Genomic DNA, 243,793 nt, shown 5'->3' with positions numbered 1-243,793 from the left:
GCAGCGCCCAAAGCGTCTGTGAGCGCCCAAAGTCAGCGGCGGTCCACTACGGCAGACAGACAGCTGTGGGTTCTACATAATACATAACAGAGGTGAATGTGGGGACCCACCGCTGCTTCCGGTGGAGACGAGTGGCTTCCCGTCTTCAAAAAAATGGCGGCTGTTTTTCCCTCTATGTTGTTCTGGCCGCGTGAGCAACAGAAGTCACAGCGCATGTGCCAGAAGCCCATAATGTAAGTAAGCCTGACGTCCTCCGTCCCTGCTTTCCTATCTGCATGCATTGCCGTAGAGCAAGTGTGCTGGTGTCGTGTAGTGACGTCAGCACACTTGCTCTGGTAATGGCAGCGCCCATAACACGGTTTTACACTCTAATATTTAAAAAACTAATGTAAAAAACAAAAAAATTTATATAGCATTTATATAGTAATTAAAATATAATTAAAAAAAATAGGTCACACTTTACCTACCTTTAATATATCATGGGAAGCCCCTTACTGCTCCTAACATCAAAGTACCCACAGATGGCATTATAATCATGGCCACTCACATGTAGGAATTATCACTTCAATACAACATCTCAGATCAGAAGAATAATTGTTTTCCGTACATTACACCTTAGGAATGTAGAGAGAAGGATGTTAAGTTGAGGCCTGTCAGTCTCAACAGGACTACATTAAGAAATCTTGAATAAGGGTGTGTTCACACGCTATTACTAGCAGCGGGTTGCCCGCTGCGAGTTACGCTACCATTGATTTAAATGGGTCCACAGACAGTCTGCAATAGTGTCAGATTTGCAGACTGTCTGCAAACCCATTCAAATGAATGGTAGCGTAACTCGCAGCGAGTTTCCTGCAGCAGGAAACCCGTTGCTAGTTACTAGCGTGAAACGCACCCTCAAGCTTAAATACTCTTAAAAACCAAGTTCTGAGATGGTGTACTTTAGTATGACTTGGGTGCAAAATGAACATCAAACCTATTTTGAAATAGAAGTATAAAGTATATATATGTAGCCAGCACATGGACATGTATCATTTAAAGTTCCTATTAAAGGACATCTATCAGCAGTATCACCCGCACTAAACCTGTCACACAGGCTTGTAGTGCGGGTGATGCTGATCAAAACGATACTCACGGCATCCAGATTCTCCCGTCCGGCAAAGATGATGTCAGCGTGCCCCTAGCTCGATTCGGACCTCCGCCCATGTCCCAAGGCCCTCATTTCCATAAAAAGAAAAAGGCGAATTGTGGCGGAACGGCTGGGCGGATCTGGACGGCGTGAGTATCGTTTTGTTCAGCATCACCCGCACTGCAAGCCTGTGTGATAGGTTTAGTGCGGGTGATACTGCTGACAGATTTCCTTTAACTGAACAAGAGTCTGAATACAATGATCCCTCAACTTACAATGGCCTCAGGTTACATTATTTTCGCAATACAATGATCTTTTCTGGACCATCATAACTTGAAACCATCCTTAAAAGGGGTTGTTCAGCAAAAAGTAACTTATCCCCTATCCACAGGATTGGGGATAAGTGTCTGTTCGTGGGGGGCCCAAACACTAAAACCCCCATGATCTCCTGAACAGGCCCCGGCTCTGAGAAGAGTGTGCGCTGGGGACGGCACATGCTTCATTTATTCTCTATAGGAGCGCCGACAAGACCCGAGTGCTGTATTTGGGCATCTCTGGGCCCTCCCATAGAAATGAATAGAGCGTGTGCTGTCCTCAGCACACACTCCTCTCAGAGAGCCAGAGCCTGTGCAGGAGATTGCAGGGGGTCCAGCCTCTGGGGCACTTATCCCCTATCCTTTTCACTGCACAACCCCTTTAACATACAATGTCCTCCACATAGACAGTGATTTACAGCTTCCAGCAGCTCTTTCTTATGTATATATGTAAGAACTCGGGCTTCAGAACCAAATATGTTTAATACAATGCTTGTATGGCATAAAACAAATTGGTTTGGACAAGTTTAGACTAAAGATGGCCATACACTAAAGCTAGCTGTTCGGACAACAACTTTTTCGCCCAACTACATCATGAACATGCAGAGTGTACATTTATTTTATTTATGGGAAATAGGTATACGAAGAAGTTATTTCAGAAGTAAAAGGACTGATACTCTAGTGCCACCTATTGGAACCTTGAAACATGACTTATGGAGCCAGCCCTCCATAAGGAAGAATTTTACCCATGTGTGGAGGGGGCCCTAGTACAGGACAAGGTGCTGGTTAGCTGGCAGATATAGCATTTACAGCCAGGGTGGTACCAGAAAGTGAGTTGTTTTTTTTTCCTTTTGGGGGAGTGCTACTTTGTATACTTTTTCCCAGGGAGCACTACATGGCGAGACCCAGTGGGAGTTTGGAGGTCTCCTCAAGGACACACCTTACCCCCTCAGACCCTACAATGTATATCAACACCTTGGGGAAGACCAAAACCTGTGCAAAGGAAAAGTTGACCATAGCAACCAACCAGATCGCTTCTTTCATTTTGCAGAGGCCTTGTTAAAAATGAAAGTAGCGATCTGATTGGTTGCTATGGGCAACTTTCCTTTGCACAGGTTTTCATAAATCTCCCCCTTTAAGATTGAGTACGACCATGCATTTAAATTAGCATCATCATGTTACAGACAGTGAAATTGAATATATGATGAAACAATTTGCAGGTGTTTGACTGTAAACGCTTTGTACCATTTCTAGGATAAAATTATTACATATTTTCAATGAATCTTTAGTTCTTTGCTTTGAATACGGAAACATTTAAAAATTGTATGTATTTAATGTTAGGCCACATGGATCTGAAAATTCAGCAGCAAATGTAACTTCTGGATTCACAGGAAAACCCAGAAAAAAATCTGCACCAACCGGAGTGCAATCTACTGCAAAATGTTAGTGCCATCCTGCTCACTACAGAATAGGGCCAGGAACACTTTTCAAATTACCTTGAGCTGCAAGCAGTTTCCTTGATAATGGTTGCGCTGTGAAGTGCTGCATCACTTGTGTGCCAGTGCAGTTGTGGTATCATAAGTGGACCATAACCCCTTAAAGGGTTACTCCGCTGCTCTGTGTTTGGAACGAACGCTGGAGCCGGGAGCTCGTAACATAATAGCCTCGCCCCCTCGTGGCTTGACGCCCCACCCCCTCAATGCAAGTCTATGGGAGGGGGCATGGCAGCTGCCATGCCCCCTCCATAGACTTGCATTGAGGGGGTGGGGCGTGACATCATGAGGGGGCGGGCTATTACATCACAAGCTCCCGGCGCCGGCTCCAGCGTTTGGAACAATTTGTTCCAAACGCTGAGCAGCGGAGTAACGCTTTAAGGGCACAGTCCATTTTCATTTTTTTGCAGTTTTGTTTTTTCCTTCTCCTTCTAAAAGCCATTTTTTTTTCCAAAAATTTTTCCATCGACAGACCCATATTAGGGCTTGGCTTGCCCTCCAGAGATTAAAGAAGAATTCCATTATATATATTTTTTTTCTTTTGCTTGCATAGTGCAGCATAAGCTAATATAATAGAATTATGTGGAGGTTTTTGTGTATGCGTTTTACTTTTCTCTTTTTGCTGATGTGGCATGCATGGGAAAAACTCCATTTTGGTATGCACATGCACAACGATGTGAGTTCTGTGAGGCTAAGTTTCCACTTGGGTTTTTTTTCTGGCAGTTTTTGGATATCTGCCCCTGCAGTTTTTGAGCCAAAATCAGAAGTGGATCCATAAGGGAGGAGAAGTGTAAGTCCTTCCTTTTATATGTCCTATTCATTTTGAATACATTTCTGGCTTTGGCTCAAAAACTGCAGTGGCAGATCTCCAAAAACTGCTAGAAAAAAAAACGAGTGGAAACCAAGCCTAATGCAGCCTACAGCTCCCATGAATCCTCTGGCATTGGGTGGGGTGTTGTCTCTTCAGGCTGCTTGTGATCACCCAAGTGAGCTCATAACACTCATAAGTGGGTTGGTGTCAGTTCACACTGTGAAGTTCTAATGGGTTTTTTTTTCTCAAAGGGTGTTTTTTAGAGAAAAATTGCCATGAGGAGAAAGTGATTTGACCTATAATCACAACTGTGGTGTTTTTTGAGATTTGACATCTTAAGGCTGCGTTCACATGTTGAATTTTTACTAACTTTTTTAAGTTGTTACCATAATTTGAACAATTACGATACATTTGGGGAAAATCACAGAAAAAAAGTAAAAAGTAACGCAAGGTGTAAACACAGCCTCAGGGTCGGTGTATAACTACTATAAAACCTGATTTTATAGAGACAGCAGATGGGGCTGGCAGGGGGCCTGGGAGCTACAAGGAGGGATCTGGTAGGTGATGATTAGTGTTGAGCGGCATAGGCCATATTCGAATTCGCGAATATATGGACGAATATTCGTCATATATTCGCTAAATTCGCATATTCGTAATATTCTCGTTTTATTTTCGCATATGCGGAAATTAACATATGCGAAAATTAGCATATGCGAAAACTAGCATAAGTGAAAATTTGCATATGCAAATTTCCGCATATGCGAAAATTTGCACGCCAGTCTCACACAGTAGTATTAGAGCCTTCTGTACACCACACAAGCTGGAAGCAGAGAGGGGTGATCACTGTGATGTGTACTGTGAAAAAAATATATATATACGAATATTCTTAATTACGAATATATAGTGCTATATTCGCGAATATTTGCGAATATGCGATATTCGTGAATAAAATTTGCATTGCGAATATTCGTGAACAACACTAGTGATGATATCATCCTGTAGTCCACAGGAAGTCAGAGTCTGACATCCTGTTGAAACCATTAGGTCACAGCTTTCCAAATTTTTCATGTTGGTGACACATTTTTTTTTTGGAAATGCGTTATTTTGCAATACAGTAATTCAGTCTAAGGAGGGTGCCTAAGCATGTTTTATGTCATATTCCCACCATCTCTGACTGAAAAACTTCTACTGTTTCAACCTTAATAGGCAGACGTTTTTTTTTCACAGCTCCTGCACGCTCCCTCGACCACGGTGTGCATACAAAAATTTTACAGAAGCTATAAAAATACATGCAAGTTGGTTTGCTAATTTTTGTGTGACACACCTATGCACTGTAGCCGACACACTAATGCGTTGTGACACACAGTTTGAAAAGCTGTGTATTAGGTAATGGAAGATTTGGAGAGTGAAACAGCTGCTGCCAAGGCTAAAGTCATGGGATGTGACAAGGACATAGTTTTACCTCTGTATAAACCACTAGTCAGACCACATATGGAGTATTGTATCCAATTTTGGGCACCTGTATGTAAGAAGGACATGGCTGAACTGGAGAGGGTGCAGATGAGGGAGACAAAGATAATTAATAGTATGGGAGGATTACAGGACCAAGACAGGTTATCAAGCTTGGGGTTATTTAGTTTGGAGAAGACATCTTAGGGGCGATCTGATGACAAAGTACAAATATATGAATGGACAGTATGGAGATTTTTCTATCGAGATATAGAAACCATGACAAGGGGGCATCATCTACATCTAGAGGAAAGGAGGTTTAACCATCATCACAGAGAGATTCTTTACTGTAAAAGCAGTGAGACTATGGAACTCTGACTCAATAAACAAGTTCAAGGGGGGCCTAGATTTTTCTGGAATAATATAACATTACAGGTTATGAATACAAAAATTATGGGGAAAGAACATTGATCCAGGGAAGGGATTTATTCTGATTGCCATATTGGAGTTGGGATGGAATTTTTCCCTCTATTATGGGGAAATTGGCATCAGCCTCATGGGGTGGAGGGTCTTCCTATGGATCAACACAGTAGGGTTTTAGGTTGAACTTGAAAGACCCTTAAAAACTATGTTACTGTGTTACCTGTTATTACATGACCAAAATTAGAGTGATAAAACACATGGATGAAGCTGTGCAGGAAAAAAACCAATGACGGTGTAAGACTAGTAAGTAATAGGGAGTGTGCATTATATAGGCAAAAAAGAAAAAGCCTGGAATGCTCCTGAGTACCCCTGGTATGGATGATAAGTATCTGTTTGTAGGAGGTCTGACTGCTGGGACCCCCAGTGATCACAATAATGGAGGTCCCCTTTATGAAAGGAACGATGGTCGATCACACTCTCTGCCAATCCATTCCTCACCAATCCGATAACCCCTTTATTAGTGTATGTATATCTCAATAAAAGGCAGGATTACACTGTAAGAACAATTAACTCAATGGGCAACCGAGCAGTCAGCAGCTTTACAATTATTCAAGTAATGTGAGGAGTACAGGCACTAGTTCATTCTCTTGGACGGTCACTATGAGGTCACTTTCTTGTACGTAACTCGTAAGTGAGGAGTCATGGCTTGTGTGCTAGTTGCCATGGAGACAATCTGCTCGAGCTTCCCTTCAGCGGTCAGGCGGAAGATACGGGAGATCTGTAAGGAGAAGGAGCGTCACAGTACATGTATACAGTCATCATAAATTCATGAGTTTCTATTATTTTGGGGAAAAAAACAGTGCCCATACTGGTAAATGGAATGTAAACAGCCACATAATGCCAACCAATCTACAAAATACATGACAATATACCCTATCAGGATTCAGTCTAAAAACATCACATCTCCTGTAAATAATGAAGCCACCATTACAGCTCATCCTTATGATGTCTAACATAGTGTTTTCAAAAATATGGATATACTAAAGTGAGTTGTGACAATCTCTGCATAGAGCTGTGTAAATAAAAGGACAGCCAAAGGCTATAAGGTAGGGATCGACCGATTATCGGTATGGCCGATATTATCGGCCGATAATCACGATTTTGGGCATTATCGGTATCGGCAATTATCTTGCCGATAAGCCGATAATGCCCCGCCCCCCGCACCGCGACCGCCACCCCCTCGACCCGCCACACCGCACCTCCGACCCACCGCACCGCGTCGCACCCCCCACCGTGATGCTAGGCGGTATACCGGTATGGATTTTTTCCCATACCGCTATACCGGTCTGGCCCCACCCTCCGAGTGAATAAAAAAATTAAACTTACCCGTAATGGGGGTGGTCCAGGCCATCCTTCCTTCATGTAGTGTCCGGGGGCGTTCCGGGTGGAGGGTGGTCCGGTCCAGGCTGTCCTTCTCCCACGGTCTTCTTCTCCACTCCGGGCAGGCTCCGGCCTAGTACGCTGCATAGACGCCGCTACGCCGTGACGTCAGGTGCGTCGCTGCGCACAGGCGTCACTGCGCAGCGACGTCTATGCAGCGTACTAGGCCGGAGCCTGCCCGGAGTGGAGAAGAGGCCCGCCGGAGAAGAAGGACAGCCCGGACCGGACCACCCTCCACCCAGAACGCCCCCGGACACTACAGGAACGATGGATGGATGGCCCGGAGCACCCTGGCAGGTAGGGGAGAGAAGCGGGTAGTAGCGGCGGCGGCCTATGGCTATGGCCCCGCAAAAGCCACTGCAGATCATTGATTTAAAGCGCCAGCTTTAAATCAATGATCTGCAGCGGTGTCGCAGGGGGTTAAATAGCCGATAACTTATACCGGAATATCGGTATAAGTTATCGGCTATCGGCCCTAACCTGCACCGATTATTGGTATCGGCCCTAAAAAAACGATATCGGTCGATCCCTACTATAAGGGCATGCTGGGAGATTTGCAACAGCTGAAGAGCCCCAGGTTGGTGATCACTGGTGTGAAGTATACTTCAATCATTTTGCTTTGCAATATTTTGTTGCCCTACTTGTGTTCCCAGTTGCAAGCTATGTAAATTCCCATAGAGCGCCCTCTATGCCTCCTTAAAGGGGTACTCCACTGCTCAGCGTTTGGAACAAACTGTTCCGAACACTGGAACCAGCACCGGGAGCTCGTGGTGTCATAGCCCTGCCCCCTCAGCAAGTTTATGGGAGGGGACGTGACAGCCGTCATGTCCCCCTCCCATAGACTTGCATTGAGGGGGCGGGATGTGACGCCATGATGGGGCGGGGCTATGATGTCATGAGCTCCCAGCGCCGGCTCCAGCAATAGGAACTGTTTGTTCCAAACGCTGAGCAGTGGAGTACCCCTTTAAGGTTCAGTTAGGGGTCAGTTCAGGTGTGGCAAGAACGAAAAAAGATTCAGCACTGATTTGGCAGCAATGTGATTGGGTGTGATTGACATCCTAGACATTGCCAATGGTCTCATTGAAGTCTCATGCATGAACAGATGCAGCGATCTTCAGGCTACAGAGGATGCCTGATCTCTGGAAGTTGTAGCCACAGAGTGAGGAAAAAACCATGCCGTAACAAAGGAAGCAAAGCACATGACCAGGGAAACTGCAGCTTCATGGCTCCTGCAAAACTTCAATGAGAACACCGGGGATGTCGGCCAAACCCAGGCTGTCAATCACGACCAATCACGTCTGAGTAGTTGTGATTAATGAATGAATAGGCGTGATAACAGCCAGGGCACACTAAGGGACATTTATCAATGTTGCTTTGGTAAGCGAGTTCTGTAGGAATTATTTTTTTTGCTTTGATTCTGACATGACACATTTATCATACTATCACAGGGGGTTGATACATTTGGCTTACAAAAGCAAAAATCTGTAAATTACTGTAGAATACCATTTTTTTAGCATAGATAAGCAAAAACCAATAATTGACTTCAGAACACGACTTTGTAACCCCCCTTTGTAACCCCAAGTCGCAGCTGTGAAAAAAAATGTGCGATATATATATATATATATATATATATATATATATACACACACATATATACATACATATGCACACACGTTTATTAGATTTTTTTTTAACAACTTTTTTTTCCCCCTAAATGTACTAACTCATTTTATTTATTTTTTTTCCTTCTTATTTCATGTCCGTGTGTGCAGAGGACTACTTCGGATTTGGTGGACTACAATGACCCGTTTTTTTTTCTTTTTGTTTAATATTAATAAAATAGTTAATGAGGGCTTGTGGCGAAGAGTTTTTTTTTAATAAAAGAACGTTTTTTTTTAATTTACTTTACAGGCTTAGTAGTGGAAGCTGTCTTATAGACAGAATCCATTACTAAGCCGGGGCTTAGCATTAGCCCCAAAAACAGCTAGCACTAACCCCCAAATATTACCCAGATACCCACCGCCACAGGGGTGCCGATTACAGCCGGTACCAAGAGGCCCGGAGAATCAAAAATGGCCCTTGTTAATAATTTTATTAACATCAAACAAAAAACCCTGGACATCGACGTAGTCCACCTAATCCAAAGTAGTCAATACAGTAGGATACACGGAACTGAAATAAGTACATTTATTGTCTCCCATCCGCACAGCGCAGGCGGGCAGAAGATGTGCAGGATGGGTGACAAGCTTGTCAGCCACGCGTGCATCTTCCGAACGCCCTCCCGTTCCGCATGACTACAACTCCCAGCATGTCCTTACTAGTCGTGCGGCACAGGCAGGCGAGCGGGCAATGCATCACCTGCCCGCACATCTTCTGCCTGCGCCGCACCACTACAACTTCCAGCATGTCCTTATTGTAAGGGCATGCTGAGAGTTTTAGTTGTGTGGTGCAGGTGGGTTCCCAGGGGGGAAAATTAAGTTATGGCACTGTAACTTCGTATTTCCTGCTGGCAGTTGTGATTGGCCAGGAGGTCTGTACCAATCACAGGTCTGCCCAGGAAATATGAAATTACAGTGCAGTAATTTCATATATTTCTGTCAGCCGGCTCTGCTTCCCCGGCCACCTGCCCGTATCTACCACCCGCTCGCAAGCTGTTGTAACTATAACTCCCAGCATGTCCTCACTGTAAGGGCATGCTGGGAGTTGTATTTCTGCAACATTTAGCGGGGTGGGTGCTAGATGCAGGAGGGTGGTCGGGAAATGGAGCTGTGCAAAAAGTCGCACAAAAGTTGCATTTGCGACTTTTTGTGCAACTTTAATTAAAATTCTGTCAAAAGCAAGTTTGTAAGCCAGGTCTGACCTGGCTTACACTTGCAACTTTTTGAAGGGGGGTTTGCGCCTTTTTTTTTTTTTGCTTATGTGCGACTTTCGCACTTGTTAAATTCCCGACCACTGCAAAGTGAAAACTGAAAATTGCTTAGGTAGGGCTGATTGGTATTTTTTGCTTACCACAAAAGTTTCACAAAAAAATTGCGTAGGTGCATGTGCAACTTCTGTAAGAAAAAAAAACTCTAAATCCCTTGATAAATGTCCCTCACTGTGACTGCTTTGGGATGTCACTCGTCCATTTGACTACTTAGTCCCTAGTCAGAATATGGCATGGGAGAGTTTTAGAACAGTTTTTCTTTACTCTGGAGGATGGGCAGGAGGATATATGAGCATGTTAGGTAATATTATAGTGTGATTCAGGACGTGTAGCTGACAGTTATATAGGATAAAACATGGTGACAGGTTCCCTTTAACCCCTTAAGGACCAAGCCCATTTTAACCTTAAGGACCAGGCCAATTTTATTTTAGCGTTTTCGTTTTTTCTTCCTCGCCTTTTAAAATCCATAACTCCTTTATATTTCCATCTACAGACCCATATAAGGGCTTGTTTTTTGCGTGACCAATTGTACTTTGTTATGAAACCTCTCATTTTACCATAAAATGTACTGCGAACCCAAAATAAAAAATTTTAGGGAGAAAATTTTAATGAAAACCACAATTTTGCACATTTTGGAGGCTTTTGTTTTCATACTGTACACTTTACGTTACAAATGACATGCGTTCTTTATTCTGTGGGTCAATATGATTAAAATTATACCCATGGCTAGATACTTTTATATTTTTGTACCGCTAAAAAAAATCTAAAACCTTTTCTACAAAATCAGTAATCTAAAATCGCCCTAACTTTTTCATTTTTCCGTATATGGGGCGGTATGAGGGCTCGTTTTTTGCGCTGTCATCTGTACTTTTTATCGATACCCCATTTGCATATATAAAACTTTTAGATAATCTTTTATTTTTTCTTAGTAAAATGTGACAAAAAAGCTGCATTTTTGGACTATTTTTTACGTTTACGCTATTCACCGTATGGGATAATTAACATTATATTTTGATAGTTCTGACATTTACGCACACGGCGATACCAAATATGTTTTTTTTTTTTTAAATTACGCTTTTTGGGGGTAAAATGGGAAAAACGGACAATTTTTATTTTTCACTTTTTATTTTTACATTTTTCAACTTTTTTTTTTTTCACTTTTTATATCCCCATAGGGGACTATCTGTAGCAATCATTTGATTGCTAATACTGTTCAGTGCTATGCATAGGACATAGCACTGATCAGTATTATCGGTGATCTTCTGCTCTGGTCTGCTCGATCTCAGACCAGAGCAGAAGACCCCGGGAGACGGCCGGAGCCAATGAGGGGACGTCTAGCCGCCATGCTGGATAATGATCAGATTGCCTGAATCTGAATTGATCACGGCATCTGAGGGGTTAATGCGGACATCCGCGCGATCGTGGATGTCAGCCATTACCGGCGGGTCCCTGGCTGCTGCTAGCAGCCGGAACCTGCCGTGTATGACGCGAGCACCGTTCCGATGCTCGCGGTCATACACAGGATGTAAATGTACATTCTGGTGTGCGAAGTCCTGCCAAACCAGGACGTACATTTACTTCCGTGGTCGTTAAGGGGTTAAAAAGAATGCACCAAAAAGGAGCAGGATGAACATATTACATAACAAGGAACAGAAGGTTCATGAGGTAAATGGCAGGTATACACCTATGGATAAACCCCAGAGTATAACAGCTGGGGTTCATCTGGATCTGTGTGTGACGTTCACAATCCGTATGACATATCATCCTTAGTGTGGTATATTGATGCCACATTGTCACATTGTAGTAAGCATTCTTACCTGCTGTACATGAGGCTCTTTGGCAAAGCTGATTCTGCTTAGTGAATGTGAGGTCAGAGTGAGCTGCTCTCCTTGCACCTCGCCTTCTTCCACCTCAACTACACCTGAAAGGTAAAAGATACATCAAAAATGTCAAGTCTGCAGCAAAAGCGTCATGTGTAACTAGTCTAAAACACACATCTATAGACTACTAAAATCCTATGCCTGAGGTTACTAAACAAATCAACAGAGGCCATTTGGCATATATAATTGAGTATAATGGTGTATGTTCAAATCTTATATATGAGGGAGATTTATCAAAACCCGTCCAGAGGAAAAGTTGCTGAGTTGCCCATAGCAACCAATCAGATCACTGCTTTCATTTGTCAGAGGACTTTTCAAAAATGAGAGAAGCAATCTGATTGGTTGCTATGGGCAACTCAGCAACTTTTCCTTTGGACAGATTTTGATAAATCTCCCCTTAGAAGACCATAAATCTGCATAAATAAATAAATATAGGATAAATCTTGGTTATATTGTAGAACAGGGAAATCCATTAAATTATTGCAGAAAGAGGGCAAATAAAATAGAAAGAAATTCTATGGCAAATGCAGACATTTCTAGGCTTGTGGCTATACAAAGGTTTTTATATAATGACAAAGGGGGAGATTTATCAAAACCTGTGCAGAGGAAGAGTGGTGCAGTTGCCCATAGCAACCAATCAGATTGCTTCTTTCATTTTCCACAGGCCTCTTTATTTGGTTGCTATGGGCAACTGCACCACTCTTCCTCTGCACAGGTTTTGATAAATCTCCCCCAAAGTGATTTTTGGATGATTATTATTCATTTGGTTCCTGTTTTGTTATAAAATATGAAAGGTAAAACTAGCAAATATATAAATACTAATATGTAAAGGTCCCACAAATCTTATCCTGGTCCTTGACCCTATTAGCATATTTAAAGACACTAAGGAGAAAATTTATTATGCACAAGTATAGCACAAAAATTTGCAACTTTTTGGAATTGTTACGCCCAGCTTGCCTATAACATTTGTTATACCACCGCAGTGTAAATTATAGATGAAATCTCCGTAAGCTTGTGGTTGCTAAAGATTTTACAATATGGCACACGGACATTTACAAATGCATCGCTTACAGGGAATGTGGAATCAGAAAATGACCTGTTTAAATCAAGTTTTAATGTTACCATATTTTTTATGTTTTCACATTTTTCATCTTTGCTTTTTTATTTTTTTATTTTAGATTTTATAATAATCCTGAAATCTTCCGTTTCCATTCTGGCCACTAGGGCTAAAACTAAACTGAGACTTCCTCTTTTGTACAGATGATTTCCCAGTAATGCCCTTCTTCACAGCACAGACAAATGGACAGTGAAGGGTGACACCAGTAGATAGATGAACACAATGGCTTTTGCTCAGAAAACAGCCTCCCCCTCCCTGTAGCATGAGCTCTATAAAGATCACAATTCATCTGAATGGGACATCTCCTGTCCATTGTTGTCTATGTCCATGAGTCCTGCTGTAAAGCATATCACTAAATGCTGTTAGAAACAGCTCAGGCAAAATGGCAGCCCCATAATAACGTACAAAAAAAAAAATACAGTCAGAAAATAGAAATAGATGATAAAAAAACAAACATGTTTCAGTATCTGGTAGGGTGGGAATTGGCAAGAATCTGGCGATACAATAAGTATCACGATACACATATGACTATACGATATATCCCAATTCTGTTTCAAAGACTATATATTGCAATTATTTCGCATGAGGCTGTATGAGAGCTAATGTTTTGCGCCATAATCTGTTTTTTGTATTGGTACCATTTTGGCATTGATCTGACTTTTTAATCTCAATTTTTTCTGGGATATTATAAAAATTGTAATTCTATATTTTTTATTTTTTTTTACATTTACCGTACGGGATACATAATGTTATATTTTAATAGGTCGTAGAATTAAGCACGCAGTGATACCAAATATGTTTATTTTTATTATGTGTACATTTTTTTATATAAGAATAGGGGGGGGGGATTTGAACTTTTAATATGGAAGGGGTTAATGTTTGTCTTTTAAACTTTTGTTAAAATGTTTATTTTTTTTTTATTTATTTTTTTTTTACACTTTATTAGTCCCTTAGGGGACTTTTAGAAGGAATCATTAGATTCTTCATACAGATCAATAGAGTTCTATTGAACTCCATAGATCTGTGTGCTCTGTGATCCATTGATAGAGCCTAGTCCAGCCAGGCTCTATCAATGACAGAGCCGCGGGACACCAGGGAAGCAGAGTTAAGCCCTCCGGCTACCTCTATAGTGGATCGCCCCCCCCCCCCCCCCCCCCGCGATCCACCCCACTAGCCCACCAGGAAGCATTAATAGCCACCCGTGGCATGCTGGCTATTAGCGGTGGCCCCCAGCTACTGAGAACAGCCGGGGGCTGCAGAGTACGGAGCGGGCAGAAGTCAGGAGCCCGCTTCATACAGACTGCTGAGCGCCTGCTTGCCCGAAGCTGGAAAAATTCCCCTGCCCGGCGCCCGGAACTGCATATCCCTGAAAAGATCGATTCGAAAATATTTTGAATCGATACAGTATAGTCTAATGAAATATTGCGATACTTGACTGAATCGATTTTTTCTTACACCCCTAGTTTCTGGCTCTAATTGGGAAAAAAATCTAGGCGACATATTCCCTTATTTAGCTCCATTATGGCTTATGAGCTCTCACCAGTACCTTGTAGCGGTAGAGCACATAGTTGGGATGCTGTGCCCATATGTCTTCTGCAATGCAGCATTTTCATTAAAAAATCACTTTATTCAGTGGTCCCTGCGCCTCCTAAGTAGGCATGGAGGCAGAGCAACAGAAGCGCGTAATCCCGCTGCCATTGCCCTCCTTTTAGCCACTCAGGCTTGATTGACGCCCTAAACGCTGGGAACTTTATGCAAAGCCCAATGATACTGTGTTGCGATTACCTGTGTTCTGGGCACATATAAATGCCACTTGTTTGGTCCCAGGCTTCATACGAATAAATCCACATTCTCTGTGCATTGGTTTCCCTGTCTCAGGGTTAGAGGCACAAAACCTGCATAAAGACAAAATGCTGTCAGGTACACTGTACTGTACTGTTCTGTCACACGTCATAAAGCCATGTTCACAGTCACAACTTATCATTTCCTTCTTCCTTACCGCCATGGAGAAGCCGACAGTCTTACAAAAGTCTGTTTGAAGAAACACTAATGGTAAATACAGCCTTGAGTATTTCTAGCAACATTACCAACCAAGACGTGGTATATAATGTACAGACAGATGAACTGCTCTTTAAAGCGTACCTGTAAAGATGAATAAAAAAATGGTGCAATAGTGCAGCACAGCATTTTGAATTTGGCACCTAAATACCTCAAAAAGGGAATATTACAGATTGTTCACCTGCTCTAAACCGAATACACAGGGTTATAGTGCGAGTGAACCGGATAAAAAATAATCCTGCTGCGGAGAGTTCGACTGTATTGCTAATAAGTAAATTTTCTCCTGTGCAAAATGAAGGCGGGAGCTGACATTCTGAGCATCCCTACCTCCGCCCTCTCTGCTCCCATATGCCCTCCCACCTTGTAAATATTCATAGACTCTTTACCCAGGTTAGCGCTCTGTTGGAGGGCATATGGGACCAGAGGGGACAGAGGCAGGAATGCTCAGAATGCCAGCTCCCACCTCCATTATCATATTAGGAATACAGCCTAATGGTAGGGTCACACGTAGCACATCCGCAGCATATGTAAATATGCGGATGCGCTACTGACTAGAGTGTGCCTCCTACTTTGCCCATGTGTCCTGGTTTGTCTCCTCGTAGCAGCAGGCAAGTCATGCAGCGTACTTACAGACATTGCGGCCACTCGACCTAGCAGTGGGAGCAACTGCGATGTCTGAGTACACTGCTCGTAGTGGCAAATACACTGAGGATGCACTATGTGTGACCTTACCCTTAGTCTCCACAACAGGACCACGTATGTAAGTTATACCTAGTTTTAATTAGACTCACTCGCCATATAGGGTCACAGAAGGACACTAAAATATAACTTTAATTTTTTTCCACTAAAACAAAAGGTTTAAAAAAAAACACCCAAAAAGTTCAATGTATTTATCCAACACCAAATACAACATGATATAAAATAGAAAGCAGTATCTCGTATCTGCTTCGATTTGCTCCAACCAATCTGGAGACTTGCCAGGTCTTTGGGTCATACAAATTTTTTTAATAAAACTAAAGGAGAGATAGGGGCAAAAAGGGGAGACTTTTTCCCCATAACTGCAAACACTTATGCACAGCTATAGAACATGTTGCTATGGGTTACAGGGGCTAAAAAGTAGCTACAGATTCCCTTTAAATCTCTGCAAGCAGCCAACATTGATGTGTGTAAAGTAATAATAATACCTTCATTTTTATAGCAACCACATACTCCGCAGCACTGTACATGGCTGGACATCACTTAAAGGGTTACTTCCGTGTCCAGGCCCGCCCCCCTCGTGACGTCACGTCCCGCCGCTATGGGAGGGGGCGTGATGCCCGTCACGCCCCCTTCCATAGACTTGCATTGAGGGGGCGGGACGTGATGTCACATGACGGGGCGTGAACACAGAAGCCCGCACACAGCGTTAGGACCTCAATGTTCCGGACGCTGGGGAGCGGAGTAACCCTTTAAACCCAGGACTTCAGCGCTGCAAGGGAAGAGTGCAACCCTCTGTACTCCACAGCTAACACCCATCATTTGTTCTACATTATCACTTACATGAAATTCAGCATTGGCTGTCCTGCATGTGAGATGACTGCTTCCTCCTTGTAACGAAAGGAGGGGATTGAGGGAAATTCTCCTTCACCGGGGGGATCAGAAACCCATGTCCCTAGCATCCAGGCCAACGGAGCTACAGCTGGGTTCAAGGGAGGAGCACCTGTAAAATAACAAATTTATTTAAAATACTTTAATATGGTAAATGGATTAAGATTACAAATATGTTTCTTCTTCATTCCTTTGGTCTCTTTTTTTATAGCATAAACAGATCGCTAAAACCATTACAGCGTATGTTCACCTTTAAATACCCGTTAAAGGTTTATTTACCATGTAGTTAAAGGGGTTATACAGGAAAAAAAACACGTGTCCAACAAGTGTCTTGGGAAACGCCCAGTTTAGAAGCAAATCCCCATAGCAAACCTCTTCTAAACTGGGCGGTTCCCGAGACACGTGTCATCAGAGAGCACAACCTTAACTTCAGAAGCTCATAAGTACTGAAAGGATCAAGATTTTTTAATAGAAGTAATTTACAAATCTGTTTAACTTTCTGGAGCCAGGTGATATACAAAAAAAAAAAGTTTTTTCCTGGATAACCCCTTTAAAGCCAACATAAAGAGTTCAGTAAAGATGGGTTTACACTGCATTGTTGTCTCTGTTTCCATTACAGTGTGTTTAATGTTGCTGTATACAAAAGCAAAGTCAACTACACTATTATGTACACAAAAGATTGGTCTTTTTTTCTTATAATGTAATTCAATGGGAAAGATACTATTAACATATAGGTTTCTGAAACACATACGTCAAACAGATGCAGGCAGTATGAAGTCACCCTAATTGTGTATATGTACGAAAGCGTAAATATTAAAGCATATATGCCAGTTCATGACAAACAAAAGTCAGAAATGTCTGTAATGTAAAAGGAATAGATCATGTTCCTTTTCTTGTGCATCAATACAAAACAAGAAAGTTTAGTGCCAGCTGAATATGGTGGCTACTAGGGCTGGGCGGTATAGCCAAATATGTGTATCACGGTATTTTTGTAACTTATGGCGGTTCCACGGTATATAACGGTATTTCCCAAAATTAATTATCAGCCCATCGGGGTAAATACTCACATATCACCTGCAAGCGCTTCCCTCCTCGTCCTCCTGTTTGTTGCAGCCGCCGGCGCTGACACTAATACTGTACGCTGTATCCCTATGCCCGGGCTGCAAAAGGTAAACAAAAATAAACATTAACACATGTTCCTACGTCGGCTTTACGCTCTTCCTAAGGAATGGAACGTCGGAGAGCCTTCAGCCTATCACCAGCCACAGCGATGTTCCACCTCGTCCGGTGATAGGCTGAGCCCACTGTCATGTAAGAAGCCGGCTTCTAACATGACAGTGGGCTCAACTTATCACCGGCTGAGGCGGAACATCGCTGCGGCCGGTTATAGGCTGACGGCTGTCCGACGTTCCATTCCCTAGGAAGCAAGTCCGGACCGACGGGGAAGGTGAGTTAAAGTTTATTTTGTTTACCTTTTGCAGCCCGGGCATAGGGATACAGTATAGAACAGTGGTCTTCAACCTGCGGACCTCCAGATGTTGCAAAACTACAACTCACAGCATGCCCGGACAGCCGTTGGCTGTCCAGGCATGCTGGGAGTTGTAGTTTTGCAACATCTGGAGGTTGAAGACCACTGGTATAGAGTGTCAGCGCCGGCGGCCGCAACAAACAGGAGGACGAGGAGGGCAGCGCTTGCAGGTGACATATGTGAGTAGTACCCCGATGGGGACATTGCAGCGCTAATAATTAATTGGGGGGTGGGGCAGAACAGCGCTCGCGGGTCACATATGATTAGTTTCCCAATGTGGGGACAGCGCTGCGCTGGGCTGATAATTCATTCATTCCCGAGGGGGAGGGGCCAAACCGGTATTGCGGTATGCGTTAAAATTCATTTCGTGCAGCACAAAAATTTCGGTATTCGGTATGAACCGGTATACCGCCCAGCACTAGTGGCTACTGGCTTCAAGGGTCAGTCCAACCTGTAAGACCCCTGCTGCGCATAAAAACAATGCTTTTCCTGTGAAACCAATGCCCTTATATGTTAAAGTACCCATACACATTGGTCTAAAGTTGATTTAAAGGGGAACTCCGGTACCTAAGTAATTATCTCCTATCCACAGGATCCCGTGGATAGGGGATAAGTGTCTGATCGCGGGGGGTCCAACCGCCAGGACACCCGCAATCTCGACTTTCTATGTGCTCGGAACAATCTCCGCTCGGTGGCCGACATGCTCCTTCATCTATCTCTATGGGAAAATCATGTATCTCCGCCTCTTCCAGAGAGACACATGGAGGGGGTGGGTCGCTTTGTGTGGTGGTCAACAGTAATCTGTGCATAAAGCGAAGATCACTCCATGCACAGAGAGAGACGAGGTGCCAGACAGGAGATTGTGGGGATCCCGGCGATCAGACACTTATCCCCTATCTACGGGATCCTGTGGATAGGGGATAAATACTTACCAGAGTACCAGAGTTTCCCTTTAAATCAATGATTCGAACAACAACAATTTTAGCCAACCAAAGCCTGACTGTCACTGTCTGAACAGAAGTTTGTTTAATTTTTGCTAGTCCTTGTATGGCTGTGGTCATATGGTGCATGTTTTTTTTTCCACGTTTTTAATACTGTTTCCCTACAATTTTGCAGTGATTTTTGCAGAAGCGCAACAAAATTCCTCTAGTTTACTGCGATTGTGCAAATCGTAGTAAAAAAAGATGCCATTTGGGCCATAATTTTGGCAAAATTGCAGGAAAATCCGCACCGTGTGAACACAGCCTATATGGTGCGGTCCACAGTTACATGAAAGATAAATTTGTGAAAGAACGTTCCAAAGTGAAAAATCATTTGTCTGTAACAACTAATATGGCCTATAAATGTGTATGATGTCAGAATCGCTCACTTATTCATCGGTTGCTCAAAAGTCATCCTGCGTCTATCTAATGTGTATGGCTATGTTTACACTCCTTTAACTTTAGTGAACCTTGGGAGGCTCTGTATGTATATTGCCCCCTCCGACAACATCTTTTGACATTTTTTACTAGTATTTTAAGGGGAAACTACATTGCAAGACATCTTATCCCCTATCCACAGAAAAAGTGTCTGATCCTCGGAGCGGAGGGTTCTGACCACTGGGACCCCCGCAATCTCCTACCTGCCGGTCCTGTGTGCTAAACATTTACGTTCAAAATCTGTCTCTCCTAGCGAACGCACTCCATCTCTATGAGAGAGTCGGAGATACAGCATTGGTGTATCTCCTGGTCTCCCGTAGAGATACATGGAGGGAGCGTGCTGACCACAGTTCCGTGAATGAGTATTATGGGGTCCCGGACAGGAGATAGGGTTGGACCTCCAGCGATCAGACACTTATCCCCTATCCTGTGGATAGGGCATAAGATGTCCTGTACTGGAGTACCCCTTTAAACTATCTATATTTTATTTTAAACGCCAGACTAGCATTTATAGAAGGATCTATGTCAGGGTTTTCCAACCAGGGAGCCTCAAGCAGATGCAAAACTACAACTCCCAGCATGCCGGGACAGCCGAAGGCTGTCCGGGCATGCTGGGAGTTGTTGTTTTGCAACAGCTTGAGGCGCTCTGGTTGGGAAACACTGATCTATGTATATATGACCTTGAGGAGCTTATCTAATATATATTATATATTATGCCTGATATCCAGTAAAATATTGCATAAAATAAAAAATAAATAGTGCATCTTATACAAGAACCAAATAGATAGATAAATAGATAGATTATCAGAGCAGAGAAATAATGCAGCAGTCTAGAGCAGATACTTGGTGCAGGCAGACCAAAGAAAATAACACAGTCACCAAGGGGTTAATATAGTTTGCCCATGATTCGCCTTATTAAATACAAAGCGTGGCAGTGTTTTGCCCTGTAGGTAACATTACTCCAGCCAGGGCAGACTCTTTACCTGCACTGAGCTCACTTGCCATTCTCCTCTCTGCAGGCAGGAAGTAATGCCAGGCCGGAGCAGTGCACTCTGGGAGATAGAGTCTGCAGCCAGTAAATAGCAGATTGCAAATAAATGAGACACCTAGTGGCCAAGACTTTAGAGCTTCTTTTTTTTTTTTTTTTTTTTATCCACAACTGCACATTTAGCTGTGATTCTATATATAGATGAGCGAATTAACAGTATATTCGATTCGTTACGAACTTCTCGGCTCGGCAGTTGATAACTTATGCTGCATAAATTAGTTCAGCTTTAAGGTGCTCCGGTGGGCTGGAAAAGGTGGATACAGTCCTAGGAAAGAGTCTCCATCTGAAAGATGAACTAATTTATGCAGGATAAGTCATCAACTGCCGAGCCGAGAAGTTCGTGATGAATCGAATTTACTGTAAATTCGCTCATCTCTAATTCTATATTGTTTCATGCACATTCATTGTACTGCAAATGTTGTGGACTTTCTGCAGCATATTTACCACATGTGGTCGCACCCTGCGGAAATATTCACATGGCGGAATTGATTTCAGCGGGATCTGTTGCACCGTGCCCACGGCAGAATTTCCGCAGCTGACGTTTTGACGCCCGCAAAAACAACAAATCTATTCTTTGTTTCTGCGGATTTGGATTTCTCGGAAATGCATTGCTGTCTATGGAGACGGCGCATTTATGAGTGGTCTTAGCGGCCTTGTTTCACGGGCAGGCACTCCGGACATTTTATGCCATGTGAACATAGCCTCAAAGCTATGTTCACAACTGGCAGATTTTCCAGTGGATTTGCATGTAGAAAAAGTCAAATGTATAACAGTAGCAGCAAAGTAAATGGGATTAATATAACAAATCTGCATGGAAACCAACCTGCAGTGCTGATTTTAAAGGTGACCTGTAGTCCCAGGGGCGTGCGGCATCTTCATATAGTCACCACTACTCAGACTATAACCACGCCAACTATGAGTGATTGACAGCCTGGACACGGCCCACGTTACCACTCTGCTCCCTGAGGAAGTGGAGCAATAACGTTGGCGGTGTCTGGGCTGTCACTCACACCTAGTAGGTATGGTTATAGTCCGAGTAGCGGGGACTATATGAAGATGCCGCATGCCTCTGGGACTACTTACAGGGTATTACCATACAGCGCAGGACCATTCAAAAATGACAACGGCACATGGTAAGAATGCAGATTGTATCCTATATACAGTGATCCCTCAACTTACAATGGCCTCAACATACAATGGTCTTTTCTGGACCATTGTAAGTTGAAACCAGACTCAACATACAATGTACAGACAGTCCAGATCTGTGATACCTGTCAATGGCCGGAAGAACCAACCAATCAGAATGGGCAATTTACTGGTAAAACCCCTGTATTACTGAAGCGTATGCACTGACTGATGTCTGGTAACGCCCCCTACAGTACAGGTAGGTATTACATGTTCTGTACTCTTTACCTGTACCAGGGTTACCTGCTCCTTTGGACACAAGGTAAGAGCGGCTCCATGTTACTTTTTTTAGGACATTGCATGTACTGTACAGGACCCTGAAGAAGCTCCTGTCCACTACATAGACCAGTGTTTCTCAAGCAGGGTGCCCCCAGCTGTTGCAAAACTACAACTCCAGCATGCCCGGACAGCCTTTGGCTGTCTGGGCATGCTGGAAGTTGTAGTTTTGCAACAGGTGGAGGCTCCCTGCTTGGGAAACACTGACATAGACAGTGATTTACAGCTCCCAGCAGATCTTTCTTACTTTTATATGTAAGGATTTGCTTTATCTATATTAGTTATCTACTTATTTTTCTTTAATCCTCACTTTTTCCTTTTTTGGATGACATTTTGATGGCTTCAGAACCAATTACCAGGTTTCCATAGAGTTATGGTCTGAACATACAACGGTTTCAACATACAATGGTCGTCCCAGAACCAATTAATATTGTAACTTGAGGGACCACTGTAATGTGTTGCCACCAGTTATATAGGGTAAACTCTAATAGCAGGTTTCCTTTAAACCCACAGCTTTTACACTGCAGATATACCGAGGATTTATCACTTATAGAAAATCTATTGGACAAAAGCCAACGTAAATACTCAATAGTACTCCTAAAGTAAACCGAAAAATAAGATTTTGTCTTCCTCACTATTTCTCACCTTGTAGTTCCTCTCCTTCAGACCTTGCGGTCAGTTCCTCAGTACCGCACTGCTCTGATTGGCTGGGCAGGGACTTTGCTGTGTTGCAATATGAATGTACGAAGTCAAAAGTGTTCAAAGCCTCCAAGTCCTTTTCTGTTGAAGGATACTGGATCTGATTCCCTGGGATAGGTTTCTGTACCACATATGCAGGTGACACCAGGACTTCACTGTTGGTTACCTGTTCTATTGAGGCCAACACTGTATTATTGCTAACAAATGATTCCTGAGAACCTTCCACAGTGATCATGTTATTCCCAGATCTGTGTTCACAAGATGGCGAGAGCTTGTTGTTGTCTTTATTATGTCGTTCATGTGGGTGTTTGGCTCCTTCTTCCAGTAGATGAAGTGAAGAATCAGAATTCTCTATATTCGTTGATGAAGGGGTCTCTGAAGACCGACTGTACGAATGCAGGGAAAAGATAAACTTGGAGGCTGTATGTTGGCTACCTGGATGAAGAAGATGCCTGCTGTCCATGGCATCACTTCTATTGGTGACATCATAGGTGTCACTTTTACCTACAAAATCTTCATCTGGTGACACATAAAGCGTATTATCTTCTAGTGAAAAGACTGATGTATTTCTTTTTTTAAGTCGCAATACGTGTGGCTGGAATGCTCGCTTCCTCTTGATCTCTCTGGCACCGTTGAAGAGGGATGGCACGGCGTCCGGTCTGAGAAGAGGGTGCTGGTCAGGCATACGTGGGACAAAGCTATCTTCACTGAAATGCTCACTGCACAGGAATGAATAGGGGCCCGGGATCCAGTCACTACGTTGCATAGCGGCTGTCCATAGGTAGAGACGAACCGAATCCTTAAGTGGAAACCTGAAAAAGAAATAACGTTTTTATAAAAAAAATACACACAATGCTGTCACAACACAATTTTCTGAAAAATAATAATTTTTTAACAACAGAACGATAAACCACCAATAACTATAAATCCTTGGTTTGTCACCTTCTATGAACTTAGTTAAAAATTCTACTCAGTGGGGGGCATGACCTGGCAGCAGAGTCGCATGTTCGCGCATTAACGGAGCTCCGCTACCTCACCCGCTAAAGCGACATTTAGCGAGCTCACTGCTGGTCATTTTCACTAGCACCTGGCTCCCTTTCCTCCCCCGAGATGGCAGGGAGAGGTAGGAAGCCGGCACGCTGCGGATCGCTGGCCAGATTTACCTTCATACCCAGTGAGGCCTTCCTGCAAGATGGCGTAGCTGGGACTAGCACGACGACCTCTCCCGCACCACAGATATCTCCTCACAGCAACACGGGCCTGCTACACTCACCTAGGTGGCACAGATCCACCTCTGACCTGGCGCTCTATTCCCTGCTCACAGGCTCTCCTCCACAAAATACAGCCCCGGTGCAGATATGGTGGATCTCAGCGTGCCTCGCTCACTAGCGGGATCACCTCCATTAAGTCCTATGATATGACACTTTCCTCTCTCACCCTCTGCTTTACAAGGTGAGCACCCACGGCATGCCTACCTGTGAAACAGCTCCTGCTCCAGACCCACTAGCAACTATTCCTGTGCTTGGTCAGTCTCTCACAGATACAGCCATGAGAGATATGCCAATTATCTACATATGAAAAGTCTCATTGCAAATTACAAGCTAAATACTATTCACAAAACAATAAAGCTGGCAAGTTATTAGCTAATTGAAAAATGTCAATTGAATGTGTGCATCCCATACTTGATGCATCCAATCATGCATGAAAAATTATACACTCCAGCTGACATTGCTAATGGTTTTCAAGCATTCTATTCCCACCTTTACAATGATCTGTTTCCTCTCCCCCTGATCTCGCTAAGATCACCAATTCCTATCTTACTCATCTTAATCTACCTACGCTGTCCCTCTCCCAACTTTCCTCCTTTCCGCTGAGATATCTTCCGAAGAGGTTCTCCAAGTTATATCCTCTCTCCCCGCTAACAAGACTCCAGGCCCTGATGATTTTATGAATTCCTATTATAAATCATTTTAAACTATTCTTTCCCCTCACTTAGCAGCCTTTTGTCAATCTGCTATGACTTCAGGCAAACTCCCTGCTGAAAACTTGCAAGCCACTATCACTACCCTACCGAAACCCGGTAAGACTCCGGACTGCCCTCAGAATTTTCGGCTAATCTCATTATTGACCCAAGACATGAAAATTTTCGCTAAACTATTGGCCCCTCAAATTTCTCCCTTCTTTGGTTAATATGGACCAGTCATGTTTTGTCGCTGGCCGTCAGGCCTCTCCTTCATCATCTTGAAAGATTTCATAGCCCCGCTTTAATTTTGGCCTTGGATGCCGAGAAGGCCTTTAACTGCCTCCGGTGGTCGTACGCCTTCTCAGTCCTCCAACACATGGGTTTTTCGGGAGACATTCTCTCAGCACTCCTTTCTCTATACTCTACACCCTCTGCCAGGGTGCTAGCTAATGGCTCCCTTTCTGAATTATTTTCCATCGCAAACAGCTCTTGCCAAGGGTGCCCACTCTCGCCCCTCATATACATATTATCTATAGAATCCCTGGCACAGGCCATTAGGCTAGACAAGAGACATCTCTGGAGTTTTGATCGGGCAGAGATCACATATCCTCTCCTTATATGCTGATGACGTGATTCTTTCCCTTATCAACCCTGAGGTTTCACTCCCATCAGTTATGAAGAACATAGCTTAATTTGGTGTTTTTTCTTACTACCATCTTAATAAAGCTAAAACGCCAGCCCTACCCATCAACCTCGCCCCCCCCCCCCCTTTCTTTAAAAACTACCTTTTCTTTTGACTGGCAGCCTATGTCTTTACAATACTTGGGCATTTGCCTTTCCTACCTGTACAACATATTATACCAAGAAAATGATGTGCCTCTGCTGACCTCTATATCCCTAGAGGCTGACAGATAGGCACAATCGGAAATTTAATGGATGGGTAGGGTCGCTACCTTTAAGATGTTCTTGCTTCCTTGTTTCCTCTACCTATTCCGAACCCTTCCAATCTCGCTTCCCCCCACTTTCTTCACTAAAGCTCAAAAACTTCTCTCTACTTTCATCTGAGCTGACAGACGACCAAGGTTATCGGGGAGCATACTTACAAAATCTACTGTTAGGGGTGGGCTTGGCTCCCCCGATTTGAAAACTTATTATGTTGCTAATTTGGTGTCCATGTTGTGGCATTGGTGGCGCAGTCAGTCGGATCTCCCCTGGGTGGAGATTGAGAGTAACTCAATATTTCCATACTCCACTAAGGACCTTCTATATTTACCATATTGGAACACACTTTCCCCCAAAATTCATAACCCATTAGTCAAAACTACATACCAGGCTTGGGTCAATTATATCCGAAGCTCTACTCCCTCTACCCCACCACCTATAGGTACCATCCCTCTAACACTCATTCAAGCTATCATTCCTAACCTATTTTAACCACTTGGATGAGCCAGGGTTTGACACATGTACAATTATTGTATGAGGCCTCTGAACCTCTCTCCTTTCAAACTTTGCAAGAGACTTACCCCAACATGATTTTTATAAATACCTACAAATACGTTACTTCTTGCATAGTTTAACGCCCACTCCTACTTTGTCAAATGGACTAGTCATCCGACAACTAGCCATCCCCCTTAAGGGCTTGAAACCCCTTTACAATAATTTACTTAACTCAGCTACCTTCATCAAAACATATCCCTTTGGCCTCTGGAAGCGAGATCTGGCTTGCTCTTTCTCCTCGGAGGAGTGGCAAAAAGCATTTAAAACTATACATGCTACTTTCCAATGCTCGACACATAGTGAATCAGCTGTAAAATCTATCTTACGCTGGTACTACACACCTGATAGCTTGTCTCAAATTTATCCAGGGGCACCACATCTTTGCTGGCGAGGTTGTGGCTCTCATGGTACACTGTATTGTGTTTTGCGGACCTGCCAACTACTCAAGCCTTTCTGGTTATCTAGCAGAAAATTACTGCTAGATACACTAGGGGGTCATGTCCCTTGGACACCTCAATCTGTGTAATTGTTTCTTAACCTACAAATACGATTTTCCACCTCTGTTTGGTGTAAGCCTCCGAGGGACATCTAAAATGTTCCTCTGGCTCCCCTTTTACAAATTTTGTACCTAGTACCATTATGACTCCATGGGGCATGCCTTTATCCTCCTCCACTAAGCCACTGTGCAATGTTGTATAAAATGAAGAGTCTATCACAAAAAATATAAGACTATTGGGCTGTGGTTAATTTTAATCCATAGTAACGTCCTGTAACATTGAAAATGATGGCCGCCACATTGTTGAACCTAAATCTAGACACCAAAGCAACAGCGACTGACAACAGAGGCAGGTGGTAGGAATCAGAGGAGAATGTCAGGAGTTAGTATATTTCAGTTTTATAATTTTTTTTAACTCACAGATATGCTATTTTTTTTCCGTTTTTTAGTTATTTTTAAATACCCTATTCAAGATTAAAGGGGTATTCCTACCTCAAAAAGTTGCCCTCTATCCACAGGATAGGGGAAAATAAGCTAATCGTTGCGGGACCCCACAATCTCGAGAACGGGGAGAAAATTGTCCCTGGAATGAACAGAGCGCACTGCAAGCAGCACTCAATTCATTATCTATGGGGCTTACAAGCATTGTTGAGCTCAGCACTTGGCAATGTTTGGAAGTCCCATAAAGAATGAATGGAGCGCTGTCTGCGCATACACTGTGTGCTCTGTTCTTGGGATTGTAAGGGTGCATTTACACTATGTAATTTCCAAGTAGAGAAATTCCACTCTGAAAATTTGATGCAGCAGCCTCCCATTGTCCTCAATGGGATTCTGCTGGACTGTGTGCATTGCAGAATTTCAACAGGGGAAATTCAAATTGCGGACTTTCCAAAAGTATGAATATGCTCACTCTCTTAATAGAATTCTGCAAGAACTGCGCATTGTGCAGTCCAAGCACCAGTAGATTTTGGAGGAGCCTGCTGCAGACAGAATCTATGCCAGGAATATCTCCGAGATTCCTTAGTGTAAATAGGCCATGAGGGTCCCATTGGTCAGAAATCCCTCCCCGATTAGCTAGGAATTCCCTTTCCAGTGGATAAGGGATAATGTCTCGAGATGAGAATACCCCTTTAACAGAGTGTGGGGGTCCTATTTGTGATTTTCATCTCTTGGTAAGTATTCAGGCACAATGGAAATATGGAACATAGCAGATTCTGACTCTCACAGTTAGGCTATGTTCACATGGTTGAATATCTGCACGGAGTGCTGGCAGAACATACCGAAATCGGAATTTCCATGGCAGAAATATTTGCACAGAAAGTTCTGCCGTGTGAACAGAATCCAATTAAAATGAATGGAACTCTGCTGAAGAATTCAGCATTGAAATTCCGGCTTAAAGAGGTTTTCCAGTATTTTTTTATTTGACTATGCTACAGGGGCTGTAAAGTTAGTGTAGTTCATAATATAGTGTCTGTACCTGTGTGTGATGGTTTTCCTCACAATTCTTCTGTGATTTTCACCCCAATATTTATTTTTACCAGCATACAAAATTACTGTTGTCTCAGATTTTTCCCAGGTTGCAATGCGGCCGAGACCTGACTCACTAGTCAGCTGATGACAGGAGCCTGTCTGCTTCAATGGGTGGAGGGATCATTTGGTGGGAGAGAGATCAATCTGCAACTAATGCAACAGCTGTAGACACCCTGATTGTAAACCACAGGTCTTTTGAATGGATGCAGCTCATTTATGTTTCAATGGGTGAGGTGGCTGATGTGTGGGAGGGAGGAAAATGGAATTGTGGGATTTGTAGTGAAAAAAAGAAAAGTCAAACAGGAAATACCAGTTCACAAAAAGCTAGCCACAGTGTTATGGTAATCTCACAGCATAGCCATTTAGCCCCAAGACAAGTGCAGATCTTCCTAAGCATGTCCATAACTGTCTGCCAGGTACATACTAAAATCACCTTAAGGTGGATAAACCCTTTAATATGGGTTTCCCAGGAGTTTTTCATTGATGGTCTGTCCTCAGGATCCCTATCTGAGGTTTGGGCTGGGAAGTGGCAGATGAGGTTCAACACTGATAAAATGCAAGGTTATGCACATGGGGAGGAAAAATCTGTGCATGGATTATGGATTAAATGGGCGCACACTTGTGACGACTGACATGGAAAAGGACTTGGGAGTCTTAGTTAACAGTAAATTTATCTGTAGTGACCAGTGTTGGGCAGCTGCTGCCAAGGCTAATAAAATCAATAATTCTACCACTGTACAAATCAGTAGTCAGACCACACATAGAATACTATGTACAGTACTGGGCACCAGTGTATAAGAAAGATATAGGGGACCTGGAGAGGGTTCAAAGACGGGCAACCAGGGTAATACGGGGAATGGGAGGACTACAGTACCCAGAAAGATTATCAGAATTAGGGTTATTTAGTTTAGAAAAAAGAAGGCTTAGGGGCGACCTAATAACTATGTATAAATATATCAGGGGACCGTACAGAGATCTCTCCGATGATCTATTTATACCCAGGACTGTATCTATAACAAGGAGGCATCCTCTACGTCTAGAGGAAAGAAGGTTTCTACACCAGCAGAGACGGGGGTTCTTTACTGTAAGAGCAGTGAGACTGTGGAATTCTCTGCTAGAGGAAGTGGTCATGGGGAACTCTGTAAAATAGTTCAAAAAGGGGTCCGGATGCATTTTTGGAGAGTAATAACATTACAGGTTATGTATACTAGATTTATAGGGACAGAGCGTTGATCCAGGGATTTATTCTGATGCCATATTTGGAGTCGGGAAGGAATTTTTACCTCTAGTATGAGGGTTTTTTGCTTCCTCTGGATTAACTCAGTAGGGACTCATTAGGGATATAGGTTGAACTTGATGGACTCTGGTCTTTTTTCAACTTCATGAACTATGTTACTATGATTGGGGAGAGGGCTGACACTTAACACTTTCACTTACTTTATCCCAAGTGTCCAACCTATGGCCCTCCAGCTGTTGCAAAACCTTCAACTCCCAGCATGCTGGGAGTTGTAGTTTTTCCAACGGCTGAGAGCTCTGCCGGTTGGACACCTAGGGCATTGTTTTTTATATGGTGTGTCTCCAACTGTTGCAAAACTACAACTCCCAGCATGCTCGGACAGCCGAAGGCTGTCCGGGCATGCTGGAAGTTGTAGTTTTGCAACAGCTGGAGATAAACTGTCGTGATCTAGGGTCTACATACACTGGATCTCTGTAAATCCATTTGCTCATTCCCATCACTTATGTGGCACTACAAATCCCAGCATGCCACGCTTTAGCTCTTCATGTCCGGCCGCTACCTGTGAAAGGAGACAGCTCCTCTCTCCCCCTTCCCCTGCCGGTTGGTGCAGTTCGGCGCCGCACAGCATATCACCATGACAGCCCTTTCGTGTTCCGTACAAGATGGCAGCACCCGTCCTACCGGAAGACACCCTGCTGTACGGAAAACAGGATGGCCTTGTACAATAACACGCGCTTCTTTCGCGTGCCGCGGGAGGTCTACGTGCTATGTGTGACCGGAGGTGAACGTGTAGGGTCCACGCTGCCGTACTCGGTCCCGTTTCCGTACAGTAGTATGTCAGCCTCCGTGTAGCCCTCTGGCTTCCGTGTTTGTATACGTTTCAGGCATCCTGTAGTAATCTCGAATGTGATTGGTGGGATTCCCATCAGCTGATGTAGCGTATGTCGCTAGGGTAGGTTGTCTTCCTGTCATATGAGTGGGTGAGAGGAAGGGAATGATGGACGCAGGTGAGTTCAGCGCTGGGTAGTCAGGCAGGTTGTCTCCTCTTTGTCTCATGGGGTGATGGTAACTTGTGGGTGTATGGTGCCTCCGGGGTGGGCAGGACGTGGTGCCAGCTCCCAGGAGGGTGTCTGCTCTGTATACCCTGCCCAGGCCTTGTCTACAACTATTACACAGCTATAGTGTAGTGCCAACATGGGAGTTGTAGTTTTGCAAGAGCTGGGGGCCCCCTGGTTGGGAAACACTGGTCTAGTCATTCCTATCAGCTTTTACTTTTGTTATCGTTTAAGTGTACAGCACCCCCTTCTGGTTGGTATTACACAGGGAGCACTGACCACCATACACTCTCCATGATCCCTGACCATAAAGTTAGGAGGGTCCATACATTAATATTTCTGGCTAATCTTGACTTTTGAGTAATTACTGTGAACATAATGAAGGAAGGCGTCCCTAAGGCTGGGTTCACGTCACGTTTTTGCCATACTGTTTTCAATCAGTTTTTTTCTAAAGAAAACCGTATGGCAAAAAAAAAAAAAAAAAAAACAGATGGAACAGTATGGGAAAAGTAAACAGTATACTGATTTTAAACGTGCATATGTTTCAGTCTGTTTTTATAAAAATGAAAAAAAATACCATACATTTTTTAAAATGGGAAGGGTGTTGGGTGGGGACTTTAGGATGCAAATGCGCATGTGCAAAGTAAAAAACGCATACGGTTTCCCATATGGAACTGTATACATGTGTGTTTCCCATTGACGTCCATGTTAAAAAAAAAAACATGCGGTTGCAGTACGGTTTTTAAACCGGAGACAAAACCATGACCACGGTTTTGACTCCGGTTTTAAAAACACTACTGCAACCGCATACGTTTTTTTAACATGGACGTCAATGGGAAACACACATGTATACAGTTCCATACGGGAAACCGTATAAGGTTTTTACTTTGCACATGCGCCTTTGCATCCTAAAGTCCCCACCCAACACCCCTTCCATTAAAAATGGACAACATTTTCAAAAATGTATGGTTTATTTATTTATTTTTATAAAACGGACGGAAACGTATGCATGTTTAAAAACAGTACACAGTTTACTTTTTCCCATACTGTTCCATCCGTTTAGTTTTTTTTTTGCCATATGGTTTTCTTTAGAAAAACTGATTGAAAACAGTATGGCAAAAACGTGGTGTGAACCCAGCCTTAGGCTGGGTTCCCATTACATTTTCCCCCATACGGGAGCGCACACGGCAGGGGAGAGCTAAAAACTTGCGCTCCCGTATGCCTTCGTATGCACTTCCGTATGTAATTCATTTCAATGAGCCGACCGCAGTGAAACGTTCGGTCGGCTCATTTTTGCCCCGTATGCGCTTTTTCCCTTCGCCTAAAACCGTGGTCGACCACAGTTTTAGGTCCGGTTGTAAAAGCGCATACAGGGCAAAAATGAGCCGACCGGACCGAACGTTTCACTCCGGCCGGCTCATTGAAATGAATTACATATGTGAACGCAAGGTTTTAGCTCCGCCCTGCTGTATGCGCTCCCGTATGGAGAAAACGTAATGGGAACCCAGCCTTAGATGGGACTTGTAACAACTTTTAAAAGGGTGCTCCGGTGGGAAGAAATGTTTTCTAATCAACTGGTGCTAGAAAGTTAAAGGGGTACTCCCATGGAAAACTTTTTTTTTTTTATGAACTGGTGCCAGAAAGTTAAACAGATTTGTAAATTACTTCCATTAAAAAAAATCTTAATCCTTCCAGTACTTTTTAGGGTCTGTATACTACAGAGGAAATGGTTTTCTTTTTGGAACACAGAGCTCTCTGCTGACATGAGCACAGTGCTCTCTGCTGACATCTCTGTCCATTTTAGGAACTGTCCAGAACAGCATATGTTTGCTATGGGGATTTTCTCCTGTTCTGGGCAGTTCCAAAAATGGAAAGAGATGTCAGCAGAGAGCTCTGGGTTCCAAAAAGAAACCATTTACACTGTAGTATTCAGCAGCTAATAAGTACTGGAAGGATTTAGATTTTCTGGCACCAGTTGATATAAAAAAAATAATAAAAATAAAAGTTTTCAAAAGTTGAGTTTTTCTTTTGTCTGACCACAGTGCTCTCTGCTGACACCTCTGTCCATGTCAGGAACTGTCCAGAGCAGGAGAGGGTTGCAATGGGGATCTGCTCCTTCTCTTAACAGTTCCTGACATGGACAGAGGTGTCAGCAGAGAGCACTGTGGTCCGACAGAAAAGAACAACTCAACTTCTTCTGGAGCATACAGCAGCTGATAAGTACTGGCAGGATTTGGGCCTTAAAGGAGTACTCTAGTGCAGAGTATTCCTGCTCCGTTCTGCCCAGGCTGCAAAATAAATGAAAATGAACCATCACTCACCTCACTGGGTTCCCGCGGAGCGCCACTACAGCTGATCGGTCCTCCGGTCCATCTCCTTCATACTTCCGGGTGTAACGAAGCGTCACATGGCGCTCAGCCTATCGCCGGCCGAGGCAGAACATCGCGGCGGCCGGCGATAGGCTGAGCGCCATTTGACGCTTCATTACACCCGGAAGTATGAAGAGGATGGACCGGAGGACCGATCAGCTGTAGTGGCGCTCTGCGGGAACCCAGGAAGGTGAGTGATGGTTCATTTTCATTTATTTTGCAGCCCGGGCAGGACGGAGCAGGAATACTCTGCACTAGAGTACTCCTTTAAGGACAATTTTATTTTTAAATGGGCACTGTCATGAAGTACAAAAATTGATATGTTTTAGTACTTAAGTACTACAACATATCTCTAATATACTTTAATTAAAAAAAGTGATTTTAAACAAGTTTAAAATCACTTTTAAATTCGGCCACTAGGGTTCGCCCTCCTAGTGGCCGAATGCATTCGGCAGTGACGTCACTACTGAATTTTGACTTATTGAAGACTGGCAGAGAGTCGAAATTCAGGCACTGCGGTGCTCGCTCCCGCCTGTCAATCACAGGCGAGAGCGAGCACACTGATAGCTGGGGCTACGCGCATTGGCCCCCTTTACCCTGTCCCTGTGCCCACTAGTGTCACATGTGCCCCGCGCGAGCGTTACGATCACCACTAGCGGGGTCCCTCTGCCCGCTAGCGGTGTCACAAGAATGCCGAGCGCGGCTCTGTTCCCCGTCCCTGTCAGCTGTCAGGGTACGGGAACAGATTTAAAAGCCTCGTGCGCAGCTAACGTAGTACTGCGCAGGCGCAGCACTACGCGAATAGCGTAGGGCTAACGTAGGCAGCGCTAGGAGCCTAGCTGCGCGCAAGGCTTTTAAATCTGTTCCCGTACCCTGACAGCTGACAGGGACGGGGAACAGAGCCGCGCTCGGCATTCTTGTGACACCGCTAGTGGGCACAGGGACCCCGCTAGCGGTGATGGTAGCACTCGCGGGGGGCACATTTCACACCGCTAGTGGGCACAGGGACCCCGCTAGCGGTGATGGTAGCGCTCGCGGGAGGCATTCTTGTGACACTATGACATTAGACAATAGGGTGCCTCCAGCTGTTTCACAACTACAATTCTCAGCATGGCCTGACAGCTAATAGCAATCATGGCATGCTGGGAGTTGTAGTTGGGAAACAGCTGGAGGCACCCTATTAGATAAATAAAACACTCATGCATAGACTATGGGAGGGCGGAAGCAAGCGCCCAGCAAGGCATCAGTGACGTCACGCCTGCTGGGAAGCGCTGCCCTGCTTTAGGGCATGTTCACACTGAGGGTTTGGAGAGGAATTTCAGGGAGTAATTCTGCTGGCTTATTCCTCTCCAATTCATTCAGCAGTGTCATACCCCATAGTATGTAGTTAACTTTCCTCTCCTCAGTTCACACTGAGGAAATTCCGCTAGTGGAATTCTGTAATAGAATTCCGTTCCGCATGAAGAATGAACATGTTCTTTCTTCATGCGGTATTCGGCTCGTAACTCCATAGAAGTAAATGTAAAAATTAGAGATGAGCGAACTTACAGTAAATTCGATTCTTCACGAACTTCTCGGCTCGGCAGTTGATGACTTATCCTGCGTAAATTAGTTCAGCTTTCAGGTGCTCCGGTGGGCTGGAAAAGGTGGATACATTCCTAGGAAAGATTCTCCTAGGACTATATCCACCTTTTCCAGCCCATGGGAGCACCTGAAAGCTGAACTAATTTATGCAGGATAAGTCATCAACTGCCGAGCCGATAAGTTCGTGACGAATCGAATTTACTGTAAGTTCGCTCATCTCTAGTAAAAATTTTTGGCAGTCTGCCCAGCTTCCGTGCGGAATTTGCGCGCAATTCGTGCGGAATTTGCGCGCAATTCGCACATTTTATTGTGTGTCCTATCCCCTTTCATTTCAGTGCGGAATTCGGCGCGGAAAAAAGACCTTCATTTTGAGCGGATTTAACCCCTTAAGGACCGGAGGTTTTTCCGTTTTTGCATTTTCGTTTTTTGCTCCTTGCCTTTAAAAAATCATAACTCTTTCAAATTTACACCTAAAAATCCATATGATGGCTTATTTTTTGCGCCACCAATTCTAATTTGTAATGACGTCAGTCATTTTGCCCAAAAATCTATGGTGAAGCGGGAAAAAAAATCATTGTGCGACAAAATTGAAAAAAAAACGCTGTTTTGTAACTTTTGGGGGCTTCCGTTTCTACGTAGTACATTTTTCGGTAAAAATGACACCTGATATGTATTCTGTAAGTCCATACAATTAAAATGATGCCCTACTTATATAGGTTTGATTTTGTCGGACTTCTGGAAAAAATCATAACTACATGCAGGAAAATTAATACGTTTAAAATTGTCATCTTCTGACCCCTATAACTTTTTTATTTTTCCGTGTATGGGGCGGTATGAGGGCTAATTTTTTGCGCCGTGATCTGAAGTTTTTAACGGTACTATTTTTGCATTGATAGGACTTATTGATCACTTTTTATTCATTTTTAAATGATATAAAAAGTGACCAAAAATGCACTATTTTGGACTTTGGAATTTTTTTGCGCGCACGCCATTGACCGAGCGGTTTAATTAATGATATATTTTTATAATTCGGACATTTCCGCACGCGGTGATACCACATATGTTTATTTTTATTTTTATTTACACTGTGTTTTTTTTTTTATTGGAAAAGGGGGGTGATTCAAACTTTTAATAGGGGAGGAGTTAAATGATCTTTATTCACTTTTTTTTTGCAGTGTTATAGGTCCCATAGGGACCTATAACACTGCACACACTGATCTTCTATGTTGATCACTGGTTTCTCATAAGAAACCAGTGATCAACGATTCTGCCGGATGACTGCTCATGCCTGGATCTCAGGCACTGAGCAGTCATTCGGCGATCGGACAGCGAGGAGGCAGGAAGGGGCCCTCCCGCTGTCCCGTCAGCTGTTCGGGATGTCGCGATTAGCCGCGGCTATCCCGAACAGCCCGACTGAGCTAGCCGGGAACTTTCACTTTCACTTTTAGCCGCGCGGCTCAGCTTTGAGCGCGCGGCTAAAGGGTTAATAGCGCGCGGCGCCGCGATCGGCGCTGCGCGCTATTAGAGGCGGGTCCCGGCTTCACTATGACGCCAGGCCCGCCATGATATGACGCGGGGTTACTGTGTAACCCTGCGTTATATCAGAAGAGCAGGACCAAGGACGTACCGGTACGTCCTTGGTCCTTAAGGGGTTAATCAGCGAGAATTCCGCGAACATCTTAACCAGTGTGAACATACCCTTATAGAGCAGATTTAGAAGCACTAAATCTGCTCTATTAAAGCGATTAAAAAAATTTTGAAGCCAGGTAGGGGGTTAGGGCTAGATTACTACTAGGTAGGGACATATTAGATTATATAGTACTTGGTGGGAGCTACCCTTTAAGTTTTCGTTTTTTCCTCCTCGCCTTCAAAAAAATCATAACTCTTTTATATTTTCATCCACAGACTAGTATGAGGGCTTGTTTTTTGTGCGACCAGTTGTCCGTTGTAATGCCATCACTCACTTTACCATAAAATGTATGGCGCAACCAAAAAAATACCATTTGTGTGGGGAAATTAAAAAGAAAACCGCAATTTTGCTAATTTGGAAGGTTTTGTTTTCACGCTGTACAATTTATGGTAAAAATGATGTGTTCTTTCTTCTTTGGGTCAATACGATTAAAATGATACCCATAATTATACACTTTTCTATTATTGTTACGCTTAAAAAAAAAAAAAACGCTAACTTTTTAACCAAGTTAGTACATTTAAAATCCCCCTATTTTGAAGACCCATAACCTTTTAATTTTTCCGTATAAGCGGCGGTATGAGGGCTAATTTTTTGCACCGTGATCTGTACTTTTTTTTTATTGATGCCATATTTGTTTATATAAAACTTTTAATACATTTTTGGTCCTTTTTTTTTTTTTTATAAAATGTTATGAAAAAGCAGCAATTTAGTATTTTTTTTTTTTACGTTCACACCGTTCACCGTACGGTATCATTAACATTACATTTTAATAGCTCGGATATTTACACGCGGCGATACCAAATATGTATTTAAAAAAAAAAAATGTTTTACACTTTTTTTTTTTGAGGGGGGGGGGGAATAGGGGAAATGGGACAATTTACGTTTTTATTGGGGGAGGGGGGTTTTACACTTTTGTAACTTTTTTTTTTTTTTTACACTTTTTATGTCCCCATAGGGGACTATTTATAGCAATCATTCGATTGCTAATACTGTTCAGTTCTATGCATAGGGAATAGCACTGATCAGTATTATCGGTCATCTTCTGCTTGATTGCAGACCAGAGCAGAAGACCCATGGAAGGCAGCGAAGGCAGGTGTGGGGACCTCCGTCTGCCGTTCGGGATGATCGGATCGCTGCGGGCGATCATCCATTTTAGTGATCGCAATGCTGCAGATGCTGTGATCTGTATTGATCACGGCATCTGAGGGGTTAATGGCGGACATCCGCGCGGGTCCCTGGCTACTATTAGCAGCGGGGACCTGCCGCGCATGGCCCGAGCATCGCTCCGATGCTTGCGAATATGTATAGGACGTAAATGAACGTCCTGGTGCGTTAAAGGGTAGCTCCCACCATCCTATATATTTTTTTTTTTTTTGCTAGCCTGTTCCCCCCCCCCCCCCCTGCTACGGCACCAGCCCGTTCCCTCCTCCCCACTCCCCCCCCCCGCCCCGCATACCCCGTTCCCTCATTACACTTGCAGTTACTGCAGAGTCCGGCAGCGGGCGTGCAGGGATAGCGGTGGCAACGAGGCGGCGGCGATGTGCGGGAGGCGTGGCCCTCCAGCCAGTAGCTCGGGAGCCAATGCGCTCGCTCCAGCCTGTCTGATTGACAGGCAGAGAGCGAGTGCAGCCTAACTGAAAAAGGACTGATTGCCACTCCAAAATCAGTCCTTTTTCAGTAGCCGGTTTTTAAATGTAAATTAAACCTTTTTAATGAAAAAAATAATAATAAAAGTATATTAGAGATATGTTGTAGTACATAAGTACTACAACATATCAAAAAATAAAGTTGGTGACAGTGCCCATTTAAGTACCAGTTCACCTGTGTCGTTAAGGGGTTAAACATCTTATAGGGGTTATCTGGCCAAAGATATCTTATCCCCTATCCAAAGGATAGGGGATAAGATATCTGATCACGGGGAGCCCACCGCTGGGACCCCCGTGATCCCCATGCAGCACCCGCATTCTATGCGGGGCTGCGTCTCCAGTCTCGGAAAGCTTTTTCTTTCCAAGACTGGAGACGAGACGTAATGCCACACCCCCTTGTGACGCCACGTCTCCTCCATTCATGTCTACAGGAGGGAGCGTGACGGGCATAGACAGGAATAGAGGGGGCGTGGCGTTTACTCATGTCTTCAGTCCGGGAAAGAAAGAGCATTCTGAAACTGGAGATGCAGCCCTGCATAGAATGCCGGGGGGCTGCACGGAGATCGTGGGGGGTCCCAGCGGTGGGCCCCCATGCGATCAGACATCTTATCCCCTATCCTTTAGTTAGGGGATAAGATGTCTTTGGCCGGATAAACCCTTTAATCCTTCCAGTGCATATCAGCTGCTGTATTTTTCAGAGGAAGTGCTCTATGCTGACACCTCTGTCCATGTCAGGAACTGTGTAGAGCAGGAGAGGTTTGCTATGGGGATTTGCTCCTACTCTGGACAGTTCCTGACATGGACAGAGGGGTCAGCAGAGAGCACTGTGGTCAGAAACCAGCAGGGAGCATTCTGATGACTCCTGGTTCAGGCAGCATGAAAGTAATGCAGATTCCCTTTAAAATCTGCATGGCTTCAAAAAAAGTACAGGCAAGTATTGTGGTCCTCATAGACTCATAGTAATATTGATGACATGAGGTCACACTGGCATTCTGTACAGAAAATAGGTTAGTTCAGTAAGTTTAAAGGGTTACTCCGCTCCCCAGCGTCCGGAACATTGAGTTCCGAACGCTGGGCGTGAACACGGAAGCCCGCACCCAGCCTTTGGAACCTTCACTCTTACTGAACTAACCTATTTTCTGTACAGAATGACAGTGTGACCTCATGTCATCAATATTACTATGAGTCTGAGGACCACAATACACTGGTGCCAGAAAGCTAAACAGATTTGTCGATTACTTCTATTAAAAATGTTTAATCCTTCTAGTACTTATTAGCTGCTGAATGCTACAGAGAACATTTTATTTTTGGAACATAGAGCTCTCTGCTGAAATCATGACCACAGTGCTCTCTCCTGACATCTCTGTCCATTTTAGGAACTGTCCAGAGTAGGAGAAAATCCCCATAGAAAACATATGCTGCTCTGGACAGTTCCTAAAATGGACAGAGATGTCAGCAGAGATCACTGTGGTCATGATGTCAGCAAAGAGCGCTGTGTTCCAAAAAGAAATGAATTTCCTCTGTAGTATTCAGCAGCTAATAAGTACTGGAATGATTAAGATTTTTTAATAGAAGTAATTTACAAATCTTTTTAACTTTCTGGCACCAGTTGATTAAAAAAAAAAAAAAGTTTTCCACCGGAGTACCCCTTTAACTATTTAACCCCTTAAGGACCAAGGGCGTACAGGTACGCCCTTGGTCCTGCTCTCCTGATATAACGCGGGGTTACACAGTAACCCCGCGTCATATCGCGGCGGGCCCGGCGTCATAGTGAAGCCGGGACCCGCCTCTAATAGCGCGCAGTGCCGATCGCGGCACCGCGCGCTATTAACCCTTTAGCCGCGCGCTCAGAGCTGAGCCGCGCGGCTAAAAGTGAAACCGAAAGTGGCCGGCTAGCTCAGTCGGGCTGTTCGGGATAGCCGCGGCTAATCGCGGCATCCCGAACAGCTGACAGGACAGCGGGAGGGCCCCTACCTGCCTCCTCGCTGTCCGATCGCCGAATGACTGCTCAGTGCCTGAGATCCAGGCATGAGCAGTCATGCGGCAGAATCGTTGATCACTGGTTTCTTATGAGAAACCAGTGATCAGCATAGAAGATCAGTGTGTGCAGCGTTATAGGTCCCTATGGGACCTATAACACTGAAAAAAAAAAGTGAAAAAAAAAAGTGAATAAATATCATTTAACTCCTCCCCTATTAAAAGTTTGAATCACCCCCCTTTTCCAATAAAAAAAAAAAACACAGTGTAAATAAAAAGAAAAATGAACATATATGGTATCACCGCGTGCGGAAATGTCCGAATTATAAAAATATATCATTAATTAAACCGCTCGGTCAATGGCGTGCGCGCAAAAAAATTCCAAAGTCCAAAATAGTGCTTTTTTGGTCACTTTTTATATCATTTAAAAATGAATAAAAAGCGATCAATAAGTCCTATCAATGCAAAAATTGTACCGTTAAAAACTTCAGATCACGGCGCAAAAAATGAGCCCTCATACCGCCCCATACACGGAAAAATAAAAAAGTTATAGGGGTCAGAAGATGACAATTTTAAACGTATTAATTTTCCTGCATGTAGTTATGATTTTTTCCAGAAGTCTTAAAAAATCAAATCTATATAAGTAGGGTATCATTTTAATCGTATGGACCTACAGAATAAAGATAAGGTGTCATTTTTACCGAAAAATGTACTACGTAGAAACGGAAGCCCCCAAAAGTTACAAAACTGCGTTTTTTTTTCAATTTTGTCGCACAATGATTTTTTTTTCCGTTTCACCGTAGATTTTTGGGCAAAATGACTGACGTCATTACAAATTAGAATTGGTGGCGCAAAAAATAAGCCATCATATGGATTTTTAGGTGCAAAATTGAAAGAGTTATGATTTTTTAAAGGCAAGGAGCAAAAAACGAAAATGCAAAAACGGAAAAAACCCCGGTCCTTAAGGGGTTAAAGGAGAACACCTTTAAATGTAGCTTTCTTACTTATATTGTAACATAATTTTTGGTCACAAGCTGAACATGACTTGGCTAGCACTGACCTCAATGTAAGGGTGCTACTGCAACCCGCATGAGTCAAATCTCAAGATAACAAAAATCCCACAGATGTTTTGGTTGTGTAGCCCTACTGGTTTTGTACAACTAAATAGGATATTGCGGGTATAATGCAATGGAGGTATTTAGGCAATGTAATCCAGCTCGCTCCACCCGTACACCCTCGACACGGATTCGCACCCAGCCTGGTGCACACAAATCCAAACGCAAGAACGGCAATCCAGCGTGGGTCAGTAGAAAATCCAGATTTTATTAACTGACGGTAAAAACGGTACAAACAACCAGCAGATCAGACGCGTTTCAGACGCATGCGCCTGAAACGCGTCTGATCTGCTGGTTGTTTGTACCGTTTTTACCGTCAGTTAATAAAATCTGGAATTTCTACTGACCCACGCTGGATTGCCGTTCTTGCGTTTGGATAATGCAATGGAGGACATTGGCGCACAGTGGGCCAGTGGATAGAAGTAGCGTAGCCAATATTCTATTAGAACATTTGGAGAATCTTAATAAACCTGTAACACTTTTCCAGTCAGTGATGTTCATGTCAGAAAGACTAAAATTGGACCCAAAACCAGAGAAGTATAAGGCCCTTTTCACACTACAGTATTTCAATCAGAATTTGTAAGCCAAATCCGAGAGTGGAGCCAAATTTTTTAAAGGTATATTTTTTGGAAGAAAACCAAACATAGTCACTAGTAGACTACATTCAGTCTGAGTGAATGGGCTGCTGTAGCTACACTATGATACACATTGGCATACCTATGTAGAGCCCTTTCCTAGATTGAATTTACCCTTCGTTACTGTGTGAACTGATGTGTGCATATGAAAAGAAGTAAGAAATATTTAATGATGCCTTGTACCTGTAAATTTTTGTATCTAGATGGGGTGGTTCACCACCTGGTCTGACTGATTTGTGTCTATTATGCCAATTTTGGGTCTCGGGGGGGGGGGGGAGGGGGGGGGGATGTCCCAACTATTGTGTTATTCATATGTTAATTGTTGAAAATGAATAAAAGTACACTGCTCAAAAAAATAAAGGGAACACTAAGATAACACATCCTAGATCTGAATGAATGACCTAATCGTATGAAATACTTTCGTCTTTACATAATTGAATGTGCTGACAACAAAATCACACAAAATTATCAATGGAAATCAAATTGATCAATCCATGGAGGGCTGGATATGGAGTCACACTCAAAATCAAAGTGGAAAAACACACTACAGGCTGATCCAACTTTGATGTAATGTCCTTAAAACAAGTCAAAATGAGGCTCAGTTGTGTGTGTGTGGCCTCCACGTGCCCGTATGACCTCCCTACAACGCCTGGGTATGCTCCTGATGAGGTGGCGGATGGTCTCCTGAGGGATGTCCTCCCAGACCTGGACTAAAGCATCCGCCAACTCCTGGACAGTCTGTGGTGCAACGTGGTGTTGGTGGATGGAGCGAGACATGATGTCCCAGATGTGCTCAATCGGATTCAGGTCTGGGGAATGGGCGGGCCAGTCTATAACATCAATGCCTTCCTCTTGCAGGAACTGCTGACACACTCCAGTCACATAAGGTCTAGCATTGTCTTGCATTAGGAGGAACCCAGGGCCAACCGCACCAGAATATGGTCTCACAAGGGGTCTGAGGATCTCATCTCGGTACCTAATGGCAGTCAGGCTACGGGTGCATGCACACCACGTTTTTGCTATACAGTTCCCGTATACGGTTTCAAGTAAAAAAAAGTACGGAACTGTATAGAAAACCGTATGCATCGACTTAACATTGTAAACTGTATGTCAAACGCGTCATCCGGTTTAGTCCGTTTTGCATCCTATACGGTTTTGTCTGTTTTTTTTTAACTGTACCCAAAACCGTAGTCTACCACGCTTTTTGGTCCGGGTGAAAAACTGTATTAAACTGTATATGTTTGGTTTTTTTAACATGGGAGTCAATGGGAACCTTACAGGACCGTATGTGTGTACGGTTCCATCCGCTTTTCACCATATGGTTTTTGACTTTGCACAGTTTTTTTTCTTGGCATTTCAACCAAACAAGTGAAACTTTATTCAAAATGGAGTGAAACGCTAAAAACGTATACATTTTTTTCTTAAAAAACTGATGCAACTGGACATCATTTTACAAACCGTATACGGTTTTCAACCGTATACGGGTTAAAATTTGTACACACGTTTTGATACAGTTTAGTCAGGTTTTGAGGAATCCGTTTTTCATCAAAAACCTGATACGGGAACTGTATTGCATAAAACGTGGTGTGCATGCACCCTACCTCTGGCAAGCACATGGAAGCCCCCCCCCCCCCAAAAAAAGAAATGTCACCCCACACCATTTCTGACCCACCGCCAAACCGGTCATGCTGGAGGATGTTGCAGGCAGCAGAACGTTCTCCACAGCGTCTTCAGACTTTCACGTCTGTTACATGTGCTCAGTGTGAACCTGCTTTAATCTTTTAAGAGCACAGGGCGCAGGTGTCGAATTTGCCAATCTTTGTGTTCTCCGGCAAATGCCAAAGGTCCTGCACGGTGTTGGGCTGTGAGCACAACCCCCACCTGTGGACGTTGGGCCCTCATAGCACCCTCATGGAGTCTGTTTCTGACCATTTGAGTGGACATTTGTGGCCTGCTGGAGGTCATTTTGCAGGGCTCTGGCAGTGCTCCTCCTGCTCCTTTGCACAAAGGCGGAGGTAGCGGTCCTGCTGCTGGGTTGTTGCCCTCCTACGGCCTCCTCCATGTCTCCTGATGTACTGGCCTGTCTCCTGTTAGCGCCTCCATGCTCTGGATACTATGCTGACAGACACAGCAAACCTTCTTGTCACAGCCCGCATTGATGTGCCATCCTGGATGAGCTGCACTACCTGAGCCACTTGTGTGGGTTGTAGACTCCGTCTCATGCTACAACTAGAGTGAAAACACCGCCAGCATTCAAAAGTGGCCAAAACATCAGCCAGGAAGCATAGGAACTGAGAAGTGGTCTGTGGTCACCACCTGCAGAACCACTCCTTTATTGAGGGTGTCTTGCTAATTACCTAAAATTTCCACCTGTTGTCTGTTCCATTTGCACAACAGCATGTGAAATTGATTGTTAATCAGTGTTGCTTCCTGAGTGGACAGTGTGATTTCACAGAAGTGTGACTGACTTGGAGTTATATTGTGCTGTTTAAGTGTTCCCTTTATTTTTTTGAGCAATGTAGTATGTTGTAAAGAGAGGGGTCCATGATACCAATTTCACCTCCTCACCAGCGACATCATGTTATCTTTTAAATGAGCTAATATCAAATTTTTCGAGCCCATACAGGAGTATTTCAGCCATAGACAACTTATGCCATATCTGCAAGATAGGGGGTAAGTGTCTGGTCCCGTGGAGTCCTGCGATCTCCCTAAGAGGTCAACAGACAAGCCCCCTCCATTCATTTCTATAAGAGAGGTGGAGATGCACGAACCCTGCATCTCCGCCTCTCCAATAGAGATACTGTACATGTCTGCCATGGTGTCATGCTGAGGCCGACACTCCTCCTGCATGGGGAGAGGTGGCACGCTGTACAGGAAATTGGGGGGGTCCCAGAATTCGGACCTCCCTTGATCAGGCACAAATATGCGATAAGTTGTATAAGGCTGCAGTAGCTTAACTCATAAGAAACAAAAAACTAGACGTTATTCAGTCATGTCAAAGGTTTTGATTGCGTGGGGTCCCACTCCTGAGACTCGCTGCATTCGCTAGTTACAGTAGGAAGTGAAAGACAGCGTGCCGCTTGCTCCAGGAATTCGATCTGTTGCCATTAAAACGCTTGACATGTGTGAACAACATGTCAAAGGTTTTTTGTAATGACAGTAACCCTTCAAAGTTGAGAGGATCATTTTAGTGATGATCTGTGTTTTCATGTCTTTTTAGCAACACTTACTTATGACACTTTGCGTTTTGCCGATACCCCGGACTTTCCTGAAACTGCAGAGCCTGTCTGGATATTGGGGACAAAATACAGTGCACTTACAGGTACTTAAATATATCACAGAATTTGTCTGTATTGCCTAAACTCAATCTTTGTTTCCTTCTATTAACCTCATCCTGCCTGTTATTATCATTCTCGTTTCACTGTAGTTGGTGCTCACACTGAGCCATAGACTGATTCTAGCATGTATACCAATAACTGGTGAAACAACCCTCTGTCTTCCGGTCCCTAGAGTGACATGCTTTACGGTTACTATAGAAAGAGACAAAGTATGTTTATCACACAATGAAGTTATCTTCCTCACCTTATCTCCCATCTCTTTATGCAGAGAAGGAGGAACTTCTGAACGATGTCACATCCAGACTGTGGTTTACCTACCGACGGAACTTCCCAGCAATAGGTATAAATGATCTAGAGATACAGGAGCAAGATGGAACGTGTATTTGTGCCTCATCTACTTATTTGTGTCAGGCCTCCTCTTACAACTTTGTCATATATAAAGAACCTTTAAAATTTTTCATCATCCCCGCCTGTGTTTTAATACTTCAGTTCCATTTTGTTAAAGGGGTACTCCGGCGCTTAGACATCTTATCCCCTATCTATCCAAAGTATAGGGGATGAGATGCCTGATCGCGGGGGTCCTGTCGCTGGGGACTCCTGTGATCTTGCAGGCATCACCCCAGTTAAAATCAGTCCCCGGAGCATGGGCCGGCGGCATGTGACGTCACGCCTCCGCCCCCGTGTGATGGCACGCTCCGCCCCTCAATGCAAGCCTATGGGAGGGGGCATGGCAGCTGTCACGCCCCCTCCCAAAGACTTGCATTGAAGGGGCGGGGTGGGGCCTGACGTCATGAGCAGTGGAGTACCCCTTTAAGAACTGCCTATATGGTTATACTTTGTGTGTATTGTAGAGGTTGTTAATCTGGACCAGTGGTCTCCAAACTGTGGACCTCCAGATGTTGTAAAACTACAATTCCCAGTATGCCTGGAGTTGTAGTTTTGATACATCTAGAGATCCAAAGTTTGGAGACCACTGATCTAGATAGATACTGCCAGAACAAGATACTCGCCTATGTTTTAATATGTGTACCACATTATTGCTATATGTAGGTAAACAACCTCATACACACTGCTGATAGGAGTTTATGGGATATCCTGCTAGAGCAGTGGTCTCAAACTGTGGCCCTTCAGATGTTGCAAAACTTCAACTTCCAGCATGCTTGGACAGCCATTGGCTGTCCGGGCATGCTGGGAATTGAGGTTTTGAAACCTCTGGAGGGCCACAGTTTGTGACCACTGTGCTAGAGACAACTTTGACATGTGTATATATAGCGACCTCTGCTATGTTCTATGCCCTTTAAATGATTGTCTGTTTTAGTTTTAATAGGGCTTGTGGGTAGAGATTATATTTTGCTATCTATCATACAGAGCACACAGCCAGGTGCCCCTTTCAAGTAAAAGGGGGTTAGTGCAGCTTAAAGGGGTATTCCAGTGAACAACTATTTTTTTCATATCAACTGACTCCAGAAAGTTAAACAGATTTGTAAATTACCAAAACAAAAGAATGTAGCATTCACTCACCGCGTAAACGGCTACTAAATTCCCGGCTGGAAGGGGTCACGGGTCAGCGGCTTCAGGAGCGCTCTGAGTGCTCCTGAAGTCCTGAAGATGCTGACCCATGACCCCTTCCAGCCGGGAACTTAGTAGCCGTTTACGCGGTGAGTGAATGCTACATTCTTTTGTTTTGGTATATTGGTACTTTATCTGGTCGCATGCACCCCTCAGGTACTACGGAGTAACTGGACCCTGACAACCGCTGCAGTCCTCCAATCCTGGTATCACTCATATACGGAAGTTGCTCTCCCTCGTTTCTCTTTTCTCCTATACTAGTAGATTTGTAAATTACTTCTATTAAAAAACCTTAATCCTTCCACTACTTATCAGGTGCTGAAGTTGAGTTGTTCCTTTCTGTCTGACCACAGTGCTCTCTGCTGACACATATGTCTCAGGAACTGTCCAGAGCAGGAGCAAATCCCCATAGCATACCTCTCCTGCTCTGGACAGTTCCTGAGGCAGACAGAGGTGTCAGCAGAGTGCACTGTGGTCAGAAAGAAAAGAACAACTCAACTTTAGCAGCTGATAAGTAGTGGAAGGATTAAAGGGGTATTATGGCTTTATACATCTTATCCCCTATAAAAAGGATAGGGGATAATATGTATGATCGCAGGGGTCCTGCCACTGGGGACCTCCGCAATCTCGATGCAGCCCCCGGCATTCTGTGTCGGGCACTGCCGCCGAGATGGGGACGTGATGCCATGGCCACACCCCCAGTGAGGTCATGCCACGCCCCCTCCACTCCCCAGCAGCGGGACCCCTGCGATCATATATCTTATCTCCTATCCTTTGGATAGGGGATAAGATGTATAAAGCCGGAATACCCCTTTAATCCTTTTACTACTTATCAGCTGCTGAAGTTGAGTTGTTCTTTTCTGTCTGACAACAGTGCTTTCTGCTGACACCTCTGTTTATCTTAGGAACTGTCCAGAGCAGGATAGGTTTGCTTTGGGGATTTGCTCCTACTCTGGACAGTTCCTGACACAGACAGAGGTGTCAGCAGAAAGCAATGTGGTCAGACAGAAAACAACAACTCAACTTCATCAGCTGATAAGTAGTGGAATGATTAACATTTTTTAATAGAGGTACTTTAAAAATTTGTTCAACTTTCTGGAGCCAGTTGATATGAAAACAATTGTTTTTCACTGGAATACCCCTTTAAGCTGCACTAACCCCCTTTTGTGCTCTGGATGATAGATAGCATCATGCCACCTCCCATAGACATGAATGGAGGGGGCGTCTCGGAGGCAGTGCCCAGCCCAGAATGCCGGCGGCTGCACCGAGATTGCGTGGGGTGTCCAGCGGCGGGACCCCGGCAATCATACATCTTATCCCCTATCCTTTTGGATAGGGGATAAGATGTATAAAGCCAGAATACCCCTTTATGATTTTTTAATAGAAGTAATTTACAAATCTGTTTAACTTTCTGGAGCCAGTCTAGTTTTTCACCGGAGTACCCCTTTAATCTATGAACCCGTACACACACTGCAAAGTTTTCCTTTTCCGTTTTACTTTAGCAGAGTGAATGCGAGGAGGTAGACACTAATTACAACAGAAGAGGTCATTTCTCCTTCCAGGCGATACCCCTGCAGGCCTTGCACTAAGATAATGTGAAAGCTTTATTTAGGGGCCCCACACAAAATGACATTGAAAAGTGATCTTTTGTGGAGTAGTCTTCTCAAAGAAAATGGGCACTATCATTTATGGTGCGCCAAAAATCCATCACATGAAATCTGGTCTGGATTAGCGGGTGTTCTTCTCAAAGACGTGGAGTTTTGGAGAGGTTTTGGGGTTTTTTGTCCATAGGAGGCAAACACTTCTACTTCTCAGCAGAATTTCGTTTTTTCTTATCTCCATTTAATTGGTTACCTTCTAAGTAGGAAAGCGGAACAATACTATCTTACGGTTATTGTCCAAACTCCTTTTATATAAGGTGCTGAATGGACCACTTCTACCTGAAGATCAGCCCCCACATGAGTCTACATGGGTAAGGAGGAAGGCCCCTTTTTTCCAAGATGTCCGACTTTCCCACATCTCCACTAGGTAGTCTCTTCAGACAACAACAGTGAATCTATCATTTTTCCTAGTTCACTCCTTCCCGAACTTCATTCCTTTTGAACACCTGAGAGAGATATTGTTCCACTGTCTCCCAATGACCTCATCCAGTATAGTTTAGGTTCCCTCCAAAAAATGTTGTTGACATTTTTCTAAATTCATTTGTCTAGTTGGTTGGTTTACTTTTGATGGCTTCTTTGGAGCCTGTGTTGCATTTCTTACCTTCTCTTTTCTTAACACTCTTGTTTTAGTGTCAGCCTTCTAGTGGCAACAACAAACATATATATATATATATATATATATATATATATATACCGGTGTGTGTATATATATATATATATATATATATATATATATATATATAATTTTTTGTAATGTTTTTTTTTGATAGATACTTTAAAACATTTAAGGTTGCACTATGGACAAACTCATATATTGGATTATGCCTAGTGCAGGACCTAAGGGTTCGATGCCTGACATAAGGATTTTTTTTGTCCTGCTTTGGTTGATATTTGCTTTGTCATATTATTTGACCACTTTCATTGAAGCTGTAAAGCTGCCATATCCATAAACACAGGCTTAAGGATTTGACCCTTTTCAGTATACAGCCATTAAATGTATTGATTGTTACTTGCAATTTGTCTTAAAGGTGGGAAAAAAAATTTAATGTTTTTTTTTTTTTAAATCAACTGGTGCCAGAAAGTTAAACAGATTTGTAAATGACTTTTTATTAAAAAATCTTTACCCTTCCAGTACTGTTTATCAGCTGTATGCTACAGAGGAAATTTTCTTTTTGTCTTGTCCACAGTGTTCTATGCTGACACCTGATGCCCGTATCAGGAACTGTCCAGAGCAGGAGAAAATCCCCATTGCAAACCTATGCTGCTCTGGACAGTTCCTGACATGGACATCAGGTGTCAGCAGAGAGCACTGTGGACAAGATAAAAAAGAAATTCAAAAAGAAAAGAATTTCCTCTGTTGCAAACAGCTGCTAAAAAGTACTGGAAGGGTAAAGATTTTTTAATAGAAGTCATTTACAAATCTGTTATAACTTTCTGGCACCAGTTGATTTAAAAAAAAATGTTTTCCACCGGAGTACCCCTTTAAACAGCACAACCAATTCTTGTGACTCACGCTCTGACTCATGGCCTATTTGTGCTAGTATACCAATGTACTTACAAGTATGTGGGAAATGACTCCATTAACACTTAAGGAACACAGTATAAGCACATCAGAGCTTAAAAAATGTACTGTATACAGTGATCCCTCAGCTTACGATGGCCTCAACATACAACAGTTTCAACATACAATGGTCTATTCTGGACCATCATAAGTTGAAACCAGACTCAACATACAATGTACAGACAGACCAGATCTGTGAAACGTGTCAATGGCTGGAAGAACTGACCAATCAGAATGGGCATTCACTGGTAAAACCCCTGTATTACTGAAGTGCATGCACTGACTGGTGTCTGGTAGCGCCCCCTACAGTACAGGGAGGTATTACATGATCTGTACACTTTACCTGTCCCAGGGTTACCTGCTCCTTTGGACACCAGGTGAGGGCGACTCCATGTTACTTTTTGGGACACTTTGTGTACCGTACAGGACCCTGAAGAAGCTTGTTTTCCCAAGCAGGGTACCCCCTGCTGTTGCAAAACTACAACTCCCAGCATGCCCGGACAGCCTTTCTTACTTTTATATGTAAGGATTTGCTTTATCTATATTAGTTAACTAGTAATTTTTCTTTAATTCTCACTTTTTCCAAATTTTGGATGACATTTTGGTGCCTTTAGAACCAATTACCAGGTTTCCATAGAGTTCTGGTCTCAACATACAATGGTTTCAACATACAATGGCCGTCCTGGAACCAATTAATATTGTAACTTGAGGGACCACTGTATATTGTATCATAAACATTTTCTGTATATAATGTATTTTTCAGACTACAACGCACCTGACTTTAGGACACATCAATTGTTTAGACCAGTGGTCCCAAGTTGTGGCCCTCCAGATGTTGCAAAACTTTAACTCCCAGCATGCCCGGACAGCCAACGGCATGCTGGGTGTTGAAGTTTTGCAACATTTGGAGGGCCACAATTTGGGACCACTGGTCTAAGCAACTGAAAATAGGATAACAATATTTCATGCTAATTAACCTTCCCTGATTGTCTAAGGTAGTGAAGGGGTCGGACTAGATTTTGGTAGTTTAGGGTTGAAGAGGGGCAAGTGTCACATTCTGTTAAGCTTGGTGAGTCAATAAAGGAAATATTGATGTGTCTGCATTTCATAATACAATAAATATAATGTAATATGAATCTGTATTACAGCCTTAGGTCCCATCCTGACAGTGGCTGTAACCACCCAAACTGATAGCATCATAGACACTTTTAGTTTGTCACTTTTAGTCAAATTTTCTGAAATGAATGTAAGGAAATATCAGTATAATGCATTCATGACACAGATCATTGCTGGGTGGGAGGAGAGAGAGAACTGTACAGTAGTAAATGGTGGCACGGTTCTCTCAGTGATCGGACAGAGGGCGTTATTAGTGCTTTGCCTGATCATTAGGGAAGCCGTCAGGACAGCCTGGCACTGCTAAATCACCCTGAATCTGGACTATATGTGCAGACACTTTTTAGCAAGTTTTCTTTGCTGCAAAAAAATGTTAGTTATTTATTTCTTAATTTTTAAATTAACTTCTACTCACTTTAATTGTCCTACTAATATACATACATATATAGAAATGTTATTGGAAAAAAATCATATATTTACATATTCTTCGCAGGTGGAACTGGGCCGACGTCTGACACTGGATGGGGCTGCATGCTGCGATGTGGACAGATGATTTTTGCTCAGGCTTTGATCTGTAGGCATATAGGACGAGGTAAGAGACAGTAGGCTATTTTATGGCAGTATCTCCCATTATTGTCCTCTCTGAACACTGCTGAATTAAAGGAGTACTCTGGGATAAGAAAACTTATCCCCTATCCTAAGGATAGGGGATAGTGTTTCAGATTGCGGGGGGGGGGGGGGGGGGGCGACCGCTGGGGCCCCCCATGATCTCCCGTAGTCAGCGGCAAGGGAGAGCCGGAGTGCTGCATTCGGCAGTCTCCGCCTCTGCCATAGAAATGTATTAAGGGGGCGTGTCGGCCGCTGCGTCATGCAGTGGTTGAAACGCGCTATTTTGGCAAAGAGACGAGGGCCCCGTACGGGAGATCACGGGGGGGGGGGGGGGGGCAGCCTTCGCCCCCCTTCGATCTGAAACTTATTCCCTATCCTTAGGATAGGGGATACATTTTCTTATCCCTGAGTACTCTTTTAAATGCTGCACAAATCTGATATCCTGGATCAAATTGCACCAAAAATCCCTACACCATACCTAGCTAGCTTTATTATATGTCGTACACATTTTATGCTATTTAAAGTCAAACATGTAGCAGGATGTGCCAAACCTACTACACAGTGTGCATCAGCTTGAGCCCTTTCTGGTGCCTTGTATAAGTATATTTCTGTTGTCTAAGAATGAGTACATGTATATTCCCTCCAATGCTTTAGTGAATTCCACCAAGTTTTATAAGATCAAATTCCGAGTGGGAGATTTTGTAGTAATTCATGTAGAAACCTAAAAGCTACAGCCAATTAGGGTACTTTGGGTATGCTAAAATGTAGCCCCTATTCTGTGGTTAGGGCATAAGTAACGGATTGTTGGGGGTCCAACCACTTATTCGCTTAGCAGGCCATCACCCCCGCTTGCCTTCGAAGGTGGGGGCAAGAGGGCTCCCAAGAACAGGTAAGTGACTTAACCCCATACAGCAGATCCCGGAGCGTCCCAGCAGTCAGACTCCCTGCGATCCACAGGATATGAGAGACGATTTAGTTACCCGGAGTACAACTTTAACAGTGGATAAACCAGAGCAGGAATTTCCAATAATGATTTTTTATTATGTTGTACGTTTTTTTTTCTATTTTAGATTGGCGATGGGACAAAAAAGGACCAACGGGAGAGTACCTTAGTATCCTAACTGCTTTTCTAGACAAGAAAAATAGTTATTACTCCATCCATCAGATTGGTGAGAGACCTGTGTGGGTGAGACAATGCATTTCACTGTCAGCAGCTTGAATGTGTGGATTCTTTGAGAAGATTCCTGTATACCATTAAAGTACCAAATGGATTCTGTTTAATGGGAGGAAAGGACACAGGAACACAGCAGTCACTACAGGAGAACACTTCTAGGATATGACAGCTATACAGTGACAGCATTGTCTTAGCTTTTCTCGTAATTACAGTAACCCAATCCCTAATGTCATTAATCACATGTCCTTAATAACATGTCATGGATATTGTACCCCCCCAGACTAATAACCTGATAGTATAGATGATGATACCTGTAATGCCGCTGTACTTTTGGCTGCTGTTTATCACTCTTTATCAGCAGGAAAATAATTGTATCCTGTGGTCATCAACAGACGGATAGGCGTGGCTGGGGATCGTAATGCCCCACCTCCGCCACGTCTATCCCCTGTAAGTGAGCGCTGGGACCGCTGTGTGTCCCCACCCCCGATGTCCATGATGTGCGGTTCTGTGTAACTCCACTGAGCCTTTACATAATATGTGCACCTTTATGATATACAGTGCCCGTACTCCTCTTCTCCTGGTGCCAGAGACGTGCTGCCTCTAGCACTGCGCAGGCGCACTGAGCTGGCGGCAGACAACGGGAGCGAGCTCTCTGCCTATAGTGAAAGCAGAAGCAGCGCGTCTCCGGCACCAGGAGAAGAAAGAAGAGGAGAACGGGCACTGTTTATTATAAAGGTGCACATAATATATAAAGGCTCAGTGGAGTCATCATGAACATTGGGGGTGGGGACCTATGTGTCAATCACACAGTGGTCCAGTGCTCACTTACAGGGGATAGGCGTGGCGGAGGTGGGGCATTATGATCCCCAGCCTCGCCTATCCGACTGTTGCTGACTGCACGATAAAACTTTTCCTGCTGATAAAGTGTGATAAAGAGCAGCCATAGGTACAGCTGCATTACACGTATCATCATCTATACTATCATGTTATTAGTCTGGGGGGTACAATATCCATGACCGTTGCGCATTAATCACATATCCCAGCGGTGGTACCCCCATGATCATACATCTTATCCCCCATGATCCTTTGGATAGGGGATAAGATGTCAGTGGGCAGAGTACCCTGTTAAGATAAATTTATCAGGTAGACTTTCTTCTCTCTCAGTGTTAGAGATATCAGCGAGGAAGGGGGTGAGTTACACACCAGATCACATTGAGTACAGTGGTAGAGAAACCTAGGGGGGCAGCTCACACAGACTGGAGATGAAAGGTAGACTGCCGTGGGAGAACCATATGGAGAGAAAGAAGAACTCACATAGCAAGCTGCAGGAGCTGTACAAGGAAAAGTAGCAAAGTTTTCAATTCAAGGGCTCTGGAGAAAAGGTTTTTCACCATAAGAAGCATACAACAAGAATAAAAAATGCTTTAAAAAAATCTTAATATTTTCATTGCTGATGTAATACTTTTGGCTCATGCGTTCTTGAAGTTCTGTATGTTGGAAAGTACAGTAGTTATTGCATTGTATATTGTAGCCAGTCTTTACGAAGAATGAAAGAACATATAACATGGAGTTCACAAATTATTCATACAGACCTTGTATTGAAAATAAGGTTCTTATACTTATAATATATAATTTATAATTATAATATATACTTATAATAAGGTTTTTATTACCAGCAACTCTAATGACTGTTTCTTTAGGTTTTTACAAAGTTTTTATTATATATATATATATAATATATATATTAAAGGGTACCTCTCATTCAAAAACATTTTGATATATTATAGATTAATGTATGCAGGATAACTTTACAATTGCATATTATTAAAAAATATGCTTCTTTCTATTTAATTTTCCACTTTGAAGAAATGACCACTAGGGGTCTCCCTACCAGTCCTGGCAGCAAGCATTTCAGACTCATGCTGGAGTCCTAAACACTACGAGCTGCCAGTCTGCTTTGTTCACAAAGGAGAACACTCAGAGCTGCCAGCCTGCTTTGTTCACAGCCTGTTTGGCTGTGAACAAAGCAGGCTGGCAACTCTGAGTGTTTAGGACTCCAGCATGAGTCAGAAATGCTTGCTGACAGGACTGATCGGGAAAAATACAATAGAAAGAAGCATATTTTTCATTAATATGCTATTGGAAAGTTATTCAACATTCATTAATCTAAAATATATAAAAAGTTTATTTGATGAGAGGTACCCTTTAATGATTACTCTGCACTAGCCTCCTCAGGCATGTTATACCTGGCTCTTGGGATTTGTATCAAATCTAATCTAAGGTATAATGGAGACCACACAATCACTTAGTACAGTGTTTGCCAACCAGGGTGCCCCAAGCTGTTGCAAAACTACAACTCCCAGCATGCCCGGACAGCCGTTGGCTGTCCGGGCATGCTGGGAGTTGAAGTTTTGCAATAGTACGAGGCACCCTGGTTTGGAAACGCTGACTTAGTATATGGTTAAACCCCATTCTTTTAAATATTCCTATTTTTCAGCTCGGTGATTCCTTATAAATACAGTTTTCATGAACCCTATTGTTTTGGCATCAGCTAAATTTGGTGAACAGGTCTGTCTATACAGAGGGTATAACATTTAAGTGTGGAATAGGCACGATCAATAACATGCTGTATAATGTAAGACTGATAAATATACAGTTGTCATACAAGTAACTGTAATAATATTGAATTTATCTGGCAAAACAGACAGTATTGTAGTATCTCTGACACTTTAAAGATCTTCGTTGTAATTGTTTGCTTTTTATTACAGCCCAAATGGGAGTTGGGGAAGGCAAATACATTGGCCAGTGGTATGGCCCAAACACTGTAGCACAAGTGCTGAGGTATTTAGGAGCACAGTTTATTTCTTACCCACAGACTTGATAAGGTTGACCCTGTGCTTACTGTCTTATTTCTTTTATTGCAGGAAACTAGCTGCTTTTGATCAGTGGAGCAACATGGCCGTTCACATAGCAATGGATAATACTGTAGTGACTGATGAGATAAGTGAGTAAGGCATTAAAGGGGTATTCCAGGAAAAAAAAATGTTATATATCAACTGGCTCCAGAAAGTTAAACAGATTTATAAATTACTTCTATTAAAAAAATCTTAATCCTTCCAATAATAATCAGCTGCTGAAGTTGAGTTGTTCTTTTCTGTCTGGCAACAGTGCTCTCTGCTGACATCTCTGCTTGTCTCAGAAACTGCACAGGGTAGAAGAGGCTTGCTATGGGGATTTGCTTCTACTCTGGACAGTCCCCGAGACACGGCTATCCCGTGCAGGGGGCGTGCCAGCCGCAGCATGACGTTGCAGCCGGCACGCCTCCTCCATACATCTCTATGGGAGAGGCGGGGAGGCAGCGTTCGTGCCTCCCCCAATAGAACTGTATTGGGACGGGGAGGAGATGGGGCATCACCGTCGACCTCTAGGACGACGCTACGCGCCTTAGCGCTCACTATGAGCGCTAATGGCGGCGCCCCGTTAGGGAGATCGTGGGGGGGTCCCAGCGGTCGGACCCCCCCGCGACCAAACACTTATACCCTATGTTGTAGATAGGGGATAAGTGTATATTGCGCTGCAGTTGTCCTTTAACTCAAAATTGCCCCCATTGGATTTTTTGTTACTTTACCCTGGACAAGGGGTAGCCAGTTTTAGTATTTTTCTGCCTAAATGTGTATGTGATCAGGTGAAGGTCCCAGCAGTAAATATGTTGCCTTGTTAACATATCCTAACCTTTTTGTAGAAATATTTACGTCAATATTTATCTGCTAATGTAAAATCCAGAACAGACGCTAAAATTCAGACCTTTGATTAGACCTCTAAAGTCACTCACAACCCCATAACAGATCCCTAAAATCAATTTTAACCCCAGATCAGACCCCCTAGTAGTGATTCAGATCACAATCCAGACCTGTAAAATGTATTCAAAATTTAGACTTGGGATAAGACTCCTAAAATCAGATCCCAGACCAGACAACAAAACATATATACTGTACTAACTGCCACAAGGTTCTCCTCACTAACTAGCACCTCTGCAAGCAGTGCCTTAATGGGGTACTTCGGTGGAAAACTTTTTTTTTTTTTTTTTTTTTTTTTTTTAAATCAACTGGTGCCAGAAAGTTAAACAGATTTGTACATGACTTCTATTAAAAAATCTTTACCCTTCCAGTACTTTTTAGCATCTGTATGCTACAGAGCAAATTCTTTTCTTTTTGAATTTCTTTTTTGTCTTGTCCACAGTGCTCTCTGCTGACACCTTTGTCCGTATCAGGAACTGTCCAGAGCAGGAAAAAATCCCCATAGCAAATCTATGCTGCTCTGGACAATTCCTGACATGGACAGAGGTGTCAGCAGAGAGCACTGTGGACAAGACAAAAAAGAAATTCAAAAAGAAAAGAATTTCCTCTGTAGCATACAGCTGCTAAAAAGTGGAAGGGTAAAGATTTTTTAATAGAAGTAATTTACAAATCTGTTTTAACTTTCTGGCACCAGTTGATTAAAAAAAAAATGTTTTCCACAGGAGTACCCCTTTTAATGGTAGTTCTGCTCCTGCCTGTAGACCTGCAGTCGTAGATGCATTGGAGGAGATGATGTCCTCCTCCAATGCATTTACATCAAATAGCTAGATATTTAGACAGGGGTTTTCCAAACTGGATTCCTTGGACCTTTAAAGTGTAGCTCCCACTATCCTTTTTTTTTTTTTTTTTTTTTTTTTTTTTTTCTTCTGTCCCTGCCTATTGCCCATCTATCCCTAACCCCTTTTCTGCCTTTAAATGCCATTTTGTCTGCCTGGTAGTGTGCTCACTACCAGGCAGACTTCCCCAGCAGGCACCACATCACTGATGCCTGCTGGGGGCCGACTTCCGCCATTAGTTCACCTATACAGGGTGCCTCCAGCTGTTTCAACACTACAACTCCCAGCTTGCCCTGACATCTATTGGCTATCAGGGCATTCTGGGAGTTGTAGTGGTGAAACAGCTGGAGGCACCTTGTATAGGTGAAAACAGTATCTGAGTTACGGCCACATAATCCGCTCCCCTGAACCCCACTCCCCACTGCACTCCCCCCACCCCAAAAAAGACATACCCAAGGAGTAGAGTAGAGTGCAGGACTTCAGAGGCGGCGCGTGTTTGCAGGGAGGCGGGGCCGGCGTGCGAGCCAATGTATTCTTTGTATTCTCAGTGCTCGCTCCCACCTTTCTGATTGACAGGCAGGGAGCAAGCGCAGCCTGAATGAATTCGGACCAATTGCCCGGAGGGAGACCCCTAGTGGCCGGTTTTAACATGTAAAATAAACTATTTAAATTTTTTTTTTTAAATAATTAAACTATATTAGAGATATGTTGTAGTACATAAGTACTACAACATATCAAAAAAAATAAGTTGTTGACAGTGTCCATTTAGTCTTGAGCTTTTCAGAAGACAGCCGCAGCATGAAATACTTTTATATAGCACTAACATCTTATGCAGCACTTAACAATACAGAGAGTACATGTATAGGCAATACTGAGTAATTATCAATTCAAACAAGAGGAGGAAGAGCGCTGCTTACAATTTCTGACAGTGTTTCCCAACAGGGTGCCTCCAGCTGTTGCAAAACTACAACTCCCAGCATGCCCGGACAGCCAACGGCTGTCCGGGTATGCTGGGAGTTGTAGTTTTGCAACAGCTGGAGGCGCACCCTGATTGGGAAACACTGATCTATGATCTGTCTGGCAAAGCAGATGTATACCATAGCACCACAATATATGGATTTCTTTCCTCCATTATTACTGTATTTCTATTAACTACACTTAAAGGTATTGGAGTATAATGAATTACCTGACGTGAGCTTTTATGTTTTATACAGAAAGATTGTGCAGAATGGGAAGCTGTGACTCTGGACCGATGTGTAATGGTCATGCTGAAGCTTCTGATTCAAACCGTTTATGGAGGCCTCTAGTATTACTCATACCCCTTCGATTGGGTCTAAGTGAGATCAATGAAGCATACATCGAAACCCTGAAGGTATATATCTTTTTGTATACTTTTTTTTTATTCTATTGCATTAAAATGTTTGTCCATACTTAATTTGCAGAGAAAATTTCAAGGGGTACTCTGGTGAAAAACTATCAACTGGCTCCAGAAAGGTAAGCAGATTTGTAAATTGCCTCTATTAAAAAAAATTTTTTAATCCTACCAGTACTTATCAGCTGCTGAAGTTGAGTTGTTCTTTTCTGTCTCACAACAGTGCTCTCTGCTGACAACTCTATCTGTCTCAGGAACTGTCCAGAGTAGGAGTAAATCCCCATAGCAAACCTCTCCCACTCTGGACAGTTCCTGAGACAGACAGAGGTGACCGCAGAGAGCACTGTCGTCAGACAGAAAAGAACAACTCAAACTCAGCAGCTGATAAGTACTGGTAGGATTCTGATTTTTCAATAGAAGTAATTTGCAAATCTGTTTTAACTCTCTGGAGCCAGTTGAGATGAAAAAAAAAGTTTTTCACTGGAATACCCCTTTAAGGGGTATTCTGGGCAAAAACATCTTATCCCCTATCGAAAGGATAGGGTATAAGATGTCTGATCGCAACCCCCCCCCCCCACCTCCCCGTGATCCCCCTACAGCAGCCCGCATTCTATGCGTAGCTGCATCTGCAGTTTCGGAAACCTCCGGGCTTCCGAGACGGGGACATGACGTCACGCCACGCCCCCTCCATTCATGTCTATGGGAGGGGGCGTTGCGGCCATTATGCCCCCTCCCATAGAAGTGAATGGAGGGGGCATGGTGTGACGTCACGTCCCCGTCTTGGAAGCCCGGAGGTTTCCGAAACTGCAGACGCAGCTATGCATAGAATGCGGGCTGCTGCAGGGAGATTTCGCAGGGTCCTAGCGGTGGGCCTTCCGCGATCAGACATCTTATCCCCTATCCTTTCGATAGGGGATAAGATGTTTTTGCCCGGAATACCCCTTTAATGTCCAAGCTACAGTAAACAAATCCATAGGTCCCCGTTCACCCTGTGGGGTGGTATATGTCAGTATACCTTGTTTTTCTGTAGGTAGAATAGCATAGTTGTTTACACTACACTATCCATAGGTACCCCAACTTATGCCTTTATGCTTAGGGATGATGTAAAAGGCCACTGAATGTCTATACAGTGGTATTCTGGTATCCATTTAGTTATATCCTTCCACTGTATACCTCTGACAATGCGATGCAAATACAGTGTGAACACACCATGCAGGTTTGTTTCAGGCTAAAGACACTAACATCACCGGCTTTGACTACCTGCAAGTTCATTGCTAGCCATATTATCAACTGGGTTTTTCATTGTCTTTTTCAGCACTGCTTCATGCTGCCACAGTCATTAGGGGTTATTGGTGGTCGGCCAAACAGTGCTCATTACTTTATAGGATATGTTGGTAAGTATAGCCATAGAAGATTGCCCTGATATCTAGAACACTAAAGTATTTTATTTCCTTTATTATGTGAATGATGCAGGTTATTTTTCTGTGTAGTTAGATATGTCTTTGTTTGACAGTTGTCTACCTATCCTAATTATTCCAATGTCATTTCTCCAACAGGAGATGAACTCATTTATCTTGATCCCCACACCACACAGCCAGCTGTGGAGCCCAGTGATAGTGCTTATATAGTAGATGAAAGCTTCCACTGCCTGCATCCTCCGTGCCGGATGCATGTGTCAGAGATTGACCCCTCTATTGCTGTGGTAAGTGACATATTTAAAGGACTGTACATGCAACATTATTTTGCTATTGCTGGTAACAAGCACCATGAAAAATCAAGAGGAGGAGCAGCAGAGGAAATAACCATTACCAAACCCTTAATATAAAGCAAGTGCAACATATACTTATAGTTAACAAAAATATACAACCCAAGAACATATAAGGATGCAATACCTGGTTACAAATCTGACAACCTAACGTAAACCTAACCCAAAAATATGTACACATACAGCAAGTGCATATGTCGTAGACTATTTCATATCAGGACAAAGGGGGAAATTTATTAAAACTTGTTTAGAGGAAGAGTGGTGCAGTTGCCCATAGCAACCAATCAGTTTTCTTCTTTCACTTTTTAAAGGCCTGTGAAAAATCTGATAGGTTGCTATGGTTGCAGCGGATTTGCTACAAACAGACACACAGAGCTACCCGGTCGCAGCACTGTGTGTGCAGTAAGCTTTGGATCTCATGTCGTCACGCATCTGCAGCGTGAAATACACTGCAGACGCGCTGTGTGTGACCCTACCCTAAAACAACATCAGTGTGAATGAAGTTTATTTCCACGTATGTTGCAGTAAGAAAGTGAGGTGTGCCAGTCAGTGATATTGAAGTTCTGTTAAGACCAATGTAGGTGCCACCATCTAGAAAACCCTTATTCTGGGCACATGCCTTTTAAAACCACAATAGAAGAAAATCTACATTTTGATTGCTTTAACCGCTTCCCTCTTTGGCGATTTTTGCACTTTTGTTTTTTCCTTCTCACCTTCTAAAAGCCATAACACTTTCAATTTTCCACCTAAAAATCCATTTGAGGTCTTGTTCTTTGCGCCAACAATTCTACTTTGTAATACTGAAAAAGATTAAGATTTTTTTAAAAGAAGTCATTTACAAAACTTCTGGAGCCATTTGGTATATAAAAAGAAGTTTTTTCCTGGATAACCCCTTTAAGGGGTTAATTATTGTTGTTCTATTGCACCTATTTTAAAGAATGTTTCATAAATAGATGCATCCTGTCTCTTCAGGGATTCTTCTGTAGTTCTGAAGAAGATTTTGATGACTGGTGTCAACGCATTAGAAAGGTCAGTATGATACCCAGAAGCAATATACAGGGGGGTAACTAGCATGTAATTAATGTGTCCATTAATCTATTATTTTAAAGGGAATGTGTCAACAGAAAATGTTCTTTTACTTAGTTTTTATTTTGAACATCCTATAGGAATTCCAGAATCTTGCAGTTTTCAGTTTGGCCACTAAGCCTAAAACTAAACTGACACTTCCTGTTCTGTACAGATCCCTTTCCAGCAGTGTCCTCCATATCATCACGGACTGGATTACTGGTGACACCAGTATATAGATAAAACAATAGATAATGTTCACAATTCAGCCTCCTCTTCCCTGTGGAATGGCCTCTTCAAAAGTTCACAGAGCACACTTAGAAACCTTTTCCATTAATGTCTAATGTTACCTAAATCCATGGGACTTCCTGTAAAGCATATTATTAATGTACATATTTGCAGATATCACTTACAGGGGGGTCCCTGCCTATGTTTGAGGTGGTAGATCATCTGCCGCTCCATCTATCCAATCCTGATGTACTAAACCTTACTCCAGGTAAGCGCAGACATATTGTTTGTACTATGGTTACAAAATGTTAATCTTTTTAGGTTAATGCACATATACTGATAGATTGTGTTTGTAGCATTAATGCATGATATTAATGAACTGTCTCTATTTCCAGTCAGCTATATACTTGATACACCAATTTTTGGATACCACATACAGTGCCTTGCATAAGTTTTCACGCCTTGGATTTATTTTACATTTTGTCATGGTATAGCCACAGAATCAAATGAATTCTATTATAGTTTTATGTAAAATAGTCCATTTGTAAGTTGGGGGGAATCTTACAAAGATTTCAACATTATTTACAGATGAAAAACTGTAAATGTGTTGCGTCAATTTAATCTCAGTACAAATACGCCTGTTCTGTGAAGGTTTCAGGGTTTGTTAGTGAACAAACAGCAGCATATATACCAAGGAGCTCACCAAACAAGTCAGGAATAAAGTTGTGGAGATGTACAAGGCAGGGTTAGGTTAGATAAAAAGATATTCCAAGCCTTGAACATCTCACTAAGCAACATAAAATCCATCATAACAAAAAGGAAAGAATATGGCCCAATCACAAACCAACCAAAACAAGGCCGTCCCCCCAAACCGACAAGCCAGGCATGGAGAAAAATTATGGTAAGTTTGGAGGTAATTTCCCAAGGGGTAGTCTCTTGGCTTTTGTGATCACACCTAAATATCCTATTGAGCAACCCCCGTGTCTATATCACTACATAACTGGGTTGAGTTTCAGTTTAGGATTCTTTGAAATCACAGTGACATACCATATAATGATCATATTTGTTGTCACACAGATTTTCCAAAAAATGCATATGGCCAGGAAATGGTTACACAGAACTTTAATAGACATACAGTGACTTGAATAAATATTCAAAAGTATTGGACTTTTTCCCCAATTTTGCTTCAGTTATAAACTGGAATCCAAATAGTCTTGACTAAACCTCTGATCAACACAAGCAATAAGGAGAACAGGAAAATTGACATATGTTGGATGCATAAGTATTCACCCCTGTTATTTGCAAATCATTTTAAAATTTGTCATATTTTCTCCCACTACCAAATGGTGGACTATGTTTTGTTGACCCATTACATAAAATCGCAATAAAATAAATTTCAATAATCGTGTCTGGGAACCGTGGGTATCTTCTCCTCATTGTCCGGATATGTGACATTGTGTATCCTTGTATAAGAGTGTCTTTATCTTTTGGAGATTGAAGGCAGCCTTTTTCCTTTTTTTTTATTTTTTTTAAATTGTTTTAGCCTTAAAGGGGTACTATGGGGAACTAAACCCATAGCCCATCCTTTCCCTCTCAACAAACCTATTTATTTGTCTAAATATTATTTATTAGCTATATAGAGCAGTTTCCCTCTTTCAGCTGTCACTTACATGCAGGGAGTTAGAGAAAGATGTCATATTCAGATCCTGCTTGTCTTTGTGTAAATCCCTCAAATGAGTCTAGCCCCCACCCTCCTGGAAGACAAACACCACATGATTTCTGGCTTCACAGCCACACCTCCTCTCCCTCTCTCTGTGTGAGGAGATTGCTGGCAGAGGAGTCTTCTCAGCACATAACTCTGCTCTTTTCCTGCTGTAGATCTTATCACTGACTGCTGCCTTTCAGAGCATAGCATGATTTATTGCTGGGGGGAAGGATAGTTTGAAAGAAAAGACAGAATGAGAAAATGTAGAATGGTCCAAGGCGGTGAATACTTAGACACTGTAGTAGGGCAGGTCAGACATATTTACAGTTGATGTAGTAAGGACGGGGGTTGATGGATCCAGGACAATGTGTAGCTCCACTTTTGCAGAGGTTACTTCCATGAGAATTGCACTTATAATTGGCTACGGAGGAAATGTGAGTGAAGAATACCAGATGTTACCATGTTTAATAAAAGTCATGCTTTTGTTAGATTCCTCAGATGCAGACCGCCTTGACAGATTCTTTGACTCAGAAGATGAAGAATTTGAAATTTTATCTTTTTGAAGACACATAAAAACAATATGACTGATGTAAATGGGGAAAAGCTTAATATTCCACAGTACAGAAGGAAACTGCTACTTCTTTGTTCATAAAACTAAAAAAACAGAAAAAAGTACTATAAACATTGCTGGATATAAGAGTTGCCCTATCTACTAAGCCCTGTTGCGACTTGTATTTTAATGCAGTGCCTAGCGCAAGGACACCCAGACATGTCTAAGACTGAATGCATTGTAAAGAGTCAGTTTTGTTACATTCCATGTGCAGAGATACTTTAAAAGAAGAGGTGTGCCACCTATGAAGATGTGGAATACTCAATCCGGACTCTTGCCTTGGTTAAACATTGATACCATCCAAATCTACTGGGATGAAGAATTCCATAAATGAGCCTTTACTCGCCTTCCGTGACAAATAGTTTGTGGTTGTTTGAAATATCACATTGTCTTCTGACCAGATCACTTCATACTGAGCTGCGGAAAGTCAGATACTTATGACAGTGCTTGTTACTAATTCATTATACCAGTTGCCTAAATCAGTCCATTCTGTGGCTGTAACTAATATTTATTCAATGTTCTTAAAAGCTTCTCTACCTGAGTTTATTTTTTAGAGCAAGCTGAGCTTAAGATTGTTCTGACCCATATCACAAGTATGTTTCCTAAAAGACCTCCACATGTCACTCTCTTTCTAATGCTTGTGTAAATAATAATGTGGGCAAATAAAAGGGCTCAGACCACTTTATTGCTAGCTGGGTGGCAGCTCACAGCGGCAAAAAATTCTCCTTACTGCTGTCGGCGATGAAGACTCCTCATCTACTCCCCTGCTAAAGAGGTAGGGACCAGAAGATAGAAAGTTATAAAATGGGAGCTTTATTGCTTATTACATTAAAGAGGACCTGTCATTCTGAATAAAATGAGTTGCATTAGCCTGTAGCTGGGGGAACTCACGCAAAAATAAACGTATCCCCTATCTACAGGATAAGTAGCTGATCTCCAGAACAGGACCCAGCTCTCAGTGCGGAGCACATTCTATTTAATTACCAAAAAGACCAGAATACAGCGCTCAGACATCATTGGCGCTTGCATAGAAATTAATGGAGCGTGTGCCATCTACAGGTAGACTACACGCGCTCCTCACTGAGAGAGCCTGGGTCTCCTCCCCGAGATCGCAGGGAGTCCCAACAGTCCCACTACCTCCAACCCCACCCACCTGCGCATTCGGCTACTTATCTCTGGTGGATAGGGGAAAAGTAATTTTCTGCTGGAGTTCCCCTTTAAATATGCACTCCCCCCCCCCCCCATACAGTCTCTGCACAGAACACAGCCCATATGAAAAAGGTCTGCATGGAGTGATATGCTGGCATAAATTCCATGCAATGTCTCTATTAGGAGATACCAGAGTACAGTGCTCAGGTTTCTGTGGATAGGGGGATACTTTTATTTTTAAATGCTGGAGTACCCCTTTACCTTCGGCAGATTTTTCAGTGGGGTTGGCAGGTATTCTTAGTCACCAGTTTATATGAGATTATATAAGCCTTTAGTGAAAGGGCAAACAGTGATTTTTTTTTTTTTTAAAGCAGAGACATGGCTTGAGAGTACTGAAAGCACACACACACACACACCTCTTGCTGGTAAATTAACATATAACCAAATGTATATGTATACTAAAGTAGATGGACACAAAACAGTGAATATTTCAACTCTGCTCACTCGCCATGTAGACCAGGGATGAATGGACTTGCTCAGATTTTGAATTGCTGGAGCTCGGACAAAGCGGGCCGCCTCCCCGTGTGGAACATGGAACAAAAGATAGTGGGTCCAGTTGCCAAGCGAAGATACTATTAAAATTCAAGCTTTAATGGTTTCTCTTAAAACATGGAGGATCCAGGGATTTTTTGACTGAACGGAAAATAAAGCTCTTTCAATCAAAAATGGAGGATCCAGGGATAAAAATATACACACCGACGTGTTTCGGGCTCAATTCAAGCCCTTAGTCAAGGCCATGACTAAGGGCTTGAATTAAGCCCGAAATGCGTCGGCATGTATGTTTTTTTATCCCTGGATCTTCCATGTTTTAAGCAAAACCCTTAAAGCTTCAATTGTAATAGTACCTTCGCTTGGAAGCTGGACCCACTATCTTTTGTTCCATACTAAAGTAGATTGTTTCTTCAATTCTAACCCCATCATAACCCACATTCTAATACATACTTGGTCCAACCCCAAACATCCATGCTGTGTAGACTGTCAGTGCCCCTCTCACTATGCTAAAAGGAAAAATTTACTCTTATAAATGAGATTGATGTCACCATATTTCAGTGTTTCCCAACCAGGGTGCCTCCAGCCATTGCAAAACTACAACTCCCAGCATGCCCGGACAGCCAAAGGCCAAAGGCTGTCCGGGCATGCTGGGAGTTGTAGTTTTGCAACAGCTGGAAGCACCCTGGTTGGGAAACACTGCCACATTTTCTTTGTGGGGAAAACTGTAAAATTGTGAGACCCACAGTGTATAAAAGCCGGGTGAACAGTATGTTAGAATTGTCGATTACAGCTGTAAGATGTCAGTCTGGTGTGTACAGATGTGTAATGTAGTACTACTGTAAGACAATTTCCACTATTTATATGTATTATATTGAGGCTGCCATAAACAGGTAAAGCTACAGTACTCTGATTCTCCTTTTATTATTTTGGGAGTTCATCGTTTCACACAATAAACTCAATGCCAAACAACACATTTCTCTGTCTAATATGTTTCTGGAATTAAATGAGTGCCTCTTTTTTTTTTTTTTTTTCCCTTATGTATTTATTTATTTTTTATAAATTGCACCCCTTTACTTGTTATAGTGAGGGTGAACAGGAGACCGATGCGGGGTCTCAGATTGCTATACCTACCTGCAGTCCAGAACCGCGATCCTCCGAAGGTCCCCCTCTTTCAGCGCTGACTTGCGCTCCGGAGGCGGGCTGCCAGCTTGATTTAAATATTCATAAGCATTGGTCACGTGAGCACTCAGTAGGCACGAGCGCTCTTGAGACCGGCGCTTATGAATATTTAAATCTAGACGGTGGGCCAGCCTCCAGAGCGCAAGTCAGTGCTGAAAGAGGGGGACCTTCGGAGGATCGGGGTTCCAGACTGCAGGTAGGTATAGCAGTCCAAGACCCCGCATCGGTCTCCTGTTCACCTGCACTATAACCCGGTGTATCAGGTTATAGTGAGGGTGACCGTTTTCCTTTAAAGTATAAAAAACACTTGAAGGGTACGTTCACACGAGCGGATTTACAGCGGATTTTAAGCTGCGGATCCGCTGGTGAAGGCCCGCTCTATGCTGTTTTTACATGTGCCTGCTCGTAGTGGCAATATGCCGCGACGAGCAGACACACTGCAGCGATGTGCATGGCGTACTCGCACATTGCGGCCGCTCTCCCTGCTCTGAGCTAGGCAGAGAGCTCCTGCGATGTGCGAGTATACTGCACATCACAGTGTGTCTGCTCGTAGCCGCGTATTGCTGCTATGAGCAGGCACATGTAAAGACAGCATAGTGTGGGCCTTCACCAGCGGATCTGCAACGAAATACACTGCGAAAAATCCGCTCGTGTGAACGTACCCTAATCCCTTGAGGTTGCAGATATTTTTTATTTTTGCCCTTTTGTTTTTACCACCTGACTTTCTTATAATCTTAGCGCCTTTAATTTTCTACCTACAGACCCATATGACTGCTTGTTTTTTGTACCACCAATTATACTTTTGATGACCTCAATAATTTTTCCACAAAATCTATAGCAAAATAAAATTAAAATAAAAACTATTTGTGTGCCGAAACTGAAAAAAGAACCCTGCCATTCTGTAAATTTTGGGGGCTTTAGTTTCTACGCAGTGCCCTTTTTAGTAAAATTAACACATGTGCCCAGATTTATCAACCTGTGTGAGAGAAAAAGTGGAGAGATTTTCCCACAGCAACCAATCACAGCTCAGCTAACGAGCTGTGGTAAAGTGAAAGCTGAGCTGTGATTAGTCGCTGTGGGAAAATCACTCCAGTTTTTCTCACACAGTTTGATAACTCTGGGCCATTATTGCTTTTCTGTAGGTCCATACAATTACGATACCTAATTTATATACAGTAGATTTTATTTTACTACTTAAAAAATAATAATTATAACTTTTTGTAAACAAATGTGTATGTTTAAAATTGTCCTCTTCTGACCCCTAAAACTTTATTTTTCCATATATGGGGATGTATGAGGCTCGTTTTTTGCTCCATTATCTGTAGTTTTTATTGGTACCAGTTTTGATGGGACTTTTTAATCACTTTTTGTAAAAAAAATATTATGGTATATTAAGTGACCAAAAAATACTCAATTCTGGACTTTGGTATTTTTTTTATGCACGTGGCGATACACCTTTATGTTTTTCTTAGTTTACATAAAATGTATTAAAAAGGGAATTATTCAAACTTTTATTAGGAAAGGGGTTATTTCATTTTTTTTTTTTACTTTTATTTTTACTATTTATAAGTCCCCATAGGGGACTATAACATGAAAACTTTAGATTGCATACACTTTTCAATGCTGTGCTCCAGGCTACCATGGCTTTCTGTTAGGTAAGGGTCCTCCCACCGTCCTCTCACCTGATCGGGATACCGCAATTCCACTGCAGGTTTTCCAATCAGCCCCGCTGAGCAGCTGGGATTTCATTTTTTACATTTTAGATGCAGCAATCACCTTTTGATCACGACGACTAACGAATTAATGCCGGACTTCACCTGCGGTAACCATAGGACAAACTGCACAATGGGTCTGTAGCGGGACAGGGTCCTATAACTTCATCATCCGTCTGTAGCAGCAAGTCTGAATGGAGGGCAGCATAGAACACTCCAAGTATAAAGCCAACAAAAGAAGAGTAGAAACCAACAAGTAACAAAAGCATACATAGACTAACACAGGAAGGGGAAAGGAGGCTTGGGGACAGAAGGGGGGCAGAGGGAAGGGGAAGGTCAGGCACAAGAAGGGGGGGGGATAGTGGGGAGAGAGGGTCACCACCAGTCCAGCTACACTCTACAATACGAGAGCCCCTTAAAAGGCGTAAAGGGCGAGACAGATCAAATTACCCCCTGATAGGCCGGTAGTGACAACTGTGCACTTCGGAGCATTAGGGCATAAATAACAGAAACCAGGTGGCCGGGGGGATTTTAATCTAGTTAGAGGCTCTCAAAAGGGGAAGGGATCCCTATGAAGGTCCAGCATCTGCCTCCAGGTCTGATAGACTATATGTGACTGATGTGGCCAAAAAAGCAATAATTTCTGACTTCTTTTAACGCTTATGCCGTTCACCATACGGGATCATTAACATTACATTTTGATAGTTCAGACTATCAAGTGAAGGTACTATTAAAATTCACACGCCTAGATATCAAATACATTTATAAAAAATTTTGACTAAATTTTGACTAAAATGGGGAAAAGGGGCGATTCAAATTTTTATTGGGGGAGGGGCTTTCACATTTATTTAAAACTTTTTTTTTAAACATTTATGTGACCCTTTTTATGCCCCAATAGGACACTATCTATAGCAGTCTTTAGATTGCTAATACTGTTCAGTGCTATGCATAGGCATAGCACCGGCCAGTATTATCGCCGATCTACTTCTCTGGTCTGCTGGGGATTGCTAATGTGTGCCATTACCATGCATGAATAGAGCACTGTAAATGTACATCCTGGTGCCCATCAGGAAGTACATTAAGGTCCATTGTCATTAACCCCTTAAGGACGAAGCCCATTTTGACCTTAAGGACCAGGCCAATTTTCATTTTTTGCACTTTCGTTTTTTTCGTTCTCCCCTTCTAAAAATCATAATGCTTTCAATTTTACACTTACAGACCCATATAACGGCTTTTTGTAACTTTTGGGGGCTTCTGTTTCTACGCAGTGCACTTTTCAGTAAAAATGACACCTTTTCCATTATTCTGTAGGTCCATATGGTTACAAGGATACCCAATTTATGTAGGTTTTATTTTACTACTTTAAAAAATATATACAACTACATGCACCAAAATTAGCATGTTTAAAATTGTTATTTTCTGACCCCTATAACTTAATTTTTCTGCATATGGGGCTATATGAGGGCTCTTTTTGCGCCGTGATCTGTAGTTTTTATCGGTACCATTTTTATTTTGATGGGACTTTTTGATCGCTTTTTATTCATTTTTATATGATGTATATTAAGTGACCAAAAATGCACAATTTTGGACTTTGGTATTTTTTTTTATGTGTATGCCATCAACCGTGTGGTTTAACTACCCTTATATTTTAATAGTTTGGGCATTTACGCATGCGGCAGTACCACATATGATTATTTTTATTTTATTTATTTTTTAAATGGGAAAGGGGGTAGAATTCAACATGCAATCTTTTGATTGCACAGGCTGGGAGTAGTAGATCACCGATCGGACGAGGAAGACAAGGGACCTCCTGCCATCCTCTCAGCTGATCATGACATTGCGGTTTCACCGCGATGGCCCCGATCAGCTCCGCTAAGCTGCCCGGATACTTTTACTTTCGGTTTAGACGCCGCAATCAACTTAGCAGCATCTAAAGGGTTAATGCCTGGCATTAACTCTGAGTCCTGGCTGAAGCGTGCTCCTGGATTCCTCCAGACATAATGTTAAGAATTAAAGGCCAAAAAGTTTAATTGTGGCTTCAACAGATAATCTACAGGGTGGGCCATTTATATGGATACACCTTAATAAAATGGGAATGGTTGGTGATATTAACTTCCTGTTTGTAGCACATTAGCATATGTGAGGGGGGGAACTTTTCAAGATGGGTGGTGACCATGGCAGCCATTTTGAAGTCGGCCATTTTGAATCCAACTTTTGTTTTTTCAATAGGAAGAGGGTCATGTGACACATCAAACGTATTGGGAATTTCACATGAAAAACAATATTGTGCTTGGTTTTAATGTAACTTTGTTCTTTCATGAGTTATTTACAAGTTTCTGACCACTTATAAAATGTGTTCAATGTGCTGCCCATTGTGTTGGATTGTCAATGCAACCCTCTTCTCCCACTCTTCACACACTGATAGCAACACCACAGGAGAAATGCTAGCACAGGCTTCCAGTATCCATAGTTTCAGGTGCTGCACATCTCGTATCTTCACAGCATAGACAATTGCCTTCAGATGACCTCAAAGATAAAAGTCTTAGGGAGACTGGCCCACGATGACCAATCCACTTTCCAGGAAATTGTTCATCTAGGAATGCTCGGACCTGACACCCATAATGTGGTGGTGCACCATCTTGCTGGAAAAACTCAGGGAACGTGCCAGCTTCAGTGCATAAAGAGGGAAACACCTCATCATATAGCAATTTTGCATATCCAGTGGCCTTGAGGTTTTCATTGATGAAGAATGGCCTCACAATCTTTGTACCCCATATACCACACCATACCATCAATTTTTGTGTTCCAACAGTCTTGAAGGGATCTATCCAATGTGGGTTAGTGTCAGACCAATAGCGGTGGTTTTTGTTAACTTCACCATTCGCATAAAAGTTTGCCTCATCACTGAACAAAATCTTCTGCGTAAACTGACGGTCATGTTTCAACTTTTGCTTTGTCCATTCTGCAGATTCAGTGCGCCGATCTGGGTCATCCTCGTTGAGATGCTGCAGTAGCTGGAGTTTGTAAGGGTGCCATTTGTGAGTAGCTAATATCCGCCAAAGGGATGTTCGACTAATGCCACTCTCCAGTGACATGCGGCGAGTGCTACGCTGTGGGCTCTTGCTGAATGAAGCTAGGACAGCCACTGATGTTTCTTCATTAGTGACAGATTTCATGCGTCCACATTTTTGAAAATCCAACACTGAACCAATTTCACGAAACTTAGCAAGCAGTTTGCTAACTGTAGCATGGGAGATGGGTGGTCTCTTGGGTGTCTTGCATTGAAATCTGCTGCAATGACCCGGTTACTGCGTTTACCAGACATCAAAAAATTTCTATCCGCTCTTCACGTGTTAACCTCGACGGCATGTCAATGGCTGTAAACAAAGAGAAACTTGTAAATAACGAATGAAAGAATAAAGTTACGTTAAAACCAAGCACACTAGTGTTTTTCTTGTGAAATTCCCAATAAGTTTGTTGTGTCACATGACCCTCTTCCTATTGAAAAAACAAAAGTTGGATTCAAAATGGCCGACTTCAAAATGGCTGCCATGGTCACCACCCATCTTGAAAAGTTTCCCCCCTCACATATACTAATGTGCTACAAACAGGAAGTTAATATCACCAACCATTCCCATTTTATTAAGGTGTATCCATATAAATGGTCCACCCTGTAGTTTGTTTCTCACAGCCTGAGAGTCCTTTAGATACTTTTTCTGGCCACTCAGATTGGCAGATTGCTGTACTCATGGTTGACCTTCTGGAGTTTCTCCCATCTGCACAGCTGTCGCTCCATAGGCTTGCATTGAGGGGGAGGAGCCGTGATGTCACTATGCTCCGTCCCCGTGATCGCCAGTAATCAGACCTGGAGCGAACACGCTCCGGGGGCTGATTCTAACATTTTTTCCATTTAAAAAATATGGAGGCAACTGTGCAGCAGAGCTCTGCAGGCAGTTACTTCTACCTTATAGCTTGAATACCTTAATTTCTCTTGAAGGTGATCAAGAGAAATGGGAGGAGCCAGTCTAAACTTCATGGCCCAGATTTATCAAACTGTTTGAGAGAAAAAGTGGAGTGATTTTCCCACAGCAACCAATCACAGCTCAGCTTTCACTTTACCACAGCTCGTTAGTTGAGCTTTGATTGGTTGCTGCAGGAAAATCTCTCCACTTTCTCACAGTTTAACCCCTTCACGACGAGCGACGTACATGTACGGCGCCGCGAAGTGTCACTTGGCGCGCGGCGACGTACATGTACGTCGCGGGGTTCCGGGAGCGCCGCGTCACCAGTAGCGGTGATCGGGCCGGGATGACTGCTGTTATCTAACAGCAGGCATCCCGGCACATCGCCGAGGGGGGTCCTGAGACCCCCCCATGACCGCGATGCGCGCAAATCGCAGGTCAATTCAGACCTGCGATCTGCGCGATTCCGGGTCATACGGGTCACTGGTGACCCGGTGACCCGGAAAATAAGGGGGATCGTAGGTGTCCGAGACACCCTAGATCCCCCTAAAGGGATAGGAGTTTGGTGGCAGGGGTGCCACCCCTCCTATCCCTGCTATTGGTCGGCCGAGCGACCGACCGATAGCAGACCGGGGGAGGGGGGGTTAAAGTTCGGTTCCCCCGCTTTGCCCACCTATCGGTGTCCGGGCAAAACGGGGGAACCGTCCAGGGAGGGTCGGCGCCGAAGGTCCCTACCTGGATCCCGGATCGCGATCCTCCATGCGGGGATCCCCCACGTGCGGCGGCGGCTTCCGGGTCCTGCTAGGTGAGTTGTTGCCTAGCAACATCCGGAGGGCCACAGTTTACAGTGGTCTCTAAACCGTGGCCCTCCAGATGTTGCAAAACTACAACTCCCAGCATGCCCAGACAGCTGTTTGCTGTGTGGGCATGCTGGGACTTGTAGTTTTGCAATATTTAGAGGGGTTCAGGTTGTAGATCACTAAGTGGTCTCAAACTGTAGCCCTCCAGATGTTGCAAAACTACAACTCTTAGCATGCCCAGACAGCAGTTTGCTGGCTGGGCATGCTGAGAGTTGTAGTTTTGCAACATCTGGAGGGCCACAGTTTTGAGACCACTGGACAGTGATTTACAACTTGAACCCCTCTAAATCTTGCAAAACTACAACTCCCAGCATTCAGGAACAGCATAAGGCTGTCTTGGCATGCTGGGAGTTGTACTTGCGTGCCTCCAGCCATTGCATAACTACATCTCCCAGCATGCCCTTCCGCAATCAGTACATGCTGGGAGTTGCAGTTTTGCAACAGCTGGAGGCACACTGGTTGGAAAATACTGAGTTAGGTCATAGAACTTAACTCAAGGTTTTCCAGCCAGTGTGCCTCCAGCTGTTGCAATACTACAACTCCCAGCATGCATGGTCTGTCAGTGCATGCTGGGAGTTGTAGTTTTGACCCCCCTCCCGTGTGAATGTACAGGCTACATTCACACTGGCGGCAGATTACAGCGAGTTCCCCGCTGCAAATTTGAGATGCGGCAAATTTACCGCCGCAGCTCAAACTCCTAGCGGGAGACTCAGTGTAATCTGCCGCCAGTGTGAATGTAACCTAAAAACACTACACTACACTACCATAAAATAAAGAGTAAAACACTACATATACACACGTACACTGCCCCCCCCCCACCCCCCTTCTCCAATAAAAATGAAAAACGTATTGTACGGCAGTGTTTCTAAGATGGAGCCTCCAGCTGTTGCAAAACAAAAACTCCCAGCATTTCTGGACAGCAATTGACTGTCCAAGCATGCTGGGAGTTTAGCAACAGCTGGAGGCACCCTGTTTGGGAATCACTGGCTTAGAATACCCCTATGTCCACCCCTATGCAAGTCCCTAATTCAGGCCTCAAATACACATGGCGCTCTCACTTTGGAGCCCTGTCGTATTTCAAGGCAACAGAATAGGGCCACATATGGGGTATCTCCGTACTCGGGAGAAATTGCCTAACAAATTTTGGGGGGCTTTTTCTCCTTTTACCCCTTATGAAAAGGAACAGTTGGGGTCTACACCAGAATGTTAGTGTAAAAAAATAAACATTTTTACACTAACATGCTGGTGTTGCTCTATACTTTTCATTTTCACAAGAGGTAAAAGGGAAAAACGCCCCCCAAAATTTGTAACACAATTTCTCCCGAGTACGGAGATACCCCATATGTGGGCGCAAAGTGCTCTGGGGGCGCACAACAAGGCCCAGAAGGGAGAGTGCGCCATGTACATTTGAGGTGATTTGCACAGAGGTGGCTGATTGTTACAGCGGTTCTGACAAACGCGAAAAAAAAAAAAAACATGTGACCCCATTTTGAAAACTACACCCCTCACGGAATGTAATAAGGGGTGCAGTGAGAATTTACACCCCACAGGTGTCTGACGGATCTTTGGAACAGTGGTCCGTGAAAATGAAAAATTTTGCACAGCCCACTGTTCCAAAGATCTGTCAGACACCAGTGGGGGGTAAATGCTCACTGTACCCCTCATTACATTCTGTGAGGGGTCTAGTTTCCAAAATGGTATGCCATGTGGGGGTTATTTTGCTGTTCTGGCACCATAGGGGCTTCCTAAATGCGACATGCCCCCCGAGCAAAATTTGCTCTCAAAAAGCCAAATATGACGCCTTCCCTTCTGAGCATTGTAGTTCGCCCGTAGTGCACTTCAGGTCCACTTATGGGGTACCTCCATACTCAGAAGAGATGGGGTTACAAATTTTGGGGGGTCTTTTCTGCTATTAACCCTTGCAAAAATTTGAAATTTGGGGGGAAACCCACGTTTTAGTGAAATTTTTTTTTTTTTTTTTTACATATGCAAAAGTCGTGAAACACCTGTGGGGTATTAAGGCTCACTTTATCCCTTGTTACATTCCTCAAGGGGTCTAGTTTCCAAAATGGTATGCCATGTGTTTTTTTTTTGCTGTTCTGGCACCATAGGGGCTTCCTGAAGGTGACATGCCCCCCAAAAACCATTTCAGAAAAACGTACTCTCTAAAATCCCCTTGTCGCTCCTTCGCTTCTGAGCCCTCTACTGCGCCCGCCGAACACTTTACATGGGCATATGAGGTATGTGCTTACTCGAGAGAAATTGGGCTACAAATATAAGTATACATTTTCTCCTTTTACCCCTTGTAAAAATTCAAAAATTGGGTCTACAAGAACATGCGAGTGTAAAAAATGAAGATTTTGAATTTTCTCCTTCACTTTGCTGCTTTTCCTGTGAAACACCTAAAGGGTTAAAACGCTGACTGAATGTCATTTTGAATACTTTGGGGGGTGCAGTTTTTATAATGGGGTCTTTTATGGGGTATTTCTAATATGAAGACCCTTCAAATCCACTTCAAACCTGAACTGGTCCCTGAAAAATTGCGAGTTTGAAAATTTTGTGAAAAATTGGAAAATTGCTGCTGAACTTTGAAGCCCTCTGGTGTCTTCCAAAAGTAAAAACTTGTCAATTTTATGATGCAAACATAAAGTAGACATATTGTATATGTGAATCCAAAAAAAATTTTTTTGGAATATCCATTTTCCTTACAAGCAGAGAGCTTCAAAGTTAGAAAAATGCAAAATTTTTAATTTTTTCATCAAATTTTGGAATTTTTCACCAAGAAAGGATGCAAGTTACCACAAAATTTTACCACTATGTTAAAGTAGAATATGTCACAAAAAAACAATCTCAGAATCAGATTGATAACTAAAAGCATTCCAGAGTTATTAATGTTTAAAGTGACAGTGGTCAGATTTGCAAAAAAGGGCTTCGTCCTAGAGGTGAAAATGGGCTCCGTCCTTAAGGGGTTAAAAAGGGTTTGAATAGTTATCTCCATGCTAAATTTAAGTTTTTCTTTTTTTAATAAATTTGCCACAGTTTCTTAAATTCTATTCTCACATTCTCATAATGTGGTATTGAGTGCAACATGACAAAATGTGAAAAAAATGAAAGGCTCTGAAGACTTTCTGAATACATTGGCCCAGATTTATTAATCAGCCTGAAACCCTAATTGTCAAATTTTTCCCATAGCAACCAATCACAGCTCAAATTGTATATCTTAACGAGCTCTTGTAAAGTCAAAGTTAAGCATTGGTCGCTATGGGGGGAAAAAAACAGACAATTAGGATTTCATGCTGATTGATAAATATGGGCCATTGTGTGGTTATAGGATTATTTAAATACTAGCTATACTGTATACTAGCTAATTTATTTGAGAAGCTGAGTATGACATATGGCCACCATAGTAATTCCCCAAGTAGTAGTCTCTTAGCTTTTGTGATCACACTTAAATATCATATTATGCAACCCTCATGTCTATACCCCTACATAAAGGACTTAAAAAGGAAGAATTTTTTATTTTTTTAATATTTCCTATTCCATTTTAATATACTTGTGGAAGGACCCAAGTGTCATTTATGTGCATGGGCTTTATACGGCATGCAGTTAAATGAGCTCCTTTATATTGGGCATGCAAAGAGTGGAGAGGCTACATAGCAGAGCCATGACACAGTAGTAGATGTATGTGAAAAGATAGAATTATTTACTTTTTACCATGATAGCCCACATGAGAGATGGTCCCATAGGACTAGTAGGAACAGGAAACAGGTTAAAAGCCCCTCCCCCCGGCACCTTCCCCAGTGTTTTACAAATGAATAAAAGGACACCAGAAAAAAGTAACACAAAATAAAAAAAAAACACCAAAGGGAGGGATATAATGGGGCTGTCATGGTGGACTCAAGAAAACCGAATTATCGGTAAGTAAATAATGATATGTTTACACTTCGTCCACCATGACAGCCCACGGGAGAAATACCAAATAAACATCATTGGGGGGGTTTCAATGGCCTGCAGAATTTTTCTACCAAAGGCCAAATCATGAGAATCGGACAAATCAGGTCTATAATGTCTAAAAAGGGTATGAGGATTGGACCATGTAGCAGTTTTGCAAATTTGGTCAATAGAGGCAGTGGATCTTTCTGCCCAGGAGGTTGACACTGATCTAGTAGAGTGGGCTTTTAGACCAACAGTTGGCTTTTGCTCACCTATACCCTTATAGGCTTCAGCAATAGCACATTTAATCCAACAGGCTATAGAACTTTTAAATGCTTTTTTTACCCTTATTAGGACCTTGGAATTGTAAGAGTAAATTTGAATCTTTCCACCAAGAACCAGTGATCTCTAAATAGCGAAGAAGACACCTTCTAACATCTAACAAATGACATTTTTCTTCTTGAGGATTTTTTGGGTTATTACAAAAGGACGGGAGAATAATCTCTTGAGATCTATGAAAATCTGTAACTACCTTTGGAAGGAAAGAGGGGTCTAATCTAAGAATTACCCTATCATCAGAAATGGACAGATATGGTTCATTTATTGACAGGGCTTGAATTTCTCCAATTCTCCCTGCAGATGTTATTGCAATGAGAAAAGCCATCTTGAGAGTGATGAATTTTAATGAGCATTGATGTAGAGGTTAAAAGGGTTGAGTAGTAAGAGCTTAGAGCACCCAGTTGAGATTCCAAGATGGAGTACGGATTGGGATTTTAGGTTTTAATCTAGATACTGCTTTAAAAAACCTTTTAATCCACTGATGGTCTGCAATTTGATGATCAAAGAATGCCCCCAGAGCTGCAACTTGAACTTTCAAAGTGCTGAGAGATAGACCCTTCTCAAATCCTTCTTGTAAAAAGTCCAAAATCTGTGGATAATTTGGTTTCGAGGGATCTGGTTTCACCTCTTTAATCCAGGGTAAAAATGTTCGACAAATTTTTAAGTAAATCTTGGAAGTAGAAGATTTCCTACTTTTCAACAGTGTAGAAATAACTTTAGCTGTAAGACCTTGATTCTTCTAGATTGACTCCTCAAAATATGCGCAGTAAGATGAAGGTCCTCCAGACCCTGATAGATTACTGGACCCTGGATCAGCAAGTCCTTCACAAGAGAAAAGGAGGTTCTATGGCCAGACTCTTTAGGAGACAGAACTACCCTCTTTTCGGCCAGTATAGGACTACAAAAATCACTTTTAAATTGCTGTCCGGAATCTTTGCTAGAGTCCTTGCTATCAATGGAAATTGAGGAAAGGCATATGCTAGAGGAAAGTTCCAGTCTCGGGCTAGCACATCCACTGCTTGAGCTCTGTCCCTCGGATTTAGGTAAAAAAAACCTTTGCATTCTGGCAAGAAACAAACAGGTCTATGCATGGCTGACTCCATCTGAGCACAAGAAGTTGATAAATGGATGGATTTAGGGACCATCCCCCCGGGTCAGAGTTTTTTGATTCAAGAACTTTGCTACATGATTTTTGGAACCTTTCAGGTGAACCGCCATTATGGAGGAAACATTTCTTTCCGACCAGGCAAGGATTCTGGCTGCAATGGCTTTAAGAGCCTTTTGTCTTGTGCCTCCTTAAGAAAGCTACTGTAGTAGAATTGTCTGAGTAGATTTTGAGATCCTGATTGAAGAGAAGATTCTTGGCAGCCTGAAGGGTCTCCCACACTGCTCCCAGTTCCTTGTAATTCGAGGAAATTAGATGAGGAGGCCAGCGACCCTGGAAGTAGGATCCTAGAACATGAGCACCCCAACCTAAGGCACTTGCATCCATGGTTACTAGAACAGGATCTGAAACTCAAGGGACCCCCTTTTTTAGGTTTGTCACATTTAGCCACCAATTTAGGGACTTCACTATGCCAAGTGTTAGTGGGAACTTCTTGTCTATTGAGATCTGTTCCATAGTGAAAGAGCCTGAAGCTGCCATGAATGGAACTGAGCCCACATGACTGCAGGAATCGTGGATGTCATTGTGCACAATACTGACATGGCTTCCCTAACAGATGCCAGTTTGGATTTCTAATTTTTTTTTTTTGGATTGAATCAGCGTTATCTTCTCTGGAGGAAGAAAAGTAGATTTCTTCACCGAGTCCAACAGCATCACTAGAAATGTTTTCCTGCGGTATGGACGAAGGTCTGATTTTTCGAGAGTTGGGGGCCATGTGCGTTTACAAAGCCCCCCCCCCCCCCCCCGAGGTGCCAGAACAGGGACCCCCCACATGTGACCCTATTTCGGAAACAACACCCCTCACAGAATGTATGAAAGGGTGCAGTGAGCATTTATACCCCACTGGCGTTTGACAGATCTTTGGAACAGTGGGCTGTGCAAATGAAAAATTTAATTTTCATCTTCATGAACCACTGTTCAAAAAATCTGTCAGACACCTGTGGGGCGTAAATGCTCAATGTACCCCTTATTACATTCCGTGAGGGGTGTAGTTTGCAAAATGGGGTCACATGTGGGGAAGGGGGGCACCATGCTGGCACCATGGGGGCTTTGTAAATGCACGTGGCCTTCAATGCCCACATAACATTTTACGTCCACATATGGGGTATCTCCATACTCCAGGAGAAATTGCGTTACAAATTTGGGGGTCTTTTTTTCCTTTTACTTCTTGTGAAAATAAAAAGTATGGGGCACCAACTTTACCTTTTCACAAGGGTAAAAGGAGAAAAAGCCCCCAAAATTTGTTAGGCAATTTCTCTTGAGTACGGAAATACCCCATATGTGGCCCTAAACTGTTGCCTTGAAATACGACAGGGTTCCGAAGTGAGAGCGCATTTGAGGCCTAAATTAGGGATTTGCATAGGGACGGACCCGGATGCAAGAATTACACTTGCCTCCGATACCAGAATTACCCTACGGCAGTGTTTCCCAAACAGGGTTCCCCCAGCTGCTGCAAAACTCCCAGCATGCCTGGACAGTGAACGGCTGTGCGGCAATACTGGGAGTTGCTGTTTTGCAACAGCTGGAGGCTCCGTTTTGGAAACAGTGCCGTAGGAGACGTTTTTCATTTTTATTTGGGGGGGGGGGGGGCTGTGTGTATACATAGTGTTTTACTTTTTATTTTGTGTGGGTGTAGTGTAGTGTTTTTAGGATACATTCACATGGGGTGGGGGTTCACAGCGAGTTTTCTGCTGGGAGTTTGAGCTGTGGCGGAATATTTGCTGCATCTCAAACTTGCAGCGAGAAACTCACTGTAAACCCCCGCCGACGTGAATGGGGGCAAAACTACAACTCCCAGCATTCCCTTTGGCTGTGCATGCTGGGAGTTGTTGCTAAGCAACAGCAGGAGGTAAACATCGATTACCTCCTGCTGTTGGATCCCTCCGCCACAGACCACAGCCGCTCAGGACCGCCGTCACACCGGACCCTTGGTGGCCCTCCCCAAACCCTCCACCGCCGATCACCCGCTGATGCTGACTCTGACTGCACCAATCACCCTTTTTTTCCGGGTCACTGGTGACCCGATTGGCCTGGAATTGCCAATCTGAATTGACCGATTGCAATCAAATTTCTCATTAACACATCAGCTATCAACATAAAAGCAAATGTTGATTGCCCTAATTGTATAGTTTTAGAGATATCCCATATATGGCCCTAGTGCACTACATTATAGGGGAGGCAATATGGGGTGCCGTGAGTGAGCATTTAGACCCCACAGATTTTTAGAACAGGGGGCCATGAAATTGAAAAATTTAATTTTTTTTATACTAAAATGTACTAAAATCACAAGGGGGTATAAAAAGAGAATTGTCCCAACAAAATTTGTAATCCAATTTCACCCGAATATGAAAATACCTCATATGGCAACTTAAAGTGCTGTGTGGGTGCATAGCAGGGTACAGAAGGTAAGGCTCACCATCTGGCTTTTGGCTGGAGTTTTTGGCTGGAATAGTTTTGGGTGCCATGTTGCATTTACAAAGCCCCCAAAGTGCAAGGACAGATAAAAAAAACCCCATCATGTGACACCATTTTGGAAACTATATCCCTTAAGGAATGCAACAAGGAGTGCAGTGAGAATTTATATCCCACAGGTTTTTAACACAATTTTAGAACAGTGGGTTTAAAAAAAAAAAAAAAAAAATTTAACACGTCCCAAATAATTTGTAACACAAAACTTTTCATGACTATAATACCTCATATGTGGCCATAAACTGTTGCATTGAAATCTGACAGAGCTTAAGAGAGACAGCATGCCATGCGTATTAGAGGCCTAAACTAGTAATTTGTAAAGGGGTGGCTGAAAGTTGCAGAGATTCAGAGGGCCTCGCAAGGAGTGGAGCCCCTGGCACACCCTCCTCACGTGTGACTTCAGGGGGGGACTTGCAACACAATATTTGCAAGAGAATACATCTCCTCCATAGGTGGTGTATATTTCTGTGACTGGCAAAACAGCAGCCACGAAGCTGCTCGATTTACCAAGAGGCGGGTACTTAATACAGCGGGCCAAAATGGGTGGAGCTTTACTTAATGTGGAGTACCCTCACCAACAATCACAGGCACCAATCCCCACACACGAATCACCGCACACGTTTCACCACTCTGCCCTACTAGAGTCAGCAGGCAGAGCAGGGGAACGTCCCTTTGAACACAACCTGGTTTTAGCATTAAATCAAAAACTTTATAGAAGGACATTTATCATTGTTGCTTTGGTAAACAAGCTCTGTAGCCTTTTTTTCTTGCTTTGGTTTTGCTTATATGTGACATTATACTATCCACAGTGGGTTGATAAATTTGTCTTAAATAAGCAAAAACCACAAAATCACTTTTGAATACCTTTTTTTTTTTTTTTTTTTTTTTAGCAACAAACAAAACCAAGTTTATTATGGTTAATGATATTTGAACAAGGCTGTACATTTCCCGGGACGCAGCCCAGGTGTCAACATAGCAATAGCAATGAGAAAACTTAAACAACTAAACACGGGTATGCGATACATATTAGAACAGCAAGGGATGAGCCAGGGAGGCTAATACAGTGAGAATGGATATCTAACGTCTGGGGAATAAGAGGAAGAGATCCACAGGGACCATACAGACTCAAATCTATCTACCGCATCCTCTTTAATAGCATTGAGTTTCTCCGCCAACATAATAACATTAACCCGATCCACTACCCTTGGTATAGACAAGGACGGTAATTTCCAGCTAGCTGCAATGTGTATACGTGCAGCTAAAAGAATAAACTGCGCCAGCCGGAAAACCTTGTTAGGCATTTTAGTAGGATGGGCCCCCAGTAGACAAAAGGCAGGTTGCAGAGGGCATCTAGAGGAACAAACTTCTCTCAATAGTGTGACTATAGAATTCCAAAATCGTCTAACAATAGGGCAACCCCACCAGATATGATACATGTTCCCCGCCAGGGAACAGCCCCTGAAACATAATGGGGAGACCGTTGGATAAATGGCGTGGAGCCTAGAGGGGACATAATAGGCCCTATGAAGAATTTTCAGGGATGTTTCAGTAAGAGATACCTGCCAACTACCTTTACTAAGAAGCTCACAACATTCCTGCCATTTATCTGGAGTAAGTGTAATATGGAGATCGGATTCCCATTGTTGCATAAAGGGGAGTTTACAACCATTAGGAGGAGAGTTGAGGTGTGCATAGACTAGGGAAAGCAGGCCAGAGCGGAGTGGTGAGTATAAAGCGGTAGATTCAAAGAAGGATGAGGAGACAGTGTGAGAGGGTGGGGACAGTGTGGACAAAAAGGAAAAAATTTGACGAAGACGGAGGGGCTCAGAACTAGGGGGTGAGTGTTGTGTTATGAACGCCTCCATCGTCGTCAATTTGTTATGGGACAAAAAATTATGAAGACATCTGAAATTATTAGACGTCCACCACGCAAATGCTGTTGTATGGAGACCAGGGAGGAAAAAGGGGTTATGAAAGAGAGGAGTGGGGGGAGAAGCACCAGATTGTAATGAAAACTTAAACCGGACCCTTCGCCAAAGCGACAGAGAGTACAGAGTCAACAAAGCAGAAGATGGGAGAAGATGGGAGACAGGTGGGATAGACCAGAGAAGAGCAGAAGGAGAATACGGAGAGGTGAGGGAGGATTCCAAGCGGACCCAAAGAGGAGCGCCAGAGGGGGCGTGGAACAGCATAAGCTGAGCTAGCCTGGCTGCATGGTAGTATCTAGCAAAGTTTGGTACTGACAGACCCCCCAATCTTTTATGGAAATACATAATTTTCCTCGGGATACGGGGGGCTCTACCACGCCATATAAAACGAAACACATCTCTTTGCAGGGCTCGTAGATCAGCAGGCGGGACAGGGAGAGAACGAAACAGATAGAGAAGACGGGGGAGCACAACCATTTTAACGGTGTGAACCCGTCCCAGCCATGACAAGAAAGGCAGGTCCCAGGATCGAAGGTCAGAACGAATAGATTGAAAAAGCGGAGGATAGTTAGCCTGATACAACGTAGAGATAGATGGAGTAAGGACAGTGCCCAGGTAGGAAAGTTTAGAGATAGAGTCTGGGAAGCCAAAGTTCAAATTGATCAATTTTTGAGTACTATGCGGGACATGGAGGAAAAGGGTCTCTGATTTGGAGTTATTTATTCGTAATCCCGAATGGACTGAGAATCGGGAAAGGATACTAAACAAATTAGGGAGGGAGACAAGTGGGTTGGTGATGGTGAGAAGTAAATCATCTGCAAATAAACTAAGTTTATAGTGGTCGGAGCCTATCCTCGCTCCCGTCACATCAGGGGAAATGCGGATCGTGGCCGCCAGGGGCTCCATCGCCAGCACAAAAAGAGCCGGCGACAGGGGGCACCCCTGGCGGGTGCCATGGTGGATCCTGACCGGGGAGGGAGAGATGGCGGGCAGTTTCAGGAAAGCAGAGGGATTGGAGTATAGCAAGCTGAGAATGTGTACAAAGGGGCCCGGAAATCCCATGTAACGGAGCACACCAAAGAGATAGGGCCAGGTGATGCTATCAAAGGCCTTCTCGATGTCGAGGGCCAATGCTAGTAGGGGTATGGATTTCGAGGAGCTCCAATGAAGAATGTTCAGGACCTTACGGAGGTTATCAGGAGCTTGACGGCCCGGGATGAATCCGACCTGATCGGGATGGATAAGACGGGGGAGGATGGAATTAAGTCTATGGGCTAGGATAGATGTTAAGGTTTTGGTATCAATGTTTATCAGGGAAATCGGTCTATAATTAGAAACTAATTGGGGGTCCTTTAGGGGTTTGGGAATGACAGCAATATGTGCATCCAGGTACTCAGAGGGAAGGGTAGAAGCAGAAAACATCCTATTATACAAGGACGTCAAATGGGGTATTAAGATGGGGGCAAATTTTTTGTAATAATGGGCTGACAGTCATCCGGACCAGGGGCCTTCCCCAATTTAAGGCTGGAAATAATATCGGTGACCTCCTCCTCAGTTATAGGGCCTCCCAGAGCCTCTCTATCATCAGAATTGAGAGAAGGAAGATTTGCAGAGGCAAGAAAAGAAGACAAACAAGAGGAGAAGTCAGACGGAGGATGAGGTTCAGAATATAGACGGGAGTAAAAATCATAGAAAGCCTTGTAGATGTGTTGAGGGAGTGAGGAGTACGAACCTGGGTGGATTTGCAGTCTGTGAACATAGTTGAGCATACGTCTGCGTCTCAGCTGGCGGGCTAGCAACCGATCCGGTTTATTAGCGAATCTATAATAAAGAGCTCCTGTCCAACGGATAGCCCGCTCCACCCAGTGAGACAAAACCGCATCCAACTTCAGTTTAGTGTCACGGAGAGCCTTATAAAGATATAAAGAGGGGTGTAACTGATGGGCAAGGGACAGTTTAGATAGTCTATGCTCTAGGACTGTGACATATTTATCTCGGTCCCTCTTGATACCAGAGGCTATAGCAATAAAGGTACCACGTATGTGGGCCTTGTGAGCCGCCCACACCCAGATGGGGTCACTATCAGGAGTCGAATTCATATCAAAATACGACTTCAGAGAGTCTGAGACCTGTTGCTTCACCGCTGGGTTAGACAGAAGAGCCTCATTCAATCTCCAGCTAGACGGAGTGGTAGGGCAACCCACAAGGTCCAGTACAGTCAACACCACATCGTGATCAGACCAGGAGGACAATATATGTCTAGAATATAACAGGTAGGGTAGAGTAGTAGTATTAGTAAGGATCCAGTCTATGCGGGAATATTGCTGGTGGGAGGGGGAGTAATAAGAGTACCCACGGGCGGAGCCGTTATGCTCTCTCCAAGTGTCCGCTAGGGACAACGAACGAAACTGGTCTAACAGGGTACGGTCCTGGGCACCAGAGCGTCTGAAGGGAGCATTAGAGGACCTATCCAGCTTACCATTTAATACAAAATTAAAGTCACCCGCCCACAAAAGAACATCATAAGTGAGGGAGGACAGTTTGGAGTATAAGGATAAGAAAAAGGAAATAGGGTCAACATTAGGTGCGTAGGAATTCACCAAACACACGTTTTTCCCGTATAGCGTACCTAGTACGGATGACACATCAAAGGGGAAAGAGTTATGAAAGCAGATAGCAACCCCACGGGACTTAGTATGAAAAGAGGAAAGATAAGACCTAGAGTAAGCAGGATGAAAGGTGGGAGGAGAAAGAAGAGGGAGTAAAGTGAGTTTCCTGTATACAGATAACGTCTGGTTTATGACGTACATAATCCTTAAATGCCTTCCGGCGCTTAGAGGGGGAATTGAGTCCCCTCACATTATGAGATAAAATACGACACATCACCCCCAAAAACACATAAAGCTAAGCAACCCCCCCACATAGCAATAGATATACTAAGAGGCAGCCCCGGACTAATACCAAGTAATGATGGCTTCCCTGAGGGCTCACAAGAGCCTGAGTGCAATGGTGGCATACCACAAACCATACATAAAACTGACAGAACAGACAATACAAAGAAAAGAACATGGAGAGTCACAACCCACTCCAGAGTGGAGCGACATACTTCCATCTTGGGAGTTGAGAGAACATGCAGTCCAGCCATCACCTACTCCTGCATAACACAAATGGACAAGGACTGAGCAGAAATGAACAGGAACTTAGTCCACCAGTCCATCCAGGGAACAATGCCATATGGAAATCAGGTAATCCGCTCTTCGGCCCGGGATAGGGTGTCGGCTGGGCGTGAAGTGGAAGGGACCACGGTCCAGGTTCGAGCAGGGCGACCCTGCCGTTGCGGTAGTGGGGGTGCATCAGACCAAGCGATGCGCTCTTTAAGAAGGGCCTCCTGCGCTGCGGCCAGGGATCGGACCGTGTAGTTGCGGGATCCAACTTGAAAGGAAAGGGAAAACAGGAATCCCCATCTATATTTGATCTGCTCACGTTGCAAAGCTAGGGTAACTGAGCGCATGGAGCGCCTCCTCTCCAGCGTAGAAGGGGCCAGGTCCGAGTAAATCCGGACTTCTGGGGGTACAGCTGGCAAGCTGGGGGCATTCCTCGTAGCCGACAAGATCAAGTCCCGAACCTCCGCATAGTGCAGCTTAAGCACAACATCTCGAGGAGTGTCAGGGTTGCGTGGTTTGGCCAGGGCCCTGTGAATCCTGTCCATACGAAGCAGTTCAGGAGCAGTCTGCGGGAGGAGGGCCGCAAACAGTGACGTAACAGTCCCCTTAAGGTCGGTGGTGGTCTCAGGTAAGCCCCTGATACGAAGATTAGCTCTCCTCAAGCGATTTTCAATATCCTCCAGTTTTAGCTCCAGAGCTTCTAGCTTATCATTGTAGGCATCTATATCGCGGCGATCAGTCTCTGCCGCGTCAGCCAGCTCATCAAGCCGGGTTTCATTATCCGCTACCCGCTGGCCCAGCGCTTGTATTTGCTGAGAGAAGTCACTCACCGCCTTTTGAAGCTCGGTGCGGAACAGCTTCTGGATACTTCGGTACATGTCGGCAGTAGAATGCTGTGCAGCGGCTGCTCCGTCTTCCCCATCCGACTGCTGGTCAGAGTGTGGAGGAGATGTCGGCGCCATCCTGGTGGCTGGTGAGGCACGGAACAGCTCGGGGATTGACTGGGATAATCTCCCCGAAATCTTCTGCCTCTGCTGCCTGTTTCGCCTGGAGGACATGGCGGGAGCGGACGGTCAGTCCTGTCGCTTGTGGAGCCGTTAAGGCGCTTAAAGGAGCTCATTTCGGTGTGGCGGGCACGGAGCTCACATTACTTGCGTTCGCACTCGTGAGCCGCGCGCATGCGCCCCCCCCCTTTTTTTTTTTTAAGCACACATAAGCAAAAACCAATAAATGACTTTGGAACAGCACTGTAATTTTATATTTCCAGGGCAGACCTGTGATTGGTGCAGAGCTCCTGGCCAATCACAGCTTTCAGAGGGAAACGAAGTTACAGTGCCCTAACTTAATTTTCTCGCTGGGAAGCCAGGGAGCGGAGCACAAGCCACCCACTTCCCTGGCTTCCTTGTCACCCGCCCGTGCCACACTACTACAACTCCAAGCATGCTTTTACTTGTCAACTGCCCACACATCTGCCTGCCCGCGCTGCACCCCTACAACTCCCAGCATATCCTTATTGTAAAGGCATGCTGGGAGTTGTAGTCCTGTAGCGCAGGCGGGTGACAAGCTTGTCACCCACACGCACATCTTCCGCCCACCTGTGCTGCACCACTACAACTCACAGCATGTTATTACTGTATGGCATGCTGGGAGTTGTAGTCGTTCGGGCGGGGGACAAATAAATGTCCTGACCTATTTATGGGGGTTAGTGCTAGCTGTTTTGGGGGCTAACACTAAGCCTGGCTTAGTAATGGATCCCCTCTGATATAAGACAGCTTCCACTACTAAATAAAAAAAACAAAAACAAATAGGTGTGAAAAGTTTTACTAAGACTTTTCACAACAGTCTTAGTAAAACTTAATATATGTACTACTGAAGATGTTACAATACTGCAGTACCAAAGGCCCCTAACTGCCATGGCAATCGAATGGTACTGTGCCCCATGGTATAATAGAATATGAAAAATAAAATAGGTTTATTGGAACTCATTTAATTGAAAAGAATTCAGCTGCAATAAAATCTTTATTCAGGACGTACTGTACATGTGGTTGAAGCGTAGCAACATATGGACTTTAATTTACCATGCAAATACACCAGAACGATAAAATAATGAAATCAGTCATTATGCAAATGTAACAAGTTAAGGCAATGTAATATTTATGAGAACATTTACCCTATGTACGTACATAATTTTTACATATGATGAATTCAACTTCGCATCACTGAATGTAACTATAGATTGACCCATGTATCAAGTAGTATACAGCAACACCATTGCTTGCACATAAATATTCAAGGTTAAAAAAATGACAATGGAGTCAGCATGGTTATTACATCTAAAAACCAAACAAAATCAATGTACAGCAGGCAGTAAAGTGTGTATATAAGAGAGTTTGATAGCATTTAAGTAAAGATAATGCCATTCAATAACTGTTAATATCTTTACAAATAAAGTGCCCTTAAGTGTCTTGTGTCTAAGCAATCAATCTCAGCACATGTTCCCCATTAGTCTTCGATCCACAGCTTCCCAATTGGTTGATCCCTGGCTTCCATCACGGTTTCTTCACTTAGCCGTTTTATAGCATTGTGAACATCTTCTGGGTTCTGTGCAGCATCAATAACCTAATAAAACACAAAACAAATAAGCAAACATTAAGCTTGGAATAGAGCACTGTTCAGAGTCTGTGGAAAATTTCTTCAGACTTGACAGTCTGAAGTCTGTTAAGCCGTGTGCTACAGAGTTTTTTGATGTGAAATGTTTGTCGAAATCCACATGATATCCACATTAAAATCAGTATGAAACACACATGAAACCCATATCACACTGATGAGCCTGAGGCAGCCTGTATTAGTAGAGTTAAAGGGGTACGCCGCCCCTAGACATCTTATCCCCTATCCAAAGGATAGGGGATAAGATGTGATTGTGGGGGTCCTGCCACTGGGGACCCCCACGATCTCCCTGCTGCACCTAGCATTCGTTTAGAGCATCAAGTGCAGCGCAGGAGGCTTGATGTCATGGCCACGCCCCCTCAATGCAAGTATATGGGAGGGGGCGTGACTGGGCCTGCCCATCGTCCCCTACTCAACTGCCATCTTAAGGTGGTTGTAAAGGGGTTAAAAAACATGCACTTTGGGCAATTTTTACTATTAGGTTAACTGAATACAATGATACCAAATTCCCACAACCCCCAATGAACTGAAGAGCAACATTGTAAGGATGGGACAAATTTCCCCCCAAACCATTGATAAAGTCATGCAGTAAACAATTACATGTTATTGCTGCAATATTTTTTTCTTCTTTTATTATGGCCCAATAGGTAAAACCATAAAATTCAAAGAGGGTGCACTTTTTTTCTCATGATTGTAGGTGGAGAAAGTAGACAAGCGACTTTACCTTCCAGTTAAGAGATTTGTCTTCCATAAGTTCAGCATAGCGTTTTTGCACCTTTTTTTGGAAAGCGCTTGTCTCATAACGTTCATTTCCAAAATCCCCACGTTTAGAAGCCTCCTCAGGAGTTATGTTTAGAAAGACAACAAGATCTGGCTTTGGAAGTCCAACATCAGGCTGCTTACACCAGTGCAAGGAGAAATTCTGAAAGCAAAGACACTAGAGCTCACAATTTTGCAAACAAGTGACTGTTCTGCATCCGAATTATTCAGAACTGGTTCTTTAACCCCTAGGGGACTCCATTTTTCATTTTTGCACTTTTGCTTCCTTCTCCTCCTCCCCTTCTAAATAGCCATAACAATTGAAATTTTTTTTTACCTACACACCCATATGAGGGCTTGTTTTTTTGCGCTACCAATGATACTTTGCAATGACAATACTCATAAATTTGTGGGGCAAAACTGAAAATAACCCACGTCATTTTGCAACTTTTGGGGACTTCAGTTTCAACGCAATTAATATTACCATTAAAATGATACCCAAATTATTTAGGTTATATTTTAATAGTTTGGACATTTATGCACGAGGTTATACCACATGTTTATTTTTGTTTACATTTTTTATTAGAAAAATGGAGAGAAAAAAAATTAATAACTGACTTTTAAACTTTTTTTTTTTTTTAGTTCCAATAGGGGACTATTACATTGATCAGTGATAACACTCCATTGCTTTAGGCTGCCAATGCTTTCTGCAGCATTGGAATGATGATTGGATGGTGAGAAGGCAGGTAAGGGCCCTCCCGCCATCCTCACAGCTGATTAAGACTAGGGATCGATCGATATCGATTTTTTAGGGCAGATACGATAATCTGTGGCCTTTCAGGCCGATAACTTATACCGATATTCCGGTGTAAATTATCGGCTATTTCTCCACCCCCCCCTTTGGCCCTGAAGAAGCGGCTGCAGATCATTGATTTAAAGCGGACCCTTTACATCAGTGAACTGCAGTGGCTTTTGCGGGGCAGGAGACTGCCGCTGCCACCCACTTCTCTCCCCCTGCCTGTCCTGGGGTCATCCCGAGTCTCCCCCCCATCCTCTGGCCAGAGACCACTGCCGCCCGCTTCTCTCCCCCTGCCAGTCCTAAGTCCAACCACCGCCGCTTCCCCATTGCCTCCCCCATCCCTGGTTTTATATTTACCTGTTCCCGGGGCCCTCGCTACTTCTGGTCGTCACTAGTCATTGTGCAGCGCACAGCGTAACACAGGACGCCGCAGGAGCCAGAAGTAGCTCGGACCCTGTGAACAGGTCATTATAAAACCGGGGACATTATCGGATTATCGGCAAGGTAATTGCCGATAACGTCAAAAATCGTGAATACCCGCCGATAATATCGGCCAAACCGTTAATCGGTAGATCCCTAAATAAGACCCCACGACTTCACAGAGCAGCCGGGAATTAAATTTACTGCATTAAATGCTGCAATAAACTTTGATTGTGGCGTCTAAAGGGATAATGCCAGACATAAGCCCCATTTCATCAGCTCCCTGTGCCATTTTAGAGGTTTGCATGATCTGCTGAATGTTCTGAGACTGTTGAATAGAGATGAGCGAAGTTACAGTAATTCTATTCGTCACGAACTTCTCAGCTTGGCAGTTGCTGACTTTATCCTGCATAAATGAGTTCAGCTTTCAGGTGCTCCGGTGGGCTGGAAAAGGATGGTTACAGTTCTAGGAGAGAGTCTCCAGCCCACCGGAGCACCTGAAAGCTGAACTCATTCATGCAGGATAAAGTCAGCAAACGCCGAGCCGAGAAGTTTGTGACGAATCGAATCACTGTAACTTCGCTCATCTCTACTGTTGAAGACTAACCGCCTGCTCCCGCAAGTTTTAAGTGGGGTCTTAAGAAGTCTGAATCCCATTGTAGTCCACTAGCCTGCACCCCAACTTGCTTCACATTACCTCTTTTGAACTTGTAAATGCCACGCCAGAAAATGCATATCTATCTACAACAAGAGTGACTCCGCTTCTCAGCTTTTCTTTCATGAGAGGACTGTAAAACATTACACAAAAAGATTAAAGTATTTAAATACATAGTCAATATTTCAAGGAATTCAAGATATGTGCAAACTCACAAATTTGTCATTTTTGAACAGCTCCAGGAGAGGTCTCATGACACTAGAAGAGTCACTGAAGGCTATAAACAATTTTTTTTTATCATCATTAACTCCTTCAGGACATCAGGTTCTTTTTTTTCCCTCCTAACCTTCTAAAAATTATAGCACTTTCAATTTTCCACCTAAAGACCCATATGAGGGCTGCTTTTTTTATTTATTTTTTTTGCACCACCAGTAATGACATCAATAATTTCACCACAAAATCTACGGCGACAGAAATATATATATTTATTTGTGGGGCAAAATTGAAAACTTTACAGCTTAGCTTTGTTCTGTAGGTCCATACAATTAAAATACCCAAATTATATAGATTTTATTTTGTTTTGCTTTAACATTTTTTGTATGAAAATTTGCATTTTTAGCCCCTTAAGGACACAGCCCATTTTCACCTTAAAAGGACATGACCCCACTCGGCAATGTGCCAGGATACCTGCTGAATGATTTCAGCAAGCATCCTGGTCTGGTCCCCGCCCAGCGAGCGGGGTCCCGGAAATCTGCAGGAAACCTTAAGGACCAGGGATGCAGCGCGTACCTGTACACCCTTCGTCCCCTATAACTTATTTCTCCGTATACAGGGATGTGTGATCTGTAGTTTCTCGGTATCAGCTTTTTATACATTTTTTAGGGCACATAAAATAGTCAATTTTGGACTTTTAATTTTTAAGTATACGCCATTAACCGTGCATTTTAATTAACATTTTTATATTTCTAAATATTTTAGCATTTTTATTAGGGAAGGGGGTTAACTTTTCTTTTTTTTAAACACTTTTTTTTAGTCCCCACAGGGGACTATTACATACAAGTTTAGTTTAGTACTATGCCAAAGCATTACTGAGACTTCCTGGAGCACTGATCGGACCACAAGGAGGAAAGTAAGGGCCCTCCTGCTGTCCGTCCTCTCAGCTGATGAGGTCCCAATCAGCTCTGAGCTAACATTTTACATGCCGCAATCAAAGTTGATTGCAGCGTTTAAAACGCTAAAAAGAAACAAAAACATTGGTCGCAATCGGTGATGTTGGGCATTGGCCACGGGTCCTGCTATGACGCGGCCTCAGTTTCTGAGCCCGCGTCATAGAAGGGAAGCGGGACAAGAGCGTTCAGGTACAACCTTCGTCCTTAAGTGGTTAAAATTGTAAAAAAACTTAAGATGTCTGATCACAAGGGTCCTGCCGCTAGGACCCCCGCAATCTCCATGCCGCACCCAGCATTTTAAACAGTAAGTTTATGACCCTGGGTTTTCAATGGGTAGGAAACTATGCAACAGTAAATATGTAGCAAAATAGGGCATGTGTGACCCTACTCTAAAGGGGTATTCCAACCTGAATAATTGTTCATTCTCTATGGGATTGCAGAGCATTGCTAAGTGTGCTCAGTTTATTCCAGGCAATTTTGTCCCCATTCTTGTAATCAGTGGGGTACTGAGTCTTACAAAAGTTGACATATTTCTTTCAAGACTAAGGCTACATAGTTGATTTTAATGTTAAAGTTGCATATGATTGTTTTTCATAAAACAGTCAGAAACTAAGTATTCAACTACTATTAATACTTGCAAATCATGGTATCAGATTCAGTCTTACACATGCTCCCAACGGTTGGCAGAGAACAGCAGGTGAACAGTATGATCTTCAATATTACTTTTTTTCTCAAGGTAAGAGCCAACAAGACGACCAATTTCGGTTGTTCTTTCTACAAAAAACAAAAAAACTAAAAATGAATCACTGTGTGAGCATCAAAGGCAATCAGTAAGTGGCTTTGGAGGCCATAGCAAGGATTTTAAAGAAATGTGCTATGACTAGATGATCCAGGTTATATAAGGGTTATCCCAGGATAACGTAAAATGCACACTGAGAAAGGACAGCTGCCAAGGAAACAGTTTGATGCCAGACGATTTCATGCCAGGGTCTGATCAGAGTAAAGCCCAAAGCACATTGTAAGGTGAATTTCAAGTCGGGCCCTGTAAATATGCTGTTGTGGACCCTCCGTAGGAGGTATATGTCAGGCCAACTCACAATTAGCCCACAGAGAGCAGCAATGCATTCCACTTTATAGGCATAAACACAAGAGATTAGTGAAGTTACAGTAATTCGATTCGTCACGAACTTCTCGGCTCGGCGGTTGCTTACTTTAGCCTGCATATATTAGTTCAGCTCTCAGGTGCTCCGGTTGTTAGAGAACATGCGCAGCACTGCGTTGACAGCATAGGGCTAACATAGGCAGTGTTAGGAGCGTAGCCCTGCGCAGTTGTCTGTACCGCGCAAGCAATTTTCTACGATTAGTAAAAACTAAGAGCATGCAAAGCTTTCCTCCACTATGCAGTTAGCGTAGGGAGGCTAGTGTGGTGTCGGGGCGTGTTGTGAGGTGTAGAAGCAGATAGTGTTGCCCAGGGGGTAGATGGTGTTAACCCCTTAGTGTTCGTGACGCCAGGGCGTGATTTGCCTATGTAACCACCAGAAGGTAGCACCGCTAGTCCTAGGTTAGGCAGGGCAAATAATAGCCCAAGGCCAGGTTAATGGTAGTTAAAGATGGTACAGTCTTTACAGCTAGGCCAGGATCCCAGAGAGGTGACCAATAAGGCTAGGTTCAGACTACGGAATTTCCATCTGCAATTCCACTTTGAAATTGCAGGCGGAAATTCCGCTTGCTAAAACGTATATAGTGTAGTGAATGGGTTTCCGTTCACAAATTCACACTTCGGAATTTGTGAACGGAAAATCCGCTTGGAAATTTCCGCCTGAAGAATGGGGTTGCTCTTTTTTTCAGGCGGAAATCCGCACGGAACACATTACAGTCTATTGGAGACTGCAGTGTCCGCTCGGTCCTAGCGCCGACTGATTCAGTCAGCGCTGGCCGCACTCGGAATCTCCGGGCGGAAAGTTTCTGCCCGGAGATTCCATAGTCTGAACCTAGCCTAACAGGAACCTCGCAGCTTGCTGGAACTTGCAGTGACTTGACAGACTTTAACACATTTTGCAATTTGCTTAGATTGTAACTTAGTTAGCATAGCTTAGGTTTTATAGTGAAAGGGTATAGGTTATAGGTTTTAAAGTAAAGAGACTACAACTCCCAGCATGACCAGACAGCTAAAGGCTGTCCAAGCAAGATTGGAGTGGAGTTTTAGAGTAATTAGCGTACAGCAGCTTTAGCGCAGCTAACGTAGCATTAGCGCAGTTAGTGTAGTATTACAAAGGTGTAGTTAACTTAGTTTTACAGGCAGATAAAGCGTAGATTAGAGTGTAGCGTAGCTTAGTCATACAGAGAAGGGGCTACAACTCCCAGCATGCCCAGACAGCCACAGGGAGGACGGGAGTTGTAGTTTAGCAAAAGTAGCAGAGGCAATTGCACTCTGCTACGTTCGTGTAGCAGAGGCCATTGTGCTCTGCTACGTTAACGTAGCAGAGGAGAGTACATCCTTGTACGTTAAAGTAGCAGAAGCAGTTGCGCTGTATGGCTCTATACAGTGATCAGGCCACTTCCCCACCTCTGTTACTGCTCTGTCACTAGATGTGGAGCAACACAAGAAGATGACAGAGCTGGAACGGGGGTGGTAAGTTAGGCTCTAAAGGGGGAAGAACCCCCAAAAATGTACTAACCCTTTTTGTGTTTTTTTCTTCTCTTCTCAGATATGTGAATGCGGTGGACTACGACAATGCATTTTTTTTGTTTGTTTTAATAAAATGGTTAATGAGGGCTGTGGGGGAGTCTTTTTCCTAATAATGTTTTAACGTGTGTGCAAGTTTATTTTATTTTCCCCTTTACAGGCTAAGTAGTGGAAGCCATCTTATAGAGCTTAGCCCCAAAAACAGCTAGCCCTAACCCCCAATTACCCTGGTACCCTGCCACAGGGGTACCAGAAAGACCCGATACCAATAGGCCCAGAGCACCAAATATGGAGCTCTTAGGCCTTGGCGGTAACAGGCTGGGGAGGGCCAGTAACAATGGTCCTTGCCCACCCTGGTAACGTCAGGCAGTTGCTTCTGTTTGGTTGGTATCTGGCTGAAAATGAAAAGACTGGGCACCACACACTTTTAATTTTATATATAAAAACATGTGTGGTTCCCAGTCTTCATTTTCAGCCAGATATCAAACAGCAGCAACTGCCTGACATTACTAGGGTGGGCGAGGACCATTGATACTGGCCCTCCCTAGCCTGTTACCGCCAAGGCCCAAGAGCTCCATATTTGGTGCTTTGGGCCTGTTGGTATCGGCTTTTCCCGGTACCCCTGTGGCGGTGGGTACCAGGGTAATAATTGGGGGTTAGCACTAGCTGTTTTTGGGGCTAAGCCCCGGTTTAGCAATGGACTCCGTCTATAAGAGGCTTTCACTACTAAGCTTGTAAAGTAGTATTTAAAAAAAATAAAATTCATTAAACACAAGTTAAAACATTTTTAATCGGAAAAACACACCCCCACAGCCCTCATTTTATATTAAAAAATAATAATTTGCAGGTCATAGTCCACCCCATTCACGTATCAAACAAAAAGGAAAAACACAAAAAAATGGGTTAGTACATTTTTGGTTTTTTTTTTCAACCTGGAGAGCGTAACTTACCAGCCCCGTTCCAGCTCTGTCATCTTCCTGTGTTGCTTCATCTAGTGATCGAGTAGGAACGAAGGTGGGCAAGTGGCCTGTTGATCACCGTATACAGCCATCTATATAGATGGCTGTATACCCCTAATTAACTAACTAGCGCAGCTCAGAGTGCAATGGCCTCTGCTACTTTTGCAAAACTACAACTCCCATCCAGCCTTTGGCTGTTTGGGCATGCTGGGAGTTGTAGTCCCTTCACTGTATGACAAAGCAGCTACACTAAACTACGCTTTATCTGCCTGTAAAACTGTGCTAACACTACGCTAGCTACACTACACCTGTGTAATACTACGCTAAAACTACGATAACGCTACACTAACTATACAACACCTGAGTACAACTACGCTAAAACTGTGCTAACACTATGCTAAAACTGCGCTAACACTACGCTAAAACTGCGCTAACACTACGCTACACTAACTAACGTAGTGGAGGAAAGCTGTGCATGCGCTCGCCTCCTTTTACACTATGAGAATTCATCCCAGGGATGACATCCAGTTCCAGGTGAATTTTTCAGGTCCTTTCCCATCCACTAGAGGTAGCCGGAGGGCTTACCTCTGTTCCCTGGTTCTGTCATTAATAGAGTCTCGCTGGACTAGGCTCTATCAATGGATTGCAGAGCACACAGAACTCTATTGATCTGTTAGGGGATAAGATGCTTGATCGCGGGGGTCCCACTGCACGCAGCACCCCAGTTAAAATCAGTCCCCGGAGAATGTTCACGCCGGGTCTGATTACCGGCGACCACAGGTCAGGCGGCGTGTGATGTCACACCTCCATGTGACGTCACGCTCCGGCCCTCAATGCAAGCCTAGCCCCTTAAGGACTCAGGGTTTTTCCGTTTTTGCACTTTCGTTTTTTCCTCCTTACCTTTTAAAAATCATAACCCTTTCAATTTTCCACCTAAAAATACATATTATGGCTTATTTTTTGCGTCGCCAATTCTACTTTGCAGTGACATTAGTCATTTCACCCAAAAATGCACGGCAAAACGGAAAAAAAAAATCATTGTGCGACAAAATCGAAAAAAAAAACGCCATTTTGTAACTTTTGGGGGCTTCCGTTTCTACGCAGTGCATATTTCGGTAAAAATTACACCTTATTATTCTGTAGGTCCATACGGTTAAAATGATACCCTACTTATATACCGTATTTATCGGCGTATAACACGCACTTTTTAGGCTAAAATTTTTAGCCTAAAGTCTGTGTGCGTGTTATACGCCGATACACCCCCAGGAAAGGCAGGGGGAGAGAGGCCAGCGCTGCCCGCTTCTCTCCCCCTGCCTTTCCTGGGGTCTAGAGCGCTGCTGTCGGCCCTTCTCACCCCCTGGTTATCGGCGCCGCTGCCCGTTCTGTCCCCCTGACTATCGGTGCCAGCGCCGATAGCCAGGGGGAGAGAAGCGGCGCCGACAGCCAGGGGGAGAGAAGGGGCAGCGGCACCCATTGCCGGCGCCGCTGCCCCGTTGCCTCCCCCCATCCCCGGTGGCATAATTACCTGAGTCGGGTCCGCGCTGCTACAGGCCTCCGGCGTGCGTCCCCGGCGTCGTTGCTATGCGCTGAACGGCGCGGCGCATGACGTCAGTGCGCCGTGCACAGCAACGACGCTGGGGGCGCACAACGGAGGCCTGCAGCAGCGCGGACCCGCGCATTATCGGCGCTTGACTGCTCCTGCCTGGATCTCAGGCACGGAGCAGTCATTCGTCGATCGGACACCGAGGAGGCAGGTAAGGGCCCTCCCGGTGTCCGATCAGCTGTTCGGGACGCCGCGATTTCACCGCGGCGGTCCTGAACAGCCCGACTGAGCAGCCGGGATACTTTCAGTATCACTTTAGAAGCGGCGGACCGCCGCTTTTAAAGGGTTAATACCGCACATTGCCGCGAACGGCGATGTGTGGTATTAGCCGCGGGTCCCGGCCGTTGATGAGCGCCGGGACCGAAGCGATATGATGCAGGATCGCGCCGCGATCCCGCTTCATATCACGGGAGCCGGCGCAGGACGTAAATATACGTCCTGCGTCGTTAAGGGGCTAGGGGAGGGGGCGTGACAGCTGTGCCATCAATCCCTCAGCCCCTGTAGTACAAACACTAATGTAGCATCCTCAGCCACCAGCAGACTCCCGCAGCCGGGGAATTACTACTCCCATGATGGGAGTAGTTGGAGCCTGCTGATGTCACCTCTTCTGAGCATGCTCAGAAGTAATAACATATTATAGACCAGGTGCAAACGGTTGACAAAGGCTCCTCCGTTTGCCATAGACTTCAATGTGAAAAATAACGGCCGTTAATTTACCCGTTTCTTGTGACGGAAGAAAAATTAGTGCATGTGCCATTTTTTTTTCTTCCGTCTCAAATATGAAGGACTAACAGGTATAATCAAAAAATCCCATAGATTTGAACGTTTATAATGGATCTTTTAATGGAACAATTTTATAGTGTGAAAGCAGCCTTAGTTTTCTACCAATCGTAGAAAACTGCTTGTACGGTACGGACAACTGCGCAGGGCTACGCTCCTAACGCTGCCTATGTTAGCCCTATGCTGTCAGCAAAGTGCTGTGCGCCAAGTTTTCTACGGATCAAGGTAAACTTTACATCAGAGGCTCCCTGGTTGGGAAACACTGAGCCAGATTTATGAAACAGAAAAAGTGTAGAGATTCTCCCACAACAACCAATCACAGCTCAGATAACAAGCTGTGGTAAAATGAAAGCTGAGCTGTGATTGGTTGCTGTGGGAAAATCACTCCACTTTTTCTCTCAGTTTGATAAATCTGGGCCATTGTGTTAGGGTAGCGGTCTTCAAACTGTGGCCCTCCAGATGTGGCAAAACTACAACTCCCAGCATGCCCTGACAGCAAACAGGAACCGGGTATCAGCGCAATCCACCAGTCAAAGGCAAGGTACCATATACAGTATAGTAAAATTTATTCAGTCAGGTATTGACGCGTTTCAGGGCTCTGGGGCCCCTTAAGAATAGTAGGCATCTATTCTGAAGGGGCCCCAGAGCCCTGAAACGCATCAATACCTGACTGAATAAACTTTACTATACTGTATATGGTACCTTGCCTTTGACTGGTGGATTACGCCGATACCCGGTTCCTGTTTTTTCTTCTACTACTCAAGGGTAATGTAACATTGGGCTGTCCACAGCTCCTTTATAAGAACTGCAGGTGAGCTGCAGTACTGCCCCCTGTGTCCTCACCTGGGAAGCGCATGCCCTCCGCCTGGTAGCCTTGGTCTCTCAGCGCCTCCACCAGTCTCCGGGCCTGGGTGCTCTTCCCAGCCCTGTCTGCGCCCTCTAGGACTATGAGAGCGCCCCTCCGTCCGGCCATCCTCAGCCACTGCCCTAGGTCACTCCGGAAAACCGAAATCACAATTGCCGCGCTCACCCCTCAGCCAATCAGAATGGCCCGTAATTGGCGCGCTCCAATGATCTCGCGGGGTGTGACACTTCGCAGCTAACGATTCACCACGCGCGATTACACTAGAGCGCTGGGAGATTTTAGCCAATAGGGAGAGCGCGCAGCCCAGGCAACAGACCAATCTCTAAGGGGAGCGACTCATCCACACAAGGGGCGGGGCCTCGAAGGAAGGAAAGTAAGACCCGCCGCCACGCATAGACCCCGGGCTGTCCAGCCTCATGAATATTAATCAGGCAGACAGCCAACCAGCCGCGCCGGAAACGCACTGCTCATGAATAAACCAGCGAGACGCTGAGCGGGACCGAGATCTGACGAAGGAAACGCTCGCACTTTGCGAACATGGCGACTGCGATGTACCTGGAACACTACCTGGACAGTGAGTGCGGGGCCGGGGGGACTGAACGGGCGGGGAGGACGGGGGTGTTATGACGTGAGGCGGAGGAGGTTAGAATAATATTCTACCGAGCGTGTTATTAAAACTGCGTCACCACTTTGCGGGCGCGTACTACTTCGACTGTACGTGATGACGTACGAGTTACGTAACTGGTTTGAACAATGAAAACTTTATTGAAATCCTAGTCGTTTCTGTTGCGTTATATAGATTTGATGTTCATAAAACTGTTACTATAGCTGTTATTACTTCTATTGTATGATAGCGCGGTGGTGACGTTTTGGTTTTATAGGTGTATGTTCGGTTTTCCCTTCTGCTTGTGCCAAGGCTCAATTCACATAACATAGCATTACAGGTGTTTGCGGTTGGGCTACTGGTATGAGGACATTCTGATATATAGTTTACTGTGGTGTACCTACATCAATGTTTCCCAACCAGGGTGCCTCCAGCTGTTGCAAAAACTACAACTCCCAGCATGCCTGGACAGTCAAAGGCTGGGAGTTGAAAAACTACAACAGCTGGAGGCACCCTGGTTGGGAAACACTGCCCTAAATACAGGGAATGGGCTAAACCTGCATGTGGATCCGTGCATAGGTGAATTGTAGTTTTACAACAGAAATACCCCATTATAAAAACTGCACCCCCGAAAGTATTCAAAATGACATTCAGTAAGCGTTTTAACCCTTTACGGGTTTCACAGGAATAGCAGCAAAGTGAAGGAGAAAATTCACAATCTTCATTTTTTACACTCGCATGTTCTTGTAGACCCAATTTTTGAATTTTTGCGAGGGGTAAAAAGGAGAGAATTTTTACTTGTATTTGAAACCCAATTTCTCTCGAGTAAGCACATACCTCATATGTCTATGTAAAGTGTTCGGCGGGCGCAGTAGAGGGCTCAGAAGCGAAGGAGCGTCAAATGGTTTTTGCGGGGGTATGTCACCTTTAGGAAGCCCCTATGGTGCCAGAACAGCAAAAAACCCCACATGGCATACCATTTTGGAAACTAGACCCCTCGGGGAACGTAACATGGGATAAAGTGAACCTTAATACCCCACAGGTGATTCACGACTTTTGCAGATGTAAAAAAAAAAAAAAAAATTTTTACCTAAAATGCTTGGTTTCCCTAAAGTTTTACATTTTTAAAAAGGGTAATAGCAGAAAATACCCCCCAAAATTTGAAGCCCAATTTCTCCCGATTCAGAAAACACCCCATATGGGGGTGAAAAGTGCTCTGCTGGCGCACTACAGGTCTCAGAAGAGAAGGAGTCACATTTGGCTTTTTTGAAGGAAATTTTGCTCTGGGGGCATGCTGCATTTAGGAAGCCCCTATGGTGCCAGGACAGCAAAAAAAAACCACATGGCATACCATTTTGGAAACTAGAGCCCTCGGATAATGTAACAAGGGGTTAAGTGAACCTTAATACCCCACAGGCGTTTCACGACTATTGCATATGTAAAAAAAAAAAAAAAAAATTTTTTACCTAAAATGCTTCTTTTCCCAAAAACTTTACATTTAAAAAGGGTAAAAGCAGAAAATACCCCCCAAAATTATAAGCCCAATTTCTCCCGAGTACGGCGATACCCCATATGTGACCCTTAACTGTTGCCTTGAAATACGACAGGGCTCCAAAGTGAGAGCGCCATGCGCATTTGAGGCCTAAATTAGGGATTGCATAGGGGTATTTTACGCCAGTGATTCCCAAACAGGGTGCCTCCAGCTGTTGCAAAACTCCCAGCATGCCTGGACAGTCAACGGCTGTCCGACAATACTGGGAGTTGTTGTTTTGCAACAGCTGGAGGCTCCGTTTTGGAAACCGTGGCGTACCAGACGTTTTTCATTTTTATTGGGGAGGGGGGCTGTGTAGGGGTATGTGTATATGTAGTGTTTTTTTACTTTTTATTTTATATTTTGTGTTAGTGTAGTGTTTTTAGGGTACAGTCGCACGGGCGGGGGTTCACAGTAGTTTCTCGCTGGCAGTTTGAGCTGTTGCAGAAAATTTGCTGCAGCTCAAACTTGCAGCCCGATACTTACTGTAAGCCTCCGCCCATGTGAGTGTACCCTGTACATTCACATTGGGGGGGGGGGGGGGAACATCCAGCTGTTGCAAAACTACAACTCCCAGCATGCGCTGACAGACTGTACATGCTGAGAGTTTTAGTTTTGCAACAGCTGTAGGCACACTGGTTATGTATCACGGAGTTTGTGACCTTACTCAGTGTTTCAAAACCAGTGTGCCTCCAGCTGTTGCAAAACTACAACTCCCAGCATGTACGGTGCCTGGTGTAAGGTGACTGCTGGGAGTTGTAGTTTGCAACAGCTGGAGGCACATCGGTCGTGAAACACTGAGTTAAAAAAAAAAAACAACCAGTGTGCCTTCAGCTGTTGCAAAACTACAACTCTCATCAGTAACAGACAGCCAACGGGCATGCTGGGAGTTGTAGTTATGCAACCAGCAGATGCACCACTACAACTCCCAGCATGCACTTTAGCTGTTTGTGCAAGCTGGGAGTTGTAGTTATACAACAGCTGAAGGTACACTTTTCCATAGAAAAAATGTGCCTCCAGCTGTTGCAAAACCATAAGTCCCAGCATGCCCATAAGGGAATGTTGGGAATTGTGGTGGTCTGCCTCCTGCTGTTGCATAACTACAGCTCCCAGCATGCCCTTTTTGCATGCTGGGAGCTGTTGCTAAGCAACAGCAGGAGGCTGTAACTCACCACCTGCTGCTGCTCCATCGCAGACTGTCCCTCGCCACCGCCGTCGCTTCTGGGGCCCCGATCCCAACATGGACGCCGGGTATCGGGGTCCCCAGCACCCGGGGTCGTCTTCCCGCTCACGCCCTCCGGAAGAGGGGCGGAGTGGGTGCGGGAGTGACACGCGCAGCAGGCGCCCTGATTGGTCGGCCGGTAATCCGGCCGACGAATCAGGGCGATCGTGAGGTGGCACCAGTGCCACCTCACCCCTGCAGGCTCTGGCTGTTCGGGGCCGTCAGAGATGGCCCCCAACAGCCAGTAATTCCGGGTCACCGGGTCACTGGAGACCTGATTGACCCGGAATCGCCGCAGAACGCTGGACTGAATTGTCCGGCGATCGCCGACATGGGGGGGCATAATGACCCCCCTGGGCGATATGCCGGAATGCCTGCTGAACGATTTCAGCAGGCATCCGGCTCCGGTCCCCAACCGGCTAGCGGTGGGGACCGGAATTCCCACGGGCGTATGGATACGCCCTGCGTCCTTAAGGACTCGGAATGCAGGGCGTATCCATACGCCCTGCGTCCTTAAGAGGTTAAAAACAACTTTTGACATGTTGCCAAAACAAGTTGTGATTGCACCAGGGTTAACACTCCAATGACAAGTTACAGCCATATGAAGGGCATGCGTCTCCTTCCATGGTAGTCACTCAAATCCAACCGTTCACTTCATATGTTTATGGAGTGAAATGGTCAATCTGAGCCACAGGATGGTTATTAGTGGCAATTGCAGTGGGTCTCGGGAGTGAGACCATGTGCAATCAAAACTTTTGACATGTCAAAAGTTTTTTTTTTTTTTCCAAATGACAGTGATGCTTTAATGGGGTATCTATAGGATAACTTGTTGATCTGTGGGAGACCAACCATTGGACCCCTGTAGATTAAAGAACAGAGATAAAATGTCCTCCAATCCAGTGAGTGCATCACCCATGCATGGACAGTGCCTCATTTGTTGTCTATGGCGCACGAAAATGTTTAGAAGCAGGAAGCCTTTGAACAAGACTGCAGTATCTTGAAGCACTCCCTTCTAATAGTATGCTCATTTCAAGTATGAGTGCAAGTAAACAAACCAAAGCTGCAGGGCTTGCATGAGCACAGTTACACCCTCAGACAGATGACTGGGGAAGGTACAGAGAGTCTGACCCCAGATGACTAAATATTGAGGGCTTATTTACATAGGTATGAGCGCCCCCCCCCCCATATGTTCCTGCCCCTTGGGGTTTATTTACACAGCATCCATTTTTTTTTATATTTATTTATTGTGCTACTTTGGCTACTAGAAGTATGGATCTGTATGATATTGCTCTTACACAGGGCACCATATTTAGCAGATAGTTCTCCTTTTAATGTGAAGCCATTTTATTTTTGTCAGGTATAGAAAACTTACCATGTGAACTTCAAAGGAATTTCCAGCTTATGAGTGACCTAGATCAGAGGACAGAAGGTATGTTCTCTATATTACCGTGTGTGTGTATATAATATATAATTTTTTTTTTTTTTTTGGTAGCCTAATTTTCTGTGCATGCTATTTAGAAAAAAATGAGCCCTGTGCGAATCTTCTCCCACTGGCCCCTCCTTGATAGCTGTCTGTCTATACACAGTAAAAGTAGAAACAGCTCCTCACAAATATCAAGTACAGAGTGCATGCCATAATAGAAAAGACTACTTCCCTGCATTTGATATTCACAACTGCATTACAAGATTTAAAGGAAATCTTTCACCAGTGTCACCTGCACTAACCTGTTGGTACAGACAGTGCAGGTGACACTTATGACAATGGTACTCATCTTGTCCCGTTCCATGGCAGGGATCTTTGGTAATCTCCTCCATTAGCTCAGCTCCAGTCACCTGGCTTGGGGCATGGGCGGAGCTTAGTGATGTCACAGCTGCTTGGTCCCGCTGTGAGAGAATAGCAGGGGTGATGTTAGTTAGCTCCTCCCGTGCCCCAAGCCTGGTGCCTGGAGCGGAGCGAACAAAGAAGATTACAAAGATTCCTGCCACGGACCGGGACAAGGTGAATACCGTTGTCTCAGTGTTTTCTGTTCCTAAGAGCATACACGGAGAGTGAGGTCTTGCCTCTGGCGGGCTGGTTTCTGCTCTGGGCAGGTCTGCCTTCAGTCATGCTGGCATCTCCCTCCCCCTGTGCTTCCTCCGGGTAGTTGCCACCTGGTCCCTTTCTCCTGCCGCGGCACTCGTCCGGGTTTATTTTCTGGCCGGTCTTGGTTATCTTTGGAGCTCTCTGGCTGTTCCAGGCTCTGTGCTGCGAGGGCGCACACATCTGATGTTGCAGCGTGCGTGTGTGATTTCATACGCGCTCAGACGCATTGGCTGGGGACAGGAAGTCCCTCTTCCAAGATGGTGGCACCCACCAGAACGCTGGAGAAGTGTGGATGGGTGCGAAATTTGAACAGAGGAGTATAAATTGCTCCTCTGTTCCATCATACATCTTGTGTTACTTTCTCTGAAGAGGGTGAAATTCAAGACACTCCTCCTAAGAGGGATGATGGGGGGGGGGGGGGGGGAATTAATTCTGAAGATGGGTATCTTACTTACTGCTGTAAGAAATGCCATGAATATAATAGATACTCCAGAACCTATGTCTGTCCAGGACAGGGTGTTTGCTGGTCTGAAACCTCAGTTTTTTTTTGTTTGTTTTTGGTTCATGAAGGCATAAAAAAATCTAATCACAGATGAGTGGCAGGTTCAGGAGCGGCACTTGCAGAGTCTTAAAGAATTTCGCAATTGTTTCCCCTTTGACCCTAATGAAGTAACTCTTTGGAGTGAACCTCCAAAAAATGGATGTGCAACTTTATAAAGTTGTTAAAAGTACTGCGCTTCCATTTGAGGATGCGGCTCAGCTTAAGGACACCTTAGACAGCAAAATGGATGGTCTTCTAAAAAGATCCTGGGAAGCCTCTTCGGCTTTGATCAATCCAATATTGCGGCTGCTACTACTGTAGCCAGGTCTCTCTTATATGGCTAGAGGAGTTGGAGAGCCATTTGCTCAATAAAACATCTAGAGAAAATATTTTCTTCCATTCAAATGTTAAAACTAGCCACAGCGTTTTTGGTGGAGGCATCAGAGGAATCAATTAGATTTTCAACAAAAGCCACCGCCTTATCTAACTCTGCTAGAAGGGCCCTATGGGTTAAAAATTGGCAAGGTGACTCTACCTCTAAGGTTAAGCTCTGTGCCATCCCCTTCCATGGTAATCTTGTCTTTGGCCTGGTCCTTGAAAAAATTCTAGAACAGGTGGCTGACAGGAAAAAAGATTTCCCTACCAAGAAAAAAGTAAACAAAATAAAAAAATGTTGTTCCTTTTTAATAGGCACAAAGAATATAAAGGGAAAGGTAAAGGAGGTCGCTGGAGCAATCCCAATTCTGAAAACACAAAGCAATGAGTCTTGGAGAGTCTTCATTCTAAATTCCATATCTCAGGGATACAGAATAGAGTTTATCAACCGTCCTCCTCCAAGATTTTGTTATACAGATCTCTGATCAGACATTGTAAACGAACATCTCTTTTTCAGGCATAAAGGATCTCTTGTCTCTAGTAGCTGTTGTTCCGGTCCCCATCTTGGAACAAGGTCTGGGTCACTACTCCCATCTAGTTTTGGTGCCCAAGCCAAACGGCACGTTCAGAACTATTAAAAATCTAAAAAAGTTTCATACAAAAGGTTCAAGATGGAGACCCTGAAGACAGCCATATCACTGATTCAAAGAGACTCCTGGATGTGCACATTCGATCTAAAAGATGCCTACTTCCACTTACCAATTCATCCCTCTCATCAACAATTTCTCAGGTTTGCAATTCAACACAATCACTCTACCCTCAATTTTCAATTTCAGGCCCTTCCTTTAGGAATATCCTCTGCCCCGAGGATATCTATGAAGTTAATGGTAGAGGTGGTTGCTCATCTGAGACAAAGGAATTTTAATAATTACCTGGACGACTTACTAATTATTGCCCAGTCAAAGGAGACTCTTCATCAACATCTCCTTCTGACTCTGTCTTGCCTCCAGGACCTCGGCTGGATCATATACTGGCAGAAGTCAGACTTAATTCCAGCAAGAAAGAAGAAATTTCAGGGCATGATTCTAAATTCGGAGAAACAAAAGACCTTTCTCCCAGAAGACAAGATTCTCTCCCTTCGGCTGAAAATAAAAAATCTGATACAGAGAAACTCTCTTCCTATAAGAACAGCCATGTTAGTCTTAGGGTCAATTATATCCTGTATACTGGCAGTACTGTGGGCTCAAAGCCATTCAAGACCCCTTCAATCCCTGATTTTTGAAAGTATGGGACAGATCCCACCTGTCTATAGAGAAGAGATTACAAATTCCACATCAGGTAAAAGCCTCATCAGCTTAGTGGCTGAAGAAAAAGAATCTCTCTGGGAATTCATTGGATCCTTTCTCCTGCTGTTACAGTGACGACAGACGCAAGTCTTTGGGGTTGGGGTGCTCACATCGAACACCTTCATCTTCAGGGATCATGGTCTCAGAAAACCCGCTGTCACTCCTCCAACTTTCAGGAATTGAAGGCAGTTTTAATTGCATTAATAGCTTCAGAACATCTCTTTAAAAAAACATCACGTGAAGGTATATTTGGACAATATAACCACAGTGGCCTTTCTCAACCACCAAGGGGGAGCAAGACATTCCCCTCTATGATCTCTGCACCAAAATTTTTATCTGGGCAGAGAAAAATGTTGTTTCCCTTACAGCTGTACAACTGAAGGGCATAGAAAATCAGGAAGCAGATTTCCTAAGCCGGAACCAAGTGGATCCAGTGGAATGGGAACTAAATTCACAAGTCTGTCATTGGTGAGAGTTTGGGGGAACCCGTAAATAGATCTCTTTCCCAACAAGAAAAATTGCAAAGTCCAGAACTTTTTCTCCCTCAATCCGAGGGAGAAACCTCTTGCAGTAGATGCTCTTAGTCAATCTTGGGACTTCTCTCTTGTTTATGCATTTCCTCCTCTGCCTCTCATCGTGAAAGCGCTCCAAAAGATTCAAGCGGAGAAAGTTTGGGTCATCTTCACAGCCCCTTGGTTGCCCAAGAGAGGTTTGTTCAGTCTCTCTCGTAAATCTCCATCTGTAACAGATCCGATCCGGCTTCCTCATGTGAAGAATCTTCTGACGCAGGGACCTCTGTTACCAAGACCTAGAAACCCTACAGTTAACAGCATGGCTCTTGAAAGGCAGATCCTACTATAAAGAAAGGAATTTCTAGTAAGGTGGTTAAAGGGGTACTCAACTGGTGCCAGAAAGTTAAAGGGGTACTCCAGTGGAAAACTATATATATATATATATATATATATATATATATATATATATATATATATATATATATATATATATATATATATATAAATAAATATAAATTTTTTTTTTTTTTAAATGAAATGGTGCCAGAAAGTAAAACAGATTTATAGATTACTTTCCAGAGCAGGAGAAAATCCCCATAGCAAACCTATGCTGCTCTGGACAGTTCCTGATACGGACAGAGGTGTCGGCAGAGAGCACTGTGGACAATACAAAAAAGAAATTAAAATAATTTCCTCTATAGCATAAAGCTGTTTAAAAAGTACCAAAAGGATTAAGATTTTTTAATAGAAGTAATTTACAAATCTGTTTAACTTTCTGGCACCAGTTCATTTAAAAAAAAACAAAAAAAAAAAAAACCTTTAAACAGATTTGTAAATTACTTCTACTTGAAAATCTTAATCCTTCTAGTACTTATCAGCTGTTGTATTTTCCAGAGGAAGTGCTTTTGTTTTTTTTGTTTTTTATTTCCTTTCTGTCTGACCATAGTGCTCTCTGCTGACACCTCGGTTTATTTTAGGAACTGTCCAGAGCAGGCGCAAATCACCATAGCAAACCTCCCTGTGGAGGAAAGAACTCCCTGTGGAGCATACAGCAGCGAAGTACACTGGAAGGATTAAGATTTTTAAATAGAAGTCATTTACAAATCTGTATAACTTTCTGTCACCAGCTGATTTAAAAAAAAAAAAAAAAAATCCTGGGGGAGTACCCCTTTTAATTAAGAAATAAAGGTTCCACTTCTGCTATAGATTTAAGATACTGGAAGAAATGGATCTTGTGGTGTGGTCCTTCCCCACCAGACATTCTGAATCCAGACATCCCTAAGATACTAGACGTTCTCCAAGAAGGGTTCGAAAAGTCTTTTTTTTTTTTTTTTTTTTTTCAGTACCTTTTTTAAAGTTCAGACGGCAGTAGAGATTAGCGAAGTTACAATGATTCGATTCGTTGCAAACTTCTCGGCTCGGCAGTTGCTGACTTTAGCCTGCATAAATTATTTCAGCTTTCAGGTGCTCCTGTGGGCTGGAAAAGGGGATGCAGTCCTAGGAGAGAGTCTCCAGCCACCGGAGCGCATGAAAGCTGAACTAATTTATGCAGGATAAAGTCAGCAACTGCCGAGCCGAAAAGTTTGACTAATTGAATTACTGTAACTTCGCTCGCTCTAGATGGCAGTTTTGGGATGCTACTTTGATACCTCTCTAGCTGAACATAAATTGCTAAACAGATGTATATATTTTTTCTGCTATTTCTAGATTAAAACCTAAAATATGTAATTTAACTCCTCCATGGGATTAAAATTTAGTCCGTTCTGCCTTAACCAAACATCCCTTTGAGCCTCTGCTAAATTGACCTGCAAAACTGCATTGTTGGTTGCTATCACCTCATCAAGGAGGGTGGGAGAAATCCAGGCTCTATCCATTGAAGAACCATATTGTATCATCCTGGATGATGGGACTATCTTCAAATTAAACCCAGCTTTTCTTCCAAAAGTGGTCAGTAATTTTCACAGGTCTCCGGATATTACATTGCCTTCATACTGCAATGATCCAAAAGATCAGAAACCTTGATGTTAGAAGATGTTATTCATTACTTGGAAACTACTATACTATATCCTGGAGAAAGGATTCTAACCTTTTCGTTCAATTTCAAGGGCAAGAAAGCTTAAAAAAAAACACACACACACACACACACACACACACACACACACACACACACACATATTATAATTTTATATTAAAAAAAATCTAGGTGGCTGAAGATAGCTATCCAGAAGGCTTAGAAATCTTCCGGCAAGTCCCTAAAGGTCTTCGTGCTTTCTCAACCAGGGCGCTAGCCGTCTCCTGGGCCGAAAAAGCTTCAACTTCCATCAGACAGATTTGCAGAGCAGCAACATGGTCATCTCCAGATACATTCTTCAACCAATATAGGTTGGATGTAACCTCTTCCCAAGGTCTGTCTTTCGGCCGGAAGGTGTTGCAAGCTGTGGTCCCTCCCTAAAGTCACCTGATTGTCTGATACGTCTCATGGTGGTGCTGTCATGATGACAAAGTGAAAAGTTGGAATTATTACTTACCGATTAATTCGTTTTTCATTAGTCCATCATGACAGCACCCTTTAATTCCCGCCCTTCTATGTGGATAAGTATTATAGATGTATTTTATGCTCTAGTTAAAGGGGTACTACCGTGCTGACAACTATCCCCTATCTAAAGGATAGGGGATAATTTGCCTGATCGCGCGGGGTCCCGCCGCTGGGGACCCCCGCGATCTCTCACCCCGCTCTAATCAGGCCCCGGAGCAAACATCCGCCCGGGTCTGATGACTGGGCCGGTGATTGTGACGTCACGGCTCTACCACCGTGGGACGTCACGCTCCGCCCCTCAATGCAAGTCTATGACGGGGCGAGACAGCTGTCTCGCCCCTGCCATAGACTTACATTGAGGGGGCGGAGCATGACGTCACATGGGGGCGGAGCCGTGACGTCACATTACTCCGGCCCTGTCATCGGCAGCAATCAGAACCGGAACAATGTTCGCTCCGGGGCCTGATGAGAGCGGGGCGCTGCGTGCGAGATCGCGGGGGGTCCCCAGCGGCGGGACCCCGTGTGATCAGGCAACTTATCCCCTTCTTTTAGATAGGGTATAAGTTGTAAGCACGGTAGTACCCCTTTAATTTAAAACCACTGAGTGGATTGGGAGGGGCCTATTTAACAACTGTGTTTCCTGTTCCTGTTAGAGCTACAGGGGATAATCTCATGGTGGTGCTGTCATGATGGACTCATGAAAAACGAATTAATTGGTAGTAATTCCAACTTTTCATGATATTTACAGATAAAAAGAAAGAGATTGATGGATTGGCCAGTGAGTACATTGCCAAGGTGCGGGACATGAGCCCTGAACAGAGAGTACAGCATCTACAGCTCATCCAGAATGCTTACAGCAAGTGCAAGGAGTACAGTGACGACAAAGTGCAGTTAGCCATGCAGACCTATGAAATGGTAAGAGAAGAGGGGGGGGATAGTTGTTGTTTTTTTTTTTTTTTTTTACTTTGTTATAGAAGCCATGGCAATAAATCCCTGGAGTGCAAGTGCTAGTTGATGTTGCTTTGCAAACGCCAGTGTGCAGATCAAAGGTATATGTAGCCTAGGAATTAAGCAGTGTTTGCCTGTTTTGTTCATAAAGGTGGATAAGCACATCAGACGTCTGGACGCTGATTTGGCACGATTTGAAGCTGACCTCAAGGAAAAGCTAGAAGGCGCAGAGTTTGACAGCCCATCAGGACGTAGTATTAAAAGTGAGGCTCATTACCATACCAACTTCTATGATTAATTATAATTGTTTCCGGATATAAAATGTCTATTTTTACTATTTGTTTGACAGAGAATCGTGGTCAGAAGGACAAGCGCGGGTCTCGAGGCCGCCGAGTATCCGAAGAAGATACTGTAAAGAAAAAGAAATTAAAAGGAGGGTATGTCATTGTTACTCTGCTTTATCTGGTAATCTGAATTGTGCTCTTCAGGATTGCACACAATGCATTTTGTTACATAACTTTTCTCTCTAGTTTGTGGACATTTATAAACAGTGGTTTTCATCCAACAGGCCGATATTTTCAGATGCAGTCCTATCTGTGCATCCTTCAGACGTCTTGGATATGCCGGTAGATCCTAATGAACCTACATACTGCCTGTGTCACCAGGTGTCCTATGGGGAAATGATTGGCTGCGATAACCCAGATGTAAGGATTCAACATATCATTTTCTCTAATTGATTTATTTCATAAATTTTTTTGCCTGGTTTTATACCTGCACTGCACTATTTGAACAAGGCCTAAAATTTGCTCATACTTACAAATTAGACATTTCTGGTTGAGTTGTGAATGTTGATGGTCTAGATGAGTGTTTCCCAACCAGGGTGCCTCCAGCTTTTGAAAGACAACTCCCAGCATTACTGGACAGCCTTTGCTGTCCGGGCATGTTGGGAGTTGTAGTTTTGCAACAGCTGGAGGCACCCTGGTTGGGAAACACTGATCTAGATGATAATGCAATACAAAATAAAATAGTCAGTCTCTACTCTTGATCTATGACTGGTGGTGTACACTTCTCAATTTGGCCCAGCCAACTACTGAATCCCAGCAATGACCAAACAATTCCAGTAATCAACTATTTGCCTATGTCAGACGCAATCTGCGGCTATAAATGTTAAAATGTTTTGTTATGGGCTTGTGTATGGCTTTATGCAAGATGAGAAACTTGTAATAATGGCTGCCAGTGTGTATGTGGGCTGTCTGTCACTGCATGAATGTCTTCCATTATCTTCCACACGAAGATGACAGTAATATACACAAGATAACTACAAGAGCTGAAATGTGTGTACATGGCCTCCAAAATGGCTATGGTTTTAAGTTTCTATCTATAGTTACAGCAGAAGTAAAAACTTTTGGTCTAACACAAAATAATGTGGAGTCTTAGAGTACAGAAACTCTTCTCTTAAATATTCTTCAGGTGGAAAGACTGGCATGTTTGTCATTCAATATCCAAAATGCATACTACTTTTTGATAAAAGCTCAGTCCCATACGTGTGTGTGTGTGTGTGTGTGCGTGCGTGTGTGTGTGTGTGTGTGTGGGGGGGGAAGTTGGGTGTGTGTGTAATTGACAGCTGGTTCACCCGCACTAAACCCAATACATGGGTTTATAGTGGGGATGTACCGGATTAAGATCTGGTATAACTTTCCCGGGTGGTGGTTCCGTTCCCAGATGTAGACGAGTTATTAGCAGGTTAATTGCCAGCTTTGCACAATGGAGGTGGGACCAGAAATGAAGGCATGGATGTGGAGTATGCCAGGTAACATCTTTATTGTGCAAAGCCAGCAATTAGCAGTGGCAGCTAGTAAATGGTCTATTGTCGGACCATGGATTTGGGTGAGTTGTACCTCTGTTTCTGAACCGACTGCCAGTATTGCTTTTATTTTTATTACATTGCAGAGAGAGTAAAAAATAGATTTGGATAGTAACCTCACACATAATCAATTTGTGTTTTATTATTTTTTTCGTTTTAGTGTCCAATTGAATGGTTCCATTTTGCCTGTGTAGATCTCACCACTAAGCCAAAAGGAAAGTGGTAAGTGTGAAATGTTCCTATTACTGAAAGCCTGAATAATGGCATTTTATATTTGTTTAGGAAAATATACTTGTGTGTGTGTGTGTGTGTGTGTGTGTGTGTGTGTGTGTATAAGGCTGGGTTCACATCACTATTTGTCCCATACGGGACCGCATACGGCAGGGGCAGCTGAAAACTTGCGCTCCTGTATGCCTTTGTATGCGGTTGTATGTAATTCATTTCAATGCGGTTTTCCACCGGACCTATAATCCTAGTCGACCACGATTTTAGGTGCGGTTGTAAAAGCGCATACTGGGCAAAAATGATCCAACCGGAGTCAGCGTTTCACTCCGGTCGGCTCATTGAAATGAATTACATACGGGACCGCATACGAAGGCATACGGGAGCGCAAGTTTTCAGCTGCCCCATATGGGACAAAACGTGATGTGAACCCAGCCTTAGATGTAAGAGTTTAAGTTTTGCACCTCTGATAAGGAATATTCTATCCAATATACACAGAGGAGCTGTTCTTTATAATATACTCATAGGGGCTCATGTGCCTATGATGTAAATGGGTTGAGTTTTGGCCTTGCATAAGCGAAGATATGTCTCTGTAAGGCTATGTTCAAAGTGGGGAATTTCCGCACATGTCTATTCTTCCTGTGGACACCGGAATTTTTTAGAACAGCGTAGCAGTATCCCATTGAAATCAATGGGACTCTGCATCTGCGGGATCTCTGTGCAGAATGCCACATGGAAATTCCATTGTGTGAACATAGCCTAACAGTTATCTTGATGGTTTAAATAGGTTATCAAGAAACCTTTTTAAAATGAATGAATTCGAAAATAATCCACGTGGTGTAGGAATGTACTTCCCCTGGCTTGTTTCTGCCACAATTCGCTGCTCCCCAATACACTGCCCACTGCTCCATTTTGTCTCTTCTTCTTCCTCATGCACACCCTACTAGAACTACATTTCCCAGCAGTCCTCACTGCCTAAAATGGTACAAGGGCACATAGTTTGTTATGATGTTAGAAAGGGACCTGGCTTGAAGAGCATTGCTAGAGGGGGGTGGCTTGGTTGGACGATGTTAAAAAGGGCATTGGTTGTCGGTATGGCTTATAAGGCAAGGGCGCTGAAAGCCACGACAGTGTCACCTGATCTGTCTATATTGGGGAGGGAGGGGTCAGAGAATGTCAGGTTTTTCTTCACTTATAATGCATAGTAAAAGGTAAAGCGTAAATACCCGCACTCAGCAGTCCAGTATGTTCAACAATGCAGACTTTATTAATCTTTGTTCATAAGCATATGATCAATCACCCGGTGCAGGGACTGGAACCAGCTGAGAGCTGGTTCAGGCAGGGGAAGCGGCTGAGAGCTGATGCAGGGGCATATTACAGAAACGACAGAACTGTTTTGCGTCAGTGACGCATCTTCCGGAAACCAGAAGATTCGTCACTGACTTGCTCTACTTCAGTACCTGGCACCGCAGACACGAGCCTTATTCACCTGGATCCTTCTATAGCTGCTGTCATATACGGCAGTTCAGTGCCCATCCCCACTTCTTTGTTTATTTATTTATTTTTGCTTATGCATGTCACAGCTTATTACAACAGAGAAGGGGTCAAGTACAGGTAATAAATGTATTTCTCTATCGGCTCCATTGGGGGACACAGACCGTGGGTGTATGCTGCTGTCTCTAGGAGGTGACACTACGGCAACAAGAAAGTCGGCTCCTCCAGGCCCTGAGGTAATCAGTTTAAGATTAGTGTCTGAAGGAGGTGGACATTGTCTGGAATATTACAGACCAGGTCTTCTGATTTTTTATTTTTTTTTCCTAGTATAGGGACGTGTTAGTTTTTTCATTCCTTTTACTTTCATGTTTTCAGGTGGGGACTCAGGGACTCCGGTTCCCGGTTTCCCCATTGCGAGTAAGGGGGCACAGACATTGCGTATATGCGCTGTTCAAAGACAGTGCCCCTGCTCCAGGAACGCCCTTCTCAGGCTATTGGCTAGCTCCTCTCTGTCTGCATAGAGCGGTGTCTCCTCTCAGCAGGGACAGTGTTACAGTGTTGGGGTTAAAATCTTTCAACTCCTCACGCTGAATTACTGTCACAGGGGACACAAATCTGTTTCTCCCTCTAAACTGACAACTAGACTGCTAGTCTTCTATTTTGTCTGTATGACATATTATTATTCCAAAAATACCTGGTTCTGCTGAGCCCACTGGCTCTGCCTGCTCCACTGCTCCCCCAGACCCCCTAGCTTCCCCAGATGTTAGTTTCCGGTGGATTCGGCTGCCCCTCCAGCCTGGGTTTCTTCCTATCCCAGTGTATGGCTGACTTGACTCAAGTCTCCCTTTCGGTGGCCGAGGCCTCCCGTGACATGGTGTCTACCTTGAAGAGGTCTACCCTGCGCCGGCCCGCTAGTGGGCCCCGCTCCTCTTTTCCACAAGCCTCACGCTCTCACAAGCGTACTAGAGGTGCTTTTTCTGACTCTTACATTGAGTCTTCAGGTAGACGTGGGCGTCCCCCCCCCCCCCCCCCCCCCCCCGTGTCATCTGATCACAGACGTCGCTCCTCCAGAGGACGTTCCCGGAATCGCCGCTCTGCCTCGCCAGAGCCGCGTGACTCCTGAAGTATCCTTTCATCGTGTTCAACCAGCACCTCAAGGGTTCAGCTCTCACGCTGAATTTCACATCCTTCTGGAATCTGCATGGAAACATCCGGACAAGAGGTTCTCTGGAATGAAGAGGGTTCTAGTGCGTTACCCATTCACCAAGGACCTTGCCTCTAAGGTGGTTTCCCCTCTCTCGGTGGATCCACCAATTTCCCGCCTCTCTAGGCTTCAACACTGCCGCTAGCAGCGACCCCCTTCAAGGACTCGACAGACAAGTAGGTGGAGTCCTTTGAGAAGAGCCTGCTGCTTCAGAGGCAAACTTCGCTGTTTCCCACCTTCGCCTCTGCATGGGGCTCCAATGCCCATTCGGTGTGGTGCTCAAAACTCGGTCAGGCGGGATTCCCCCCCCCAGTGGATCTATTTTGCTTTGGTTCTCCAATGCTCTAAAGCTGGGGGCTTTCTGTGCTCAGCTACCATGCAGTCAGTCCGTTGTGCTGCCTTGCTGTGGGTCTCCTAGCGGCCCTCCGCCGCTCCATGTGACTTGGGGCGGGATGCGGATGCCACCTCCAAAAGGTCTCTTACCGAGTTTCCTTTTACTGGTACCCGTCCTTTTGACAGGCGCCTTGACGAGATTATCTCTGAGGTGTCGGGGGGTAAGAGTTACTTGTTGCCTCAAAATAAGGCTCTCCTTTTCTTCCCAGGGGAGGTCCTTGTCCTTTCGGTCCTTTGGCCCCAATAAGGGGGTCTGGGCAGACGCCTTCGCGGGACAAGAGGTCTTCCTCGTTCTGGGCGCGTCCGTCTTGGAAGTCGGACACCAACCGTTCCGGCCATTTGCGGCCAAATCGGGTAACCGCAATCCCACTTCCGCATTGAGTGAAGCCACCACCCGCAGGTTTTTCTCGGGTGGGAGGTCGTCTCTTACTTTTTCGTGACAGCTGGACCACACACATTCAGGAAGTCCTGAGCTCCCCGGTCTCCTCTGGCGAAGCAGTTTCGGGAGGCCCTCCAGTCCCTGCCCAGGAAATCATTGTCCCCGTTTCTCCAGGGGAATGTTTTCGGGGTTTTTTATTCCAATTTTTTTGTGGTCCCCAAGGAAGGCGGTTCTGTGCAATCGATTCTGGACCTCAAGCGTCTTAGTCATCTTCTCCACCACTTCCGAATGGAATCTCTCCGTTCCGTAGTGGCATCCATGGAACAAGGAGTTTATTTCTTTGTTGGTCATCAAGGATGCCTACCTCAATGTTCCAATATTTCCCGGCCATCAGCGGTACCTCGGCTTTGCGGTTCCAGAGGGGCATTTTCAATTCATAGCCCTCCCTTTTGATCTGGCCTCGGCTCCTCGAGTCTTTACAAGATCCTTGCACCAGTAATGGCCCTGTTGCAGTCGAAAGGAGTCTCAATGATCCCCCTTCCCTGGACGACCTTCTCATCTAGGTTCCCACCAGACTCTGGAGAATGTGGATCTCGCTCTCTAGATCCTGAATCGTTTTGGGTGGATGGTAAACCGGGACAAGTCTGTCCTCTCTCCCGCCCAGTCTCTGATTTTTCTTGGAACTTCAATTCAACTCTGCCTCTGCCCGGACTTGCCTTCCGATGGACAAACGTCTGACGCTCCTGTCAGGAGTCTGCTCTCTTTGGGCCAAGGCCCCAGTTTCCATCCGCAATTACATGGAAGTCTTGGTTCGGATGGTAGCGGCCATGGAAGCCGTACCCTTTGCCCAGTTTCGTTACCATCCCCTTCAACTGGCGATCCTCTCTCGATGGGACAGATCTCCTCTGTCTCTCGATCGCAAGATTACTCTCCCTCGTCGGATCCGTCAGTTTCTGCTCTGGTGGCTCCGCTCCCCCCTTCTTAAGGGGCGATCATTTCTTCCCCTCCACTGGCAGGTGGTGACAACAGATGCCAGTCTGTCTGGCTGGGGCGGTGTGTTCAGGGTCTGGACGGTTCAAGGCCTCTGGTCTCCCCGAGAAGCCCTTCTTCCGATAAACATCTTGGGAATGAGGGCGATTCTTCTTTGAGTCCCTGCTTCAGTTCCGCCCTGTCCGCGTCCAGTCGGACAACGCCACGGCCGTAGCGTACATAAATCGGCAAGGTGGCACTCGCTGCTCGGCAGCCATGGCCAAGGTGACAAAGGTTTTTCTTCTGGGCGGAAAACAAGGTTCCGGCCATTTGGCGATTCACATTCCGGGTGTGCTCTTCTGGGAAACAAATTTCCTTAGCCGGTTTCTCAGTCAACCCAGGAGAGTGCTCCCTGCATCCAGAGGTCTTGGCGCAGATCTGCGACCTCTGGGGCATTCCAGACGTGGACCTCTTTGCGTCGGCACAATCGGAAGATTCTTCCATTTTGTCAATGTTCCGGGACCCCTTGACTCTAGCTGTGGATGCCCTAGTGATTCCTTGGGCGGGGTTTGCTCTGCCCTATTTGTTCCCTCCCCTTCCGCTCCTTCCCAGGGTTCTGAGGAAGCCCAAAGCGGAGGACGTTCCTGCCATACTGGTAGCTCCAGTTAGGCCCCGTAGATCGTGGTACGCCGACATGGTCAGGCTCCTGGACGCCACTCCACTGCGCCTTCCACTTCGTTTGGACCTGCTGTCTCAGGATCCTCTTTGCCACCCATTTTAAAGTCTCTGCATTTGACAGCATGGCGATTGAGACCGCGGTTTTGACACCCCGTGGATCTCTTCCCAAGTCATTTGCACAATGTTCAGGGCTCGCAAGCTTTCCTCTGCGACTATTTACCACTGTACCTGGCCGTCTAATTTTGTTGTTGTGAAGCTCAGGTTTTGTCTCCTATTGACTTTTCTGTTCCCCGTTTTCTTGCAGTCGGGTTTGGTACTGGGGTTGTCTTTCAGTTCCCTTAAGGGTCAGGTTTCGGCCTTTTCTTTTCCTTTCCAGCGTCTTCTGGCTTCTAATTCTCATGTCCGGACCTTCATTCAAGGAGTGGCGCATGCTGCCCCTCATCAGTCACCTTCTCCCCTTGGGACTTGAATCTGGTTCTGGGTGTCCTCCAAGGTGAACCTTTTGAACCCCTTAGGGAGGGTGTCCCTGCGCCTCTTTTCTTGGAAAGTGGCGTTTCTTGTTGCTATCACCATTTGGAGGGTGTCTGAATTGGCAGCTCTCTTCTGCCGTTCTCCATTTCTGGTGATTCACCAGGACAAGGTTGTCTTCCTACCAGATCCTTCCTTTTTTTTTTTTGTTGAAGGTTGTTTCGGCCTTTCATCTCAATGAGGACGTTGTTCTTCCGTCCTTTTTTGTCCCGCTCCTTCTCATCCTAAGGAGCATTTACTCCACAAACTGGATGTGGTTCGGGCTGTTAGGTATTACCTCTCTATCTCCTCTTCGTTTCGTCAGTGCAATTCCTTTTTCTTCCCTACGGAAGGGCTTCGTAAGGGACAGCCTGCTTCCAAAGCCACCACTTCTCTGTGGATCCAGTCTGCCATTTTGGAAGCCTATCGCTGTAGGGGGAAGATTCCTCCCTTCAGGGTTGTGGCTCATTCTACCCACTTCTGTTGGGGCATCCTGGGCTTTCCAGAACAAAGCCTCGGCCTTGCAGATTGCAAGGCGGCTACTTGGTCGTCTTTGCACACTTTCTCAATGTTCTACCGGGTTCATACCTTTGTATTGGCTGATGCTAGTCTGGGCCGTAAACTGCGGCAGTGGAACAGCCGTCTGCCTATCTGCCCACCCAAGGGACTGCTTTGGTACGTCCCACGGTCTGTGTCCCCCAATGGAGCTGATAGAGAAAAGGAGGTTTTATTTTTTTTTTTTTTTTTTTTTTTACACTTACCGTAAAATCTCTTTCTCGAAGGATCCATTGGGGGACACAGCTCCCGCCTTTTGGGTTTCTCTTTGGTTCTCTGTCCGAGGGTGTGTTCAGTTATATATTTTCTTCTGTTCTCGGACAGTTCGTGTTTTTTCCTTGACCTGTCGGTCCTCTCCTATTGCTCTAGTACTTAAACTGATTACCTCAGGGCCTGGAGGTGGGTATATCCTGCTGGGAGGAGCCGACTTTCTTGTTGCCATAGTGTCCCCTCCTAGAGACAGCAGTATACACCCACGGTCTGTGTCCCTCAATGGATCCTTTGAGAGAGATTTTACAGTGTGTTAAATCTCCTTATTACAATACAGCTGGTCTGGCCATGAGGGCACAAAATATGAATAATTTTTACTATCTGGAGTACCCCTTTACTTATATCTGTTAGTTTCTAAAACAAGGGACTATATTCTGCGGAGTCTTACTGCTCAACTGAATGACAGGTGGAGACATGGGAGCTATATGCAGAATGCTTAGAGCTTGCCTTTATTGTTCTAGCTTTTGGTGGGGCCTCACAAATTTTATCTTCTGACTGTTCATGTGATGTACAAATAAATTGCAATTTTTACTTTTTATATGGGTCAGCTTCTTGCTCATTGTACATTATCCTTTCCATCCCTACAGTATGTTATGTATTAGATTTGTTGAACATATGAACATTTGTTCCATTCATTTGGATGAGGTTGGCTCCATTCAGGTGAAGGCAACAAATCGGCCAGGTGTGAATATGCACCCTATAATATCCTTTCACATTGTAAAATGTTTGTTTTCCTTTTTTTTTTTAGGTTTTGTCCACGCTGCACTCAGGAGCGGAAGAAATGATCACAACACTCCAACTTTTATCAGATTCGTCCTTATTACTTCCACATAAATACTTTTGTTCTTTGCGTCGTCCCTACCCTTTTTGTTGCTACTAGATGGCTTCCTAAAGATCAATTATGGTAGCAGCAGATTGTCTTACCAAATCTACAGCTTTCTTCCTAGGAAGATTAATGTTGCACTTTTGGATTGGTACTGCTAAAATGTTGTTTCTTGGCTGTTTCACAGTGTAATCTTTGTTCATGATTTTAGGTTAATGAAAGGAAGTGCACAGTAGAGGGAGCACGTCTTACGTCATGCTTTGTGGCTGACCATACCATGAAGTGTATGGTTAATGACCTGTTCCGTTATGTAAACTGTTAGCGCTGTTTAGGCTTTTGTTCCACTTGGCAGTTTTTTATGGAAATCTACCACTGCAGTTTTTGAGCCAAAACCAGAACTGTATCCAACAAGAAGGGAAATGTATGTCTTTTTTCAAACATCATATTCCTTTTTAATACACTTCTAGCATTGGCTTAAACTGCAGTAACAGTATTCCAAGAAAATTGGCAAGTGATAACACAGCCTAACACCTGTAAATCCATGTGATGCTCTGTTAGACACAATGGGGCAGGTCAATCTAAACTTTGTTGCCCACATTCAGATCTCGGCTCATTTTACCAGAACAGATTTCGAAATTGAAGCGGTCTTGATTAAATGGGCAAAAATAATTTTTACTTTGGACATTTGATTAAGTCCCATCACTGCATAGCTGAGGCTATATACACTCACACACAGTAAGATTCTGGTATGGTATTTTGTTAGACCTTACAGAAGATGTTTACAAATGGTAGCATACATTCTTTCTGCCTCCCCCCCCCCCCCCCCCCCCTTAAAATTTGGCTGTAACATATGCCTTATGAATTTATATGTCTGAGTATACCTGGCAGAAAATATTGTTATACCACATGTAATTCACATGCAGGTTTGCTGTGTTGTGTGAACGTGCCAAAGTACACTTGGGGCCAGATTACATTAAGGGGATTTCATTAATGGTCTATACTGAGGATAGGACACCAATATGAGGTTGTTTGGGTTCTGACACTTGGCACCCCCACAATCAGCTGTTGGCCAGAGCTGTAGCACCAATGAATAGAGCCGGAAGCAGACAGCCCTGTGCGTTTTGTTGTGCTGGGTTACTACAGCTTGGATCCCATAAACTTCAAAGGTAGCTGAGCTACAGTAACCTTGTGTGTCCCTCACAATGTATGGAGCTTCTGGTTTATTGGTGGGAGTGTTGGGTGTCTGACCTCCACCCCTCATATTAATGGCCTATCCTGAGGATAGCAGTCATTTGAAAAGTCCTGGGAAAACCCCTTTTTACACATTTATAGTTTGTAATCCTAAACTTTAGCCTGGCTTTATGGAGCTATAATAGTGCTGAAATCCAGTACTGCCTTTGCTACAGTGAGATAGATAAAAATGACTGGAGATTCCAAACCCCATATGGGTCTAAATTCAGTTAAATGGGATGTTCAGGTATTGCAGATGGTATACTAGTCCTATAATGCAGTGGTGTGAAAGCAGCTTTGGATTTATACTTGCACTAAACAGATGCTGTTTTCATACTGTATGTCAGTGTGGTGTAGTTATCAACCACACAGTATACCTGTATAATCCCAGCCTAATATAGTAAATGGATTGACTGAGCACGATTTGGATACCAGTAATACCAGAATTTTACTTTATGTATATAAATATACATATTAGTAATAGAGAGCATATCCAATGTTAACTTTGTACATGTTGACATATCAATATTTGATCTTCATTCAAACCTTATATAAAGGTTAAGGTTACAAAACAGTAACTGTTTTGGCACAAAAAATCAGATATGCTTATCTTGTGTAATAGCATCTGATATTTCTCTCTCCAGCAGCTGTCAGGGCTGGACTGGTGCCCATAATACAGATGCAAAATGCATTTGTATTGTAATGTAAAACAGACCTAAGTGTGAGCTTACATATTGCGGTCAAATTACCCTCCCCTTGCTGGATAGAGTTCATGGCTTTGGCTCTTAAAGCTGCAGTCTTTTTTTTTATATTTTTTTTATGTTCTCCTCTCTATCTCTATATATAATTTTTGAATGAAGGTCATTATATTTGCCTAGCCCCACGGCCTACATTAATGTCTGTCCCCTCTTCCTGCTTCCATGATGTGTTCTTGGAGCCCGGCCTGCTGGCCCAACCAGTGACTGGACCCTGCTATGGCCAGTGATTGACTGATCCAGCAGGTCCTACTTAAAGTGCTTGTCTCAGAGGCAGGAAAAAAGGGACCAGACAAAGGCAAATGGAAGCTGTAGGGAACTGGGGCTATGTAGGTGTGATTACAGTTACAAGCACATATTAGGGTAGATTTATTAAAGGTTTATTTAAAGATCAAAAGTAAGTCTCCATCTACAGTATGGGGATAACTAGATGATTTGGGGGGGTCTGACCACCACCCGCACCCAACACTGATCCCAAGTACGAAGGTCAATGTCCCCTGAATGAAGTGGCAGGTGAATATTGTGGCGTGCTGAACACTCCCCATAGACCAGTGTTTCCCAACCAGGGTGCCTCCAGCTGTCCGGGCATGCTGGGAATTGTAGCTTTGCAACAGTTGGAGGTACCCTGGTTGGGAAACGTTGCTATGGACAGTGAATGGAGTGGTGGACAGTGCTGTTGCTCTGTACACTCTGGAGACATTTGACCACTGTTTGTCTTTATTGGTGGAGTTCACAGCAGTTAGGCCCCCGATAATTACCTGTAGATGGGTGATATTTTATTCTTGCGATAACCCTTTAACTCTGCCCACTTAACTCTTAATTGTATTAAGAGGGAAACAAAAAAAAGTTGACATGTATCAAAATGTGCAACTCTTTAACAACCCAAATCTGACAGATCGTTTAATAAATTTCCCCCAGTATGTCTTATTTCCTAGTAACTTCTGGTAACATGATCCTGCCAAAGTCTCAGCTCTGTTTTGTGTGATCAATTGTAGACTGTAATTTTGAACCGGAATCTGTCCCTTGAAGAGGAGTCAGGCTCCCAGAACACTAGCAGTACCTTTTTGGTATTAGTTTTACATAATATCAATAGTCTGCATGCTCCATTATCCCATAGGATGACTAACTTCACTATGGAGGTGGCGTGCTGGCTATAAAAGGGAAGTTTACAAACTAAATGAATCTGTACTATAAGGGAAATCTAGAACTGCAGAGCACAGATGTGTCCTAGAGCTGCCCTATGATCTTGCTTGTTTTGAGTTCACATAAATGTGACCTGACTCGCATGATTATTTTGTAATTCACCAAAGACTGACAATTTCTGAACCCATTTTATTAAAAATATATTTTAAATAGAGGTATACAGAGAAGATTAAGATGAGGATAATATATTTGATTCTTGGGCCCATGAAAGTATCGATTACCGTACATTGTTCATGGGGGGGGGGGGGGTTGTGTGTAGCTATTCCATGAAATGATTCCACTATATTAGAGTGCCAGTTTTATTTTTACGTGTAAATATAAAAGATATATATATATATCTATATGGAGATCAAATTATATGTATAAATCGGCTATGGTGGACAGTAGTATTTGTCGGGTTCTTTATAAAAGGATGTGAGATTCTTAATTTGGAGGGCTTCCAAGTGGAAATTGTGTTAAGTCATAAATTCCACACCCTGATGCCTCCTATTTAACCGCTTTGATGTTTTTTGTTTTTGTGACTATTGCACTTGTCGTAGATTGATCGTAGATTTGTTTGAGGCATCATTCACACCGCTATATTGTACCCATGTTTACAGTACGTATTTCAGAAATTAAAGGGGTTCTCCGGTGGATATTTTTTTAAATTTTATTATTTTTTTAAATCAACTGGTGATAGAAAGGTGAACACATTTTGTAAATCACTTCTATAAAAAAATCTTTACCCTTCCAGTACTTTTTAGCAGCTGTATGCTACAGAGGAAATTCTTTTCTTATTGAATTTCTTTTGTCTTGTCCACCGTGCGCTCTGCTGACAACTGTCGGTGTCAGTAACTGTCCAGAGCAGCATAGGTTTGCAATGGGGATTTTCTCCTGCTCTGGACAGTTCCTGATACGGGCATCAGCAGAGAGCAGTGTGGACAAGACAAAAAAAAAATCCTCTGTAGCATACAGTTGCTAGAAAGTACTGGAAGGGTAAAGATTTTTTATAGAAGTAATTTACAAATCTGTTTAACTTTCTGGCACCAGTTGAGAAAAAAAAAATCTAAATTTCATTTGGAAATTCATAGTTCCCTATGGGCCAGTAAGGTCAATTCAGTAGAATTGCAGGGGATCATTTTTGCTTTGTTACAGCTGGGATATGGGTAGCAAAACAGTACAGTACCCTGTCTGAATGAGGCCTTACAGCAGTGTTTCCTAACCAGGGTGCCTCAAGCTGTTGCATAACTACAGCTCCCAGCATGCTGGGAGTTGTAGTTTAGCAACAACCAGAGATTTAAATGTATATTATATTGTTGGTTATCTTGACATTTCAGTTACTCATTTCATTGTCCTTTTTAGTTTGTTCCAAAAGACATTTCTGACATTGTATGAATCAGTCATGTCATAACTTGGATGACTCCTAGATCTTTATTTTTTATTTTTTTGTATTTTTTTTTTGTATGTGTTTTGGAAGTCCTATACAGAACATCATTAAAAAAAATAGCCTGTGCACCTTGCATTTATTAAAGCTGACAATCACTCCAAAATTGGTGGTAAATGTAAAAAAAAAAAAAAAAAAAAATTCAGCATAATAGATTCTAAAGTAACATCAGGCCACAGTGTATTGTAGGTTTTTTGTTTGATTTTTAAAGGGGGACAAATGTGGAAACTGAAACATAGCAATTCTTAAAGGTGTAATTCAGCCTAATAAAAAATAGATGGCCTTCCCTCAGCATAGACCATTGTTATTAGATCAATGGGGCTCTGACTCCTGCCAATCAGATATTTGAAGCGACAATGGCACTCATGCAAGTGATGCATCTTTTTTAAGGAGGTTATTTGATGTTTAAATGGCCTCAAATGCGGTCCTGTACTTATCCACTTATCCTTCAGTTGGCACTCCGGTGTTAATTTAGGCGCAGACATCATGTGACTTCCACAGCATATTGATGGCCTCTGCAGTCACACTTAGTACTACTGGCATTATGGCTTCCATCAATGAACAGTCATGCCAGGAGCACAGAGCAGGATTTCCAAGGACACTGGCTGTGGTGATATTTGCTCCTAAAGTAACAGTGGAGCGCTGATCTGAGGGGGGGGAAGAACCTTGTTTTACTGCATTTGGTGCCTTTATAAAAAAAAAAAAAAAAAAAAAATTTTAAACCTGGATAATCCCTTTTTAAAGGACAACTGCTGTGACCCCCCCCCCGCGCGATCTCCCTAACGGGGAGCCGCTATTAGCGCTCATGGTGAGCGCTAAGGCGCGTAGTGTCGACCTAGAGGTCGACGGTGATGCCCCGTCTCCTCCCCGTCCCCATACAGTTCTATGGGGGAGGCGTGAACGCTGCCTCCCGGCCTCTCCCATAGAGATTTATGGAGGAGGCGTGCCGCCTGCAATGTCATGCTGCGGCCGGCACGGGACAGCCACGGCCCTGTACAGGAGATCACAGGGGGTCCCAACTGTCGGACCCCCGCGATCAAACACTTATCCCCTATCCTGTGGATAGGGGATAAGTGTTAAAGGACATCTGAAGCGTGATTAAGTGTTTAGAAGTACTGATTTGTGGATCACCGTACAGCTAAGTTCCCACTTGGTTTTTTTTCTGGCAGTTTTTGGAATACTGCCACTGCAGTTTTTGAGCCAAAGTCAGAAGTGGATCCATAAGGGAGAAGTGTAAGTCGTTCTTTTTTATATGTCCTATTCCTTTTGAATACATTTCTGGCTTTGGCTCAAAAACTGCAGTGGCAGATCTCCAAAAACTGCCAGAAAACAAACCAAGTGGAAACTTAGCCTTCTAGTGGTAGTGGTGCAAGGTACTGTGGCATTGCTCTGCTTACCTGAGTGAGTCAGCTCTGCAGTGTTTTGCACTAGTAATACCACGTTTGGAAGGACAAGCAATTCTAAACACTGAAGAGGCTGTAGCACTTGCACAAGTGACACTGTTCCTATAAAAAGCTGGTTAGCAGGCGTGCCACCGGTCTAATATTGATGGACCATCCCGAAGAGGAAGAAATATATATATATTCTGCAATGTGGAATAATACTGAAGGCTGTGCTGTTTTGTATAAGGCCAAACTTATACACCTCGTTTTTGGCTTTCTCTGTTCTGGCTTATATGGCAAATATATCTAGATTCCCATAACCAGAGTGTTTGTGTGCCATGCAAAAAATTGGCATTGCAAACTGTGTTAAATTGGTCTAAAATAATGTGGTTCTCAATTTTATCAAAGAATATTTTGAGTCAAGAGTAGATATAGACTTTACAGTAAGAATCATTGAACCCCATTTAATGATTCTGACGACCATTCATTTTGTCTTGTGGAAGTCGTTGTCCTTCTCCAAAGAAGCCTTCAATGAGACTCTGGACCGCCTCGTTCCAGACCGTTTTTAGGGTCTATTCACACGGGCAGAATTTACGTACCAATTCTTCTTCCTTGGGCGGTTTCTGGATTGTATTGCTTGTGTGTGTGTGTGGAAATTCAGAAGTGTGGAATCCCATAGATGTCTATTGGGCTTTCATTTGAGGTGGAATTCTGCAAGCGGAAATTCCGCCCATGTGAATAGACCCTTTAGAAGGAATCTTGAAAAGTGGAAGGACTTTCACAAGACTAAATTGAGATTCAGGCTCTGCAGAGCTGTCCCAATAAGTTCTCATCTCCACTTAATGCAATGGTGGCATTTCTAAAAAATATTACATAAACTGTGGAAAACGTAACCGCACTTTGGCATCTTTCACCATCACTGCCAACAGTAGAAAACCTAAGAAGAAATAAGTAGTACCCGTACAGAAAAAATATCCAGGTAATGTCAACTAAAACAGCCTCAAATGAGTGGTGTCCAGCTACCATTGACTTCAGTGGGGAACTCTTATAACAGCATAACATTTACAGAGCAGTTCTTCTTGGAAGCTCACAATAAAGTCAATGGAAGCCTTAAAGAAAACTCCTATATAAAATGCTTGGTAGTTTTAAGGAATGCTTATTAAAAAAAAAAAAATTGTATAAACAGTGTGGTTTTGACAAGTGTCAACATAACTTAATACAAGAGTAATGGCACATTTAGGCTATATCTGTACTCGTGGTGGTGGTTCCATTTATATCAGAATTAATGTTACATTGCCAGAACTGTCATACAACTGATACCAATGACTCAGTGGGGCTAGTCTGGCTTTTCTGTGAGGTCAATGCTATCTGACCCATCATCTCATGTGAAACTGCCAACAGAGGCTCCTAACTGAGCCCCCCTGATAGGCATGTCTACAGAGTCATACCCCTTCTAAAGCCATGTGTGCATTCAGTGGATATAACTAGAGATGAGCGAACGTACAGTAAATTCGATTTGTCATGAACTTCTCAGCTCGGCAGTTGATGACTTTTCCTGCATAAATTAGTTCAGCTTTCCGGTGCTCCGGTGGGCTGGAAAAGGTGGATACAGTCCTAGGAAAGAGTCTCCTAGGACTGTATCCACCTTTTCCAGCCCACTGGAGCACTTGAAAGCTGAACTAATTTATGCAGGAAAAGTCATCAACTGCCGAGCTGAGAAGTTCGTGACAAATCGAATTTACTGTAAGTTCGCTCATCTCTAGATATAACCTACATTGTGTTGCAGCAGATTTCGCCCTTTCTATAGAAATCCATAGCTGACAAAGCAATCCGTAGCTGACAAATGTTGTGGTGTTTTTTTTGTGAAATCCCATTCGTGTGCATTGTTCTGGATTCTGCTTTTAAAAAGTCAACTAACTTGTTTTGTGTGCACATGGCTTTTATTCTTATTTTTGCGTAAAGTATATGAATTTAGCTTTTTTTTTTTTTTTTAAGTATATCTCAAAATATAAACATTTTAGCCTAAAATTGTCTGAAGAGATTGTACCACGAATCGGTGCTCATTTGATTCTGCCGGTGGAGCTGTCTAAAATGGACTTAAAGCAGTACTCTGCCCCTAGACATCTTATCCCCTATCTAAAGGAGAGGGAATAAGATGTCTTATTGCAAGGGTTTCGCCACTGTGGACCCCCACGATCTCCCTGCTGTACAGGGCGTTAATTTAGAGCATCGGGTGCAGTATCGGAGGCTTGTGATATCAGTGCCATGCTCCCTCAATGCAAGTCTATGGGAGGGGGCTTGACAGCTGTCACGCCCCCTCCCATAGACTTGCATTGAGGGGGCATGGCACTGACATCAGGAGCTGGGCATGACTGACGTCAGGAGTCTCTGCATAGTCGGTCATCTGACGAAGTTCGCTCCGTGCACCGGGTGTCTCGGGTGCCGCAGCTGAGATTGCGGGGGGCTCCAGCAGTGGGACCCCCGTGATCAGACATCTTATTCCCCTATCCTTTGGATAGGGAAATAAGATGTCTAGGGGTGGAGTACCCCTTTAAAATGTACCTGCTTTTATCAGGCTGGCTTTCAGTGTTTAGACCCCCCCCCCCCCCACCGATCAATAGATTGCTGTTCTACACTTTTCTCTCTGCTTAGGGGAGCAGGACCTATAGACGTACAATAGGAGTCTGTCTGCTGTGGGCACGAGATAGTCAGTCAGTCAGTCAGGAGAGCATGTGCCAAGCTCATAATTTTTCTCTGCTCCTACTGATCTGTCGGTCTGAATACTCATACATGACTGATGAAAGTTTTTGATATGTCTAAAAGCTGTATTTCACCTAAAAATACACCTACTATATGCCAATCACTTTTTTATTTTATATTAAATTTAATGGGACAATACTGTACAAGTCACAGGAATTGTATTTTCAGGTTTGCATAAATCGCCCTGAAAATAGGCCAAAAAATTTTAAGCATTCTGCAAGCAGATTATGTTGCTACACATTGAAGTCAACCTGCAGCGGATATGTTACATGTGACCTTGTCCTAAAACAATTAACTTGCATAATTCTGTGCAGAACCAATGCAATGTGTGAATGAGGCCAAAAGCACACTACCCCGGCGATTAATCGTGAAGTCTACTGCCCAAAACCTTATTGCTGGAGAGGATTAAAGGGGTACAATGGTGAAAAACAATTTTATCTTAAATCAACTGGTGCTAGAACATTAAACAGATTTGTAAATTACTTCTATTTAAATATCCTAACCCTTCCAGCACTTATCAGCTGCTGTTTGCTCCACAGTACGTTGTGTAGTTCTTTTCTGTCTGACAACAGTGCTCTTTGCTGACACCTCTGTAAATTTTAGGAACTGTCGAGCAGGAGCAAATTCCCATAGCAAACCTATCCTGCTCCGGACAGTTCCTGACTTGGACAGAGGTGTCAGCAGAGAGCACTATGGTCAGGCAGGAAAGAAATTTAAAAAGAAAAGAACTTCCTGTGGAGCATATAACAAATAAGTACGTGAAGGATTAAGATTTTTAAATAAAGTAATTTACAAATCAGTTTAACTTTCTGGCACCAGTTGATTTAAAAAAAATAAAATAAAAACTTTTTGATTTAAAAATGTACCCCTTTAAGTCCTAAAATCCCTTTATTCACACAGGTCACCTGTGTCCCATTCTTTCTAATAGTAAATTCTGATTTCTATTAGCCACAGGGGCAAACACATGAACTTGTAAAACAATCCATAGAGACAAACACACATTTTCATTTTACCTTGATACAAATGTCCTATTGAATACCTAGCATTTTAGTATCTGTATCATTTATTTTGGTAACATATCCTTTTTGCTTTTACATTTTATAATCTGACTGAATTAGAAGTCTGAATGTAGCTGTTATTGTGATCATATTTAAAGCTATAACTTATAACTGTGACCAAAGTTCTGGTGTGATGTGTTGGAATATTATAGCTTTGACAGAATGTAAACTACATGTATTTTTGGTATTTTATTTCTGCAGGTTTTATAGGTAGTTGGTTACAAATGGTTTATGTATAAAACTTCTTAAAAGAATGTTGTATTTAATTTATAAGACTTGACTGGTATAAATGTTCTATTTAACTGGAGCCTTGTGCCACAACCTGCAAAGATGATAGAGTGGATTTATTAAACTGATATGAAATATAAACTAAGTGCACACCACCCATACTTGGCGTCTTCTTCTTTTTCATATCTTCAAATTAATGTGTTTCCATCACTTTTCGTCATGTCTTCTGTACCCCCCTCCTCCTATTGTTTTAAATTAAGGTCGTAGTATAATGTTTTTTTGCATCCTGATGAACTTTTTTTTTTAAATCAGTGTACTCATCAAACTGTATACTGCTATATACAATAGGGTTTGTCTTCTAGATAAGCAATTGAATTATCCCTTGTTGAAGTCTCGTAGGGGGATCAAAACAAGAAAGAATGTAAATATAAAATCTCTCCTCATAAAAATTCAAATAACCCAAATTTTTATTACATTTTCTTCTGTGGGTTAATAATTTAGCTAACATCTAGAAATATTATTTATATATATTATAAATTTTATATACAACACTGGAAAGTATAGCAGTTGGCATAGGCACTGTGCGTTACTGTACTTGGTAGTACCAGAGGAATGGTAGGCCATGGGCAGTGGTGGAAAGTAAATGCAATCCCGGGGCTACTCCTATCTTTATAGAGAAAGCATAATGCAGGTAAGAAGAATTCTGATGGTACTCACCACAGATAAAGCATAAAAGTCTCTATTTCACAAGGAGCTTAAAGGGGTATTCCGCCCCTTGACATCTTATCCCCCTATCCAAAGGGGTTTTGCTGCTGGGGACCATGCAGTCTCGGCTGCAGCTCTCCAGATAGTTGGTGCGTGGACTGAACGATTGATTGGGGGGGGGGGACTTGTTCCCCCTCAATGCAAGTCTATGGGAGGGGGGCGGGGAGAGTAACGGCCATCATGCCCCCTTCCATAGACTTGCATTGAGGGGGCATCGCTGTGACGTCACAAGCCTCTGGTGCTGCACCCGGCCCTCTAAACGAATGCCAGGTGCAGCAGGGAGATATAGGATAAGAGGGGGCAGAGTACTCCTTTAACATCACATAATGCAGGATAAAAGACTTGGATGCCAACAGGAGGTAATAGCCATTTCACGCCCCTTACGGTGCTTTGTAAGATGATCCTAAACTTTTTTACTTATTTATTTTTACGGCCATACACCGAGAAACCTCCCAAGAAGACCAGCCACCATCTAGACCACTTCTATTTCTGTGGCTATTTGACTTTTCCATAATAGTTAATGAAAGCTGACCCTCAATAAGAAGACCACACTCCCTTATCTGACCAAAGACTACTCCCAAGCAGGTTTTTTTGGGAACCTCCTTGATTAGACCACACATTGTAATTCTATACTCTCTTGAACATTTGCATGCAGGTCTACGTTGTATGACTTTATGAAACTGAAGACAGAACAAGGAGACTATTTGATAGTAACATCAAGAGCGAAATGTTGCCAGAATCATTCCACAAAATTGCCACTGAAAAAAAAAACCAGGACGACAGTTTCCAGCACCAAGCCTTGCTGAGGACCAACAAAATTAGATGGGAAGCCATACATGGGAGCAAGAACTAGCTAGGAGCCATGTGCACTCTTGCACCGCATTGCATAAAAGCATAGACACCAAGAAATGTATTATGATGATAAAGTTCAGTTCGTACATCAACAGCATTCAACCAACTCAAGGAGTTATGTAAACCGAGCCCCCAAGAGGCCACACTATTTGCACAACTCCCATTAGGCTGTGTTTCCACTAAGCATTTTTTATTTTGAAAACTGACACTCCGGTTTTTGAGCCAAAGCCAGAAGTGTATTTAGGCTAAGTTTCTACTTGGTTTATTTTTGGAAAAACGCCAGTTCTGCCGCATGGCGTTTTTTCGGCCAAAAAACACTGCGGCCAGATGTTAACTGTAAATCAATGAGAAATTGCTAAATTCTTGGCGTTTTTCACTTTGGTGTTTTCTTTAATCCTTTTGGCGTTTTTTCACTCTTTTTTTTGTCATTTTTCAGATCGTTGGTAATCACAGCATGTTGAGCCAGTGGCGATTTTTATTTTTTTTTATTTTTAGTCAAAATCGTGGTGTTTTTCTCCCATAGGAGTCTATAGGAGTGAAAAAATGGCAAGGAAAACGATGTGAGGGTTTTAACTTTGGCGTTTTTGCAGGTGGTTTTCATTCTTTTTTGGACTTTAGTGATCTAAAAAAGTGATGGAGATACCTGTTTTGAATAAAATTTCGTAGGGTACCATAAAAAAAAAGATACAGTAGTGAAGGAAAAAATTGCATCTAACGAAATGTATCTTTTTTATAACAACATTTTTATTACTTTTTAAACAGGGATCAATTTATGTGGGTGGGCGGGGACCTAAAAATGTAGCCGACAATAATAAAAATGTAGTGTGTGTTTTTCACTTTTTCTTTTTTTTACTTTTTTTTTTTTAGGTAGTACTACTACTCCCAGCATGGAACACATTGTTCCATGATGGGAGTAGTAGTACCTATACTAATTGACAGAATACCCATTGCAATCCTCCTGTATAATGTATAGATGCGGCTGGCCGCTCTTCTTTGGTCCCCTGCACTGCCGTATATATACACCTATTTATATTTCCAGCAGAGCTGTGATTGGCCAGATGGTTCCAGCCAATCACAGTTCTCTGTGGGATATATGAATATGTGTGTGTATATATATATATATATATATATATATATATATATATATATATATATAGCTGTGCAGGGGACATTATACAGGAGGATCACAGCGGGTGTCAGTTGTGACATGCACTGTGATCTTTCCTTAACTGCAGGTACTACATCTCCCAACATGGAGCACACTGCTTCATGCTGGGAGCTGTAGTACCTGCATTAATAGACAGATTGCAACGGGTGTCAGAAGTTACACTCGCTGCGATCTGTCTATGCAGGTACTACAGCTCCCAGCATGGAGCAGAGTGTGCTCCATGTTGGGAGTAGTGGTACTTGCAGTTAAGGAAAGATCACAGCGGCCATAACTACTGACACCCGCTGCGATCGTTCTGTCTATAGCAGAGATGCAGAGCGGCTGTATACAGCGCTTGCATCTCTGCTCTGCACTATACTCCAGGCAGGCCACCCACTCATTCATATTTCCCTCAGAGCTGTGATTGGATGCAACCATCCGGCCAATCACAGCTCTGGGCGGAAAATATGAATGATGATCTATTCACATCACTGGCCGGAGTACATAGCAGAGATGTGAGTGCTGTACAGAGCCGCTCGCATCTCTGCTATATTATGGACGATTGCATCGGATGTCAGGACTGACACCCGGGGCGATATGGCTATAGTACAGGTACTACTACTCCCATCATGGAACAGTCTGTTCCATGCATGGAGTAGTAGTAGTAGTAGTACTACCTTAAAAATGTAAAAAAATTTAGAAAAAAAGTGAAACACACACACACACACTTTATTAAAAAAAACTAGCTGAGTACCTGGCGTTGCCCGGTTTTTTCTTCCTAATCCTTGTTGGGGAGGAAAATAAAGGAGGTAGCTTTTGACTTCCTATCCCGTCCTCCTATCCCGACCACCTATCCCGTCCTCCTATCTTGACCTCCTATCTTGACCTCTCATCCGTCCTCATATTCCGACCTGTAATATGTGACCAGGTATTGAAATATCTCCAGCGGTACAGAAGTTATGTGGGAACATACATTTCCCATTGATTTGCATGGGACTTTAAACAAAAACCCCAACCCTCACAAATGGGGGTAGTTAAGGGTTAAATTAACTATCCTTTATTTTGAGTGAAGAGGTTCTAAAGCAGCACTACCAATATGGATAGATGCAGGTGCGTGTAATCCAAAAAAGCCGGGTCACTGCTACAGTTAGAGATGTATACAAAGGAGATTGCAGCACTTGAGATTCAGGTGAAAAAAACTTAAGTGGTTTTATTCAATCCAAAATGCGCCGTTTCGGTCGTCACATGCTACCATTTTCAAGCATAACAACATAGTGAATGTGCAACATATATATATAGGGGTGGTACAAAGAAGGTGCAATCAATGACAATTAATACAAAAAGCATCATAATGTAAATACAGTAAAACTCCCATACAGCAAAAGGGAGACAGTGGCGTGATCATAATGTGCATCATGTAAGGTACACACGGATATGTACAGTAAAGTGACAACAGTGCTATATACGTACAAAACATAATTAGCGTCAGGTGTATTAACCCCTTAAGGACGCAGGACGTAAATGTACGTCCTGGTGCGGTGGTACTTAACGCACCAGGACGTACATTTACGACCTAAGCATAACCGCGATGCCCGTGTCATGCGCGGCTGATCCCGGCTGCTGATCGCAGCCAGGGACCCGCCGGCAATGGCCGACGCCCGCGATCTCGCGGGCGTCCGCCATTAACCCCTCGGGTGCCGGGATTAATACAGATCCCGGCATCTGCGGCAGTGCGCGATTTGAATGAATGATCGGATCGCCCGCAGCGCTGCTGCGGGGATCCGATCATTCATAACGCCGTACGGAGGTCCCCTCTCCTGCCTCCGTCCAGCTCCCGGCGTCTCCTGCTCTGGTCTGTGATCGAGCAGACCAGAGCAGAAGATGACCGAAAACACTGATCTGTTCTATGTCCTATACATAGAACAGATCAGTATTAGTAATCATGGTATTGCTATGAATAGTCCCCTATGGGGACTATTCAAGTGTAAAAAAAAATGTAAAAAAATTTAAAAGTAAAAGTAAAAAAAAAGTGAAAAATTCCCTCCCCCAATAAAAAAGTAAAACGTCTGTTTTTTCCTATTTTACCCCCAAAAAGCGTAAAAAATTTATTTTATAGACATATTTGGTATTGCCGCGTGCGTAAATGTCCAAACTATTAAAATAAAATGTTAATGATCCCGTACGGTGAACGGCGTGAACGAAAAAAATAAAAAAGTCCAAAATTGCTACTTTTTTAATACATTTTATAATTTTTTTTTTATAAAAAATGTATTAAAAGTTTTTTATATGCAAATGTGGTATCAAAAAAAAGTACAGATCATGGCGCAAAAAATGAGCCCCCATACCGCCGCTTATACAGAAAAATAAAAAAGTTATAGGTCATCAAAATAAAGGGATTAAAAACGTATTAATTTGGTTAAAAAGTTTGTGATTTTTTTAAGCGCAACAATAATAGAAAAGTATGTAATAATGGGTATCATTTTAATCGTATTGACCCTCAGAATAAAGAACACACGTCATTTTTACCAGAAATTGTACGGCGTGAAAACGAAACCTTCCAAAATTAGCAAAATTGCGTTTTTCGTTTTAATTTCCCCACAAAAATAGTGTTTTTTGGTTGCGCCATACATTATATGATATAATGAGTGATGTCATTACAAAGGACAACTGGTCGCGCAAAAAACAAGCCCTCATACTAGTCTGTGGATGAAAATATAAAAGAGTTATGATTTTTAGAAGGCGAGGAGGAAAAAATGAAAACGTAAAAATTAAATTGTCTGAGTCCTTAAGGCCAAAATGGGCTGAGTCCTTAAGGGGTTAAAACATAATTATGCCTAGGATGAAGTTCGCACTCACCAAAATAGAAAAAACTGTGTCCTGGCACGCTAACGAGGGCACTGTGTCCCACATGGGCCGTCGCACAATACAGGACAATACAAACCAGGAGAGCCAATGAGTGCATGTAGCGTCATGTCAAAGCGTCAATACCCAAGCGCATGCTCATTGGAAAAAAGAGTCACGGACGCCATCTTAGTATAGGGCAAGTGCATTGGTACCAAGTGCAGGGAAAGGGCAAGGCAGTGTTCGTATAGAAGCCGCAGCAAGTCCCTCTGTATGAATGGCAGCCACATAGTCAACCCAGGGCACCACAGGAAACTGGCATTGTCCCAGGCAACTGTCACTCCGATCCGGACCGTGGGCAGTGTAGCCGTCCATAGATCACTCATCGGGGGGTGGGCCATCACACATCGCCGGGACAGTGGCCGTATCCGGGCTATATTGTATTCAAAGATCACACTGAAACCGCACTGGAACCACACTAGAATAGCACAGGTGTGAACATGAACATAAAACATTGGTCTCTCCATGTTGATGTCCTGAATAAAAAAATCCTAATAAATAAGTAGAAACTTTTGGTGGTGTCGTCCTTCGTCCATACATAGATCTATAGGGAAAAAGAAAGAAGTTTCAATAATATTATCAATAGATAATATTATTGAAACTTCTTTCTTTTTCCCTATAGATCTATGTATGGACGAAGGACGATACCACCAAAAGTTTCTACTTATTTATTAGGATTTTTTTATTCAGGACATCAACATGGAGAGACCAATGTTTTATGTTCATGTTCACACCTGTGCGATTCTAGTGCGGTTTCAGTGTGATCTTTGAATACAATATAGCCCGGATACGGCCACTGTCCCGGCGATGTGTGATGGCCCACCCCCCGACGAGTGATCTATGGACGGCTACACTGCCCACAGTCCGGATGGGAGTGACACTTGCCTGGGACAACGCCGGTTTCCTGTGGTGCCCTGGGCTGACTATGGGGCTTCCATTCATACAGAGGGACTTGCTGCGGCTGGGGATTCTATACGAACACTGCCTTGCCCTTTTCCTGCACTTGGTACCAATGCACTTGCCCTATACTAAGATGGCGTCCGTAACTCTCTTTTTCCCAATGCGCATGCGCTTGGGTATTGACGCTTGGACATGACACTATATGCACTCATTGGCTCTCCTGGTTTGTATTGTCCTGTATTGTGCGACGGCCCACTTGGGACAGAGTGCCCTCGTTAGCGTGCCAGGACGCTGTTTTTCTATTTTGGTGAGTGCGAACTTCATCCTAGGCATAATTTTGTTTTTAATACACCTGACACTAATTATGTTTTGTACGTATATAGCACTGTTGTCACTTTACTGTACATATCCATGTGTACCTTACATGATGCACCTTATTATGATCACGCCACTGTCTCCCTTTTGCTGTATGGGAGTTTTACTGTATTTACATTATGATGCTTTTTGTATTAATTGTCATTGATTGCACCTTCTTTGTACCACCCCTATTTATATGTTGCACATTCACTATGTTGTTATGCTTGAAAATGGTCGCATGTGGCGACCGAAATGTCGCATTTTGGATGGAATAAAACCACTCAGTTTTTTTCACCTGAATCTCGAGTGCTGCAATCTCCTTTGTATACATTAAAACAAAGATTAACCACACCTCAAGAATACTACACTAGGGTACACAGTGAATAATTGTTTGAGACATAAAGTTTTGAAAAAAATTCAGATTTTATTAAAACAATAAAAACCTAAATGGTTAAAAATATCAGAGCAATGTCAATGTTATCTTAAACTGTCATTGGGCCCTAATGACAGATTTAGAAAATATGAATATATATATATATATATATAGCAACCACCTAATATAGAATAATCTATAGATGTTAAAAACAAATGCAATTTTTCAACGGCATATAATGATCCGGAGTTGACTATTAGTCCGGCACCTATGATGAATAAATGATGAATAAAAAAGGGCTGATAGTCCGGCACTTGTAATGGAAAAGGCAAAGTCACTTGATGGACTGATGTATAGGTGTATAAAAAGCTGCCCACAGATGTTAAACAAATGCATTTGTTTAACATCTGTGGGCAGCTTTTTATACACCTATACATCAGTCCATCAAGTGACTTTGCCTTTTCCATTACAAGTGCCGGACTATCAGCCCTTTTTTAATCTTTGTTTTAGTTTTTACCCATTTGGATTGGTGGGGATCAATCCTTTAACCACAATAACCTCGAATACCTGGTTGTGAGCTGCACACATTTTTCTAATTTTCTCCTTTGTATACATCTCTATATTTTAAGTGGGCATATCAGTAACATGTGACCAAGTATTATCGAAATATCTCCAGCCGTTTGGAAGTTATGCAGTAATATATATTTCCCATTGACTTGTATAGGACTTTAAACATAAACCCCGCCCCTGGCAAATGGGGGTGAGTAAGGGTTAAATCACCTATCCTATGTTTGTTGTCGACATATAAGTAACATGTGTGCCAAGTTTCATGTTAATATCTTTAGCCGTTTGGACGTGATGCTGGAACATACACACACACATACATACATACATACATACACACGTTGAGTTTTATATATATAGATAATCAAATTTTTTTTATAAAATATATACATTTCATTTAATAAAAAAAATTCCATCACTGCTGCATCTTTTATTTATTTTTTATTTTTTTGGGTACCAAGAAAAAATAAATGCCCAGGTGCTATTTGCACACAAATGAAAAAACGCCAGACCCAGGAAATTGCACTGGCGTTTTTTCAGGCGTTTTTTATGCGTTTTATTTAGCACAAAAAACACAGCAGAAAAAAACAAGTAGAAACCTGAAAAGGAATTGGAAGGACTTCAACTTCACGTGTCCAAAATGTCTGCACGGTAAATCAATGAGCGGACATTCTGCAGACTGTGGGCGCCTGCACAATGTGCCGGGAATGCGCCATCTCATAGATGGCAGTGAAAATTCGGTACAAAAAATAGGCAGGTTCGTCCCTTCTGCGGACAGGGAAATCGAAATTTCCATGCCAGAAACAGCTGGTGCGGAAATTCCATCGTATGCACAGCGCAGCAGAATCCCATTGAATACAATTCCGCTCAGAAATGCCGGAACATGGCCTTATAGTTTTCCTTTCTCATGGATCCACTTATAGCTTTGCCTCAAAAACTGCAGCGGCGGTATTCCCCCAAAAAATAAAATAAATAAATGCCAAGTGGAAACGCAGCCTTAGGCTATGCATAAAGGATAGGCATGTCTCTTTTTGCAGACACCTGAATTTGAATTTCCACGCCAGATGTTTCTTGCGTGAAAATTTTGCTATGTGAACAGCGCAGCAGAATCCCATTAAATCAATGGGACTCTGCTACAGCGGAGAAAAAAAAAAAATCCATAAAATCACACTGTCTGGTTTTTAAAGAATTTATTTGCGAATTATGGTGGAATATAAGTATTTGGTCTCCTACAAACAAGCAAGATTTCTGGCTCTCACAGACCTGTAACTTCTTCTTTAAGAGTCTCCTCTGTCCTCCACTCGTTACCTGTATTAATGGCACCTGTTTGAACTTGTTATCAGTATAAAAGACACCTGTCCACAACCTCAAACAGTCACACTCCAAACTCCACTATGGCCAAGACCAAAGAGCTGTCAAAGGACACCAGAAACAAAATTGTAGATCGGCACCAGGCTGGGAAGACTAAATCTGCAATAGGCAAGCAGCTTGGTGTGAAGAAATCAACTGTGGGAACAATTATTAGAAAATGGAAAACATACAAGACCACTGATAATCTCCCTCGATCTGGGGGCTCTCAACGCAAGATTTCACCCCGTGGTGTCAAAATGATCACAAGAATGGTGAGCAGAAATCCCAGAACCACACGGGGGGTGGGGGGGGGGGGGGGGGCTAGTAAATGACCTGCAGAGAGCAGGGACCAAAGTTACAAAGGCTACCATCAGTAACACTACGCTGCCAGGGACTCAAATCATGCAGTGCCAGACATGTCCCCATGCTTAAGCCAGTACATGTCCAGGCCTATTTGAAGTTTGCTAGAGAGTATTTGGATGATCCAGAAGAGGATTGGGAGAATGTCATATGGTCAGATGAAACCAAAGTAGAACTTTTTGGTAAAAACTCAACTCGTCGTGTTTGGTGGAGAAAGAATGCTGAGTTGCATTCAAAGAACACCATAACTACTGTGAAGCATGGGGGGTAGAAACATCATGCTTTGGGGCTGTTTTTCTGCTAAGGGACCAGGACGACTGATTTGTGTAAAGAAAAGAATGAATAGGGCAATGTATCGTTAAATTTTAAGTGAAAACCTTCTTTCATCAGCAAGGGCATTGAAGATGAAACGTGGCTGGGTCTTTCAGCATGACAATGATCCCAAACACACCACCCAGGCAATGAAGGAGTGGCTTCGTAAGAAGCATTTCAAGGTCCTGGAGTGGCTTAGCCAGTCTCCAGATATCAACCCCATAGAAATCCTATGGAGGGAGTTGAAAGTCCGTGTTGCCCAGCGACAGCCCCAAAACATCACTGAACTAGAGGAGATTTGCAAGGATTGATGGGCCAAAATACCAGCAACAGTGTGTGAAAACCTTGGAAAGACTTACAGAAAACATTTAACCTCTGTCATTGCCAACAAAGGGTATATAACAAAGTATTGAGATTAACTTTTGTTATTAGTGTTGCTCGCAAATATTCACAATGCGAATTTTATTTGCGAATATCGCATATTCGCGCATTCGAGAATATTCGCGAATATAGCACTATATTTTTTTATCATTTTTTTTTCACAGTAAACATCAGAGTGATCATCCCTCTCTGCTTCCAGCTTGTGTGGTGTAAAGAAGGCTCTAATACTACTGTGTGAGACTGGCGTGCGAATTTTCGCATATGCGAAAATTTGCATATGCTAATTTTGGTATATGCGAATTTTCGCTTATGCTAATTTTGGTTTATGCTAATTTTCGCATATGCGAAAATGAAACGCGAATATTACGAACATGCGAATTTAGCAAATATATGACGAATATTCGTCCCTATATTCGCGAAATATCGCGAATTAGAATATGGCCTATGCCGCTCAACACTATTTGTTATTGACCAAATACTTATTTTCCACCATAATTTGCTAATAAATTCTTTAAAAACTACACACTGATGTTTTGGATTTTTTTTCTCATTATGTCTTGCATAGTTGAGGTACACCTATGATGAAAACACAGGCCTCTCTCATCTTTTTATATGGGAGAACTTGGCTGACTAAATACTTTTTACCCCACTGTAGGTGGGGTAAAAAGTAGCCAAATATATAGGTAGATAGTTAGGCAACCTGGCATGTAGTCCAGATATGAAGGTAGTTAGGTATGTAGATAGGTAGTTAGGCAGACAGAGATTTAGGTCAGGTAGGAAGGTAGTTAGGTAGTCCACTTTGTTGTAGGTTAAAAAAAAAAAATAAAATAAATAAATAAAAAACTAAACAAAAAGAGATACTTACATGTCTCACAAAGCGATCTTCTCATTATCACCCGGCATGTTTTTCTCGCTCCACAGTGTAGGTGCCGATGAGTTATGTCGTGAGTGCCTACACTGCATAGCGGAGGCGCATTGCAGGCACTGAGAGGAGGCTTTCTGCTGTATGTGCGTAAAAAGGTGGACGGCAGGCCCTTTACCCAGTCAGGCCCTGGTCCAAGTCTGAATGGACTGGCCGGTCAGTCCGCCCCTTGGCCAGAGCCACCATAGCTAATAATAGTTGGATTTGTGTCTCACACACCTAGTAAAATGTCAGCGGAACTTCCGTCCAGAATGTTTGGATATGGAAGCAGTGCCATCAAATGTGACAAAAGTGACCCCTTAGCATCAATGCATCTCCAGCACGAATCAGACTGTAAGAGGCCTAACTTATGGAGGTGTTCCAGCGTCCTGTACCAGCGTATCAAGAGTTTATGATGATTTTCTTTTATTTTCAAGCATCTGAAAAAAACAAAAGCATGTTTTAAGATAAAGGCTTGTTACCCCAACATACAGTATTCTGCAGTGTTGTACAGATGCGGCTACCATTAACGTCAGTTCCTGTCTTCAATGTATTTTCACAATTTAACTTCCTGTTACCCTGTGCCCATGTAGTTCGTCTTTCTATCCATTATATAACATTTTATATGCACATAACTATCATATTGGAACCATGTTTCAGCATATACAATAGTCCAATATTAGGCATCCAGCAGATGAAATAAGTATTGGACACATCACTATTTTCCTCAGTAAATATATTTCCAAAGGAGCTATCGACATTACATTTTCGCCAGATATTGATAACAACCCTGGTAATCCATACATACGCCAAAACAAATAAGCTCAGTAATTAAGTTACGTGTAATAATGTGAATGACAGGTGCAAAATGACAGGCGCAAAAAGGCATTGAAAGCCAAGTCAACAGCTGAAATCTGTCAGTAATTAAAAAGCAATCCAGACCCTTGTCAGTGCAAATTAATATCAGCTGGTTCAGTCCCAACTAATGGCCTAAAAAAAAGTGTCTCATGATGGGTAAAAGCAAGGAGCTGTCTCAAGACCTTCACAATATTATGAACTACACTAACTTTACAGCCCCTGTAGTCAAATAAAAAAAATTCTGGAATACCCATTTAATTACATTATTATTTCTAAGCTTTTGAATGTCCCAGTAAGCACTGTTGGGACCATAATAGAGTACTGAAAAGACAATCATTTCATCATAAATTTGTCTCAACCAGGTGCTTCTTGCAACATTTCTGACAAAGTGAAAAGAATAAATCAGAAGAGCTGTTCAAGAGCCTAGGACCACTTGTGGAGAGCCAAAAGACCTGGAATTAGCAGGTACTGTTGTCTCAAGGAAACAGTATTTAGTAAGAAAAATGATGACGTGTTCAATACTTATATTACCCATTTTTATTAATGCGTCCAAACATTTCTTATGTTTCGCGGAACTCCCCTTCTCAAATAAATCAAAAAATCCATCAACAAAAACCTACAATATATTTACATAGTTTGCAAGGTTGAAAGAAAGTCAAGAGTCCATCGAGTTCAACCTAAGACCCCACTGTGTTGTTCCAGAGAAAAGCAACAACCCCCCCCCCCCCCATGAGGCTGATGCGAAATGCCCCAGAACAGAGGAAAAATTCCTTCCAGACTCCATTTGGATCAAGTTTCTATCCACATGGATCTAGTATCCATAACCTGTAATGTTAATATTTTTCCCAAAAAACATCCAGGCCCCCTTGAACTTGTTTATTGAGTCAGACATCACAACATCATATGCAGAGAGTTCCATAGTCTCACTGCTCTCACAGTAAAGAATCCCCATCTGTGATTGTGGTGACCGGCCTAGGTATAAAAAGATCACTAGAAAAATCTCTGTATTGTTCATTCATATATTTGTACATTTTGATCAGATCGCCCCTAAGATGTCTTTTCTCCAAACTAAATAACCCCAAGCTTGATAACCTGTCTTGGTCATGTAATCCTCCCATACTATTAATTATCTTTGTCACCCTCATCTGCACCCTCTCCAGCTCGGCCATGTCTTTCTTACATACAGGTGCAGAAATTGGACACAATATTCCATATGTGGTTTGACTAGTGGTTTATACAGATGGCAAAACTATGTCCTTGTCATGAGCCTCTATGCCTCTCTTGATACATCCTATTATTTTATTAGCCTTAGCAGCAGCTTCCTGGCAATGATCACTAAAGTTGAGCTTAATGTCCACCAGTAACCCCAAGTCCTTTTCAGTAGAAGTTTTACCTAATGTCTTATTATTTATCACATAACTATACATTTTGTTTTTACAGTGCCAAATGCATAGCCTTACATTTGTTCACATTAACCCCTTAAGAACGCCGGGCGTATCAATATGCCCCCATTTTAAAGTCCTTAAGGACTGAGGGTGTATGGGTACACCGGTGGGAATGTCTGTCCCTGCCGCTAGCCGGTCATTCAGCAGGCATCCCGGCACATCGCCCAGGGGGGTCCTGAGACCCCCTCATGTCGGCGATCGCCGGTCAATTCAGACCGTCGATCTGCAGCGATTCTGGGTCATACAGGTCTCCGGTGACCCGGAAAATAATGGGGATTGGGGGTGTGGCAGGGGGGGTGGTTTAAAGTTCGGTTCCCCCAATCTGCCCACCTACAGTAGTCCGGGCAGAATGGGGGAACCGACGGTGACCGGCGCTGGAGGTCCACCTACTGGTGGTGACATGCGGCTGGCTTCCTGGTGCGGCGTGCTGCAGACTACGGAAGCCGGTGAGTAGCCTAGCAACATCTGGAGGGCTACCGTTTGGATACCACTATACAGTGGTCTCTAAACAGTAGCCCTCCAGATGTAGCAAAACTACAACTCGCAGCATGCCCAGACAGTTGTTTGCTGTTTGGGCATGCTGGGATTTGTAGTTTTGCAACAGCTGGAGGGCTACAGTTTGGAGATCCTGTGCAGTGGTCTCTAAAAACTGTGGCACTCTAGATCTTGCAAAACTACAACTCCCAGCATGCCCACACAGCAAACTGCTGTCTCGCCATGCTGGGAGTTGTAGTTGCGTACCTCCAGCTGTTGTTTAACTACATCCCCCAGCATGCCCTTCGGCGATCAGTACATGCTGGGAGTTGTAGTTTTGCAACAGCTGGAGGCACACAGTTTGGAAAATACTGAATCAGGTAACAGAACCTAACTGAATGTTTTCCAACCAGTGTGCCTCCAGCTGTTTCAAAACTACAACTCCCAGCATGCACGGTCTGTCAGTGTATGCTGGGATTTGTAGTTTTGCAACAGCTGGAGGTTTGCCCCCCCACCCCATATGAATGTACAGGGTACATTCACACGCTCGGGTTTATAGTGAGTTTTCTGCCTCAAGTTTGAGCTGCGGCAAATTTTCTGCCGCAGCTCAAACCCCTAGCGGGAAACTCACAGTGACCCCTCTGCCTGTATGAATGTACCCTAAAAACACTACACCAACAAATGATAAAGGGTAAAACACTACATATACACTCCCTTACACTTCCACTCCCCCCCCCCCAATAAAAATGAAAACGTATCGTACAGCAGTGTTTCCAAATCGGAGCCTCCAGCTGTTGCAAAACAACTCCCAGCATTTCCGGACAGCCATTGACTCTCCAGGCATGCTGGGAGTTTAGCAACAGCTGGAGCCACCCTGTTTGGGAATCACTGGCGTAGAATACCCCTATGTCCATTCCTATGCAATCCCTAATTTAGTCCTCAAATGCGCATGGCGCTCTCTCACTTCGGAGCCCTGTTGTATTTCAAGGAAACAGTTTAGGGCCACATATGGGGTATTTCTGTACTCGGGAGCAATTGAGTTACTAATTTTGGGGGACTTTTTCTCCTTTTAACCCTTATGAAAAGGTAAAGTTGGGGTCTACACCAGCCTGTTAGTATAAAAAAAAAAAACATTTTACACTAACATGCTGGTGTTTCCCATACTTTTATTTTCACAAGAGGTAACTTTGTAACACAATTTCTTCTTAGCATGGAAATGCCCCATGTGTGGGCGTAAAATGCTGTGCAGATTCACAACAAGGCTCACGAGTGAGAGCAACATGTACATTTGGGGCCTAAATTGGTGATTTGCGGGGGGCGCATGCGTGAGGCTCACATAATCGGACACATGTGATGTGAGTTCCGTGCCGGTCTCGCTCGGCTCCACCAGCTGTGGAACTTACCTGAACGCTTCTTAATGATGTCCAGATCCGCCTGGAAGAAGAATAATAAGCTCTCCTCCACTCTTTCGCAGTCCATTCTGGACTTTTTCAGGGCCTTCCCTGGGCCCAATATGGCGGCTGCTTCCCCACAACACTCTGAGATGGCTTTGAATGAGGAGGACAGGGCGGCACAGGAACACATGTCCCCGGAGGCCATGTACCGCAACATTCAGCAGCTTTTTCAAGCGGAATTGCAGAAGGCTGTAGCAGACTTTACCACGCAGATACAGGAGTTGGGTCAGCGTGTCTTGGAGAACAAATCCAAGCTTGATGATTTAGCAGACGCTGCGGAAACAGATCGCAGGGATATTGACTTGCACTCCACTAAACTGGAAGCCCGCGAGCTCAAGTTGAAGACCTAGAGAATCGATTGTGACATGCGAACAATCGTATTAGAGGCCTCCCGGAGGGTGAAACCAACCTCCAAGCTGTTGTCAATTCCATGTTCCAGGCCCTCATGCCTCAGCTGGGACCGGAGCTATTACGCATGGACCGGGTGCACAGGGCATCGGCCCGTCCTCGCTCTCCTGACCTGCCTCGGGACATTGTTCCCAAGATCCATTATACAGAGGTGAGTGATCAGCTTCTCTTTACTGCCCGCTCTCCCAGGTATGCTGCCCCAGGGGAGATTGTTTGCTGAACGGACATTCTTATACAGTCAGGTCACTTTCTGAAGCGCTGGAGGCCCTCTCTAAGGAAAACATTGCATGTACCACCATTTCTGTACCACTAAAGGGGGACTCTCGCCCTACCCGCGCTTGGACCCGTATACCTTCATCTCATCGCCGCCTACCTCAAGACAAATGAGCTCCCCCAGGGTACTGTTCCCTCATCATGGCTTCTCTGGCGGACATTACCGTAGCTGAGTCCACCATTCTCCATTGAAGCTGGGTGGGATCGGATTATTGTGCCCCCTGTCTGGAAGTATGCCAGATGGTTGTAATATCTTTTCTGGCTTTCCAGTACTTTATTTGTTTTTTGGTTATGTTGTCTTTGTTTTCTCTTCACCGTTTTATTTTGTTTTTCTTTTACTTGGTTTTCCTGTTTGTGGGCTGTTATGTCTTCCCTCCCCTTCTGTTTCCTATGTTGGTACTGTTTGTCAGTGTCCCTCTTGCATGCTGTCTCTTTATGTTGTAAATGTGTAAGATCCTCTCACACAATGTTAGGGAATTTAATTCCCCGGTGAAACGAAAAAAGGCCTTCAGGGACTATCTGAAACATCGTCCGAACCTCATTCCCGGTACTTCCGGTAGAGTGTTTAAGTCCACTTTTCAGTCTAAATGTAGGGGAGTGGTTATATGTATTAGTAATACATTGCCATTTGAAATTGACCATTCTCACATTGAGGAGGATGGCCGTTATGTTATATTATTGGGTTCTCTGTATGGTCGTAAGATATTAACACACAGAAAAATACACCTCAACTTAAAATCCACATATTCAATATCTGCTAGTGCTTAGTCTGGGATGCTAGGGTCTCTGACATACTGAATTCAGTATAGCTCCAAAATGCTAATTTTGAAACCAGACAAGAAAAGGAGCAATAGCTACTGCAAAAAATATATCTTTATTTATCAAAAATACTAACCAAGAAGTTTAAAATCAAATTGGTAAGCAGGATGGCTAAGATAACATAAATGGTAATGCAATAAGGTGCAAAAATGTGCAATACAATATGGGTAGCTGATCACAAGTTTAACATGGGAAAGGTAACTGGTTTATTACAGCAAGTAAAGTGCACTAGTGCAGAGTACTAATAGACCATTCTGTCTCTAACAATATCCAGACCTAAGACCCCATTATGATAATGTATAGGAATCACTCACCCATATTATTATGCCGTCTCTGCCTGCCCCAACATACGTTTCGTCATCCACGACTTTGTCAAGGGACGTGGATAACGAGTATTTTTGATAAATAAAGATATATTTTTTTCAGTAGCTATTGCTCCTTTTCTTGTCTGTATTCAAAAAATGGTAGTAAGATATGTCTGGTTAATTCCTACGCCCCTAATACCGCAGCTATGTCCTTTTTTCATGACGTGTCTCCGTATTTCTTCTCTTGCTTGTGATATCTTATCGTGGGCGGGACTTTAATTTTGTCTTTAATACCACTCTATATAGCTCCTCTTCCTTTTTCTTGGGAAGATCCTGTTCTTTGCAACGGAGGTTACTCTCAAGCAAAGGCAGTGTTTTAATTATGCACACAGTGTGTGGCTGCACCCTGGCTCTCGCACTTCCCACGCTGATCATATCTATGATGCCTTTCATTCCTTTTTCTCCTCTCTTTATTCTGCTCCGGACCAATCGCCTCACTTTCCCTCTAATCTCTTTACCTTCCTTAGGTCTGTTCCACTCCCCTCTCTTACCCCTACTGACAGAGATTTCCTTAATGCTCTCATCACCCATGAGGAGGTTTCCTCCACAGTTGCTGCTCTGAAACTGGGGAAAGCTCCAGGACCTGATGGTCCCCCCACTTAGTATCTCTCTTCAACCATCTTTCCCATGCCTCTACCCTTCCCCCTGACTTCCTGGAAGCCCTTATTACAGTCATCCCCAAGCCCGACAAAGACCCCTCCATTGTCTCCAATTACCGCCCCATTTCTCTTATAAACTTAGACACTAAAATCCTCACCTCCATTTTGGCCCGTAGATTGAACACACATTTTCCTAGGCTGATCCATACTGACCAGGCAGTGTTCATTCCTGGGCGTCAGGCATCTGATAATGTCAGAAGGGTCCTTGAAGTAGTCCATTGGGCTAATTCTTCCTCCACACCTCTTATGCTATTAGCGCTAGGCATTAATAAGGCTTTTGACAATGTCTCTTGGACATTCCTACACAGGGTTCTTAATAGGTTTGGTTTTGGGGGCTCAATTGTTCAACTTATTCACCTGCTATATTCTCGCCCTTCTGCTTACCTTAAACTGCCTACCACTACCACTTATGGATGCTACTATTTGGAACAATTCACACCGGTTATTTGCATTACTATCTCTGTGTGCATAGAGGCTATAAATAGGGCGGGTTTTATGAAGGTAAAGGTTAGGATTATACGGGTTACAAATACATCTTATTTCTTCATTATAGTTACAATTGACAGTGAGCCAGGCACCCATTTCATATAGGAACATTGGAATTTGTCAGATGTGTTACAAATGTCAGCTTCTATAGATTTAAAGGTATTGCCCCAACATTAACACTTGTCCAAGTGTATGATCACAGGGGGTTCTGACTGCTGGGAACCCTCACAACCTTGAGTTTCTTGTCAGAATGGAGCACAAGACATACATGCACATGGAGCTGCCGGAGATAGCAGAGTCCAACACATCATGTAATTCCCATTACATGATTGGAATTATAGAGCCATCTCATTCTGAAAATCAGCGGCGGTCTAAGATATTGGACTTCACCAATTAAACCTTCTCACATATATCTATGACAAGTTAATTTTGACTGTATTTTTACGGAACAGATAAAGTGCATTATGAGAAAGTGCATTCGAAATTAAAATGTCACTCACCTGGACTGCTGTTTTCTGCAACCTGGCAAAGACTTAGTTCATATACTCCAGCCACACGGTTACTGTAAAAGTGAGAAATTGGGATCAAAATGTGGAACTACAGTAGACCTTAAACAGATGCCTCCATGTGGGACCTTATGCCCTAAGGCAATGTTGCCAAGTGCGGTCCTCAAGTATCCCAAACAGGTTATGTTTTTTAGGATTTCCTTGGTCTTTTTCAGGTAATATTAGTATGTTTAGGGAAACAGTGCTCTAAGGGACTGAATTGTTGTGTAATTTTGTGAGAATTAGGCTAGGATCACATTGCCATTTGCATCTGACCCCTTAAGGGTCCAATCGGCTCTTTTTTTTTCTCTTGAGCCGATTGGACCCTGAAACAGGTCAGTTGCAAACGGCTACTGTGGGGTCCTGATGGCCCCCATTCACTTGCATGGGGCCTGTCTGTGTTCTGGTAATTTTACAGGAATTTAGCAGAGAAAAATATAGTGCTTGCTCCGTTTTTTTCTCCGCTAAACTTGACGGAACTGCCAACGGAGTTCCACCTAAAGGAGCCCGACAAGTAGAAACTTTTAGTTAATGTTCCAGGAACTGTTTGTTTTGAAAAGCGCATTGGAGGTACCATACATAAAAAACATTTGTATGTGTTGTTTTCAGCAATGTTTTTATATTGAGAAAAAATAATTTCTGACATGCGTAATTATAGAGATATTTTCAGCTTTCAGAGACACCATACAGAGGAACTACATAAGGCACTGTAATTGAGTACCACCATACAGACACCATGCACAGGACCTTCCGTAAGACTATCTTACATGTTTGGTTATGCTGTGCACTTCCTGAATCTTGTATTGAGCTGGCCTCATTGATAACATAGGTATGCACAAACTTTTTCATCTGTTTTTGCATGAACTCACCTCTCAGAGGCACGGAGACTGCCTGTACCAAACAGGTTTCGAATGGAACGACATGCAGGCAGTTTGGCATCCCGAGAATAAAAGACCATGCAGAAGTCTTTAGTGATGACAGCAGGCTGTGTACAGATCTCCATCTGTTAGGACCAGATATAATATGTTTTGCCTTATTTTACTGACATCCCTTTTTCCAGAATACATCAATTTAATTTAACATTTTTTTTCATAGACTTATATTGTCCCATTAGTAAAGCAATAATGATTATTTATGGACACCCATGAAGAGCATGCATTGTACTTATAATGGCACAAACATCAAAATTTTCTGCACATGTCCTTATTAAAAATGTTCTTACTCTTGCTTCTACAGCCTTATGGTGTTCTGTTTAAGTTCTATTTTCTCTCTATACTTGAACACATCCTATTTGATTTTCCCCTAAAATCTACCTTTAGTGTGCTCTCCTCCTTCTTCTAGCCTGTGTGAGCTTTCTTCAAGTATTCTTTCTCCTGTCCACTCTTTGAGTTGGAGTGATACCCCCTGCTACGATCATTTGATACTTTCTACTGAAGACTATTTAAAAAGTTGCTTCATTTTGCATTTGCATTTAGGAAACAAATTTACAATTAATACATTCTGTGCAAATATGTTAATAGCCTAGGGAATTTATCAGCAGGTTAGGGCATATGGTACAGTGAGAATTATAGTACCTTTAGTCATACACATACACACAGTTAGTATAATTCCCCCACATTAGGTGCAGTATAAGTGCCCCCACATTAGGTGCAGTATAGTTCCCCCACATTAGGTGCAGTATAAGTCCCACCACATTAGGTGCAGTATAAGTCCCCCCACATTAGGTGCAGTATAAGTCCCCCCCACATTAAGTGCAGTATAAGTCAGACCACAGTAGGTTGGCAGTATAAGTCCCCCCACATTAGGTTGGAAGTATAAGTCCCCGCACAATAGGTTGGCAGTATAAATCCCCGCACATTAGGTTGGCAGTACAGTTCCCCACATTAGGTTGGCAGTACAGTTCCCCCACATTAGGTGCAGTTCAGTTCCCCCACATTAGGTGCCACCTGTTGCCAGCTGGTGTTGGTGAATTACCATTCCGGCCGGTACATCCTATACCTTTAATCTCCGCTCCTCCGTTGCTACGGGCGCACGCACGGGACGTCAATGACTACAAATAAAAAACAGAGATTAGAAATCATAAATGTTCCTAATCTCTGTACCTGAGACATGGTTGTGTTATAAAGGAAGCTGTCTATGGACGACATACTTATTAAAAACACCTATATCTTCATGTATAAGGTAGAGACTATGACATCTCTGTAGGTCTAGATTTTATATCTAGCCTGATTGTTATCAGTAATTAATAAAAATATTAATTACCTAACTCTTGGTTCCTTTCATGCAGCTGACGGGGGTATAGGTCACTTTCACCTTCTCACCGGGCATCAGTCACCTATAAAAAGACACAGGTATGATAACATGTCCCTTACACATGCTACAGACGCTAATATATATAACACCCTAGGACCAGAACTACTTGTCTCAGGGATTATAAAACCACATTGGAAAAAAGAACAAAAGAAAAGATGGAACCCATTGGGATATAGATGACAGGGATTTATATTTCTATTGTAGTGCAGTGTATTATGTCTCCCAAGATGATGTTGACAGAGACTATTGATAGGTTTTTGGGGTTTTTGTTTTTTGCAATGTTTGGGGTTTGTGTTATTTTTTGTTTCTTTATTCATAAATTTTAAGGGTAATATATGTTTTCTTTAATTTTTGGGGGAAGGGGGCAGGAGCAAAATATTTTATAAATTATTATTGTTTTTTGTTTTTCAATAAAAACTGTTATTATTATTCATCAATTATCATGAATATTTTATATATTTTTATTTGGCAAAATAATTCTTGGAATGTCCTTCATCAATTTTGTGCAGAAATTTATGTTAGAGGTTAACCATGTTGCGGTGGGAATTGCTAAACTAAAAATGAATAACAGAAATACAGTTTGCCCCCGAGGTTTCAAAGCACAGAATGCACTTCAGATCAACAGTCGAAGCATCGTAGGGGGACCTATTCTAATGGAGACAATGTCCTCCACCCGTTTCCAGAACATTGAGGGGCCACTTAAGGAAAGGGGCAGTCGAGCTTGAGCCACAGATGGTTGCCTCCATTCTGTATTTCTGTTTTATAATCAATATAATGTATTTTTCATAGTTTTAAATGGCAATAATCAGTTATAGTATGGGATTTATCTATAATGTGCATAAATTTGAGTAAGGAGTTAACCTCTTTTAGTGGCAACAATGTCCTTTAATTGCACAGCCTTTTACCAGAGCATTGCGGAGCTACTTAAGGGAATAGTACAGTCAAAGTATTGAATTTCTCATTCTGTATTTCTGTTTTATAATCAATATAATGTATTTTCATAGTTTTAAGTGGCAATAATCAGTTATAGTATGTGATTTATTACATTAACTTATAGATTTTTCTTTACAGTACAGTTATGTCTTAAATCTGCGGTCTGTCTATTGAAAAAGGGATTACTACAAATAAAAAACAGATATTAGAAATCATAAATGTTCCTAATCTCTGTACCTGAGACATGGTTGTGTTATATAAGAAGCTGTCTATAGACAATATACTTATTAAAAACACATATATCTTCATGTATAAGGTAGAGACTATGACATCTCTGCAGGTCTAGATGTTATATCTAGCCTGATTGTAATCAGTAATTAATATAAATATTAATTACCTGTCTCTTGGTTCCTTTCCTGCAGCTGACGGGGGTATAGGTCACTTTCACCTTCTCACCGGGCATCAGTCACCTATAAAAAGACACAGGTATGATAACATGTCCCTTATACATGCTACAGACACTAACATATATAACAAACTAGGGCCAGAACTACTTGTCTCAGGGATTATAAAACCGCATTAGAAAAAAAGAACAAAAGAAAAGATGGAACCCATTGGGATATAGATGATAGGGATTTTTATTTCTATTGTAGTGCAGTGTATTATGCCTCCCAGGATGATGTTGACAGAGACTATTGACAGGTTTTTGGGGGTTTTGTTTTTGCAATGTTTGGGGTAGGTGTTATTTTTTGTTTCTTTATTCATAAATTTTAAGGGCAACATATGTTTCTTTTTATTTTTGGGGAAGGGGGCAGGAGCTAAATATTTTATAAATTATTATTGTTTTTTGTTTTTCAATAAAAACTGTTATTATTGTTGTTATTATTATTCATCAATTATCATGAATATTTTATATATTGTTATTTGGCAAAATAATTCTTGGAATATCCTTTATCAATTTTGTGCAGAAATTTAGGATAGAGGATAACCATGTTGCGGTGGGAATTGCTAAACTAAAAATGAATAACAGAAATACAGTTTGCCCTCGAGGTTCCAAAGTACAGAATGCACTTCAGATCAACAGCCAAAGCATCGTAGGGGGACCCATTCTAATGGAGACAATGTCCTCCACCCGTTTCCAGAACATTGAGGGGCCACTCAAAGAAAGGGGCAGTCGAGCTTAAGCCACAGACGGTTGTCTCCATTCTGTATTTCTGTTTTATAATCAATATAATATATTTTTCATAGTTTGAAATGGCAATAATCAGTTATAGTATGTGATTTATTACATTAACTTATAGATTTTTCTTTACAGTACAGTTATGTCTTAAATCTGTGGTCTGTCTGTTAAAAAAGGGACAACTACAGATAAAAAACAGATATTAGAAATCATAAATGTTTCTATTCTCTGTACGTGAGACATGGATGTGTTATATAAGAAGCTGTCTATAGACGATATACTTATTAAAAACACATATATTTTCATGTATAAGGTAGAGACTATGACATCTCTGCAGGTCTAGATGTCATATCTAGCCTGATTGTTATCAGTAATTAATATAAAAATTAATTACCTGTCTCTTGGTTCCTTTCCTGCAGCTGACGGGGGTATAGGTCACTTTCACCTTCTCACCGGGCATCAGTCACCTATAAAAAGACACAGGTATGATAACATGTCCCTTATACATGCTACAGACGCTAATACATATAACACCCTAGGGCCAGAACTACTTGTCCCAGGGATTATAAAACCGCATTAGAAAAAAAGAACAAAAGAAAAGATGGAACCCATTGGGATATAGATGATAGGGATTTTTATTTCTATTGTAGTGCAGTGTATTATGCCTCCCATGATGATGTTGACAGTGACTATTGACAGCTTTTTGGGGGTTTTGTTTTTGCAATGTTTGGGGTAGTTGTTATTTTTTTGTTTCTTTATTCATAAATTTTTAGGGCAATATATGTTTTTTTTTTTTTTTGTATTGTAGGAAGGGGCAAGAGCGAAATATTTTATAAATTATTATTGTTTTTTGTTTTTCAATAAAAACTGTTATTATTGTTGTTATTATTATTAATCAATTATCATAAATATTTTATATATTTTTATTTGGCAAAATAATTCTTGGAATGTCCTTTATCAATTTTGTGGCGAAATTTAGGTTAGAGGTTAACCATGTTGCGGTGGGAAGTGCTAAACTAAAAATGAATAACAGAAATTCAGTTTGCCCCCGAGGTTCCAAAGTGCAGAATGCACTTCATATCAACAGCCGAAGCATCGTAGGGGGACCCATTCTAATGGAGACAATGTCCTCCACCCGTTTCCAGAACATTGAGGGGCCACTCAAAGAAAGGGGCAGTCGAGCTTGAGCCACAGACGGTTGTCTCCATTCTGTATTTCTGTTTTATAATCAATATAATGTATTTTTCATAGTTTTAAATGGCAATAATCAGTTATAGTATGTGATTTATTACATTAACTTATAGATTTTTCTTTACAGTAGTTATATCTTAAATCTGCTGTCTGTCTATTGAAAAAGGGATTACTACAAATAAAAAACAGATATTAGAAATCATAACTGTTCCTAATCTCTGTACATAAGACATGGTTGTGTTATATAAGAAGCTGTCTATAGACGATATACTTATTAAAAACATATATCTACATGTATAAGGTAGAGACTATGACATCTCTGCAGGACTAGATGTTATATCTAGCCTGATTGTTATCAGTAATTAATATAAATATTAATTATCTGTCTTTTGGTTCCTTTCCTGCAGCTGACGGGGGTATAGGTCACTTTCACCTTCTCACCGGGCATCAGTCACCTATAAAAAGACACAGGTATGATAACATGTCCCTTATACATGCTACAGACGCTAATATATATAACACACTAGGGTCAGAACTACTTGTCTCAGGGATTATAAAACCGCATTAGAAAAAAGAACAAAAGAAAAGATGGAACCCATTGGGATATAGATGATAGGGATTTTTATTTCTATTGTAGTGCAGTGTATTATCCCTCCCAGGATGATGTTGACAGAGACTATTGTTAGGTTTTTGGGGGTTTTGTGTTTGTAATGTTTGGGGAATGTGTTATTTTTTGTTTCTTTATTCATAAATTTTAAGGGTAATATATGTTTTTTCATTTTTGGGGGAAGGGGGCAGGAGCAAAATATTTTATAAATTATTTTAGTTTTTTTGTTTTTTAATCAAAAACTGTTATTTTTGTTGTTATTATTATTCATCAATTTCATCAATATTTTATATATTTTTATTTGGCAAAATATTTCTTGGAATGTCTGTTATCAATTTTGTGCAGAAATTTAGGATAGAGGTTAACCATGTTGCGGTGGGAATTGCTAAACTAAAAATTAATAACAGAAATACAGTTTGCCCCCGAGGTTCCAAAGCACAGAATGCACTTCAGATCAACAGCCGAAGCATCATAGGGGGACCCATTCTAATGGAGACAATGTCCTCCACCCGTTTCCACAACATTGAGGGGCAGCTCAAAGAAAGGGGCAGTCGAGCTTGAGCCACAGACGGTTGTTTCCATTCTGTATTTCTGTTTTATAATCAACATAATGTATTTTTCATAGTTTTAAATGGCAATAATCAGTTATAGTATGTGATTTATTACATTAACTTATAGATTTTTCTTAACAGTACAGTTATGTCTTAAATCTGCGGTCAGTCTATTGAAAAAGGGATTACTACCAATAAAAAACAGATATTAGAAATCATAAATGTTCCTTATCTCTGTACCTGAGACATGGTTGTGTTATATAAGAAGCTGTCTATAGACGATATACTTATTAAAAACACATATATCTTAATGTATAAGGTAGAGACTATGACATCTCTGCAGGTCTAGATGTTATATCTAGCCTGATTGTTATTAGTAATTAATATAAATATTAATTACCTGTCTCTTTGTTCCTTTCCTGCAGCTGACGGGGGTATAGGTCCCTTTCACCCTCTCACCGGGCATTAATCACCTATAAAAAGACACAGGTATGATAACATGTCCCTTATACATGCTACAGACGCTAATATATATAACACTCTAGGGCCAGAACTACTTGTCTCAGGGATTATAAAACCGCATGAGAAAAAAGAACAAAAGAAAAGATTGAACCCATTGAGATATAGATGATAGGGATTTTTATTTCTATTGTAGTGCAGTGTATTATCCCTCCCAGGATAATGTTGACAGATACTATTGTTAGGTTTTTGGGGGTTTTGTGTTTGCAATGTTTGGGGTATGTGTTTTTTTTGTTTCTTTATTCATAAATTTTAAGGGTAATATATGTTTTTTTATTTTTGTGGAAGGGGGCAGGAGCAAAATATTTTATAAATTATTATTGTTTATTTGTTTTTTAATCAAAAACTGTTATTTTTGTTGTTATTATTATTCATCAACTTCATCAATATTTTATATATTTTTATTTGGCAAAATATTTCTTGGAATGTCTTTTATCAATTTTGTGCAGAAATTTAGGATAGAGGTTAACCATGTTGCGGTGGGAATTGCTAAACTAAAAATTAATAACAGAAATACAGTTTGCCCCCGAGATTCCAAAGCACAGAATGCACTTCAGATCAACAGCCGAAGCATTTTAGGGGGACCCATTCTAATGGAGACAATGTCCTCCACCCGTTTCCAGAACATTGAGGGGCCACTCAAAGAAATGGGCAGTCGAGCTTGAGCCACAGACGGTTGTCTCCATTCTGTATTTCTGTTTTATAATCAACATAATGTATTTTTCATAGTTTTAAATGGCAATAATCAGTTATAGTATGTGATTTATTACATTAACTTATAGATTTTTCTTTACAGTACATTTATGTCTTAAATCTGCGGTCAGTCTATTGAAAAAGGGATTACTACAAATAAAAAACAGATATTAGAAATCATAAATGTTCCTAATCTCTGTACCTGAGACATGGTTGTGTTATATAAGAAGCTGTCTATAGACGATATACTTATTAAAAACACATATATCTTCATGTATAAGGTAGAGACTATGACATCTTTGCAGGTTTAGATGTTGTATCTAGCCTGATTGTTATCAGTAATTAATATAAATATTAATTACCTGTCTCTTTGTTCCTTTCCTGCAGCTGACGGGGGTATAGGTCCCTTTCATCCTCTCACCGGGCATCAATCACCTATAAAAAGACACAGGTATGATAACATGTCCCTTATACATGCTACAGACGCTAATGTATATAACACTCTAGGGCCAGAACTACTTGTCTCAGGGATTATAAAACCGCATTAGAAAAAAGAACAAAAGAAAAGATGGAACCCATTGAGATATAGATGATAGGGATTTTTATTTCTATTGCAGTGCAGTGTATTATCCCTCCCAGGATGATGTTGACAGAGACTATTGTTAGGTTTTTGGAGGTTTTGTGGTTGTAATGTTTGGGGTATGTGTTATTTTTTGTTTCTTTATTCATAAATGTTAAGGGTAATATATGTTTTTTTATTTTTGGGGGAAGGGGGCAGGAGCAAAATATTTTATAAATTATTTTTGTTTTTTGTTTTTTAATCAAAAACTGTTATTTTTGATGTTATTATTATTCATCAATTTCATCAATATTTTATATATTTTTATTTGGCAAAATATTTCTTGGAATGTCTTTTATCAATTTTGTGCAGAAATTTAGGATAGAGGTTAACCTTGTTGCAGTGGGAAGTGCTAAACTAAAAATTAATAACAGAAATACAGTTTGCCCCCGAGGTTCCAAAGCACAGAATGCACTTCAGATCAACAGACGAAGCATCGTAGGGGGACCCATTCTAATGGAGACAATGTCCTCTACCCGTTTCCACAACATTGAGGGGCCACTCAAAGAAAGGGGCAGTCGAGCTTGAGCCACAGACGGTTGTCTCCATTCTGTATTTCTGTTTTATAATCAACATAATGTTTTTTTCATAGTTTTAAATGGCAATAATCAGTTATAGTATGTGTTTTATTACATTAACTTATCGATTTTTCTTTACGGTATAGTTATGTCTTAAATCTGCGGTCTGTCTGTTGAAAAACGGATTACTTCAAATAAAAAACAGATATTAGAAATCCTAAATGTTCCCAATCTCTGTACCTGAGACACAGTTGTGTTATATAAGAAGCTGTCTATAGACGATATACTTATTAAAAACACATATATCTTCATGTATAAGGTAGAGACTATGACATCTTTGCAAGTTTAGATGTTGTATCTAGCCTGATTGTTATCAGTAATTAATATGAATATTAATTACCTGTCTCTTTGTTCCTTTCCTGCAGCTAACGCGGGTATAGGTCCCTTTCACCCTCTCACCGGGCATTAATTACCTATAAAAAGACACAGGTATGATAACATGTTCCTTATACATGCTACAGACGCTAATATATATAACACTCTAGGGCCAGAACTACTTGTCTCAGGGATTATAAAACCGCATTAGAAAAAAGAACAAGAAAAAAGATGGAACCCATTGAGATATAAATGATAGGGATTTTTATTTCTATTGTAGTGCAGTGTATTATCCCTCCCAGGATGATGTTGACAGACACTATTGTTAGGTTTTTGGGGGTTTTGTGTTTGCAATGTTTGGGGTATGTGTTATTTTTTGTTTCTTTATTCATAAATTTTAAGAGTAATATATGTTTTTTTATTTTTGGGGAAGGGGGCAGGAGCAAAATATTTTATAAATTATTATTGTTTATTTGTTTTTTAATCAAAAACTGTTATTTTTGTTGTTATTATTCATCAACTTCATCAATATTTTATATATTTTTATTTGGCAAAATATTTCTTGGAATGTCTTTTATCAATTTTGTGCAGAAATTTAGGATAGAGGTTAACCATGTTGCGGTGGGAATTGCTAAACTAAAAATTAATAACAGAAATACAGTTTGCCCCCGAGATTCCAAAGCACAGAATGCACTTCAGATCAACAGCCGAAGCATCTTAGGGGGACCCATTCTAATGGAGACAATGTCCTCCACCCGTTTCCAGAACATTGAGGGGCCACTCAAAGAAATGGGCAGTCGAGCTTGAGCCACAGACGGTTGTCTCCATTCTGTATTTCTGTTTTATAATCAACATAATGTATTTTTCATAGTTTTAAATGGCAATAATCAGTTATAGTATGTGATTTATTACATTAACTTATTGATTTTTCTTTACAGTACAGTTATGTCTTAAATCTGCTGTCAGTCTATTGAAAAAGGGATTACTACAAATAAAAAACAGATATTAGAAATCATAAATGTTCCTAATCTCTGTACCTGAGACATGGTTGTGTTATATAAGAAGCTGTCTATAGACGATATACTTATTAAAAACACATATATCTTCATGTATAAGGTAGTGACTATGACATCTTTGCAGGTTTAGATGTTGTATCTAGCCTGATTGTTATCAGTAATTAATATAAATATTAATTACCTGTCTCTTTGTTCCTTTCCTGCAGCTGACGGGGGTATAGGTCCCTTTCATCCTCTCACCGGGCATCAATCACCTATAAAAAGACACAGGTATGATAACATGTCCCTTATACATGCTACAGACGCTAATATATCTAACACTCTAGGGCCAGAACTACTTGTCTCAGTGATTATAAAAGCGCAATAGAAAAAAGAACAAAAGAAAAGATGGAACCCATTGAGATATAGATGATAGGAATTTTTATTTCTATTGCAGTGCAGTGTATTATCCCTCCCAGGATGATGTTGACAGAGACTATTGTTAGGTTTTTGGGGGTTTTGTGTTTGTAATGTTTGGGGAATGTGTTATTTTTTGTTTCTTTATTCATAAATTTTAAGGGTAATATATGTTTTTTTATTTTTGGGGGAAGGGGGCAGGAGCAAAATATTTTATAAATTATTTTAGTTTTTTGTTTTTTAATCAAAAACTGTTATTTTTGTTGTTATTATTATTCATCAATTTCATCAATATTTTATATATTTTTATTTGGCAAAATATTTCTTGGAATGTCTGTTATCAATTTTGTGCAGAAATTTAGGATAGAGGTTAACCATGTTGCGGTGGGAATTGCTAAACTAAAAATTAATAACAGAAATACAGTTTGACCCCGAGGTTCCAAAGCACAGAATGCACTTCAGATCAACAGCCGAAGCATCATAGGGGGACCCATTCTAATGGAGACAATATCCTCCACCCGTTTCCACAACATTGAGGGGCCACTCAAAGAAAGGGGCAGTCGAGCTTGAGCCACAGACGGTTGTTTCCATTCTGTATTTCTGTTTTATAATCAACATAATGTATTTTTCATAGTTTTAAATGGCAATAATCAGTTATAGTATGTGATTTATTACATTAACTTATAGATTTTTCTTAACAGTACAGTTATGTCTTAAATCTGCGGTCAGTCTATTGAAAAAGGGATTACTACAAATAAAAAACAGATATTAGAAATCATAAATGTTCCTTATCTCTGTACCTGAGACATGGTTGTGTTATATAAGAAGCTGTCTATAGACGATATACTTATTAAAAACACATATATCTTCATGTATAAGGTAGAGACTATGACATCTCTGCAGGTCTAGATGTTATATCTAGCCTGATTGTTATTAGTAATTAATATAAATATTAATTACCTGTCTCTTTGTTCCTTTCCTGCAGCTGACGGGGGTATAGGTCCCTTTCACCCTCTCACCGGGCATTAATCACCTATAAAAAGACACAGGTATGATAACATGTCCCTTATACATGCTACAGACGCTAATATATATAACACTCTAGGGCCAGAACTACTTGTCTCAGGGATTATAAAACCGCATTAGAAAAAAGAACAAAAGAAAAGATTGAACCCATTGAGATATGGATGATAGGGATTTTTATTTCTATTGTAGTGCAGTGTATTATCCCTCCCAGGATGATGTTGATCGATACTATTGTTAGGTTTTTGGGGGTTTTGTGTTTGCAATGTTTGGGGTATGTGTTATTTTTTGTTTCTTTATTCATAAATTTTAAGGGTAATATATGTTTTTTTATTTTTGGGGAAGGGGGCAGGAGCAAAATATTTTATAAATTATTATTGTTTATTTGTTTTTTAATCAAAAACTGTTATTTTTGTTGTTATTATTATTCATCAACTTCATCAATATTTTATATATTTTTATTTGGCAAAATATTTCTTGGAATGTCTTTTATCAATTTTGTGCAGAAATTTAGCATAGAGGTTAACCATGTTGCAGTGGGAATTGCTAAACTAAAAATTAATAACAGAAATACAGTTTGCCCCCGAGGTTCCAAAGCACAGAATGCACTTCAGATCAACAGACGAAGCATCGTAGGGGGACCCATTCTAATGGAGACAATGTCCTCTACCCGTTTCCACAACATTGAGGGGCCACTCAAAGAAAGGGGCAGTCGAGCTTGAGCCACAGACGGTTGTCTCCATTCTGTATTTCTGTTTTATAATCAACATAATGTTTTTTTCATAGTTTTAAATGGCAATAATCAGTTATAGTATGTGTTTTATTACATTAACTTATCGATTTTTCTTTACGGTATAGTTATGTCTTAAATCTGCGGTCTGTCTATTGAAAAACGGATTACTTCAAATAAAAAACAGATATTAGAAATCCTAAATGTTCCCAATCTCTGTACCTGAGACACAGTTGTGTTATATAAGAAGCTGTCTATAGACGATATACTTATTAAAAACACATATATCTTCATGTATAAGGTAGAGACTATGACATCTTTGCAAGTTTAGATGTTGTATCTAGCCTGATTGTTATCAGTAATTAATATGAATATTAATTACCTGTCTCTTTGTTCCTTTCCTGCAGCTAACGGGGGTATAGGTCCCTTTCACCCTCTCACCGGGCATTAATTACCTATAAAAAGACACAGGTATGATAACATGTTCCTTATACATGCTACAGACGCTAATATATATAACACTCTAGGGCCAGAACTACTTGTCTCAGGGATTATAAAACCGCATTAGAAAAAAGAACAAGAAAAAAGATGGAACCCATTGAGATATAAATGATAGGGATTTTTATTTCTATTGTAGTGCAGTGTATTATCCCTCCCAGGATGATGTTGACAGACACTATTGTTAGGTTTTTGGGGGTTTTGTGTTTGCAATGTTTGGGGTATGTGTTATTTTTTGTTTCTTTATTCATAAATTTTAAGAGTAATATATGTTTTTTTATTTTTGGGGAAGGGGGCAGGAGCAAAATATTTTATAAATTATTATTGTTTATTTGTTTTTTAATCAAAAACTGTTATTTTTGTTGTTATTATTCATCAACTTCATCAATATTTTATATATTTTTATTTGGCAAAATATTTCTTGGAATGTCTTTTATCAATTTTGTGCAGAAATTTAGGATAGAGGTTAACCATGTTGCGGTGGGAATTGCTAAACTAAAAATTAATAACAGAAATACAGTTTGCCCCCGAGATTCCAAAGCACAGAATGCACTTCAGATCAACAGCCGAAGCATCTTAGGGGGACCCATTCTAATGGAGACAATGTCCTCCACCCGTTTCCAGAACATTGAGGGGCCACTCAAAGAAATGGGCAGTCGAGCTTGAGCCACAGACGGTTGTCTCCATTCTGTATTTCTGTTTTATAATCAACATAATGTATTTTTCATAGTTTTAAATGGCAATAATCAGTTATAGTATGTGATTTATTACATTAACTTATTGATTTTTCTTTACAGTACAGTTATGTCTTAAATCTGCTGTCAGTCTATTGAAAAAGGGATTACTACAAATAAAAAACAGATATTAGAAATCATAAATGTTCCTAATCTCTGTACCTGAGACATGGTTGTGTTATATAAGAAGCTGTCTATAGACGATATACTTATTAAAAACACATATATCTTCATGTATAAGGTAGTGACTATGACATCTTTGCAGGTTTAGATGTTGTATCTAGCCTGATTGTTATCAGTAATTAATATAAATATTAATTACCTGTCTCTTTGTTCCTTTCCTGCAGCTGACGGGGGTATAGGTCCCTTTCATCCTCTCACCGGGCATCAATCACCTATAAAAAGACACAGGTATGATAACATGTCCCTTATACATGCTACAGACGCTAATATATCTAACACTCTAGGGCCAGAACTACTTGTCTCAGTGATTATAAAAGCGCAATAGAAAAAAGAACAAAAGAAAAGATGGAACCCATTGAGATATAGATGATAGGAATTTTTATTTCTATTGCAGTGCAGTGTATTATCCCTCCCAGGATGATGTTGACAGAGACTATTGTTAGGTTTTTGGGGGTTTTGTGTTTGTAATGTTTGGGGAATGTGTTATTTTTTGTTTCTTTATTCATAAATTTTAAGGGTAATATATGTTTTTTTATTTTTGGGGGAAGGGGGCAGGAGCAAAATATTTTATAAATTATTTTAGTTTTTTGTTTTTTAATCAAAAACTGTTATTTTTGTTGTTATTATTATTCATCAATTTCATCAATATTTTATATATTTTTATTTGGCAAAATATTTCTTGGAATGTCTGTTATCAATTTTGTGCAGAAATTTAGGATAGAGGTTAACCATGTTGCGGTGGGAATTGCTAAACTAAAAATTAATAACAGAAATACAGTTTGCCCCCGAGGTTCCAAAGCACAGAATGCACTTCAGATCAACAGCCGAAGCATCATAGGGGGACCCATTCTAATGGAGACAATATCCTCCACCCGTTTCCACAACATTGAGGGGCCACTCAAAGAAAGGGGCAGTCGAGCTTGAGCCACAGACGGTTGTTTCCATTCTGTATTTCTGTTTTATAATCAACATAATGTATTTTTCATAGTTTTAAATGGCAATAATCAGTTATAGTATGTGATTTATTACATTAACTTATAGATTTTTCTTAACAGTACAGTTATGTCTTAAATCTGCGGTCAGTCTATTGAAAAAGGGATTACTACAAATAAAAAACAGATATTAGAAATCATAAATGTTCCTTATCTCTGTACCTGAGACATGGTTGTGTTATATAAGAAGCTGTCTATAGACGATATACTTATTAAAAACACATATATCTTCATGTATAAGGTAGAGACTATGACATCTCTGCAGGTCTAGATGTTATATCTAGCCTGATTGTTATTAGTAATTAATATAAATATTAATTACCTGTCTCTTTGTTCCTTTCCTGCAGCTGACGGGGGTATAGGTCCCTTTCACCCTCTCACCGGGCATTAATCACCTATAAAAAGACACAGGTATGATAACATGTCCCTTATACATGCTACAGACGCTAATATTTATAACACTCTAGGGCCAGAACTACTTGTCTCAGGGATTATAAAACCGCATTAGAAAAAAGAACAAAAGAAAAGATTGAACCCATTGAGATATGGATGATAGGGATTTTTATTTCTATTGTAGTGCAGTGTATTATCCCTCCCAGGATGATGTTGATAGATACTATTGTTAGGTTTTTGGGGGTTTTGTGTTTGCAATGTTTGGGGTATGTGTTATTTTTTGTTTCTTTATTCATAAATTTTAAGGGTAATATATGTTTTTTTATTTTTGGGGAAGGGGGCAGGAGCAAAATATTTTATAAATTATTATTGTTTATTTGTTTTTTAATCAAAAACTGTTATTTTTGTTGTTATTATTATTCATCAACTTCATCAATATTTTATATATTTTTATTTGGCAAAATATTTCTTGGAATGTCTTTTATCAATTTTGTGCAGAAATTTAGGCTAGAGGTTAACCATGTTGCGGTGGGAATTGCTAAACTAAAATTTAATAACAGAAATACAGTTTGCCCCCGAGGTTCCAAAGCACAGAATGCACTTCAGATCAACAGCCGAAGCATCGTAGGGGGACCCATTCTAATGGAGACAATGTCCTCCACCCGTTTCCAGAACATTGAGGGGCCACTCAAAGAAAGGGGCAGTCGAGCTTGAGCCACAGACGGTTGTCTCCATTCTGTATTTCTGTTTTATAATCAACATAATGTATTTTTCATAATTTTAAATGGCAATAATCAGTTATAGAATGTAATTTATTACATTAACTTATATATTTTTATTTACAGTACAGTTATGTCTTAAATCTGCGGTCAGTCTATTGAAAAAGGGATTACTACAAATAAAAAATAGATATTAGAAATCATAAATGTTCCTAATCTCTGTACCTGAGACATGGTTGTGTTATATAAGAAGCTGCCTATAGAAGATATACTTATTAAAAAAACATATATCTTCATGTAAAAGGTAAAGACTATGACATCTCTGCAGGTCTAGATATTGTATCTAGCCTGATTGTTATCAGTAATTAATATAAATATTAATTACCTGTCTCTTGGTTCCTTTCCTGCAGCTGACGGAGGTATAGCTCACTTTCACCTTCTCACCGGGCCTAAATCACCTATAAAAAGACACAGGTATGATAACATGTCCCTTATACATGCTACAGACGCTAATATATATAACACTCTAGGCCCAGAATTACTTGTCTCAGGGATTATAAAACCGCATTAGAAAAAAGAACAAAAGAAAAGATGGAACCCATTGAGATATAGATTATAGGGATTTTTATTTCTATTGTAGTGCAGTGTATTATCCCTCCCAGGATGATGTTGACAGAGACTATTGACAGGTTTTTTGGGGTTTTGTGTTTGCAATGTTTGGGGTATGTGTTATGTTTTATTTCTTTATTCATACATTTTAAGGGTAATATATGTTTTTTTATTTTTGGGGGAAGGGGGCAGGAGCAAAATATTTTATAAATTATTATTATTTTTTGTTTTTTAATCAAAAACTGTTATTTTTGTTGTTAATATTATTCATCAATTTCATCAATATTTTACATATTTTTATTTGGCAAAATATTTCTTGGAATGACTTTTATCAATTTTGTGCAGAAATTTAGGCTAGAGGTTAACCATGTTGCGGTGGGAATTGCTAAACTAAAAATTTATAACAGAAATACAGTTTGCCCCCGAGGTTCCAAAGCACAGAATGCACTTCAGATCAACAGCCGAAGCATCGTAGGGGGACCCATTCTAATGGAGACAATGTCCTCCACCCGTTTCCAGAACATTGAGGGGCCACTCAAAGAAAGGGGCAGTCGAGCTTGAGCCACAGACGGTTGTCTCCATTCTGTATTTCTGTTTTCTAATCAACATAATGTATTTTTCATAGTTTTAAATGGCAATAATCAGTTATAGTATGTGATTTATTACATTAACTTATAGATTCTTCTTTACAGTACAGTTATGTCTTAAATCTGCGGTCAGTCTATTGAAAAAGGGATTACTACAAATAAAAAACAGATATTAGAAATCATAAATGTTCCTATTCTCTGTACCTGAGACATGGTTGTGTTATATAAGAAGCTGTCTATAGACGATATACTTATTAAAAACACATATATCTTCATGTATAAGGTAGAGACTATGACATCTCTGCAGGTCTAGATGTTATATCTAGCCTGATTGTTATCAGTAATTAATATAAATATTAATTACCTGTCTCTTTGTTCCTTTCCTGCAGCTGACGGGAGTATAGGTCCCTTTCACCCTCTCACCGGGCATTAATCACCTATAAAAAGACACAGGTATGATAACATGTCCCTTATACATGCTACAGACGCTAAGATATATAACACTCTAGGGCCAGAACTACTTGTCTCAGGGATTATAAAACCGCATTAGAAAAAAGAACAAAAGAAAAGATGGAACCCATTGAGATATAGATGATAGGGATTTTTATTTCTATTGTAGTGCAGTGTATTATCCCTCCCAGGATGATGTTGACAGATACTATTGTTAGGTTTTTGGGGGTTTTGTGTTTGCAATGTTTGGGGTATGTGTTATTTTTTGTTTCTTTATTCATAAATTTTAAGGGTAATATATGTTTTTTTATTTTTGGGGAAGGGGGCAGGAGCAAAATATTTTATAAATTATTATTGTTTATTTGTTTTTTAATCAAAAACTGTTATTTTTGTTGTTATTATTATTCATCAACTTCATCAATATTTTATATATTTTTATTTGGCAAAATATTTCTTGGAATGTCTTTTATCAATTTTGTGCAGACATTTAGCATAGAGGTTAACCATGTTGCAGTGGGAATTGTTAAACTAAAAATAAATAACAGAAATACAGTTTGCCCCCGAGATTCCAAAGCACAGAATGCACTTCAGATCAACAGCCGAAGCATCTTAGGGGGACCCATTCTAATGGAGACAATGTCCTCCACCCGTTTCCAGAACATTGAGGGGCCACTCAAAGAAATGGGCAGTCGAGCTTGAGCCACAGACGGTTGTCTCCATTCTGTATTTCTGTTTTCTAATCAACATAATGTATTTTTCATAGTTTTAAATGGCAATAATCAGTTATAGTATGTGATTTATTACATTAACTTATAGATTTTTCTTTACAGTACAGTTATGTCTTAAATCTGCGGTCAGTCTATTGAAAAAGGGATTACTACAAATAAAAAACAGATATTAGAAATCATAAATGTTCCTAATCTCTGTACCTGAGACATGGTTGTGTTATATAAGAAGCTGTCTATAGACGATATACTTATTAAAAACACATATATCTTCATGTATAAGGTAGAGACTATGACATTTTTGCAGGTTTAGATGTTGTATCTAGCCTGATTGTTATCAGTAATTAATATAAATATTAATTATCTGTCTCTTTGTTCCTTTCCTGCAGCTGACGGGGGTATAGGTCCCTTTCACCCTTTCACCGGGCATCAATCACCTATAAAAAAACACAGGTATGATAACATGTCCCTTATACATGCTACAGACGCTAATATATATAACACTCTAGGGCCAGAACTACTTGTCTCAGGGATTATAAAACCGCATTAGAAAAAAGAACAAGAAAAAAGATTGAACCCATTGAGATATAAATGATAGGGATTTTTATTTCTATTGTAGTGCAGTGTATTATCCCTCCCAGGATGATGTTGACAGACACTATTGTTAGGTTTTTGGGGGTTTTGTGTTTGCAATGTTTGGGGTATGTGTTATTTTTTGTTTCTTTATTCATAAATTTTAAGAGTAATATATGTTTTTTTATTTTTGGGGAAGGGGGCAGGAGCAAAATATTTTATAAATTATTATTGTTTATTTGTTTTTTAATCAAAAACTGTTATTTTTGTTGTTATTATTCATCAACTTCATCAATATTTTATATATTTTTATTTGGCAAAATATTTCTTGGAATGTCTTTTATCAATTTTGTGCAGAAATTTAGGATAGAGGTTAACCATGTTGCGGTGGGAATTGCTAAACTAAAAATTAATAACAGAAATACAGTTTGCCCCCGAGATTCCAAAGCACAGAATGCACTTCAGATCAACAGCCGAAGCATCTTAGGGGGACCCATTCTAATGGAGACAATGTCCTCCACCCGTTTCCAGAACATTGAGGGGCCACTCAAAGAAATGGGCAGTCGAGCTTGAGCCACAGACGGTTGTCTCCATTCTGTATTTCTGTGTTATAATCAACATAATGTATTTTTCATAGTTTTAAATGGCAATAATCAGTTATAGTATGTGATTTATTACATTAACTTATTGATTTTTCTTTACAGTACAGTTATGTCTTAAATCTGCTGTCAGTCTATTGAAAAAGGGATTACTACAAATAAAAAACAGATATTAGAAATCATAAATGTTCCTAATCTCTGTACCTGAGATATGGTTGTGTTATATAAGAAGCTGTCTATAGACGATATACTTATTAAAAACACATATATCTTCATGTATAAGGTAGTGACTATGACATCTTTGCAGGTTTAGATGTTGTATCTAGCCTGATTGTTATCAGTAATTAATATAAATATTAATTACCTGTCTCTTTGTTCCTTTCCTGCAGCTGACGGGGGTATAGGTCCCTTTCATCCTCTCACCGGGCATCAATCACCTATAAAAAGACACAGGTATGATAACATGTCCCTTATACATGCCTCAGACGCTAATATATCTAACACTCTAGGGCCAGAACTACTTGTCTCAGTGATTATAAAAGCGCAATAGAAAAAAGAACAAAAGAAAAGATGGAACCCATTGAGATATAGATGATAGGAATTTTTATTTCTATTGCAGTGCAGTGTATTATCCCTCCCAGGATGATGTTGACAGAGACTATTGTTAGGTTTTTGGGGGTTTTGTGTTTGTAATGTTTGGGGAATGTGTTATTTTTTGTTTCTTTATTCATAAATTTTAAGGGTAATATATGTTTTTTTATTTTTGGGGGAAGGGGGCAGGAGCAAAATATTTTATAAATTATTTTAGTTTTTTGTTTTTTAATCAAAAACTGTTATTTTTGTTGTTATTATTATTCATCAATTTCATCAATATTTTATATATTTTTATTTGGCAAAATATTTCTTGGAATGTCTGTTATCAATTTTGTGCAGAAATTTAGGATAGAGGTTAACCATGTTGCGGTGGGAATTGCTAAACTAAAAATTAATAACAGAAATACAGTTTGCCCCCGAGGTTCCAAAGCACAGAATGCACTTCAGATCAACAGCCGAAGCATCATAGGGGGACCCATTCTAATGGAGACAATATCCTCCACCCGTTTCCACAACATTGAGGGGCCACTCAAAGAAAGGGGCAGTCGAGCTTGAGCCACAGACGGTTGTTTCCATTCTGTATTTCTGTTTTATAATCAACATAATGTATTTTTCATAGTTTTAAATGGCAATAATCAGTTATAGTATGTGATTTATTACATTAACTTATAGATTTTTCATAACAGTACAGTTATGTCTTAAATCTGCGGTCAGTCTATTGAAAAAGGGATTACTACAAATAAAAAACAGATATTAGAAATCATAAATGTTCCTTATCTCTGTACCTGAGACATGGTTGTGTTATATAAGAAGCTGTCTATAGACGATATACTTATTAAAAACACATATATCTTCATGTATAAGGTAGAGACTATGACATCTCTGCAGGTCTAGATGTTATATCTAGCCTGATTGTTATTAGTAATTAATATAAATATTAATTACCTGTCTCTTTGTTCCTTTCCTGCAGCTGACGGGGGTATAGGTCCCTTTCACCCTCTCACCGGGCATTAATCACCTATAAAAAGACACAGGTATGATAACATGTCCCTTATACATGCTACAGACGCTAATATATATAACACTCTAGGGCCAGAACTACTTGTCTCAGGGATTATAAAACCGCATTAGAAAAAAGAACAAAAGAAAAGATTGAACCCATTGAGATATGGATGATAGGGATTTTTATTTCTATTGTAGTGCAGTGTATTATCCCTCCCAGGATGATGTTGATAGATACTATTGTTAGGTTTTTGGGGGTTTTGTGTTTGCAATGTTTGGGGTATGTGTTATTTTTTGTTTCTTTATTCATAAATTTTAAGGGTAATATATGTTTTTTTATTTTTGGGGAAGGGGGCAGGAGCAAAATATTTTATAAATTATTATTGTTTATTTGTTTTTTAATCAAAAACTGTTATTTTTGTTGTTATTATTATTCATCAACTTCATCAATATTTTATATATTTTTATTTGGCAAAATATTTCTTGGAATGTCTTTTATCAATTTTGTGCAGAAATTTAGGCTAGAGGTTAACCATGTTGCGGTGGGAATTGCTAAACTAAAATTTAATAACAGAAATACAGTTTGCCCCCGAGGTTCCAAAGCACAGAATGCACTTCAGATCAACAGCCGAAGCATCGTAGGGGGACCCATTCTAATGGAGACAATGTCCTCCACCCGTTTCCAGAACATTGAGGGGCCACTCAAAGAAAGGGGCAGTCGAGCTTGAGCCACAGACGGTTGTCTCCATTCTGTATTTCTGTTTTATAATCAACATAATGTATTTTTCATAATTTTAAATGGCAATAATCAGTTATAGAATGTAATTTATTACATTAACTTATATATTTTTATTTACAGTACAGTTATGTCTTAAATCTGCGGTCAGTCTATTGAAAAAGGGATTACTACAAATAAAAAACAGATATTAGAAATCATAAATGTTCCTAATCTCTGTACCTGAGACATGGTTGTGTTATATAAGAAGCTGCCTATAGAAGATATACTTATTAAAAAAACATATATCTTCATGTAAAAGGTAAAGACTATGACATCTCTGCAGGTCTAGATATTGTATCTAGCCTGATTGTTATCAGTAATTAATATAAATATTAATTACCTGTATCTTGGTTCCTTTCCTGCAGCTGACGGAGGTATAGCTCACTTTCACCTTCTCACCGGGCCTAAATCACCTATAAAAAGACACAGGTATGATAACATGTCCCTTATACATGCTACAGACGCTAATATATATAACACTCTAGGCCCAGAATTACTTGTCTCAGGGATTATAAAACCGCATTAGAAAAAAGAACAAAAGAAAAGATGGAACCCATTGAGATATAGATTATAGGGATTTTTATTTCTATTGTAGTGCAGTGTATTATCCCTCCCAGGATGATGTTGACAGAGACTATTGACAGGTTTTTTGGGGTTTTGTGTTTGCAATGTTTGGGGTATGTGTTATGTTTTATTTCTTTATTCATAAATTTTAAGGGTAATATATGTTTTTTTATTTTTGGGGGAAGGGGGCAGGAGCAAAATATTTTATAAATTATTATTATTTTTTGTTTTTTTATTTAAAAACTGTTATTTTTGTTGTTAATATTATTCATCAATTTCATCAATATTTTACATATTTTTATTTGGCAAAATATTTCTTGGAATGACTTTTATCAATTTTGTGCAGAAATTTAGGCTAGAGGTTAACCATGTTGCGGTGGGAATTGCTAAACTAAAAATTTATAACAGAAATACAGTTTGCCCCCGAGGTTCCAAAGCACAGAATGCACTTCAGATCAACAGCCGAAGCATCGTAGGGGGACCCATTCTAATGGAGACAATGTCCTCCACCCGTTTCCAGAACATTGAGGGGCCACTCAAAGAAAGGGGCAGTCGAGCTTGAGCCACAGACGGTTGTCTCCATTCTGTATTTCTGTTTTCTAATCAACATAATGTATTTTTCATAGTTTTAAATGGCAATAATCAGTTATAGTATGTGATTTATTACATTAACTTATAGATTCTTCTTTACAGTACAGTTATGTCTTAAATCTGCGGTCAGTCTATTGAAAAAGGGATTACTACAAATAAAAAACAGATATTAGAAATCATAAATGTTCCTAATCTCTGTACCTGAGACATGGTTGTGTTATATAAGAAGCTGTCTATAGACGATATACTTATTAAAAACACATATATCTTCATGTATAAGGTAGAGACTATGACATCTCTGCAGGTCTAGATGTTATATCTAGCCTGATTGTTATCAGTAATTAATATAAATATTAATTACCTGTCTCTTTGTTCCTTTCCTGCAGCTGACGGGGGTATAGGTCCCTTTCACCCTCTCACCGGGCATTAATCACCTATAAAAAGACACAGGTATGATAACATGTCCCTTATACATGCTACAGACGCTAAGATATATAACACTCTAGGGCCAGAACTACTTGTCTCAGGGATTATAAAACCGCATTAGAAAAAAGAACAAAAGAAAAGATGGAACCCATTGAGATATAGATGATAGGGATTTTTATTTCTATTGTAGTGCAGTGTATTATCCCTCCCAGGATGATGTTGACAGATACTATTGTTAGGTTTTTGGGGGTTTTGTGTTTGCAATGTTTGGGGTATGTGTTATTTTTTGTTTCTTTATTCATAAATTTTAAGGGTAATAGATGTTTTTTTATTTTTGTGGAAGGGGGCAGGAGCAAAATATTTTATAAATTATTATTGTTTATTTGTTTTTTAATCAAAAACTGTTATTTTTGTTGTTATTATTATTCATCAACTTCATCAATATTTTATATATTTTTATTTGGCAAAATATTTCTTGGAATGTCTTTTATCAATTTTGTGCAGAAATTTAGGCTAGAGGTTAACCATGTTGCGGTGGGAATTGCTAAACTAAAATTTAATAACAGAAATACAGTTTGCCCCCGAGGTTCCAAAGCACAGAATGCACTTCAGATCAACAGCCGAAGCATCGTAGGGGGACCCATTCTAATGGAGACAATGTCCTCCACCCGTTTCCAGAACATTGAGGGGCCACTCAAAGAAAGGGGCAGTCGAGCTTGAGCCACAGACGGTTGTCTCCATTCTGTATTTCTGTTTTATAATCAACATAATGTATTTTTCATAATATTAAATGGCAATAATCAGTTATAGAATGTAATTTATTACATTAACTTATATATTTTTATTTACAGTACAGTTATGTCTTAAATCTGCGGTCAGTCTATTGAAAAAGGGATTACTACAAATAAAAAACAGATATTAGAAATCATAAATGTTCCTAATCTCTGTACCTGAGACATGGTTGTGTTATATAAGAAGCTGCCTATAGACGATATACTTATTAAAAAAACATATATCTTCATGTAAAAGGTAAAGACTATGACATCTCTGCAGGTCTAGATATTGTATCTAGCCTGATTGTTATCAGTAATTAATATAAATATTAATTACCTGTCTCTTGGTTCCTTTCCTGCAGCTGACGGGGGTATAGCTCACTTTCACCTTCTCACCGGGCCTAAATCACCTATAAAAAGACACAGGTATGATAACATGTCCCTTATACATGCTACAGACGCTAATATATATAACACTCTAGGCCCAGAATTACTTGTCTCAGGGATTATAAAACCGCATTAGAAAAAAGAACAAAAGAAAAGATGGAACCCATTGAGATATAGATTATAGGGATTTTTATTTCTATTGTAGTGCAGTGTATTATCCCTCCCAGGATGATGTTGACAGAGACTATTGACAGGTTTTTTGGGGTTTTGTGTTTGCAATGTTTGGGGTATGTGTTATGTTTTATTTCTTTATTCATAAATTTTAAGGGTAATATATGTTTTTTTATTTTTGGGGGAAGGGGGCAGGAGTAAAATATTTTATAAATTATTTTAGTTTTTTTGTTTTTTAATCAAAAACTGTTATTTTTGTTGTTATTATTATTCATCAATTTCATCAATATTTATTTATTTTTATTTGGCAAAATATTTCTTGGAATGTCTTTTATCAATTTTGTGCAGAAATTTAGGATAGAGGTTAACCATGTTGCGGTGGGAATTGCTAAACTAAAAATTAATAACAGAAATACAGTTTGCCCCCGAGGTTCCAAAGCACAGAATGCACTTCAGATCAACAGCCGAAGCATCATAGGGGGACCCATTCTAATGGAGACAATGTCCTCCACCCGTTTCCACAACATTGAGGGGCCACTCAAAGAAAGGGGCAGTCGAGCTTGAGCCACAGATGGTTGTTTCCATTCTGTATTTCTGTTTTATAATCAACATAATGTATTTTTCATAGTTTTAAATGGCAATAATCAGTTATAGTATGTGATTTATTACATTAACTTATAGATTTTTCTTTACAGTACAGTTATTTCTTAAATCTGCGGTCAGTCTATTGAAAAAGGGATTACTCCAAATAAAAAACAGATATTAGAAATCATAAATGTTCCTAATCTCTGTACCTGAGACATGGTTGTGTTATATAACAAGCTGTCTATAGACGATATACTTATTAAAAACACATATATCTTCATGTATAAGGTAGAGACTATGACATCTCTGCAGGTCTAGATGTTATATCTAGCCTGATTGTTATCAGTAATTAATATAAATATTAATTACCTGTCTCTTTGTTCCTTTCCTGCAGCTGACGGGGGTATAGGTCCCTTTCACCCTCTCACCGGGCATTAATCACCTATAAAAAGACACAGGTATGATAACATGTCCCTTATACATGCTACAGACGCTAATATATATAACACTCTAGGGCCAGAACTACTTGTCTCAGGGATTATAAAACCGCATTAGAAAAAAGAACAAAAGAAAAGATGGAACCCATTGAGACATAGATGATAGGGATTTTTATTTCTATTGTAGTGCAGTGTATTATCCCTCCCAGGATGATGTTGACAGATACTATTGTTAGGTTTTTGGGGGTTTTGTGTTTGCAATGTTTGGGGTATGTGTTATTTTTTGTTTCTTTATTCATAAATTTTAAGGGTAATATATGTTTTTTTATTTTTGGGGAAGGGGGCAGGAGCAAAATATTTTATAAATTATTATTGTTTATTTGTTTTTTAATCAAAAACTGTTATTTTTGTTGTTATTATTATTCATCAACTTCATCAATATTTTATATTTTTTTATTTGGCAAAATATTTCTTGGAATGTCTTTTATCAATTTTGTGCAGAAATTTAGCATAGAGGTTAACCATGTTGCAGTGGGAATTGTTAAACTAAAAATAAATAACAGAAATACAGTTTGCCCCCGAGATTCCAAAGCACAGAATGCACTTCAGATCAACAGCCGAAGCATCTTAGGGGGACCCATTCTAATGGAGACAATGTCCTCCACCCGTTTCCAGAACATTGAGGGGCCACTCAAAGAAATGGGCAGTCGAGCTTGAGCCACAGACGGTTGTCTCCATTTTGTATTTCTGTTTTATAATCAACTTAATGTATTTTTCATAGTTTTAAATGGCAATAATCAGTTATAGTATGTGATTTATTACATTAACTTATAGATTTTTCTTTACAGTACATTTATGTCTTAAATCTGCGGTCAGTCTATTGAAAAAGGGATTACTACAAATAAAAAACAGATATTAGAAATCATAAATGTTCCTAATCTCTGTACCTGAGACATGGTTGTGTTATATAAGAAGCTGTCTATAGACGACATACTTATTAAAAACACATATATCTTCATGTATAAGGTAGAGACTATGACATCTTTGCAGGTTTAGATGTTGTATCTAGCCTGATTGTTATCAGTAATTAATATAAATATTAATTACCTGTCTCTTTGTTCCTTTCCTGCAGCTGACGGGGGTATAGGTCCCTTTCACCCTCTCACCGGGCATCAATCACCTATAAAAAGACACAGGTATGATAACATGTCCCTTATACATGCTACAGACGCTAATATATCTAACACTCTAGGGCAAGAACTACTTGTCTCAGTGATTATAAAACCGCAATAGAAAAAAGAACAAAAGGAAAGATGGAACCCATTGAGATATAGATGATAGGAATTTTTATTTCTATTGCAGTGCAGTGTATTATCCCTCCCAGGATGATGTTGACAGAGACTATTGTTAGGTTTTTGGGGGTTTTGTGTTTGTAATGTTTGAGGAATGTGTTATTTTTTGTTTCTTTATTCATAAATTTTAAGGGTAATATATGTTTTTTTATTTTTGGGGGAAGGGGGCAGGAGCAAAATATTTTATAAATTATTTTAGTTTTTTGTTTTTTAATCAAAAACTGTTATTTTTGTTGTTATTATTATTCATCAATTTCATCAATATTTTATATATTTTTATTTGGCAAAATATTTCTTGGAATGTCTGTTATCAATTTTGTGCAGAAATTTAGGATAGAGGTTAACCATGTTGCGGTGGGAATTGCTAAACTAAAAATTAATAACAGAAATACAGTTTGCCCCCGAGGTTCCAAAGCACAGAATGCACTTCAGATCAACAGCCGAAGCATCATAGGGGGACCCATTCTAATGGAGACAATATCCTCCACCCGTTTCCACAACATTGAGGGGCCACTCAAAGAAAGGGGCAGTCGAGCTTGAGCCACAGACGGTTGTTTCCATTCTGTATTTCTGTTTTATAATCAACATAATGTATTTTTCATAGTTTTAAATGGCAATAATCAGTTATAGTATGTGATTTATTACATTAACTTATAGATTTTTCTTAACAGTACAGTTATGTCTTAAATCTGCGGTCAGTCTATTGAAAAAGGGATTACTACAAATAAAAAACTGATATTAGAAATCATAAATGTTCCTTATCTCTGTACCTGAGACATGGTTGTGTTATATAAGAAGCTGTCTATAGACGATATACTTATTAAAAACACATATATCTTCATGTATAAGGTAGAGACTATGACATCTCTGCAGGTCTAGATGTTATATCTAGCCTGATTGTTATTAGTAATTAATATAAATATTAATTACCTGTCTCTTTGTTCCTTTCCTGCAGCTGACGGGGGTATAGGTCCCTTTCACCCTCTCACCGGGCATTAATCACCTATAAAAAGACACAGGTATGATAACATGTCCCTTATACATGCTACAGACGCTAATATATATAACACTCTAGGGCCAGAACTACTTGTCTCAGGGATTATAAAACCGCATTAGAAAAAAGAACAAAAGAAAAGATTGAACCCATTGAGATATGGATGATAGGGATTTTTATTTCTATTGTAGTGCAGTGTATTATCCCTCCCAGGATGATGTTGATAGATACTATTGTTAGGTTTTTGGGGGTTTTGTGTTTGCAATGTTTGGGGAATGTGTTATTTTTTGTTTCTTTATTCATAAATTTTAAGGGTAATATATGTTTTTTATTTTTGGGGAAGGGGGCAGGAGCAAAATATTTTATAAATTATTATTGTTTATTTGTTTTTTAATCAAAAACTGTTATTTTTGTTGTTATTATTATTCATCAACTTCATCAATATTTTATATATTTTTATTTGGCAAAATATTTCTTGGAATGTCTTTTATCAATTTTGTGCAGAAATTTAGCATAGAGGTTAACCATGTTGCAGTGGGAATTGCTAAACTAAAAATTAATAACAGAAATACAGTTTGCCCCCGAGATTCCAAAGCACAGAATGCACTTCAGATCAACAGCCGAAGCATCTTAGGGGGACCCATTCTAATGGAGACAATGTCCTCCACCCGTTTCCAGAACATTGAGGGGCCACTCAAAGAAATGGGCAGTCGAGCTTGAGCCACAGACGGTTGTCTCCATTCTGTATTTCTGTTTTATAATCAACATAATGTATTTTTCACAGTTTTAAATGGCAATAATCAGTTATAGTATGTGATTTATTACATTAACTTATAGATTCTTCTTTACAGTACAGTTATGTCTTAAATCTGCGGTCAGTCTATTGAAAAAGGGATTACTACAAATAAAAAACAGATATTAGAAATCATAAATGTTCCTAATCTCTGTACCTGAGACATGGTTGTGTTATATAAGAAGCTGTCTATAGACGATATACTTATTAAAAACACATATATCTTCATGTATAAGGTAGAGACTATGACATCTCTGCAGGTCTAGATGTTATATCTAGCCTGATTGTTATCAGTAATTAATATAAATATTAATTACCTGTCTCTTTGTTCCTTTCCTGCAGCTGACGGGAGTATAGGTCCCTTTCACCCTCTCACCGGGCATTAATCACCTATAAAAAGACACAGGTATGATAACATGTCCCTTATACATGCTACAGACGCTAAGATATATAACACTCTAGGGCCAGAACTACTTGTCTCAGGGATTATAAAACCGCATTAGAAAAAAGAACAAAAGAAAAGATGGAACCCATTGAGATATAGATGATAGGGATTTTTATTTCTATTGTAGTGCAGTGTATTATCCCTCCCAGGATGATGTTGACAGATACTATTGTTAGGTTTTTGGGGGTTTTGTGTTTGCAATGTTTGGGGTATGTGTTATTTTTTGTTTCTTTATTCATAAATTTTAAGGGTAATATATGTTTTTTTATTTTTGGGGAAGGGGGCAGGAGCAAAATATTTTATAAATTATTATTGTTTATTTGTTTTTTAATCAAAAACTGTTATTTTTGTTGTTATTATTATTCATCAACTTCATCAATATTTTATATATTTTTATTTGGCAAAATATTTCTTGGAATGTCTTTTATCAATTTTGTGCAGACATTTAGCATAGAGGTTAACCATGTTGCAGTGGGAATTGTTAAACTAAAAATAAATAACAGAAATACAGTTTGCCCCCGAGATTCCAAAGCACAGAATGCACTTCAGATCAACAGCCGAAGCATCGTAGGGGGACCCATTCTAATGGAGACAATGTCCTCCACCCGTTTCCAGAACATTGAGGGGCCACTCAAAGAAAGGGGCAGTCGAGCTTGAGCCACAGACGGTTGTCTCCATTCTGTATTTCTGTTTTATAATCAACATAATGTATTTTTCATAGTTTTAAATGGCAATAATCAGTTATAGTATGTGATTTATTACATTAACTTATAGATTTTTCTTTACAGTACAGTTATGTCTTAAATCTGCGGTCTGTCTATTGAAAAAGGGATTACTACAAATAAAAAACAGATATTAGAAATCATAAATGTTCCTAATCTCTGTACCTGAGACATGGTTGTGTTATATAAGAAGCTGTCTATAGACGATATACTTATTAAAAACACATATATCTTCATGTATAAGGTAGAGACTATGACATCTTTCCAGGTTTAGATGTTGTATCTAGCCTGTTTGTTATCAGTAATTAATATAAATATTAATTACCTGTCTCTTGGTTCCTTTCCTGCAGCTGACGGGGGTATAGGTCACTTTCACCTTCTCACCGGGCATCAATCACCTATAAAAAGACACAGGTATGATAACATGTCCCTTATACATGCTACAGACGCTAATATATAGAACACTCTAGGGCCAGAACTACTTGTCTCAGGGATTATAAAACCGCATTAGAAAAAAGAACAAAAGAAAAGATGGAACCCATTGAGATATAGATGATAGGGATTTTTATTTCTATTGTAGTGCAGTGTATTATCCCTCCCAGGATGATGTTGACAGAGACTATTGACAGGTTTTTGGGGGTTTTGTGTTTGCAATGTTTGGGGTATGTGTTATTTTTTGTTTCTTTTAGCATGGCATTGATCAGTGTTATTGCCACTCAACTGCTCCTGCCTGGATCTCAGGCATGGAGCAGTCATTTGGCGATCGGACAGCGAGGAGGCAGGTAGGGATCCTCCTCGCGTCCTGCAAGCTGTTCGGGACGCCACGATTTTATCGCGGAGGTCCCGATCAGCACCATTGAGCTAACCAGCAATGTTTACTTTCCTTCTATGGTCAGTGAATTAAACAAAAAAGGATCCCTGAAGGTTCCAGGGTAATAGTGCAATATCAACCTTTAAGGGGCTACCCCTTCTGGGGAAAACCCTTACTAGAAGCTCCCCTAAAACTTTTAAACTTTATTCAATTCACAAACTAAAAAGCTACCCTTATGAAACACATGGTTTAAAATTATCGGCGGTGTCACAGAATTTTTTATGGGAAAGGAAAACCTCTCCTAGCTGCTAAGTTTCTGTTAGTGCTCAACAATTAATATATATTGTGCACTATGATCTGTGCACTAGTAGGTGAGTATGCATGCTGCATTAACATTACTAACAGTGAACACACACTGTATTAAAACATGGCTAGCCTCCTCAACGTTTCGCTGAATAAACCAGCTTGGTCAAGGGCTTTGAGGCTAATGGTGCCCCGCACGCAAGGTAGGCTTTATATAATCTCACATTGCGTTCATTTCCTGTGACGTGCTATCGCCAATCAGATGGCCGCACATCACAATCTTGTGTCCCGCAATAGTTGTGTACCAATCCTGCGAAAAGTCGCAACCAATCATACAGTTTGTTATGGTCTGGCATGTGTTTATTTTCTGCGCCTATCACCACCTTTGTTTACATGTGATGTCACAGTAGGTACGCATGTCCGCACATTGGTAATCAATGCGCAAGCCTCATGATGGATGATTCACTTCTCGCGATATCTACATATTGCTGGACCTGTGCGCATGACTTTGGACTTTGTCTGTATTTCACTTCTAGAGTACTACTGCGCATGTTATGGGACGACTGTGTAGGGTATGTTCCAAATTATCCATAGTGCAGACCATGGAGTATGTAAAAGTGTGGTATTAACATGAGTAATTATATTCTCATGTAAATGATCTTGTAACTCATGCAATTTTATAGGAGAAAAAAATATTTTATTTATTTATATTCTGTGAATCGGTATAGACTGCTATTTATTCTGTTTGTTATGTAATAAGCTATGGTAGTCTGGGATATATGATGTCCTAAGATATGGATTTCTTGAGTAGCATGTAAGTTGCAAGGGAGGGGTGGGGGGGGAATAAGGAAGGGAGAAGGGAAGCAGAGGGAATTATATATATATATATATATATATACAGTAGATGGAAGTGAAAAAACGTTATCCTATTCAGAAAGTACTTGCTTGTATAATCTTAATCTATTTATTATTGGTGCTATATTTTATTTTTGTTATATTTATGTTATTATTTGTATTTTTTATGTATTTTGTGTATTTTATTTTTTAGTTAGTGATTTTAGATTTTTCTATACATATTTTTTATATATATTTTTTACATTTTATTAATTTTTATTGTTTTTATTTTTATTTTATATTGAGTGAAAGTATTTAACAGTAAGTATATTTTATGATGAATTTATTGCTAATATTTCTAATTTCTAATGTTATCCCAAATTTTTCATTTTCACAAGGGGTAATTGAGAAAAAGCCCCCCATAATTTGTATCACCATTTCTTCTGAATATATAAATAACCCCATGTGTGGACATAAAGTGCTCTGCTGGCTCACTACAGGGCTCAGAAGAGAAGGAGCGCCATTGGACTTTTGGAGAGAGAATTTGGCTGGAATTGAAGGCCATGTGCGTTTACAAAGCCCCCATGGTGCCAGAACAGCAGAACCCCCCCCAACATGTGACCCCATTTTGGAAACTACACCCCTCATGGAATGTAATAAGGGGTGCAGTGAGCATTTATGCCCTACTGGTGTCTGACAGATGTTTGGAACAGGGGTCCATGAAAATGAAAAATTTAAGTTTTCATTTGCACAGCCCACTGTTCCAAAAGTCTGTCAAACGTCAGTGGGGTGTAAATGCTCACTGCACCCATTGTTACATTCTGTGAGGGGTGTTGTTTCCGAAATAGAGTCACATGTGGGGGGGTCCACTGTTCTGGCACCATGGGGGCTTTGTAAACGCACATGTCCCCTGACTTGAATTCCAGACGAATTCTCTCTCCAAAAGCCCAATGGCGCTTCTTCTCTTCTGATCATTGTAGTTTGCTCGCAGAGCACTTTACATCCATACATGGGATACTTCCAAACCCAGAAGAAATGGGGTTACAAATTTTGAGGGGCATTTTCTCGTATTTCCTCCTATTCTTTTTTATTTACTCATCCAAATTTTACAAAAAGTCATCAAACACCTGTGGTGTGTTAAGGCTCACTGTACCCCTTGTTATGTTCCTTGAGGGGTGTGTTTCCTCTTTTTAATAACTATGAACATGTATTCCTTAGTTTAGTTGGGTCTTTTAGGGTTTATTTTAGGGTTCTGACAATTTTAATGGTAACAATAGCCCTACAACCTAAGGAAGGCAAAAAGCACCCATGATTGTCATAGACATGGTACAGAAAAATTTCTACATGACCCGCTAACTTTGAAGGGGGAAGTGCCTAAAGGCACTTCCCCTTCAAAGTTAGATTCAATTCGCTGGGAACTACAATATAATACCTGGTCGGCATATAACCTTATCTTACATGTAATCTTGTGTCCATGGCCTGCTAGCAATTGGATAGATCCCTAAATCAACATTCCACATAGTTTAATCCAGTATTGTCTAATATTCAGGTGTAATACACAAATGTAGGGTGCAAGGAGGCTGATCTAAGCTGCTCAAGTGTCTCATCCCGGCACATCCACTTACTTGCTCTCCCCTCCAGCTCCTTCTTGATTGAAAAACCGGGCTCAGAACATCAATCAAGGAGGGCCTGGGAGGTGGGATCAAGCGAGGAGGTGTGCCAAGCTTCGGGACTTCAGCAGATTAACCCCACCTCTTTGGAACTTGGCTGAAAAATTGAACACTGATTTTACAAATTAGGCAACTATTATCAGCTAAAAAAAAAAAAAGGTACAATAGGGTCTGAAGTTCTTTGGAGCAAATAGAGTTGACAAATTCCCTTTAAAGTGGTACTCTGCCCCTGAACATCTTATCCGCTATAGAAAGGATAGGGAATAAGATGTCTGATGGCAGGTGTCTTGCCACTGGGAACCCCCGCGATCTCTGTGCCGTCACGCCCCCTCCCATAGACATGAATAGAGGGGGTGTGGTTTGGCGATATGGATTGCCACAGATTCCGCAGAGTCGGCCCAGATATCGTGGGGGTCCCAGTGGCCAGACCCACTCCAGGATCAGACATCTCATCCACAATGTTTTGGATAGGGGATAAGATGTCTATGGGCGGAGTACACCTTTAGCCCCTTAAGGACCCAGGACGTACGGGGACGTCCCAGCACCCTGGGCTTTAAGGACCCAGGACGTCCCCGTACGTCCTGGCGTTTTCCGGGCCCTGCCGCGCGCCGGGCTGAGATCAGAAGCGGATGCCTGCTGAAATGCTTCAGCAGGCATCCAGGGCAAATACCCTGGGCATGCTGGGAGTTGCAGTTTTGCAACATCTGGAGGTCCACAGTTTGGAGACCACTGTGCCCTTCCAGATGTTGCAAAACTACACATCCTCAGCATGCCAATACTGTCCAGGCATGCTGGGAGTTGTAGTTCTGTAACATCTGGCCCTTCAGATGTTGCAGAACTACAACTCCCAGCATGCCTGGACAGTTTTGGCATACTGGGAGTTGTAGTTTTGCAACATCTGGAAGGGCACCGATTGGGAACCACTGTATTAGTGGTCTACAAACTGTAGTCCTCCAGATGTTGCAAAACTACAACTCCAAGCATTCTGGGAGTTGTAGTTCGGCAACATCTGGCTCTCAAGATGTTGCAGAACATCTACTTCCAGCATGCCTGAGAATGTTTGGGAGTAGTGGTTTTGCAACAACTGGAGGCACACTGGTTGGGAAACATTGTCTATTTCCTAACTCAGTCTTTCCCAACCCGTGTGCCTCCAGCTGTTGCAAAACTATACCTACCAGCATGCACTGATAGACAGTGCATGCTGGGAGTTGTAGTCTTGCAACAGCTGGAGGCCCCCCTGTGAATGTACAGGGTACATTCACATGGGCAGGGGGCTTACAGTGAGTATCAGGCTGCAAGTTTGCGATGCAGCAAATTTTGCGCGGCAGCTCAAACTCGCAGCGGGAAACTCGCTGTAATCCCTCGCCCATGTGACTGTACCCTAAAAACACTACACTTTACTATCACAAAATAAAATAAAAAACACTACATATACACATACCCCTACACAGCCCCCCTCCCCTCCCCAATAAAAATGAAAAACGTCTGGTGTGCCACTGTTTCCAAAATGGAGCCTCCAGCTGTTGCAAAACAACAACTCCCAGTATTGCCAGACAGCCGTTGACTGTCCAAGCATGCTGGGAGTTTTTCAACAGCTGGAGACACCCTGTTTGGGAATCACTGGCGTAGAATACCCCTATGTCCACCCCTATGCGAATCCCTAATTCAGGCCTCAAATGCACATGGCGCTCTCTCACTTCGGAGCCCTGTCGTATTTCAAGGCAACAGTTTAGGGCCACATATGGGGTATCACCGTACTCGGGAGAAATTGCCTAACAAATTTTGGGGGGCTTTTTCTCCTTTCACCCCTTATGAAAAGGTGAAGCTGGGGTCTACACCAGCACGTTAGTGTAAAAAAATAAATTTTTTACACTAACATGCTGATGTTGCCCTATACTTTTCATTTTGACAAGAGGTAAAAGGGAAAAAAGCCCCCCAAAATTTGTAAAGCAATTTCTCCCGACTACGGAGATACCCCATATGTGGGCGCAAAGTGCTCTGGGGGCGCACAACAAGGCCCAGAAGGGAGAGTGCACCATGTACATTTGATGTGATTTGCACAGAGGTGGCTGATTGTTACAGCGGTTTTGACAAACGCAAAAAAAATAAAACCCCACATGTGACCCCATTTCGGAAACCACACCCCTCACGGAATGTAATGAGGGGGGCAGTGAGAATTTATGGTGTCTGACAGATCTTTGGAACAGTGGGCTGTGCAAATAAAACATTTTGTACAGCCCACTGTTCCAAAGATCTGACAGACACCAGTGGGGGGGTGGGGGGGGGGGGGGATAAATGCTCACTGTACCCCTTGTTATGTTCCTCAAGGGGTCTAGTTTCCAAAATGGTATGCTATGTGGGGGTTATTTTGCTGTCCTTGCACCATATGGGCTTCCCCTATTAACCCTTGCAAAAATGTGAAATTTTGGGGGGGGAAACACACATTTTAGTGATTTTTTTTTTTTTACGTATGCAAAAGTCGTGAAACCCCTGTGGGGTATTAAGGCTCACTTGATTCCTTGTTACATTCCTCAAGGGGTCTAGTTTCCAAAATGGTATGCCATGTGTTTTTTCTTTTGCTGTCCTGGCACCATAGGGGCTTCCTGAATGCGACATGCCCCCCGAGCTAAATTTGCTCTCAAAAAGCCAAATATGACTCCTTCTCTTCTCACCCGTAGTGCACTTCAGGTCAACTTATGGGGTACCTCCATACTCAGAAGAGATGGGGTTACAAATTTTGGGGGTATTTTCTGCTATTAACCCTTGCAAAAATGTGAAATTTGGGGGGAAACACACATTTTAGTGAATTTTTTATTTATTTTTTTACATATGCAAAAGTGGTGAAACACCTGTGGGGTATTAAGGCTCACTTAATTCCTTGTTACGCTCCTCAAGGGGTCTAGTTTCCAAAATGGTATGGCATGTGTTTTTTTCCCTGCTGTTCTGGCACCATAGGGGCTTCCTAAATGCAACATGCCCCCCAAAAACCATTTCAGAAAAACGTACTCTCCAAAACCCCCTTCTTCGCTTCTGAGCCCTCTACTGCGCTCGCCGAACACTTTACATAGACATATGAGGTATGTGCTTACTCGAGAGAAATTGGGCTACAAATATAAGTATACATTTTCTCCTTTTACCCCTTGTAAAAATTCAAAAATTGGGTCTACAAGAACATGCGAGTGTAAAAAATGAAGATTGCGAATTTTCTCCTTCCCTTTGCTGCTATTCCTGTGAAACACCTAAAGGGTTAAAACGCTGACTGAATGTCATTTTGAATACTTTGGGGGTGCAGTTTTTATAATGGGGTCATTTGTGGGGTATTTCTAAGATGAAGACCCTTCAAATCCACTTCAAACCTGAACTGGTCCCTGAAAAATAGTGAGTTTGGAACTTTGAAGCCCTCTGGTGTCTTCCAAAAGTGAAAACACGAAAATTTTATGATGCAAACATAAAGTGGACATATTGCATATGTGAATATAAAAAAAATATTTGGAATATCCATTTTCCTTACAAGCAGAGAGCTTCAAAGTTAGAAAAATGCTAAATTTTCAAATTTTTCATCACATTTTGGGATTTTTCCCCAAGAAAGGATGCAAGTTACCACAAAATGTTACCACTATGTTAAAGTAGAATATGTCACGAATAAACAATCTCGGAATCAGAATGATAACTAAAAGCATTCCAGAGTTATTAATGTTTAAAGTGACAGTGGTCAGATGTGCAAAATATGGCCTGGTCCTAAGGTGTAAAATGGCTGAGTCCTTAAGGGGTTAACCCCTTAAGGACGCAGGACGTAAATGTGCGTCCTGGTGAGGTGGTACTTAACGCACCAGGACGTACATTTACGTCCTAAGCATAACCGCGGGCATCGGAGCGATGCCCATGTCATGTCATGATCGCAGCCAGGGACCCGCCGGCAATGGCCGACGCCCGCGATCTTGCGGACGTCCGCCATTAACCCCTGAGGTGCCGGGATCAATACAGATCCCGGCATCTGCGGCAGTTCGCGATTTAAATGAACGATCGAATCGAGCAGACCAGAGCAGGAGATGACCGATAATACTGATCTGTTCTATGTCCTATACATAGAACAGATCAGTATTAGCAATCATGGTATTGCTATGAATAGTCACCTATGGGGACTATTCAAGTGTAAAAAAAAAATGTAAAAAAATGTAAAAGTAAAAGTAAAAAAAAAGTGAAAAATCCCCTCCCCCAATAAAAAAGTAAAACGTCCGTTTTTTCCTATTTTACCCCCAAAAAGCGTAAAAAACATTTTTTATAGACATATTTGGTATCGCCGCGTGCGTAAATGTCCGAACTATTAAAATAAAATGTTAATGATCCCGTACGGTGAACGGCGTGAACGAAAAAAAAAAAAAAGTCCAAAATTCCTACTTTTTTAATACATTTTATTAAAAAAAAAATTATAAAAAATGTATTAAAAGTTTTTTATATGCAAATGTGGTATCAAAAAAAAGTACAGATCATGGCGCAAAAAATGAGCCCCCATACCGCCACTTATACGGAAAAGTAAAAAAGTTAGAGCTCATCAAAATAAAGGGATTATAAACGTATTGTCACGATGCCGGCTGGCAGGTAGTGGATCCTCTGTGCCAGAGAGGGATTGGCGTGGACCGTGCTAGAGGATCGGTTCTAAGTCACTACTGGTTTTCACCAGAGCCCGCCGCAAAGCGGGATGGTCTTGCTGCGGCGGTAGTGACCAGGTCGTATCCCCTAGCAACGGCTCTACCTCTCTGGCTGCTGAAGATAGGCGCGGTACAAGGGAGTAGACAGAAGCAAGGTCGGACGTAGCAGAAGGTCGGGGCAGGCAGCAAGGATCGTAGTCAGGGGCAACGGCAGGAGGTCTGGAACACAGGCTAGGAACACACAAGGAAACGCTTTCACTGGCACTAAGGCAACAAGATCCGGCGAGGGAGTGAAGGGGAAGTGAGGTGATATAGGGAAGTGCACAGGTGTAAACACTAATTGGAACCACTGCGCCAATCAGCGGCGCAGTGGCCCTTTAAATCGCAAAGACCCGGCGCGCGCGCGCCCTAGGGAGCGGGGCCGCGCGCGCCGGGACAGAACTGACGGAGAGCGAGTCAGGTACGGGAGCCGGGGTGCGCATCGCGAGCGGGCGCTACCCGCATCGCGAATCGCATCCCGGCCAGAGGCGGTATCGCAGCGCCCCGGGTCCGTGGAACCGACCGGAGCGCTGCAGTGAGAGGAGTGTAGCGAGCGCTCCGGGGAGGAGCGGGGACCCGGAGCGCTCGGCGTAACAGTACCCCCCCCCTTGGGTCTCCCCCTCTTCTTGGAGCCTGAGAACCTGAGGACCAGACTTTTGTCCAGGATATTGTCCTCAGGTTCCCAGGACCTCTCTTCTGGACCACAACCCTCCCAATCCACTAAAAAGAAGGTTTTCCCTCTGACCTTTTTAGATGCTAAAATTTCTTTGACGGAGAAGATGTCCGAGGAGCCGGAGACAGGAGTGGGGGGAACGGATTTGGGAGAGAAACGGTTAATGATAAGTGGTTTAAGAAGAGAAACATGAAAGGCATTAGGAATACGAAGAGAAGGAGGAAGAAGAAGTTTGTAAGAGACAGGATTAATCTGGCGCAAAATCTTGAAAGGACCAAGATAGCGTGGTCCCAACTTATAGCTAGGGACACGGAAGCGGACATATTTGGCGGAGAGCCATACCTTGTCTCCAGGGGAAAAAATGGGAGGAGCTCTTCTTTTCTTATCCGCGAATCTCTTCATGCGTGAAGAAGCCTGTAAGAGAGAATTTTGGGTCTCTCTCCATATGATGGAAAGATCACGAGAAATTTCATCCACAGCGGGCAGACCAGAGGGCAAGGGGGTAGGGAGGGGGGGAAGAGGGTGACGGCCGTACACCACGAAAAACGGGGATTTGGAGGAAGATTCAGAGATTCTGAAATTATACGAGAATTCGGCCCAAGGTAGAAGATCTGCCCAGTCATCCTGGCGGGAGGAAACAAAATGTCGTAAATAGTCACCCAAGATCTGGTTAATTCTCTCTACTTGTCCATTGGATTGAGGATGGTATGCAGAAGAAAAATTTAATTTAATCTTGAGTTGTTTACAGAGAGCCCTCCAGAATTTAGACACAAATTGGACGCCTCTATCCGAGACGATCTGCGTAGGCAACCCGTGAAGACGAAAAATGTGTACAAAAAATTGTTTAGCCAACTGAGGCGCTGAAGGAAGACCAGGAAGAGGGATGAAATGTGCCATTTTGGAGAATCGATCAACGACCACCCAAATAACAGTGTTGCCATGGGATGGGGGTAAGTCAGTAATAAAATCCATACCAATCAGAGACCAAGGTTGTTCGGGAACAGGCAGAGGAAGAAGAAAACCAGCGGGCTTCTGGCGAGGAGTCTTATCCCGGGCACAGATAGTGCAGGCTCGCACAAAGTCCACCACATCAGTCTCTAGAGTCGGCCACCAATAGAAGCGAGAGATGAGTTGCACAGATTTCTTGATGCCCGCATGACCTGCGAGATGGGAGGAGTGACCCCATTTGAGGATTCCGAGGCGTTGGCGTGGAGAAACAAAGGTCTTTCCTGGAGGAGTTTGCCTGATGGAGGCTGGAGAAGTGGAAATCAGGCAGTCAGGAGGAATGATGTGTTGAGGAGAGAGTTCAATTTCAGAAGCATCTGAGGAACGAGAGAGAGCATCGGCCCTAATGTTCTTATCAGCAGGCCGAAAGTGAATTTCAAAATTAAATCGGGCAAAGAACAGAGACCACCTGGCCTGACGAGGATTCAGCCGTTGGGCAGACTCGAGGTATGAGAGGTTCTTGTGATCGGTGTAAATAATAACTGGAAATCTTGATCCCTCCAGCAGATGCCTCCATTCCTCAAGTGCTAATTTAATGGCTAGAAGCTCTCGATCCCCGATGGAGTAGTTCCTCTCCGCCGGAGAGAAGGTCCTAGAAAAAAAACCACAAGTAACAGCATGCCCGGAAGAGTTTTTTTGTAGAAGGACAGCTCCAGCTCCCACTGAGGAGGCATCAACCTCCAATAGGAAGGGTTTAGATGGGTCAGGTCTGGAGAGCACGGGAGCCGAAGAGAAGGCAGACTTGAGTCGTTTAAAGGCGTCTTCCGCTTGAGGAGGCCAAGACTTGGGATCGGCATTTTTTTTGGTTAAAGCCACAATAGGAGCCACAATGGTAGAAAAATGTGGAATAAATTGCCTGTAATAATTGGCGAACCCCAAAAAACGTTGGATGGCACGGAGTCCGGAGGGGCGTGGCCAATCTAAGACGGCAGAGAGTTTATCTGGATCCATTTGTAGTCCCTGGCCAGAGACCAAGTATCCTAGAAAAGGAAGAGATTGGCATTCAAACAGACATTTCTCAATTTTAGCATAGAGTTGATTGTCACGAAGTCTCTGAAGAACCATACGGACATGCTGGCGGTGTTCTTCTAGATTGGCCGAAAAAATTAGGATATCATCAAGATATACAACAACACAGGAGTATAACAGATCACGAAAAATTTCATTAACAAAGTCTTGGAAGACAGCAGGGGCGTTGCACAGGCCAAAGGGCATGACCAGATACTCAAAGTGTCCATCTCTGGTGTTAAATGCTGTTTTCCACTCATCCCCCTCTCTGATGCGGATGAGGTTATAGGCGCCTCTTAAGTCCAATTTAGTAAAGATGTGGGCACCTTGGAGGCGATCAAAGAGTTCAGAGATGAGGGGTAAGGGGTAGCGGTTCTTAACCGTGATTTTATTAAGTCCGCGGTAGTCAATGCAAGGACGTAGAGAGCCATCTTTTTTGGACACAAAGAAAAATCCGGCTCCGGCAGGAGAGGAGGATTTACGGATAAAGCCCTTTTTTAGATTCTCCTGGACGTATTCAGACATGGCAAGAGTCTCTGGGGCAGAGAGAGGATAAATTCTGCCCCGGGGTGGAGTAGTGCCCGGGAGGAGGTCGATAGGACAATCATAAGGCCTGTGAGGAGGTAGAGTCTCCGCTTGTTTTTTGCAGAAAACATCCGCGAAGTCCATATAGGCCTTAGGGAGACCGGTTACTGGAGGAAGCACAGAGTTACGGCAAGGGTTACTGGGAACCGGTTTTAGACAGTCCTTGGAACAAGAGGGCCCCCAACTCTTGATCTCCCCAGTGGACCAATCCAGGGTTGGGGAATGAAGTTGAAGCCAGGGAAGTCCAAGGAGAATTTCCGAGGTGCAATTGGGGAGGACCAAAAGTTCAATCCTCTCGTGATGAGATCCGATGCTCATTAGAAGGGGCTCCGTGCGGAAACGTATGGAACAGTCCAATCTTTCATTGTTTATACAATTGATGTAAAGGGGTCTGGTGAGACTGGTCACTGGGATGTTGAACCTGTTGACGAGAGAGGCCAAAATAAAATTTCCTGCAGATCCAGAGTCCAAGAAGGCCACAGAAGAGAAGGAGAAGGCAGAGGCAGACATCCGCACAGGCACAGTAAGACGTGGAGAAGCAGAGTGGACATCAAGGATTGTCTCACCTTTGTGCGGAGTCAGCGTACGTCTTTCCAGGCGGGGAGGGCGGATAGGACAATCCCTCAGGAAGTGTTCGGTACTAGCACAGTACAGGCAGAGGTTCTCCATGCGGCGTCGTGTCCTCTCTTGAGATGTCAGGCGAGACCGGTCGACCTGCATAGCCTCCACGGCGGGAGGCACAGGAACAGATTGCAGGGAACCAGAGGAGAGAGGAGCCGAGGAGAAGAAACGCCTCGTGCGAACAGAGTCCATATCTTGGCGGAGCTCCTGACGCCTTTCGGAAAAACGCATGTCAATGCGAGTGGCTAGGTGAATAAGTTCATGAAGATTAGCAGGCATTTCTCGTGCGGCCAGAACATCTTTAATGTTGCTGGATAGGCCTTTTTTAAAGGTCGCGCAGAGGGCCTCATTGTTCCAGGATAATTCAGAAGCAAGAGTACGGAATTGTACGGCATACTCGCCAACGGAAGAATTACCCTGGACCAGGTTCAACAGGGCAGTCTCAGCAGAAGAGGCTCGGGCAGGTTCCTCAAAGACACTTCGAATTTCCGAGAAGAAGGAGTGTACAGAGGCAGTGACGGGGTCATTGCGGTCCCAGAGCGGTGTGGCCCAAGCCAGGGCTTTTCCAGACAGCAGGCTGACTACGAAAGCCACCTTAGACCTTTCAGTGGGGAACTGGTCCGACATCATCTCCAAGTGTAATGAACATTGGGAAAGGAAGCCACGGCAAAGCTTAGAGTCCCCATCAAATTTATCCGGCAAGGATAGTCGTAGTCCAGAAGCGGCCACTCGCTGCGGAGGAGGTACAGGAGCTGGCGGAGGAGATGGTTGCTGGAGCTGTGGTAGTAACTGTTGTAGCATAACAGTCAGTTGAGACAGCTGTTGGCCTTGTTGCGCAATCTGTTGTGACTGCTGGGCGACCACCGTGGTGAGGTCAGCGACAACTGGCAGAGGAACTTCAGCGGGATCCATGGCCGGATCTACTGTCACGATGCCGGCTGGCAGGTAGTGGATCCTCTGTGCCAGAGAGGGATTGGCGTGGACCGTGCTAGAGGATCGGTTCTAAGTCACTACTGGTTTTCACCAGAGCCCGCCGCAAAGCGGGATGGTCTTGCTGCGGCGGTAGTGACCAGGTCGTATCCCCTAGCAACGGCTCTACCTCTCTGGCTGCTGAAGATAGGCGCGGTACAAGGGAGTAGACAGAAGCAAGGTCGGACGTAGCAGAAGGTCGGGGCAGGCAGCAAGGATCGTAGTCAGGGGCAACGGCAGGAGGTCTGGAACACAGGCTAGGAACACACAAGGAAACGCTTTCACTGGCACTAAGGCAACAAGATCCGGCGAGGGAGTGAAGGGGAAGTGAGGTGATATAGGGAAGTGCACAGGTGTAAACACTAATTGGAACCACTGCGCCAATCAGCGGCGCAGTGGCCCTTTAAATCGCAAAGACCCGGCGCGCGCGCGCCCTAGGGAGCGGGGCCGCGCGCGCCGGGACAGAACTGACGGAGAGCGAGTCAGGTACGGGAGCCGGGGTGCGCATCGCGAGCGGGCGCTACCCGCATCGCGAATCGCATCCCGGCCAGAGGCGGTATCGCAGCGCCCCGGGTCCGTGGAACCGACCGGAGCGCTGCAGTGAGAGGAGTGTAGCGAGCGCTCCGGGGAGGAGCGGGGACCCGGAGCGCTCGGCGTAACACGTATTAATTTGGTTAAAAAGTTTGTGATTTTTTTTAAGCGCAACAATAATATAAAAGTATGTAATAATGGGTATCATTTTAATCGTATTGACCCTCAGAATAAAGAACACATGTCATTTTTACCATAGATTGTACGGCGTGAAAACAAAACCTTCCAAAATTAGCAAAATTGCGTTTTTCGTTTTAATTTCCCCACAAAAATAGTGTTTTTTGGTTGCGCCATACATTTTATGATATGATATTTTATGATGAGTGATGTCATTACAAAGGACAACTGGTCGTGCAAAAAACAAGCCCTCATACTAGTCTGTGGATGAAAATATAAAAGAGTTATGATTTTTAGAAGGCGAGGAGGAAAAAATGAAAACGTAAAAATGTAATTGTCTGAGTCCTTAAGGCCAAAATGGGCTGAGTCCTTAAGGGGTTAAAGAAGTTGTCTCATTTAAAAAAAAAAATAAAACAAAGAAAAGTTCTATACTAATGCATTATGTGACATTTAACATATTTCAATGTACCAGGATTACAATATTGTTTGAGAGATATAAGATTACTAATTCTCCATGTACCTGCATTGTATTGATAACTGTTGGTTACGACCCACTAAGTCGGGGTAAGGGTGGGTTCACACCACGTTTTAGCTATATGGGGACCGGATCCAGCTGGGGGGAGTGAAAACCGGGCGCTCCCATATCCCAGCCGGTCCCGGCCCCCTTCTCATTCATTTAAATGAGCCAACCGGAGTCAAACAAACGTGGTGTGAATGCACCCTAACACATGCTCAGTTCAACTGCAGTGTCCTGAAGGTAATGGCAGTTTGTTTCCACTGTGCTTATAAGCAAGGGGGATTGGGGGAAAGTTGCCTGGCAACGGTAGGGTTCCAGCTCAGAGAGGATACTAGGGGATCAGATCCATGAGGGAGAAGAACTCTACAGGGATATAAATTATTTTTGTACCCCTTTACATATATGTATGGGGCACACTTCTGATTTTACCAAATTTGCTCTGTGGGACAATAATGTTAAAGAAAATTCAATGTATGCATTTCTTTTTATGATTCAGTACTAATAGTCATACAAGAAATCCAGCATTATAATAGTGAAATATACGTAATTTCAGCCTAATTTCTTGTTTTAGGTTATAACAGGAGGTCATGTTAAAGGTCAGACATCTCTTACATTACTTCCCTGTCACCCCCATTAGTAGGTCACATACACTGAACATATAGGTGTGTTTTAGACATTTAGGTGCTTTTGACTTTCTTAGTATAGAAAACTATACATATAGGGGGAGATTTATCAACACCAGCGCAGAGGAAATGTTGACCTGTTGCCCGTAGAAACCAATAAGATTGATTCTTTCATTTTAAAAAGGCCTCTAAAAACTGAAAGAAGCGATCTGATCTGATGCTCCACTCTTCCTCTACACAGGTTTTGATGATTCTCCCCCATAGACTTAATATACCCATACAGAACATACACCCCCCCCCAACTCTTTGTATAATAGAATTGAATATAAACAGTATATACTTGGTCATTTGTGATCATCAGTAAAGTGTATAGTTAAATAACTAGATTTAATACAATTAACACTATTATTGTGACACATTATATTTAAAAGATCTAGTCATTATTTGCAAGTCTAGAACTCTAGATGTATTCTGATCAATATTTAGGATTGATGTACCTCTCCTGTGTCATCTTGTCCTCTTCCTCATCTCCTGCTCTTTGTGTGCGCTCCCTCTGATACCTAAGGCCTGAACTGTACTAGTGGCTGGTAAAGGTATCAACCAAAGACTGATGTCACATGTGTGATGTCATAAGGGAAGGTTAAGAAAGAAAGCTGGTAAGGCTACTGTATGATTTTATAGTGTTATTTTTAATGGGATCTGTTAGGCTTCCATTGTGATATCTAACATTTTACAAGACAAAATATTAAAGAATGTTGTGCTATAAATAAAAAAAATCCCCATTATACGACTCTGTTGGTGGAAAAATAAAAAGTTATCTTAGAAGGCAGGGAAGGAGAAAAAAAATAGAAAATAAATGAAATGGGAAGAGTTAAATAGGGTCTGTCACATTTCTGACACACTGGGCTATATTTTCAACCAGGAACCTGGGGGGCAGCATTAAAAATATTTTAAATACTTATGATGTAGCTGCTGCCGCCATGCTGTATCCTAGAGAAAAATAATGAACCTTAGTTAAATCCGAGTCAGAACAGCCGCTCATTATGCTCATTTTGTTGCATATTAGTGACAGATCTGCATTATAAAATAGGGGTTGAGGTGGATTTTCATCAGCGGAAATTTGCTGCCAAAAATTTGGCACAGAGAGCCTGCTCCTCTTCAAACTCACAGCAGGAAACATGGGGTTGGCTGTCTGGGGATGCTGAAAGTTGTAGTTTTGCAACATCTGGAGGGCCACAGTTTGGTGACCACTGTGCAGTGGTCTCTAAACTGTGACCTTCCATATGACATTTCCAGGCCATTCGGATCTCTGGTGACCCAATGGCCTGGAAAAAAAAGAGATCGGTGCCGTAAGTTCACCGTTCCGAGTTTGAGTTGTGAGAAATTTGCCGTGGATCAAACTTGTAGCGGAAAACTTGTTGTAAACCTGACTGTGTGTACGTACAGAAAAATCACCTACACTTCACTAACACAAAAATAAAGAGTAAAACACTACATAGACACACACCTTTGCATCATTACCTCCCGACCCAACCCCCCAATAAAAATTAATAACAGCTCGTACGGCACTGTTTACTAAATGCAGCCTCCAGCTATTGCAAATAAACAACTCCACAGCGTGGCCGAACTGCCATTGACTGTCCAAACATGCTGGGAGTTGTAGTGTTACAACAGCTGGAGGCATCCTGTTTGGGAAACACTGCTGTAGAGTACTTTTAGTGGAAGAGGCAAGCACAATGGTTGCATAGGAGTCCACTCCTATGCAAATCCCTAATTTATGCCTAAAATGCGCATGGAGCTCTATCCGGAGCCCTGCCGTATTTCAAAGCATCAGTTTAGGGCCACAAATGGGGTATTTACATACTCAGGAAAATTTGTGTTACAAATTTTGGAGGAGTTTTGCTACTTTTACTCCTTATGAAAAAGAAAAGTTGGGGGCTACACCAGCATGTTAGTGTAAGAGAAATTCACTTTTTACACTCACATGCTGGTGTTCCCCAATACCTTTCATTTTCACAAGGAGGTAAAAGGAGAAAAAGACCCCCAAAATGTATAACACAATTTCCCCTGAACACGGAAATACTCCATACAGGGGAGGACTGACCGAATGGTCGGATCAGACGTTGTCTGAGGGCCCGGCCGGGTAAAGGGCCCGCCGCTACTAAGGATCCGGGACACTCATCCCGGCAGACAGCGTTGCTTTCTCCTGTGTGGTAGCGGGGTGTGATGAGGGCAGATGTTGTTACCCTAGGGGCAGATGGCATTAACCCCTTGTATTCATGATGCCAGTGCGTGGTTTAGCCTAAAACCAACCAAAGGTATACTGCTGGATCCTGGGCTAGGCACGGGGGCAATAAAGACTCCGACGCCAAGTTACTGACAATGGTAGCTTTACTGAGGGTAGACAGTTGGTAAAGTCTATACAGTTCAGCCACGGCACAAGGAGTTGACCAGTGACGCAGAGACCTTAAGGGCTTGCTAGGACTCGTAGTAGGACTAGACAATTAAATGCAAACCACGCTGAATTGACAAATGACAGGGACTGACTTGACTTGACTCATAAAGCTGTAACTTTAGCTTACTTGACTTGATGGTGGCTGCAGGACTTGACTTTGAGGTTACCAACCCTCTGGACACACACACTAGGCACGACTGCAGTGGACCTCAGCTTAGCAGAAGAGCAGAGCTCAAAGAGAGAGAGGCTAGCTCCACCCAGGGCTTATATGGGGGAGACTAGCAGGGAGCCCATAGGTCACCCCTGGGATCACCTGGTAACTGGTACCTCCTGGGTAACAAGCACATGGCATAGTACAACATATTTACCATTGAGAAACTAATGCAGGGGGACCTGGGGAAACCTGGAGAAACACCTCCCGTACTGGGCCACAACACCTGTATGTGCGGTGCACGCACATACAACAGAACGCATCTCCTCTGTGCGAGCCGTATCTGTGGCCTACACACGGAGGAGACGTGACCTCCGCCCCCCCCCCATGCAACATGCAGTGCAGGCGCCGATGACGTCACTCAGCGGTGCCTGCACTGTGAAGGAGAGAAGACATGGGCCCTGCTGCTGAGGAGATCGCTGCGTGGGATATCAGGTGAGCATCATTTTTTCTTAACCATCGTAGCGGAAAGGGTGGGGGTTTAATTGCTGCCTATATGGGCAAAGGGTTAGGGGGCTTAACGATATGGGGAAAGGGGTGGGGAGTTTAACTGCTGCCTATACCCATGGGGAAATGGGGGGTGTTAACTGCTGCTTATACTTATGGGGAAAGGGGGGGGGGGGCGAATTAACTTCTGCCAATACCTATGGGGAAAGAGGGGTTAACTGCTACCTATACCTATGTGGAAAGCGGGGGGGGGGGGGGGGGGGGTTAACTGCTGCCTATACCTATGGGGAAAGGGGGGGGGAGGTGTTAACTGCTACCTATACCTATGGGGAAAGGGGGGGTTGACTGCTGCCTATATCTATGGGGAAAGGGGGGGTGTTGACTGATGCCTATACCTATGGGAAAGGGGGGGGCTAACTGCTGTCTATTCCTATGGGGAAAGGGAGGTTAACTGCTGCCTATACCTATGGAGAAAGGGGGAGGGGTCTACTCTGTTCCTATACCTACAGAGGGGAGGGTTAACTCTGCTGCCTAAACCTATGGGGAAGGGGGGTTAACTCTACCGCCTATGCCTACAGGGAAGGGGGGTTAACTCTGCTGCCTATACCTACAAGGAAGAGGGGGGGGGGGGTAATTCTGCTGTCTATACCAACAGGGAAGGGGGGGGGGGCTACCTAACTTTATATGTATGCCTAAATACTTACCTACATACCGGGCTATCTAACTACCTACATACCTGGCTACCTAACTATGTACATGTCTGGCCTTCATACATGGCTGCCTAACTACCTTGCTAGCCCCCTACCTACCTACCTGGCTAGTCACCTACCTACATATCTGGATTCCTGATCCGCCTACCTAGTTACTTATTTACGTGGCTACCTATCTACCTGAAGGGGATTATTACAGTTTGTGGGCCTATAGATGGGTGGACACTGAAAAAATGTAGAGTCTGACATGTTTGCCCTGCAGATGGTAAGAGATTGACATGGTGGTCTGATCCAGACAGAGAAGAAAAGGAAAGAGGACGCTGCAGATCAGTGGTATATATTTACTCCTTGTATACCAGTATTATTGGTCATGGAAATTTGCCTACGTTAAAGTGTTTCTTACATAAATACATTTTAGTTTATTATGTGGGAGATTTGGGTGGAAAAGGGACGTGGTAGAAGACTGAGGAGGCAGTGGGCCCTTCCTTTTTTTGGTCTGGGGGCCCCAAGTGTTGTCAGCCCACCCCTGACTCCATATGTGGACACAAAGCAATGTGCGGGTGCAGGGACGTGCACACATAGGAGTGAAAGGGGGGCTGGAGCCCCTGCCCTTTTCCTCACCTGCCCCTCTAGTGCCCTCACAAAAAGAGCTGCAGGGTGACAGGTGAAGTAAAAAGGATCCATTGCTGGTTAGATTTGTATGTGGTTTAATGGAGGGTGCTCTGCCCTCCCTGCAGCAAGGGGCGCCACTCACCCTGTCATTATCTGCCATTTCTCTGCTTCTCTCCACACAGAGGAGACAGGAGCAGCGGAGGCAGAGAGAAGCCCCGCCCACTGCATGTCCAGACACAAAATTCAGTCTATGCAGCCCTTACTGTAAGTGACTGTAAATATATGTGAGTGATTGTGTCTAAGTGTGTGTGTGTATATGTGAGTGATTGTATGTCAGTGTGTGTGTGTATGTATATATATTTGTGTGTATGTGTTTGTGTGTTTCTCTATGTATGCGCCTGTGCAGAGAGGGATGGCTGGGGCCTTAGTGTAAGTGACTGTGTATATATGTGAGTGACTGTATGTCAGTGTGAGGTGCATATATATGTGTGTTTGTGTGTGTGTCTATCTCTATGTATGTGCCTATATATATGAGTAAGTGAATCTATGTATATGTGTATGTATGTATGTGTGCGTATGTGTGTGTGTGTGTATATATATATATATATATATATATATGTGAGCAAGTGAATCTATGTATATGTGTATATATATATGAGCAAGTGAATCTATGTATATGTATGTATGTATACAGTGGCGTTGCTAGGGTTGGTGTCACCCGGTGCGGTAGAAAATGGTGTCACCCCCATACCTCCCTCCTACCCCCAGTAAGTTTTTAGCCTGTTGTGACAGACACCACTGTTGTAGCGCATTGTGAGAAATTCCAGTATAATAATCAGATATACCAGTTGCCACAGAATGGGAAAGGGTTAAAGAAGTTTTCATCATTTAAATATACTGCTCCCAGAATTACTTAAAGGGGTACTCCACTGGAAAACATTTACTTTTATATCAACTGGTGCCAGAAAGTTAAACAGATTTTTAAATTACTTCTATTTAAAATCTTAATACTTACAGTACTTATAAGCTGGTGTATGCTCCACAGGAAGTTGTATAGTTATTTCCAGTCTGACCACAGTGCTATTTGCTGACACCTCTGTCCATGTCAGGAACTGTCCAGAGCAGGAGAGGTTTGCTATGGGGATTTGCTCCTACTATGGACAGTTCTTGACATGGACAGAGGTGTCAGCACAGAGCACTGTGGTCAGACAGAAAATAAATTAAAAAAGAAAATAACTTCCTGTGAATCGCTTATACAGCAGCTAATAAGTACTGGAAGTATTAAGATTAAGATTTTTTAATAGAAGTAATTTACAAATCTGTTTAACTTTGTAGCACCAGTTGATTAAAAAAAATGTTTTCCAGTAGAGTACCCCTTTGAGCAGTGGTGAGGTTATGCTGGGAGTTGTAGTTTCACTGACCTAACTGTAGAACTGACAAGAGACTACAGGTCTGATAGGACATAGAGAGGAGAATGAACAATGATATCAGTGACTACAGGTGACGTCTTCTCTATAGTCTTCCCTTATCTAATTCAGATGGTAGCCTGGTCCAGCTAAAACTTCTGTCTGTAGAATGTGACGCCCAGACGTCTCCTCACTATGTCAGCGCATTCTCATCCTCTATATGAAAACAATTATTATTATAAACCTGCCAGACACTGTATCCTCTAAATATAATACTACTATACACTATACTCTTTGATTATAAACCTTCCATACACCATACCCACTGAATATAATACTACCACACACTGTACATTATGAATATAATGCCAACAGACACTGTACACTCTGAATATAAATTTGCCACATACTGTACCCCTGAATATAATACAGCCACACACTGTACCCACTGAATATAATACTACCACATACTGTACCCTCTGAATATAATACCAACACATACTGTACACTCTGAATATAATACTACCACCCCCTGCGCCCTCTGAATATAATACTTAGAGATGAGCGAACTACAGTAAATTCAACTCGTCACAAACTTCTCAGCTCGGCAGTTGATGCAGTTCCTGAATAAATTAGTTCAGCTTTCAGGTGCTTCGGTGGGCTGGAAAAGGTGGATAACGTCCTAGGAGACTCTTTCCTAGGACTGTATCCACCTTTTCCAGCCCACCGGAGCACCTGAAGGCTGAACTAATTTACGCAGGATAAGTCATCAACTGCCGTGCCGAGAAGTTCGTGACGAATCGAATTTACTGTACGTTCGTTCATCTCTAATAATACTACCACAAACTGCGCCCTCTGAATATAATACTACCACAAACTGCGCCCTCTGAATATAACGTTGCCATACAGTGCACCCTCTGAATATAATACCACAACCGCAGTAACACCCCTCAACATCCGTTAGCTGATGCTATTACCACGGGAGGGAGGTATTGGTGGTGTTGCTAGTGGATGATGGGGGTGCAACTACTGGGGGGGGGGTGTTGCTGGAGGATGATGAGGGTGCTACTGGCCATCCCCCCTGGCAGTATTACCCCCATCATCCATCGGCAGGATCATCCTCCTGACAGGATCTGCTGATGGAGGTGCTGCTGGGGGGGGGGGGGGGGTGTTGCTGGTGGATGATGAGGGTGCTACTGCCAGGGGGGGAGCATTAGGTAGGCAGCAGTTCCCCCACATTAGGTAGGTAGCAGTTTCCCCACATAAGGTAGCATCTTTTCCCCACATTAGGCAGCATAGATTCCCCACATTTGGTACCAGTTCCCCCACATTAGGTAGGTACCAGTTACCCCACATTAGGTAGCAATTTCCACACATTAGGTAGCACAGATTCCCCACATTAGGTAGCAGTTTCCCCACATTAGGTAGCATAGATTCCCCCCATTCGGTAGCACAGATTCCCCACATTAGGTTGAATAGACTCCCCACATTAGGTAGAATAGACTCCCCACATTAGGTAGTAGTTTCCCCACATTAGGCCGCATGTTCCCTTGCAGGTTCCCCACAATGGGTCAAAGTCTCCCCACATTAGATCGCTGGTTCAACCCCCCCCCACACACACACACACACGCACACACAAAAAAAACCCCACATACAACACAGAGAGACACACACACACAAACACACACACAGTCAGAGACACACACACTTACAGACAGACACAAACATAGAGTCACACACACAGTCACACAAACACAGTCACACACATACACACAGAGTCACACACACACTCAGAGTCACACAAACACACAGTCACACACACAGTCACACAAACACACAGAGTCGCACAAACACACACACACACAGTCACACACACACACTCAGAGAGTCACACAGTCACACACACACACAGAGTCACACACACAAACATAGATAGAGACAGACAGACAGGGAGTCAGACACACACACTCACCCATCCAGCGCAGCGATCCTTCTCACTGGGCGCCCTGCGAGTGACGTAACTGACGTCCCCCTGCGCGGCCATGCGGTGTGACGTCAGGCCGGCGCAGACGTGGGAGCGGAGGCCGGGCACAGTGCTGGTGAAGGTGAGGGGGGTGGTGTGATGACGGACGGGCTTACTGAAAGGGGGGGGGGTTGCTGATGGACGGGCGCACCGCACACACACAGCGCAGGTGAAGGCGGGGGGGTGCTGACGGATGGGAGGCCGGTCGGGCACAGTAGGGGGGTGTCAGTGTAGCTGGGGAGGGGGGTGCTGCGGAGCGTCTTGGTGTCACCCCATTAGGTTAGGGCCGCACCCCCCGCACCCGGGTCGCAACGCCACTGGTATGTATATGTGTGTGTATATGTGAGCAAGTGAATCTATCTATGTATGTGTGTGTGTCTATATATATGAGCAAGTGAATCTATGTATGTGTGTATGTATGTATATGTGTGTGTGTGTATATATATGAGCAAGTGAATCTATGTATGTGTGTATGTATATAAGCAAGTGAATCTGTATGTGTGTGTGTATGTGTGTATGTATGTATGTGTGTATATATCTGTGAGTGATTGTATGTGTGTACCTGTATGTATGATGTGCTTATCGGCTGTATCTTTTAGTATATATTCCATGTTATATGTGTGTCTGTGTATTTATGTTTCTTAATGTATATTTGTACCTGTATGAATGTGTCAGTGTCTCTTTGTATGTGTGTATATTACCTATGTACTGTATGTGTGTATATTACCTATGTACTGTATGTGTGTATATTACCTATGTACTGTATGTGTGTATATGACCTATGTAATGTATGTGCCTTTATGTTATGTGCTTGTATTTATTGTATGAAGCACATTATTAAGGAATTATTGGAGGAATGTAAGCACAGTATATAGGGAATTTATGGAAGCACAGTATATATTTCATTATATTGGAACATTATATTTTTTGTGTATGCTGGCACTGTGTATAGATCCTTAGGGTGCGTTCAAACGTGCCTATTTTTGCTGCAGATCTGCTGCAGATTTTGCTTCCCATGGGTAGAGAATTCTGCTAAAGCAAATCTGCAGCAGATCTGCAGCAGAAAATATGCACGTGTGAACGCACCCTTAGTGGTGGCACAGTATAGTTAAATAATAGTGGCACAGTATATAGTTCATTAATGGTGGCACAGTATATAGTTCATTAATGGTGGCACAGTATATAGTTCATTAATGGTGGCACAGTATATAGTTCATTAATGCTGGCACAGTATATAGTTCATTAATGGTGGCACAGTATATAGTTCATTAATGGTGGCACAGTATATAGTTCATTAATGCTGGCACAGTATATAGTTCATTAATGGTGGCACAGTATATAGTTCATTAATGGTGGCACAGTATATAGTTCATTAATGGTGGCACAGTATATAGTTAATTAATGCTGGCACAGTATATAGTTCATTAATGGTGGCACAGTATATAGGGAATTAATAGATGAATGGTGGCACAGTATATAATTCATTAATGGTGGCACAATATATAGTTCATTAATGCTGGCACAGTATATAGTTCATTAATGGTGGCACAGTATATAGGGAATTAATAGATGAATGGTGGCACAGTATATAGTTCATTAATGGTGGCACAGTATATAGTTCATTAATGGTGGCACAGTATATAGTTCATTAATGGTGGCACAGTATATAGGGAATCAATAGATGAATGGTGGCACAGTATATAGATCATTAAGGGGGGTAAGGTATATAATTAAAGGGAAACTGACAGGCTGTTTATTCGCACTAAACCCAATGCACTAGGTTACAGTGCAGTATACAAAAATTGGTCTTTCCATTTTCTAGGTATTGCCCCACATTGCTAGTATGCGAAGTCAGTCTTGTGCACAATGGAGGCGGAGCTTCCCTGCCTCCATCCTGTATGCTGTGCTATACATGGACGTCTTTGTATATTTATAATTCTTTTTTTGCCAACTCTAGTATATTGTAGACTGTAAGTATATATTAGTGTGGTGTCCATCTCTTCAGTGTAAGAACCAGGGCTGTGAGAAGATTCCTGCATAAGATGGGTGCTGGGTGATTGGGGATGGGTGCTGGGTGATGGGTGCTGGGTGATGGGTGCTGGGTGATTGGTGCTGGGTGATGGGTGCTGGGTGATTGGTGCTGGGTGATTGGTGCTGGGTGCTGGGTGATTGGTGCTGGCTGATTGGTGCTGCGTGCTGGGTGATTGGTGATGGGTGCTGGGTGATTGGTGCTGGATGATTGGTGATGGGTGCTGGGTGATTGGTGCTGGGTGATTGGTGATGGGTGCTGGGTGATTGGTGATGGGTGCTGGGTGATTGGTGATGGGTGATTGGTGATGGGTGATTGGTGATGGGTGCTGGGTGATTGGTGATGGGTGCTGGGTGATTTGTGCTGGGTGATTGGTGCTGGGTGATGGGTGCTGGGTGATTGGTGATGGGTGCTGGGTGATTGTTGATGGGTGCTGAGTGATTGGGGATGGGTGCTGGGTGCTGGGTGATTGGTGCTGGGTGATTGGTGATGGGTGCTGGGTGATTGGTGATGGGTTCTGTCATATAGAGCTCAGGTGGGGGCATGTAGGGGGAGATTTATTAAAACCTTTGCAGAGGAAAAGCCCTCTGCAAAACGATCTGATTGGTTGCTATGGGTGACTGTACCGCTCTTTCTCTGCACAGGTTTTGTATAAATCTAATCTATAATACAGTATATTATAGGGCAGCTGTCACATGTTTTCTGTAAATAAGACTGACAGCACAGCCAAAGTGTATATACACATGGCAGACCTTCATAGAAACTGTTCTTGACTCGATTTTACAAAAACACCAACTTTTATGGGCATAGGAATGTCGAGGAGGCCCGGCGGGAGTCCACTGTGTCCCTGGGCCGCAGTACATCTGCCCATTAAGTCTGGCAGACATTTTTTAATTTATGAAAAGTGCCCTCTTTTTTTTACTTGAGCCCCTGCCCTTCAAAATGTCTGTGCACGTCCCTGTGTGGGTGCACAACATGGCTCAGGAGACAGCAAATGTACATTTGAGGCCTAAATTGGTGATTTGCTCAGGGGTGGCTTCTGACATAAGCGCAAAAAAAAAAAAACAATAAAAAAAAAGCATATGTGACCCCATTTTGGAAACTAAACCCTTCATGGAATGTTACAAGGAGTGAAGTGAGCATTTACACCCCACAGATGTCTGAAAGATTTTTGGAACAGTGGTCTGTAGTATCAAAAATGTAATTTACATATGCACAGCCTACTGTTCCAAAAAATCTGTTGAACACCAGTGTGGTGTAAATGCTCACTGCACCCCTTGTTACATTTCTTGAGGGGTGTGGTTTCCAAAATGGGGTCACATGTGGTTGTTTATTCTATTGCGTTTATTTTAGAACCTCTGCAAGGATCCATGTGGAAATCACTAATTTAGGCCTCAAATGAACATGGTGCTCTCTCACTCCTGAGCCCTGTTGTGTGCCCGCAGAATGCTTTGCGTCCACATATGGGGTATATCAGTACTTGAGAGAAATTGTGTTGCAAATTTTGGGAGTCTTTTTCTTCTTTTACTGCTCATGAAAATTAAAAGTATGGGGCAACACCAGCATGTTAGTGTAAAAAAAAAAAAATTTAATGCAGCCCCCAACTTTTCTTTTTCATAAAAGGCAAAATGAAAAAAGTCCCCCAAAATTTGTAACACTATTTTTTCCAAGTACAGATATACCCCATATGTGGACGCAAAGCAATCTTCCAAAAATCTGTCAAATGCAAGTGGGGTGTAAATGCTCACTGCAAAGGTGCAGTTTCCAAACTGGGGTGACTTGTGGGGAGTTTCCACTGTTCTGGCACCATGGGGGCTGTGTAAAGGCGACATGGCCCCCGACTTACATCCAGATATGGGTATTTCCAGAATCAAGAGAAATTAGGTAACAAATTTTATGGAGCTTTTTCTGCATTAACCCCTTGTAAAAATAAAAAATCAGGGGTTACAACAGAATTACATTTTTTTTTTTTACGACCCACTGTAACAAAAACTTGGCAAACAACTAGGACATAAGCAAACGGTCCCGCTTGACATCCCAAATAAAATTAAAAATGGTTGAGTACAGCGAGCGGAGAGCAGCAAGCGGGACCCAGACCGATAAAGTCTCAAAAATGTAAAGTAGCATGGGAAGGACCATCATTTTAACAGCTGCAATACGGACAAAAAATGAAATATAACGTCCTAATTAACGAAATAATTAACGTCCTAAGGGCACTGAACAAAGGAGGGAAGTTAGTGGAATAAAAGGAAGACTATCAAGGGGTAAGGAGGACACTTAGATACTTAACCTGTACAGGACCCAGGGTGTATGGATACACCTTCTGTACCTGGGTCTTAAGGACCCAGGGCGTACCTGTACGCCCATGGGAATTTCGGTCCCCGGGAAGCTCAATGTAAACCTTTGCCAGTGCGAACGTACCCTAAAAACACTACAATACACTAACACATAATAAAGGGAAAACACTACATATACACCCCCTTACACTGCCCCCCCCCCAATAAAATTGAAAAACTTATTGTACATCAGTGTTTCCAAAACGGAGTCTCCAGCTGTTGCAAAACAACAACTCCCAGCATTTCTGGACAGCCACTGACTGTCCAGGCATGCTGGGAGTTTAGCAACAGCTGGAGGCACCCTGTTTGGGAATCACTGGTGTAGAATACCCCTATGTCCACCCCTATGCAATCCCTAATTTAGTCCTCAAATGCGCATGGCGCTCTCTCACTTCGGAGCCCTGCCGTATTTCAAGGAAACAGTTTAGGGCCACATATGGGGTATTTCCGTACTCGGGAGAAATTGCACTACAAATTTTGGGGGGCTTTTTCTCCTTTAACCCCTTATGAAAAGGAAAAGTTGGGCTACCCACAATAGGCTGGGCAGAACGGGGAACCAAAGGGGACCGGGCGCCGAAGATCCACTTACCCATCGGTGTAGTGCGCCTGAGCATTGTAATGCGCCAGCCTGTTAGTGTAAAAAAATAAATAAAAATTCCACTGACATGCTGGTGTTGCCCCATACTTTTTATTATCACAAGTGTTAAAAGGAAAAAAAAAAAATTGTAACACAATTTTTCCTGAGTACGGAAATACCGCAGATGTGGGCGTAAAATGCTCTGCGGGTGCACAACAAGGCTCAGGAGTGAGAGCACACTATGTACATTTGAATCCTAAATTGGTGATTTGCACAGGGGTGGCTGATTTTAGAGTGGTTCTGCCATAAACGCAAAAAAAGAAATACCCACATGTGACCCCATTTTGGAAACTACACCCTTCACGGAACGTAACAAGGGGTATAGTGAGCCTAAACACCCCACAGGTGTTTAATGAAAATTCTTCAAAGTTGGATGGAAAAATGAAAAAAAAAATTTGTTTCACTAAAATGCTGGTGTTACCCTAAATTTTTCATTTTCACAAGGAAAAATAGGATAAAAAGCCCACCAAAATTTGTAACCCCACCTGTGTAAGAACATACCACATATGTGGATGTAAAGTGCTCTGCTGGTGCACTACAATGCTCAGAAGAGAAGGAGCGCCATTAGGATTTGTCCGGAATTGAAGGACACGTGTGTTTACAAAGCCCCCATAGAGCCAGAACAATGGAAGGGGGGGGGGGGGGGTCAATTGTTCTGGCTCTGGTCCATTGTTCTGGCTCTCACATTTGACCCCATTTTGGAAATTAAATCCCTCACGTAATGTAATAAGGGGTACAGTGAGCATTTACGCCCCACAGGTGTCTGACAGATTTTTGGAACAGTGGTCCGTGAAAATGAAAAATAAAATTTTTCATTTGCACATCCCACTGTTCCACAGATCTGTCAAACGCCAGTGGGGTGTAACTACTCACTGCACCCCTTATTAAATTCTGTGAGGGGTGTAGTTTGCAAAATGGGGTCACATGTGGGGGGGTTCCACTGTTCTGGCCCCACGGGGGGCTTTGTAAACGCACATGGCCCCCAGCTTCTATTCCAACCAAATTCTCTAAAATCTCTATGGCGCTCCTCCTCTTCTGAGCATTGTAGTGCACCAGCAGAGCACTTGACATCCACACATTGGGTATTTCCATACTCAGAAGAAATGGGGTTATAAATTTTGAGGGTCATTTTCTCCTATTACCCCTTGTAAAAATGTAAAATTTGGGGGAAAAACCAGCATTTTAGTGAAAATAAATGTATTTTTTCATTGACACATCCGACTTTAACAAAAAGTCGTCAAACACCTGTGAAGTGTTTAGGCTCACCGTACCCCTTGTTGCATTCCTTGAGGGGTGTAGTTTCCAAAATAGCATGCCATGTGTTTTTTTTTTGCTTTCCTGGCACCATAGGGGCTTCCTAAATGCTACATGGCCTCCAAAAACCATTTCAGCTAAATTCGCTTTTCAAAAGCCAAATGTGACTCCTTCTCTTCTGAGCATTGTAGTGCGCCAGCAGAGCACTTGACGTCCACACATGGGGTATTTCCATACTCAGAAGAGATGGGGTTACACATTTTCGGGGTTATTTTGTCCTATTATCCCTTGTAAAAATTTAAAATTTTGGGGAAAACTAGCATTTTAGTGAAAAAAAAAATCGTTAACACGTCCAACTTTAACAAAAAGCCGTGAAACACCTGTGGTGTGTTAAGGCTCACTGGACCCCTTGTTCCATGCCTTGAGGGGTGTAGTTTTACAAAATAGTATGCCATGGGTTTTATTTGCTGTTCTGGCACCATAGGGGCTTCCTAAATGCGACATGCCCCACAAAAACCATTTCAGAAAAACTCACTCTCGAAAATCCCATTGTCGCTCCTTCCCTTCTAAGCCCTCTAGTGCACTCGCCGAACACTGAACATACACAAATGAGGTATTTCTTTACTCGCGAGAAATTGGGTTACACATTTTAGGAAGATTTATCTCCTTTTACCCCTTGTAAAAATTCTAAAACTGGGTCTACAAAAACATGCCAGTGTAAAAAATTAAGATTTTGAATTTTCTCCTTCAATTTGCTGCTATTCCTGTGAAACACCTAAAGGGTTAACAAACCTTTTTAATGTCATTTTGAATACTTTGAGGGGTGAAGTTTTGGGTCATTTGTGGGGTATTTCTAATAAGAAGGCCCTTCAAATCTACTTCAAAACAGAACTTGTCCCTGAAAAATTTCGATTTTGAAATTTTTTTGAAAAATTGGAACAATGCTGCTATACTTTGAAGCTCTCTGATGTCTTCCAAAAGTAAAAACATGTCAACTTTATGATGCACTCATAAAGTAGATATGTTGTATATGTGAATCAATATATCATTTATTTTGAATATTCATTTTCCTTATAAGCAGATAGCTTCAAAGTTAAAAACAAATTTTTGAATTTTTCACCAAGAAACGATGCAAGCATCGACAAAATGTTGACACTAACATAAAGTAGAATATGTCACGAAAAAACTGTCTCGGAATCAGAATGAAAGGTACAAGCATCCCAGAGTTATTAATGGTTAAATTGAAAGTGATCAGATGTTCATAAAGTGGCCGGGTCCTACAGTGAAAATTGGCTGGGTCCTCCGCTGCTCAGCGTTTGACCCGCCCCTTCAATGCAAGTCTATGGGAGGGGGCAAGACGGCTGTCACGCCCCCTCCCATAGACTTGGATTGAGGGGGTGGAGCGTGATGTCATGAGGGGTGGGGCTATGACATTACAAGCTCCCTACACCGGCTCCAGCGTTTGGAACAGTTTGTTCCAAACACTGAGCAGGAGTACCCCTTTAACAGCAAAGGGAGACCACTTAAAGAAGTAATCAGCCTGAAGAAGAGTGGAGAGAAACACCTTGAGATTAAAGGGCATCGCCCATGTCTTAGATAGGTTCACCTTATGGCCCGAGACCACCCCATAGGACTGCAGGACCCTGTAGAGATTAGGAAGGGATGTCAGGGGATGGGTCAGAGTAAGAAGAGCATCATCCGCAAAAAGAGAGCTTTTGAAATCATGCAGCTACAAACCCGAGACATCCAGGTCTCCCGGATTAGAGCAGCCAGAAGCTCAATACAAAGAGCAAAAATCAGGGGAGACAGCGGACACCCCTGTCGAGTGCCATTATAAAGAGGAAAGCTAGAGGAAGTGACATGAGGAAGTTTGATAGTGGCAGTAGGGCAGGAGTAGAGGCCCCTCAGCGCAACCTAGCCTATTTAAGGCCTTTTCCGCACCAAAGCCTGCTCCGAGCGCCGATTGACCAAGTCTATTAGACCCACCACTCTCCTAGTGTTGTCCGCACCCTGACGACTGGGGATGAAACCCACCTGGTGCTTATGGATAAGGGAGGGAAGAAAACAGCACAGACAGTTAGCAAAAACCTTGGCAAACACCTTTAAATCAGCATTAAGGAGAGCGATAGTCCGATAGCTTGAACAATCATGAGGATCCTTGTCCAGTTTAGGAATGAGAGTGATCAGGGAATATAAAAACGACTGCAGGACCTCTCACCCATCCAGGAAGAAGTTGAGAAGCAAACGTCCGATAGTAGAGATAAGTGAACCCGTCTGGCCCAGGAGAGCGCCCTGAAGGAAGGGACTGAACCACCTCCTGAAGCTCCTGCAAGGTGATTGGAGCATTTAAGGAGGCTCCATCAGTAGCTGACAGGAATGGCAGGTCACAGGCCCACAGAAAGGAGAGATCACACTCCACCAGGTCAGACTGGAGTTGAGAGGGGAGGGAATAGAGAGAAGGAAGACATCATCTGGGTGATAGTGAAGAGTGCCAGAAGAGTTCCTGAGAGCCGAGGGAGACTGGGCAGCAGCACGGTAATGGAGGTGCCGAGCCAACATACTGTGGACCTTATTACCACATTCATAAAACCACTGCTTAGTATAAGATGCTCAGTATGAGACGCTCCACTTTATGGAGGGCTAAGGCCCACAGATGAGCCTGGGCAGCCACTAGCCTCCGCAAGACTGAAAGGGAGGGCGAGGACAGTAACAATGCCTCTAATCTACGAATCTCTGCCTTAAGATCCCGGGAGAGAGCCAAAGCATCCTTCTTGAGGCGGGATCCCAGAGCAATGCAATGACTACAAATTTATGGGCTTCCCACAGGGTAGCCAGGTGTCAGGATCCGGACTGGTATGCAGGAAGGACTCAGGAGTGGATCCCCTGTGTCAGTGAGGCGATGGCGTGGGCCATACCAGGGGAACAGAATCTAAGAGGTTACTGGTTTTCACCAGAGCCCGCCGCAAAGCGGGATGGACTCGCTGCGGCAGGTAAGCCCCAGGTCATTCCACCCGATAGCGACTCAACCTCACTGACAGCTGAGGCAGGCGCGGTACACAGGGACAAGGCAAGGCGAGGTCAGACGTAGCAGAAGGTCAAGGCAGGCAGCAACGTTTCGTAGTCAGGGGCAACGGCAAAGGGTCTGGATACACAGGCAAAGGGACACAAGAAACGCTTTCTCTGGCACAAGGTAACAAGATCCGGCAAGGGGAGGAAAAGGAAGTGAGTATTTATGCATTTAACTTAATTGGGCCAGGCACCAATTAGTGGAAGAGACAATTAGAGGAAGACACAGCAGGACCCGACTGGTAAGTCACTTGGGATGCGCCCTGCGGGCGGGGACAGCCCACCAAGCGGATCGCATCCCCGTCGCAGGCAGGGGGATAGCGCTTCCGGTCAGGGACAGTGACCAGAGCACTGCTACAAGCCGAACACCGTGAGTGCTCCGGGGAAGCCGCGGGACCCGGAGCGCTCGGTGTTACAGTACCCCCCCCCCCCTTAGGTCTCTCCCTCTTTTTGGAGCCCAGGAACCTATGGATGAGCTCCTTGTTGAAGATATTGTTATCAGGCTCCCAAGACCTCTCTTCGGAGCCACAATTCTCCCAGTCAACAAATTTTTTTTTTTACCTCTGACGACCTTGGAGGCGCGGCTTTCTTTTACCGAGAAGACGTCAGAGGACCCAGTGACAGGAGCAGGAGCGGTGACCTTGGGGGAAAAGCGGTTAAGAATGAGAGGTTGTCACGTACCGGCAGGACTGGTAGTGGATCCTCTTGACCAGAGAGGCGATGGACTTAATGCGGCGGTAACCACCAGGTCGTATCCTCCAGTAGCAACTCGACCTCTCTGGCAGCTGATATGGCGTGGACCCAATTTGTAACTCGGGACCCTAAAACGAATGTACTTGGAGGACAGCCATACTTTGTCGCCTGGGCGGAAATCCGGAGGAGCTCTGCGTTTCTTGTCTGCTTGAAGTTTCATACGGGAGGAAGACAAGAGGAGGGCAGCGTGAGTCTCTCGCCAGATGGAGGAAAAATCCTGTACCAGAGTGTTAACGGCAGGCACTGAAGAAGGAGTGGGATATCGTGGCAGAGGAGGAAGAGGATGATGGCCAAAAACTACAAAGAAAGGAGACTTGTTGGAAGCAGAAGATTGTTTGTAGTTGTAGGAGAACTAGATGGAAGTAGATCCGCCCAATCGTCATGGCGTGAGGATACAAAGTGACGCAGATAGTTCCCCAAAATTTGGTTCACCCGTTCCACTTGGCCGTTAGACTGTGGATGGTATGAAGAGGAAAAGTCCAGCTTGATCCCGAGCAGACCACATAGGGCTCTCCAGAACTTGGAGACAAACTGCACGCCACGATCAGAGACAATATGTTTAGGGAGGCCATGGAGGTGGAAGATGTGTTGAAAGAACTGTTTGGCCAACACGGGTGCAGAGGGAAAACCGGGCAGGGGCACAAAGTGAGCCATCTTGGAGAAGCGGTCTACCACGACCCAAATAACGGAGTTGCCATGGGAGGTGGGAAGATCAGTAACAAAGTCCATAGCGATATGAGACCAGGGAATCTCTGTAACAGGAAGAGGTAAGAGGAGGCCTGCAGGTCTCATTCCAGGCGACTTATCTCGGGCACAAATCATACAGGCTTGGACGAAGTCCGAGACATCCTTTTCAAGAGAAGGCCACCAATACCTTTGGGATGACCAGCGAAATGAGAAGCGTGGCCCCACTTGAGAAATTGCACCCGGTGACGTGGAAGTACGTAGGATTTGCCAGGAGGAAGATGGCTCAGTTCCACAGGAGCGACTGCAATCAGGCGTTCTGGTGGGATAATGTGTTGAGGTGTTAACTCGTCGCCCGCCACATCAGAAGAGCGAGACAGAGAGTCTGCCCTAATGTTCTTAGAAGCCGGACAGAAATGGATCTCAAAATTAAAACGGGCGAAGAACAGAGACCAGCGAGCCTGACGAGGATTTAGTCTTTGAGCAGACTGCAGATAGGCCAGGTTCTTGTGGTCCGTAAAGATATTCACAGGATGGGTGGCTCCCTCAAGAAGACGTCTCCATTCCTCCAGTGCTAATTTAATAGCCAACAGTTCTCTGTCCCCTATGGAATAATTTCTCTCCGCGGGAGAGAATGTTTTAGAAAGGAAGCCACAAGTTAAGGTCTTGCCCTTGGAAGATTTCTGTGTGAGCACGGCTCCGGCTCCCACCAAGGAGGCATCCACTTCGGGAGAGAAGGGCTTGGTGGAATCAAGTCTAGAGAGAACCGGTGCAGAGGCAAAGGTGACCTTCAGGGACTGGAAGGCTTCTTCAGCTTGGGAAGGCCAGGATTTAGGGTTAGCGCCCTTTTTAGTCAAGGCCACAATTGGGGACACCAGAGTGGAATAGTGAGGGATGAATTGTCTGTAATAATTAGCGAAGCGCAAAAACCTTTGTATGGCTCGGAGTCCAGAGGGGCGTGGCCAATCCAAAACCGCCGAGAGCTTGGCGGGGTCCATTTGAAGTCCTTGAATAGAAATAATGTAACCCAAGAAAAGGCAAGGAGGACTGCTCAAAAAGACATTTTTCGATCTTGGCGTATAGACGATTTCTCCTCAGGCGGGTAAGCACTAGCAACGCCTCTCCCATGTTTATTAGGTGCAAGCTTTTCTGGAACGCGGTGGACGAAGAGGACAGTCTCGCAGGAAGTGCTCAGTACTGGCGCAGTACATACACAGGTTCTCGTCTCTGCGATGGCTTCGTTCTTGCAGAGTCATGCGTGAACGATCCACCTGCATGGCTTCCACGGCTGGAGGCCTGGAGAGAGGTTGAGGTAGACGCTGAAAAACGGGAGTCAGACGAGGGTAGCGTCTTGGTTGAGCGTTTCCTTTTTCAAGAAGGAGTTTCTATCGGCAAAACGCTTGTCGATTCTAGTGGCCAACAAGATGAGGTCACTAAGGGTGGAAGGTAGTTCACTTGCAGCCAGGCCGTCCTTTACTTCACTATTAAGTCCCTTCTTAAATGTGGTACAAAGGGTATCATTGTTCCAGGTCAGTTCTGAGGCTAGGGTGCGAAACTGAATGGCGTAGTCACCCACAGTAGAGCCTCCCTGGGACAAATTTAGTAAGGCAGTCTCTGTGGAGGTAACCCAGGCAGGTTTCTCGAAAACATTCCGGAACTCTTGGTAGAAGCTCTGGACGGAGGAGGTGGCAGGATCAGCGCGGTCCCATAGCGGTGTAGCCCAGGCCAGGGCCTTCCCGGAGAGCAGACTGAGGATAAAGGCTACCTTGGCTCGCTCGGAAGGAAACTGGTCAGACAGTATCTCCAGGTATCTCCAGAGAGAGCACTGTGACAGGAACCCTCGGCACTGCTTGGGATCTCCGTCACACTTGTCCAGCAGGGATAGGCGGACTCTGGAACCGGTGGCAACTGCGGGCGGAGGAGATACAGCAGATGCAAGCGGAGGAGCTGGCTGTTGCTGAGATGGCAGGAGCTGCTGCAGCATGGCGGTTAGTTGGGCTAGCTGCTGACCTTGCTGGGCCACAATGGAGGTGAGGTCCGCTAGGTTTGGCAGAGGAACATCAGCGGGATCCATGGCCGGATCTTACCGGCAGGACTGGTAGTGGATCCTCTTGACCAGAGAGGCGAAGGCGCGGGTTGTACCAGAGGACCGGTTTTAAGTGGTTACTGGTTTTCACCAGAGCCCGCCGCAAGGCAGGATGGACTTGCTGTGGCGGTAACCACCAGGTCGTATCCTCCAGTAGCAACTCAACCTCTCTGGCAGCTGATATGGCATGGTACACAGGGAGCAGGCAGGAGCGTAGTCGGACGAAGCAGAGGTCAGGGCAGGCGGCAAGGGTTCAAAGGCGAGTAGGCGGTAGCAACGGGTTCGGCAACAGGCAAGGCAATGCACACAATATGGAAAGCTTTCTCAGAGGCACTAGGGCACAAAGATCTGGCAAGGGCAGGAAGGGGCAGGTAACTTTTATGGGGAAGGAGCAGGGAACAATTAGCCAGCGCACCCTTTAAATTTACTGAAGGCGGCGTGCGCGCGCCCTAGAGAGCGGGGACGCGCATGCCGAGAAGCAGAGCGAGTCGGCGTATGGAGCGAGGTGCTGGGTGAGTTAGACAGGGACGCGGCGCTTGAGTGGGGACTAGCCGCCACGGCAGCCGCATCCCCGACACAAGGAATCCCGTGCTCCCGGTCGGTATGTCCGAGCGGGAGACGCCAGGATCCCGGAGAGAGGAGGCGAGAACGCGGGCGCTCTGGTCCGGAGGCGGGGACCGGAGTGCTCGCTATGACATCAATACAACAAGAGAAAGAAACGGGGGGCCCAATGACCCTTAGGGAGTTAGAAGAAGCTTTAAATGAGATCAAAGGGAACACAAGTCCCAGCACGGAGGGGTTCCCGTTTGAAATATATAGGAAATTTAGGAGAATCCTTATCCCAGCCCTGCTTAGAACTATAAATAGTTCTTTAAAAACAGGAACCTTACCCGAAACAATGAAAGAAGCAGAAACAATATTACTGTTGAAACCGAATAAAGATAAGAAAGAAATGGAATCACATCGTCCAATATCATTATTGAACACGGATGTAAAGATCCTGGCGAAGGCTCTGGCATTGCGTTTGGAAAAAAAGGTAGGGGAACTGGTGCATGAAGATCAATGCGGATTTATCCCAGGTAGGATGACCAAGCATAATATCTACAGGACCCTTACTGGAGTACAGTCGGTGGAGGGAAGAGAGGGAACCCACTCCATCATGTCACTTGACGCAAGTAAAGCGTTTGACAGGGTGGAGTGGGAGTTCCTATGGGGAGTACTGGAAAAATATGGGTGTCAGAAGGATTATATAGAAATGATCAAGATGCTATATAATGGAGCGGAAGCTAGAATATATATAGAAGGGAAAAGATCAGAGAGTTTTTTAGTGACCCGGGGTACAAGACAGTGATGCCCCTTATCTCCTCTACTTTTTGCGCTAGTGTTCGAACCCCTAGCGGTTAAAGTCAGAGAAGATCAGCAAATAAAAGGATTTGGAGTGGAGGGGGATGGGGATAAAATATCAATATACGCAGGTGACTTATTATTATATTTGAAAAAGCTAGAAAACTCCATAGAGAAGGTTATGGAAGTGATTGGGGAATATGGGAACTATGCAGGTTTGGTTATAAACTGGGAGAAATCAGTGCTACTTCCATTAGGTAAAGTAGAACTGGGAATCATTAAGGAGCTTAGAATCCTGGATAAAGGAGAACGTTTTTCTTATTAGGTGTACAGATATCTGGGAAAATAGGAGAATATCACAAAATAAACACATACCCATTGATAAAAAAAATTTGGAAAACAAGGTAAGAACATGGAATAAACTGAATCTTACGAGAGCAGAGAGGATAGTCTTAATTAAAACAGTAATTCTACCAAAACTATTATACATCTTCGTAGCGGCCCCTATCTGGTGCGAGAAAGGAATTTTTAGAAGGATAATAGCTATGCTAAACGCCCTAATATGGGGAAGGAAAAGAACGAGGATAAAAATAGAATACTTAAGTAAAGGAAGAGAGAAGGGAGGACTTAAATTTCCTGATATACAGGGATATTTTTTAGAAAGTCAGATGTACTATGTGGTGGAGTGGAGGAGATTTGGAATCTTTAAAAATATCAAAGAAAAAACAAAAGGTAAATACGAAAATGTTATCAGGTTCTTGAGTCAGGCCAGTTAAAAGAAGGGAGGTGGAAGGAAAATGCTATAATAGTAGGGCTTTGTAAAACCTGGGAAAACTTTAAAAAATAAATGAAAAAAACGGGAATATTAGAGACAGCGCCAATTTGGCATAATGTAAACTTGAAAGAGGTAGCTAAGATGGAAGCTAACAACTTGCAAAGTAGGGGATGTAACATTTTGAGAGACGTGTGGAGAAAAGGAGAGTTAAGAAAGTGGAGAGAGGAAGAATTTAAATTAGGAAAAGGTATGTGGTTGGAATTTCAGGGTTTAAAAAGTGCCATATGCGGGTCACTAAGAGACAGTGGTAATCGGATAGTGGAAGTAACTGAAACTATAAGAAAAATGGAGGAGGGAAAAATTGTAAAGAAAGTTATGGCAGTAATTTATACCAAAATAATGAAAAATAAAAAAAATAACTTAAAAGATAAATGCTTCCTACAATGGGACAAAGAATTAGGTGAGAGAAATAAATGCGGTTGGATGATTGTATTCAGGAATATAAAAAGAATTTCCCCAAGTTTAGACCATCAACTGATACAATGGAACCTAATATATAGAATTTATTATACACCAAAATTCCTCTTCAGGATTGGTGGGAGGGAAAATGGCAACTGTCTAAGATGTAAAATGAAAAACGCGGGATTCCTGCATATTATATGGGAATGTGAAAAAAATACAAGAATATTGGGTGTCAATAATTGATGATATCGAGAGAAAAATTAAATATGCTATAAAAGATGATATAGCTTTGATTATCTTGGGTGATGATAGAAAAGTAAATAAAACAACAAAAGAAAGAAAGGAACTACTGATGATGCTCTTTTATGCTAGATTATTAATAATCAGGAGATGGCTGACCCCAACTAAACCAGAGGTATGGGAGTGGAGGGAGGTGACAGGAAGGTTATTTGGTTAAAAGAAAGAAATTATAGGTTTTTTAATTATTATTATTATTTCATTATTATTATGTGAGGGGGATGGGAATCAGGGGGACACAAGAATAAAAGCGGGTAGAAATAATTGGGAAGATACAAATAAATCTAGATTTAGATCTAAAATGGAAAAAAAAAGAAAAGAAAAGAGAGAGAAAGGGAAGGGAAAGCAAAGAGAAAAGAAAATGAATTGATATAGTATAATGGAAATATTAATAGAATGGGAATGTGTTGTCCCTCTGCCTCCCGTCCACCCAGTAAGGGGAGATATGTCATGGGGGAGAAAGGTGAGGGTAGGGGAGGGGGGTGGGAAAAAAGATAACATCTTGAAATTCAATGTATAAAATGTTATTTATTAAAATGTAAATGATACATTTTTTCAATAAAGAAATATTGAAGGGGAAAAAAATAACTGCTACCTATACCTATGGGGAAAGGGGGGTTAACTGCTACCTATACCTATGGGGAAAGGGGAGGGGTGTTAACTGATGCCTGTACCTATGGGGAGAGGGGGGGGGAACTAACTGCTGTCTATTCCTATGGAGAAAGGGGGGGGGGGGGTTAACAGCTGCCTATACCTATGGGGAAAGGGGGGGGGGGTTAACTGATGCCTATACCTATGGGGAAAGGGGGAGGGATCTACTCTGTTCCTATACCTACAGGGTGGGGGGTTAAATCTGCTGCCTACACCTATGGGGAAGGGGGTTAACTCTGCTGCCTATGCCTACAAGGAAGGGGAGTTAACTCTGCTGTCTATATCTACAGGTAAGGGGAGGTTAACTTCGCTGTCTATACCAACAGGGAAGGGGGGGGGCTAAATAACTTTATACCTGGATGCCTAACTACTTACCTACAAACCTGGCTACCTAACTACATGCATGGCCTTCATACATGGCTGCCTAACTACCTTGCTAGCCCCCTACCTACCTACCTACCTGGCTAGTCACTTACCTACATATCTGGCTTCCTGATCTACCTACCTAGTTACCCATTTACCTGGCTACCTACCTACCTGAAGGGGATTATTACAGTGTGTGGGCCTATAGATGGGAGGACACTGAAAAAATGTAGAGTCTGACATGTTTGCCCTGCAGATGGTAAGAGATCGACATGGTGGTCTGATCCAGACAAAGAAGAAAAGGAAAGAGGACGCCGCAGATCAGAAAATATCCAGTTTTTGTGTTGTGGTATATATTTACTCCTTGTATACCAGTATTATTGGTCATGGAAATTTACCTACTTTAAAGTGTTTCTTACATAAATAAATTTTAGTTTATTTTGTGTGAGATTTGAGTGGAATACCATATGTGACCACATTTTGGAAACTACACCCCTCAAGGAATATTACAAGGGGTGCAGTGAGCATTTACGCCCCACAGGTGTCTGAAAGATTTTTGGAACGGTGGTCCGTAATATGAAAAATTTAATTTTACATATGCACAGCCTACTGTTCTTAAAATCTGTTGAACACCAGTGCAGTGTAAATACTCACTGCACCCCTTGTTGCATTTCTTGAGGTGTGTGGTTTCCGAAATGCTGTCAAATGTGGTTGTTTTTACTATTGCGTTTATTTTAGAACCTCTGCAAGGATGCATGTGCAAATCATTAATTTAGGCCTCAAATGAACATGGTGCTCTCTCACTCCTGAGCCCTGTTGTGTGCCCACAGATCGCTTTACGTCCACATATGAGGTATATCCGTACTTGAGAGAAATTGTGTTACAAATTTTGGGGGTCTTTTTCTTCTTTTACTGCTTGTGGTAATTAAAAGTATGGGTCAACTGCAGCATATTAGTGTAAAAAAATTTTTTTTTTACACTAACATGCTAGTGCAACCCCCAACTTTTCTTTTTCATAAGGGGCAAAAGGAAAAAAGTCCCCCAAAATTTGTAACCCTATTTTTTCCAAGTACAGATATACCCTATATGTGGATGGAAAGCAATCTTCCAAAAAATCTGTCAAATGCAAGTGGGGTATAAATGTTAATTGCAGTGGTGCAGTTTCCAAACTGGGGTGACTTGTGGGGGGTTACCGCTGTTCTGACACCATGGGGGCTGTGTAAAGGCAACATGGCCCCCAACTTACATCCACATATGGGGTATTTCCAGAATCAAGAGAAATTGGGTAACAAATTTTATGGTGCTTTTTCTGCGTTAACCCCTTGTAAAAATAAAAAATCAGGAGTTACAATAGAATTTAAATTTTTAATTTTTACGACCCACTGTAACAAAAACTTGGCAAACACCTAGGACATCCCAAATAAAATTAAAAATGGTCGACTACAGCGAGCGGAGAGAAGCAAGCGAGACCCAAACCAATAAAGTCTCAAAAAAGTAAAGTGTGGTAAGCGGAGTGAGGCAATGGTGTTGCAGGGTCTGGTGGTATTAACCCTGTGGGGTAAGGTGGTATTAACCCCTAATTTGTCGTGACACCAGGGTGCGGTTGTTTTCTGTAGAAGGCCCTGCCGACAACCAGCCCAAAAACGGCAGGAAATAATGGAATGTCCACAGCAGGAATTATGAGATAACTGGAACTTTTACTTAAACTTCTCATGGAACAGTCTTTACAATGATGCAGTTTCCCTAGAGGCAACCGGGATGCAGGATACCTTGCAGGCTTGCTGGGACTTGTAGTATTGAGAATTCTGCCGGCCACTGTGCTACTAATTGTATGCTTGAGTTGAATAGTAGTCACTAGGAATTTGCAGATATAGCTTGATAACTCACGTTTTGAAGTGGCTGCAGGTTCTTTAGGCTTTGGCCTAGCTGAGATGAATTGAGTAGTATATGCTGATTGTGCTTGCTTGAGTGCCAGGAATTAAGGGAATTTAGAGACTACAGCCCCTTATATTCTAAGGAGGTTGGATTACAGCACATTGGTTGCAAAACCTGTAGGTCCTGTACCCAGGGAACTCTGGGTACATCACATGACAGTATCACATGACCCAGGAAGGTCCTATACACTTGCACAACTTTATATACACTGACCAACATACACTCAATCAATCAATGAATACAATCAATCACCTATAAAAAGACACAGGTATGATAACATGTCCCTTATACATGCTACAGACGCTAATATATATAACACTCTAGGGCCAGAACTACTTGTCTCAGGGATTATAAAACCGCATTAGAAAAAAGAACAAAAGAAAAGATGGAACCCATTGAGATATAGATGATAGGGATTTTTATTTCTATTGTAGTGCAGTGTATTATCCCTCCCAGGATGATGTTGACAGACACTATTGTTAGGTTTTTGGGGGTTTTGTGTTTGCAATGTTTGGGGTATGTGTTATTTTTTGTTTCTTTATTCATAAATTTTAAGGGTAATATATGTTTTTTTTATTTTTGGGGAAGGGGGCAGGAGCAAAATATTTTATAAATTATTATTGTTTATTTGTTTTTTGATCACAAACTGTTATTTTTGTTGTTATTATTATTCATCAACTTCATCAATATTTTATATATTTGTATTTGGCAAAATATTTCTTGGAATGTCTTTTATCAATTTTGTGCAGAAATTTAGGATAGAGGTTAACCATGTTGCGGTGGGAATTGCTAAACTAAAAATTAATAACAGAAATACAATTTGCCCCCGAGATTCCACAGCACAGAATCCACTTCAGATCAACAGCCGAAGCATCGTAGGGGGACCCATTCTAATGGAGACAATGTCCTCCACCCGTTTCCAGAACATTGAGGGGCCACTCAAAGAAATGGGCAGTCGAGCTTGAGCCACAGACGGTTGTCTCCATTCTGTATTTCTGTTTTATAATCAACATAATGTATTTTTCATAGTTTTAAATGGCAATAATCAGTTATAGTATGTGATTTATTACATTAACTTATAGATTTTTCTTTACAGTACAGTTATGTCTTAAATCTGCGGTCAGTCTATTGAAAAAGGGATTACTACAAATAAAAAACAGATATTAGAAATCATAAATGTTCCTAATCTCTGTACCTGAGACATGGTTGTGTTATATAACAAGCTGTCTATAGACGATATACTTATTAAAAACACATATATCTTCATGTATAAGGTAGAGACTATGACATCTTTGCAGGTTTAGATGTTGTATCTAGCCTGATTGTTATCAGTAATTTTTATTAATATTAATTACCTGTCTCTTGGTTCCTTTCCTGCAGCTGACAGGGGTATAGGTCACTTTCACCTTCTCACCGGGCATAAATCACCTATAAAAAGACACAGGTATGATAACATGTCCCTTATACATGCTACAGACGCTAATAAATATAACCCTCTAGGGACAGAACTACTTGTCTCAGGGATTATAAAACCGCATTAGAAAAAAGAACAAAAGAAAAGATTGAACCCATTGAGATATAGATGATAGGGATTTTTATTTCTATTGTAGTGCAGTGTATTATCCCTCCCAGGATGATGTTGACAGAGACTATTGTTAGGTTTTTGGGGGTTTTGTGTTTGTAATGTTTGGGGTATGTGTTATTTATTTTTCTTTATTCATAAATTTTAAGGGTAATATATGTTTTTTTTATTTTTGGGGGAAGGGGGCAGGAGCAAAATATTTTATAAATTATTTTTGTTTTTTTGTTTTTTAATCAAAAACTGTTATTTTTGTTGTTATTATTATTCATCAATTTCATCAATATTTTAAATATTTTTATTTGGCAAAATATTTCTTGGAATGTCTTTTATCAATTTTGTGCAGAAATTTAGGATAGAGGTTAACCATGTTGCAGTGGGAATTGCTAAAATAAAAATTAATAACAGAAATACAGTTTGCCCCCCGAGGTTCCAAAGCACAGAATGCACTTCAGATAAACAGCCGAAGCATCGAAGGGGGACCCATTCTAATGGAGACAATGTCCTCCACCCGTTTCCACAACATTGAGGGGCCACTCAAAGAAAGGGGCAGTCGAGCTTGAGCCACAGACGGTTGTCTCCATTCTGTATTTCTGTTTTATAATCAACATAATGTATTTTTCATAGTTTTAAATGGCAATAATCAGTTATAGTATGTGATTTATTACATTAACTTATAGATTTTTCTTTACAGTACAGTTATGTCTTAAATCTGTGGTCAGTCTATTGAAAAAGGGATTACTACAAATATAAAACAGATATTAGAAATCAGAAATGTTCCTAATCTCTGTACCTGAGACACAGTTGTGTTATATAAGAAGCTGTCTATAGACGATATACTTATTAAAAACACATATATCTTCATGTATAAGGTAGAGACTATGACATCTCTGCAGGTCTAGATGTTATATCTAGCCTGATTGTTATCAGTAATTAATATAAATATGAATTACCTGTCTCTTTGTTCCTTTCCTGCAGCTGACGGGGGTATAGGTCCCTTTCACCCTCTCACCGGGCATTAATCACCTATAAAAAGACACAGGTATGATAACATGTCCCTTATACATGCTACAGACGCTAATATATATAACACTCTAGGGACAGAACTACTTGTCTCAGGGATTATAAAACCGCATTAGAAAAAAGAACAAAAGAAAAGATGGAACCCATTGAGATATAGATGATAGGGATTATTATTTCTATTATAGTGCAGTGTATTATCCCTCCCAGGATGATGTTGACAGACACTATTGTTAGGTTTTTGGGGGCTTTGTGTTTGCAATGTTTGGGGTATGTGTTATTTTTTGTTTCTTTATTCATAAATTTTAAGGGTAATATATGTTTTTTTTATTTTTGGGGGAAGGGAGCAGGAGCAAAATATTTGATAAATTATTATTGTTTATTTGTTTTTTAATCAAAAACTGTTAATTTTGTTGTTATTATTATTCATCAACTTCATCAATATTTTATATATTTTTATTTGGCAAAATATTTCTTGGAATGTCTTTTATCAATTTTGTGCAGAAATTTAGGATAGAGGTTAACCATGTTGCGGTGGGAATTGCTAAACTAAAAATTAATAACAGAAATACAGTTTGCCCCCGAGATTACAAAGCACAGAATGCACTTCAGATCAACAGCCGAAGCATCATAGGGGGACCCATTCTAATGGAGACAATGTCCTCCACCCGTTTCCAGAACATTGAGGGGCCACTCAAAGAAATGGGCAGTCGAGCTTGAGCCACAGACGGTTGTCTCCATTCTGTATTTCTGTTTTATAATCAACATAATGTATTTTTCATAGTTTTAAATGGCAATAATCAGTTATAGTATGTGATTTATTACATTAACTTATAGATTTTTCTTTACAGTACAGTTATGTCTTAAATCTGCGGTCAGTCTACTGAAAAAGGGATTACTACAAATAAAAAACAGATATTAGAAATCATAAATGTTCCTAATCTCTGTACCTGAGGCATGGTTGTGTTATATAAGAAGCTGTCTATAGACGATATACTTATTAAAAACACATATATCTTCATGTATAAGGTAGAGACTATGACATCTCTGCAGGTTTAGATGTTGTATCTAGCCTGATTGTTATCAGTAATTAATATAAATATGAATTACCTGTCTCTTTGTTCCTTTCCTGCAGCTGACGGGGGTATAGGTCCCTTTCACCCTCTCACCGGGCATCAATCACCTATAAAAAGACACAGGTATGATAACATGTCCCTTATACATGCTACAGACGCTAATATATCTAACACTCTAGGGCCAGAACTATTTGTCTCAGGGATTATAAAACCGCATTAGAAAAAAGAACAAAAGAAAAGATGGAACCCATTGAGATATAGATGATAGGGATTTTTATTTCTATTGTAGTGCAGTGTATTATCCCTCCCAGGATGATGTTGACAGAGACTATTGACAGGTTTTTGGGGGTTTTGTGTTTGCAATGTTTGGGGTATGTGTTATTTTTTGTTTCTTTATTCATAAATTTTAAGGGTAATATATGTTTTTTTATTTTTGGGGGAAGGGGGCAGGAGCAAAATATTTTATAAATTATTTTTGTTTTCTTGTTTTTTATTCAAAAACTGTTATTTTTGTTGTTATTATTATTCATCAATTTCATCAATATTTTATATATTTTTATTTGGCAAAATATTTCTTGGGATGTCTTTTATCAATTTTGTGCAGAAATTTAGGATAGAGGTTAACAATGTTGCAGTGGGAATTGCTAAACTAAAAATTAATAACAGAAATACAGTTTGCCCCCGAGGTTCCAAAGCACAGAATGCACTTCAGATCAACAGCCGAAGCATCGTAGGGGGACCCATTCTAATGGAGACAATGTCCTCCACCTGTTTCCACAACATTGAGGGGCCACTCAAAAAAAGGGGCAGTCGAGATTGAGCCACAGATGGTTGTCTCCATTCTGTATTTCTGTTTTATAATCAACATAATGTATTTTTCATAGTTTTAAATGGCAATAATCAGTTATAGTATGTGATTTATTACATTAACTTATAGATTTTTCTTTACAGTACAGTTATGTCTTAAATCTGCGGTCAGTGTATTGAAAAAGGGATTACTACAAATAAAAAACAGATATTAGAAATTATAAATGTTCCCAATCTCTGTACCTGAGACACAGTTGTGTTATATAAGAAGCTGTCTATAGACGATATACTTATTAAAAACACATATATCTTCATGTATAAGGTAGAGACTATGACATCTCTGCAGGTCTAGATGTTGTATCTAGCCTGATTGTTATCAGTAATTAATATAAATATTAATTACCTGTCTCTTGGTTCTTTTTCTGCAGCTGACAGGGGTATAGGTCACTTTCACCTTCTCACCGGGCATCAATCACCTATAAAAAGACACAGGTATGATAACATGTCCCTTTTACATGCTAAAGACGCTAATATATATAACACTCTAGGGCCAGAACTACTTGTCTCAGGGATTATAAAACCGCATTAGAAAAAAGAACAAAAGAAAAGATGGAACCCATTGAGATATAGATTATAGGGATTTTTATTTCTATTGTAGTGCAGTGTATTATCCCTCCCAGGATGATGTTGACAGAGACTATTGACAGGTTTTTGGGGGTTTTGTGTTTGCAATGTTTGGGGTATGTGTTATTTTTTGTTTCTTTATTCATAAATTTTAAGGGTAATATATGTTTTTTTATTTTTGAGGGAAGGGGCAGGAGCAAAATATTTTATAAATTATTTTTGTTTTTTATTCAAAAACTGTTATTTTTGTTGTTATTATTATTCACCAATTTCATCAATATTTTATATATTTTTATTTGGCAAAATATTTCTGGGAATGTCTTTTATCAATTTTGTGCAGAAATTTAGGATAGAGGTTAACAATGTTGCAGTGGGAATTGCTAAACTAAAAATTAATAACAGAAATACAGTTTGCCCCCGAGGTTCCAAAGCACAGAATGCACTTCAGATCAACAGCCGAAGCATCGTAGGGGGACCCATTCTAATGGAGACAATGTCCTCCACCCGTTTCCACAACATTGAGGGGCCACTCAAAGAAAGGGGCAGTCGAGCTTGAGCCACAGATGGTTGTCTCCATTCTGTATTTCTGTTTTATAATCAACATAATGTATTTTTCATAGTTTTAAATGGCAATAATCAGTTATAGTATGTGATTTATTACATTAACTTATAGATTTTTCTTTACAGTACAGTAATGTCTTAAATCTGCAGTCTGTCTATTGAAAAAGGGATTACTACAAATAAAAAACAGATATTAGAAATCATAAATGTTCCCAATCTCTGTACCTGAGACATGGTTGTGTTATCTAAGAAGCTGTCTATAGACGATATACTTATTAAAAACACATATATCTTCATGTATAAGGTAGAGACTATGACATCTCTGCAGGTCTAGATGTTATATCTAGCCTGATTGTTATCAGTAATTAATATAAATATTAATTACCTGTCTCTTTGTTCCTTTCCTGCAGCTGACGGGGGTATAGGTCACTTTCACCTTCTCACCGGGCATCAATCACCTATAAAAAGACACAGGTATGATAACATGTCCCTTATACATGCTACAGATGCTAATATATCTAACAGTCTAGGGCCAGAACTACTTGTCTCAGGGATTATAAAACCGCATTAGAAAAAAGAACAAACGAAAAGATGGAACCCATTGAGATATTGTTACGCCTAGCGCTCCGGGTCCCCGCTCCTCCCCGGAGCGCTCACGGCGTCTTTCTTCCTGCAGCTTCCCGGTCAGTCCCGCTGACCGGGAGCGCTGCTCTGTCACGGCCGTTGGGGATGCGATTCGCACAGCGGGACGCGCCCGCTCGCGAATCGCATCCCAGGTCACTTACCCGTTCCCGTCTCCTGCTGTCATGTGCTGGCGCGCGCGGCTCCGCTCTCTAGGGCGCGCGCGCGCCAGCTCCCTGAGACTTAAAGGGCCAGTGCACCAATGATTGGTGCCTGGCCCAATTAGCTTAATTGGCTCCCACCTGCTCCCTGGCTATATCTGGTCTCCTCCCTTGCACTCCCTTGCCGGATCTTGTTGCCCTTGTGCCTAGTGAAAGCGTTTTGTGTGTTTAAAGCCTGTGTACCAGAACTTCTGCTATCCACCCTGACTACGAACCTTGCCGCCTGCCCCCGACCTTCTGCTACGTCCGACCTTGCTTCTGCCTACTCCCTTGTACCTCGCCTATCTTCAGCAGTCAGAGAGGTGAGCCGTTGCTAGTGGATACGACCTGGTCACTACCGCCGCAGCAAGACCATCCCGCTTTGCGGCGGGCTCTGGTGAAAACCTGTAGTGGCTTAGAACCGGTCCACTAGCGCGGTCCTCGCCAATCCCTCTCTGGCACAGAGGATCCACTATCTGCCAGCCGGCATCGTGACAGTAGATCCGGCCATGGATCCCGCTGAGGTTCCCCTGCCAGTTGTCTCTGACCTCCCTACGCTGGTCGCCCAGCAAGCCCGTCAGATCGCCCAACAAGATCACCAGCTGTCGTACTTGACCACCATGACACAGCAACTCCAGTCACAACTACAGCAAGTACAGTCACAGCTACAGCAGCAACAACCATCTCCTCCGCCAGCTCCTGCACCCCTTCCGCAGCGAGTGGCCACTCCTAGCCTCCGCCTGTCCTTGCCGGACAAATTTAATGGGGACTCTAAGTTTTGCCGTGGCTTTCTTTCGCAATGTTCCCTGCACTTGGAGATGATGTCGGACCAGTTTCCTACTGAAAGGTCTAAGGTGGCTTTCGTAGTCAGCCTTCTGTCTGGTAAAGCCCTGTCATGGGCCACACCGCTCTGGGACCGCAATGACCCCGTCACTGCCTCTGTACACTCCTTCTTCTCGGAAATTCGAAGTGTCTTTGAGGAACCTGCCCGAGCCTCTTCTGCTGAGACTGCCCTGCTGAACCTGGTCCAGGGTAATTCCTCCGTTGGCGAGTACGCCATACAATTCCGTACTCTTGCTTCTGAACTATCCTGGAATAATGAGGCTCTCTGCGCGACCTTTAAAAAAGGCCTATCCAGCAACATTAAAGATGTTCTGGCCGCACGAGAGACTCCTGCTAACCTGCATGAACTCATTCATCTAGCCACTCGCATTGACATGCGTTTTTCTGAGAGGCGTCAAGAGCTCCGCCAGGAAAAAGACTTAGATCTCTGGACACCTCTCCCACAGTCTCCACTGCAATCTGCGCCTAGGCCTCCCGCCGAGGAGGCCATGCAAGTGGATCGGTCTCGCCTGACCCTGGAAGAGAGGAATCGCCGTAAGGAAGAGAATCTTTGTCTGTACTGTGCCAGTACTGAACATTTTTTGGTGGATTGCCCAATCCGTCCTCCACGTCTGGGAAACGCACGCTCGCACCCAGCTCTCGTGGGTGTGGCGTCTCTTGATGCTAAGTCGCCTTCTCCACGTCTCACTGTGCCTGTTCGGATTTCTACTTCAGCCAGCTCTCCCCTCTCAGCCGTGGCCTGCCTGGACTCTGGTGCCTCTGGGAATTTTATTCGGGAGTCCTTAGTGAATAAATTCCGCATTCCGGTGACCCGTCTTGTCAAGCCACTCCACATTTCCGCGGTCAACGGAGCCAGGTTGGATTGCACCGTGCGTTACCGCACGGAGCCCCTCCTAATGTGCATCGGACCTCATCACGAGGAAATTAAATTTTTTGTCCTTCCTAATTGCACTTCCGAAATTCTCCTTGGACTACCCTGGCTTCAACACCATTCCCCAACCCTGGATTGGTCCACTGGGGAGATCAAGAGTTGGGGTCCCTCTTGTTCCAAGGACTGCCTTCAACCGGTTCCCAGTACTCCCTGCCGTGACCCTGTGGTTCCTCCTGTATCCGGTCCCCCTAAGGTCGTTAAGGACTCTGCCTGCCACAGGAAATGCCTCTCCCCCCCTCCCAGTCCCATCAGGCAAGCCTCTGTGTCCCCTCATGGCTCCCGTCCTTGTGTCTTCCTGCCCCGTGCCAAGCTTCACCCTCTGCCCTCCCTCCCCATTCCTACTCCTGCTGTTCTGCCTGCCATTGAGGAAACCATCCATTCCTTCCCGGTGTCCTCATCCCAGGGGAGGCAGTCACCGGACAAAAAAAAGGGGAGACCTAAGGGGGGGGGTACTGTTACGCCTAGCGCTCCGGGTCCCCGCTCCTCCCCGGAGCGCTCACGGCGTCTTTCTTCCTGCAGCTTCCCGGTCAGTCCCGCTGACCGGGAGCGCTGCTCTGTCACGGCCGTTGGGGATGCGATTCGCACAGCGGGACGCGCCCGCTCGCGAATCGCATCCCAGGTCACTTACCCGTTCCCGTCTCCTGCTGTCATGTGCTGGCGCGCGCGGCTCCGCTCTCTAGGGCGCGCGCGCGCCAGCTCCCTGAGACTTAAAGGGCCAGTGCACCAATGATTGGTGCCTGGCCCAATTAGCTTAATTGGCTCCCACCTGCTCCCTGGCTATATCTGGTCTCCTCCCTTGCACTCCCTTGCCGGATCTTGTTGCCCTTGTGCCTAGTGAAAGCGTTTTGTGTGTTTAAAGCCTGTGTACCAGAACTTCTGCTATCCACCCTGACTACGAACCTTGCCGCCTGCCCCCGACCTTCTGCTACGTCCGACCTTGCTTCTGCCTACTCCCTTGTACCTCGCCTATCTTCAGCAGTCAGAGAGGTGAGCCGTTGCTAGTGGATACGACCTGGTCACTACCGCCGCAGCAAGACCATCCCGCTTTGCGGCGGGCTCTGGTGAAAACCTGTAGTGGCTTAGAACCGGTCCACTAGCGCGGTCCTCGCCAATCCCTCTCTGGCACAGAGGATCCACTATCTGCCAGCCGGCATCGTGACAGATATAGATGATAGGGATTTTTATTTCTATTGTAGTGCAGTGTATTATCCCTCCCAGGATGATGTTGACTAGACTTGTGCACTAGAAAAATTTTCGTTTCATTTCGTTTCGTTTTTTCGTTGTGGAAAAAAATTTCGGTTCGGCAATATTTTCGGTTTAGATTTTTCGGATACATTCGGTATTCGGGTATTCGGGTTGTTTTTTTCGGATACATTCGGTATTCGATTACATTCGGTAAATCTTTTTAGTCTTTTTTTGGACTTTAGCGATCCTAATAAATTATGGAGATACCTTTTTTATTAAAATTTCGCAGGGTATCATAAAAAAATCATAATAAAAAAGATACAGTGGTGATGGAAAAAATTGTATCTAACGAAATGTATCTTTTTTATTATGAAATGTTTATTCATTTTTAAACAGGGATCAATTTATGTGATTGGGTAAAGCACTAAAAATGTAGCTGACAATAAAGAAAATGTAGTGTGTGCGTGTTTTTCACTTCTTTTTTAAAAACATTTTTTAGGTAGTACTACTACTCCCAGCATGGAACACACTCTTCCATGATGGGAGTAGTAGTTACCTGTACTAATTGACAGATCGCAGGGGTCCCTTGCGATCCTCTTGCATAATGTATAGATGCGGCGGCTGCTCTTCTATGGTCCCTGCACTCACGTATATATACACATATTCATATTTCCCGCAGAGCTGTGATTGGCCAGATGGTTCCAGCCAATCACAGCTCTCTGTGAGAAATAGGAATATGTGTATATATACGGCCGTGCAGGGGACCATAGAAGAGCGGCCGCCGCATTCATACATTATACTGGAGGATCGCAGCGGGCGTCAGGAGTGATACCCGCAGTGATCTTCCCTTTACTACAAGTACTACCACTCCCAACATGGAGTACACTCTGCTCCATGCTGGGAGCTGTAGTACCTGCATTAATAGACAGATCGCAGCGGGTGTCAGAAGTTACACTCGCTGCGATATGTCTATTAATGCAGGTACTACAGCTCCCAGCATGGAGCAGAGTGTGCTCCATGTTGGGAGTATTAGTACCTGCAGTAAGGGACAGATCCCAGGGATGTCACTTCTCCTGACACCCGCTGCGATCCTCCTGATGTGAATGTCAGGATCAGCTGTTCTCAGGGCTACAGAGCCGGGAGAACAGCTGACGCTGAGCCATAGGTATACATCGTATATCTACTGCCCAGCAAGAACTTACAGTGAGCCTGCAATGTGTATACAGTATACACATTGCTGGCTCACTTAACCCCTTGCTGAGCTGTGCGCTATGCGCAAGCCCAGCAAGGGAAGAGTTAACTTACACTGCTGGACAGTGTAGGTTAACCCTTTGGGCGGTATACACTTTATACAGCTATCTATAGATAGCTGTATACAGTGTATACAGAAGATGAAGTCCAGCTTACTTCCCTCGAGTCCCGGGCCGGGTTCGTGTAGCTCCGCCCCCTAGTGATGACGTCATTGGGGGGGCGGAGCTACAGAAGGGAACAAGGCTAGTTAATCTGAAGCTCTGTTCACATTGTACGTTTTGTATAATGTGAACAGACCCATCTGGCAGTGTCTACCCAGACAGGGAGACTCCAGCTGTTGCTAAACTACAACTCCCAGCATGCCCAGACAGCCAAAGGCTGTCTGGGCATGCTGGGAGTTGTAGTTTTGCACCAATTGGTGGCTCCCTGTTTGGGTAGACATTGCATCATGGGTGCTCTCCCCAGCGGACAGCGCCAAAAATGTCATAACCAATTTTTTGTGTTTTTTTTTCTTCTCTTTTCAGATCCGTGTATGCAGAGGATTACTGCGGATTCGATGGATTACGGCGGATTATTTATTTTTTCCTTTAATAAAATGGTTAACGAGGGCTGTGGGGGAGTGTTTTTTTAAATAAAATAATTTTTCCAATGTGTTGTGTTTTTTTTTTTTATTTAATTTTCAGGGTTAGTAGCGGAAGCTGTCTTATTGACGGAATCCATTACTAGGCCAGGGCTTAGTGCTAGCCCCAAAAACAGCTAGCGCTAACCCCCAATTATTACCCCGGTACCCACCGCCACAGGGGTGCCGGGAAGAGCCGGTACCAACAGACCCGGAGCGTCAAAAATGGCGCTCCTGGACCTAGGCGGTAACAGGCTGGCGTTATTTAGGCTGGGGAGGGCCAGTAACAATGGTCCCCGCCCACCCTGGTAACGTCAGGCTGTTGCTGTTTGGTTGGTATTGTGCTGAGAATGAAAATACGGGGAACCCTATGCGTTTTTTTTTTATTTAAATAAAAAATTAAAAAAAAAAAAACGCATAGGGTTCCCCGTATTTTCATTCTCAGCACAATACCAACCAAACAGCAACAGCCTGACGTTACCAGGGTGGGCGAGGACCATTGTTACTGGCCCTCCCCAGCCTAAATAACGCCAGCCTGTTACCGCCTAGGCCCAGGAGCGCCATTTTGACGCTCCGGGCCTGTTGGTACCGGCTCTACAAGGCACCCCTGTGGCGGTGGGTACCGGGGTAATAATTGGGGGTTAGCGCTAGCTGTTTTTGGGGCTAGCACTAAGCCCTGGCCTAGTAATGGATTCCGTCAATAAGACAGCTTCCACTACTAACCCTGAAAATTCAATAAAAAAAAAAAAAAAAAACACAACACATTGGAAAAATTATTTTATTTAAAAAAACACTCCCCCACAGCCCTCGTTAACCATTTTATTAAAGGAAAAAATAAATAATCCGCCGTAATCCATCGAATCCGCAGTAATCCTCTGCATTCACGGATCTGAAAAGAGAAGAAAAAAACAAAAAATTGGTTATGACATTTTTGGTGCTGTCCGCTGGGGAGAGCACCCATGATGCAATGTCTACCCAAACAGGGAGCCACCAATTGGTGCAAAACTACAACTCCCAGCATGCCCAGACAGCCTTTGGCTGTCTGGGCATGCTGGGAGTTGTAGTTTAGCAACAGCTGGAGTCTCCATGTCTGGGTAGACACTGCCAGAAGCGTCTGTTCACATTATACAAAAGTACAATGTGAACAGAGCTTCAGATTAACTAGCCTTGTTCCCTTCTGTAGCTCCGCCCCCCCAATGACATCATCACTAGGGGGCGGAGCTACACGAACCCGGCCCGGGACTCGAGGGAAGTAAGCTGGACTTCATCTTCTGTATACACTGTATACAGCTATCTATAGATAGCTGTATAAAGTGTATACCGCCCAAAGGGTTAACCTACACTTTCCAGCAGTGTAAGTTAACTCTTCCCTTGCTGGGCTTGCGCATAGCGCACAGCTCAGCAAGGGGTTAAGTGAGCCAGCAATGTGTATACTGTATACACATTGCAGGCTCACTGTAAGTTCTTGCTGGGCAGTAGATATACGATGTATACCTAGGGCTCAGCGTCAGCTGTTCTCCCGGCTCTGTAGCCCTGAGAACAGCTGATCCCGACATTCACATAAGGACGATCGCAGCGGTGTCAGGAGGAGTGACATCCCTGGGATCTGTCCCTTACTGAAGGTACTAATACTCCCAACATGGAGCACACTCTGCTCCATGCTGGGAGCTGTAGTACCTGCATTAATAGACATATGGCAGCCAGTGTAACTTCTGACACCCGCTGCGATCTGTCTATTAATACAGGTACTACAGTTCCCAGCATGGAGCAGAGTGTACTCCATGTTGGGAGTGGTAGTACTTGTAGTAAAGGAAAGAACACTGCAGGTATCACTCCTGACAGCCGCTGCGATCCTCCAGTTTAATGTATGAATGCGGCGGCCACTCTTCTATGGTCCCCTGCACGGCCGTATATATACACATATTCCTATTTCTCACAGAGAGCTGTGATTGGCTGGAACCATCTGGCCAATCACAGCTCTGCGGGAAATATGAATATGTGTATATATACGTGAGTGCAGGGGACCATAGATGAGCAGCCGCCGCATCTATACATTATACAAGAGGATCGCAAGGGACCCCTGCGATCTGTCAATTGGTACAGGTAACTACTACTCCCATCATGGAAGAGTGTGTTCCATGCTGGGAGTAGTAGTACTACCTAAAAAATATTTTTTTTAAAAAGTGAAAAACACGCACACACTACATTTTTATTATTGTCGGCTACATTTTTAGTGCTTTACCCGCTCACATAAATTGATCCCTGTTTAAAAATGAATAAACATTTCATAATAAAAATGATACATTTCATTAGATACAATTTTTTCCATCACCACTGTATCTTTTTTATTATGATTTTTTTATGATACCCTACGAAATTTTAATAAAAAAGGTATCTCCATAATTTTTTAGAATCGCTAAAGTCCAAAAAAAGAATAAAAAGATTTACCGAATGTACCCGAATACCGAATGTATCCGAAAAATCTAACTATCTGTATCCTTTTTATTATCTTTGTTATCAGAATGAATTCTTCACGTTCGTTTACGGATAACGAATGCATTCGTTATTTACAGCATATGGTCGGGAAATAACGAATGTATTCGTTACTTTGCTATTCGTATTATCGTGGCTATTCGGGAATGTTCAAAATATGTTTTCGTGCATTCGGATCGGTCCGAATGCACAAAAACGGTAAAATTCGGTAATTTAGACATTCGTGCCGAACCGAATTGCACATGTCTAATGTTGACAGACACTATTGTTAGGTTTTTGGGGGTTTTGTGTTTGCAATGTTTGGGGTATGTGTTATTTTTTGTTTCTTTATTCATAAATTTTAAGGGTAATATATGTTTTTTTATTTTTGGAGAAGGGGGAAGGAGCAAAATATTTTATAAATTATTATTGTTTATTTGTTTTTTAATCAAAAACTGTTATTTTTGTTGTTATTATTATTCATCAACTTTATCAATATTTTATATATTTTTATTTGGCAAAATATTTCTTGGAATGCCTTTTATCAATTTTGTGCAGAAATTTAGGATAGAGGTGAACCATGTTGCGGTGGGAATTGCTAAACTAAAAATTAATAACAGAAATACAGTTTGCCCCCGAGATTCCAAAGCACAGAATGCACTTCAGATCAACAGCCGAAGCATCGTAGGGGGACCCATTCTAATGGAGACAATGTCCTCCACCCGTTTCCACAACATTGAGGGGCCACTCAAAGAAATGGGCAGTCGAGCTTGAGCCACAGACGGTTGTCTCCATTCTGTATTTCTGTTTTATAATCAACATAATGTATTTTTCATAGTTTTAAATGGCAATAATCAGTTATAGTATGTGATTTATTACATTAACTTATAGATTTTTCTTTACAGTACAGTTATGTCTTAAATCTGCGGTCAGTCTATTGAAAAAGGGATTACTACAAATAAAAAACAGATATTAGAAATCATAAATGTTTCCAATCTCTGTACCTGAGACACAGTTGTGTTATATAAGAAGCTTTCTATAGACGATATACTTATTAACCTCTTCAGGACCCATGACGTATGCATACGTCATCACACCCTCGGTCTTAAGGACCCATGACGTATGCATACGTCATGGTCTTTTCCTGGTCTCCGCCGCTCACCCGGCGGAGATCGGAAGCGGATCCCTGCTGAAATCCTTCAGCAGGGATCCAGGGCAAACGCCGAGGGGGACCATGTAGGCCCCCCATGTCGGCGATCGCCGCAAATCGCAAGGGAAATCGCCCTTGCGATCTGCGGCGATAACCGGGCTGATCGGGTCTCTGGGACCCGACCGCCCGGTAATTTCGCATGATCCCGGCTGTCACAGACAGCCAGGACCATGCTAAAGTATAGGAGCGAGGTGGCAAGCCTGCCACCTCCTCCTATTCCCTGCGATCTGTCGGTTAGTTAACCGACCAATCACAGGAGGGAGGGCGGTTACTTCCTCCCGTCCAGCTCGGCCCCTTGAAGTCCGGAGAGGACGGGAGGAAGACCGGAGGACGCGGCGGGGGACGGGGGAGTGCTGGGGACCTCGTCCCTGAAGACCCGGATCCCGGCGAGGAAGATGGCGGCGGCGGCGACAGGTGAGTTGATCTTCAACCGCGGTCGGGCCCTTTACAGCAATGCACGTCGCCGTAAAGCGACATGCATTGCTGTATTGGGACCCTATATACTACAACTCCCAGCATGCCCAGGCAGCCCTTGGCATCTGGGCATGCTGGGAGTTGCAGTTTTGCAACATCTGGAGGTCCACAGTTTGGAGACCACTGTGCCCTTCCAGATGTTGCAAAACTACACATCCTCAGCATGCCCTTACTGTCCAGGCATGCTGGGAGTTGTCGTTCTGTAACATCTGGCCCTTCAGATGTTGCAGAACTACAACTCCCAGCATGCCTGGACAGTTTTGGCATACTGGGAGTTGTAGTTTTGCAACATCTGGAAGGGCACAGATTGGGAACCACTGTATTAGTGGTCTGCAAACTGTAGTCCTCCAGATGTTGCAAACTACAACTCCAAGCATGCTGGGAGTTGTAGTTCGGCAACATCTGGCTCTAAAGATGTTGCCGAACTACTACTCCCAGCATGCCTGAGATGTTTGGGAGTTGTTGTTTTGCAACAACAGGAGGCACACTGGTTGGGAAACATTGTCTGTTTCCTAACTCAGTGTTTCCCAACCCGTGTGCCTCCAGTTGTTGCAAAACTATAACTACCAGCATGCACTGATAGACTGTGCATGCTGGGAGTTGTAGTTTTGCAACAGCTGGAGGCCCCCCTGTGAATGTACAGGGTACATTCACATGGGCAGGGGGCTTACTGTGAGTATCAGGCTGCAAGTTTGCGATGCAGCAAATTTTGCGCGGCAGCTCAAACTCGCAGCGGAAAAATCGCTGTAACGCCCCCTGCCCGTGTGACTGTACCCTAAAAACACTACACTACACTACCACAAAATAAAATAAAAAGTAAAAAACACTACATATACACATACCCCTACACAGCCCCCCTCCCCAATAAAAATGAAAAACGTCTGGTACGCCACTGTTTCCAAAATGGAGCCTCCAGCTGTTGCAAAACAACAACTTCCAGTATTGCCGGACAGCCGTTGACTGTCCAAGCATGCTGGGAGTTTTGCAACTGCTGGAGGCACCCTGTTTGGGAATCACTGGCGTAGAATACCCCTATGTCCACCCCAATGCAAATCCCTAATTCAGGCCTCAAATGCGCATGGCGCTCTCACTTCGGAGCCCTGTCGTATTTCAAGGCAACAGTTTAGGGTCACATATGGGGTATCGCCGTACTCGGGAGAAATTGCCTTACAAATTTGGGGGGGCTTTTTCTCCTTTCACCTCTTATGAAAAGGTGAAATTGGGGTCTACACCAGCATGTTAGTGTAAAAAAATACATTTTTTACACTAACATGCTGGTGTTGCCCTATACTTTTCATTTTGACAAGAGGTAAAAGGGAAAAAAGCCCCCCAAAATTTGTAATGCAACTTCTCCTGACTACGGAGATACCACATATGTGGGCGCAAAGTGCTCTGGGGGTGCACAACAAGGCTCAGAAGGGAGAGTGCACCATGTACATTTGAGGTGATTTGCACAGGGGTGGCTGATTGTTACAGCGTTTTGACAAACGCAAAAAAAAAAACCACATGTGACCCCATTTCGGAAACTACACCCCTCACGGAATGTAATGAGGGGTGCACTGAGAATTTACACCCCACTGGTGTCTGACAGATCTTTGGAACAGTGGGCTGCGCAAATTAAAAATTTTGCACAGCCCACTGTTCCAAAGATCTGACAGACACCAGTGGGGGGTAAATGCTCACTGTACCCCTTGTTACGTTCCTCAAGGGGTCGAGTTTCCAAAATGTGGGGGTTATTTTGCTGTTCTGGCACCATTGGGGCTTCCTAAATGCGACAAGCCCCCCCGAGCAAAATTTACTCTCAAAAAGCCAAATATGACTCCTTCTCTTCTGAGCATTGTAGTTCCACGCGCTTCAGGTCATCTTATGGGGTACCTCCATACTTGGAAGAGATGGGGTTACAAATTTTGGGGGGTATTTTCTGCTATTAACCCTTGCAAAAATGTGAAATTTGGGGGGGAAACACACATTTTAGTGAATTTTTTTTTTTTTTTACGTATGCAAAAGTCGTGAAACCCCTGTGGGGTATTAAGGCTCACTTTATTCCTTGTCACGTTCCTCAAGGGGTCTAGTTTCCAAAATGGTATGCCATGTGGGTATTTTTTGCTGTCCTGGCACCATAGGGGCTTCCTAAATGCAACATGACCCCCAAAAGCCATTTCAGAAAAACGTACGCTCCAAAATCCCCTTGTCGCTCCTTCCCTTCTGAGCCCTCTACTGCGCCCGCCGAACCCTTTACATAGACATATGAGGTATGTGCTTAGTCGAGAGAAATTGGGCTACAAAAAGAAGTATACATTTTCTCCTTTTACCCCTTGTAAAAATTCAAAAATTGGGTCTACAAGAACATGCGAGTGTAAAAAATGGAAATTGGGAATTTTCTCCTTCACTTTGCTGCTATTCCTGTGAAACACCTAAAGGGTTAAAATGCTGACTGAATGTAATTTTGAATATTTTGGGGGTGCAGTTTTTATAATGGGTCATTTGTGGGGTATTTCTAAAATGAAGACCCTTCAAATCCACTTCAAACCTGAACTGGTCCCTGAAAAATTGTGATTTTGGAAATTTTGTGAAAAATTGGAAAATTGCTGCTGAACTTTGAAGCCCTCTGGTGTCTTCCAAAAGTAAAAACTTGTCAATTTTATGATGCAAATATAAAGTGGACATATTGTATATGTGAATAAAATGAAATAATATTTGGAATATCCATTTTCATTACAAGCAGAGAGCTTTAAAGTTAGATAAATGCAAAATTTTCTAATTTTTCATGAAATTTTGGGATTTTTCACCAAGAAAGGATGCAAGTTACCAAAAAATTTTACCACTAAGTTAAAGTAGAATATGTCACGAAAAAACAATCTCGGAATCAGAATGATAACTAAAAGCATTCCAGAGTTATTAATGTTTAAAGTAACAGTGGTCAGATGTGCAAAAAATGGCCGGGTCCTAAGGTGTAAAATGGCTGGGTCCTTAAGGGGTTAAAAACACATATATCTTCATGTATAAGGTAGAGACTATGACATCTCTGCAGGTCTAGATGTTATATCTAGCCTGATTGTTATCAGTAATTAATATAAATATTAATTACCTGTCTCTTTGTTCCTTTCCTGCAGCTGACGGGGGTATAGGTCCCTTTCACCCTCTCACCGAGCATCAATCACCTATAAAAAGACACAGGTATGATAACATGTCCCTTATACATGCTACAGACGCTAATATATCTAACACTCTAAGGCCAGAACTACTTGTCTCAGGGATTATAAAACCGCATTAGAAAAAAGAACAAAAGAAAAGATGGAACCCATTGAGATATAGATGATAGGGATTTTTATTTCTATTGCAGTGCAGTGTATTATCCCTCCCAGGATGATGTTGACAGAGACTATTGTTAGGTTTTTGGGGGTTTTGTGTTTTAATGTTTGGGGTATGTGTTTTTTTTTGTTATTTTATTCATAAATTTTAAGGGTAATATATGTTATTTTATTTTTAGGGGAAGGGGGCAGGAGCAAAATATTTTATAAATTATTTTAGTTTTTTTGTTTTTTAATCAAAAACTGTTATTTTTGTTTTATTATTATTCATCAATTTCATCAATATTTTATATATTTTCATTTGGCAAAATATTTCTTGGAATGTCTTTTATCAATTTTGTGCAGAAATTTAGGATAGAGGTTAACCATGTTGCGGTGGGAATTGCTAAACTAAAAATTAATAACAGAAATACAGTTTGCCTCCGAGATTCCAAAGCACAGAATGCACTTCAGATCAACAGCCGAAGCATCGTAGGGGGGCCCATTCTAATGGAGACAATGTCCTCCACCTGTTTCCAGAACATTGAGGGGCCACTCAAAGAAATGGGCAGTCGAGCTTGAGCCACAGTCGGTTGTCTCCATTCTGTATTTCTGTTTTATAATCAACATAATGTATTTTTCATAGTTTTAAATGGCAATAATCAGTTATAGTATGTGATTTTATTATATTAACTTATAGATTTTTCTTTACAGTACATTTATGTCTTAAATCTGCGGTCAGTCTATTGAAAAAGGGATTACTACAAATAAAAAACAGATATTAGAAATCATAAATGTTCCTAATCTCTGTACCTGAGACATGGTTGTGTTATATAAAAAGCTGTCTATAGACGATATACTTATTAAAAACACATATATCTTCATGTATAAGGTAAAGACTATGACATCTTTGCAGGTTTAGATGTTGTATCTAGCCTGATTGTTATCAGTAATTAATATAAATATTAATTACCTGTCTCTTTGTTCCTTTCCTGCAGCTGACGGGGGTATAGGTCCCTTTCACCCTCTCACCGGGCATCAATCACCTATAAAAAGACACAGGTATGATAACATGTCCCTTATACATGCTACAGACGCTAATATATATAACACTCTAGGGCCAGAACTACTTGTCTCAGGGATTATAAAACCGCATTAGAAAAAAGAACAATAGAAAAGATGGAACCCATTGAGATATAGATGATAGGGATTTTTATTTCTATTGTAGTGCAGTGTATTATCCCTCCCAGGATGATGTTGACAGAGACTATTGTTAGGTTTTTGGGGGTTTTGTGTTTTAATGTTTGGGGTATGTGTTTTTTTTTGTTATTTTATTCATAAATTTTAAGGGTAATATATGTTTTTTTATTTTTAGGGGAAGGGGGCAAAAGCAAAATATTTTATAAATTATTTTTGTTTTTTTGTTTTTTAATCAAAAACTGTTATTTTTGTTTTATTATTATTCATCAACTTCATCAATATTTTATATATTTTTATTTGGCAAAATATTTCTTGGAATGTCTTTTATCAATTTTGTGCAGAAATTTAGGATAGAGGTTAACCATGTTGCGGTGGGAATTGCTAAACTAAAAATTAAATAACAGAAATACAGTTTGCCTCCGAGATTCCAAAGCACAGAATGCACTTCAGATCAACAGCCGAAGCATCGTAGGGGGACCCATTCTAATGGAGACAATGTCCTCCACCCGTTTCCACAACATTGAGGGGCCACTCAAAGAAAGGGGCAGTCGAGCTTGAGCCACAGACGGTTGTCTCCATTCTGTATTTCTGTTTTATAATCAACATAATGTATTTTTCATAGTTTTAAATGGCAATAATCAGTTATAGTATGTGATTTATTACATTAACTTATAGATTTTTCTTTACAGTACAGTTATGTCTTAAATCTGCGGTCTGTCTATTGAAAAAGGGATTACTACAAATAAAAAACAGATATTAGAAATCATAAATGTTCCCAATCTCTGTACCTGAGACACAGTTGTGTTATATAAGAAGCTGTCTATAGACGATATACTTATTAAAAACACATATATCTTCATGTATAAGGTAGAGACTATGACATCTCTGCAGGTCTAGATGTTATATCTAGCCTGATTGTTATCAGTAATTAATACAAATATTAATTACCTGTCTCTTTGTTCCTTTCCTGCAGCTGACGGGGGTATAGGTCCCTTTCACCCTCTCACCGGGCATTAATCACCTATAAAAAGACACAGGTATGATAACATGTCCCTTATACATGCTACAGACGCTAATATATATAACACTCTAGGGCCAGAACTACTTGTCTCAGGGATTATAAAACCGCATTAGAAAAAAGAACAAAAGAAAAGATGGAACCCATTGAGATATAGATGATAGGGATTTTTATTTCTATTGTAGTGCAGTGTATTATCCCTCCCAGGATGATGTTGACAGACACTATTGTTAGGTTTTTGGGGGTTTTGTGTTTGCAATGTTTGGAGTATGTGTTATTTTTTGTTTCTTTATTCATAAATTTTAAGGGTAGTATATGTTTTTTTTATTTTTGGGGGAAGGGGGCAGGAGCAAAATATTTTATAAATTATTTTTGTTTTTTTGTTTTTTAATCAAAAACTGTTATTTTTGTTGTTATTATTATTCATCAATTTCATCAATATTTTATATATTTTTATTTGGCAAAATATTTCTTGGAATGTCTTTTATCAATTTTGTGCAGAAATTTAGGATAGAGGTTAACCATGTTGCAGTGGGAATTGCTAAACTAAAAATTAATAACAGAAATACAGTTTGCCCCCGAGGTTCCAAAGCACAGAATGCACTTCAGATCAACAGCCGAAGCATTGTAGGGGGACCCATTCTAATGGAGACAATGTCCTCCACCCGTTTCCACAACATTGAGGGGACACTCAAAGAAAGGGGCAGTTGAGCTTGAGCCACAGACGGTTGTCTCCATTCTGTATTTCTGTTTTATAATCAACATAATGTATTTTTCATAGTTTTAAATGGCAATAATCAGTTATAGTATGTGATTTATTACATTAACTTATAGATTTTTCTTTACAGTACAGTTATGTCTTAAATCTGCGGTCTGTCTATTGAAAAAGGGATTACTACAAATAAAAAACAGATATTAGAAATCATAAATGTTCCCAATCTCTGTACCTGAGACACAGTTGTGTTATATAAGAAGCTGTCTATAGACGATATACTTATTAAAAACACATATATCTTCATGTATAAGGTAGAGACTATGACATCTCTGCAGGTCTAGATGTTATATCTAGCCTGATTGTTATCAGTAATTAATACAAATATTAATTACCTGTCTCTTTGTTCCTTTCCT

At 42.4% G+C, this 243,793-nt stretch overlaps 4 protein-coding genes and 1 long non-coding RNA gene across 17 annotated transcripts; 2 read left to right on the top strand and 3 right to left on the bottom strand.

Moving 5' to 3' along the window:
* Nucleotides 1-6,119: 6,119 nt before the first annotated feature.
* Nucleotides 6,120-30,192, bottom strand: THAP4 (THAP domain containing 4). 3 transcript variants are annotated; one of them, XM_056564707.1, is made up of 6 exons: nucleotides 30,061-30,192; nucleotides 22,725-23,590; nucleotides 16,577-16,736; nucleotides 14,765-14,874; nucleotides 11,800-11,903; nucleotides 6,120-6,394 (listed from the first exon to the last, which is right to left on the bottom strand). In XM_056564707.1, exons 1-6 carry the CDS (start codon nucleotides 30,135-30,137, stop codon nucleotides 6,275-6,277), a joined length of 1,437 nt encoding a protein of 478 aa, XP_056420682.1. In that variant the 5' UTR covers nucleotides 30,138-30,192; the 3' UTR covers nucleotides 6,120-6,274. The 3 variants fall into 3 exon arrangements, with proteins under 3 accessions (XP_056420682.1, XP_056420683.1, XP_056420684.1); XM_056564708.1 differs by lacking the exon at nucleotides 30,061-30,192 and adding an exon at nucleotides 29,964-30,013; XM_056564709.1 differs by lacking the exons at nucleotides 22,725-23,590; nucleotides 30,061-30,192 and adding an exon at nucleotides 20,554-20,620.
* Nucleotides 30,193-30,212: 20 nt separating this feature from the next.
* On the top strand, nucleotides 30,213-66,645 carry ATG4B (autophagy related 4B cysteine peptidase). 6 transcript variants are annotated; one of them, XM_056564716.1, is made up of 13 exons: nucleotides 30,213-30,333; nucleotides 44,793-44,894; nucleotides 45,179-45,250; nucleotides 51,308-51,406; nucleotides 52,494-52,592; nucleotides 55,366-55,438; nucleotides 55,522-55,601; nucleotides 58,445-58,602; nucleotides 59,918-59,996; nucleotides 60,159-60,304; nucleotides 61,340-61,396; nucleotides 61,835-61,928; nucleotides 63,855-66,645. In XM_056564716.1, exons 1-13 carry the CDS (start codon nucleotides 30,213-30,215, stop codon nucleotides 63,926-63,928), a joined length of 1,254 nt encoding a protein of 417 aa, XP_056420691.1. In that variant the 3' UTR covers nucleotides 63,929-66,645. The 6 variants fall into 6 exon arrangements, with proteins under 6 accessions (XP_056420691.1, XP_056420688.1, XP_056420686.1 ...); XM_056564713.1 differs by having other exon boundaries at nucleotides 30,315-30,333; nucleotides 45,184-45,250; XM_056564711.1 differs by having other exon boundaries at nucleotides 30,315-30,453; nucleotides 45,184-45,250.
* Nucleotides 66,646-88,358: 21,713 nt separating this feature from the next.
* DTYMK (deoxythymidylate kinase) lies at nucleotides 88,359-99,865 on the bottom strand. The gene is made up of 5 exons (XM_056564706.1): nucleotides 99,728-99,865; nucleotides 93,522-93,630; nucleotides 91,730-91,820; nucleotides 89,779-89,976; nucleotides 88,359-89,006 (listed from the first exon to the last, which is right to left on the bottom strand). Exons 1-5 carry the CDS (start codon nucleotides 99,855-99,857, stop codon nucleotides 88,890-88,892), a joined length of 645 nt encoding a protein of 214 aa, XP_056420681.1. The 5' UTR covers nucleotides 99,858-99,865; the 3' UTR covers nucleotides 88,359-88,889.
* A 322-nt stretch (nucleotides 99,866-100,187) lies between these two features.
* Nucleotides 100,188-124,331, top strand: ING5 (inhibitor of growth family member 5). 2 transcript variants are annotated; one of them, XM_056564703.1, is made up of 8 exons: nucleotides 100,188-100,323; nucleotides 104,464-104,535; nucleotides 111,248-111,414; nucleotides 111,599-111,710; nucleotides 111,797-111,884; nucleotides 112,016-112,151; nucleotides 113,472-113,533; nucleotides 120,731-124,331. In XM_056564703.1, the coding sequence occupies exons 1-8, from the start codon at nucleotides 100,287-100,289 to the stop codon at nucleotides 120,765-120,767; spliced, it is 711 nt and encodes a 236-aa protein (XP_056420678.1). In that variant the 5' UTR covers nucleotides 100,188-100,286; the 3' UTR covers nucleotides 120,768-124,331. The 2 variants fall into 2 exon arrangements, with proteins under 2 accessions (XP_056420678.1, XP_056420680.1); XM_056564705.1 differs by lacking the exon at nucleotides 100,188-100,323 and adding an exon at nucleotides 100,538-100,714.
* A 17,344-nt stretch (nucleotides 124,332-141,675) lies between these two features.
* On the bottom strand, nucleotides 141,676-180,522 carry LOC130361555 (uncharacterized). 5 transcript variants are annotated; one of them, XR_008891057.1, is made up of 7 exons: nucleotides 180,459-180,522; nucleotides 152,056-152,128; nucleotides 151,792-151,843; nucleotides 151,107-151,245; nucleotides 150,663-150,796; nucleotides 149,749-149,810; nucleotides 141,676-142,447 (listed from the first exon to the last, which is right to left on the bottom strand). It is a non-coding gene; the product is annotated as an uncharacterized LOC130361555 (long non-coding RNA). The 5 variants fall into 5 exon arrangements; XR_008891059.1 differs by having other exon boundaries at nucleotides 151,107-151,230; XR_008891060.1 differs by having other exon boundaries at nucleotides 151,107-151,200.
* Between the last annotated feature and the right edge of the window lie 63,271 nt (nucleotides 180,523-243,793).

The sequence above is a fragment of the Hyla sarda genome, chromosome 3 (genome assembly GCF_029499605.1).
Source record: "Hyla sarda isolate aHylSar1 chromosome 3, aHylSar1.hap1, whole genome shotgun sequence".
NCBI classification, from domain to species: Eukaryota; Metazoa; Chordata; class Amphibia; order Anura; family Hylidae; genus Hyla; species Hyla sarda.
Note: the sequence above shows the minus strand (reverse complement) of the source record. Positions and strands in the feature narration are given on the sequence as shown.

Coding starts and splice junctions, on each gene's coding strand:
- ATG4B (XM_056564716.1), top strand. CDS start 30,213: ATGGCCTTGTACAATAACACGCGCTTCTTTCGCGTGCCGCGGGAGGTC. Junction 44,895..45,178: donor AAAATACAGTGCACTTACAG/GTACTTAAATAT, acceptor CTCTTTATGCAG/AGAAGGAGGAACTTCTGAAC. Junction 58,603..59,917: donor CATACATCGAAACCCTGAAG/GTATATATCTTT, acceptor TGTCTTTTTCAG/CACTGCTTCATGCTGCCACA.
- DTYMK (XM_056564706.1), bottom strand. CDS start 99,857: ATGGCCGGACGGAGGGGCGCTCTCATAGTCCTAGAGGGCGCAGACAGG. Junction 93,631..99,727: donor GGAGGGCATGCGCTTCCCAG/GTGAGGACACAG, acceptor TGTTTTTTGTAG/AAAGAACAACCGAAATTGGT. Junction 91,821..93,521: donor GCCAACCGTTGGGAGCATGT/GTAAGACTGAAT, acceptor AATGTTTTACAG/TCCTCTCATGAAAGAAAAGC.
- THAP4 (XM_056564707.1), bottom strand. CDS start 30,137: ATGGTGATATGCTGTGCGGCGCCGAACTGCACCAACCGGCAGGGGAAG. Junction 23,591..30,060: donor GGAGCTGTCTCCTTTCACAG/GTAGCGGCCGGA, acceptor TTTCTTTTTCAG/GTTTCCACTTAAGGATTCGG. Junction 16,737..22,724: donor TGAAGGAGAGGAACTACAAG/GTGAGAAATAGT, acceptor GTTATTTTACAG/GTGCTCCTCCCTTGAACCCA.
- ING5 (XM_056564703.1), top strand. CDS start 100,287: ATGGCGACTGCGATGTACCTGGAACACTACCTGGACA. Junction 100,324..104,463: donor CCTGGAACACTACCTGGACA/GTGAGTGCGGGG, acceptor TATTTTTGTCAG/GTATAGAAAACTTACCATGT. Junction 113,534..120,730: donor ACTAAGCCAAAAGGAAAGTG/GTAAGTGTGAAA, acceptor TTTTTTTTTTAG/GTTTTGTCCACGCTGCACTC.